The 271,776-nt window shown below is 40.3% G+C and overlaps 9 protein-coding genes across 16 annotated transcripts; 6 read left to right on the forward strand and 3 right to left on the reverse strand.

Moving 5' to 3' along the window:
- Positions 1 to 12,806: 12,806 nt before the first annotated feature.
- Positions 12,807 to 14,029, forward strand: LOC146664847 (ras-related and estrogen-regulated growth inhibitor-like protein A). The gene is made up of 4 exons (XM_085411065.1): positions 12,807 to 12,855; positions 12,948 to 13,001; positions 13,094 to 13,170; positions 13,604 to 14,029. The coding sequence occupies exons 1-4, from the start codon at positions 12,807 to 12,809 to the stop codon at positions 14,027 to 14,029; spliced, it is 606 nt and encodes a 201-aa protein (XP_085267191.1).
- Positions 14,030 to 29,605: 15,576 nt separating this feature from the next.
- Positions 29,606 to 32,248, forward strand: LOC146664848 (sterile alpha motif domain-containing protein 3-like). Its single transcript, XM_085412157.1, has 6 exons — positions 29,606 to 29,699; positions 30,047 to 30,065; positions 30,473 to 30,557; positions 30,648 to 30,812; positions 31,103 to 31,309; positions 31,542 to 32,248. Exons 1-6 carry the CDS (start codon positions 29,606 to 29,608, stop codon positions 31,842 to 31,844), a joined length of 873 nt encoding a protein of 290 aa, XP_085268283.1. The 3' UTR covers positions 31,845 to 32,248.
- An 8,123-nt stretch (positions 32,249 to 40,371) lies between these two features.
- LOC146664849 (uncharacterized) lies at positions 40,372 to 49,728 on the forward strand. Of its 3 annotated transcripts, none has more exons than XR_014912531.1 (4): positions 40,372 to 40,699; positions 40,920 to 41,152; positions 48,033 to 48,107; positions 48,328 to 49,728. XR_014912531.1 is itself a non-coding variant. In XM_085412169.1 (2 exons), the coding sequence occupies exon 2, from the start codon at positions 41,609 to 41,611 to the stop codon at positions 47,573 to 47,575; it is 5,967 nt and encodes a 1,988-aa protein (XP_085268295.1). In that variant the 5' UTR covers positions 40,372 to 40,699; positions 40,920 to 41,608; the 3' UTR covers positions 47,576 to 48,305. The 3 variants fall into 3 exon arrangements, 1 of the variants encoding a protein (XP_085268295.1); XR_014912530.1 differs by having other exon boundaries at positions 40,443 to 40,476; positions 40,625 to 40,699; positions 40,920 to 48,107; XM_085412169.1 differs by lacking the exon at positions 48,328 to 49,728 and having other exon boundaries at positions 40,920 to 48,305.
- A 15,284-nt stretch (positions 49,729 to 65,012) lies between these two features.
- gnrhr4 (gonadotropin releasing hormone receptor 4) lies at positions 65,013 to 76,997 on the forward strand. The gene is made up of 3 exons (XM_085411066.1): positions 65,013 to 65,528; positions 73,597 to 73,801; positions 76,534 to 76,997. Exons 1-3 carry the CDS (start codon positions 65,013 to 65,015, stop codon positions 76,995 to 76,997), a joined length of 1,185 nt encoding a protein of 394 aa, XP_085267192.1.
- A 34,696-nt stretch (positions 76,998 to 111,693) lies between these two features.
- pex11a (peroxisomal biogenesis factor 11 alpha) lies at positions 111,694 to 116,565 on the forward strand. Of its 2 annotated transcripts, XR_014912532.1 has the most exons (4): positions 111,694 to 112,035; positions 112,166 to 112,281; positions 113,286 to 115,931; positions 115,973 to 116,565. XR_014912532.1 is itself a non-coding variant. In XM_085412171.1 (3 exons), exons 1-3 carry the CDS (start codon positions 111,980 to 111,982, stop codon positions 113,852 to 113,854), a joined length of 741 nt encoding a protein of 246 aa, XP_085268297.1. In that variant the 5' UTR covers positions 111,694 to 111,979; the 3' UTR covers positions 113,855 to 116,565. The 2 variants fall into 2 exon arrangements, 1 of the variants encoding a protein (XP_085268297.1); XM_085412171.1 differs by having other exon boundaries at positions 113,286 to 116,565.
- LOC146664852 (RNA polymerase II elongation factor ELL) lies at positions 116,506 to 142,769 on the reverse strand. Its single transcript, XM_085412170.1, has 12 exons — positions 142,613 to 142,769; positions 139,784 to 139,831; positions 130,306 to 130,433; positions 128,406 to 128,560; positions 126,229 to 126,470; positions 123,724 to 123,848; positions 122,231 to 122,345; positions 120,983 to 121,439; positions 120,447 to 120,510; positions 119,897 to 120,068; positions 119,736 to 119,780; positions 116,506 to 119,442 (listed from the first exon to the last, which is right to left on the reverse strand). The coding sequence occupies exons 1-12, from the start codon at positions 142,748 to 142,750 to the stop codon at positions 119,332 to 119,334; spliced, it is 1,800 nt and encodes a 599-aa protein (XP_085268296.1). The 5' UTR covers positions 142,751 to 142,769; the 3' UTR covers positions 116,506 to 119,331.
- Positions 142,770 to 143,334: 565 nt separating this feature from the next.
- Positions 143,335 to 177,953, forward strand: fkbp16 (FKBP prolyl isomerase 16). Its single transcript, XM_085412176.1, has 8 exons — positions 143,335 to 145,846; positions 146,072 to 146,241; positions 147,287 to 147,375; positions 172,445 to 172,662; positions 175,459 to 175,640; positions 175,864 to 175,941; positions 177,577 to 177,714; positions 177,820 to 177,953. The coding sequence occupies exons 1-8, from the start codon at positions 145,405 to 145,407 to the stop codon at positions 177,904 to 177,906; spliced, it is 1,404 nt and encodes a 467-aa protein (XP_085268302.1). The 5' UTR covers positions 143,335 to 145,404; the 3' UTR covers positions 177,907 to 177,953.
- Positions 177,954 to 178,678: 725 nt separating this feature from the next.
- On the reverse strand, positions 178,679 to 189,519 carry rasef2 (RAS and EF-hand domain containing 2). 4 transcript variants are annotated; one of them, XM_085412175.1, is made up of 18 exons: positions 189,430 to 189,519; positions 188,873 to 189,188; positions 187,034 to 187,186; positions 184,541 to 184,631; positions 184,103 to 184,198; positions 181,871 to 181,948; positions 181,668 to 181,783; positions 181,517 to 181,585; positions 180,790 to 180,871; positions 180,588 to 180,658; positions 180,298 to 180,484; positions 180,117 to 180,218; positions 179,755 to 179,902; positions 179,579 to 179,660; positions 179,324 to 179,438; positions 179,111 to 179,224; positions 178,908 to 178,984; positions 178,679 to 178,811 (listed from the first exon to the last, which is right to left on the reverse strand). In XM_085412175.1, exons 1-18 carry the CDS (start codon positions 189,491 to 189,493, stop codon positions 178,709 to 178,711), a joined length of 2,064 nt encoding a protein of 687 aa, XP_085268301.1. In that variant the 5' UTR covers positions 189,494 to 189,519; the 3' UTR covers positions 178,679 to 178,708. The 4 variants fall into 4 exon arrangements, with proteins under 4 accessions (XP_085268301.1, XP_085268300.1, XP_085268299.1 ...); XM_085412174.1 differs by lacking the exon at positions 189,430 to 189,519 and having other exon boundaries at positions 179,111 to 179,221; positions 188,873 to 189,385; XM_085412173.1 differs by lacking the exon at positions 189,430 to 189,519 and having other exon boundaries at positions 179,755 to 179,899; positions 188,873 to 189,384.
- A 1,265-nt stretch (positions 189,520 to 190,784) lies between these two features.
- On the reverse strand, positions 190,785 to 232,430 carry sema4ba (sema domain, immunoglobulin domain (Ig), transmembrane domain (TM) and short cytoplasmic domain, (semaphorin) 4Ba). 2 transcript variants are annotated; one of them, XM_085412178.1, is made up of 15 exons: positions 232,279 to 232,430; positions 213,923 to 214,331; positions 203,355 to 203,515; positions 203,151 to 203,213; positions 202,626 to 202,724; positions 201,968 to 202,079; positions 201,632 to 201,748; positions 201,223 to 201,380; positions 197,671 to 197,852; positions 197,060 to 197,210; positions 195,754 to 195,964; positions 195,560 to 195,675; positions 194,995 to 195,152; positions 194,403 to 194,494; positions 190,785 to 194,239 (listed from the first exon to the last, which is right to left on the reverse strand). In XM_085412178.1, exons 2-15 carry the CDS (start codon positions 214,038 to 214,040, stop codon positions 193,467 to 193,469), a joined length of 2,511 nt encoding a protein of 836 aa, XP_085268304.1. In that variant the 5' UTR covers positions 214,041 to 214,331; positions 232,279 to 232,430; the 3' UTR covers positions 190,785 to 193,466. The 2 variants fall into 2 exon arrangements, with proteins under 2 accessions (XP_085268304.1, XP_085268303.1); XM_085412177.1 differs by having other exon boundaries at positions 232,244 to 232,430.
- Positions 232,431 to 271,776: the final 39,346 nt, after the last annotated feature.

Raw genomic sequence — 271,776 nt, forward strand, 5'->3', positions numbered from 1 at the left:
AGGCTTGAACACTAATACTGTGGTTGTAGTAGAAGCTACTACAGTGGAGACTCTAATCTAATCTTTTCTGTGTAAATATTTCCTTTATGAACTATATTTCTTACACAGGGCCAATGTGGAGAAAGCTATAAAACATTACTCTCACACACCAGCAGTGTCTCTGACTTTTCACGGCTCACCTCACTTTGAGTCCCGCAGAGGGTTTCACCTCTGGTAAAGGGCTCGGGGCAGTTTTTCCTTCCCCGTCTGCTACCTGCAGCTGTCAGTTTTTGTGTCCTTGTTGCAACTGAAACATCAAACACAAATTTAGGCAGGGTCCACAATTTGAACACCTGCAGCTCTCTCTCTCTATATATATATATATTCAGCTCAGTGCTGATCTTAGAGTTATGCAATAGTTTGCACAGAACACAGAACCAATCATTTTACAGTCTTCATTTCATTAGGCCTCAGCAATCGTCCACAAAATCTCTTCATCCTTCTCTTACGCCACTGTGGCTATGGAAACAGCTCCTGGAGGATATGGGCAGCAGGCTCCGCGCAGAGGGACTTTATTTTTATGTTGTGAACTTATCACCAGATTAATTGGAAATGTGATGTGACTCGCTGCAAAAACCCAGTGGTCATTTTGGGCACCCGCTAATGCCAAATTGGCTTTATAAAGACTGTATTTATTTTTTATAAATATTTTTGTCTCATAAGAATCCTTTTATAGCTTTAATATTTAGTTAAGTAAACTGTATAAAACAGTTTTCATCTAACTGACTGATGTGGAGTTGGTCTAATAAGATAAGAAAAGATAAGATAAGAAATGACCGTGTACAATAGTACAACGAAATTGAAAACTGTCCCACGTCAGCACTAAGTACAACTAAACACAACAAAACACAACACAACAACACACAGCAGATGTTAAAGTGGGTTTTTTTTAAAGTCCAAAAAAGGCATGAGCAAAAAAGACTTGACTTAATAAATAAATAAAAGAATGAGTGAATGTTTACTGCACATTATTATTGCCCCCCAAAAATGTCCAGGGAGGTAACCAATGAGATCAGCTAATGCAGGGATGTCGAACTCTTTTTAAATCACAGGCCACATATGGTCCACTTTGATCTTACCCACTAAACAGTGGACGTCAGACAGATGTGCAGATCATGTTTTTATATATATACCAATTCTGGACATCTGTGTGACATCTGAATTTGGTCGACAATTTGGATGTCCAACCATCACCCAACCTGGACGTCAGTATGATGTTCAACATTTGAACTTTGGACTGGGTAATTTTCTTGAACATCATGTGGATGTCTATGGCAGGCGCAGGAAACTTACATGATTAAGAAATGTAATTTTTTTTATTTACAAATTTCAACATTGTTATCAACATGATACGTATAAATGTGGATTATTTTTAAACAAACACAATTTATTATGTATTAGCCTATTGTTTTATTCAGTAGGCTATTACATGTTTGTGATCGGTAGCAGAAGTTGCAACCGACAGTATGTGCAAGTGTGTGTGTATGAACTGGACATACTTTGCAAACTGCCTGTCAACAACCACAGTTGGACTATAAATAGCCCGTACACAGAGGTCCTATGAATGTCAACACTAGAAGTACAGTATAGTAGATGTAAAAATTTTTTTAAAAAGACATCAAAACAAAAGTTGTTGCGGACCAAAATTGCACCTCCAAAAAATGACTTAAAAAGACGTCACTACAACGTCACTTTGTGCATGGGGCAGACCAGTGAAACTCCAGTTTCTGTCAGTGTAAAAAGTTGAACTATGTATTGAGATATCTTAATATGACACGAATAAGAGCAATTTAAACATTATGTGTCAGTTTTTCTACATGGTAAAGAACTACTGCTGTAGTAAATGTAAAAAATCATTCTTCTCATCATCATTTGAGCGATGATTGTAAGAATGTTTGTAAAATTACAGAAACCTATAATCCAATTACACAGCAAAATCTCCAGTGTTAAATTAACACTGGAGAGTGTCTATATGGGTCCACACCTCTGAGTGTTAAATACAACACCGTTGAGTGTTAAATTAACACTTTTGACAGTGTTATATGTTTAAAAGTAACCTAGTCAGTTTTGAAGATTAACAATGGCTAACACTGAGCAGTGATGATTTTCTAACACTGGAATATTTCTAACATTTTGAGTTATTTTCCAGTGTTAGACAATGTTACATGTTGTAAATATTTCTTAACAAAATGCAGTAGTTTATGATATTCTGTGATCACTAGATGTTTTATATTATTAAACAATACGATATATTTAATTAAGATATATGAATGACAATGCAAGTTTAGCAGTTCAAAAAATTCTACATAGGAACAAGTTATTTAGATGTATCACCACTTTGCCAGGGTCTGGAAGAAGACCCAAATTGCCAACCTCATAGGAAATTACTTAGAATATTCAGGAACAACCAAGGAACCACTCAGGCTCAAGCCTGCCATGAACTGGAAACTGCTGGAACACCACAGTGTCACTGTCCACAGTGAAGTGAGTTTCACGTCATCGTAAATCGAGAGGGTGCTGACTAAGACCGAGGAGCCTGCTCCAAAACTGACACCTTTTTGCTTGACTGAAATTTGCAGCTGTCCACATGGACAAGCAAAATGCCTTCTTGAGAAGAATTTTGTGGTCAGATGAGAAAAAGATTGAGGTATTTGGCATGACAAGAGGTACGTTTGGAAGAGTAAAGGTGAGGCTTTCAAGTCTTAAGAATACTGTATCAACTGTTAAGCGTGGTGGTGGTGGCATCATGTTCTGGGGCTGTTTTGCTTCAAGTAGTACTGCTACAGAGTGGTCAGAAATCCAACCAGAATTATACCAGAAGGTTTGTGATGACTACCAAATGCTTCTGGTTGAGGTGCAACTTGCTGAGGGACATTTAACCAAACATTAACAGGGGTGTATCTATACTTGTATGAGTACCTGTATGTATACTTTTGACCCTGTGTGGGATAAAGAAAATCTAAAACAAATTCAAACGTGTTCATCCAATTCTTTAAAAAAACAGTCCAAAATTACCATGACATGATGTGTGCATAAACCTTTTGCCAGAAGAACTGCTGTAGGTAACATTATGACACAGGCAACTTTTTCCCCTTATATTTGCATTTTACACCCATCATACACTTATCAACTTATCATTCCATATCTTTTTAAGCTGACTTCTCAGAATAAAGCTGTAACTATCTTTACTAGTGCTACCATTGTTGCAGCTTGAACCGGTTGGTTGTTGTAGCATGTACAGGTTTCTTATTTCAACAACATTAGATTGGTGGATATTCTCGCCGAAGTTCATTGCATGTTCTTCTTCTTTGAGTGTGGAACGTTTTCAACGTGACATCCTGAGACTCTGGGTGCCGATCAATGCTGCTGAGCTTAAATTTCACTTGGAGGGAGCTGCCTCTGCAGAGGATGTGCTCACTTAAAACGTGCATAGCTGAAGGAATGTTTTCGCTGGAGAACCCCCAACATGTTTCCCGTGGTGTCAAATCACCCTGCCCGCATTCATACTACTCAGTGACTTCAGTGTTTGTTTTTTTTAATGTTTAATCGTGTGCCAAGCACCATAACAAAGACACAAATTTAAAACTCAACTTTAGCTGCTGGAACGCAGCTATGTAAGCCAGTGACGTATGCTTAACTGTTAAATATGTGACTATAGTTCTCTCAACATTGATCCCTAAATTCTTACGACACAGATAAGATGAGAAAGAGAGTGAGACCCAAATGGTGCAGCAATATCTAATGTCATAATCTGTGAGCAAGGACAAATGAAGTTTAATCACTAACTCAATTTTACCCCCTTTTAGACTTTAGCAGAGATCTTAAGGGTGTATAAAAACTGCATGAAAGTAAGGAAAGCCAAATGGCATTCAGTAGGGAGTTGATGAAATGTCACCAGGCACTTATTGTGATTGTGTCCATTCTAAATATAGCTTCCTGCTGTCTGTTCTATATTTCAAACTGTTTCGTGCTGCTGCACTGATCTCTATTTTTACACCAATATCAAAAGAGAGGGCAGCGTGTGATTTTAAAATAGCGTAATATTATCTGTGCCACTGGGGAGAGGGTTTCAAGCATGACACACATAAAGCAACATGGTCTGGTTTCCTTTCCATGGTAAAGTCAAGCCAGTGGCTATATTTGCTTATTTACAAACGCAAAATGGCCTTTGATAAGCTTGCTGTTTTCCTGACTTTGTGCCAAATTGTTGTTTCTGAACGCAATCCACAGCAGCCAAATGTTGCATTCTCATATTTGATGATATCTTTGAACAATAGCTAAGGATTCTTCAAGGGAGAATTCCAGGTAATGTGCGACTCACCTCGAATGAATTCACAAGCATACAAAATGTAACTGCTAAAACCAGTCCAGTGAGTTGGATGGTGCACATGAAAAAAGTCACCTAAGGAAAATGACTTTTGAGCCAGCTGAGCATGGGAAAAATGCACTGGAAAGTTTTGAGTTACAAGTGAGGTAAGATGGAAACAATGGCAGGACAGATCGAGGAGATCACAAATGGAAACTTCCGAGAGGACATTTGAGTCAGACTATTTTTTTTTTCTTGCGTTGCCCTTTATTTGCCTGTCAAAACAATATATGCAAACATGAGTTTGCTTCACTCAGACGGCAAGTAAATAGACTGGTTCCTATACAGCGCTTTTCTACTTGAACACTCAAATCAAAACAAAACAAAAGAAAATGCCACAGTTAACAATATTCATAGAAGCTTTTTCATAGAAGCTGTTTTATACACGTAAGTGCTTTCTATCTAATATTCACACTCCAACGAATGCATTGCGGAGCAAGTTTTGGTTTATTATCATGTCTAAGGCTACTTTGGCATTCAGACTGGAGGAGCCAGAGATCAAACCAATCTTTTAACTAGTAGATGACGTGCTCCACCTCCTGAGCTACAGCCACCGACAGCAAGAAAGAGTCAAGGCCCTCTGATCTCATCTTCATATGACCTGGGTGAACTGCATCGAGATGGATATTATCCCAAAGTACTGTTTAAGTGTTGTGGCACTTGAAAGAGCTTACTGCAAGAATTTTTATATACTGTGTAGCTTGTGCTACGACGTTTAGAAAAAACACCTTATGCAACCAGCAGCCACAGGCCTCTGAACCATCTTACCACAATGTGCTGCAGCTGAACTCAAACTCATTTAGTCTGCCCCCATGAGATACTCACTGTATGCAAAGTGCATGTTTGGACTTGGTTTATGTGTTTGGAGACAATCATATTATCTGTTCATATAATTGCAGGTGCTGTTGAGTTTCTTCTTCACAGTTGCTTCATCATCACTTTTCCAGGCCTGATATCACCTTAAATTACACCTCACCCGACAGCAAGGCACTGTTCTGGATATTTTGAAAACCATGCATTATACATCTAATTTCAAATCTGGGTATGATATTTAAATGATGTAGAAAAGCTGTTTAAAAAAAAAAAGAAGTAAGAATGTTTTTTTGATTCCAGTTAGACATGAGAGTTTATGCTATGCCTGTTTATGCCCTGTCCTTATCTTCAACGTCATGCTGCTCTATTGTATCTTAATTGTCCCTTGGGGATTGTTATGATCCAATGTTGTCAGTGTTTTGTTTTATGCGTGACTCCTCCCACCAGAGGATGGCTGTGGGTTTTTCCCCCTTCTCTTTTAGGAGTTGGACACCTGGGCGTGCCTGCCGAGTAGTTGGGTGGAGTCTCTTCCTGTCCTTGGATTGGATAATTGGCTAATCACCTCCAGTATTTAGCTACCAGATGACAGCCACCTGGCTCCCTCTCTACTAGCCTCCACCACCCAACAAATAGCATGAGCTTTTGATTCGGTTTTTGATAGAGTGTCTGTGCCCAGTGAGTTGCAAGTATAAACGTGTGTGTATGTGTTGGTATCTTAGTTTTGTAAATAGCTGTAAATAGATTTGTAAAGTAGCAACTGAGTATTTTGTTCACCTTGTATATATTGTTCACTGCAGCAGCCTAGTAGGCGTGAGAAGCCATTTTTGTTGATTAAGTTTTCTCCTGTTTTTCATGTAGAAAGTTAGGTAAGTGAATTGTCTTTTGTTTGGTTTTCATTTTGTGTAAGAAAGCATAGGGACCATTAGGGAGTTTTGTTTGTTATTTTTGGCACTGCTCACTGCTGAAGCAAATAAATGGCTGCTTAGCATTTTAGAAGATACTATTGTTTGGGTTCTTGTTTTGTTGGAGCGGGAGTGGGCCAATTTTTTGTTGCGTCTATTACACGTCTAGACAAAGAACGTAACAGGATAAATAAAGTCTTTCTGATTCTATATCCTCTCAGTTGTTACTTCATTAGTTAAATCTTGTTAGTACAGGATGGAGCCATCTTTTGCCAGATCCAACAAGGTGCTGGGAACTTAGAGGTTTTGGTCCAGATTGACAAAATTGCATCACACAGTTGATGGCGTGGCGCCTGGTTTGGTCTTCTGCTGCTGAAGACCATCTGATTCAAGGTTCAACGTGACTAAAGCAGTCTGACCATTCTTCTCCGACCTCTGACATGAAGTATTTTCTCAGAAACAACCAAGTCACACACAGAGTTACTTACATCACCTTTCTCCTCTACTGTGTTTTCAGCTCAAGCATGTCATCTTGAACACACCTACAGGTCTAAACGTCTTGAGCTGCTGTAATATGAATGATTAGATATTTATGTTAAAAAAAACAAGTGGAAAAGGTGTTTTTATTAGAAACAACAAAAAAAGACATTCAACTCCAAACAAACCATTCAGAGAGTGCTGAACCATATAAATGTTGAACTAAAGAACTTCAGTACTCCCAATTACATGTATTTGTTGAAGATAATTTCTTTGAATTTCAGGAGTGGGACCAAACCTCCATACATGCCCCTTCGTGTTCTATATTTATATACGACACTCCTGTTCATTCTCACTTTTGTGCCTCACCCTCCCTCCACTTTTTCAATTAATTCCCTTGCCCGGCCCAGGAGCCACCGCCAGTCCCCTCTGAGGCCTTCCCCAAACTGCAGCCTCAATTTATGTTCAAGCCATCTGCCGTTACCTACTAGAAATGCTGTCGAACCCAAAATGAGGATGTGGTTCCAGATAGTGAATGTATGTATATAAAGTATTTCATATCACAAGACAGCAAGAAAAAACCAAATTCCTTTCAGCACATAAGCTTTCTTCAGAAACACATTTGGGTGTAGCCCTTGTAAAATGTCACTAGGACCTTGTTTGTAGCCGATATACACAGATACCCCGAAGATCTTGCTTTATATCTAAAACCTGTGTGTATTTTATTGTAAGATCTAGATAAAATAGGTGTAGATAAATAATAAATGCATTTGAACTAAAACCCTTAATCAGAAACACAGTGAGCACTCCTCCAGTGGAAGAAGTGTATTGGATGAGGATGGAGTGCTGTGAGTGGAAGAACTATACATTTAGTCATGCAAACTTTTAGTCATGTGAATTACCACATTGCCTGTAATCCCTTTAATTAAAGACTTATAGTCTTTGTTACGACTGGCAATTATGGAGGAATAGATCCATAAATCCAGTGTCACCACTCTGCACTCACAGGGGAAGTTAAAGCAAAGCATTGTTTAAGATCCGCTACATTATCCACAAAGTTAGATTTGACAGCTGCCCTTATTAGACAGAGTAACGGCACTCTGCAGTACAGCCTTAAGCATGAAAGAACTGAAACAGTTCTGTAGGCTTCACTCAGCACATTTCATTGCTCATTTTGCAGGGAAGATATTTTAGTCAGTGACATTTTGATTGTCAGCGTTTGGCAAGTGGTGGGCTGATAATTCACATTGGAAAGCTGACTAATTGGGCACCACGTCCAAAAGACTCGCTGTCACTGGAGGCTGGCCAGAGTTAAGATGATTTCATGCAACTGAAGAGATAATTCACTTGCAAATTTCCCTCGGCAAAGAACGAGATATGCGTGCGAGTTCTCTGGCCTCGATAGTAATCCTGGTCGCAAAGCAGATCTTTGCTGTTTTTTCCTCACATTCTTAGTTTTAGTTCAAATTTCTCATTATTTCAATACTTCCTGGTACCCTCAACACAGACATGAAGTCTGATGGCACTGCTGGGGCAGACAGTTTGAGCTCAATCAAGTAAATCTATGCAAATAAAGAGGAATCATGTCGCCCAACCTTCCTGTCTGCAAAAGGTATGCAAACGTGCAAGTCATCTGACCGACCTCTGTTCTATGACAAATTTGCAATATAATGTGTATAAATATTAAATGGCAGCCGTTTTTTAATGACAAGTAAAAATATATATACTCCCTAGCCATTTTTACACATATATAGAACTTTAGTAAACAAGAACAAATGTCTGTTTTTATCCTCAGCTAAGTATAAAATTTAAAAATTTTCATTGATGAGGTTTTCATGAGTAAAGCCTTGATTTATTTATTTATTTTTAAAGTTTTCATGAGCATTCATTTGGAGTAGTTTCTGGTCACCTAAATACTGTGTGTCCTCACTGTCCTTAACTAGTATATGTGCGCCAGATTTCATTGACTAATTGTTAACTATGTGTATTTGGTGCTGGACAGTTTCGAAAATTGGATTTAATGGAGTTCTCTAAGAATCGGGCATATATATACAAGATTTACAAAATCTTGTTTCCATCCAAATAGTTTTAGATACTACTTTGTGCTTTTGCAAAATAATGGCTAGAATAGTAGACAATTTACTAAAAAAGTGTGCCTGTAATTGTATAATTTTCTTTGTGTTGAAAATATCCTGTGTCACAAGCTAAGACCAAACATGGAAATGATAGGAGAGGACTTTATGTAAAATTCTGACGAGCTCTCAGGGGCCATTACAAACCACTTACCATATTTATACTATGAAATATTCAAGCAGCACTTTTCCCAGCAAGCACATAACCATTCTTGAAAGTCAAATGCAACCAAACTAAATGCAACATGTGAACATATGGTCGCTTTGCAGTGGGAAAGCAGCCTCGAAGATATGCTTTTAGGTAAAGTCGAGTCAAGCGATGTGCAGTTAAATCACATTTGTATATGTCAAATAGGGGAACTTAAACAAGTTATATTTCAAATCAGATGCAAGCTAAAAACAGGATTTAAATGAGGACTCTGTAAAGCATTGTAGTTGTTTACTAGCCACTCTCCATTTTTGCTGGACTTTGTTTTGAGCAGGCACTCTGGTTGTCTTTTCCTGCCAATACTGGAAAGGATAGAGGTGGATTAATTGTCTCAGTAATTCTAATGGTGCAAGTCTGAAAGCTTCTTTCCTGTATGGGAAATGATATGCTAATGGCCTGCTCTTCCCTCTTCTATAGTCCTGTATCACAGCTGTCTGATGAGAGCATCAGCCTATAAGTGCCTGCTAATGATGGATGCTTTCAGTTTTATCAGCTGCAAGCAACTGGCTTCAGTAGTCCTGGTGAAATTATCCCTTTGCTTTGGCCTGAAAAGATCCATCTGTCTTTGTCTTCAGACATCCAGATAATGAGTTCTGTTAGGCATCTTTTCATGATTTGCAAATTTCTGCTGTTACCGTAATACATGTATTCAAAGCCGATCAATTGACAGTTTAAGCTAAATGAATGGAGCGGTACATTGGTTGAACCTATATTTCAGCAACTGTTAATGTCGAGTTAGGAAGGGCACAGATGACATTAGCTATAGTTGGAGTGATATATTGTTATGGTTAACAACTCTATAGTTCTGAAGTTTTTATTTTCTTTTTTTATTATTCTCATCTGCTCAATCAGTATGTAATAAAGCTTGAATAAGAATGGCAATTCACTTTACTTCCATTGCCCAGTACCAAAATAATTTACAGCTAAATAGCTGGATAGTTCTCTCTTGGGATTGCTGTAAACCAAATGCTAAAAGGAGGCTGAACATTGCACTTGCGTCACAGAATGATTCCCCTGAATATGTAAATAGGTAGTCACCACAGTAATGTTTTCCTTCTTAGGGAGGTGAAGATGGTGCAACATGACTTCTTCACAGCAGCAACTGTAACTGTAAGCTACATGGAAAGATATAAACCAGTAAGACAGAGATTAAAAACAAAAATCTGTGCCGACCCTGAGCACACATCTACAAATGCATGCACTAAAAGCTGGGAAATTCCAGCTATTACAATATGATGACATTTCATATACTCGGGCTCTATACGCTTTGACTGATTGTGTTACATCTGCATGCCTTCCTCACTGGCCACTCTATTGGTAGCACCTTGCTAGTACTTGGTTGGTCATCACAACTGTCTTAATTCTTCACAGCACCCATTCAACAAGGTATTCCAAGCACTTCCATACTGACATGTTAACATTTTATTCAGTGATGCAAATCTCCTGTTCCAACACATCCCTAAGGGGCTCTATTGGATTTAGATCTGGTGACCAGATCTATATATATATATATATATATATATATATATATATATATATATACCACTGACACGTCTTCCGTGTCAGTGGGATTAAGGAGGTCCTCGAAGTATTCCTTCCACCGCCTGACAATTTTCTCAGTCGACGTCAGCAGCGCTCCGCCAGCACTATACACAGTGCACTATACACTCAAAATAAACCGATTTCCTTATTTTTGGTTATCATATATTTAACTTTTTTTTGTGTACCTTCTTTATTTATTCCATATTACATGGAGCAACTCCATGAATTTCATAAATGTTGCACCTGCACCAGCCAGGAAATTTAATAATCCTCTGAAGTATGTGCTGTATTTCACACAGATATGCTGCAATGACAAAAGTCATTGCAGCTGACAGCCTGGGAAAATATGAGTTTATTATTAATCTGATTTATTAAAATCACTGCAGAAACAACTTTGCTTCAAAGTTATGTGCCTGCTATTTATAAATTGCATGAGCACATATTTTAATTATGATGAATTTGTTTTAGATGAGCACATGGTTTATGAAGGTCATACGTTTGGCTTCATTTATTAGAATTAAGAAGCCAATGCTGCAATTGCTAAAACCTCCTATGATAAATGAAGGCATTCAAATGCAAAATTAAGCAGTCTTTCCAACATAACGAAAGCCTATTATACCTTTATTTTTTTTATAATCGCAGTTAATTCACACTCATCGCACCAGTAAACAAAGGTTAGTGAGGATTACTATAAATACCAGCTATGAAATCACATAAATGCTATAGTATTACAGGTACATGGTTAGCATACAAATATTTTAATACTTGAGTTTTTGGAGCTTCGGTCGGGTTAAAGTCATTGATAAAAGTTAAGAAAAAGACAGTCATGTACTGCAATAATGTTTGGACAACTTACCCCCCCCCCCCCCCCCCCCCCAACAACAACAACAACAAGCAGTTGACACAAAACATTTTAGACTAATGAACTAAGAATGATTTGGTCCTGTGTGATTTAGAGTAACTTTTCCCTCTATGGCTAAGCTACACAAGAAACCAGGTTAGAGGAGAAATCAGATTAAAGCAGGAAATTGCGGCATGCAGAGGGGAGAAACTAAAGCTGATAACATCGAATCAAACACACACAGATGTGTTTCCAACACTTGAGAGGACAATATATTGTATCTTATTTTTTGTTGACTTAACCTAACTGCTGCTCATCTCACTGTAACTTTGACCAGAAGTAACTCATTAACCAAAGTCTGAAATTCCTTTCAGACTTAGGTCATACCTTGTGGGAACTTGTAGTTTGTCCCCATAAGGAGGTAAAGTTGCAGATGCACGTTCCCAAAATAATAGTAATACAAGGACACACACAAATACACATATGTGTCTTTCTTAGCTATCACTACAAACTTAAATCTAAATCTAACCTTAGGCTCTAAGACCAACTATTAACCCCCTGATCAACACTTCAAAGTGCAGTGACCTCATATATGTACTCACTCCCAAGATTTAAAACTCAGGCTGGTCCTCACAAACGCAGCTATACAAGTACACATCCCACCTCACACACACAAGAAGGCATGCGTTACAGCGTGTCTGTGCAAACAGCCAATTATCTGAGAGTCTTTTTCTGGTCAACCAATCGGTGATCAGCAGCAGCATCCGCTCTGTTTTTTCTGGTTTCAGGAAGCAAAATTGTGTGCAGCAGAAGAAAACATGAACTCTTGTTCCACCTTGTGGCTGTTTTAAATATCCCCCCAAAAACAAAGATGTTCTTCTTCTTAAAGAGTGGACACGCAACAGATCCTGCTTATACCACGTTGTTTAGTTTCTCAGGTTCTCAGGATTTATTATACTTCATTACGATGCATTAGTTGTAGCTCAATGAACTCAAGTAAACCCTTTCTGAGGTTAAAATAATTATTGTGATCTATATTTTAGAGTATTAGAGTGTTGTCCACATCAATCTTCAATCATAAACAAAAATCCAGCATTAAAACTTTACTAATTAATAGATTACAGAATTATTTTTTCTATCCTTCATAGCTTTTAAAACTGCAGCAGTTGTGTAGATTATTTAGGAAAAGCTGTATTTGCCTGTTTAAAGCTTAGTTTCCTCTCAGATGATATAATAGAATTAAGCTCATGTGGCATACAGTGGAAATGAGGTTATCTGACGTAATGACAGAACCATTTTGGACTTTACTCCCTCTGCTTCAGCGCACTCCACAGGAGAGACGCAAGCGAGGAACCACGTGAGGGAGAAGTGGTTGGGGTTTGTTTACCCCACCCACCTGTCTGCCGTATAATAACTGCTGTCAGACGGCAGCAGTGGCACAGCAGCAGCCTCCTCAGAGAGGCACAATACAGCTGTTTCATTGAATATGGATGCCAACATTGTTGTTATGGGGATGGAGAGCGTTGGGAAATCAGGTAAAAAACAAACAAACACATTTTCAGTGGAGATGAGAGGTTACACTTACGTCTCTTTTCCACACAGTGAACTAAAGTTTGTGTCTTTTTAGCGCTGACTGTCCGCCTGTTAACTCGGAGATTCATTGGAGAGTATGGAGATATTGGTAAGTGCCCACTCTTTATTTTATTTATTTATTGCTAACTTTGATGCATTGATGCCTTAAACATCTCCTAAACTATCTTTTGTGTTTTGCAGAATCAATCTACAGCCACAGCTTCATAGTAGATGGGAGGGCGGTCACTCTCAATATTTGGGATTCACATTATTCTCAGGTAAGAACTTCAATATGTTGTTACTAATTCTAATTTTTCTATTTAAAAACTCCCGTTTCTTGATATATAGTGTTTAAAAATTTAAAAGAAATCCCAGTCTAAGTAAAAGCAAAGGTATTAGTGCTGGTATAAGGTAAATATATTAAAAGTAAAAGTAGGCTGTTCCTTTTATTCTAATATTATTTTTAAAATTATCTTAAAGTTCGAAGAACATTTTGAATGTGTGAGCTGGTCATGATAGCAATAAATAAAAAACTAAATATCTATAAGCTCGTGTCTGTAAGTCCTAGAAATGGAGTATCACAAAATAAAAATTTAAAATGACTGACTGTCTTGTTTTTGTACAAAAATATAAAATGCTAGGACAAATGTACTTTGTTGCTTTCTGCCTCCAACTGTTGCTTAATATGAACTTCAGTGTGTGGGTTTGCAGGATTTCTCTGCAGACTCGTCACTCTTTGAGAAGAAGGTGCGATGGGCCGATGGCTTTGTTCTGGTCTACAGCATCTGCGACAGGGCCAGTTTCAACACAGTTAGCAGGCTCATTCAGACTATCAAATCCACCAAGGACTGCCTGAGTGCAGACAAAGTACCCATAGTGATTGTGGGTAACAAAAGGGACCTGCACCACAGACGGACAGTGACGAGCGAAGAGGGCCGGCTGCTGGCTCTCAACACAGACTGCCAGTTCTATGAGGTGTCAGCCGCCGAGAACTACCACAGTGTCCTCATGGTCTTTCACGGCCTGGTGGACAGATTGAAGGATGCCAAGCTAACCACGAAGAAGCCTCTAAGGTTGAAGGGCATAGTGAAAAGCATGTCTGCAGTGTTTGCCAGGAGACGGACTGAGTCGTTTTAGTAGAAATGTGACAAAAGAAGAGGAGACTCCATCAGGTGGATATCTGTCAGTGAAACATTACCGCGTGTCGCATGTGTGTTAAAAAAAAACTCTATAAAAAGGTAAAAGCTGTTATGCTTCAGAGAACATGGGCACAAAACAATTTCACAGAGGTTACAGATGCTTTCTGCACTTTAACTGCACTTAAGTTAACATAGTGTCATTCTTCATCCAGCCTCTTGCCATTTAAAATCCAAAAGTGTGCAGCGATGTATGAATTGTGTTTGCAGTGTATGTGTGTTTTACAAGATTTTTTCAGATGTGGCTTCAGATCCAAAGAAATTCTATGCACAAACTAAATGTGCCTTTACTTATTATGTATATGCCAAAGATCATTTCTCATGATTAGAGTGAAAGTTTCTTCTCCCGAAAAAAGTGGCTGAAAAGTGCTAAATCCGTTAATTAATTCTTGGAAGTGACGCGTAATATTTCTATTTATTCAAGTCTAAACACTGTAAACGAACAACTGAATAAAGTGTTTTTTTGTCAAAGTGTTTTATATCTTTATGTTTGGTTGTTTGACTGTAAGTCAGTCCCTGAAATATACTGTTTGTATGAAGTTATAAGAATTTTAAATAAACCATGTGCAGAAAGATTTTCTATTGCGCTTGTTTGTTTTACAGTTATTGATTCCTGCTCACCCCAAAATGAGTGAGGATCCTGTGTGTACTTGAGATCAGCAAAGTCTATTCTGGTGGATACTCGGCTAAAACATTCACACCCATGTCTCAAAACTGTCTCACAACTTAACAACACATCACACTTCGTGTTATGATTGTTTGAGACCTGGATTGTTGCAGTTATTCAAGAATAGATTTGCAGTTTTTTGTACAGCTTCCACATCCACATGAACACATCGACTTTTAATTTTTGCTTAATCCCACCAGTTCACTTTTCTCACACTGCACTAGCTATACCAAATAATTGGCCAAAAGTGTGTATCAAAGCATAGGCTCAACGAGTCACAATCACAGTCAAAATTATGGTCTAATGATGGCCTAAGAAGATATAGGCTGCTTGATATATTTATTCTTGGACCATTATTAGACCACTTAAACCACTGCTACAAGTAGAACAAAGGAAAAGAAGGTTTTTCATAATTTCTGAGGTCTCTCATATATGAAATGGACTGTTATCCAAAAATATTTGTATTTATTTGCAAATGTATTAAATTGACAAATTTGTGAAAGCAATATAATGCAAACACTAATGGGAAATACTACAACTTGAACTTAATAATATCATCCTGGAAGCCTGGATTCATCCCAGACAGGGTGAGAAAGAGGGCATGGGTTTCCTATCCATGTCTTAAGAAATAGACTGTGGATATCTTGATGCTTTATGCCAATACAGGCACAAAAGTATGATAGCTGGACAATTCGTGCAATGAATGGATGCATATACTTTTCAAAACCTTTTGTTGTATATTAAAGTCTGTGATGTAGTGCAAGTAAAATCACCAGCAGTGACAGGGTTGAAGCCTAGAAATGATTCACCTCTATTATTTAACTTAAACATAGCTGACTCATTTCATGTCCCCTTGAAAGAATACTGGCAAAACATCCTTTGCAAATCTATTTAGGACACAGTACATCCAATGCCATTAACTTCGAGCTTATAAAACACATTCAAGTTTTACTTTGACCCATTCCTATAAGCCACAATCTTTACAGATGTCTTCTCAAGATAGGTCTTTGAAAATATTACATGATGTGAAAAATCCTTTGAAAATAGCCCTGATGTTACAAATCACATGCTTCTCTGACTCTTAGAACAAGGAACCTGCCAGTAACCCTTAAGAAGATCGAGCTTACAGATACGTTCAGCTGGCCCCACAGAGTCTGTCATCATTGGGAGAGAAAAGGAATATTTCTTACTTCATAAAAAGCAGGGAGAAGCCCAAATAGATGAAGAATTTATACTAATACCCTGTCTGCGTCTAGTACTTTGCACTTCTATGGAGACTCCCTACAGAAACCCAGCGTGATAGGCTCAGCATCACCTATATCAACACCATGTTCTATTAAATCAGTTTGCCTGGAAACAAGCGTGCGCACCTTCAACTAAGTTCAGCCAGTTGTTTACTCACTGAACCACTGCCCCGATCGAAGCAGACACAAAAATAATCAGGAAGTAAGTGAGAAAGCCTGGGGGCTATCACACACCCGGCAACGTGTCTGACAAAAGCTTGTCCAGAATAACATCCTCATTTGTGCAAGTATGTGGATTCTTTGTCTCTGACACAGAGAAGAAAACTCTTGGCTTCAATCAGATTAAAATGTCCATCAGGTGCATTTCTTTAGGCGCATTTCTTAACCGGGTGTTTAATAGAGTATCGTGAAAAGTGTGCAGATCTAATCTACTCAGATTATGTTGTTGTAGAAACACCCTTCTTCAATTCACACCCATTCGTTTTTTCCATGATAATCTGCAGATTCCACTCTGCAACCAGCAGACCACTTCCCCTGAAGAAATACTCTAATTTGTTTCTAGCCTGCTCCAGTGAACTTGGTCTGACCCTAGAGATTAGGTAGCAGACATATGCATTCTCCTGCGCTCGCCTTTAGCCTCATCTGTCAGGTGCTGGGAAGATGTCCATCTTTGAGGCTATTAAGGGAGCAGCAGAGGAGGGCAAATGGCAGATAGCTGGTGCTGCTCTCCCTACTTTCTGTTCTTGTGTATGAAGAATTGGACAGAAACAAGGCAGAGGTTAACAAACCAAGACTGGAGCAGTCTAGGCCCTGCAGGACCTTGTCACAGTCTCTGACCCCTCAAGGTCTTTACAGCAGGGCTTAGACAGAACAGAAGCCTGACAAAATGTTTCACCTGTGAGAGCAGCTTGCAGCTTTACTCGGGCTGAAATGATGTGTCTCTTGAGCAATGACACTTAGAGGGAAGTGAAACTTTTACAAAAAGGAGAAAAGTGTAGCTAAAAAGCATGCACTGTGTAACCACTTGTCATGCCATTGACTGAGGAAACAGCTTTGGAATGTTTAAACAGCAACAAGTTCTTTGGATATGTGGCAAACATTTTGCATCCAAGTGTTTTTTGTTCCAAAAAAGCCACCAAAGGGGTTTTGAAGAGCCTTTTAGTGCATTTCATGCACATTACAAAGAGCTGACCATACATCATGAATATGCACTTTGGGTATCGGATTCTTACTAAGTGCTACCTATAATGTCTTACATGTTTTTGGATTAAAATTCGACCAGCATGCAGCTCATGCCACTTGAAGCAGTAGAGTTTCAACAACAGTAAAATCATAAACTGTTCTTATGAATAAAGTGATTTTTTGTTGTTGTTCAGGGTCGTTGTAGTCTTTAGATGTTAGATATTTTGCAGCTGCTCATCAGATCTTTTTCTGCCTTTACATCAACCCGAAAACTTCAAGGCACAAACATGTGAAGGTGCTGAAAGTGTTTCACAGCTTCACTTGATGCTATCACATCAGCTGCAGAAAACACTAATATTATCTGAGCCCATGCAACAGGACAACATGAGGCTACCAGTGCACTGTGTGTGCATTTACAATGCAATTGTCCATGTTAATATATGTCCAAAATTTGTGTTCTTTAGCAGATATATAAATATAGAAAAAAGTACACCATACTTCTAGTAACTCATTTTGCTAACTGAATGCACATGTTCACCTGTGGGGTTTTAGCATTTTATCCAGTATATATAGTTTATTTATGACTTATTAAAGATTATGCTATTATACTTTTGACTATTGTGACCATTGGCGGTGGCTGTAGCTCAGGTGGCAGAGCAGGTCAGCTACTAATCAGAAGGTCGGTGGTTGCCTCCTAGCTGCATGCCAAATATCCTTGGGCAAGATACTAACCCCATGTTTGCCTACTGGTGGTGGTCAGAGGGCCCGGTGGCGCCAGTGTCCGGCAGCCTCGCCTCTGTCAGTGCGCCCCAGGGCAGCTGTGGCTACGATGTAGCTTGCCATCACCAGTGTGTGAATGTGTGTGTGAATGACTGAATGTAGTGTGAAGTGACTGAGTAAAGCGCTATACAAATGCAGGCCATTTTCTGAACATAAGTAGCCTGATTATATGCTATTTCACTTATGCTGAATTGCGTTTTGTAAATATTTCTGTGCAGAGACTGTCTGAATAGATGAGTTTGAAGCTATTTTTTAAGGATGCCACAGAGTCAAGGGCACAAAGAGTGAGCGGTAAATTGTTCCAAAACTTTGGTGCCAAGGTTTGAAAAACACAATCCCCCCATAGTGTTCAGAGGGATGCATTAGATCACAAGAAGGTTTCAGCTTGGAGAATAGGGGTGGAGTAGTTTGTGACAGATGCTGCAGGTTTAGTTAAATGACTGCCCTTAATTCAATATTTAATATTTAATGTTTAATGTTCCTAAAACTGAATCCTTCATTACCCTCCTTTATTTACTGTTAAAATAGAAGGTGGTCTAAAGCAGTGTTTACGGCCTGCATTAAAAACAGGCTCTGGAACCCAAAACCAGCCACTGACCTTGAACTGATACGACCGCCTTCGCCATGTTGTATTAGAAATTGTGATTCACCTCATAAGGAGGCTCGTGTTTACCCCTCTGTCTTTCAGGTTCAGTGATCACTGCTGGAGATCAAGCTACTGTGGAGAAACTACTTTAGAGTTTGAGGAGATGTACTCTGGGATGTACTTTTTCTACACATCAGTGACGCTGAGCTGATGACTGCGTACCGGTGTCGTGTCTACTTATATAAACGTGGATTGCACAAATCACATATGTTAATCATATTTTTATCTAGAAGACTCCAGCTGTGATTCTTTATATTATTGTAGAAAAAGGTTTGTCCAGCTGCCCATAAGTTTGGCAGCTAATGGTCTCAGAAATCTCAAAAACTGCTTGGACTCCTGCCTTCTAGCATTTGGTCAAATAGTAGCTAAAGCACTGAACCCTGACTGACTGCTTGAAGTCAAAGTCACACAGCTACCTCTGGAAGTGAGCATACCTCAAAAGTATGTAGAGCATGGTTTAAAATTCCTTTGCAACAATTGCAGACCCCCCACAAAATAAAATTAAGTGGACAGGATTAGCTGTGTTCGCAGATAATCAGTGTGTCTCTGTCACTGTGACAACAAAGAAAAAGAAACAACAAAATAAAATAAATAAATTGAGCATCTAATCCATACATTTTTATTTTTAACTCCTAGTCACCCTCAGAAATCCAACAAGTGTTTTTATTTTTTTTCCAGGTTAGCTGGAGGCACATTTTGAAGAGACATACCTGATCAATGCAGTAACACAATGTAATTTTCTTTTGCCTTATTAAAGGCAAGCAGGTCTTATTTCATTACTGGGAAATCGACATGGACTAGGAGGCCAGCAAGTTCAATGATCTGGTAAACAAAGAAATAAAATGTAAGGAGAAGGTGGACCCAGTTGTAAATGTTACAAACCCACACATGAATTCTGTGAGACAGTAATGCATGGAACCATTTGGATTCATTGGAAAGGAGCAAACAGTATCTGGCTGACTGCTTTCACAGAGACAGAGAAGGGTTTAGAGAGGCTTAAACTGCATTTTGATCACGTTTAGTCTACAGTGCTTGGAGGGCTTGGTATTTATATCGGTTTATTCTAGCAATATTCATATTGAAATGGAGATGGGAAAAAATAGGCAGCAATTTAAAAGCCTGATTTAAAGGTGGCTGGAGCCACGAGAAGCAGAAGTAAACGGTTAGTTTTATAGCAGAAGTTTCCTTTATAATCTGATTGAGCCGCTACTCTATTTATGTGAACTGAAACTTATTAATTCAGCTAATGCTAGCCCAGGATTAATTCTCCTCTCATAGTACCTAAAAAAGTGTATACCATGAGACAATTCTTGGCCATTTTATCTATCTATCTATCTATCTATCTATCTATCTATCTATCTATCTATCTATCTATCTATCTATCTATCTATCTATCTATCTATCTATCTATCTATCTATCTATCTATCTATCTATCTATCTATCTATCTATCTATCTATCTATCTATCTATCTATCTATCTATCTATCTATATATATATATATATATGAGGAAAATAAAGCATATAAAGCACCACAAGCTTAACGCCCCCCGTTTAGCTTAGAAAGGGTTTCACCTGGACTCTTGTGGTGTTAAAGGCTTTGTAAATGTGAGAATAACTTTTAAATTCCTAATAAAATGTTTGCTCCGGGGGGTCTGGCATGTATGGACTGTAAGACTGAAGTGCTCAATGAGCTTTTTTTTTTTTGTTGTTGTTAAATATTAATTTTTTTTTAAAGTGTTAACTGTTCAAAAAATGCCAGCTATCCCTTTACTTGTGCCCTTTTGGATTTGCCAAGCTCTCCCACAAAGGTTTAAGGACCTCCTGCAGTGCTGCGCTGCTCGGCACCTTTCCAAATAAGGCCTGGAAGTTTACACACACCAACCATAATTTACCCCCAGCAGTGAAAGCAGAGAGAGCAGTGAAAGCACAGAGTTCAACAGCACTTTGTGCTGTTTCATGTTAGCATTTAGTGGCATTTCTCACTGCAATCTCTGAAATCTAAAACCCAATGCACATAAACATAGTCTTTTACATGTTGTATCGCAGATTTTCAGAGCTTATTTGCTTGTTTTCAAGCTCATTCAAACAGCACAGCAGAGTTTAATTGTGGCACGTGGTAAAGTTGCTGTTTGATGTGTAAAATATGCTCATGAGAATAATGAGAGACAGTTACAGGACCCAATAGCCTCATCTGTCAGTTAACTGACACGAACATGGCAGATTTCACCAGCAGGTAGTTTATTAAAGTGACGTCTGCTTCACTCTCTCTATTATCTTATGACACAGAAGCATGATAATGCATGATATCAAATTCAGTACAGGACTGTCCTGCAGCTCATAAAATGGCTCTTAGTTTGATTGAAAACATTTTAATCTGCGTGATTCTACAGCTCAAGAATATATTTGCTCATTTGAGCCTTTATTAACCTCATACTACACAAAGGCTATTCATGTCTGGAGGACAGGGCTGATAACGCTTTGATCTAATATAAGATGGGTGATTAAGTTGAGAAAATGTTTCCTCTCACATGAGAGGTTCACGTGGAAAGGAAATGAGAGAGATTTTCACACGTGAGCCAGTAAATGAAATCAGGCATGGGGTGTGAGTGACTCATTGCAGCATAATGGGTGGTGGAAGGTTGACTAGACAACGCCTGTGGCACACCATGCCTGCTGTAACTACCCATAAGTGGTCTTCCACTGAGGCTCAGACAAAACATATTCTGACCTCTCCATCACGACATTCCTTAAATTGAAAATTAATGAAAAGAGATCGAACACAGCAGCTCACCAGAGAGGATGTATGAAGGCTGAAATAACACTGATGCTGTTTTGGCCCTTTTTTCTCTCTCTTGTTGGAGTTTATAAAAGCACACTTGTGCTGTAAACGCCCCTCCCTGAGCCTGGCTCTGCTGGAAGTTTCTTCCTGTTAAAAGGGAGTTTTTTCTTCCCGCTGTTGCCAAAGTGCTGTATAAATAAAGTTACATTGAAGAATATGCCTACTTTTTTATTTTTGCTACAATTAGAGAACATAGTAAATGTACATCATTGGCTTAGGTTAGATTCCGGGGTGACCCTTCTCACCCTGGACACAGTCTGTTTGACCTGCTCCCCTCAGGCAGGAGGCTCCGGTCCATTCAGACCAGAACCTCTCGCCATAAGAACAGTTTCTTCTCCTCTGCTGCTGGACTCATGAACAATAACCATATGACTGTTCGCACCACAAACACATGACCCTACGCTGTGTTCACTGCATCATTCCATTTTTGCACTGATCACCACCTGCATTCATGTATATATCTACCTTCTTAGCACTTTTAATTTTAATTTTTAAGTTTATTTAAGACTGACAGTACGTTTTGCACTAAGTACCGCAGCAATTTCCCAATGTTGTAAACCTGCTCAACATTTGGCAATAAAACCCTTTCTGATTCTGATTCTGATTTAGAACACTAAAAAACATATTAAATTAATAATACAGAAGTGTCTAAAATTCATGTTTGTCTTAATGACAATGCCAGAAATTGTTATCACTCAGATCTTAGCTAATCGGTCAGTGGCTGGATTTGATTTGACTTGACCGGCATCAACATCAAGTCAAGTCACTTTTATTATTATAGCACATTTAGGAACAGAATCACCCTTTAAACTAACAAGCATGGAGAAAACAGGAGGATACAGATCCAAGAGCCCCGGAGAGCTCTCAGGCACAAGTATTAACGGTACTATACAAGTATACAAAAACGTATGTAATACGTATTGTAAAGGGAAAGCATGAAAACCACATAAACATGATAATGTATCTAAAAAATACTAGAAGCTGCCGGCGCTGCCTCTCAGCCTTCTAGTAGATACACCTATGGTGTCAGTTTCAGAATCCTACATCGCCTCACTCTCATTTTATCACATTCACAAGATTTTCAGAAAACTTTGAAGTTGACCTTGAGGTCAAGGTCACTAAGATTTAAACTTGTTAAGGATTTTTAGTTCTCATTCTCAAGTTATTGCACTCACAGACTTGCACAAACTACCGCCCGCTGGTCACAGTATGTTGACGACAATACCCCATCAGTGTTTTATGGCGTGGGCTAAAAACAATCTTAAAATGAAATGATGCAACACAAAGCTCAATGAAAGTAAAACAAACATAACTGGATGACTTATAAGTAAATAAATCAGTATATCAAATAAAGAAGGTCCTGGGTGCGACCCTACTGGCTGGTTACCTTGCGTGCATCTGCATCTGGCTTTCCTCTGTATCCTCTTGTTTTCTCCCACAGTGGAGAGACCTGCTTGTTAGTTTAAAGGGTGATTCTAAATTGAATGTCAGTGTGATGTGAATTGTTATCTGTGTCTCTAAGTAAGTCCTGTGATGAACTGGCAGCTTAACCATGGTATACCCTGCCTCTCACTCAGCGTGAACTGGATAAGCTCTTCTAAATGCAGAAGTAAAAAAAAAAAAGATGTGACATAAAATATGTGAAGCGATGGACTGAAATGACAGCTAGGGGTTGTAGGTGGGCCTTAAAATCTTATTAAATATTAGTGGTGGGACAGAAGACTATTTTAGAGTCTTAGGGTATCAGAAGTGAAAGGCTGTTTGCCTTTTAGGGTGAGAGTTCAGGACTGAAAGCAAGACTTAAGTGAGCCTGAGGTTAAATATGGAGCCGAGAACAACACAACAGACTCTCAGTGATGGAGAGGTTGCCGCTCAGTGTGCAGAGCTGGTTGCATCTTTGCATCTTTGCTGATGTGACAATGAACCCCAAACTGCTCCATATGATTGAGCCATTAAATGAGTAAGTGTACATGAGAAGCAAATAATTAGAATTTGGCTAATGATTAGCAACAGGAATACATGACATTTCTGTTATTACACAGATTTACATAAACATATTAGATTGATTTTATATAACTTTATGAGAACATTCAAACATTTTTTGTCTGAGTCACTGACAGTTACATTTTATCCGTGCAGTAAAACTGCATTACATCATCCTCACTAAATTCATCTGGAGAAAAAGAATCCACTTCACTAAAAGTAGCTTTGACCTTATATGTCTGAGAACATACTTTAAACTATTACAAACATTACTTAACTTGATTTTTGCCTTTTAACACAGGCTTTACTCAAACAGTTTTACCAATGTCTGCTTAACATAGAGTACGGCATACTTCACACAACATGTCCGCTCACAGTATGCATGCAGACTTTAACAGCGTTGACTAACTGCCAAGATGACTTTACTGCAGGGGTCTGATGTTGTGTAACGGCTCTTTTGTGTGTGATATTCATCCTCTGACCTATGCTACAAACGTGGGCTCGGCAGAGAGTGTGTGCTGAATGTGAAGAATGCTGTTGATTATGTTTTCAGAGAGCTAAATCCGGGGTCACACAGCAAGACTGCTGGGTCAAATATTATCTAGAACTTGAGCTGCTGATGGAGAACTAATAGTAGAATACGCATTTGCATAGAAAATTAGTTTTGTATTCTTTGTTTTCTGTTGTTCTTCATGCCCGGCAGCGATTGAATTAATCACTATAGGACAGTAAAGATAATTGAGCTGATATGCTGCACGTCTGCAGGCTGGAGGAAAACAAACAGTCCCAATGCACACACACACGCAAAGGTTGGAGAAGACTATGCAAACTCCAGTAAACGCCACTGCTATACACTAATTAGAGTCCTTCTTGTCTTGTGCTAATAGCATACTTCAATGTGAAAAACATTTGAAAAGCATCACTCAAAGCTGATGGTGGTTGACAAAATTAAGCGCCCTCGACACTGAATTTCTCAAGAAGATTCGATAAATTTCAGAAGACATCAAGGAGCAATTTTCTGAGCAAATTATGAGCAAACAGCAATCAGAAATGTCAAAAGCAGGAAATGGTCTAACACATCAGTGAAACAGCAGAATCCTCTGTGTCAGGAGAAATTATTGACTCATTAGTCATTTTGAAGTAGAGTTGACCTGAAAGAAGTTGGACAACTCCTGAAAAAAGTTAACAAGCTTTTTTCCATTATATCACAAAGCTGTATACTATTGATGTCATTTGGACTATTATGTTGTCGGTGCTTCGGGAGTATGGGGTGTCTGGCCCATTACTACAAGCCATTTGATCCTTATCTGGGTGTTTGACTCTGCCAGGGCTGCACTGTGTCACTGATTATATTCATAATTTTTATGGACAGAACTTCTAGGTGTAGCCAAGAGGCAGAAGGTTTTCACTCCAGCAGTCTCAGAATCTCATCTCTGCTTTTGGCTGATGGTCATCAGGTGGTGACCTCCAAGTCTGAGGCCATGGTCCTCACACAGAAAAGGGTGGAGTGGCCACTCAGGGTCATGGACAAGTAGCTGCTCCAAGTGGAGGAGTTTAAATATCTCAGGCTCTTGTTCACGAGTGAGGGGAGAAATGAGCGGAAGATCAACAGACAGGACTGATGCTACAGCTGCATTGATGCGGACGCTGTACCAGTCTGTTGTGGTGAAGGGAGAGCTGGGCGCAAAAGCAAAGCTTTCAATTTACCATTTGATCTACGTCCCCACCCTCACCTATGGTCATGAGGTTTGAGTGGTGATTGAAAGAATGAGATGGCGGATACAAGCAGCGAAAATTAGCTTTCTCCGAAGGATGGCTGGCCTTTAACTTGGACATAGGGCGAGGAGTTGAGCCGTTCGAGAGGGGCTCAGAGTATAGTCATTACACCACCACATCAAAAGGAGCTAGTTGAGGTGGTTTGGAAATCTCACAAGGATGTCTCTTGAGCGCCTACTGGGTGAGGTGTTACAGCCAAGTCCCACTGGGAGGAGACCGCAGGGCAGGCCCAGGACACGCTGGAGGAGGTGGCTGGGAAGGAGGTGTAGACTGCTCTACTTAGGCTGTTGCCCACGTGACAGACTGGTGACCTGTCCAGGTGTAGCCTGCCTCACCCTCTATGGCAGCTGGGATAGGCTCCAGGCTCCAGAATTTTTATTATTACAGTCAAAATGCAGCTATGTCAGTTCTAAGACTAAACGTTCCAAATTGAAACCAGAAATTATTAACATTTCTGGGGTATAAGCCAATTTTCAGATGGCCACTCTCTCTAAACTAGTCATCCAATTTTTATGAAATTGGGCCGAGGTGAACAGAAACTGTATCAAGTATGAACATCCCACCTAGATATGACATCATAACCTGGTCTTGCAGACTGGGTTCTAAAAATGAATAATTCAGCTGAGTTTTTAGTTTTACTTTTGTTTATGTGAACTGAGCTTGAATATCCCAATATGTGTTAAATTAAGTCTGCTCTATATAGAACTTTTTAATATTTTTACACAATGAAAAAAGGTGAAACACGAAGAAACCGGAGCTTAGAATGTATGATTAAAACTCATCCACAAAATGTTCAGCAGTGATAAATGACAAATGTCTTTTCTTTCTTATCAAAAGAAAAGAAAGGTCAACTTAACTGACATATTGGGATTCAGTGCATCAAACTCCAAAAGAAATACCAGATTTTATTGCTGAAGCAGATGACTTCAGAAAAAATGCTCACATAGCATTAACATACATAAATATTCATGACAGTAAAGATTAAATACTAAAAACTGAGGGAGTTATAAACACACTGTGGGGTTAGTCCAAAGCAAAGTTTATGTTAACAGAACAAATGTATTAATATTTATTAAAAACCAGCTCAGAGCAGCAAAAAACTGCAGCATTAACTCGTGTCTTACAGCCGCGACAACAAGTTGTATTACAAGACGTTTTTAAAGGTATCATTTCATCTGCACAGACGCATTATGTTTTTATGAGTTCTAGTGAACTACGGGAGGTATGAACAGGTGTGTCAGTATCACACAAACTAATTTCTAAAAATAACCACAGGAGGGCAGCTGAGTCCAAGAAACAGTCTGATCAGCTCCATTCAGTTGTGCTTTGTGCTGTTGCCTGCATGTATGGCTGTTACTTTTTTTTCTCCTCAAAAAAACACTTAATCTAGTTTATTAATATTTACACAATCTCAAAATATCCACATTTTTTTCATAACCACCATCAGTCAGCAAACGATAGCAGCACATTTACTTTGTTTACGGTTGCATTGTTTGTCTAAAAAAGGATTAGTGACAACACAGGTTGCGTTTAAATTTGCACCCATCTGAATTTGGGGGTTCATGCTGAACAGATTAATCTGTGTGTGGCTCACTTCCCAAATTGTCGTCGCAGCAGTCCAGAGCCAGCGTGCCACGTACGGTGAAGAATGCTGGCCCGCTGACAGCGATGAGCGGTGGAGAGTCATTGTGAAGAGAATTTGCACTGGATTGTTACGCTTCCACGTTTTCATGCACATAATCTGAGTTAGCAGTTTAGGCTTAATGGCAAAGATCACTTCCAACGTAAGTAGAATGGCATTCATGCAGTGGGTCATAGAGTAAAGGTGTTCAGTTCTGCTTAGTCACGCTTCCCATTGACATTTTTAGCCAGAAGCAAATTGGCATTTAGTTTTATCCCTGAACTGCAAGTCGAATAAGTGCGCTCAAAGGTCGGGTGGCCCGCTGAGGAAGCCAGACTGACTTAACAGCAGATACTGACTTTGGCACTAATCACTTAGTGAGTATTAACGAGCATTTTGCTTGTCAGACATTATCTTTACCTGGTCAATAGTTTATGACACATAGGCCTCACTTCCATTGTGCCATGATAACAATTCTACACCAAATAATAGATACTAGGAAATCTTTTTCTCAGTCCCAGTCATCTCACAACCCTGAAATTACTATTTCTGTAATTATTAAAGTGACAAGTAAAGAAGAAAAGAAGAAGAGTGTAAAGACAGAGTAAAAGTAAGTAAAAGGAGACTCTTAGTGATATAAACCTAAAAGCACTGGAGAGCAATGGGTCTAAATTCAGAAAATCGATGGAGCTATTTGGCGGTAGCAGAGAAAGAGGGGCTGATCTGAAGATATCCATCAGCAAAGGGTGAGCAGATAAAGTCAAATAACTATCTTTAGCTGTGTGTTAGAGCCATTTGCAGTTAAAAAGAAAAAGCTACATCTGCTGAGGAAATTAAGGCCCTTTGGAGTGGGCAGCTGCATTAAAACCTTTTGCTTTTGCAGTGGCTCACATAAAGTGATCAAGTGGTAGCTGGATTCAGGTGTTTTTAGTTTCATTTATGATCATTTTAGCACTGGATGATGCAGAAGATGCTACAGGTATTAGAAAACTTCTGCTTTTCATCCAAAAGCAGAAATTCAGCTTTAAATCTATGAACTTCACAGGGTAACAGCATTAAAATTAGTCGTTTGTCAGAGTATTCTCAAATGAGTACAGTCAGAGAGGAAACCATGGGAACCTGCAACTATACAGTTTGTAGGAAAAATAGCTTTATTTACTCTAAAATTCATTAAATTATTTGGACCACCAATGATCAATCACCAATGTGTTTTAAGGTGGTAAAAAAATGTCAGAGTAATTCTGCTTTAAAAAACTTTAAAAAAAGAACAAAAAGAAGAACATTTCTGGTTAGGTTTAGACACAAAAACAACTCTTCATGATTTAGTAAAAGATTGAAATGAGCACCCTGAAAGAATGCTTGTTCTTGCGTTTCTATACAGAGAGCCTGATTATCACCTATGAATGCCATCCTGTGTGAAACTGGGTGCAATTTACCTAGCGTGTGCACAAGCAAATACAAGTAGAAGGAAGCTAAATGGGTAGAATTATGGCTTACACCTGTTTCTAGACAAAACAGCGCAGATTCTATGTTAGTTTCTGCAATTTGAGCATTGATTATACGGCTGAATCTACATGAAACAATACTAACATCCTCTATTTTTTTCCTAATGCTAGCTTTATGCCTGTGCATGTCAATTGGTTTATTATGGAGCTGGGAAAGGGAATTCTCCATCATCCGCACCTGTTTTCAAACAATAAAGATGTTAAACATTCAAGAGGAACTTAACGGTGACTGCAAACATCATTATGCATGAAATTGAGATGGCTTGTGTGGCTGCTGCATTCATATTTACCTGAAGGTATTTTACTACAAATGAAATCCTATGAAAATTTTAAACGTTGGGCTGTTTTTATTGTCTCTGTTATATTAAAAATATAATAAAAAGAAACAAGATTGGTCACATTTTTTGAAAACATATTTTTGAAACATTTGTTCACACTCTCAGAAATAGAGGTACGAGAGAAGAACATTTTTGTACCTATAGGTACATTTTTTTAAAATGTTCCCTTAAAAGTACAATACTGGTCTTTAAAAGTCCAGAAATGCCCCTTTAAAGGTTCAATTTGAAATAAAGTACAAATCTGTACCATTTTGACCTGTACTGCAGTGGCAGAATGTGGTAATGGGTCAGCATGGGAAAATCTGGATGGGCCTGGTTAATTGTAAAATTCATATGAGATGTGAGTGTGCTCATAAAAGCTACATGTTATAATCAAATCTGTTGGTCCTCTCCTCTGTACGTAAATTATCCTATGATGCAAAGAATATCTGTAACCTACCTTTGTGTAAGTTATGTTAAATTATATTTAAAAAAAACACACACACAATGACATGCAGGCACAACCAAATGATGTTAAAAAAAAAACTGGTCCATTTCCATTTTATTAAGTTCCAGTTATAATTTTTTAATGTTTTAAATCTTTCAAAAACGTGAAATCATTTTACTGTTATGTTTGGACTTTACTTTTTTGCTTTAACTACATCCTAGAATTGTTCATTAATTGTGAGGTTTTTATGGAATTTGCAACATCAAGTTAAACCGAGGTTCTTTGGAAGTTAAAATGTCAAGCAGATTTTTATGTTACGGTGACTACATTTTGTAAGTTACAAATATAGTTCGCCAAGACAGCATAACGGTTTCTAAACAACTGCGCATTAATACCACAATGTTGTATTTTCATGTGTCAAGTTCGCAACGCGCATTAATCCCAAAGGCCGAAAAGGCAGCAGTGATGAGTGCTCCGCCTCCGCGCTGACTAGCGTTGACACAGAAAATGACTCTCAGGGGGTTATCCACGGAGGAGCTCCTTAAAAGGTTGATGGAAGAAGGCATTGATGTGTCAGACGACGAGGCGCAAAGATTTAGAGGTAAGTCGGGTGTGATTTTGTGTTTTTATAAAAATTACAACGTGTAATTTTACAGTAGAGTTAGCAAAAGTCCGAAGAGCTAGATTTAACATGGGCGAAAGCTAGCAGTTAGCTAAGTTTTAAACAAAGAAAGGTACAAATGTGGACTATTTAGACTGTTGGTGGAATGTTCAACGTCTGTCTGCCCGCCGTATTCGAGTGTTTTATCAATAAATAGTGTCGAACCGTGTACAAAAATGTAAAAAAAATCAATAATTTCTCAAAACATGCTAGTATGTAAATATAGCTATTAACAAAATCGTTTTCTAAGCAAAATTTATCCCATCTAACTTGTTTCCCGCTCAAAGGGATTTTAAACAATGGAAGGTACACATTTGTACCATTCCACCTACTTAGTGGGATTTTCGAATATGAGAGCTGTAAGCTCTGTGCAGGGAGTACACTTACTTACATTTTTATATTACCAGTTAATTTATATTAACAATTAATCAAGAGAATTAATTGTAACTTCCTTTTGGGGAATATAGACAGATTCACAATGATAGCTTATTGTTATTATTATGTTATTAAGTTTGGGAGAGATGTGGCTGTTTGTCCACGCCCATTTTTAAAAAATTAAAATCAACTTTAGCTACATTGATTTGACATTGGTCTACAACATACTATTTACGGTAATAACAATATGATTAGAAGAATTGAAGAACAGAAAAGCCCCCAGGAAAGGATAAGAGTAATCAGTGCACTGTGGGTTGTCTTTCTTATGTTTGAAACAGGTACCCAACCCACTCAGACTACATCCAGGTAATCAAAGCCCTGATTGTGAAGTATCCTTTAAGAGATGTACACGGAAATGGTTATGTGAGTACCTCTCCTTTTTTGTTTCTTTTATAGATTATATTAATATAAAGTAAGCATAATTAACTACTTATATACATTTGAAACAACTAGGACACCTGGCACAGCCAACTCAAGAGAAAGTTCAAAGCAGAACGGGCTCCCCTAATCAGCAACGAAGAAGTGAACCGGATTAAAGAAAAGTTTGGACGCACGCAGAAACATCGGACCACAGAGGAATCCAGCAGCTCCTGTCTGAAGAGACTGAAGCCCTCTCTCGTAAGTCCTCACACCCTCAGCCTTTAAGAGCTAAGGTAACATATGTAGTCTTATTATGTTCACTGTAAAGCTAAAAGTAAACATTAATTGAAAGAAACATGTTAACAGATAACATTAACATAGAAAAAGGAACTTCACAGTTGATTTAACAAAAGTCAGCTCAACTTGCAATTCCTATTCAACATTTTTGCATTTTTTTCAAAGCATTTGGTGTACAAATTACCGCATTTCGAGTAACATTAACTTATCAGATTTTACTTATGATAATACTGATATCTGTTTTGACAAAGGATTCGTGCTTTGTGGGGGAAGATGCAGCCTCCGTTGATGCTCATATCAAGGTGCTAAATGATCAGCACAAGAAGCTACATCCTGACACAGCACTGGTGAAAGACCGCATGACAAAAACCTTTGCATGGAGACGTCGAGAGGTAGCTGAAGGAATGTGTACTGTGGACCTATTAAAGAGATATCCATTCCTGGGGACATCTGCAGGGGTAAGAATTGTTAAGATGATTGGGGAAACAGCTAATGATTTTTTGTCTCTAAATCTGATTATTATTTTCTGTACTAACTGATTAATCGATCTGTTCATTATCTTTAGAATTTTTGTTCACGGGTTAAAGCACTTTACATTTATCTCCAGTCTGTGTCTTTAAACATGTCAAAAATTTAAATCCTCAATGTAAAATGTCATTCTTTTGTCTATTCTGCTCTTTTCATTTCCAGTTGTGTTATGAGGTTGATTTAATGCATCCCTGCCAAGACAACATCTGTCGCCGCTTTAGCGAAAACTTCACTGCTGTTCTTCAAAATGTTCTTCAAATGACCAAGGATTTGCCACTGAAGAAGGTCTCGCTGGATGAGGCCTACATCTCAGAATTCTCCACCTTCTTCATGTTCAACATGACCTACCCTGCATACTTCAAGAAAACACTTGTCTTTCTTCAGAACTGCATTGTCAACATAGGAGACCAGGGAGACAAACCCCTGCCAGTAAGTGTCGCCAGGGTACTTAACCAACTCTATTAAATATGCCCCCACTCCACAAATGTTCAAAATGTTCAAAAAGGGCATTTACTCTGAGGAAGTTGATTATACATGTTGGGTTAGTACACGCACATGAGCCTCATTTCAGCATCACTTGTGGAATAAATGACTGCCAGGCAGCTTTTTCCAAGTATCACTCTTTTCGACGCCATGTGTATCGCAAACACAAACCCTCTGTTTTGAATAGCCTTGAGGTTGAAGATGGATTTGAAAACCATGCACACAAAGAGGTTGAAGACCCACACACACACAGTTCAGACGAGACGCACACAGTTCAGCAGCCCACACCACCTAGTATGGACAGTTTGCTTGATAATTTAGGAGATCATTTATTTAGCTTTATTCTCAAATGTACTGAAAAAAATAACCTTCCACACTCTGTTCAGCAAGACATCGTTGATGATCTTAGTTTTCTTTTGTGTTTTTTTAAAGAAAACTACGACTCGTTTATTCGTTATCATTTGGATAAACATGGTTTCCGCCTCAGTGATTGTCCAGAACTTGAGCAGGTTTTGTCTACTTCAGATTTTTTCCAGAAAGCATGTGATTCAATTCGTTCACCATTTATGATAAAAGAACACTGCAAATCAAAAATGAACATGACAGAACCTATCAGTTACACAGTAAGAGACCATTCTGGTGTGAAAATTGGTAGTTATTCGTATGTTCCAATCCTACAGGTATTAAACAAATACTGTCAGGTGGAGGATGTGTGGGAACAAATTGTTCTGGATAACCACAGAAATCAAGATGATGATGTTTTGACTGATTACAAAGATGGCATGTATTTTAAAGACCACTCATTTTTCAAAGACCATCCTCAAGCTCTAAGACTTCATTTTTATGAAGATGAATTTGAAATTGTGAACCCACTTGGTGCAAAACGAAATAAATACAAAATCTGTGCATTTTATTATACTATAGGAAACATAAGTGGAAAACATCGCTCAAAGTTGAGTCACATTCATTTAGCCTTACTGGTTCGCCATTCACATTTAAAAGAGTGTGGGCTTGAAACTATACTTCAGCCCTTGATAACTGACTTGAAGATGCTGTCCACAGAGGGTTTCACTATCTGTGTCGATGAAGTAGAGCACACAGTTCATGCTGCTCTTGCTACCATTTCATGCGACAACCTTTCTGCTCATATGATTGGGCGTTTCTCAATGTCTTTCAATACAGGCAGAATATGCCGATTTTGTATGGCCTCGCACTCGGAGATACAACAGCACTTTTGTGAGGACCATTTTGTTATTAGAACAACCAAAGTACATGAGTACCACATAAACTGTGTGGAAAACAACCCAGAGAGTGCTGCTTTGTACGGTGTGTATGGTAACTGTACATTTGATGCACTGCCTTATTTTGATGTGACCCAGTCTCTTCCCCCAGATGTAATGCACGACTTGCTGGAGGGGGTTATTCCTTTGGTAATGAACTTGGTTATTTGTAAAGCTCACAGGGAAAAGCACATCACCATATATGAAATCAATGATGAGCTGAAAAATGTGAAGTTTGGGAGGAATGACAAGCCGAACAGACCAGTGCCACTGACGGAAAAGATGCTTCGAAATTCTAACATAGTTGGATCAGCCAGTCAAAAATGGTGCCTTTTCAGGCTCTTGCCTTTTTTAATGGCTCCCCATGTTCCACCTGGCACTCCATATTGGCATGTGTTCTTATTATGTTCAGAAATCGTAGATCGTGTAATGGCTACAAATGTGAGAAAAGATGAGCTTGCTCATTTAAACCTGCTTATTCAAGAATTTCTTGAAATGACTACAAAAGTCTTTGGAAATGTTTTAACACCCAAGTGTCACTACCTTATTCACTACCCAAGGCTGATTTTGATGTATGGTCCTCTTCGCCCTTTATGGTGTATGAGATATGAAAGCAAGCATCAATATTTCAAAAATATAGCGAGTTTTACAGATGTGCATTTTCAGGATAAAGTGCTTCAGCGTGTGTCTGCTATATCTGTCAGCAGTGTCAAATATGAACTTGAGGATGTTTTTGTAGTTGGCCATGTACACACTGAAGCCATACCTATATTCTTTAAAATCAAGTATATTTTGAATGTTGATACTTGTTGGGTATTGTGTGGGAAACTGTTACTTCCTCGCACTTATGAATGTCATTTCCATGCTTACCAAGTGGCAGTTGACAATGACTGGATCCTGTTCAATCCAGGAAATGAATTAGATTTTCAAGCTCTAGACACCTATTTAGTTGATGATAGACTGTTTGTGTCCTTGAGGTATTCTGTGTGACGTGATTGCAAGAACATTTTCCACTTTGTCTATATATATGACATATATATATTCTGGCTTGATGAAGTAGAGCAAAACATTTGTGTGGACAGTTTTTTAAATACATGACATCTCTGTGATCCGTCAAAACATTGTGTTCAGGTGTTTAATGTCTTTATGTGATTGTTTACTTTTTTTTAAATGAATGTATTTTTCTTAACATGTCCTATGGCAATGTATGAATGTAATCAAGGATGTATTCCTGTGGTTGTTTAAATGCTTTGATGTGATTCTATTATCGAAAATAAATAGTTAAATAACCAAATATTTTGGACTATTGGGGGTACATTTTTGTCTCTTTAGGTACGAAATAGGTTGTCGCTGGGGGGGTACCCTCATAGGTACCCTATTGTACCCTTTTCAAGGGAACATTTCTGTACTATAGTTTGAAGGTACATTTATGTCTTAGGAAAGTACATGATTGTACTTCAGATGGTACAACTTCATAAGGTACAAAAATGTACCAAGCCTAAAGGGTACAGAAATGTCCTTCAAAAAGGAACACCCCCAGCGACAAGCATTTGTACCCTTTTTGGTACACTTTGGTACCCCTATTTCTGAGAGTGCAGGGCTGACTCATGAGCAAACCCCAGGAAAAAGGTAATAGTGTCATGGTCCTGCGACCATGACTCAGTGACTTTGTGTTTGTGTTCTTTATTGTTATTATTCTCTTTATTATTCATGGGCTGTTTTGGGATGGTTTGTGTTTTGGGATTTTAGGTACTGGGTTCTGAGCTTGTGCTCCCTCTATTGGTCCCTGGTGTCAGTGTTCCCCTGTCTCGTCAGGTTAACCAGGTCCAGCTGTGTCTCCCACCTGTGTGTGATTTCCCAGTGTCTCTCTGTGTACTTATAGTGTGTGTTTGCCTCTGCTCCTCGTCGCGTCGTCTGTGTTCATACCCTGTGAAATCCTCTGCGTGCTCTCCCTGCTGTTCTCCCTTCATGTTCAGGTTTGCCACTCCTTTGTGTAGTTTCTCCCAGTTTAGTTCGTCCTTAGTTCAGTTTTGCCATCTCCACTTTATGTTTGGTATTGTCAATAAATCACCCTTCACGTCTGAAATAGTGCTGCGTTTGAGTCCTCCTTCCACTCTTCACACGGCCGCTGACCCGGACCGTGACAAATAGTTCTCTTATTTAGAAATTCTTCTGCTTTTCCCAACATGTTTTTGAATTTAAATGACAGACACTGTAATTTCACACATTAGATTTAGCACTCTACTTCATTTACTAAAGGCAAGCCCTTAAACACTCTCTTGAGCTGAGCAGCCAAACCAGACTGTTGTTTTTATATATGAAAATAATCAAATGCAGTGGCACACCATCACTGTCATGCATGGTTTTGCTATATATGAGATTTTTGTTGTGCCTAGAACTCTGATAGGACGCAAACCAGTGCAATAAGTACAGCCATGAAATTTCCTCAGAACAAAATATTCCACATTCAAATGCTAGTGGTGTAACAAAAGTGGAAGCGACTGGCAATTCATCCAGGAAGTGGTAGACCACATAAAAAATGCAGAGCGGGGTCAGCAGATGCTGAGGCTCATAATGCGCAGAGGTCGCCAACTTCCTAGTCGATTGCCACAGCCCTCCAAACGTCAGGTGGCTTTAAGAATACCTCAAGAGCACTGTGTAGAGAGCTTTATGGAATGGGTTTCGATGGCTGAGCAGCTGCATCCAAGCCTTACATCACCAAGTACAATGCAAATCATCACATGCAGTGGTGTAAAGCACGCCGCCACTGGACTCAAGAGCAGTGGAGATGTGTTCTCTGGAGTGACGAATCACACGTTTCTGTCTGGCAATCTAATGAATGAGTCTGGGTTTGTTGGTTGCCAGGGGAACAGTATTTGTCTGACTGCACTGTGCTGAGTGTAAAGTTTGGTGGAGTGGAGATTATAGTGTGGGGTTGTTTTTTATTAGGAGTTGGGTTCAGCCCCTTAATTCCAGTTAAAGGAATTCTCACTGTTTCAGCATACCAAGATATTTTGGAACTTTGTGTGGAACAGTTTGGGGATGACCCCTTGCTCTTCCAACATGACTGTTCACCAATGCACAAAACAAGGTCCATAAAGATATGGACGAGCTAGTTTGGTGCGGAATAACTTGACTGGCCTGCACAGATTCCTGAACTGAACACGACAGAACACCTTTGGGATGAATTAGAGTGGAGACTGTGAGCCAGGCCATCTTGTCCAACATCAGTGTCTGACCTCACAAATGTGATTCTGGAAGAATGGCAAAATTCCCATAAACACACTTCGAAATCTTGTGGAAAGATTTCCTAGAAGAATTGAAGCTGTTATAGTTATATTTATATTAAAGCCTATGGATTAAGAATGAGGTGTCACTTAAATTCATACATGTGTGAAGACAGATGAGCAAACAGTTTAATGTATGTGTTCCACAGGTCCTTTCTGTGACAATCCAAGACCTCTAATAAATTCGGATACTAAAGTTAAACTTGCTTCTGCTGAATGATATACCTGTAGTTAAACTGGAACTGACCCACTGAGATAGTCAGACAGCAAAATGCACTTGTAAGGCTTCGATGTCCTAATTAAGTGGGCAATGGTGTATCACGTGCTTTTCTCAGCCTGTAGAGCTGGATAAGGATTTATTAAATCTGACACAAGCTCAAAAAGATAAACTACAGTGGAGCTTTGCCAGTTCGCTTGAACTACAGCAAACAGGGAAGCCCAAACATTGACATACACTTCTGGGCTGAAAGAGCAAGTGGAAAAAGGATCATTATCAACACTGACTGTATGACAGCCTGAACAGGGACTTGAAGCCTAGACCCTCAGATTAAAAGGCTGATGCCCTACCAGCTGAGCTACTCAGGCCCAGAAAGCTTGCTGGCACTAAATAAAATCCTCAGTAAAATCCGATGTCTGTGAGACTGCACAGAAAGATTAGTTTAGCTTTTCTGTTACAAAAGGGATCTTAGTTCTCTTGGATTTCTGGCAAATGAGTGCTGATGATGTTATGAACCTTCCATCTCAACACCACAACTAGCGTATGAGTAAAAAGTAATTATTTCATAGCTAGTTAGCAAGACAAGTAGCCTTTATTTAATTTATTAAGGGGTTTTTTTTCCTAGAAAATCAGAGGCACACAATGAGTTTCCACAGTCAACAGTGCAAGAGGTCGAGCTGTGATTATCTTCCGCCGATGATAGTGTTGTTTTCTGCAAATTAAAGTGTGTGCACTGGAAAAGGGTTGGAAAAAATAGTGAGGTTAGTAAACCTGCCAGGGGAAACTCGAGGATCAGAACAATGCTGTTTTTGGAAAAATAAAAATGGATACTGGGGATAGTCAGCACATATATTCTGGTGAGGACTCGGCAGGTGAGACCAAAGAGAGATATTAATGCCTGATCAAGAATGTTTTTAACCACAGGGATGATCTAATCTCTCTGCTCAAGACAAAAACATATAGGTTTGCTCTGTCTTGGTGGGAATCTTTTTTGTATATCAATAAATTACGTACAAGCACAGGTACCAACCTACTTTCAGCATAAGCTAGTATCAGTGACCTTTAGATCTTCATCTAACCTTCTCCCAAATGAGCTCAGCATGAGCCTCAATGTTGTATTAATCGGTCACGTACACCTCTGGTCAAACTGCACTACAGCTGACCCACTGAGATAGTGAAGTGTACTTTTAGGCTTTTAATTTTACATTGAAGACAGCCAAGTGATGAACTTTCATGGTAAAACAGACAATCAATTAAGGTGTTGTGGGAGTGTTCCCAGTCAGGGAACCAGACCTCTGACTTGGTTTGATTGAAAATTTAATTTAAAGTTCCTCATTTCCACTCTTCTACCCAGTGTTTAATCTTGCATTAGGTGTTCATACTCATATAGTTTAAATACAACTTTTTGGTTACCCAAAACAAACAAATGAATAAATAAATACATAAAAATAAAGTCCGGACAGAAGAGCTACTGAATTTGTGTCACAGGCCGAGTCTCTGACCCAGCTGTTTTGAGTTATTTGGCATCTTTGATTCTTTTTTGTTTGTAATTTAGGTCTGTCAGGCTTCTGTTGTCATTTGTATGCCTCATGTTTCCTGTTTTATTTTGAAGGAGTCTGCTGTGCCTTTGTCATTGTATTTAGTTTCACTTCCCAGTAGCACCATTAGGTTCAGGTGCATCAGCTGTTTCCTCATGTGTTTCCACTTCCCCGAACCACCCTTGTGTGCATTTAGTCTGTGTGTTTCTGTTCGCTCATTGTCAGGTTGTCTGTTATCTTCACCACAGTCTTCATTGGTTTTTCCTCATAGTTCTCACTGTGTTTCATAGAGCCTTAGTTTACACAGTGTCCATGGTTTTCTTCATGGTTGTTCTTAGTGTTTCATAGTTTTCATGTTCTTTGCTGCCTTCAGCCAAATAAAGGCTTACTTTTTGTTCAACCTGCAACTCCTCTCTCCGCATCTGCTTTTGGCTCCTCTTCACAACACATCGGCCGTCCCCGCCGTGACAATTTGATTGACTAGAACTTTCACTTAGGGTCCTCTGTTGTGCTAAATTGTTGCAATCATTTTTTTGAATTCTCCCTCTGATGAATTCTGCTTATTAAAAACCAAAGGTCTAAAAACTTTCCAGGGTTCCTTATTCAGTGGAAACACAACATTTTGGTTTCAAGAAAAGAATTGGACAAAAGAGCAGTTACAGTGTTGAAGAATTGGATTTTCACCGACATCTTTTCTGAGAAATCATTGCAATTATTTCTTTGAATTCTCCCCCTTATGAGCAACCAAATGTCTAAGAACTCCCTCTGTGAACACCCTAAAACTCAGTGAATAACTGCAAATAACATACATGCTAGTTTCCCTTTTGCTTTCCACTTACTTCATCACCAGACTGTATGTACTTTTTGCATGTTCTGGATTTTCACATTTTTTGAGCATTTACTCTTTTGTCTTCCAGGTGGATATCATAGCGACATCATAGAAACTGTTAAAGCTTACTTTCCTGAAAATAAAGTGTTCTCACTAAATATAATCCACACAGCAAATGGATCTCGCTAACACGACTGGTAAATTAGGAGAAAAGGAATCTATTCTAGGAAGAAGAAATGATCCTTAATTAAACTGATGCAGTGCATGAATACTGTGGCTGTACAAACAGGAATTAGTCCAGATTAAGTTGTACTAGAGCACTGAATGCATTCTGAGAAATGAAAACAAGCTTTCTCTATCCATGAATATGTATAGCTGAAAAAGAAAAAAACCCTCACTCGATATAGCATCCTATCACTGATGACCACTTTTGCTGCTTTAAGATGTGAAGTGTGGATAAACAGCACTCTCAAGAGATCGATGCTATATCACTCAGACGCCAAACAAGATTAGATGATTAGAGCTGTTCAAGGCACAAATTCAGTGGAAGAGGCAACATTTAGGATTGACCTGTTTGCATTTAAATGGTTTGAAAGCAATTGCTGACAAACTAGTCTTAGAAATAATTGTTGCTAAGTAGTGCTTTTACAAAAGATGCTTCTAAATTCATAAGAAACACACAGTCATTTTAACTTCATTTTTATCTTAACACCAGAGTATGTGATTTAAGTGTTCTGACACTAGATTATGAGAAAAACACAAACTGATAAATGGTCAATAATCCAGGTAAGGAAACCCCAGAATGGAAATGACCTTTTAAACCGGGGAGGGGACCTATTGCCTGAATTATTCTTCTGTTACAATATAACCAGGCCAATCAGAGTCATTGCGGGAAAGGCCAACCTTGCCCTCATGTTGATTTATGTATATGAAAGTGATCAATGTTTTGCAATATTCCTACTTTTGATTGCTGTTTGAAATGGTTTATAAGACTGGTGAAACCTGCAGTCTGCTGAGAAAGAAGAAGTCACTTGGGTGAGTGATGAAATATTTCTCCCACTGAAAATGTTGCTTCCGGTTGTACTTTCAGGGAAATATGGAACGTCCTGGTTGTTTTTGTTATTGAAAAGTGTGAAATGTATTGTCTTTCATGTAGACCAATAATAACTTTACTCTATAAACTGAAACATGGCCAGCCAAACAGCTGCATGGCTCTTCTTTTAGTCTTTGATGTTACATGAACATGCATACGAATCATTAAACCCTCAAGAAATTATAGTAGGGATGAATAAACCTGAGTAATATGCAAATGAATAAAAGGGTTTGTTAATCTGCATGTAAATGCCGGCAAAGCCACTTTACTTTGCACTTTTATTTTGAAGAGTACCTTAGCACTTCCTCTTTTATTGTGTCAGACTTCCTGTTCTGTTCTCGGTGAGGCGACGCAAACACGTTGCTTCAGAGTGAGTAAAAGCGTTTGTTTTTGAGGGTACTCATGCAAAACTATGTGTTTTATTTATCTGTCACATGCTATAACTTTGAAAGTTTACTCAATGTGGTTGAATTCGTTTTTTATTGTGTATGCATGTCATTTGTTTGTGGTGTGGAAAGACTGGCTAAGAGATGCGCATGGAGGAGGTTGGCTAGCTGATTCAGCATGATTAGCACCCTTGGAAGCAGAAAGAGGTTGGTTAATGATTGCAAACGATTGTTTATGTATTTAAGACACAGAAAGGTTGTTGTTAATTCATTTTATTAAATGCTGTAACATAAATAGTTTAAAAACTATTGATTTATGTCAATATCACTATTTGGGTTAATCAAAATAATTTTCTATAGTAAAATGCGAACATTTCTGCATTTTCTACTTGAATGTTTAATGGTATTTGTTTGTGCATCTTTATAGTTTTCACGGTGCCATATTGTCGGTGGTTTAAAGAGGAGAGAATAAAGTTGCATCAGTCGAAGCTCTCTGCGTCACGAGTGGTAATTCCAAGTGGGCAGCTACAGTGAAAACTCTTTGACTGCAAGAGACCTGCCATCCCTGCAGAGAACCTGACACCATTTCATCAGAGATCCAGCTACCAACCTGTTACCAGCCAGCTGATTCCACTCGCATCCACAAACTGCACTCGCAAGGTTAGAAAGAACAGCATACTAAAACTCAAGACTCCAGATACTGAAAGAGACATTGACTACCAAGAAGAAACACGGGACTGCTTACACACATGCACAAGCTTAATGCATAACTAGAAACTCTTTAAATAATGTTACGAGGCCAAAATAATTCATGGACTGCCAACACATAATATCCCTGAATCTGGTTAATGTTTCTTGGTGAGCGAAATGTGTTTTTTGTGGAATAATAATTCACAGGATGTCTGTTTATGAAAAGGTTTAAAAGGTGAAGCTCATTAGCTAACTTATGAACATTTGTTGTTGCTGTCTTACACTAAACATACCTTTGAATGTCCATAATCAGTAAATGTTTGACACAGCGTTACTCTGTGGTAAAGATTAACTACAGCTTTAAAGTATAGTCAAGCAGTAAGGCAATCAAAGCTACAATCGACTTAAGGCAGCTACAGAAACAAAATGTCACTACCGGAAGAGCAAACAGACAACCCCACAAACGCACCATGTGAATCCAGCTCATCAGAAGAAGAAACAGACAACCCTATAAACGCACCATGCAAATCTAGCTCACGTGAGAGAAAATTAACAGAGAAAGGCCTAGAGATGCAAAAGCACGATATCAGAAAGCGTGAAAAATCATTCAACAAGACTTATAACTCTTGGAAGCTCGTAGCAAGGGAAACTAGAACAAAACTAAAATCCCTCTGCTCAGCAGAAGACCTCAATAAACTGCAGCAAAACATTGAAGCAAAGCACGACGCTGTAAGTTCACAGTATGAACCTATCCTGCGTAACAGTAACACCACACCTGACATTGTCAACAAAATGGACGCCTGTGTTACGCTAACAAAGGAGGTATGTAACCTCATAAGTGACCGTCTAAAGACCGTTCATGAGGAATATAATAACCATCTTGAGAAAGAAAGAGTAAGAGAAGTGTTAAGCAAGAACGAATATGGGTCTGTTTTTGGCAACAGCATAACAGAAACTGCAAGCTCTATAGAGTTGTCAGAGCAATTGAGCCGTCACTCTGGCTCATCCTGTACCCGCAACAGTAGAGTAGATGCAGAAGCAGAGCTTGCTGCCAAGCTGGAGCAATCAAAGGCTATGGAAGAAATTCAAGCACAGCAAGCACATCTTCACAAGTTAGAAAGTGAATGGAAACTCAAAGAGGCAAAAATGTTGTCAGAAATTAAACTAAAAGAGGTGGAAATGCAACAACAGTTGGAACAAGAAAGAGCAAAACTACAGCAGTTACAAGCAGACAAAGAAGTTGCTATAGCAATAGCTCGCGTGAAAGCGTACAACAGCCTTGAAGGGTTTGAGAACCACAACGGGGAAATTGATAGTAAAATTAGCTCTGCTTGCTACAGAAGGCAAATTGAACCTCAGCTGAATCCAAATGCCGCATCATTCCAACCCCACCAAGCAATTCCAGAAATGACAACGACCCAGGAGTCTGTCAGCTTAGCACAAGCAATCGCTAGCTCATTAAGTATGAATCGCTTGCCAGTTCCTGAGCCTGCCACATTCAGTGGGGACCCTTTGCAGTTCACCGATTGGAAAATGTCATTCATTAATCTGATTGACCGAAAACCCCTTCCAGCAAGCGAGAAGATGTTTTATCTGAAAAATTATCTCGCAGGAGAAGCACGCAAAGCGGTAGAAGGTTTCTTTTACCAAGATTCAGAAAATGCATACAAGGGAGCATGGAAGGTCTTAGAGGACAGATATGGGAACCCATTCATTATACAGAAAGCATTTCGTGATAAACTCATGAGATGGCCGAAAATCAGTGCAAATGACCCACTAGCGCTACGAGAGTTTGCTGATTTCCTCAAAGGATGCTCTGAAGCAATCCCACACGTCAAAGGACTAGCTATCCTAAACGATTGTGAAGAAAATCACAAATTGCTCAAAAAACTGCCAGAATGGATCGTGCGCAAGTGGAGTCGAATTGTTGTAGATGAACTTGACGAATGTGGCACCTATCCAAATCTTGCATGCTTCACAGACTTCCTGAGTAGAGAAGCACGGATAGCTTGCAACCCGATAGCTTCTCCACTGTTGATGAATTTCAAACCTGTAGATGATCGAATCCCAAAGAGAGCCAAAGTCTTCAACACAAACATGCAACCAAAGAGTTCCGCTCAGGAGAAACAAGACACAAACATTAGTAAACCAAAATCACCTTGTTCTGTTTGTAAAAGTGAAACTCATGGAATCTCAAAGTGTCCCATCTTTACAGCTAAGAGTGTTGAAGATAAAAGGGCATTCATCCATGAAAACCGGCTCTGCTTTGGATGTTTAAGAAAAGGTCATATCACCAAAGATTGCAAAAGGCGACACACGTGCAACATTTGTGAACGTCGTCATCCAACCTGCTTGCACGAAAACAGAAAGCGAAACCCTGCAGAAGCAGTAACAAATAGCTCCACTCCCAAGGAAGAACCTGTAAACCAGGAAACACACAAGGTCATGTCTCATACATCAACACAACGCGTTTCGGCTACCTCAAGTATTGTCCCAGTCTTTGTGTCTTCTGTACAAGAACCACAGAGAGAAATACTCACCTATGCATTGCTAGACACACAAAGTGACTCAACATTTGTCTTGGAGGACATACTTGATAAGCTGAATGTGGATGTCCAACTAGTAAAACTGAAACTCAGTACCATGACGGCTATTGACACAGTCATCTCGAGTAAGAGTGTTCATGGTTTACAAGTTAGAGGACTCCACTCTGAGAGTTGTATCCAACTACAACAGGCTTATAGCCGCGACTTTATCCCAGTGGACAAGTCGTACATCCCAACAAAGGAAACAGCATTACTGTGGCCTCATCTCAGAAGCTTGGCGGAAAAGTTGCCGCCTCTCCAAGATTGTGATGTAGGGCTCCTGATTGGATATGACTGTCCATCTGCGCTGGCTCCTCTTGAAGTCATCATAGGTGACAAGCATGAACCCTTCGCACAAAGGTCAGAACTAGGATGGAGTATAATTGGCTCATCAAACCCCCACCTAGACAGACAAGGAAACCAAAGCTTTGTGCATCGGCTCACAGTAAAAGAGTTGCCTGTTCCATCAGCGACAGATGTTCTAAAAGCCCTGGAATCAGATTTTGCTGAGAGAACCTATGAGAACAAATATGTGTCCCAAGAAGATGTCCATTTCATACAGTTCCTCAGTAATCACATCACACAAAGGGAAGACGGACATTACGAAATGCCTCTCCCTTTCAAAGGGAACAGCCCACCCCACCTGCCAAACAACAAGAGGTTAGCCACGGTACGTCTACAGTGTCTCAAGAAAAAACTAAAGGCCAACAAACAATACTACGATCAGTACCGAACATTCATGGAAGAAACCATCAACAGGGGTGATGCAGAGCCTGCTCCTATAGCATCTCAGGGGCAGACCGAGTGGTACCTGCCACATCATGGAATCTATCACCCCAGGAAGCCGGACAAACTAAGAGTTGTTTTTGATTGTTCCGCCAAATCCCATGGTGTCTCTCTAAATGATACCCTATTAACTGGACCTGATCTCATCAACCCTCTGGTTGGAGTGCTTTGCAGATTTCGGAAAGAAGCCGTGGCCGTAATCTGTGACATTGAAAGAATGTTCTATCAATTCGCTGTCACCCCTGAATCCAGAAACTATTTGAAATTCCTCTGGTGGAAAGAAGGTGATTTGGAGAAAGAACCTCAGGAGTACAGAATGGCAGTTCATCTGTTTGGAGCTGCATCATCTCCAGGATGCGCCAATTTCGGTTTAAAGCATCTTGCACGACAACATCAAACCGACTATCCTCTAGCATCAGCCTTTGTGGAGAAAAACTTCTACGTTGATGATGGATTAGCCAGCGTTTCATCAGTTGAGGAAGCCAAAGAACTGATCATTCAGTCACAAGAGTTGTGCAGAAAAGGAGGCCTGCGCCTTCACAAATTCAACTCAAATGAAGAAGCTGCTCTCTCCAACTTAGACCCTTCTGAAAGAGCAGCAACCATTGAACCTCGTGGGTTTGACCCATCCCCTTCAGAACGCGCTCTTGGCATTCAGTGGTCGATAGAGGACGACACCTTCAGTTTTAACATCAGCCTGAAAGATCAGTCTTCGACTCGCCGTGGTTGTTTGTCCGTCATTGCCTCACTCTACGATCCACTTGGATTTATCGCTCCATTCAGCCTAAGTGGAAAACTTATCCTACAAGAGCTTTGTCACAGAGGCATTGGATGGGACGACCCACTCCCAGAAGATGTGAAGCCACGGTGGGAGAAATGGATAAATGGTCTTTTCAAGTTGAAGGAGGTCTCAATTCCAAGATGTTACCACCCACACGACTTCCAAAACATTGTCAGAGTAGAGCTACACCATTTTTCGGACGCCAGCTGCTTAGGATATGGTGCATGTTCTTACCTGAGATATAAAAATGACAAAGACGAGGTTCATTGCAGCCTTGTGATGGGAAAGGCAAGGGTGGCACCCTCAAAGGTCACAAGTATCCCGAGGCTTGAACTCGCAGCAGCGGTGGTTTCTGCAAAAGTAAGCGTCCTGTTAAAGGCTGAGCTTGACATGAAAATTGATGATGAGTTCTTCTGGACCGATTCCCAAGTGGTACTTGGTTACATCAACAATGACGCTCGCAGGTTCCAAATATTTGTCGCAAACCGTGTTCAACTCATTAGAGACAACAGCAATCCCAATCAATGGTATTATGTGGACACCTCAGAAAACCCAGCGGATCATGCATCCAGAGGGCTTCATGTTTCAGACATCCACTCTACAAACTGGCTGCAAGGACCAAAGTTTCTCTGGGAACGTGAGTTACGTCTAACACCTAGCACTCCAGCTGAGTTACTTGTTGGTGATCCCGAAGTCAAGACAATTCAGGTGCTCGCAACTGACGTCAGTACCTTCAATGATATTCTCGATCGTCTGAATCAGTTTTCATCTTGGACAAAACTCATAAAGGTGGTTGCAAGAATCAAAAGACTGAGATCTCAACAAAAGCATACTGAACATGTGACGATCGAGGAGCGTGAGAAGGCTGCTGAAGCAGTGATAAAGATCGTACAGCAGCACGCCTTCCCTCATGAAATAAAAACGTTTCAAGCCAAAGGTGACCTTCCAAACTCAAGCTCTCTCTTCAGTCTTGACCCCATCTGGTCTGATGGACTCTTGCGCGTTGGTGGGAGATTAAAGTGGTCGTCTCTTTGCCACAAAGTGAAGCATCCACTCATCGTACCAAGCAACAGTCATATAACCAAGCTCATTGTGTCCCACTACCATGCTAAGACATGCCATCAAGGTCGAAGCCAGACACAAATGGAGCTTAGAGCAAATGGATTCTGGGTCATTGGTGGGAGCAAGCTGGTGGCCAAAATGATACACACCTGTGTGCTTTGCAGGAAACTTCGACGACCTACAGAGAGCCAGCGAATGGCTGAACTCCCTAAAGAACGTCTTGAAGCCTCAGCACCCTTCACATTTAGCGGCATGGACTGCTTTGGCCCGTTCATTGTGAAGACAGCACGCAAAGAACACAAAAGATATGGTCTGATTTTCACGTGTCTGTATTCAAGAGCTGTCCATATTGAGATGCTTGAAGATTTGTCAACAGACTCTTTCATCAATGCATTGAGATGCTTCATCAGTCTTAGAGGAGCTGTCCAACAATTACACTGTGACCAAGGTTCTAACTTTGTTGGTGCCAGGAACGAATTCAAGGAAGCACTTAAGCAATGCGACGCCAAGCAATTGGAGACCTTCTTATCTGAAAAACAGTGCGAATTTGTCTTCAACGCCCCTTCTGCCAGCCATGCAGGAGGTGTCTGGGAAAGGCAAATAAGAACGGTTAGGAATGTGTTGAATGCAACCTTCGCACAGTGCCCAGGTCGGCTTGATGATGCCTCCCTCAGAACGCTGCTATATGAAGCCATGGCTATTGTCAACAGTCGCCCATTATCAGTTGACGGAATCAACGATCCTCATGCACTGGAACCTTTAACGCCGAATCATCTCATCACGATGAAAACAAAGGTTGCTCTTCCACCCCCCGGAGTGTTCATGAAAGAAGATTTGTATGCTACAAAAAGATGGAGAAGAGTCCAATACCTTATTGAACAGTTCTGGGGCCGCTGGAAAAGGGAGTATCTGCTCAACATATCAACAAGGCAAAAATGGCACTTACCTCGGCGTAACCTCAAAGTCAATGATATCGTTGTTATCAAGGACGACAATCTCCCACGAAACCATTGGCAACTAGGTCGAGTTGTGGAGACCTTTCAAGACCATGATGGCTTAGTCCGTCGAGTTAAAGTGCGAGTTGGAGAGAGAAAGCCTCAAAGAAAGCAAGATGCCCCTTCTAAACCTTCAATTATTGAGAGACCAATCCAAAAACTAGTACTACTCCTTGAGAATTAAATAAAACAAAATATGTTAAGACAATAATAGTTATGTTTATACACTACCTCAATGCATAAAGTACACTTACCTGTATACCTCTAATAGTTCAATTCAGTCATCCATCTATTAGTATAAGAAATCCTGTACAACTCACTTGCTTTGTGAATTTGTTCGTTCATTGTATCAGGATTTGGTGGGAGTGTAAATGCCGGCAAAGCCACTTTACTTTGCACTTTTATTTTGAAGAGTACCTTAGCACTTCCTCTTTTATTGTGTCAGACTTCCTGTTCTGTTCTCGGTGAGGCGACGCAAACACGTTGCTTCAGAGTGAGTAAAAGCGTTTGTTTTTGAGGGTACTCATGCAAAACTATGTGTTTTATTTATCTGTCACATGCTATAACTTTGAAAGTTTACTCAATGTGGTTGAATTCGTTTTTTATTGTGTATGCATGTCATTTGTTTGTGGTGTGGAAAGACTGGCTAAGAGATGCGCATGGAGGAGGTTGGCTAGCTGATTCAGCATGATTAGCACCCTTGGAAGCAGAAAGAGGTTGGTTAATGATTGCAAACGATTGTTTATGTATTTAAGACACAGAAAGGTTGTTGTTAATTCATTTTATTAAATGCTGTAACATAAATAGTTTAAAAACTATTGATTTATGTCAATATCACTATTTGGGTTAATCAAAATAATTTTCTATAGTAAAATGCGAACATTTCTGCATTTTCTACTTGAATGTTTAATGGTATTTGTTTGTGCATCTTTATAGTTTTCACGGTGCCATATTGTCGGTGGTTTAAAGAGGAGAGAATAAAGTTGCATCAGTCGAAGCTCTCTGCGTCACGAGTGGTAATTCCAAGTGGGCAGCTACAGTGAAAACTCTTTGACTGCAAGAGACCTGCCATCCCTGCAGAGAACCTGACACCATTTCATCAGAGATCCAGCTACCAACCTGTTACCAGCCAGCTGATTCCACTCGCATCCACAAACTGCACTCGCAAGGTTAGAAAGAACAGCATACTAAAACTCAAGACTCCAGATACTGAAAGAGACATTGACTACCAAGAAGAAACACGGGACTGCTTACACACATGCACAAGCTTAATGCATAACTAGAAACTCTTTAAATAATGTTACGAGGCCAAAATAATTCATGGACTGCCAACACATAATATCCCTGAATCTGGTTAATGTTTCTTGGTGAGCGAAATGTGTTTTTTGTGGAATAATAATTCACAGGATGTCTGTTTATGAAAAGGTTTAAAAGGTGAAGCTCATTAGCTAACTTATGAACATTTGTTGTTGCTGTCTTACACTAAACATACCTTTGAGCTACACTGCATATTGCAAAAACTGTGGTGGTTCATATGCATGTTTATGAATTTCAGCGCATTAATTTTGTTTTGCTCGACTGAACAGTTAAAAAAAAAGCAGCTAATCCATTAATTGCATAACAATGCAATAGCATAGCAATTCAGACTCCAAAGAGTCTAAAGATCTTGTTATCGTTGAGATTTCTGTCCTATCTTATGTTTTTGGGCGAACGTGGTTCAGGGGGTTGGGAAGCTCATCTTGTAACCGCAAGGTTGCCGGTTCGATCCCCTGCTCTGTCTGTCTTGGTCCTTGGGCAAGACACTTCACCTACTGCCCACTGGTGTTGGCCAGAGGGGCCAATAGCGCAATAGCGCTTCTGTCAGTCTGCCCCAGGGAGGCTGTGGCTACAACTGTAGCTTGCCTCCACCAGTGTGTGAATGTGAGAATGAATAGTGGAATATGTAATAAAATAGTATTAATTTAATGTAAAATAGTGGAATTCACGTTGGCAGTAATGACACCTGGTTACGCCAATCGGAGGTCACTAAAATCAATATTGAATCGGTGTGTAAGTTTGCCAAAACAATGTCGGACTCTGTAGTTTTCTCTGGTCCCCTCCCTAATCAGACCAGAAGTGATATGTTTAGCTGCATGTTCTCCTTAAATTGCTGGCTGTCTGAGTGGTGTCCAAAAAACGATGTGGGCTTCATAGATAATTGGCAAACCTTCTGGAGGAAACCAGGTCTTGTTAGGAGAGACGGCATCCATCCCACTTTGGATGGAGCAGCTCTCATTTCTAGAAATATGGACAAATTTATTAAACCCCCCAAAATATGACTATCCAGAGTTGGGACCAGGAAGCAGAGTTGCAGTCTTACACGCCTCTCTGCAGCTTCTCTCCTCCTGCTACGACCCCCCCCCCCCCCCCCCCCCCCCCAAAACCCATCTCCATATCAGTGTTCTGTGTCCGCTCCCAAACAAACTAAAAACAAACTAAAAACCAGCAACAAAGAAAGAACAATACAGTATCTACATCTGAACCAAAGAGTAAAACAGTGAAATGTTTTTTTCATACCAGCCTTAATCAACGAAAGACCAAGACAGACTTTTAATTCATTTGAAAGTCTGATGCTTAGCCTTGTCCACCCCAGCTGTAAAACTCAGAAACCAGTCTTACTTGTTATCATCTATCGTCCACCTGGGCCTTACACAGAGTTTCTGTCTGATTTCTCAGACTTTATATCTAATTTAGTTCTGAGCTCAGATAAAATAATTATTGTGGGTGATTTTAACATCCATGTAGATGCTAAAAATGACAGCCTCAACATGGCATTTAATCTGTTATTAGACTCAATTGGTTTCTCTCAAAATGTAAAAGAACCCACCCACCACTTTAATCACACTTTAGATCTTGTTTTAACATATGGCATAGAAACTGAACATTTAACAGTGTTTCCTGAAAACCCTCTCCTGTCTGATCATTTCCTGATAACATTTACATTTACAATAATTGATTACACAGCGGTGGAGAGTAGACTTTATCACAGTAGATGTCTTTCTGAAAGCGCTGTAACTAAGTTTAAGAATATAATCCACCCACTGTTATCATCCTCAATGCCCTGTACCAACATAGAGCAGAGCAGCTATCTGAATACTACTCCAACAGAGGTCGATAATCTTGTTAATAATTTCACCTCCTCACTATGTACGACTCTGGATACTGTAGCTCCTGTGAAAACTAAGGCCTCAAATCAGAAGTACCTGACTCCGTGGTATAATTCTCAAACATGTACCCTAAAGCAGATGACTCATAAGCTGGAGAGGAAATGGTGTGTCACAAATTTAGAGGATCATCATTTAGCCTGGAGAAATAGTTTGCTGCTTTATAAGAAAGCCCTCCGCAAAGCCAGAACATCTTGCTATTCGTCACTGATTGAAGAAAATAAGAACAACCCCAGGTTTCTCTTCAGCACTGTAGCCAGGCTGACAAACAGTCAGAGCTCTTTTGAGCCAACCATCCCTTTAACGTTAACTAGTAATGACTTCATGAACTTCTTCACAAATAAAATTTTTATCATTAGAGAAAAAATTACCAATAATCATCCCACAGATGTAATATTATCTACAGCTACTCTTAGTACCATTGATGTTAACCCTTTAAGACCTACCATAGAACCAAGTTCGCCAGAGCTTATATTATATTTTTACATGCTGTGGAGCCATTTTTGGGAGCATTTCAAGTTGCTATACATCAATACAACCATTATAGCCCAAACTTTAATAATATGTCTGCATTAGGTGCATAGTAATTACATAAATTGCAAAAAAGTGCAATAAACTACAAAAAAATTGAAAATCGTTTTTGTTTTTTTAACATATATTTCTAGTTAGAGAAATTTAAGAGGCTTATCCCTCAAAACTGTAAATACAAAAAAGTTACACAAACTAGTTTCCCACCACAGGAAATTTATTTTGAGTGTCTTCATAGTTTTATTTTTGAAATACACCAATTTTTATATACTGCAGGAAAAACGAAAATAAATATTATAGTGCAAATTTGCAAAATAACAGCATATGCATCAAAATAAACTATTTCCAGCAGTGCAATATGAGTCTTAAGCATCCCAGAAACGACACAGAAAGTCATAAAGTCAAACATAACTTTTTAAAACACATAACAAGTAAAACACAAGCTCATAAGGCCCCGATCGTAAAAAAACTACATTTCCGCAAAATGACGTCACTTCCGGTTTCGGGCAGGTCATGCGGTCATGTGATAGTTCGCGCTGATGGACGTAGGAAGTGTTACAAACAGCTGATGGATCGGCGAAGCGTGTTTCTGGAATATCATGTTTTTGTTGCTGCAAGTGATTTTTATGCAGTTTTTGCAAAGCTATATGTGGAAGGAAACTGTGACCTAGGACAAGCTGATGGCATAAGATGTAAGTACAACTCCTCCAGTTTCATATGCAAAAAAAATTATTGCGCTAGCTTACTTGGTTGCAGAGCTACCGGGATTTAAAAATAGTTACGCAAAACAGAGCGTGCCCGCTCCGATCGGCTGTAAAGGGTTAAGTTAGACTCTTTTTCTCCAATTGATCTTTCTGAGTTAACTTCAATAATTACTTCCTCCAAACCATCAATGTGTCTTTTAGACCCCATTCCTACAAAACTGCTCAAAGAAGTCCTGCCATTAATTAACGCTTCGATCTTAAATATGATCAACCCATCTCTAATAATCGGCTATGTACCACAGGCCTTCAAGCTGGCTGTAGTTAAACCTTTACTCAAAAAGCCATCTCTAGACCCAGCAGTCTTAGCTAATTATAGGCCAATCTCCAACCTTTTATTTTTCATATCAAAAATCCTTGAAAGAGTAGTTGTCAAACAGCTAACAGATCATCTGCAGAGGAATGGTTTATTTGAAGAGTTTCAGTCAGGTTTCAGAGCTCATCACAGCACAGAAACAGCTTTAGTGAAGGTTACAAATGATCTTCTTATGGCCTCTGACTCATCTCTGTGCTTGTCCTGCTAGACCTCAGTGCAGCATTAGATACTGCTGACCATAATATCCTATTAGAGCAATTAGAACATGCTGTAGGTATTACAGGTACTATGCTGCAGTGGTTTGTATCATATCTATCTAATAGACTTCAATTTGTGCATGTAAATGGAGAGTCCTCTTCACACACTAAGGTCAATTATGGAGTTCCACAGGGTTCAGTGCTAGGACCAATTCTGTTTACATTATACATGCTTCCCTTAGGCAGCATCATTAGAAGACATAGCATACATTTTCACTGCTATGCTGATGACACCCAGCTCTATCTATCCACGAAGCCAGATAACACACACCAATTAGTTAAACTGCAGGAATGTCTTAAAGACATAAAGACCTGGATGGCCGCTAACTTTCTGCTTCCTAATTCAGATAAAACTGAGGTTATTGTACTCGGCCCTGAAAATCTTAGAAATATGGTATCTAACCAGATTCTTACTCTGGATGGCATTACCTTGGCCTCCAGTAACACTGTGAGGAACCTTGGAGTCATTTTTGACCAGGATATGTCCTTCAACGCACATATTAAACAAATATGTAAGACTGCTTTCTTTCATTTGCGCATCATCTCTAAAATTAGAAATATCCTGTCTCAGAGTGACGCTGAAAAACTAGTTCATGCATTTATTACTTCCAGGCTGGACTACTGCAATTCATTATTATCAGGATGTCCAAGAAACTCACTGAAAAGCCTTCAGTTAATCCAAAATGCTGCAGCAAGAGTACTGACAGGGACTAGAACGAGAGAGCATATTTCTCCTGTTTTAGCTTCCCTTCATTGGCTTCCTGTTAAATCCAGAATTGAATTCAAAATCCTGCTCCTCACATACAAGGTCTTAATTAATCAGGCCCCATCTTATCTTAATGACCTTGTAGTACCATATCACCCTAAGAGCACTTCGCTCTCGCACTGCAGGCCTACTTCTTGTTCCTAGAGTATTTGTAGGGTGGCTGTAGCTCAGGTGGCAGAGCAGGTCAGCCACTAATCAGAAGCTCGGTGGTTTGATCCCAGGCTGCCTCCTGGCTGCATGCCAAATATCCTTGGGCAAGATACTACCATCTACTGGTGGTGGTCAGAGGGCCCGGTGGCGCCAGTGTCCGGCAGCCTCACCTCTGTCAGTACGCCCCAGGGCAGCTGTGGCTAGAACATAGCTTGCCATTGCCAGTGTGTGAATGAATGTAGTGTATAGCGCTTTGGGGTCCTTAGGGACTGAGTAAAGCGCTATACAAATGCCATTTATTTAAAAGTAGAATGGGAGGCAGAGCCTTCAGTTTTCAGGCCCCTCTTCTGTGGAACCAGCTTCCAGTTTGGATTCGGGAGACAGACACTATCTCTACTTTTAAGATTAGGCTTAAAACTTTCCTTTTTGCTAAAGCATACAGTTAGGGCTGGACCAGGTGACCCTGAATCCTCCCTTAGTTATGCTGCAATAGACATAGGCTGCCGGGGGATTCCCATGATGCATTGAGTTTTTCCTTTCCAGTCACCTTTCTCACTCACTATGTATTAACAGACCTCTCTGCATTGAATCATATCTGTTATTAATCTCTGTCTCTCTTCCACAGCATGTCTTTATCCTGTCTTCCTTCTCTCACCCCAACCGGTTGCAGCAGATGGCCCCGCCCCTCCCTGAGCCTGGTTCTGCTGGAGGTTTTTTCCTGTTAAAAGGGAGTTTTTCCTTCCCACTGTTGCCAAAGTGCTTGCTCATAGGGGGTCATATGATTGTTGGGTTTTTCTCTGTATCTATTATTGTAGGGTATACTGTACAACATAAAGCACCTGCATTGTATCAAAACTCAAAACACCGGGGCACCGACACAGGACTGTGATAGTTACAGGAACTGAAGATACTTTGTTTAAACAATCATTCACCACACATTTATTTAACCCAGCATTACTCCACTACCAATTTAACTAAATTTTATATTCTAACTGACCAAACTTAACTTTTATCTTTATTAAAAATCAAAATATATCTTTAAATCAATAGAGCATAGAATAGAAATACAACAATTTTTATTGAACATATCTTTGTTTCAGTAACGAAAGTAACAAAAATGGTTTCTTTACAATATTGAACTGTGTCCGCTGAAATTTGGTGAATAAAATGACATTATAAAACTCTCCCCGCTGAACACTGGTATCTTAACATTTACAAATAACAATTTGTAAATTTTCTCTTTTGGCTCTCAGCGAAGGCGGTCGCACTTTTCTCCTCTCCTGCCCTTATCTTCCCTGCTTAGCTTCTTATGTCCTTGTCTTGTCTTGTGTTTTTACTTACTTTTCCCTGGAACACTCTCTCATAGTCTGTTCTCTAAAACCTAAAAGAGGAATTATGGATTTGATCAACTGGTCTCTGAATGCAATTGACACCCCTTCTCAACGAGAAGTCTGGGCTTGGGTGAGCCTGAGTGCTGAAGATATCTACCTATTCGGAACCATGATAACAGGGTTCTGGCTGATCGAGCTGGCTTAGCCCTGGCTTATCGAAGAATTAAGGAAGTGGAACCGGCTGTTCAAACCCCCACAAGGCTGCCCGCTGGGATTGAGATGATGGGACGAGGCGTGAGTTTCTCAAAATGGGCTCATTGAGTGCAGCATGGAGAAGATCTTGGAGAACGCACGGCTGCCGTGAATACTCAGAACAAGACTTCTGAGTGAAAAACTGGATTACATCTGGAGGGGCTAGCTCGAATAACACCTTTGAGCGCAAATTCGATTACATCTTGGGGAAGTGCACTGCGGTCGTGAGTTCTCAGAACCTGCTCTTTGAGCAAAAAGAATGACAACATCACGGAACGTAAGTGTGGCGGGGCGTGGCCTGCGGTGCCGTGCAGAGGAGGCGGACGCACCTGCACGGCATCCGCAATCACGCCCCGCCGAATTAAATATTGTACTGGGTCCTGTGGTTGGGTTGTTGTAATAATGTTGAGCGGGCAGCGGGAGAGCTGCAGCTCTGTGAGTATTGTGGACAGCAACCGTCAAAGCATTAATAAAAAGCATCAAAATGCCACTGGCTCTGCCGTGTATGTTTACAGTAAGTTTGGATAACATCATAGAAAGCTCACGGCTCTCCAACGGGAGATTGAGAGACCAGTGTTGGACTGTTAGAACAGCTTTGAAATTCATATGAGTTGTTCGCACTAAAGTAAAAACCATCATCACTTCATGCGGAGACCCCTTTGGCGCCAGCTGCGGCCTCATGGCTGGAGCTGAAAAAAACACCCTGATAACGACTGTTTAGACTGTTCCCCCCATTCCATGCAAGGCCACCTGGGTTGGCTGGAAGACTGTTTACTTAGCCTGGCGGGGTGAAGGACACTGTCTCAGCTGAACTGTGGACACACACACATGCACACACATACACTGATATGCACACACTGATCCCCCCTCCCTTTCCAAACGCCTTCGATGCTTGTGTCCTACCGGGGAAGATGGCAGTCGACTGGACCAGCGCAGACATGCTGCAGGACCGGATGCGCTGTCTACACCGGCTCTCTCTACCCTTTACCTGCCCCTGTTGCTTGTCTTGTGTTTCTATGGTGTATTGATAGTCATGTGCTTTTTGTGCTGAGATGTTTTTTCTGTTATCAAACTGTTCTCCCACTAGGAGCTCAGTCTGAGTGGAGTTTTTTTTTTCTCCTCCTCTTATCTCATGTTATGTATTTTCGTTGTTTTTTCCTATCAGCCTACCTTTCTGACATGTCTCCCCAATGTGATGTTTGTGTAAAGTTGGTCAGAAGGTTCCTTTGTAAGTGCACATGCGCCATTAGCGTGCTGCCTGCTGTAACCCTAATTTCCTTCGGGATTAATAAAGTATTCTGATTCTGATTTGTCCATGGAACAACAAAAAAATTAAATTACGGAGAGAACCGGAGGGTGAACAGAGCCCATACTTGCCCTCCACATCTCCACTGATTTTTAAGTGTTTGTAGTTTGGGTTTTAGATCTGTCTTACCTAGGTTCAGAAGTACTTGTTGAAAAAATTACAAGTGTCCTTCATGTACTTTGGGCTGTTCAGATACAGTGCATAGATAAGTCCGAAGACAATGTACATGGCCTGGAGCAGGTTCTCAGCATCCATCATAATCTTGCCCTCCAAGATGATTATCAGTAACTAATTACTGATTACTTCCCCAAAAAAGTAATCCCGTTACTTTACTGATTACTTATTTTCAAAAGTAATTAATTACTTAGTTACTTTTTAAAAACACGATTCACAGCCTGAATAGGTGATAAAACAATAGATATTTCAGCCCAATTCTACTTTCTCTGCATAATCCATCATACAAAATGTAATCAAATGAAAACGTCTCTTTTTAAAACTTGTTTTATTAGTTTGAATCTTTTAAAAAATGTAATTATATGCAACATTCTCTGACTGGAAGAAATTTGTTTAATATTTAAACCTATTTTCTGCACATTCCAGCACATAAAATAAAAATATTTTTGTGTTTACACTCACTCTTTCAAATAGATGCAAGTAAAACACAGCAGAAAATAAATAAAATCAAAGACTAGCGGTCCTGTTGCTCTGTTTTCACCTGTAAAGCAGGAGTGAGGTAGGCGGAGGTTTGCCCTGGTGCAGGTGTGCCGCAGCGGTCAGTTGAAGAACCTGCGAGTTTCTCTGTGAATTTCCCATTACGTGGTAGCGTAAGTGTGTGGTCGCACTCGGAGCTTGCTTGGAAGTTTAGGGGGGTTTTTCGCTGTAAAAAGAAGTTTTCTTCCCATGCACAACGGACGCTAATGTACGGAGCCCCGCAGGGGACACATTAAGACGGACTTTTGCGAGATCTCGCAAAACTAACTCGGGATCTCGCAAAACTTTTGCGACCGGGAGGTCGAGGCACGATGTGCCGGGAAAGCGGTGTTCCTCCCGGCTGTAGTAGGTCTCGACCTCCCGTTAGCTTCGAGATGGTGGGTGTCAGATCTCCGAAAACGTCGGAGCACTTTTGCAAATATGTGATGTCTTGTAAACCGAGCAGATATCTGACGTTTACACAACTACATTCACGCCTCAAAATATCTTAAAAGTGTATTTTGTGACCCAGAAAGAGTAATATTACAACTAAGTAGCTGCCGCCATTGTTGGAATTCAACTTTTGCGAGATCCCGAGTTTGTTTTGCGAGATCTCGCAAAAGTTTTGCAAAAGTCCGTCTTAATTTTTTTTTCTCCCATGTCCCCTGCGGGGCTCCGTACTAATGTTTTTGTCACTTTTTATGGAATCAAACTCAAAGTAAGGTCAGTACTTCCACGCTTTCAACGCTGCACGCTCATACTCTCTCCCGCACTCATTATATTATCCATTGTTGATCTGCACACAGCGGTTGTCACGAACGTCGCACTCGCTTACGTCACTGTCATGAGACATTCTTGCAAAAAAATCACGGTTTTAGTAACGCAGTAACGCAGCTTGCTTACGGGAAAGTAACTGTAATCTAATTACCGTTTTTGCAATAATAATCCCTTACTTTACTAGTTAAAGTAATCGGATTGTTCACAAATTTATGGCTTGAATCCGGCTCAAAGCCTCGAGATTGGGTTTTAATTAGCTAACAGGTGATGTCATGGTTACTATGACATGATGAAATCATAATCGCACTGTTATGATGACATAAACTCGAGTTTCACCCTCTAGATCATCTAAATATGTGTTTAGATGAAATCTGTGCTTCAAATATTTAGTAAGTCAGGAAATATTTAAAAATGGGGATCCAGACACTGTCCTTCACAATCTATACAGTTGAACAAAAACTAAATGTTATTAAAAGTCAGAAAAAAACATTTTTTCCCCAGGTGGTATTTTACGCCTACTTGTATTTACTGATGCTTATCCTGATGCTTTTATTGGGTGAGGGGTTTTTAAAAAATTTTGTTTAAATAAAAGATATTTTGTTGTTAAACTGGTGCTGCTCTGAAGACAATCTACCCAGACAGGGGACAATGGAAAAGCCAATATATCAATTAAACAATCAAATATTCTGGGAAATAGAAATATACAGAAATAGAAATGTTATAAAGGGTGATAGCTTTACAGCAGACAGGATTTCCTGGCTTGGTCCTTGTGACAACTTGGCTTGACTGTCAGAGGAAGTCCCTCACGGCTTGTCATGTAGGTGATGGAAAGAGTGCTCAGGATAATCCCTAGTGGATAGCAATTGGATTAGTGTCCTGTCCACTGTGACTTCAAAGCCTTGAACCTCTTGATCAGTTTTGGTGCTGGCTGCTGTGACATCGCTCCCCCAGAGACCACAGTTAAGCACACTGCATGGGCCACAACCTCTGGTGCTGAAAGATTCAGCCACCACTTTACAGCCTGGTAAAAACAATGGTTTTCTGATATTAAAAAAGGACAGAGTCACTTCTACAAAGGAGTGGAAACATGGTCTCATGGCACATTCACCTCCTGCTGTCTGGTCTGTGCAGTCTGAACCTGTTTTACAGAATGATGAATCTGAAGAATCTGGACCTCAACATTTTTGAAGCCATGTGGGATCTTCTTGACAGAAAACAAAACAAAAGGCAGCTAATATCTGAAGAAGAGCTTTGAATGTCCTTCAAGTAATCTGAAGAATGATCCCTGTAGATAAAGATTGAATTTCAAGCTTGTTCCAATTATTCAATTGTTTTTGACTCATTTACTGTATTTACAGTAACAAATGTTTCAATAAAGTGCTGCTCGTATTTCCCTGTAAAAGATGATGAAATGAGGGGTGGATTCCTGAATCAAGGCTAGTGCTACCCTGAAATGAATCGCTGCGTTTGCTTGCACCACTATAAGGGTGATGTTGAAATATAGCTGATTATGTGTGCCAAAGCCTTTGGGTAAGATGATCCGTGAGAGGAAGAAGTGGCTCAATGAGAACGAAAAATGAAAAATGCATGAAATTATGGGTAATGTCCTTCACACTTCCACTCCTCAGTCTATCTCTCTCCCCTCAGTGTTTGTAGGCAGGAGGCTAAATGGATCTGCGGCTTTGAGGGAAGCGTTAATTCACCAACAAAACAGACTCTAAAGTCACAGAGAGAAGTGAACATTCATTCCATCCAGACTGTGATTACCCACATGAGTTGTCACATTGTCACACAGTGGAAATTTGATTTTATCTTGTATATTGTTTTTATTCTGATTTTTAGTGTTTATTTATGAGTGTTTTATTTGCATGGTTTTATTCTGTTTCTATTGCATGGTTTTTAGTGTTTTATGTGACATGGTTTTTATCCACTGTGGACTGGCTGCACATGGGACAAATTAGCTGATAGGGACCACCTGCTGAGGCAGGGGTGTGTCCAGAGGTGGCCTATCAGCTGTGTAAAGACCTTTTAAAAACAGGCTAGCTGGGCACTGAAAGAGAGAGGCCCCAGACTGGAAGGTTAATGCGAGATGGCCAGTGTGATGCGGTGACCAAGTCCTGACCTCATGGAACGGCAACAGTAAGAGACAACGCGTGTGATTGGCAGCAGGGCAGAGGTTTACCTCTGCCTGCATTTGTGAGTAGGGTCTCTACTGTTGTTTACTGGGTGCAGCTGGATTGGGAGAGGGTCACCATGGCCATGAGCCAGGGCCGCTTCTGGGACCATTGTTCTGGCCCCTATTTGTTATGTTGCAGGACACCGACGCAAGGGGAGCTGTGGCGGTGGTCGCATCATGGATTCGGGTGCAGAACGCAAGCCGGGCTGGGAAGTGATGGGCCAGCGGAAGGACAAGAAGATGGGTGGCTCTTTCTTGTCTGCTGAAGACGGGGCTGGCGTGGACTCTGCTCTAAAGGAGGAATTCCTGGCCTGCTGATGGACCCATAATGAACATGTGGCCTAATTATAGCAAGGGGGGGGGGGGGGGTTTAGTGAATGTAGAAAATGGTAGTTTTACGGGTTTTAGAATTGTTTTTAGTAGAGAGCAAACATTTTATTACGTACATTTTAAGGGTGTTTTATTTGTGCTCCCTGGCCTAGTAATAAACTGTTTCTGATCAGACCTGCTTCCCCTCTGTGCCCGTGGTATCTGACTCGCTTGCTCCCCCTTGTATTTTAAAGAATCTTTCTTTTTAGCGTTACAACATCACAGTGGGTAATTTGCTAAATAAGAAGGTAACAGTGTGGCGACTTAAATCAAAGCCCATTAGCCTTTCTACCATTGAGTTGGCCTTTGTTTCTATAGTTGACACTTCCATGTCTTTATCTTGAGATGTGAATTATTCAATTCAATTCAGTTTTATTTATATAGCGCCAAATCACAACAACAGTCGCCTCAAGGCGCTTTATATTGTACAATTATTCAGGCAATAATTTAATTAACATAAAAGAGTATCACAGTTTAGGGACGATTAATCATTGTGGTTTTTATTTCAGTAAAACAAACGCTGTAGGATTTTGATACAAAATGACACTATCACCGATTACTTTGTATTTACTGATTATATTAGAGTAAATACACCGTCTCTGGCTGCTGTGGTAGCTTTTGATGATTGACCTACTTACTAGACGCATCGTAAAAGGAGCCCACCTTGACCTTTATGAAGGGACTCTGGATTTGTGCTCAAATGTAAACCCTAAAGTAACACCCTGCAGTATATTAGTATATTAGTAACACAGACAGCTGTTTTCTTAATTCCACATTTGACCTTACTTTACACAGTAGACAATGCCCTTTTTAAAATCATAATTATCATCTGATTTATTTATTTAGTTTTTTGGTAGGGCAAAACATTATCTATTAAGCTTCACTGCCAACACTTTGTCAAAAAGATCTCCTTATCCTCCATAAATATCATCCAAGGGCACCTTTTACTAGACTGAGCACAAGAGATACACTTCATTTCTACATTGTGATTAATTTACGGTTACAGTTTTTCTCAGTCGCTTTGGTGCGTTTCTCAGAACACCATTAACATTTGCACAGCAGTTAGTGCATTTCCCAAAACAATTAGTGCAAACTGCAAAACCTAGTGGATAGCCTGCTAAAGCACGTCACATGCACAGAATTGATTATCCATACCTCAAAAGCAAGTATCCATGTCAATGAAACTGTCAGTGCCATCAAAATGAAAAGTCTTGACACCATCTTTATGAACAAGATAGTCAAATGGCATTGTCATGTTTCCACTATGACAGTTTATAATTTCAGTGTTTCCCATTGCAAAAACAATTGGTGACACCTGAAAATGCTGACGACAGCACTATGGCCTACCTGTACAGCCATCTGAAATGTGCAGTAAAGTCACTGTAGATGTTATGGGAGTCTTGGGAGTAACTGAGACACTGAATACGTACGTCTCACATTTCCATTGTGTAGAAGTGTTTGTAATCCTACAGAATTGTGCAAAAGAAAAATATGCTACAGTCACTTGTTCACTGTAGAATACATGTAAACATAAAATCACCAATTTGGTAGAGCCTCCTCATGAGTGACAGCTGTAATTCACCTGAGATCAATTGTTCAATTTCGGAGACATTTCCAGGAAAAATGATACAGAAAGGTATAGGATTTGCTTGACAGATGGCCAATATTTGGCATTTGATAACTAGTTCAACAATTTTGTGTGTGATGACTTAAGCAATGGATGTATGACTATTAGTTTTATTGGGAATGACTGTTCAGCATCCATAGGTATGATTACTTTTGACTGACATGACATAAGCAAATGGAAATGTCAGAAAGCAGCAGGGAAATGTATGGAAGCAACTGACTCATGTCCAAAATCATTTGCAGTTTGTTCAGAGAGAGGAGAAATTGCTACTATGATGTGCACAAATGACTGAGTGTTGTGGAGGTTGAACTAATAGTTATGAGAATTTCAATTCTGATCTGAGAAACGCACCAAAGCGACTGAGAAAAACTGTAAAAGGTCTGTGTATAAACAGAGAGCCAAGACCACACTTCAGTTTTCGTCCTCCCTGAAGCCACGGTGAGAACTGTAAGGGAGCAAAACTCCTCTCAATAACAGATGAGCTGCCCTAACATTGTGATATGTGCATAATTAACACAGAAAGTGCATTATTAACAAGAATTTAAGACAGGATAGATAGATAGATAGATAGATAGATAGATAGATAGATAGATAGATAGATAGATAGATAGATAGATAGATAGATAGCAAAAGCATGGTGCAGGGACTACAAAGACAGTAAATGTAAATGTTCCCGGGAGACTGATCTAGTGCTGTCAGTTGCAATGATAAACTCCAGGCAGAGGAAGCCTGCAAGACAACACAAACAGACAGAAGAAGAAAAACACACACAGGAGGCCCGGCCCAAGCAGCAGGGTCACGGTTACAGCTGCAAATATATAAGTTCGTACATTTGATACTGACACTTCAATTCAATTCAATTCAATTTTATTTATATAGCGCCAAATCACAACAAACGTCGCCTCAAGGCGCTTCATAGATACAGAGAAAAACCCAACAATCATATGACCCCCTATGAGCAAGCACTTTGGCGACAGTGGGAAGGAAAAACTCCCTTTTAACAGGAAAAAACCTCCAGCAGAACCAGGCTCAGGGAGGGGCGGGGCCATCTGCTGCAACCGGTTGGGGTGAGAGAAGGAAGACAGGATAAAAGAGAGACAGAGGTTAATAACAGATATGATTCAATGCAGAGAGGTCTGTTAATACATAGTGAGTGAGAAAGGTGACTGGAAAGGAAAAACTCAAGGCATCATGGGAATCCCCCGGCAGCCTACGTCTATTGCAGCATAACTAAGGGAGGATTCAGGGTCACCTGGTCCAGCCCTAACTATATGTTTTAGCAAAAAGGAAAGTTTTAAGCCTAATCTTGAAAGTAGAGATAGTGTCTGTCTCCCGAATCCAAACTGGAAGCTGGTTCCACAGAAGAGGGGCCTGAAAACTGAAGGCTCTCCCTCCCATTCTACTTTTAAATACTCTAGGAACAACAAGTAGGCCTGCAGAGCGAGAGCGAAGTGCTCTAATAGGGTGATATGGTACTACAAGGTCATTAAGATATGATGGGGCCTGATTATTTAAGACTTTGTATGTGAGGAGCAGGGTTTTGAATTCAATTCTGGATTTGACAGGAAGCCAATGAAGGGAAGCCAAAACAGGAGAAATATGCTCTCTCTTTCTAGTCCCTGTCAGCACTCTTGCTGCAGCATTTTGGATTAGCTGAAGGCTTTTCAGTGAGTTTCTTGGACATCCTGATAATAATGAATTGCAGTCGTCCAGCCTGGAAGTAATAAATGCATGAACTAGTTTTTCAGCGTCACTCTGAGACAGGATATTTCTAATTTTAGAGATGTTGCGCAAATGGAAGGATTATCACTTGAAAATAGTATTGTGATGAGGTGAAATGTAATTTACAATAATCAGAAAGTAACAAGTTCTATCTTCCATCAGTACTTAGCCCTCCTGTTGTATGTTGGTTTCCAGGAACACTTATGTTCCCCGGTCAATTTGACTCGGGCATGTTTACTCATCCAAAAGTGTCAGAAACACTGGCATTGATTATTTTACAATTTTCTTTTATAATTTTGATCTTTTTCGTTTTCTGTAGTGATGCAGATGACATGTGACATCTCTTCTGTTCTGGGTCAATCTGACCCGCAAAGTAACAGGAGGATTAAAGGAGGATGTTTGCCTGTTTTAATTTAACAAAACTGCCTTCCCCTCCAATTTAGCAGCAACAAAGAAAACGTCAAACTTCAAAAATGAAAGAGCTTTAAAATTTCACCGAATTCAAACACCAGTAAAGGTATTTGTTATGGTCCCAGTTTGATGGGAAGTAAAATGCTTCTCTGCAGCTCCAAGCAAACATCAAATCCATGTTATGATGAAGTTTCTCCAGTGAAAATAAAGCTGGGTAAAGGAGGCTTACTCTCCTCAGCAGCATCCCCCCGCCCCCCTCACAGCTTGCCGAATAATTCGTCTGTCTTCCTCCAGATCTAACATTAGGAGCGGCACCGGTTCGTGAATGGTTAACCCGAGTGACGGCGTTGGTTGTCATTTTGCACAGCGGACGAATGAAGCGGTCTGAAGCAACAGCTGCAGTGACTGCAGTAACACGCTCTCTTTTAGCGATCACTGGTAACGGCGGGTAAGTCGTTTATTTCTGGGTCATAAATTGGTTTAATTCCGATTTATTCCCCCCTGACTTTCTTTATCTTTGGAATAACGTCAGGAAGATGGGAAGGTATGAAACAGCGAGAAATTAAAGGATGAGACTAGAAGTTTAGGAAATGTTTACATCTCGGTTATTTTATTTGTTATTTCTTTTGCATTTTCTTTACCTCTTTTTGAATTATTTTGTATGTTCTTCTATATCCTCTGCATTCTTTGTGTGTATTCTTTCCATTTTTTTATTGATAGTTTGCGCACAGCAGGCAATTCGGCAATATAATTAAAGCTGGACATACATTCTTCGGTAGAAAATGCCACATATGCATAAGGCACAACACCTTTTGCATTTATTATCAGGTTGAATGAAGATTTTTTATTTTATTTTCCCCTTTCAGACTTGCAGTTCCACGCTGGAGATGTTGGAGGAGAAGAGATACACATTCTAACTTTTCTTTTCTTCTCTTTTAATCTTGTTTTTGGGTCCAGTCAGTCCGATCTCCGTCAGGCTATGTACCACCAGCTGACGGATCAAACAGTGAATGGCAGCTGTCAGGGACCCACCTCAGCGTGCAATAAGAGTGCAGATGGAGACGCGCTCGAGCTTCCCACTTTCTCCACAGCAGCCAAAGTCAGAGTCATCATCACCTTCGCTCTGTGCGCGGTGTCGGCTGTGTGCAACTTGGCCGTGCTGTGGGCTGCCAGCAGCGGCGGCAGGCGCAAGTCACACGTCCGGATCCTCATCATGAACCTCACGGTGGCCGACCTGCTGGTGACTTTCATCGTGATGCCGGTGGACGCGGTGTGGAACATCACGGTGCAGTGGCAGGCGGGGGACGTCGCCTGCAGGCTGCTGATGTTCATGAAGCTGGTGGCGATGTATTCCTGCGCTTTTGTGACAGTGGTCATTAGTTTGGATAGACAGTCCGCCATCCTCAATCCGCTGGGAATCAGTGAGGCCAAAAGGAAGAGCAAAGTCATGTTGGCTGTGGCCTGGACCATGAGTGTCATCCTTTCACTCCCTCAGGTAAAAGAGGACATGGTGTTGCTACCCTGTGAGTTTGCAATTTAATGAGGAAAAAAAAGTGAATTAATTTTTATTTAAATTTTATTTAAACCCAAAATTCAAGTTTTGATCGTAAAATTTGAAAATACCACGTGGGTAAACTAAATACAAGCGCATGAAAACACTTTTGAGTTTCAATATAAATTTCATTAATTTCTAGACTAAATAAACTAAATAAATGATTAAAAAAATATATTCCACATTTGATCTCTCATATATTTTAGTATGAGAAAAAGAAGTTTAATAATAAATCTCAGTTTTTCTATGTGGAAAAAGCTCTAGTTGCTCATTGGCCAGACTGACCTTTAAGTTTAAAACAGAATTTTTTTGTTAATTGACAGAAATTGTCCCTTTTTTCAGAAACAAATTGTTTATCTCTTAGTTATTTACTTTGGTGTAGTGTGAAGGGCTATGGTGCAGGTCTTTATCATTCGGAAAAGCTATAAAATTCAATGTGTTTTATGATTTTTTTTAATATGTAAAAACAGCTCACATTTTCCAATGCTGTCCAGCAGGCCAGACTGGTAACTTTGTGAGACTGATGAAGCCCCCCCCCCCTCCCCTCCCCCCATGCCCTTACCCTTCAGTTAGCGCATAACAAAGGAGGCTGGGGACCTTCATCAGGTTGCCTGCAGGAACTTAAGAATTCACAACATAACTTGTTATACACAGTGTTCATGTGACTAAATTGGATGCAATTTGCACACTTTTCAGTGTGCTTATCACAAACCAGTGTGGCAGAGGTGCTCACACATGGGACCTACTTGAAGTTCAGTTTCAGGTCAAAAGTGGATGCTGTTCTTTCTCGTGGCCCCCTTTACTCTTTGACCTCAGTAAACACTTTTCAGATGATTTTATGGTGTCAGCTGCAGGCCACAGGTCATACTGAATAAAGAATAAAGTCATTTTTGTACATTTGTAAATTATCGAGATTCTAAGTGTCAGGAAAGAGGATTCTCTCTGTTCACATCTGATATCAAAACACTAGGGGTGCAACAATACTCGTATCGATATTGAACCGTTCGATACAGTGCTTTGGTTCGGTATGCATATGTATGAACAATACAACATTTTTAATTTATTTGATCAACTTTCCTTCTGATGATGCTGTCTGTGTTGAGAGCTCAGTGGATCTGCGTTCGACTACTCCGCCTAGGCTGCACTGTCGAGCGCAGTTCCACTGAGCGTAGCGCAAGCTAGCAAGACAGAAGCTAAGCTTGTTGCAACATGGCAAATTGAACCTCCCCCACCCTCATTCAGATCTGGCCTTTGGGACTATTTTGGTCTTCATGTGAAGTATGACCCTGAAGGTAAGCCCCTCATGGACAAAAGTAAAACAGTATGTCGGATGTGCCACGCAATGCTCAATTACATGGGTGGGAACTAGTGCGTTAGCGCAGTTTGCAAGTTAACGTGTTGACACTAGTGATGGGATTTCCAGCTCTTTTTAGAGAACCGGATCTTTCGGCTCGAATCACTAAAAAGAGCCGGCTCTTTCGGCTCCGAACCAGCTCTTCAGGTTGTTTTGTTGCTTTAATTAATTAATTATTAACAATAATATAAAATTATGCACAAAAGGAATTACTAATGTAAAAAAAAAAGTGGTTTTATTTATATATGTTTATATATAAATATATGCGGTGGCCCCTAGAGACAAAACACATACAAACTCCAAAAAGCACATACAAACTCCAAAACACATTTCTAGCATGAACTGAACTTCCAAAACAGAGCTACCTAGATCACTTAAATTACACAATTTATATTGTGTATTTATACACAAGCAGTCATATATAGTCAAATAATAAATTTAAAAAAAAGTTCATTTACCTGTTATTACCACACACCAAATCCGGTCGTTGGTACTTGCTGGCTTGTGTAGCCACTAGGTAACAAAAGCTCAACACTGCCCCTAGCATCCTGGAGCACTTGTGTTGTCTTTTGTACGTGTTTTGAGTTTTTATGTGCTTCTGAGTTTTTACGTGTTTTGGAGCTTGTACATGTTTTGGAGTTTGTACGTGCTTCAGGGTTTGTACATGATTTGAAGTTTGTATGTGCTTTGTCTGTAGGGGCCACCGTAAATATACTTTTATTTATTCACTCCACATAAAATGTAATAAATAAATCATATAATAGAAAAATCAACTATTCACATTTCAACTTTTAACTATTTAGATTTTCAGCTTTTTCCTTTTACAAATTTAAAGCGAAACAACACAAAACACTGCAAACCACAACACAATTAAATATAAATTAAAATATGAAAACATAAAGAAGATGCATATTCTCTGTCATACGGACCTGCATGAATAAACTTTCTGAACCCTTTATCATCTGCAACTGAAAATAGTTGTGGATGATTACTATACCTTTCTAATGTGACCTTGTTGTCCCTGGCTCTCTTTCTCTCTCTCTCTCCCTCCTGCTCTGTTCCTGTGCTACTGTGAGTGTAACTACCGCCCCTCCCCCCTTTTCCCAGCATGATTCTCCTTATGGGGACCTGATATGTTTAATATGCTGCTGAGAATTGACCCCGTGCACGAGAAAATAATAACTTCCTGGTTTGAGACTGGATGTGGGGTTGTACATTTCCGGTAGCTTTACTTTGCGGTCAATCGCTACTGCGAAGATATACTCCAAAATCATATCCAAAACTCGAAAACGGAAAGATCCATTTCTCTGTAATAAACTCTCTTTTCCAAAGATGAGTGATTTCTCGATCAGATAGATTTATTATTTTATCCCTTTGTTGTTTTAGCAACATTAAATTTAAAAACTGTACTTTTGAGTTAAAATATATATTTGTAATTTTAATAAATGACAAATTAAAAAAGCATGAACATTTTTTTGTATCGAAAAAATATCGAACCGTGACACCAAAGTATCGAACCGAACCGAGAATTTTGTGTATTGTTGCACCCCTACAAAACACCAAAATGGTGATATTGAACACACTCAGTTTGAAGCTTCAAATTGGGATCCTACTGACCAAATGACCAAATCAAATGGTGACTACATTCTTCTTTTATAAAGTCTATGGCTATAGGAGCAAAAACCAGATTAAGAAATTCACTGGCCACACAGGATTTTTTGCTGACAGCCTGTCCAGGGTGTAACATGCTTTTTGCCCTGCTGGCACAGACAACAGCCACACACAACTGCTGAATAAGTAGTTATATAAAAGGATGGGTGCATGGATGGACTGAGGTTTTCCCATTTTCACATACCCCTGTGGTCATTGGCCACTTTCAATAATGTCTGATTGGGCTGATTTTCAGGTACTCCAGGGTATTTATCTTTAATGTTACACACAGGTGTAATTTTATAAAGCAGGAATATGCATAAGAAACCCATCTTTAGGCGGAGAGTTTGACACACTGCAACACATTATATACTGCAGGAAAATTATTTGCAAGTTGTATATGTAAAATATTACGTTTATTACAGTGTTATCAGCTCACTTTTTAGCTTTGATCATTACTGTGCCCTGGAGACTAATTTTAGACTTATATATGTCTTTAAGGAATATTTCATGAGTTTGGGAATCAAATCAGCATGTGTGTCCTGATTTTCTTAAAATTATGAAAAAACGCAATGCAGCATAAAATAATTTAATAGGATGTCCTAGCAAGTCCCCCACATTAAAAATAGAAGTAACTGTTTAATATTGTTTCTGCGCTTCCCTTTTTGTAATATTTCTTTCCCTTTTTGTGTTGCTTCTTTTGTTTACGTTTTTTTTTTCTATCTATAAATCTTACTTGAAACATACATTAATTGAATATAAGTTTCTTAAAACAGCTCATATAAAACAAAATGCTAAAAGGTTGTAACACACTTGAAACTTTTGTGTCAAAGAATAAATCATTTCTACCAAAATTACAAATTCTTCTGCCACTGTTTAAACTCAAGTGGTAAAATACAAATAAAGATTTTTGTCAGAATGACAGACAATCCTGAACGCTTATTATACCAGAATAATTTCTTTTAAACATCTCAATGCTTTTTTGTAGCCAACTGAATGAGATGTCCATTTCAAAAGGACAAGATTTTACATTCTACTTAAAAAAGAAAAAAAGACCACTTAAAGTTCTTAGGGGAAATGTGTCCTTCAAGGATCATACAATGGAGGAAACTACAGTTACAACAGCAAAAACAAAACAAAAAAAACATTTAAAACTGCTCAGAACAAAACATGTAAACTAGCAGCATCAAAAATCAGATACCGCAGGAGGTAAACATGAGTCTTCTAAGGACAGAGGTACTGTGCTGTGAATCACTGGCTATCTTGTGGCTCCTTTGGGCCACAGATTCTTATTAACCTCCCCTCTAATGCTCTCTCTTGCATTGTAACAGGAAGATCCAGCAGGAACGCCACATCAATCCTCTGCACTCTTCTGCATATTCCTATATATTCTGTTGTCTTGTCCTCGCTTCACTGCCAGACATTGTCATTCCTCTCTCTGTTTCTTAGGTGGACTTTTTCAGCCATAAAATGCAAATTTGTCCATATATGCTGTTTATTGTAAATCTGTTGTAATCAGACTTTACAAATGTTGTGCTCCAATTAGAGATCTACATATGTGGGCAGGACAAATATTGACGATTAGATAGTTAGATGGACCAGATTCTAAAAACTTTGCCTGGTCAGATGAGTCTCAATTTCCACCCCAGCATGAAACCACGGATCCTTCTTGTCTTGTACTGTATCAATAGTTTAGAGTCCTGGTGGTGGTGTAATAGTGTGGGAGATATCTTCTTCTTATTGGCACACTTTCAGCCCTGCTTGATTTTCTTTACTGACCATGCCCATCCCTTTATGATCGCAGTGTACCCATTTTCCAGTGACTATTTCCAGAAGGATAAAACACAATGTCATGAAGCTCAAATCATTTCAAATTGCTTTCTTGAACATAAAAACGTGTTCACTGTTTTCAAATGGCCAAAGTTACCAGACCTGAATCTAATAGAGCGCCTTTGGAATGTTGTGAAATTGGAGATTCATATCGACATAGCTGCAGTAACTGCGTGATGCTATCATGTCAGTATGGACCAGAATCTCTGAGGAATGTTTCCAGCATCTTATTATGCATTATGGCAGTTCTGAAGGCAAAAAGGGCAGTCCAACCCAGTACTAGCAAGGTATACCTTAACAAACTGGCTGGTGAGTGTATGTTACACACAAAGATATTTATGTTGCAAGTGCAATGCATTTTTTTCAGTGACTTATTACACAGAATATATATTAGCGAATAACTTAAAGCTCTCAGTTTTCTTCCCTCAAATTTGTTCGCTGTACACATAATGCACAACACCGAGTAACCAAAGTCCATGACCTCTCAAAACCTCTTCCGCTGAAAACCAAGAAAAAAGGAAAAAAAAACCCTCTCTTGATTATTTCGAACTCTTCACAGATCAAAAGAGAACAGCAAATGTTAATGCAGTCGTGCATGCTCGAGTCCCACGATTTCATCAGAAAACAATCAGAACAAGATTAAACCCAGAATACTTTATGGATGCATGAATTATACTAAAATTTATAGATGGTATGCAGGGTGTGCATATCTTCACTTTTTTTCCCCAGCTTTGTATTAAAAGAGCAGTGTGATCTTTAGTTACCAGAGGTGAAATGATCATTTCTCTGCTGGGTAAGGTCACACTAACAAATCTCCCAATGCCTCATACTGAAAGTCAGCATGTAAACTAATATACTGTACATATATCCCAATGCTAGGAGGTGATATAAAAGGACAGTTTGTTATATGCATATACTGTATTACAGATAAGGTTGCACTTCATTCAGCAATTTAAGCTTGAAAACCAGAGAGACTGCTGGTTAAACGTTTTTACTGGATGTTCCACTGAAATTCTGCCAACGGCATTTTATTTCTCCCCTTACCAATTTGTTGAAGCGATGTCTACGTCGCTTTAAAACATCAATAGCAATGACATCGCCTTCAGCCTCATACTGTTATATTATGAGCACATTCTCTAATTAATACCCTGCTCCACTTTTGCTCTGAAAAATGTCAGGAGCTCTCTCACCAGTATAAATGTTGGGTGAGGAGCGGGGAGGTTCTTCCACGTAGCCTTTGAGAGCCAAACTGGAAGTGAAAGTGTGGAAGGGAGCCAGATGGTAGCTCTTCTAGTACAGGTGGGAATCTTACTGGGGTCCCACACTGATAAACATTCAACAGAAACATGACTTTATACACTTTTCCATGAAAAGTGTATAAATTCGATTGGGCTCATTCATGGTACGATTTTTAATAACAAAAGTGTCTTGCTCACACGTGCCTATTCATACCTGGGAAGAAAATGCATGCATTTACCAATTTACAACACGTTTCTCATTTATGTGAGAGCCGCCAACAAACTCCAGTTTATGTTTTAGCAAAATTGCAGGAGCAATTCTGCTGCTGTTTGTTTCTTTTCTCTTCCCACAGACACTTCAAATCCAAACTAAATGCTTGAGCCCCGAGGTTTGACTTTCCCTAGAAACACTGTGACTGTCTATTTGTGTATCTTCATGAACACATAATAAAGCAGATTTGAAAACTAGAAGCATTCAGATTGTGAAACATAAAATTGTTTTTTAATTTTTTAACGTAAAAACAGCAACATATTATGAGTTCAGATTTGGAACTAAGCTTTCCAAACAGAATGCAAATATTTCTTTTTAAGTTGATATAGGACAACAACAAATATTACATTCTGAAGCTGAAAAGTGTTTTTGTTCTTCAGAAAACAAGTCCTAATTTTGAGCGTGTTTTCCAGCAACATGTTTTTCTAAAAGCTTGGTTCGAGGGCATCAAAATCTCACTGACTTCTGTCATTAGTGGATAACCCTCTACCACCTGAGCCACAGCAGCCCTCAAGTAATTGCACTGCAGCCCAGCAGCAAAAGCAGCACGTTCGATTACTTGGTGCTTTACTTTCATCAGGTATATTCCAGCAAGACATTGAGGACTATCATGTAATGAATAGAGTGCTGAATCTTAAACAGAAATAATATCTGCTAAAGTAATGCACGTCTAAGTTAACAGTTTTTTAAAACTGTTCTATTGTGAAAGCAATCATCATTTCTCTTTGTATGGAAGTATTAAATGGATTGCAATTATATTGTGAATTATGAGTTATGAGTTATAATAATGCACTCAAAGTAATGACCTGTCTATCAGTAGCAACTGGGAGTCTCTTCCTTGCTTAAGGATACCTTGACATGTAAACATAAAGGGCCAGAAGTGCAGCCTTAACCCTAAAATTATTGGATGATCCCTATTTTTTACTCTCTTCCTGGTACTGTAGCTAGGATCTTTTTAACCAGTCTGGAAATCCCTACTTTCAGCTTCTCCCTCATTGATAGGGAGTCACCCCAAAGGGAAGCTGCACATGTTTGATTTGGCAGCCTTTGGCACCACATGCCCAAAGAGATTTGTGGCTTCTCCCAGAACTGAACTGGGGATACTTTGCTTGAGTGGGGGATGTAATAAACAGCTATACTATACAGGTACTCACACTTGTTGCTCTTATTCACAGATTTTCAGATTCAATATCGATTAGAGGATCTGTAAAGACAGTAAAACAGACAAAAATGATTTTAACAGACAAAAAAAGAAGAAATTGTGCTTATTCACAATTATCTCTCAGATGTTTTTACAGTAACTATGGCAGAGACTGTAATGCCCAGACCACCTCCATGCAGAGATTTGAATTTCTAAAGCATTTCCAGTTGAAGGGTTTTAAAGAAAACCAGTATCCTTTGCTAACTTCAGCAAAGTGTCAATCCCAGGATGAAAGACGAGGCCTTAACCAAGCATTTTCAGACCCAAGCATTTGATCAGAAAACACCTTTAAGTGTTATTCTATGCAAGCATATGGTAAAATATCACTGTGTTCAGTTTTACTTTCTTATTAGATTAACTGATCACTAAATATTCATGATCCACTTACATCATGCTTGACTACAGGATAGATCACGAGGATGCAGTGCCATCGCTCAGTAGAACTTTTCTCGTCTTTTTTTATCCAGATGTTTATATTTCGCAATGTGACCATCACGGTGCCAGAGAAGTTCACCCAGTGCACCACCCATGGCAGTTTTGTCCAGCGCTGGCAGGAGACCCTTTACAACATGTTCACGTTTGTGTGCCTCTTCCTTCTACCTTTGGCCATCATGATCTTCTGCTACACACGAATCCTCATTGAGATATCCAGCCGCATGGCTCGGAATAACTGTGAGTGTTTACTTTTATTTTTTCGAAGGCTTCAAAAAACAGTCGTGAAAAAGAAAGTAGACCTGAATTACTCAGTCATTTTTTAGCAGCAGTAGCCTAAGTAATAACTTTTCTGTACGATTTTCTCTCACATTATTTTGGAGGAACTTTAGCCCACTCTTCTTTACTTATGAAATGTTACTTCAGGTCATTCAGGTTTTGTAGGCATTTGTTTATACAAAGTTCTCTTAAGGTCCCGCCACAGCATTTCACTTAGGTTGAGGAATACGAATGTTTCACACACAAATCCAAAATGTATTTTTATACCTGAATTTGTTCATATTTTAGGAACAAATTCAGAAATCCCTTCAACCATGCATAAGAACAAATGACAGCATGGTTAAATAGGCCTATTAATAATAACAATAATAATTAAAATTATTATTATGCTTTTTTGGTCATTGTTTACAGTTGTAAAAACCTCCTTGAGCCACAAAATGCTCAGAATTACAAAAAAAAGGTATATAAAGAAAATAACATACTGCTGCTAAGGGAAAGCACAGCCACCCTTTGAAAAAAGCTTATTTCCGCCGCTTGTATCGGTTAGTACCCAAAGCTCATGACCATAGGTGATGTTGGAGATCTGTCATCTCCACAACAGACCTGTGCAGCAGCATCACTGCAGTCGTGGCCCTAATCCGTCTGTGAGTTCAAACTTGTTCCATTATCTCTTATATCACCTTATGTTAAATGTTCTTATTAGTCATTTAAAATAGCTTCTATTATTATCATATGTCGTCACTTACAGTATAATTTCTTGGTACCGAAAATGGATTCTTGAGAATGAGGATTTATTTTATTCATTGCAGTGAGTTTCTCATGTGGAGCTGACAGATTAGGCTTACTGGTCCTTGTCCTCCACTTTGTCCTTTTCTACTTTTTCTTGTACTCTGTTAGCATTTTTCATACCAACTTTAATTCCAAACATTTTTTTGCTTGAGGCACAGTAAATGTCTCAGAGGAAATTATATTGAGTACTCCTGTTATTTTAGTTTCAGTCTTGCTTTTTTATTTATATTTTCGTCACTCCATGGAAACACAAAACTAAGCTTCTTCTGGCTTCTTCCTTGCACCTCAGACTCTATTATTCAACTTTCTACATTCAGACTTTCTACTCATTTCATGCCTTAGAGGTTGTTATGTTCCCCTAAAAGGGTCCAGGCGATGAGGGAAAGTAACAAAAGGTGTCCGGATCAGAAAAAGGAGACAAATTGGCAAAATGGTTAAATGAAAGAGTTTTATTAATAACTTTCTATTAATAACTCAACTAAAAGAGACGGACAAGCCATTTAAAGAAACAAAACAAAACTCAAGCGTCGGTCAGTAAACTGAAAAGCAAGTCAAAAAAGGGTTAGCAAACAAACACACTCATCTCCACCAAGCAGGAGCAAACAATCACAAAACAAAACAATCTCACTAGCTGAAAACACGCAAACACACAGCTCACTAGCTGCAACCACTCACATGACACTCTGCCACCAGAGCTCACCTTTCTCTGCCCTTAAATACCTTTAATTGCTGATGTGAGTCAGCTGTACAAAAGAAAAAGGTGGCACTAAGGCAGGAGAGATGCCCAACACAGGCAACTTCAGGAGGAGGCCCTAATAGGGCCATAACACCCCCTCCCATAAATACAAACCCGTGGTTTGTCAAATTGTTCTACCTGTTGCAATAACCAAAACAACAACCAATCAAGTCCGTAATCGTTGCATCACCAAATTGTAGGCTTTCCACCTACCAAACCCCATAGCAACGGTTAGGCATTGCCTGCAGAAGCTGCCAACCCCATCTCAATGGGTTCAAAACACTGACTGAGGCTTCTCTCTTACAACATCTTGACTGATTTTTCTGCTTCACCTCAAGGTTAAAATATTTAATTATATAGAGAAACAGGTACTGAGCAGTGGCGATTGCGCAAAGCTGCTGGTTCTGAATGATTCTGATCTTCTAACATACGCATAGTGGTGGGAACAAAATATGCCCGTTTCATAAGTTCGACAGTAATTTTGCCTTCCAACAGATTTTTTATGTAGATTTCCATGAGAATATTAGTAATTGAGTCCCAAAGTCCTGTTGCATGTTTGGCTCAATGTTTTCAAGGTTCCACAGGTGCTGTGCCAGCAAAACCAGCCCAAATCCTCCCCTGTCCACCACCACTAACAGCTGGTATGAGGTGTTTGTGCTGATTGTGTTTTGTTTTCTCCAAATGTGGCACTGTGAATCATGGCCAAACATTTCCACTTTTGGCTCCAAGTCTTGTGGTTTGTTCACATTGCAAGCTTAAGCTGTGCTGCCATGTTGTTCTCAGTGAGCAGAGGCTTTTTCTTTACAGTCCTTCCAAAAGGGATCATATTCATCATAACGTAACATGCTAACTGAGACCTGTAGAGTCTTTAGATGTAGCTCTTGAGCTGCTGTACAGTCGACCTTGCGGTGACTTTGATGATATGTCCACCGCTGGGAAGATTTTGCATCATGTGAATAGAAATCTAAATGCTCCAGTCCAAAACCTCTACCAATTTTTTTGCTTTAACAGAGGTGCTTACACTTGCTGATGAATACTTAATCAAGTGAATCATTCCTATGGATTGCAGTAAGGGTGCATAGAGTGCTGTGAACAGGCTTTTCTTCACATGAATGTATATTTTCAGGGAGACATGGAGTAACGGACGTGGTGCTTTCTTTTCTTCCAGTCCTGTCAAGAGATGTTCATCTACGCCGATCCCACAATAACATCCCTAAAGCTCGGATGAGAACTCTTAAAATGAGCATTGTCATTGTGACGTCATTCATCATCTGCTGGACCCCGTACTATCTGCTTGGATTGTGGTATTGGTTGTTCCCTGAAAAAATGGAAAAGACAGTTTCGCATTCACTGACTCATATGCTGTTTATTTTTGGCCTTTTCAATGCCTGTCTAGATCCCATCACCTACGGTCTGTTTACCATTCATTTTCACAAGGGTGTGAGGAGATGCCGTCAAAGTTCAAACGCACGGACTGAATTAGAAAACAACACTCGCCTTGTACAAATGAGTCGGCTGTCCTCTCGCAGGCAGATTGCCTCAGATGTTCACAGTGCAAGCACAGAGGTGGTAAGAGAAAGCAACATCATGAAGCATGTCTCAAACCCAGACATGTCAATCAGCAAGATATGATGGCTTAAATAATTCCATAAATGAATGTGTTTCTCTCAATGAAATCTTTTTGTGTTATAAATCTGTTCATGTTCCACCGATATAATTGATGTTGTATTATAGCTTACCTTGAGTTCAATAATCCTGTGGTTTCTCACACTTAATACATCGAAAGCCTCTTATATGATCTGAAAGAGCACTGCCACATTGGCTGAGGGTGACTCAGTACAGACAGATTAAATGTATTAAATGTGAGCCTGTGCAGCATGTTGTTGATACTGACTGCTGCACCAAAATCTGACTCGAGTGAAGGCTCTAAAAAACATCTTTGAGGAGAGCCATTTGGATATTTCACATTAGTATTAGTATCTGTGTTGCTTTCTGTGACTGAGGCTAAAGAAAATATCTGGATTTTGAAGCTTTGTATTAAAAAGTTATCAGTAAATCAAACATCACATAAACCTTTGCTCCCTCAAAATAGTGGTCATTAGTAAATGTTTGCATGGTGCTGCTTCTGTTCTGCAAGATGTTGTAATGTGAATGTATTTATGTGTTTATTTATTGAATAAAAACTTCAGCTTTTTGCTTTGTTAATTCACAAACAGTAAGAGATTTCCCACCAGTTTAATGTACATCTGTCATCAAAATAGAGCAATGCAGTGCATCTGATTAAAAATAATAATAATAATACTACAAATCCAGTTGTTGTAATCTTACATTTTCTACTGATTAACTTCTGTTTAGATTTAAGAATGAATTCATACAGTCAGTTAAACCTTATGATATAAATCTGTGTAGTTAGGAATTTCAACAGCTTTGGTGCAAATGAAAGACACAAAAGGTGCAACAGAGAGGAAACAACAGGTTAACTATAAACAACAACAGAAGATTTTGCAGGTGGTCACAGATCGTTGCTCTTTTTTTATCCCCCACAAAGATATCAAAGATATTTCTCTCTCAGATCATCAATGCCCGACTGGCAGGCTGGTCATGCTGTATGATGTTGCAGGCAGCGAGCTTGGTTATGGTGTCTCCAGGATGTCACGTGTGTCTCAGTGATGAACTTGCTCTCATCTATGCAGAGAATATTGCACGTACACAGGTACAAATTTGAGAAACACTGGGAAACATCAACTGATGACAGATTGAATCAAGCCAGTTTTCTTTGAAAATCCAAGAATTTCTTTAATGAGATAATACGCATGTAAAATAACATTAAATGGCAGCAGTGAATGAGACTTGGCTCCAGCCACGGTCTCTCTTTGTTTAATTGGGTATTTAGTCAGATTTAACATTCCCGTAACTACACTGAACAAAAATATAAACGCAACACTTTTGTTTTTGCTCCCATTCCCCATGGGATGGACGTAGAGACCTAAAATTCATTCCAGATACACAATATAACCATCCCTCCCAAACAGTGGTCACAAATCAGTCCAAATGTGTGGTAGTGGGCACATCTGCTATATTGAGATAATCCATCCCACCTCACAGGTGTGCCACATCAGGATGCTGATCTGACATCATGAGTAGTGCACAGGTGTACCTCAGACTGCCCACAACAAAAGGCCACCCTGGAATGTGCAGTTTTTTGCGCTATTGGGGGTCTGGGGACCCAGAACCGGTCAGTATCTGGTGTGACCACCATTTGCCTCATGCAGTGCAACACATCGTCGCATGGAGTCTATCAGATTGTCAATTGTGGCCTGTGGAATGTTGGTCCACTCCACTTCAATGGCTGTGCGAGGTTGTTGGATAGTCGTGGGAACTGGTACATGCTGTCGTATACGCCGGTCAAGCACATCCCGAACATGCTCAATGGGTGACATGTCCGGTGAGTATGCTGGCCATGCAAGAACTGGGACATTCTCAGCTGCCATCTGCCCTGAACAATGTGAACAATGATTCATCCGTGAAGAGCACACCTCTCCAACGTGCCAGACGCCATCGAATGTGAGCATTTGCCCACACAAGTCTGTTACGGCGACGAGCTGGAGTCAGGTCAAGACCCCGATGAGGACGACGGGCATGCAGTTGAGCGTCCCTGAGACGGTTTCTGACAGTTTGTGCAGAAATTGTTTGGTTGTGCAAACCAATTGTTCCAGCAGCTGTCTGGGTGGCTGGTCTCAGACGATCTTGGAGGTGAACCTGCTGGATGTGGAGGTCCTGGGCTGGTGTGGTTACACGAGGTCTGCGGTTGTGAGGCCGGTTGGATGTGCTGCCATATTCTCTGAAACGCCCGTGGAGACGGCTTATGGTTGAGAAATGAACATTCAATGCACGGGCGACAGATCTGGTTGACATTCCTGCTGTCAGCATGCCAATTGCACGCTCCCTCATTGCTTGTGGCATCTGTGGCATTTTGCTGTGAGACAAAACTGCACATTCCAGGGTGGCCTTTTGTTGTGGGCAGTCTGAGGTACACCTGTGCACTACTCATGATGTCAGATCAGCATCCTGATGTGGCACACCTGTGAGGTGGGATGGATTATCTCAATATAGCAGATGTGCCCACTACCACACATTTGGACTGATTTGTGACCACTGTTTGGGAGGGATGGTTATATTGTGTATCTGGAATGAATTTTAGGTCTCTACGTCCATCCCATGGGGAATGGGAGCAAAAACAAAAGTGTTGCGTTTATATTTTTGTTCAGTGTATAAGCTGATCTCTTCTTCTGTGTTCACTGCCAAAATAGCAAAAAATTGCTCATAAGCCATTTAAAGATTAAAACAAGTTGCACTAGTTCACATTTTCATCATTCATCATCAGCTAATCTCTTGTGTGACTTTATTGTGGTCATAATTAAAGCGCTTAACCTGGAAAAGTTGCTTGACAGTCCCTGCAGATACATGGATAAGCAGTGCTTTTTAACAATTTTTTTTTTTTTATCAGATTATACCCAGCATTTTGCACTACCCAAAGCTCTGCCTTTTATTGGGATACGCAGAGCTGTACTTCATAATGTTTCATCATCATCATCGTTTATTTATATAGCACTTTAAAAACACACAAGGCTGACCAAAGTGCTGAACAACAGAAACATAATAGATACCATAAGAATAATAAATACGATAAATGATAAATAAATAAAATGAAATAATAAACATAGCGAAAACAATAAAATACAAGTCAGTCAACCACTGAATCAAAAGCCAGTGAATAAAAATGCGTTTTCAATCTGGATTTAAAAACCATCACTGATGTCGATCGCCTAATGTGAAGAGGAAGATTATTCCAAAGCTTAGGAGCCACAATAAAGAACGCTCGGTCTCCTCTCAGTTTCAACCGTGATTTGGGGACTGAGAGCAACAGCTGCTCAGCTGACCGGAGCGAACGAGTGGGGACATAGGGCTTCAGCAAATCAGACAGATACGCAGGTGCCAGACCATTTAAAGATTTAAAAACCAATAAAAGAACTTTAAAATTAATCCTAAATTCAATTGGAAGCCAGTGCAGGGAGGCCAGAACCAGAGTAATGTGCTCAAATTTTCTTTTACCAGATAACAACCGCGCTGCAGCATTCTGTACTAGTTGCAGGCGTGTCAGAGTGCCCGGTCCAACCCCTATTAAAAGGGAGTTACAATAATCCAAGGGTGAGGTTATAAAAGTGTGGATAACAGTCTCCAAGTCACGCCTTGAAAGAAAAGGTTTAACCTTCGACAGACGCCTGAGTTGATAGAATGACGATTTCACCACCCCATTCACGTGGCCATCAAAGGTAAGTGCAGAGTCGATTTTTAACCCAAGATTGGTAATCGAGCTCTTCAGGTGAGGGGTCAGAGCAGCAAGGTCAACATCAGGGATATCAGAGGAACGATTCGGGCCAAACAGAATTGCTTCCGTTTTACGTTCGTTAAAATTTAAAAAGATTTGAGCCATCCATGACTTAACATCACTAAGGCAATCAAGCGGGAGTCTAATTTGGGAGCTATCAGAATGACTGAAAGGAAAATAAAGCAGGCAATCATCAGCATATAGATGAAATGAAACTTTATGTTTACGAAAGATCACACCCAGTGGCAGGAGATACAATGAAAACAGTAATGGCCCAAGAATAGATCCCTGTGGTACACCCCATGACAGAGGGGCCACAGAGGACGATGACGAGCCCAACTTAACACAGAAGCTCCTGTTTGAGAGATATGATTTTATCCACAGGAGTGCAAAGCCAGAAATGCCCACACAATGCTGCAATCGAGAGATCAGCAGGTCGTGATCCACTGTGTCAAATGCAGCAGTCATATCTAGTAGTATAAGCACTACGTGTTTACCACAGTCCGTCGCTACCAGAATATCGTTCATAACCTTTATGAGAGCTGTCTCTGTGCTATGAAACGGCCTAAAGCCGGACTGAAAAACTTCAAACATATGAGAGTTGTTTAGAAAATCCATCAGCTGAGTGTGAACAACCTTTTCCAAGATCTTACTCAGAGAAGGAAGTTTAGAGATGGGTCTAAAATTTGACATTGCTGAAATATCTGAGCCTGGCTTCTTAAGTAAGGGATGAATAACTGCATGCTTAAACTCACTTGGTACTTGACCTGACAAGAGGCTGGTATTGATTATGTTTAAAATATGTGGTCCAACAGTAGGAAACACCTCTTTCAGAAAACGGGGTGGAACGACATCATTCGGAGAACCACACGGTTTAGCACTTAACACAAGCTTCTCTAGTTCAGGTAGAACAATTGGTTGGAAAGCAATGAGCAAATTTAAACAGGGAACATGCACAGCCGGGCCAACAGAAGATTCATGAGTGATCTTTTTTTTTTTTTTTCATTGTTAATGCTGATAAATTAAGTCTTATGCTGTTTTAATATCAGAAAGCAAGGCAAGCTTTCTGAACCTGTATACTGCCAATATGACAAGTGGCATTCAGAGTGAAATACTCATTAGTGTAAAACAAACAAAAGTAGTGCACAGCTGGACGCTTATGTGTCTGCTGCAGTTGCTTGATGTACTCAATTTAGTACACCCATTCAAGTGTGTTGTTTATGTAAATCATGTAGCAGCAGCTCAGTGCATTTAGGCATAAAGACATGGTCAAGATGAACTGCAAAGCTCTAATAACCAGTTGTTACAACAGAAGTATGCAGAAGAGCATATGTCAAACCTTGTAAAGGTGGACTACACCTGCAGAACACCATGCCAGGTGCAACTCCTGTAAGCTGACGACAAGAAACTGAGGCTACATTTCGCATGGGCACTTCAAAACCTTATAGAAGACTGAAAAATGTTCCCTGGTCTGGCAAGTCTAATTTCTGTCAAACAGTAGGGTCAGAATTTGGAGTAAATAACATGAAAGCATGTCTTCTACTAGTGCTTCAGGCTGCTACTGCTGTTGACCATGTTCATCCCTCTATGACCACAGTGTACAGATCTTTTTATGTCTGCTTCCAGCAGGATAATGCATCACATCACTAAGTTCAGATAATCTCAAACTGGTTTCTTGAACGTTATACTAATAAAGATAATAATAAGCTGCTATAACTCTTTGGGATTTTATTTTAAAGGTCACCAGGTGACACTAACTGGCAATATCTGAACCACCTATCTATTAAAGAGAACCCCACCAGTGAAAAATTTTATTATTGTAAGGGGTGTGGGAGAAAAGTGAGACTAACAACCCAGAGCACCAATGTGGTGAGACTGCTTCTTATTAAGTAATTCGGGTGTTATGAGACCAGGCTGGGTTTTTTGCTTTCTTCCTCTTCTTTGCTCTCACGTGGAGTTGGAAAAGTATCTCTTCCAGCTACTCATCCACATCCAGTCCAGGTCCATTCCTGCAAAAGAGAAATTGTGTTTTTACCTACTTGAAAACGTGCCTGCCCATCCACTCCCCTCCATCTCTTTATGTCCTAGGAAAATATGACTGGTTGCTCCCTCCACTGTCAGCCTCACCAGCATTTCCAAGTAATAATCCAATTTTTTTTTTTTTTACAAATTTCTCCTGCACTGTATTGCACTAGCATGAAAGTTTAACCCACTTCTCCTGTCTGACAGAAGTCTTCGCATGTTCTGTGAACTGAAGCTCTCCTGTGGTTGTTTAATCCTGAGCTTTGCTAAAAAAAACTTTTAAAACTGTGTCAGGTCGTCGAGTCCACCACTCTAATTACCTTAATTGGTTATGGCACAGTGTCATGATTAAACTTTGTGAATAACTCACACTGGATGACTAAACTTTGATTCAAACAGTAGTGCAGGCTCTGATGCCTCCACTTTCACCCCTAAAAAAATGAAGCAACGTTATTCAGTTCATCATTCGCTGGACTCACAAAATCAAAGACAAAAGCAGCAACTGAAGGAAGTTAGTTGAAAAATTTGGCTAAAAGAAAGGCGAGCAGAGCACAACTCCAGGTTAAGAATGATTAAGCTATCAGCCGTTGGTAATGGCAGTCATATGTTACACTATCTAAAAGTCATGTAACACAAATCAACACAAAATATGTATACAATATATGGTAAAATGGTAAATGGCCTGTATTTGTATAGCGCTTTACTAGTCTCTAGGACCCCAAAGCGCTTTACACATTCAGTCATCCACCCATTCACACACACATTCACATACTGGTGATGGCAAGCTACATTGTAGCCACAGCCACCCTGGGGCGCACTGACAGAGGCGAGGCTGCCGAACACTGGCGCCACCGGGCCCTCTGACCACCACCAGCAGGCAACAGGTGTCTTGCCCAAGGACACAACGACCGAGACTGATAAAAATATATATGAAATACATCTATAAACAAACACAACTGTTTCCATATTGCACTAGCCCCCAATGGTAAAATGTGGTTGTAAACATGTAAACATGAGACTGTGTTGTAACATTGTAACATTTTACATGAAAGTTATATTGGATCTGACTGTTTCTGAGATGACTTGGTCTGTGTGGTTCATCAATTGAGGGGGTGTTATATAACCATATATCACCCCGTGGAGCTCTTTCTTCTGTGCTGTTTTGCAGCTGGAGAACCATACACAGAAACAGTAGGCCAGGATGCTCAATACCGTGCAGCGATTAAAGGACACTATCAGCTTCACAGGGATGTTATTCTCTCTGAGAACCTTTAGAAAGCAGAGTCTCTTTTAGGTTTTTCTAACTACATCATCAGTTTGCTTGGTCAGGTCCTCCCTGATGATGACTTCCAGTAAGCATTAGTCTGAGATCCTCTCTACACAGAGCCTGTTGATGGTGAGTGGCAGGATGTCATTTGCCTTCTTCCTAAAATCCACGATAAGCTCCCTATAAGCTCCTTGGTCTTTGCATTGTTCAGGAGAAATTTGTTGTTATTACACCAGCAGATCCATCTCATCTCTGTAGGTGGATTCATCCCCCCAGAAATGAGCGCCACCACCAAGATATCATCCACACACTCAACAAAGGTGTTACTATAGTGGGCAGGAATGTGAAGTGAAGTGGGTGTAGAGCAGGCAACTCAGGGGTTAAAGCTTTGCAACACATACATTAAGCAGTAACACTTTACAATAACTACACGCGATTAAGCGTTAGTACACTATAAATCATCCTAAGTGAGGACCATGTATACCATAGAAAGCATTCATAAAATGAACTGAAAGGTCCTTGAGACTCAAACTCGAGTCTTTGCTACGTTCAAATCAGAAAACAGACAAATCACAAAGTGATACAGAACATACAAATTTTTAATGATGCAACAAAATCCACCACAGGTTTGGAGAATAATGAAATATTAAGTTGGTCCAGAATCTGAGTTTTCTTGGGGGTTTAAGAGAGAAAGACACGCACAGGAGTGGAGCTTGAGTACTTTACCTTCAATAAACTGAAGTGTCTCTATTTAAAATAAAACATGAATGAGGTATAGTGACGCAATGGGGACTATTTCACAGAGCTTCACATACAAGTGTAAGCACCACAAAGTGTCCAACCTGAACTGAGAGATGCTGCTTTAGACTGCTCCCAGTGTGATAAGCAGGGCTGGACTGGCCATCGGGCATACAGGGCATTTGCTTGGTGGGCCGCTCGTGATTTTTCGTTTTTATGGGCCGATGGGGTTTTATTTCTTTTCTTTTTTTTAACGGTATAAATTAATAGTGGTGGATTGGCCAGTTGGTCATGATCGACTCTGGGCTGGACCAATTACAGCCCAGAGTCGAACTTTAAAGTTGAGGTGAAAAGGAACGCGATTTGTCACGTACGACTTCAGCTAGAAAGTTGCTAATTCAATCATGAAACTGATCAATGATCAGCTGATCGGCTTTTCTCTCTGCGCCAGGAAGAGGAAACCAGCGGAGGTCGCGCTAAACAACAGCAGCAGGTTTAAGCTTTATCAGCTGTTGTAATTTATTTAATATTACTTTCTAGTATCAGCTGATGTTTGCTGGAGCCACAGCTGTAAAGCTGCTGGTCATGATATCCGTTTGGATATGTGGTGAGAGGGAAACATGAAGATGAAACCAGGAGATGACCTTACTGAATCATCAGAGCTGAACAGGTGATGGAGAAACAGGTTTACCTTTTAGGTGACATGAATGAGTTGAAGGGAAGTTATGAACTGTTTCTGAGAGACAAATAACACCAGGATCCTTTTTTTAGGTAGCTGACAGCTGGTAACTGTGCAGGTGTGGATCTAGCAAAGTTTTGCCGGGGGGGGCAGGTAGGGCATTAACAGGGAAAGGGGGGCACAAAGAAATACTTTTCTTTCTTATTCTTATTTAAAATGTCTCGCTTTTAATAAATAATTATCTGAATCTTACAACCAAAGTTTTCATTTGATGTAAAATGTATAGAAATCCATTATTGTATTCAGTAAATATTAAGTCTAGTATATGCCCTAGTAAATTATAGTATTCTTCCCTTTGGGAAGGCACCTTCTATGAAGGTCTGCAATTTTGTTGAAGAAAGATGTTGAATCTATTTAATTACTGGAGAAAAATAATAGATTTCTGTGCATTTGTTTTATACGTGCATTAAATTAAAATCGGTTTTGTCAATTAAGCATCTTGAGGGTGTAGGTTTAAGTTTATTATAAAGGCTTTATGGCTTTTCCTATAATACCATGGTGGGCCGGTCACTAGTCAAAATGCCCGGGCTGATTTTTTGTCCCAGTCCAGCCCTGATGATATGGGTCACCTGAAAAATGCTGGAAAATGTCACTGGGATGTTTCAGACTTTTTTCCCCCGTCTGGATAGGTTAGTTAGGTTTAGTTTCAAAGTTTTCCCTTTTTAAACAAAAATGTTAAGTTGCTTGGTCCTGTGCTTTCACATATGTGAGCTCAGCTGACATGAAGCAGTGGGTGTCTCTGTCTCCAGCAATAGCAGCACCTCGAGGTAAAGGGGTGACCAGGTTCAGGAGTGGGTTGCCATGTCCTTTATCAAGGAAAATGACATTTCCATGTAGTCTCAAAAGCCTCTGTTTGGAAATAACAGCTTTTAAAAGCCATGAATGTGAATTCAAAATTCTAAAAATATTTTTCTAGGACAGCAGGAAATAAATAATTGAATATATATTCACACTAGTGTTTTACATCAACTGTGACTTCTTTTTAGATTTTATTTAATCATCAGTTATGGTCATAAACACATATTTTAACATAGATCTTACAAGTATGTTTACTTTCAATCCTGGATTGAATAACAGTTTATCATCATACATCAATTCACTTGGTACAGCTAAGGTTGTAATTTTAAAAGCACATGAGCGGTAGTCATATTTATCGTATTGCAGGTTATTATTAGCACTGATGGCACACTGCACTGACGCCTCTGCAGCGGTACATACAGCACCAACACAGGTGTGTAACTTAACATCAAAACCAAACAAAGCTGGACCAGGAGTTTTTTTCTATGCCCCTTACTACATGTAACTCATGGATGGAGCGGTGTTTTGTCTACGCATAAAAGACAACTCAGCAAATAACTGTAATAATTGTATCTTCATCAGTCTGTCACAAAAACACATAATTTGTTCCAGTTTCTTTAGCTGAATCTGTGAAAAATGTCCAAAGTTTTCATGAAGCTTTGAAACTCTGATCAAAATGTCCCAACAGTGACATCTGCGGTCTGGATGGGGTAGGGAAGTATGAGGGCAGAGAGGAGGAAAGCAGTCCTGAGGAACTGTTAAACCATGAGAAAAATGGATTTTCTCATGGTTAAAGATGCAATGAGTGATGTGGCAATGGCTCCGACGTCTCTTATTGCATCTTTCAAGATTGCAAAACATGTGCAACTCTCCCACAGAGAGGAATAACTCATAACACACTCGATGTTTGAATTATCTCTGGTAAAGCACTCGGGGTTGCAAACATGGTTAAACGTAATTATTCATAAGTATACTGACTATCTATCAATTTACCCAAATGACCAAAGTTACATATATACCACAAGCTATTAAAAGCATGCATCATTCCCCTTCACAGCCTATGGCCCAGCATGTTAAAGAAATCTTATAAGCCATTGTTTTACTGGTCAAGTTACATCTTTAATAAGAAATCTTTGCTGATCAGCCAAATAATATAAAATGTCATGATGCCAAAGTTGGTTTCTTCCTTCTTTTCTGAATCATCAGCTGCCGTTTGTATGCATCTGTGACCGAAGGACGGCTATGAGATGGTAATATAAATATAGCGTTTTTGATTTAACATTGTGAAACTTGCATGTGTTTCCATGGTAATCTGCTGGGATGTGTGCCATAAAGACAGATCTCTTAAGACAATTCAAGAATTTTCAGTTCGTTGTCCTCAAGAGTTATAATCCTCGTTCAGACATTTAAAAAAGTTAATTTTTACCTTTCACCTTATGCTCGAGGAGGACAAAGAAACAACGAGCATTGTGTTGCTGAGAAACATGCAGATCATCCACCGTACACCTGAAAGTCTAATAAAGCTTAAATGCTCAGAAAATAATTTTTTTTGTTCCTCTTTGAAGGCTTTGGGAGTAAGACTAGAAAACTCACAAAACTCATACTGATTTGTTGATTTGTTTATATAACCTAAAGCTACTGTGGGTACTTTATACTTCTTTTTGTTTCAAAAAGTGTAGACAGTGATTATGAAAAGTAAAATGAGGAAGATAGAGTTCCAAGCCAAGATGCTCCTCATATTTCCAGAAATATATGAAAATATATGACAAACAAGATGTAAAAAAAAAAAGAAATTGAAGATTATAAATCTTCTTACACTTGGCTGGACTCCCCTTTTTAGTTGTATTTAAAGTATAATTCATATAAATAATATTTAATAAATATCACTGAGACTCTTAGAGGACGATGTTTCTCTTGGAACCCAAGGACAGATCCAGTCACATCACTGCTGTGCTGTCAGACACAGACGTATGTGTGGCCGACTGAGATTTCTTTTTTATTTATTTTATCCCACTTCAGACAACAACTGTTATTTTTAAACACAGAAAATAAGAACCTGTCCTACTTGAAAGCTGAGTCCTCTGTTTGGTGTCAGTGAAATCAATAAAACACTGAACCTACCCACACTTTTCTTCTGCAAGGTGTAATCTGATTGACTGCAGGGCTGCTTCTTTCCACAGCTGGTTTCTATTACATTCTTCTGAAGCAGCAGACATGACATATCACAAACTAGTTCTATCTGGTTAATTAAAAACTTTGTGGGAAGATACACATATCTAATGATAAAGTCAGAAAAAAATGTTTATATTGGTGGCAGCAGTAGTAGACAGGCTCATTTTGTCATTCAGCAAAGCAATTAGAGAAAACCTCTAACGCACTGGGATTTATGGGTAGTTGGAAACTTCTCACTGATCTGACCTAAAATGATAAATTTTCAGTGGCTTTAAGATTAACAAAGACAAAATTTCTTTGAATTTAGCATTTTTTAACACTGCCCTTTAAACAACAAGTTAGAGTCAGGAGCTGTGGTTCAATCTGATTTGAACTGTAATATAAAGGTAAGTAATTAATTTTATATTAATAAACATACTATACAAGTACGAGTTCTGTTATTAACTTAAGCAAAGAGACATCACTGAAAGGTGTTGATATAAAAAAAGGTCTAATGTACGACTTATCCAAGGTGATCTAATGGAAGCGGACGAGCTTCCTGTTTTCTTTAGCCTTTTAAAAATGACCAAAATTTTAAATTTGATTCTTTTATACTGTTAATTGCTAATTGCATGCTGTAATTTTTACATCAGTTAATTTTTGTATCATTTAACTGCTTTTTATATAGCCTCTGAAATAATTTGAATTAATGCTGAGAGACATTGTATTTGTTTAAGCTCTTATGTATGATACCATAACCGCTGCTGTTTCATCTCATTGTTCAGCTTTTTTGGAAAAATGATACTGGTTTAAGGTTAGTGCAATCATCTTGGACATTTTTTGTCTGTGTTGGAGAGTGTCTCACAGACCACTGACCTGATTTTCATTTGTGGCTCAAATGTTGGGGAATAAAGTATGTCACCATTACGTGCAGTCACACTGGGCTCACCCTATTCTGGTCATCTTAATGTGTGCTGCAGGGTTTTTGAGCCTCGTGATTATAAAATCATATAAAGTAAATGTCATAAAAGTAAAAAGAAGAAAAAAGAAAGAAAACTCAGAAAAGTGTCACTGTGCTACAGTCAGTATATGAGCTCACTGTGGTCCCTTATTCATTTAGCAATATAATACTTATAATTTCACACATTCGAGGAGGGAATTGGAATTGAAACCCTCAATAACAATCAACATTTTTACTTTGTTCTTTGCTTTTTTAAGGTCAGTAAACACAGATGAGTGGGAATGCAATCCACCACGAAGAGGTTAGCATGATTATTTGATTATAGTATTGCTAAAAACTGATTCAAATATAGAAAAAAAACACAAATCACAAAAAAGTCATGCTTCTTCATCAAATTACTGCTCAGAAATAATGAAAATTTTCCATTTTGAAGACTAGACAATCAAAAAGTAAGCGAGGATCAAGTAGGTGAGGGAAGGACTGGATGCAAAGTCAAGCTTTGGGAAGCACATGTAATCAAAAACATCTCCATCATTGCTACTTTCAGTAGATCAAAGGTGGTGTGGTGTTATTGGTAGCGTTCATTGTGTTTGTAGATTGGCTGCTTCATCAGTGTTAATTTTGACAGCAAACTTTCTTAAAACTTTTTTAGTTTTAGTCATAGTTTAGGCATCAAATTCTAATTGACTAAATACCATATTTTTTTACTGAGAGAACTTCAAGAGACAATCCAGCAGTTCGCACTGTTTTATAATTAGGCAGTTAAAAGTTCAGGTTGCATGTCATGGTTCTGGGTGTTTGACCCAACTTTTGAGTTTATTGTGTTTTTTCCAAGTGTTTTTGTGTTATTATGATGATTTAGGTTTCACTAGTCAGTCCTGAGTTTTTCTTGCTGTTTTCAGAGTTTTCTTGTGTTCCGTGTTTCCCCTCCTTGTGTCTCCTCCCGTTGTCCCCTCAGCCTGTCTAGTCCCAATGGATTAGTCTGTGTCTTAGTATTTCCTGTTTTATTTTGACAGTCTCCTGTCCTGTGTTCAGTTTTGCTTCCTCTTGTGTCATTAGGTCTGTTCATCACAGCTATGTTCCCCATGTGTTTCCACTTCCCTCGTCACCCCATGTGCATTTATTGTGTGAGTTTTCTTTCGTTCATTGTCAGGTTGTTTGTTAGTCTTCCCCATCTATTGTTTTTTTTCCTTGTTACCTGTGTGTTGCTCTGAGTTTAGTTTCTCCCAGTTTAGATCAGTTATTGGCTTTTGGTTTTGAGTTTCTGTTGTAGTGTTAGATCTGAATTCTTGAATTGGATTTAGTTTTAGTTCCTTCGTTGAGGTTGTTATCTGTGTCATGTTCCTCTTGGTTCCTTCTTCTGTCTCAACTGCTTGTGCTTACACAAATGCTCCCTTGTCTGTCTTTATGTTCTTTTTGATTATTTCCTGTTTTACTCGGTTTAACCTGTGTCCTCTGATTCCCATTGTAAGGACAAGAAAGACATTGTGGACAAAACAAGACACCCCCCATAATCTTTAGTGACAATATTGTAGTTAGTTAAATGGTCTGATTGTTCACATCTGTATTTTCTTTGATTGTGGTAAAATAATGTGTGCCCCAGTCTCCAAAAATGACATAGTGCAGGAAGCGTAGTTATTCCTCCGTTACACCACAAGAGGGAGTATCCCCTAAAATGAGCAGCTCTAGCGGGAGTAAAGAAGCCAGCCACTACCCATAAGGCAGTGCGCCTATAAGCGTTATGTGAGACTGCAAAAGTGTGTAACGCTGTGCTATGTCCATGTATATATTTGCAGGTAAGCAGATACAAGATGGTAAATAACTTAAAATGTGTCTACAGATGAGTCCACGGGGTTGCAGAGAATGTGGGAAAGTTGGCCGTTAATCCCCACTATGTGTCATTAGTGTATAAGTTATTGGTAGCGATGTGAATTAGCTGTGATGCTAACGATTAGCAGCTAGATCTGATTCATTAGTTTGTGTGGAAACCTCGTGGCACTTTTGTGGATTTATACCTGTACCGGGCTGTAATCACAGCAGATGTAGACTGGTGGATCACACTACCTTGTGTTTATGTTTATTTCATTGTTCCACTGTAAGAAATATTAGTGATTTGAGTTTAAACACTACCCATAAGGCAGTGCGCCTATAAGCGTTATGTGAGACTGCAAAAGTGTGTAACGCTGTGCTATGTCCATGTATATATTTGCAGATGCAGTAAAGGCGAACTCACAAAGCCACACTGGTTTCAATTCATTTTAATTCAAGTGTGCAACAAAATTTGGTGGCAGCGGTGGGATCAAATCAAATCAAATCAAATCACTTTTTATTGTCACATCACATGTGCTGGCACACTGGCACAGCACATGCGAGTGAAATTCTTGTGTGCGAGCCCCACAAGCAACAGAGATGTGCAAACACAACAACACAAACGAGCAAAATACAAGAATGGCCAACCTGAAACTAATAAATATATGTACAATATATAATAGTGTATGCATTTCTGGATGTGTATACTAAATATTTTCCTACGTGTGTGTGTGTGTGTGTGTGTGTGTGTGTGTGTGTGTGTGTATACACATTTTTACAAATTAAATAGTAAAAAAATAAAATAAAAATAATAATAATAAAATATATAAAATATACAGAGTTGAATATGTGCAAAACAAGTGGCATTTATATACAGTGTGGAGTGCATAATGTTGAAGTTCCAGTAGTGAAGCTGAGGTGTCTATGACGTGTTCAGCAGTCTGATGGCCTGATGGAAAAAGCTGTCTCTCAGTCTGCTGGTACGGGACCGGATGCTGCAGAACCTCCTTCCTGATGGAAGCAGTCTGAACAGTTTATGGCTGGGGTGACTGGAGTCCTTGATGATCCTCCCCGCTTTCCTCAGGCACCGCTTCCTGTAGATGTCTTGGAGGGAGGGAAGCTCACCTCCAATTATCCGTTCAGAGCACCGCACTACTCGCTGGAGAGCTTTGCAGTTGTAGGCGGTGCTGTTGCCATACCAGGTGGTGATGCATCCAGTGAGGATGCTCTCAATGGCACAGTGATAGAAGGTCCTGAGGATGCGGGGGCTCATGCCGAATCTTTTCAGTCTCCTGAGAAAGAAGAGGCGCTGCTGCGCCTTCTTCACTGTTTTGTTTGTGTGTACTGACCACGTAAGATCCTCAGCCAGGTGTACTCCAAGGAACCGGAAGCTGCTCACTCTCTCCACAGCAGCGCCGTTGATGGTGATGGGGGTGTGTACTTCTCTGCACCTCCGGAAGTCCACTATCAACTCCTTTGTCTTTGCGACGTTGAGGGTGAGATGGTTGTCTTGACACCAGTGGGTCAGGGCGCTGACCTCCTCCCTGTAAGCCGTCTCATCACCGTTGGTGATAAGACCCACCACTGTAGTGTCGTCCGCAAACTTCACAATGATGTTGGAGCTGTTAGTGGCTGTGCAGTCGTAGGTGTAGAGTGAGTACAGGAGAGGGCTCAGTACACACCCCTGTGGAGCACCAGTGTTCAGTGTGATGAGGGATGAGGTGATGCTGCCCAGTCTGACCACCTGGCGTCTGTCAGACAGGAAGCTAAGGATCCAGCTGCAGAGGGAGCTGCTCAGTCCTAGATCCTGCAGTTTCCTGTCCAGCTTCGAGGGAACGATGGTATTGAATGCTGAGCTGTAATCTACAAACAGCATCCTCACATACGTGTCTCTCTTCTCCAGGTGTGACAGGGCAGTGTGTAGTGTCAGGGCTATGGCATCATCAGTGGACCTGTTGTGGCGGTATGCAAACTGTAGAGGGTCCAGTGAGTCGGGTAGTGCAGAGCAGATGAAGTCCCTGACCAGCTTCTCGAAGCATTTGCTTACGATGGGGGTCAGGGCTACAGGTTGCCAGTCGTTCAATGAGGAGATGGTGGAGGATTTGGGTACAGGGACGATGGTGGCCATTTTGAAGCAGGCTGGGACTATAGACAGAGAGAGGGAAAGGTTGAAGATGTGCGTGAACACTCCAGCCAGCTGAGCCGCGCATGACCTGAGGACGCGGCCGGGAATCCCGTCCGGACCAGTAGCTTTGCGTGCGTTCACCTTCCTGAAGCACTTCCGCACATCCTCCTCAGACACAGTGTGCGCACTGACGTCATCCGCGGTGCGCACACTGTCCGGTCTCATGGTGTTCGCTGTGTCGAATCTAGCGTAGAATACGTTTAGATCCTCACACAGAGAGGCCGTGGTCTGCGGTGCTACTGAGAAGCAGTGTGAGATTACAGAATCGTCACCCACAGTATGGAGTTGGAGCAACTGCAAGACCAGCTAAGTGAGAGCTTGCTACAGTTAAGGTCAGATCAACTACAAGAAGTGTGTTTACAAGCTAAAATCTCAATCGGAAAACAGACAAAGAAGCACACGCTGATCAGAACAATAAGTGAAGCAGTTGAAACAATTATTGAAGTGGAGGAAGAGGAAGTAGCACACACATTCCTGGACAGATTAATTAAAACTGTTAAAGAATTAAAGGAAAGAGATGACCCTACACAGGAACGTGAAGAGAGTGTCAGTAGGGATGCGGTTGCATTGGCCAGTCTACAAGAACAATATGCAGCATTGCAACTAAGTTTTCAAACCTCAACAAAAAGGTTAGAGGAAGAAATGGCAAGATTGACAGACAGAATGGCCTCCCAAGAAACTAGTCAGGGTCTGGCTGCACAGTTACCTACTCGTCCATCACCGTTACCTGCTTCACCAGCAACACAGCCCCCTGAAGTGACTATACGCAGGGAATTTAGAATCAGTGGCCAAATTGGGGAACGGGGTCAGAAAGACAAACTGTCATACTCCAACCTGATTCATCAAATCGAAATGGGACTTAAAAAGAATCACAGCGAAGCTGAAATTATTGAAGCTGTTGTTAGGGCCATAAGCCCAGGCCTAAGTCTCCGTGATATGTTGGAGATTAAAACAGACCTCACCCTCATGCAGCTTCGTACCATACTGAGGGGACACTACAAGGAGGATAGCTCTACTGACCTCTATCATCGGCTGATAAATATCACTCAAGGAAGTAATGAGTCCCCACAGAACTTTCTATTTAGGGCAATCGAGCTGAAAGAAAGACTCCTAGCATCATCAAGGGAGCCAGGGACAGATGAACAATACAGTGTCGAACTGATTCAGAAAAAGTTTCTGCGAGCCGTTGGCACAGGTCTGATTAGCGACAATGTGAAATACCAGATCAAACCCTACCTGGATGATCCAGCAGTCACTGACGATGTGCTGATTGCAAAGACAAATGAAGCGGCCAGCCTTGAGTGGGAGAGGCAACAAAAATTCAGAAAGACCACCCGAGAAATGAAAGTAAGAGAGATAAAAGCAGAGGCACAGTCAGTGCAAGAGGCAGCAGTTGGTGCAGTGGGTGGGCAAGACCAGCCATTCTCCACCTCGACAAAAGGTAAAGCTGCTAAAGCACCAGCAACAGTGACACGCAAGGAAACTGAGCTGTTTGATATCATCAATCAACTAAAAGGGGAAATAGCTGAAATAAAAGGAGTGATTCGTGAGTCGCACCGACCTTCTCCCTCACACCGCCCAAGCCTCAAACGTGGCTGCAGGGATTGTCAGGACAGCAATAGAGGAGAAAACTGCGACCACTGCTTCAAATGTGGACAAAGTGGGCATTTGTCAAGGGGATGCCGCACCCCGAGAAAACTTCCAGACAGGGCAGAGCAGATTGGTATGTCAGCTAGCACGGTGAACCCACGCCCGTCACCCTCTTTTCAGCTACTAAACCAAGGTGAGCAACAACAAGATGTTCACAAACTCTTGACGGACAGTATAAAACATTTGGAGACAAAAGCAGCAGCCGCCACACCAGATAAGAGGAATGAAGCGGTTTCCGTCAGCCTCCTCTCCCCAAAACGAAGAGCCCAGCTCCTCAATCTTATAGGGAGGAAGCACCTGATCACCTGCCTGCTTGAGGGAGTAAAAACCGCAGCGTTGTGGGACACGGGATCACAGGTTTGTCTCATAAATGAAAAATGGAGACAACAGAACATCCCACACCTCAAAGTTAGGAGTTTAACTGAAATCATTGGGCCTGGTATATTAGATGGGAGGGCAGTAAACCAGACACCAATCCCATTTTCCGGGTGGGTTGAAATCAAATTCAGGTTGCCCACAGAAGAGGCTGCACAGTTAGAACTTCTCGTGCCAGTATTAGTAGCTCAGGAAGACGGGGTGGCGGAGGAGCCAATAATTGGCTTCAACGTGATTGAATACATGCTAGAGAGGGGAATAGAGCCACCTCGTGCTGTAACAGAAGCTGTTAGCACAGCATTCTCCATTGACTGTAAGAAAGCTGAGGTCTTTATAAAGGTGATGAAGAGTGGAGACGATGGGCTAGGTGAGGGCAGAGTGAAAACTGGGAGAGAATTAATGAGTATCCCACCTGGTCAGACAAGAGTGGTCAAGTGTAGTGTGAGAGCAGGCCCACTCCCAGCAGGTCAGGATGTACTGTTCGAGCCCAGCCCCTACCCTCAGATGCCAGAGGGATTGGAGGTGCAAGAGGGCGTTGTCCATTTACAGCAAGGCAGGTGGTCCCGTATGAGCCTCCCAGTCACTAATACCAAAGCTTATGAGATCATACTGCCTCCGAGAACTGTTTTGGGACAAACTCAGAGGGTTCGAACTATTTACCCAGCAAACACAGTGACAGTGGAAATAGAACAAATGGGAACAACAAGATCTACTGTAGAAGCAACAGCTACACCTCCAGCTAGCCAAATTGGGGAACAGGAAAACAGAACAAGAAGCAACAGTGAAGGTGTTTGGGACCCCCCAGTTCCCCTCGACCATCTCTCTCCGGCACAGCAGCTGAAGATCAGGCAGCTATTAAGGGAGGAGAGTAATGCCTTTGCTCGTGATGAACACGATGTTGGCAATATCCCCTCACTGCAGCTTAAGATCCGCCTCAGCGACCCCACACCTGTTCGCCGAACATATACATCAGTGCCTAAGCCACTTCATAAAGAAGTAAAAGAATATTTGGAAGACTTGCTGAATAGAGGGTGGATAAAGAAATCAAAATCCCCCTACTCCAGCCCCATCGTATGTGTGCGAAAAAAGGATGGCGGCCTCCGCTTGTGCTGCGACTATAGGGAGCTAAATACGAAGTCAATCCCGGACCGCCATCCCATACCACGCATACAGGATATGCTCAATACATTGAAAGGAAGCTCCTGGTTCTCGGTCTTAGACCAAGGGAAGGCTTATCACCAGGGCTTCCTGGAAGAGTCAAGTCGCCCTCTCACAGCATTCATCACACCCTGGGGATTGTATGAATGGGTAAGAATTCCTTTTGGGCTGTCGTCTGCACCGGCAGAGTTTCAGAGGTCGATGGAAGAATGCCTTGCAGGGCTGCGGGACGACACATGTCTGCCTTACTTGGATGACAACCTTGTTCATTCAAAAACATTTGAGGACCACTTAAATGATCTAAAGCAGGTCCTGCAGCGTTATCAGAGCCATGGAGTGAAATTAACACCCAGGAAATGTGAACTGTTCAAAAATCAGGTGAGATTCCTGGGGAGGTTGGTAACTCAAGATGGTCACACCATGGACCCCGCTGACATTGCGCCTGTCCAAGCCCTAAAACAAAGGAACCCCACCACCATTGGGGAAGTGAGGAAGCTGTTGGGATTCATCTCATACTATCGCAACTATATTCCTAACTTTTCGCGCATTGCAAAGCCACTCTATGACCTGCTCTCCTCAGAAAAGCCAGGGGAAGGGAGAGTCAGGGCGTCAAAAGACAACAAAAAGACAAAGAATCAAGGGGGTCAGCTACCATCCTCTCACCCAGTGGTATGGTCAGCTGAGCATCATCAGGTGGTCTGTCAGCTCGTCAACTTCCTCATTCAGCCCCCCGTTTTAGGTTATCCTGACTTTGAGCAACCATTCATCTTACACTGTGATGCATCACAGGAGGGACTTGGAGCTGTGCTTTACCAAAGACAAAATGGGAAGCTAGTGGTTATAGCATATGGGTCTAGGACCCTTACTGCCCCAGAGAAGAACTACCACCTCCATTCAGGGAAGCTGGAATTTCTTGCCATGAAGTGGGCCATATGTGAGAGGTTTAGAGATTATCTCTACTATTCACCACCCTTCATTGTCTACACTGACAATAACCCCCTCACATATGTGCTGACAACGGCAAAACTGAATGCAACCACACACAGATGGGTGGCTGAACTCGCTGACTTCCAGTTCTCCATCAAATATCGACCTGGTAGAGCTAACAGGGATGCAGATGGTCTCTCACGAATGCCCTTGGATATGGAACACTACATACAAACGTGTACAGAAGCAGTGACACCTGAGGTCCTAAACAGCGTGACTCAGGCTCTGGCTGTTCAGCTGCAGGGAAGTGAACCCTGGCTCTGCCCGTTAAACATCTCAACTGTGGTAGCAGAGCAAAGTGAGGAGGTAGGGATGTCAGGTCTGGAAATCCCTAAGGCAAACTTAAGAGATGCACAAAAAGAGGATTCTGTGATCGGGGAAGTCCTGAAGTATGTCATCTCTAATCGGTGGCCAAAAGGCAGAAAACAGGCAGGCAACAAGGAGATCGCTGCTCTGGCAAGGGAAAAACAGAAACTGCACCTTGATAATGATGGTTTACTGTACAGGAAAACACTCAGCCGAACACAGCTACTTCTGCCTAAGAAGTTCCATTCGCTCATTTATAAAGAACTACATGAAGACATGGGTCACTTGGGGGTGGAGAGAGTTTTGGCCCTCATTCGGGATCGCTTTTACTGGCCTCACATGCAGAAGGACGTGGATCACTACATAACACAGGTGTGTAGTTGTCTAAAAAACAAGCGTCCCCACAAGCCCACCAGAGCCCCACTGATCAATATCACTACAACGTACCCGTTTGAGCTGGTCTCCATTGATTTTCTACATTTGGAGAAATGTAAGGGAGGGTATGAGTATATCCTCGTGGCCATGGACCACTTTACACGATTTTCTCAGGCTTATCCCTGCAGAGATAAAAGTGCCAAAACAGCGGCAGAGAAAATATTTGGAGACTTTGTGTTGAAGTTTGGTTTTCCCACACGGCTCCATCATGACCAGGGAAGAGAGTTCGAAAACAAACTCTTTGCCAAGCTGGAGGGATACAGTGGAGTCAAGGGGTCCAGAACCACACCATACCACCCCCAGGGAAATGGTCAGGTAGAAAGGTTCAATAGGACACTGCTGGCCATGCTTCGGAACCTCCCAGAGGGGGCAAAAGCAGACTGGAAGGCATCCCTGGCAAAGGTGGTCCATGCGTACAACTGTACGCGAGGCTACTGGATATGCACCTTATTTCCTCTTGTTTGGGAGAAACCCCAGACTCCCCATTGATATGATTTTTGGTCTCACAGCTAATGACCAAAGCCCTTCTCATCAAGACTATGCTGAGAAGTGGAAGATTCGCATGCAGGACGCTTACAAACTGGCCTCAGCGACAGCCTGTAAGGAGAGTCGACGGGGAAAAGTGCTCTATGACAGAAAAACACATGGTGCAGAGCTGTACCCAGGGTGCAGAGTACTGGTCCGGAATTTTGGTCAGAAGGGAGGACCAGGGAAACTGAGATCCTTCTGGGAGGACCAGGTGTTTCAGGTGACACAAAGGAAACATAAGGAGAGCCCAGTATATGAGATTAAGCCAGAAAATGGCAAGGGACGTGTCAGAGTCGTCCACAGGAACCTCCTGCTGCCGTGTGACTTCTTACCAGCCGGAAAAGTCAACTCACATGCAGAACTGGGAAAGCAAAAACAGAAAAACAACAAGGACAGACATGAGCGGCATGAGCAAGAGCACAGTTCGGAGGATGAAGATGACTGGAGGGCAATCAGAGGACTGGCAACAGAACAAGGGGAACGTGGTAGACAGTCCTGGTGGACAGAAGCATCAGAGTTCAATGCAGAAAGTGGAGCAGGCAGTAGGGAGGATCTCTGTGATGACAATGACAGGGAACACCAGGAGGATTGCGAAGAAGAGAATCTGGGCGTGAATGATATAGAACACCAACGCGACCAGCATGACGAGGATACAGAGGCACAAGAGGACATTAAAGACACAGAGCAGACGCACCAGCTCGAGATGGAGTGCAGTGACCAAGAGGACACTGACCAGTCACCTGCCAGTGTGAAAAAGTATCCTTTCAGAATGAGAAAACAAAAGCTAATGTTTACTTACCACAAGTTAGGACAGCCAACGTTAGCACTTGAATAAATACCTCAGACACAGTCATATGTTACATATTGCAGTAAAGCAGTTATAACAGTTACATTTTTGGGTTTTTATTAATGCTTATTAGAAGGATAGAAATGTTAATTCTGTTTTGTTAGCTATAAAGAAGACAGTGGAATGACCTGTAATGAGAATGGCACCCATGTCATGTAGCGAGGTTATGTCCAGGTGAGAGCACCTTACTCAGTAAAGATGCAGATACCCGTGATATGGATGGAAAAGCAGTGGACTGTTATCGTGCACAATAACACCTGCTGCGACATATGACATGAAGGGGAGATACATGTCATGTGTTTCACTGTGGCTAGCAGTGATGCTGAACTCTGACTCCTAAAGGGATGTAGCCTCCTACGAGCAATGTATAGTTGCCACATAAGGACTGATATTGGTAGAATGTCGGGACGCCATTCACTTTTTGAGGGGAGAGTGTAAGGACAAGAAAGACATTGTGGACAAAACAAGACACCCCCCATAATCTTTAGTGACAATATTGTAGTTAGTTAAATGGTCTGATTGTTCACATCTGTATTTTCTTTGATTGTGGTAAAATAATGTGTGCCCCAGTCTCCAAAAATGACATAGTGCAGGAAGCGTAGTTATTCCTCCGTTACACCACAAGAGGGAGTATCCCCTAAAATGAGCAGCTCTAGCGGGAGTAAAGAAGCTAGCCACTACCCATAAGGCAGTGCGCCTATAAGCGTTATGTGAGACTGCAAAAGTGTGTAACGCTGTGCTATGTCCATGTATATATTTGCAGGTAAGCAGATACAAGATGGTAAATAACTTAAAATGTGTCTACAGATGAGTCCACGGGGTTGCAGAGAATGTGGGAAAGTTGGCCGTTAATCCCCACTATGTGTCATTAGTGTATAAGTTATTGGTAGCGATGTGAATTAGCTGTGATGCTAACGATTAGCAGCTAGATCTGATTCATTAGTTTGTGTGGAAACCTCGTGGCACTTTTGTGGATTTATACCTGTACCGGGCTGTAATCACAGCAGATGTAGACTGGTGGATCACACTACCTTGTGTTTATGTTTATTTCATTGTTCCACTGTAAGAAATATTAGTGATTTGAGTTTAAACACTACCCATAAGGCAGTGCGCCTATAAGCGTTATGTGAGACTGCAAAAGTGTGTAACGCTGTGCTATGTCCATGTATATATTTGCAGATGCAGTAAAGGCGAACTCACAAAGCCACACTGGTTTCAATTCATTTTAATTCAAGTGTGCAACACCATGCACTGTTGTTCTGCTAAAAACTCCACTCTATGACTCAAAATTGATATCTAACACAAATAAAATAAAAAATTAAAACAGAAAAAACAAAAGGTATAACATTTCTTCTTTTTTCTGTCTACAGTGGTAGCAGCAGCTGTGGGGATATCAGGCCAGACTCACGTATTTCTGGATAAAACCCAGACAAGAGTGATTGCTCCATCTGGGTCATCTCTGACTTTGCACTGCTGCTTGAGCACAAAGAAATATGAGAGATATCGAGTGTCTTGGTATTTTAGCTCACATGGACCTTCATTCAGCAACTCAGGGAATCTGTGCAGTAAAATAATTAACAAGTTTGCAAACAGTTCCACTGAAGGCAGTGAAAATACACACATTTTATCTGTTGTTAATGAAACATGCAGTGGATGGTACTTTTGCAAAATCACAGGAGAGGTTCCCAGTTTAACAGAAATTCGGAGCAATGGAAAAGAAGTACTGGTTTGTAAGTATTCTTGTAGTGACATTTTACTTTAACTAGCATGTGTGAGCAATGCGCAGAAATGTAATAACTGGTTTAGTTATACATTTTGATACTAATTCATATGCTTTACCCACTGATACTTCAAATAAACTGGCTTACAAAGATTAAATGAATGCTCATCAGAAACTAGTATTTTGCCCACAGCAAACATCTTTCAAAGAAGAAGAAGAAGAAAAGGAGCTAAGCCCTGTTCAGGCCGTTCGTGCAGCGTGCCCAAAAAGAAGCGTAAATTTTTTTTGTCGAGCCGTTACAACAGACAACAATCTTGTGGATCAACAGAAGAGCAATGTAAGACTAAGTATCTCTTGTATGTGTATATTTATGTATTTAACTTGTATTTATATTAAACTTTAGCAGATGCACACTTAGGTTTGTAAGATGCGTCTCCTTTCCGCAAGTAACGACAGGAGTGCCAAAGCAGCCAAACATTTGTATCGGTACTTTATTGTTACATGGTTATGTCATAGGTTAGGGTATATTATAATAATTTGAGTTCTGCTATACAGATAAATTTAACTTGCAGTTAGACATAGTAATGAGCAGAATAGCAAATTACCTTTTACAGGGAGTGGATTAGTAAAGTAAAGAGTTAGTAAAATTTCACTCTTTTTGTGTAGCAAGTCTAATAGTGAAGAGCCTTTTTTGTGACGTGTATTTGACTTTTCAGCTGTGTGGACAATGGCCAAAAGAAGAGCCTAAACACGTCGATTCAGCTGCAACAGGCCCCAGGTAGCCTATCTAAATACTAATTTACATTACCTTTGTTTCTTTCACTTATAGTGTTCATTACATGTTTGCATTACCCAAAACCAGTAAGCACATCATGCATAAATATTGTTTAAATCTATTGTCTCTCATTTCCTTTTAATCCCCACAGTGGTCACGCATACGTCCTTCAAACGAACTTATATAACTTAATGCCATCATAATACTGTTTGTTGTGCCACGTCTACCTTTCACTATTCACTGCACACAAGATGTTCAAAATCAAATTTTAACCTTGATGTTTTCAGTGATCATCAAGGATCGCAGTTCAGCACGCCAGTGAATACTAACTGCCTCCAACCGACACTTTGCTCCTGATAATGTGTACATCTAATTATTAAAAAACATTCTGATTAGGTCGACAGCTCATCAGGAAAGGACAGAAAAACAATAAACAAATCCAATTTACTTCATATACTCAAAGGCTGTCAATGACAAAAAGGAGTAAAACAGAAGCTAAGGACATAAAGGATGCTGTGGCCATTGGGTTTTATCATTTCTATTTTTTCTGAATTTTTACCTTCAAATCTTAATATTAATTCAATCTTTTTTATTATATATACATTTTTGTTGTACAATCATTGCAAATTAGAGAATTTTTTAAATCATGAAAGTTTTTTTTCTACAAGAATAAACAGAAATTATTGAAAGTGTCTCTCTTCATCTTTGTGTTTTAAACAATGCAAAATGTCCTGTAATCTTATCATCATGTGCTTATGATTTTTCTAACAAATGACTGAATTTTATGCATTACCAATGTGAAATCACAGCCTAATCTTAATGCAGATGTTTGCACACATACAGTACTGTACATGCAAAAGATGCTTGAAGTGGGGAAACACTTCAAGACATTTTCTCTGTGGGAGGATTGTTCACCTATTTCCAATCCTGATTATGACCGCCACCTCTCAGGCCGCCCATACGTCTGTAAAGTCAGTTATGATCTGGGTGTCTGGTTTATGATTATATCAGGCTGCAGTGACTTGACAAAAACTTTTTTTTATGAGTCAGACGTGAATAATAAATTAGACCAAATATAAAATGTAATGAATTATGTGATATAAAAAATGGATTTTCTTTCAGTAACCTCAAAGAAATTTGTTCATCGTGCATTTTTTTAACCATCATACCTTCTTTTTTGTTTTTTGCTTTCTTACACTCAATCTCAACATGTTCAGTGCTGAATTAAATTAAAACAAATGAAATTGAGACCATAACGCTGCACGGGTCTGAGATTCTGCTCTGTATTAAACTGTCTGCAAACAGCATCTCTGAGTGCTCTCGTTATTGGTGATAGATTCAAATAAAAATTGAGGCAGACCCCTGTGGTGCTCACGTCTTTTCTGCAGTACAAAAGAATAAATAAAGACAAATATTATAGCATACAATAGTAATTATTTTTGTCTTCTGTTATGTACAATCTGTTGGAAATAGTTATTCAGCAAATAGAAAAACACCAGTCGCCCAAAAGATATAATAGAGATATTCAAAATGTGTTATTTGAGAATTGTTTAGAGGAAAAATGTTTTTTGACATAACTGTGACTTCATACTGTGGAGGTTAAATTCAAAAACTCATCACTGCAGTCAGATGATTTTATTAATGCCCCATTAGTAGGTGTGCACAAAGTCCCCCTTCATATAGTTTTAAATGTATGCCTGTAGATTAATGAGCTTTTCCTGGTTCTAATTATAGCACAGCAACACCATAGCAACAGCATGGCCACAACGTCCTCATATTTCTTGGCCTCCTCATTCATTTCTAAATGCTGTCTTATGGGATTTTAAAGTGAGGATATTACTTTGATGCATGCGCTGATTTTATCAATCTAAAACCCTTAATTAGATATCTTATAAAAGTATTTCAAAACTTTGTGGATTCTCTGCCTTGAAGGCACACTTGAAATCCTGTTTGATGCAGATAAACAGGCAGCTCACATGGTTGAGGTTTTGATTAAAAGTCCCAAAGTCACTTGTCTCAACTGAGGTTTTAAAACAGCCCTGTCGTGTGGTTTTTTTCCATCTGAATTAATAAAAGAATGACAAGTGTGTTTGAGGGGTTTTTGTAAAAAATGTAAGACTAGAGAGCTGCAGTGTTGACATCACACCCCGAATAACCTCTCACAATATTTTTTTTCCATAAAAGAGACAAACATCTTTACTTCTGAGAACATCGTGAATTCGCAACAACTGTTATTGCAAATCAGAACCTTGGTTATTTTCCACAAATTAAGGCAATGATTACTTTGTCCCAAGTGTCAAAAGTAGCAGTGCTTTGGTCTCTACTGGTTTTTGCATCACTTTTACATCATTCAGCCCTCCTCTCAATTTAGGCATGCAGTCCAAAGAATAAACCACAATTTTATTATTTAAATAAAATCCATTCTTATCTTAACACATGAAATAAACAACATAACATAAATACTCCATACAAAGGCTGTCCTTTTAATACTAGCTGACTTCAAACCTGTAGGTTCTGACTTCTCTTTCAATACTGACCAGAAGGAAGGAGCAGGATTACTTATTTATTTATTTACATTTAACATGAGATGAGATTAATGCCACTACTAGGATAAGGATGCTTGGCTGAAAAGCATCAGGATAAGACCTGCATATAACTGGTCTGCACTTATAAAGCGCCTTTTGGACCTTTGCAGTAATACAAAGCATTTTAGATTATGTTTCACATCCAACCACATCTACACACTTACACGACAATGCCACGCATGATGCTTGCTTTCTGTCAGAAGTACCTCCTGAGAGTTCTCCTGATGGCAGGAGAAAGGCACCAGCAGCCCTGTGATTAGTGGACAACCTGGTCCACTGCCTGAGTTGTGGCTACGTTGTGAAAGTTTCTTGTAGTCAGCTGATCCTTCAAAATCAGTTTCTGAACTTATTCTACATGTTTAGATTTGTCTTTAAAAAAAAAAAAAAGAATTGCTCAACAATTGTCAATTGCTCGACTACCTAAAAGGGATAAGCAACTGTCTGTTTTTCCAAGTCATAGATTAACCTTTAATCAATTATGCCAATTTTCAGTTAATATACTGACTATTGTTTGTGATGATTTGTGTGTTTTTAATATTTTCAATATTTTATCTCTCATATTTTTCTTTTGAAAGAGTTTAAATGCATTTTTGTATTTCAGTTCCTCCTGCTGTTGCTTCTAATTCATCTCACGTGCCAGACTGTCTTTATCCTCAAAGCAGTGGAGCATCTCCACACTCCTTGTGTCATTCCTCTTTGTTTCACGTGTCTGATCTCTGCCCCTGTTTTTTTATGCGTCGTTAGTCTTTACGCATTGTATGGTTCTTTGGATCTCTGGATGGTTCATGGACTCTGTCGTTTTTCCTGCTCCTTATCTACATTTTTGTGCCTGACCTACCTCTGCTTTGTTTAGAAACACTTGGATTTTGGACCTCGCGCCGTGTCTGATCCCTGCATGTGAGACTGCTCTCGCTCTCTTTAACTCTGCTCCTCCTACGTGTGCCTGTGGTGATTTATCAGGATTCATGAGCTGAATGACAGCGAATCTTGTTGCGCCTTTTTTGTGAAAGAAAATCATTTAGTCCTAATTGGTGACATTAGGTTTATTAAATAAAAATAAATAACTACAGTGAGTTGTTATATGGTGTTAATGACATATTAGTATAAAGTGCAATTAACTGCAGTGTTTTTATAAAATCAGTTACTGAGGCCATTTTTGAAACCTGTCAAATACAGACATGGTGCATTCATGGTTGTGTCATAAATTACATACACAGCAAGTAATAAAAGTGGTTTTCAAATGAATTATTCAGAAAGAAGGGGCCCACAGACAAATCGCTGTCTCAGAAACTCCATAAGTTAAACTTTGCACAGCTCAGAAAGAAAGTCGGTTGGCTTGTGGCTGTATATGAGCCCAGCCATCGTCTTTATGTTTCTGCTGCTTGCTTTGAATGGGCTGTCTCCTACTCGGATCTCTAAACTCCTACGCTCATGCTCAACCCCATATCCCCTCAACTCATCTAAAATAAACCCTTTAGCTGTTCCAGGGAGATGTTGCATGCTTGAGGTCGTAGCCCTTTAATCTCAGAAGACTCTCCCACACTGTATCTGTCACGGTCCTGGGTCTCCTGACCCAGCGTTTTTAGTTCTTTGTGATTTTTGTATTATTGTACTTGTGTGTGATTTATTCTATGGCTTCTAGTTTTGATCCCTTGCCCTTCATGTCTCTCTGTGTCCCCTCTGTTCTGTGTAATTGTGTGTCTTTGCATGTTTGAGTTTCTTGTTTTCTGTCACTCTGCATTGTGCATTATGTTCTCATGGTTGGTTTTTTGTTACTCTCTCTAGTCTAGTCTCTTGTGTTCCCAGCTGAGTATTTCCCTGTGTATTTTGGTTCTTAGACCTCTGCCTTATGGTTTATGTCTCTGTATTTCTTAGTTGCTGTCTCCACTGTGTCAAGTTCGCGTCTCTGTGTGATACTTCCTGTTTTACTTTGATGGTCCGTGTCTCATGTGAATGCGTCCTGCTTTGCTTGTCTCGTCAGTCCTGATTTCTCCCAGCTGTGCCCTCCTTCTGTGTCTCATTCCCCTCGTTACTTCCCAGTGTATTTAAACCCTGTGTTTCTCTGAGTCAGTGTTGCGTTGTCCCTCATGCTGTGTGTGGATCTCCCTGTGTCTCCCTGTGAGTTCTTAGTTTATGGTTTCCCAGTTTAATCTAGTTTTGTATGTTTGTTCTACCAGCAAATAAAGCTGTGTTTTGAGTTCACCTCCCCGAGTCTGTGAGTCCTGCATTTTGGGTCCAACTCCTGCCTGCCGCACAGCGATTCATGACAGTATCCGACCTGCTCTCATCACTGACGCTTTAAAAATTGTTTTCATATCCCTTTATACCTTTATGCCTCTGTGTGCATGGCAGGGCTATAAGTGCACCACACTTAGAAAATGTGTTGTGCTTTTGTTGTTGGTCTGGTCTATTGATTGTTTTTCTTCTTACACATAAAAAACTTGGATTCACAGAAAAAGTTCATCTTAACCCAGTTAAGATCGCCTCAATGTAGATATTCTCATGTGTTGTTACTTCCTTGCTTTGCGTCCCTTGGGATGAAACTAAGTATATTTTAAACAAAAAAGAATAAATCGAACAGGGATTGGCTGTATGCTTGTTAAAAATATTTTAAGGTACACTGAGGAAAACTGAGAGTACTTTTATGGCACATAAACAAGTCGGGGTGAAATTAAATGTGTGCGTGTTTGAAAAAGCACTCACTGAATAGAAACACAGCATGATTCCTGTATTAGTTAAATTAAAAATAATGGTAGTCAAGAAGGAGAAAAAGATGATACATACTTGTAAACAGACCACTCACTAATTAATGGCATCAAAGCAACCAACGTTTTAAATAACTTCCACAGAGAAAGCTACACCGGGGAAGTGATCTACGCACATACAGTCAGAAGTCTTTGTTTTTTAGAGCTTCAGCATTTTGTCTATAAAAAGGTGTAGTAATTACTGATGTGTGTGGTAGGAGCATGACATCAGTTATATTTCCAATCATTTGTTTTGTTTAATTACCAGAATACAATATAATTTACTGCATCTGACACAAGCAGATGTGAAACATCTGGAGAAGCTGTGGAAAGTGCTACTCTACCTGTAACATCATTCAGCATGACCAGTTTGGTGGTGGGTCGGTGATGGTCTTTGGAGGGATATCCACAGACCTCTGCAGGCTAGGCAACGGCACCCTGATATCCATTAGGTATCAAGATTAAAACCTTGGACCCATAGTCAGATGCTACGCCTGTGCAGTAGGTCTTGATTCCTGGTGCATGACAATGCCCGGCCTCATGTGGTTAGAGTACACAGGCAGTTCCTGGAGGATGGAGGAACTGATACCATTGACTGGCCCCAACACTTGACCTAAATTCTATATGACATCTCTGGGACATCATGTCTCAGTCCATAAGACGCCACCAGGTTGCACCTCAATCTCTCAAAAATGTGGTTCAGTGATGCCCAGCTCCAAAACGGGGAGGCAATCACCCAGGACACCATCCGTCATCTCATTATGAGCGGCCCCTGATGTTGTCAGGCATGTTGGAATCATACAAACTACTGAGTTGCTGCAATAAAATCAGTAAAATGTACAAGCCTGCAACATTTTTTTACTTTGATTTTCAGGGTTTCTTTGAATTCAAACCTCTGTAGGTTTATAATTTCCATTTCCATCAAACGATGTGGAATCCTCTCATTCCTAGCACGTTAGTCAATCAGCATATCAGTATAGATTTTTTCCCACTGAGTGTTCTATATATATATATATATATATATATATATATATATATATATATATATATATATATATATATATATATATATATATATATATATATATATATATATATATATATATATATTCATTCAATAAAAATATTATTTTTTTATACAGGATGGGGGGTGAAAAGGGTCACACATTAAAAAGATTTCGTTGTTAATTTTTCAGCCTCAGACCGCCGTGCAGCTTCATGTCCATGCAAATAAGTCCAGTTGATATTTGCAGTACAAAGTGACCTTCTCTACAAAGAGCTGAGAAGATCTGAAATCCCACATCCGACTCTGATTTTCATGCACTTTCACAGCAGTGGAATTCAAAGGTGGGCTTTCAGAAAGCTTATACTGTAATTTACATACTGGCTGTGGACAACGCCTTGACACTGGTGGTAATAGTTCAGCACCCTACAATATTACTTCAATATTCTGTTAAGATGTCGCAAGCATAATCCCATCTTGGACTTTTATGCACCTTCAAATTTAATAATATCTTAATAAATCTGTCAGTTGTTTGCCCATCCAGACAGTTTCAGGTGTTGGGGATTCGAGTTAGTGGATGCTGAATCTCTAAAGCTGCTTTGTTTTACCTCTGTTTCCTTTACAGTGTGTGCTGCCTGCTTCACTCAGTCTGTAAGGATCAAGTTGATTACTAACTGTACTTCCTCCAGTGGCCACTTGAAGTTGGCTATATGAATCAGCAGACTCCAAAATAAAAATCCCAACTTTACAGCATTTAAAAGAATATTTACAGTTGATTAATGAAAACTATTTTGGGCTCCGTGCTTTTTCCATAGTAACTGTGGAGGGTTAAGTTTTTAAAAGTTATCCATGTGGATACTGTGTATGCTGTGGCTTGCATTCACTAATTGGAGTCACTGAACTGAACTTCTCCACCAAGTTTGTGCCGTTGTTGCATTTTTCACCCTTTTTTTAATAGCCTGTCTTAGAAGTGTGTGCTTAAGTATTGATGTGTGAAATTCTAGTATTTTTATTAGGTTGTTATTTAGCACTAATTACTACATATGTGTATCGCTGTCTAACACTGCAGCTTACAATAGCTAACTTTTAACATAGCGGCCTATCCTGTCATCCAAACATGGTCGCTTCACAAAATTAACACAGTGATAGTCAAAAAAGCAAACTTTAAGGCGTCACAAACCAGTGGGCCACTTTATTTATTTTTGTATCCATCATTTATATACAGTCTATGGTTCATTTCCAGTATTCAGTTTTTGGTGGATATAGTTGTCTTCATGTTCACCCAGAAAGCTGAGCTCACCGTCTGGGACAAGGCAATGTGAACTGCTTTTGAATTAATATACTGTAGCTGTGCAATTTTGGAATCTGACTATCATAGTTGACAGTTTGGCTGTCCACACTGATTTCCATGCATTTAAAAAAAAAAAAAAAAACGTTAATATATATCTATGGTGTATGGAACTAACTCATTTTATAATCTAAAACATGCAAGTTTAACATATATGCCAAAAAAAACCAACACAACAACAACAACAACAACACACTTTTCCACAGCACTTTTCTAGTCAATTTGAGCATGCAAAGCGCTTTCTTACTACAAGCTTCATTAACACAAGTGCTTTATTCTGTGTCTAACCACTTTACCTAACATTCACACTCACTCCAATGGATGCATCAGGGAAAACTTGGGGTTCAGTATCTTCCCCAAGGGCACTTTGGCATACACACTAGGGAGCCAGGAGAAGTCTGGTGCAAAATAAAGGCTACTTTTAAGTATAAATATATTAATTTTTTCCCAAAAATTACAAAATGAAGAACTGAAATAACAGATCACAGAGCTGCTTCTTTGCCAATAAACAGAGATTTACTTTTTAGTTCTCTGGGACTTCACTGAAATACTTTTACAGAAATATATGTTCATATTCTCTTGATCTCATCTGATGGGTATCCCTCTGCTGAACAAAGAGGAGGGCATATGCCGCAAGCAATCAAAACCACTAATACCATCAGAGCTTACATTACTGAATACATAACAGAGCCAAGCAGACAGACACACACATACACACACACCAGAGAGGCAGAGTGTAATTATTCAGCACCTCACCAACAGTCAACATGCTGTCAAACTAGAGAGATTAAAAATAAATAAATGCTGTAAACAGTTGCACAGCAGAGGCAAAAAATAATTCCACTCTCCATTAGTATGATGGCAAGTATTTAAGAGCAGTTTCAAGGTTATATCGTTACCTGAAGGTAAGGGCTCTCTCAAAGTCATGATGTGTCTTTTCAAAGTGTGAGACACTACTCCAGCATTTCTTAGGTTTATGATCAAAGAATATTAATCTAATAAAAAAGGCTGCAGTGTCACAGAATCACTTACATGCTCTAGCTTGACCAGCTGTAACATTAAAATGTTTGTGAACACTGATAAATTGTCTGTCTGTATTTATTCTGTTTGCACTCAGGATTGTTGTAACTTCACTAAATTTTGCTTTTTTAAATTCCCTGGATATGCACTTGGAAGCTAGAATTTTGCAATATCCCTTTTGCCTTTGGCTGACCTTTTGTCAGTGCTACAGCAGTGATGTGGATACTCATGTGTATTTCTGCATAAGAAACATTCGCTGCACATCAATAAGAGGAAAAAAATCTCTTAGAAATAATATATAGTTTTTTTGTATTTTAACTGCTTTTTTGTAACTCAGTTTGTCAAATGACTAGTTAAATCTACCTGGATCTGTGTTAAAAAACAATAATGAAATGTATCCAACCATGCAAACTGAAAGATTATTTTTTTAATTAATAAATTAGTTTGTTTGAGACTTTCTATTGTGTGTAATGTAGGTTTTTATTCCCCGCTTTATTTATGTATTTATTTTTTTACATTTGTATTATTACTTTTTTACATTTCTTACATTGTTTATTGCGTATTTATTAAATTTAACTAAAAGCAAATCGTAAAGGACCGTTTTAGTTTTAAATTGTTGGTATTTTTATTCACATACGGTAACAAAACCCTTCAATTTATTACAATTTCTTTTAGTCTTTATTTTTCCTTCTTTGGGGTTTCACTGTTACCATAGTAACTGGTAGTAACGCATTGGTCCGTCCAGAAAATCAGTTCGGCTCTTGGTCCGTTTCTAAAACCATCCGTAGTGAAACAAATAGGTGTTCTTCGGTTGCAATAGTTTGACTGCAGGGAAAGGAGATTGGCTAATTGTAAAAGTGGGGTATGGATAAAGTTTGAAAATCAAGATTACCTGATAAATACTTGATAACGAGTTTTACTCATCGACGTTATATCAGCCTGGCATTGTGTAAGCAGAAGAAAAGTGACTGATGCCGTGCCGACTGTAGCGACAAATTAATGTTCACAGGTTCGACGAGGTGGAAACTTGGCTCAAGCTAACTAGAACAACCTGTATTGGTGTGGTTTAACAGCATGGACCCATTTGTAAAATTCACAAGTCAGAGTCAGGGAAGGGACCGCATATTCAGGTGAGCTTTTCATCGCTTTTGTAACCAGCTCGTACAAACGTTACTTTATTTTCTTGATAAAAACGGGAAAGTTACCGCATGACTGTATCCTTCTAACTTTCCCCCTTCATCTGCTTCTTGTTTATTTTAGGGCAGCTCAGTATGCTTGTTCACTCGCTGTTTATTTACTTCGAAACAACTCTGACAGAAAGGACCTTGTGGCAAAACTTAAAAGTCTGGAAACCAGCTTGAGCGCTGGACGAAAATGTGAGTAACTGTTGAGGGAGTTAGGAGGCGTTCAGTGGCTGCGGTTAAATTGGATTTCAGTTTCAAATCCACTGTGGTTGTCCTAATTTATTGCATTGGTTTCTGTGAACATGGGTGGTTCTAAAAACTGTGATGAATTCAAAGAGCTTATTTTATTTTTGACCATCAGACAGAAATACAGTTATTCAAACTAAACAAACGCATCATACATTTGGTTAACAAATGACTTGAATCTTGTCTCTCTGTTGAGTTTGTCTATGAGCACTGTATTTCTTCATCATCAAGGCCAGTAATTCTGCCAAGGAGTGCACAAATGAACATTTTTTTCTTTTCTTGGCAAACTGTCTACTTAAAACTTAGACAGTGTTGTTCTGTAGCTGTCTCTTTATCTCTCTGTAAGCTGGGATAAAATCTGCACCGACTGTTGCTGCAAATGACGGTAATTCTGATAAACGTACCACTCATAGATGTGCTTACTTTAGAATTCATGTGGAATTTGACAAATTTTGTACCTTGACATTTGGTAGCTTTAGTATGAATTAGGTAAAGACTGAAATGAAACAGGCTTTGCATGGAAATTAAGGATATGGCCGTGCCTTAGAGCAGCTTCTTTTGTTATGCCGCAGCTGAGCTGTGTTAAGGCCAAGGCCAAGATCTGTTTGTGCACCAACTAATGATCTCTTTAAGGAACTCTGCTGCCTCTAGGGCTGGCCTGCCTGTCTTTGTGTTTCTGGGTGAAGGGTCATTTATGACTCCCAATTTAAAATGTGATAACGTGTTGTGAAAGGTGCAAAAGTTTAAAATGAAGAGACTGGGGTGCATTGATGTTGTTCCAGTATGTAAACATAGATAGGCAAATAGTGAAAAGATGCTGTAGTTAATCCTCTGTGTACCTTAACTGTATTTCCATCTGTTGTGGGCTGCTATAATGAAGTGTTGACCTGCCATTTCATATTAAATTGATTACTGCTCTAATACCCTTTCATGTCCCCCTCCTTTGTCAGTGCTCAGGCTGGGAAATGCAGCAAATTCCATTGAGGCTGCTAAGCGAACCATGCAGCTCTCGGACCGAGTGCTGCGCCTGTGCCTTACTGTGGCCAACGTGAGCCGCACCCTCTACTTTATCTGTGACAATGTACTTTGGGCCAAAAGTGTCGGTCTTATCCGCAATATCGACAAGGAACGCTGGAGTTTAAACTCCTTCCGCTTCTACTTCTTCTCATTAGTTATGCATCTCAGCAGAGATGTTTATGCGGTTCTCCAGGTGATGACAAAGAGGTCAAGAGATAAAAACTTTAAACAGAGAATGGATCAGCATCTCACTGAGAATCCTGAAGTAGCTGAAGTTGTCGTCCCTCACCTGGATGGCTTTCTCTTTCTGCTTTTGGAAACCCTGAAATCACACCCGGACCTTGCCTTGGACTCTGTGAAAAACATCTGTGATCTCTTCATTCCCTTAGATAAGCTTGGTTTATACCAGTCAAATGGGGGAGTGATCGGATTGTGTGGTCTGATATCATCGCTGATTGGGATTGTCACCCTCGAACAGCCCAGGCTAAGGATTGCACCGTGATGACACGGGCAAAGTTAAATATTACAAAGCGATTACAGATCAAAGAGTTAATCACGTCAGGTGCGTTCAAGAGGTCGCTGGAACTGTAATGGTGGACAGAGGTTAAAAACAAAACCAGCACATTTTACAATCCCTGAGTCAGTAATAACTAATGGACTTGCACTTTTTTAGAATTACTGGATTTCTCTGTTTTGCACAATATCTGGAATTAATTTTGAAAGGGAGCAAATCGAGTCGATATAGAAACTTTGTCTATTTGTTGTACTTTAGAACATCCAATGACAGGTACTTTTGTATCCCAGTCTTGCACAACACCAGCTGTTTTACACTGTAGTAGAAAATAAGGGCTACTTAGTGGTTATGAAAAAGAAAAAAACTTACTCTGTCACTTCTAAGTTCACTGTTTTTCTTTTTCTAAACTCTGCTTTGTACTTAAAATGAGGCAAAACTTGCAGCACCAGTTTCAGAGATTTGCTTCGGTTTTTTTCTTTTGGCGTTGGCTGAACGTGAGTAATTTATAGGATGTATGTTACAAATAGAAGGTGGGTATGTTTGAAAAATGAATAAAACTATGCAATAATGTTTGTATTATAGAGAGAGTCACCTTTTAAACATTCTAATAAGAACATATCTGTGAATTGAATACTCGAGACACAGAAACTCACCGGTCACTTTGTTAACTAGACGTGTTAAACTTCTCTTTAACGCAAATGTCTAACTCAATGCGTTTAGTTGTGTAGACGTGGTCAAGACGAACTGTACAAGTTGAAACTGACCATTAGAATGGAGAAGAAAGGTGATCTAAGAGTGGCACTCTTTGATTCTGTCATAGCCTTGTGCTTCTATATCTGTAGTTCAGAGTCAAATACAGGAGTGATTAGCTCCAACAAAATGATGTGAAGTAAATATCCAATGATGCAGTTCTCTGGGGAAAATGCCATTTGGTGCCAGAGACGAGGGGGATGTCCAGATTGCATTGTGCTGATAGGATGGCAATGTTAACTCAAATAACCACTTGTTAAAACCAAAAATCGTCTCTCCCAATGTACAACACATAGACCCTTTAAGCATTTAAGATGGGCTACAGCAGCAGAAAAACACACCAGGTGTAACTCCTGTCAGCTAAGAACAAGAAACTAAGGCTCCAGTTCACACAGACACAATACAATTGGGCAAAATTATTCTGGAAAACGCTGTGTTTGAGTCCAGATTTGTCAATTCAATTCAGTTCAAGGCCTTGAGGCACTTTATACTGCAGGGTAAAGACCCTAAATAACACAGAAGAAACACCAACAATCTGAACCATGAGCAAACACTTTAGTGACAATGGGACATAAAAAAAACAAAACCCTTTAACAGGAAGAAACCTCACCTACCAGAAACCTGGGCACAAAGATGCCATGTGGAAGAGAACCAAGGATTAATAATATAACTAATGATTAAATGTAGAGTGGTGTATAAATATATATATCAAACATTCAGATGCAGGGTCAGAGTTTGCATAAATAATAAAAACACATGGATTCATCCTGTATTAATGAGGCTGGTATGTAACCTACAACCACAGTGTACTCTGATGACTACTTGTAAAATAACATGCCAGGCCGCTCCGAAGGCAAAAGTACGTCTAACCCACTATTCTAAGGAGCTTGGAAAGAAAAGCGTCTGGACTTTTTTAAGTTTCTTGAAGACGTTTAACCTGTAATCCGAGAAGCTTATTCAGTTCTAAGAGCAACTGGTGTACGCGTGGCACAGCAAAGAAGAGCCATCTCAACGGGACAAGACTCAGCTGTTCATCTGCATCTAAAGGACAAACGTCACTCTTTCCTGGATGCCAATTTTCACATTTTGGACAGAGAAGACAGATGGTTTGAAAGAGGAGTGAAATAAGCCATCTATGTCCACTGTGAACGGCCATCTTTGAACAGAGGTGGTGATTTACACACCAACTGTCTGCCAGCTATAATCCTGTTTTGAGATCCCTTCCCAGACGCCTTAACGCCCACTCACATCAGTATATCACATGATAGGGTGGGGCTAGGTTTCACTATGGGTTCATCAGAAACCTTGGCTGATTGTGACCTACACCCGTTTTCACACCTTGGCTCCTGTGATTAGGTAGGGGATCAATAGGGCTTAAAATCTGGGACTCTACAACAGTTGCTCTTAGAACTGAAGAAGCTTCTCGGATGAGAAATGGAACGTCTTCAAGAAACTTAGAGAAGTCCAGACGCTTTTCTTTCCAAGCTCCTTAGACTACAATGACCTGGATGACTGCAACCTTCACAGAAATACGTCTAACCCAGTACTGCTTTGTTTTTAAAGCAGACGCTTTAAAAACTGTTCAAAAATGGAGCAATACTGCCCTCTTGAGGAAGTATGACGCACTGTTGAATTGAAAAGAGCTTTATTTTTCAATTTCACCGAGACAATACACATTTTTCTTGAAAGCTTTTCTCAAGAGGATGACATGATAACGCATCCACAATCAAAAATTGCAAAAATATATCCTGTTTCCCTTTCATCGTACTTGGGTTTTGCTGTGTAAAGAATGAACAAACTATGCAGAGATGAATTCAATAAAAGAACAAACACAACATAATAAATACATTTGCTCTCCTAGCTAGATCAAATGCAGTGATTTCTAAAAGAAGAAGAAGAAGACGAAAAAAGGGTCATTTCACATTTTATCATGGCTTTTTTTTTTTTTTACCAATACCAAATAATATGAGGAAGTGGGTTGCCAGGTTGGAATCAAAACCAAAACATAAAAGTCCAGGCTGTTCTTTCAAATGCACATGTGAGCAAATATCAAGCAGCTTCTATAATTTTGGAAAAATCCAGCTTGTCCTAACTGGAATAGTTACGCATTTCAAAAGGCATCTGAGATTAACTTTATCAAAAAAAAGATGAAAAAAGCACTTTGAAAGTGGCACAGTGTTAAACTACAAATTTATAAATACTGCAGCCCCAAGTGTCCTTTTTCCAGAATACCGATGATGGTTATATGTAGAATCACTCTGCTCTTTGAATGAAAGGCACCTTTAGTAGTTAGCTACTGTGACAGTACAAAAAACAGACAGCACTTGAAAAGCACCTTAAAAAAAATAAAAGGTGTGGTTTGCCAAAAACACATTTAAATAAATGGAACATTTATCTTCATGATACTGTGATTTTGCCCAGGAAGTTTCACCTCTTTTACGGTTTATTTGATCATTGTAAAAGGTTCTTATTTGTAAGTGTGAAGCCCTTCATTTAATAGAAATAGTTAAATTGCGACTTTAAACTCTCGTGATCTAGCTGGTGCTCCATCCTGCCAACAGTAGAAACATTTTAGTACCTTTCTTGTGCCAAATACAAATAAACTGTTTTGTATTTTTAAGAGCCTCTTGTGTTTTATTACCACTGAAGCATCTGCTGCTTTTTTCTAGTACCAGCACAAATGCTACGGGTGTTTATCGCGTATTTGCTTGGTTGCTCAAACCAGTAAATCTTAAAGAGATCTGGTCCTGAGAAGATAACCAACCAGGCACATTAACTAAATGATCCCTTTTCTGTGTACTGGGGCTTAAGGAATCTAGTTCTGGTAATACTGAATGTTCAAAGCTGGTGCTTCCTGGGCTTACAATTTTCCCCTTCCCCAATCATCAGTGCAGATAAATGTATCTTTCTTGGAAACTTTCATATGTGCCGAGACAGAGGAAATGTTACTAGTCTAAAATCCTTCAAATATATCAGAGTACTGAATGAATTAAAAAGAAACAAAAAAGTGATGATTGCAAAATAGCAAAAAGACCCCACCGTCTATTTGCACTGACAGAATCAAGAGGACCTTGGTTTTGCAATGATTTCTGCAAATATTCCTCCTGATAGTGGTGCTTGCTAGGATTGGACGTGATTATCTGACAGATAACGAAACGACAAATGAAGCTAAAAATACAAAAACAACACAGATAAGACAACTGCTGCACAACACCTATCCAGTAACTGAGCTATCCTTCAAACTAAAAAGACATTTACAGAAACAGTCTGAGCTGGTTAAGCAGAGACAATTTCAGAACTGGGGTACCAGGATTGTGGAAATGTCAGACATAATGTACATGTCAAGGCAAATATTGGCTTCATTCTATCATTTTTAGCCACCTTTAAGACAACTGTTGTTAGTATAGCTACACTGATGCAAATGTCCAGAGAATACTGAAATCTGATCTGCTTATTTGCACTTTAGGCTAATTCGGGTGAAATAAAATGGCAGGTGGTGGTTAAATGAAAACATCTAAAAGTCTCGCCAGCAGCCACTAGAGGTCAGTCTGCTCCTTACACGCAGCCGAACCAGAGTGGTTTGAACTTAGTGAGCGACCTACAGTGCCATACTCCCTGTGGGGCTAACAATTACACAGTAAAATTTATAAAGGCTTTGCTGTCGCATTCAGCAGAATAATATCAAAATGTAACACCCACTCAAGTAAATTATGCTCTCACCCCATTTTTTTTTTTTAAATAACCAAGGTGTAAACACAGCATGCTCATGTATGTCAGTAAACCTGTCACAAAATAAATTGGGAGAGATTTCTGAATCAATAGTTGTTTTTTTCCTCACTAGACACTAAAAGGCAGTTCTTGGTACTGTAGGCTACATGTGGGTGAAAGTGACAGAAACTGTGCACAAGCACTTTCTCGAAAAACCAACATTATAGCACTGCGAGGAGTCGTTTTGTGGCATTTCAACATTTCTCAGAAATGAAACAGTACGCTAGCAGAAAGCTACAGGACAAAATCCATCATTGAAAAAGCCTAAAGAAGCAGATTTTAAAGAGAAATCGACTTTTCAGGGTCTCAATCCTGCAGAAAAGGTGTCTTGTGTTGTTGTTGTCTCGTCGTAATGAAATATAAATTAATTAGTAAATTATGATCTAGTCTAAAGAGAGAAACTGTTCATGGCACGGTCCTATCGCTGTCAATATGGGATCTGATCATTGACTGATCAATCATCATTTGACTTTCTATCAGCAAAAAGCGCATAAATTTCTCTATTTTTAAATATAAAGACTTTAGTAGCATTTGTTTCCCCTCTAGGACTGATTGTACCATCACTTTTAATACTTAAAAATCAACACTTTTTTTAAGGTTTTTTTTTAGTTCAGATGGGATAAAGGAGAATTTTTAGGCTGGAATGATCACACCCATTGGCTTTCACCGTGTCACGTTTTACAGCAGAAAGAATCCAGCGGCAATCACAGCTGTAAACCAGATGGTGTCGAAGGGTAACATCGGATCATGAGTCCGTGGTCTCGGCCCGCTTTTTGGGAAAAAAAAGAAAAAGAATAAAAGAACCTCGCTCCTCGATTACATCAAGACCAAGGAGTAAAGTGAATAGTGTCTCAGCGGCTTCAGGACCCATCCGGGCAGTCTTTGGGTCCGTTAGGAGTCTTTTGGTCCAGTCGTATTACACCCTGCCGAAGGGCCGAGGCCGATCACTACGAGAGTCCCTGCGCTCTGTCGTATTCTGTGATCAGGCCTTTGATATGCGACAGTTTCTTATGGAGGTACTCGCATCGCTTTTTCTCTTCCCGATACCCAGGAAACTTCTGAAAGAAAGAGGAAGAGAGTCCAGTTAGATGTTGTTGGCTTCAACCTGATTTTATGAGAAGATGCTTATCTTTGCTTATCTCTGATTATCAGTAGATAAAGAATTTTTAAAAAGAGCCATCGATGCATATCAGCAATAAAAAAAAGGAATGGTTTGATATGAAGATAACGTGGCTAACATATCTTAGATGATGTCTTGAGATAACTCTTTTAAAACCAGAATATGTTTTTGTGGTTCTTGCACACCACTGAATAAAAGTGTTTAGATAAAAAAAACAGCAATAAGTCTTACTTTTTTGTACTTGCGATACTTCTGTAGTATTTGTTCCTCCATAAGCTGAAAAAGCAAATATAAGAAAAGGTGTTAGTGTGCCATATGATCTGATCTGTTTTCTATTGCGGTGATTTACAAGAAACGGAGCAGCTAGAGTAGCCTCCAAAACCAGACAGTACCTTGTACTCTTGTGTTCCTGGAGAGAGAGTGTTGATCTTTGAGCCCAACTGAACAAACATCTCTGTTATAGCCCCAATCCGGTCATGAAGAGCTCTGTATTCATCGTACTCGGCGCAGAAGTCCTCATTATACTTCTGACGCTGCTCCAGCGCAGTTATGATGCTGTATTTTCTAAAGAAAAGGAAAGAAAGAGAGGAAAACATTGACATTTTTTTTTAAAAGCCAAGAAGCAGAGCCATCGTTTCCTGTGTTTCCAGTAGGTGGCACTGCACATTGGCAGATTTCAAGGCCCGAAATGTAACTGATTACAGCCTAATATGTTGACCAGATGTACGAATAAAAAGCTTTTTTTTAAAGTAATTGTCAGGGAAGCTTTGTGGCATGTTATTTAGATGTGCATTTTTTCACTATATATAAATATTTTGAAGCTGAACTTCAACAGTCAGCCAGACTCTGAAACCTAAACACCTCAGTGAGAGATGAATCTCTTCTAAATCTGGTAATATGACATAAATAACAAAGCCGGACACAGAACATATTCAATCTTACGTTAAATAATCAGGCAGATCCTCTGCTGTGCCACAGCTAACAGGTGTTTTCTCTCCCTCATGGCCTGTAGATAGGAAAAACACACACATCGAAAAAAGGTTAAAGCGCACTGCCAATGCAAATGTGATAATGTGGCCATCATATCAAGGCTGACGGACTCATTTATCTCTGTGTCTGATAAGATTTCCGAGCCGAGGCAAGCGGTGACGCCAGCAGCCCCGAGTAGGAGGCAACCGCTGCCTGCTGACTCGCTCGACCGTAGGTCACACAGCTGTTCCACAGTCAATCATCAACAGGCTAAAGACAGGGTGACAGTGTGCGAGTTTTAACCGCTCATCTAAAATCATTAAAATTGAGAAAAATATATTGATTTCTCCTTGTGGTCTTCCAGAAACAACATATATAAAATATAGAAATTCTAACAGCTGAAGGGTTTCGTGGCCTGCACAAATAAGACTATAATGATTGGTGGCTGAACAATAGGAAACGCGGAGGGTGACAATAACATGACATTTTATAGTTTTATTGCTCTTTACCTTGGAGATTTTCTTGATTCTGCTTCAGGTCTGGGCTAGTTTCTATCCAGTCTGCTTTCAGGCGTTCTCTTTCTTTGTCTTTGTGTTTTTTGGATCTTTTCTTTTTATGTTGGCTGTTGGTGAACTGCTGGTCATTGCACATGGAGGTTTCAGTGTGCGGAGGCTTGGCGGTGGGTGCAGTCGGAGCTGCTTCAGTCCTCTCCGCTTTGGGAACCGTGGATGACCCGCTGAGTTTGTGTGGCGAGTACAGACCGTTTGGGCTCCCCTGAAGATGATTGTTGGTTTTGTCAAACTCTGTTTTAATGTGTCCGCTAGAGTTTCCATGACTAGAGGAGCTACGAGCCCCATTGGTGCCAAAGTCAGCACGGGAGGGCGACTGCAGAGGCTGGCACTTGTCTAATAGCCTTTGTCTTTTGGGGGTTTGAATGTTGGATGGGTCCAAAGCTGATGGGCGTTTCTGGGGGAAAAGAAAACACAAGTTTGCAAAGTATGATCAGAAATATTCTTCTTACTTTATGGTTGCTGTTTTTTGAATTCATTTTAATTCAAAGATTGGCCCATTTCAAATGCCTTTACATCAATAAAAAGCTACAGCAAGCAGCACTTTTGCAAAAATTCCACAATATGTGACGATTACAGTCAGGCTCTGGCTCAAAGGGAACAAAATCATCTTAATAGCATAAATTCACACATTAAATTTGTTTAATTTTAGATTCACTGTGGATGGGTTGAAGGCTGCTTATGTGAGAAACATGTTGTTTGATGTTTTCTCTGCCGAGACTAGTTACTTGGTGGAGTCTGGTTGTTAACAATTGCTCCTTGCCAGGAAACAATCTGGCGCATAAACATGTTAATCTACCCAGATCCAGCTACATGTGCTAAAGGGAGAAGTTCGCTGTCAAGGTCTTGAAGGAGAAAGGAGCTTTCAGCTGCAGTTTGGTTAAGTTTAAGTAAACAAAACTGCAAAGTTAAAGAAGAAACAACAGCATGAACAACTTTTTAAAGAACACAAAAGAAGAGCATAAAACCTTGAAGGCTAACTTTTCCCTTATTTAACATAGAGGATACAAGACTGGTGTCAATTTTTCCATATGCCCAGAGCGATATGGAAATATGCATTTCCCTAAATGTCAAACAATATCCATGTTTACACGGTGTACTGTCAATCTGCATAAGAGGAAATTCCCTGTCTATTCTTAGTCTAATAAGACAGAAGCAACAGGGGGGGAAAAAATTACGTTGAATTACCACAGAGAGAGTTTTGGCAGGACTGAGCTGTGAAGGAGAATCCCCGGGGGTTTTGTGGAATGAATGGTTGGACTGGGGACTCTTCAGCTGGCTGCTGTGGAGTGGCTGAAGCTTCCTGAGGAAAGATTGAGAACACAGCACCTTCAGTTGGACAGCAGCTTCAAGGTAAATTGCCTGTGAAGCTAAACAGGAAGAGCCAGTATATAAGTCACAACGTTTTCTTTGGCAGATTCCTGAGCAAGCACATGAGAAATTATCATTTACTTTGATGTGGAGATGACAGCCTTTTCAGAGAAGCTCTAATCATCAACCTTACAAAACTGCATTTTTCTCCCTCCTCGTTTTGCTTTTTGCACGTTTCTGTGGCACAGTTCGTGTCTTCGGTGATGAAATCCACAAGGGGGCAACCACAAAGACAAAACACAGGCCGGTGTAAGAACAATAGCAGCTGATTTAACCTCTGTAAGGGTAAACACTATTTTCTGGTAATCTGCTTCCTACAGCTCCTTCCTCAAACAGATGCCACTGCATAAAGTCACTTCCCCCAGTGGTTTCAAACCTCTTCATTAATGCGCAGTGCAGTTCAGAACAGATTAACATCAAGAGGTACATGAGAGTAGTAAGAAAGCCTTCACAGCAAGGACCTTCCCCAATGCACGGATAAACTACAAGGAAGAAGCGTACAGTTTGCACAGTTTACAGTATGTGCACAGCGTCACAGCTTTATCACACTTGGCGAATCATTCGATGACTACAATTGTAAGACTTTTACACTCAGTGGGGGTGGTGAAAAAAACAAGGGAGATTGTGCAATCAGACAACAGCACTTCTTCCAAAATTCTCATGAAGCACATGGCCTGCATGTTGGCTGGCAGGCTGAGGAAATGCACGAGGGGTGGAAGCTCACCATCAACAGCTCAGCCTTGCAACTCTGAGCGCTCCATGCTAATGCCATTTGGCAACACGGCGCAGGGAATATTTTTCTGCGCTTTGATGTGTCCATTAAGCGATTCATCAGTGCGGAGAAGTAGCTCATTTAGTAGCTCCTCTTTCAAAATGATCACAGCAGACTTCTACATCAATCCATTGGCCTTTCGGTGTTAACGCCAGCACTGTCACAAAGCATCTATCGCTTTCTTCTAGCCTTATCTGCCTACGAGAAGTCTCTGAAAATCTAAAAAAGAACTTGGGGTAATGGACATATGCTTCATTTTATGCTGCCAGTCAGACACTTATATTCGTGTGATAATGGACTAAACCCAGCAGGCGGTTAGTTTAGGATAATCTCCTTCCAGCGCCCCAGTTTTTGTATAAAAAAAGGAATAATATATTAATTTGTGAGATGCCAGTGGGTGGATATTTTATCTTTACGCTGAGCTGAGCTGGTTGTTTACCCTGTTTCAAGTCTTAAGCTAACCAGTTGTTGGTTTTCTAAAACATTTTGCTTTTTAAAGTCTCTCAATGGAAAAAATACCTGAAAACTTAATTCTCACCTGATCAAGAGTCGGTGGATGAGCTGCTTCTCCTCTTCTAGATATCCAGGCCATTCTCTCTGGACGTGTCTGTAGAGCTCATCCTTCAGAGAGTAGCTGTGGTCTTTAGGGCTCAGTTTAGCAACCTGAAAACCCCCAAAGATTTCAGTCAATCCACAGGAAAAAAGAGATTGAGTATAAAAATAAAATAGATCCAGCTGCGTTTGGCTTTATGTGTAAGTAAAAACAAAAACTACCTGTGTCTGATAAACAGTTTAACCCTAATCCCGCTGATACAAATCTGCCCAAACCAACCACTTTTAATTTTGAAAGTAGTCAGATCCCAGCTGGAGACAACACGCCCCCCCCCTTCCTGTCAAAACACAATCTTCTCGTCCAGAGATAATTAAAGCAGAGCCCTAATTACAGCTACCAGCGGCGGCACAGTCTCGATGATTGCAGTGGGACACTCAAACATTGTGAGCACAGGAAATATGCCTGAAAGAAACTAAATTGACGTCACTTTCTTTCTTTTTTTCAAGCACAGTTTTTAGCTGCATAACACTAAGCTAGTTATAGCGGGTGTATAAATAGTAGTTTACTAGTAAATTGCATGTTGGGCTTTTAGATAAGATAAGATAAGATAGAACTTTATTAATCCCTCGGGTGGGTTCCTCTGGGAAATTCGACTTCCAAAAAAAGCACAGCAACGACCGAAGTTACAGTTACAGAATTGTTATATACACTCAACAAAAATATAAACGCAACACCTTTGTTACTGCTCCCATTCCCCATGGGATGGACGTAGAGACCTAAAATTCATTCCAGATACACAATATAACCATCCCTCCCAAACAGTGGTCACAAATCAGTCCAAATGTGTGGTAGTGGGCACATCTGCTATACTGAGATAATCCATCCCACCTCACAGGTGTGCCACATCAGGATGCTGATCTGACATCATGAGTAGTGCACAGGTGTACCTCAGACTGCCCACAACAAAAGGCCACCCTGGAATGTGCAGTTTTTTGCGCTATTGGGGGTCTGGGGACCCAGAACCGGTCAGTATCTGGTGTGACCACCATTTGCCTCATGCAGTGCAACACATCGTCGCATGGAGTCTATCAGATTGTCAATTGTGGCCTGTGGAATGTTGGTCCACTCCACTTCAATGGCTGTGCGAGGTTGTTGGATATTCGTGGGAACTGGTACACGCTGTCGTATACGCCGGTCAAGCACATCCCGAACATGCTCAATGGGTGACATGTCCGGTGAGTATGCTGGCCATGCAAGAACTGGGACATTCTCAGCTGCCATCTGCCCTGAACAATGTGAACCATGATTCATCCGTGAAGCGCACACCTCTCCAACGTGCCAGACGCCATCGAATGTGAGCATTTGCCCACACAAGTCTGTTACGGCGACGAGCTGGAGTCAGGTCAAGACCCCGATGAGGACGACGGGCATGCAGTTGAGCGTCCCTGAGACGGTTTCTGACAGTTTGTGCAGAAATTGTTTGGTTGTGCAAACCAATTGTTCCAGCAGCTGTCTGGGTGGCTGGTCTCAGACGATCTTGGAGGTGAACCTGCTGGATGTGGAGGTCCTGGGCTGGTGTGGTTACACGAGGTCTGCGGTTGTGAGGCCGGTTGGATGTGCTGCCATATTCTCTGAAACGCCTGTGGAGACGGCTTATGGTTGAGAAATGAACATTCAATGCACGGGCGACAGATCTGGTTGACATTCCTGCTGTCAGCATGCCAATTGCACGCTCCCTCATTGCTTGTGGCATCTTTGGCATTTTGCTGTGAGACAAAACTGCACATTCCAGGGTGGCCTTTCAGACTGCCCACAACGGGCAGTCTGAGGTACACCTGTGCACTACTCATGATGTCAGATCAGCATCCTGATGTGGCACACCTGTGAGGTGGGATGGATTATCTCAATATAGCAGATGTGCCCACTACCACACATTTGGACTGATTTGTGACCACTGTTTGGGAGGGATGGTTATATTGTGTATCTGGAATGAATTTTAGGTCTCTACGTCCATCCCATGGGGAATGGGAGCAGTAACAAAGGTGTTGCGTTTATATTTTTGTTGAGTGTATATATATACACACACACACACACACACACACACACACACACACACACACACACACACACACACACACACACACACACATATATAAATACAGAGACAAATATGAATAAAATATACAAAGGGGATAAATAGAATAAATAGGAATAAAAAATAAAAATACAAGTGAATTGCACATTTCAAGTATTGAGTCTATTGCACTGTTGACTATTTACAAAAAGTATTGCACAAGGTATTGTACAGTGAGGTGAAGAGGCACTACAGCTTAGTTGTTTTATTTATGTTTGCATGGTCAGTCTTTAACCTGATAGGAAAAAAAGCAGCCTGGTTTGTATTCACCTGAATTTTTTTTTTACTTGTTGCATTTGAGGAAATTTCTCATTAGTGGGCAAGGTGTTTACATAGCATTTTACCAGATATCTCACCTCTTCCAGTACTGAGGTCAGGTCAGCCTTGTCCTTTGGAGTTGCCCGCTCCCTATCCAGCCACAGCAGCAGCTCGGGTTTCCTGTAGGGCTTTAAGGCCAACAGATGAATGATGCGATCCCTCAAAGGCCGGTGTGCCACAGGGCTGGGAACCAGGCTCCTCTTGTTGTTGGGGGAGTGCTTGTTGTTGCTATCTGAGCTTGACACCAGACCTTGTTTCCGCTGGACCTTCACACACTTGCCTAAAGTCAAAACAAAGCAGCTTACTTTGATTAGAGATAGGAAATTAAAAGGTTATCGGTGTAATAATCTCAGGCTGATGAAAGGCAATACAGTCGCTACCCTGTACAAAACTTACAGATTATAACTGATCTGATAACAGGATTCACAGTATCCTGTAATAGCGCAGCCAACATGTTGGGGCTAATCCAGTCCTCAGGCCAGATATTCAAATACAACCTGGTTTTGAAAGACCAACCTGCGAGGGAGTAAGTGTCGCCAGTCCCCTTAAGTGTAACGCAAACGAAGCACATGCACGACTTGCAACGCTCTCATCCTAATCGGGAAAAAAAGTTTTAACGTGTAAATAATTTAAACACTGCGCTCTCTGCACATATGCAGAGGCAGTGTTCTTTAGAGTGGAAAACAGTGAGTGGGTTAGATAGCACGCTTAGCTGCCGTGTAAACAGGAGAGCGTTTAAACTAAAGCAACTAACAGAGAGAACCTTTCTCAGTTGGACCGAGGCAGGCAGTGCTTATGGATATCTACAGACTGTAATCTCATTATAGCTGTAACACATGCTTTGAGGTTGCTGTAGGTCAAACACTAACAGTGCTTTCACGGGGACAGTGTGGCAGACTGTGCTGTATGTACAGATGATGCTTTACAGCACAGTGATAATGTGAAAACTGCTAATATTTACACTCTAACAGTAATTTGCAGTTTTGGCAGTATACAGTATTTCATGCTTCTTGCACAAGCTTGTTCCAACAATTTACCCATGTCGTGTCAATTTTAGGCAAATATCCACCCTGCTCTGAAACAACCTGTAGTGCAACTTTCCAGCAAGCAGCGACTAGAGCCATTGTTTCACAGCAATAAATTAAAGCAGCGCTTCGGGGAAGTTTTAAGATTCTCAAGGAAGCTTTGCTGACTTTCCATTGTGACCTACTAGAGTTTACACGCTTTGCAGTAGTGCGGGTGTATTTCCGCACAATTACCAAACAGCCTGAGATGGAATTGTATGCAGGAAATGGCTCAATTTATTTTTCTTTTAAGACTTTTTTAAGCTTCCAAGCACCAAAATGTGTGTACTACTGAACATAACCAAAGATTAAATCATACAATACAGTCCAAATTATGTACATTTTTCTATTGTAGCCTGCATTTAGGAGTTGATGTATAGACTCTTTTTTTTCCCTGTACAGTGTAACATTACTGTACCATAAAAAGACAGCAAGTTACCGCAAAATAATTGTGCAGTCTCAACTGCATGCAGTGCATACTGCGATCCATTTCTTTCCCTCTCTGCAGGAGTGTCCAGGAGACGGTACATGAAAAGACATGTTTAACTGAAACTGGATATTCTGTAACTGCACCAGGATGTCTCCAGTGGTTTTTGACACACACGTAAAAGCCTCAAATCATAACCTAAGCTAACGCTGGGCTTGAATGCCACCAGGCCTCAGTCAGGAGTCAGGCACAGATCACTACAGGTTGTGTGTGTAAATATCTATTTAGGTGTTTTTAGGAAATTTATAAAATGACTAACGTTTCAATTTGTGTAATTACATTTTAGACAACTTCACCAGCATGAGACCTGTTAGCGCATACTTTGTGCAAACTCAATCACATTAATGATGCTGGCAGGGAAACTGGCAAAGTGCCTGAGCAATTATGTCAGAATGAAAGCAAGAAGAAGAAAAAGGTTCTGCTTTCACATGAGTAACTGCAACACGGCACTTTGATCAATTATGTGATAACTTTATTATGTGATAGCACCATATGGTAATTATCAGAAGGATTAAATATTAAAAGGTGGTGGTTTCAAGGCTTTTCGGGAACATAAAAAAATTCCAGTTATCTGTCCTTGATTCCTAAATGCCTGAAGGCTGCTGTGTAAAATGAAGTTGGAAGACACAAGAAAATATCGACGCACGTATTGTAAGAAACGTACTTGGGCCTGGCTTGATCTCAATTGCTGACCGGCTCCAGATGTCCTTCTCCACCTGAGACATGCGCTCTCGGGTCGTCTGATAAGAGTCGTCTGTGGCGCAGACTGTGATCTTGTCCTGAATGCTCCCCTGGCCCTCCAGGTGATCCCTGCCCTCCCTGTGTAAAGAGGGAGGGAGAATTAGGAATTCTAACTGTCACCCAGCATTTTTTTCAGACACCATTAGGTGCTGGAAAATACCAAAATAAGACCAATATTTTCCATTTTTTAAAACTTTTTTATGTTTCCTAAAATGTGATAAATTCTAGACTACTGTGCAAAAAACCTGATTTCAATTACCTACCTTTGTTTACTTTCTACAGTTTTAACTTGAACACATGTCTGTTATTTGAATTACAGTGTTTTAGTAACGATAAAAATACCTAAACACTTACTTGTAGCACATTTGTAAATGATCAACTCCTCTAGGATTACAAGAAATCATCAATTGCAATCCACAGAGTAATATCACCACTAGCTAAAGACGGAAAAGTTGCCAGCATCAATGAATGAGGCATCAATGAGGGAGGCACACACAGACGAGATGTTTGTTTATTTGTGGTTTATCCATCACAAGCTGTTCGATAAACTACATTTTTTGGAGATATGTTTCTTGGAGATATTTGAGAGAGTGCACGCTGTGAAGCTGAGTCAACAAACAGCAGTCATTGTGCGGCTGTTTTTGTGCACGGCCTGTGCTTTGGCCGGGTTTTCCCGCGCTGCATCACATATAAACACCATTCCTTAGTCAGATAAAGAGACAGTGAATCATTGCTTTTGTACATATGTATATTTAGTGATGTATATCTTTCTCTTGTGTCTGTTTCACCGTGCACATCCTGCTATCCCTGGGGCAGGGATAGCTCAGTAGGTAGAGTGGTGGCCCCATGATCGGAAAGTCGGGGGTTCGATTCCCCTGAACAGCTACCCTGAGGTACCCCTGAGCAAGGTACCGTCCCTACACACTGCTCCCCGGGCGCCCAGTGGCTGCCCACTGCTTCACTGAGTGAATGGGTTAAATGCAGAGAGGGATTTTCCCCACGGGGACCAATAAAGTACACCTTCTTCTCCTTTACCCTCGCGGAGCGTGGCAGACAAATAAAGATAACATTAAACTTGCTATGCCACCTTGAGTGCAATTAAAGCTTCCCAGCAAGTATTCAAAATAACATAACAAAAGGACAAAGAGACAGATAACCCCATCGCTGGCTCACCAACTTGTTTGACTACAATAAAGTCGCAAATACTATTGCAAACAAACATACTGCCAACCCTTTGTTCCCTTATGCTCTCTCTATTGAAACTGTATGGATCTATCCACGCACCAATGTTTACATCTGACATTTGGTAAGACATAAAAACATAGAGCTGATATCTTTGATTAAATTCCATGTGTCATTCATTTGTCACTTATATCCCATCCATTCATTTTAGCAAAACATCAAATGAACAACTGAAAGGAAAAAAAATCCTGTCATTGTTCCTCCATGACTCTGTGCCAAATCTGGTCCGGTTACCAAGTTAAATTCTTTATAACAAATATTATGAAGGCTTAATGACTGTATTTCTAACAAGCTGCTCTAATGTAACCTTTTAACAAACCCTTTAACCCGGCAAAGCATAAACACTACTTCTCTGTTTTCAGTTACGTGTGGTCACACCTTTGAGGTCATGGTGGCACGACAGCCTCTGGGTATTTTTGTAGTTGAATAGAGCCTGACGGTGATTCTCTGCCTGTTGTGGTACTATTACCAAAGAGAGAGGCCACTGTTTGGCCTGGTCCTGCGGTCTCACTCTGGTACCAAATTTACTACAAATTCCATTCGTGGTCGACTCTGGAAAGAGTTATGTGTGTGTTCCTTACCCTGAGACATACTGATGAATGCAGTCGAAGCTGGACTGAGGCTTGTCTTTGCTGTCACTGGATAGGTAAAATGAGAAGACTCTGAATCCATCTGGAGACTCGGGGGTCGGTGCGGGGATCTTTACGTACTATCCGAGACAAAAGAAACAAAAACCATGAGTTTTAAAAAACATTGATTTACAGAGTAAAGAAATGCTTATGATCAAACGTTTAAAAGCCGGTCCTTGGTAATCATTAACAGTTCGACAGTGTTCTCTGACATGCTTGAGTGTGTGTGTGTGTTTGCGTGTGCTAGCATTGCTAATTTAAGAGCCGTGTTATGCAACGACCATGTTTTATCTCCCCCAGATATAGCCTCAACTCATTCAGTGTTATCTCAAAAACACTACCCAAAGTAAAGCAGCCAAACTTACAAACTTTGGGGTTTATTTTCCTGATCTCAGTGACACCTAAATAATCTTTTGTTTGCGGCCCATAACAAGAGGCCTCCCAGGTCACGTATGATGACCTTTAAGTAGTCACAAGAAGAGCCTGTTCGCAAGGCACAACATAACAAAAGCACAGTGGACAACCTTTTCACTCCGGCGATAACCTCTTCTGTCACAGACTGTCCACGGCTCTGTTCCAACAAAACAAGCCAGCAGGTTGAAGTCTATTACTTTTAGAAGCCTGTTACATAAAATGACCTGAAAACCCACTTCCACTGAAAGGATAGTTCAACTTAGAAAGTCATTAACCAACAGGTAATATGTCCTTTAAAGCACACTGGGTAGTGGCTCTCTGCTACACTGCCTGCAGCTGTGTTTCAGCCTGAAAATGGGCAGTTTGGCACTTTTGTTGATAGACTGTCCTAGATTCAGATGAAGCCCGTGATTATTGCCCATGCTTTGCAAACACGAGTACGTGTTCACTGATGAGTAGGACTAAATGTTGTTGTTTTTTTTGCCTCTTCAATGGCAGATCCAGTAAAACTCCTCAGGCCAAAGCATGCAGTAGTTTCTTTAAGCACAAGTCTCAAGAAAAAACAAATGTCAGTCAGATGGACTTCTTTAGTTACCGTTCATGATTGATTGATGATGAGCTGACTGAGCTGAGAGCGCTGTCCCCCTGGCAGATGTGGCTGGCAGGACTATAGCTGTCACAAATGCCCAGTCATGCAGCAAAGCCATAAGCACTTTTTTTGCAGCAGGGAGCCAATGAACAGCTCTTCTCCTCCACACCCCTCCTCCTTTTCTAAAAACCCAAGGCATGCCATTCACCCCACCCCCCATCTGCCCCCAGCTTTCCCTCATGCGCACCCATGTCAACACAAAACGCAAAGCAACACACAAGGCCGGGGACAGTTGAGACTCACAGCTGACCATTAATTTTGACCTATTTATGTCTGACCGTTAACATGAAGAGGTAAAGCAGAGCCCTGCATATGTCGGCTTTGCTTCCCCCCCTTTTAACAGTAATTAGAAATGATCAGCCAGAAAAGCATCAAAGTGAGCAGGCATAAGAGGCGAGGCACGTCCTCGGGACCAAAGAGTAAAGTAGTGGCTGCCACGACCAAAATTATAAGTCAACAAAAGTCGCAAATTTGTTTTTAAAATCAGGGTACGGCTAAACAAAGGCTTTGGGATAAAGTGAGGTTGCACTTGCACATTTAGCATTGCAATACTGCCACCACGTCCCCTTTTTCAGTCACTATGAGCCCCTCCAGCCATGCATTAGATCTGCCTGTCACCCCCATCGGTGCCACCTTGCACACTTCACATTCTAATTCTAATCAATGTCACTTAGGTCAGACTGTTTAGAGGTCGCCCCCCATTTCATTCACAGCTTCCTTTTCAAGCTTCATAACCATATGTCTTTTAACCCATTAGTTCCCACTTCCTGACTTCTCGAGGAGAGCCTTTCTACGTAGCCGCAGGATAACAAACTTTAAAGCGCCAGACGACTATAAAGCCTGAACAATAACCATAGCTCAGTTTATTTAAATATCACAAATTTACAACAAACATCAACCTAATTGTAAGGTTTGTATTGTAAGGTAAAGCTCATACAACATTAGAGACAGAAACAGCAACCCAATAATCCCCTATGACCAAGCACATAGTGACACAGATGTTTTATACTGTGCTTACTTGCTTTCTTAAATTATCAACTAAGAAGACCGGTGACACTCATACCTTAGAATATATATGAAGCTACAGCTACACCAAGTAGCTTGCCTACGTTAGCAATAAAGCTCAGAAAAGAAAAGAGAGATAATGTATCTATAGCTAATCAGCAGTAATTGTGGAACTATCACATGACCCACGGTCTCATAATTCTAAGAAAAGCTATCAACCTATATCAGACAGGAAACAGTTAATCATGAGAAAAGGTTAGCTGGTATCAGTTAACTTGTAGAGGCTTGATGACACTTCCTCTTTGCTTTGAGAAAGTAGGAGATCTGAAGAATATCACTGAGTATGCAAGATTAATGCAAGCTTGAATATCAATTTATTTGTTTATTTGTTTATTCAAGCAGAGCATTTGGAAAAATATTACAATTTTTCATTTAACATTTTAAGTCCAACAGCTTTTTGTAGCTAGTGAGTGATATCATGGATATTTTCAATGTGGAATATGTCCAACTAAATAATTGTCTTGAACTTCTGTGAATAAAAAACAGAAACCAAGAACTACAATTTTAGTGCAGAAATTCAACCACCCTTTTATTTTAACCCTTTTTTTTTACATTTCGGAAAATAAGGTTTGCGAGGCCGCGACAGATCATGATGAAGCGCTCAGTAAGGGTAAGTCGCACTGAACCTAAAAATGCGAGTCATTTACTTGAAGAATTTAGGAGTCACTGTCTGTTATTTTGTAGACACATCTGCAGGCACTTGTCCTTTACAGCTAATCACGTATCTGCGTCTTTGGTGCCTCCTGAGTTTGAACAAGTCTCAGAAGGAAAGTGCACAAACATATGCCTAATATTATTTCTTTAACTGCTCAAAAATGACTAGAACAACACTGCTGCTACTTTCTTACCAAAATTGATTGTTTGAACAATAAGTTTTTTGTATGTTATCTTGTAAAAGCTTAGAGCACTAAATAACATTTTTCTCTGACTTGTTACCTGGTTAAATTGCTACTTTTTTGCTTTATACCAACAGCAACTAGTAGTGCTGAAGTATCAGCAAATACAGGTTTATCTGTTTATAATTTTAAATGCTGCAGAATACACTAATTATCACAGTCAAGTGGACTTTTGATGTGGTAACTCAAGGATAGAACTTGCACCAACAGGTCTGTTATCCCAAGGCTGCTGTCAGTCACGTAGTAGGTGTAGATTTACATAGAGACGCTGAGTCATACACATATGGAGCTTTGGCCTGATCCCCTGAGGCCGCCAGTGTGTGTGTGTGTGTGTGTTGTCTTTTTGTCTTTTTTAGGCAGAGGAACCTTCACACCCTGACGGGTCACACGGAAGGAGAGAGGTCAAATATTTGACTGTTTCGGTGGAATGTCAACAGAGAGGCTATTATCAGTCAGAGCTCAACGCTCAACGCTGAACAAACAAAAATACAAACAAAAAGAAAACAAACTATCCAATCAAAAAAAAGAGTGTAATTGGAAATTAATTATAGAAGATCCACACACAGCTTTTATATGCAGCTACTAACTCAGAGATAAATGAGTAGCTAACATCAAAGAAAAACGCAGCTCCATTACCCAGAGGTCACTGAAACAATATTTACTTCTTCGTGTGCTTGCTGCTAATGACTTTTCATTTTAGTTCAGTACTAGTGACAAACTATCTCTAAACATTTTATTCTAGGGGGTTTAGTTGTGTTAGGAAAATATGTCAATTGAATTATTAAAAATGCGCTGTTGAATGCCATTTGAATATTTTCTGACTTCTGTCTTGATTCCTGCTGTAAAAAGTTCATAATTATGGAGATAACTATTAATTCAGGGTTACTTGTCCGGTTCAGAACGTGGCAAAGAATTCATTAAATTGCTTATGTGCTACAGTATTCCAATTATGATTGTCGAGTCCTTTAATCTGACGATTAATTAATCAGAGAAAAGCTTAATCGGGTATTACTATGATCAGAGCGTGCTATTAACACGTGTCAGTTTAATATATTTGAGCAGCTTAATATTAAGAAGCACACAGCGGTGAGAGCTGTGTGCAGCACTGCTTCTCATTATTATGGCGAGAGTAAAAGTTTAGCTGGAGGACAGTTACAGTTCGAGCAACAAAAAGGCGAGCCATAGCACCTTGTCAGTGCGGCCCCCCCATCGAGCGCACGGGCTAGTACAATAACTGCCTCTGTGGCTGTAGCCCAGACACATCTGCTACTCCAGGCCCTGTGTGCGGAGATGTCAAATACTTTCAAGCTGTTTTAAGTTGTGAACTGGACTGGAACAGAAAACCTTGGCAGGGGTCTCAGCAGTTGAACAAGGACAAAGGGCACCGATGGTGATGTCCTTGTAAAACTTCATCTGTAACTCCTCGAGCATGTTTAAACTGCTCATCTTTGATGAGGTTAAACAGAGTTCTTAACCCTGTCTTTGTGTGACAAGAGCGAGGGGGGGAAAGGGATCATTAATGACCTCCTCTGTGCTACGCGCAAGCCAAACATCTGCAGAAAAAGATGAGAGGATAGTTTTTCCTCTCTTTCTTTCTTTTCTTTGCTCTGCAGACGAATGCGAGGAGGCCAAGGTTCCCAGCTCTGGTATTTGGCATGGTGGCACTGAGCAGGCGCCTGGATATGTGATTTACTCTGAAGCCTCTGCCTCCTGCCCCTGTCTGTACTGACACTAGTAACCATTGTCTTCTCATCTGAGCCTACTCAGCCATAGCTGCTCTGTGAGCTGCCCATCTTTTGTTCTAGCTTCTTCCCCCACAAAGCTGAGTGCAAGGGCCTGTCGGGCCGCCTGGATTATTCATGAACAGCAGGGACGTGTGGCTGTGTGTGTTGTTGGGTGGTAAAGGGAGGGATTGGGGGTTTGGGTGTGTGCGTGGAAGGGATGGGGGTGGCGTTGATTCCCAGTAGAGCCAGTGCATGAAGGATGGCCCTAAATAGTCTTCCTTTAGGAATGTGTATCTCAGTAGAAGAGGGGGATGGATCCTGACTGGAATTAGTGTACTGGTTACGTTTCTTTCTTTTTTTTTAAATACAGTTTAATATATGAATGTAACTTAAGATTGACAGTAATAATAAAACAAAGGAGAGGAATTTGTTATTAACAATCATTTGTTACAGTGTGAGCAACATATCCACTGTGACAGTTATTAAAATCAAAATTACATACCCTCAAAGATTCATTTAGACCTCTTACAGTGTGAACTGAGCTTTCAGTGAGGGTGGATGGATGTGGCGGTGATGCTTGAGGATCTATTCATCGAGGGGGGTTGGTAGATACAGGAAAAGCAAAAGAAGCGGGGGTGGGGACTGACGGGAGTTGTTGTGGGGATATGGGGATGGGCAACTGTCGAGCAACCCCCAAGGTACTGCCTGTTATGCCAAGCAGAATCAGTCTTTTTCCAAGAAGCTGAAGCTAATCTGTCATCCTCAACAAACGCTCCCTATCTCAGCACCCCTGACACCCCCACCCCTTCTTTTAGGTGCCTTCCTCTTCACACACAGAGGGATGGAGACGACACTTAATAGCCTTCAAATGTAGAAGAGCTAGGCTGCTGTTTTCTCTCAACACAATATGTAAACTTCCCAAATAAATAAATAAAATCTACTACACACATGCAGATTGTGTTATTCTGCAAATGTGTTCCCCTTATAATCCAACAATCCACTGCAATCACTCTGCTTACACTCCCATTACTGGACTGGTAATCCTATAACAATTCCCTGCCTTGAAAATGAGGTAAAACGAGCAAATAAACATTAAATATCTCCAAAACTTTCAAAAGAGATGAGCTGCAGGGCTGTCATTTTGCAAGAACTGGAATTATCACCATACAGGTTCATACTTCTGACTTAAGCCACTTTAAGAACCTTGATTCTGGTGGCATGCAGCATGACCTACAGCGCAAATCATCCCGGAAAACAGTCACATAATCTGATGAATTTCTTTGTGGAACCACGTCTCAGTTTCTGGTGCCTTGCAGATATTTTTGTTAATAATTTATGGTTGAAGGCTTTACTTGTTCACTTTGGGGATATGGAGCATAATTTAACAACAAATAAAATCTAAATCTGCAAATCTGTTTCAGTGGAGTCATGCGTTATTTCTGAGTTTCCTAACAAGGCACTTGCCTCTTTGGAACGTAAATGAACTGCATAAAGACGCAACACGAATGCAAAACTATTTGTGTTTCTAATCCTGAAAATTCTGTTTGACTCACTTGCACGTTGCCACCTTATTGCCTGTCCAGCTTGAGCCACTGATTCATCTTTTCATCACTCTTGTAAGCTTAAAACACCGGTGTTCTTCAAAAGAAGCCAAAGAATACAGTAATGACAGAGAAGCTAACTAAAAAAAAGTCCTCTTTAACCCTAGGATCTCATGGGGCTTGTTCTAAAATATACTGTATGATCTAAAAATCCCAACTGCATCTGCACAAACACAGTGGGCCTCAAACGGGCAGAGAACAGAGGGACTTTTGCTTCGCTTAACACATCTGGATGAATAGAGCGGCGTGTGCCCTTTCAGAAACACGTGGGACAACTCTCCCTCTCACCGCTTTGCCACTGGGAGAGGACAGCTCTCAACCACATTCCTGTTATTGTTATTCTAATTAGGTCCCAGAAAAAAAGGGGGGAGCGAAAAGAAAAAAAAGGATGTGTGGTGTGCATGCACACATACACTCTCCCACAGTGGAAGAGCTTATTTGCAGTATGAACGCGAGGCGAGGCAAAGTGGTGCGGTGACAGGGGAATAGAGTCAGAGCAGCCATGTGTGAGATAGAGGCCCTGATGGTCTTGCAAGGATTCAGCCAAGGCATGGGGTGAAATGGCACAATAATCAAGAGGACAGGCGGGAGGGAGGAAGCTAGCTCTGCCTTCACACGCAGTCGTCGTGAGGATATCTTAAGAGCGCCTCTGCATTCCCTCTCATCCAGCGCCACTGTCTGTACGTGACAGCTGTGCACATGAAAACAGAGCCATAAACAAAAACAATTACTCTGGCAACTCCAGTTGACCGTTTATGCACTGCAAAGGTAATAAAACCGACGTCACAGCTGACACGGCACATCGCACACGCGTTTAAACGAAATGGCAACAACAGACGTATTAGACTCATCAAGCCTTTTTTCAGTGCTGCGGTATAACATCGAACAACTCTACACTACAGCTTTGCAGGATAATAACTGAGATTTCTTATAAATGTATGAAAACATGAAGATGCGCGCATTTAATTAACAAGCAGCTAACCTTTACCTATCAGTAGACTTTAGCATGTATTAAATAAAACAAAGGCCAGGTTCTTTTCTTACTAAATGGATATACGTCATGCCAACAAGCAGGCAGCATTGCCAGTAGCACAGGAAAATAAGCACTGGGATGTGAAATTCCAGACCATGGGAACCCAGACCAGCTCCGAATATATTCCTTAATCCTAGTGATGACTTTTAAGGAATCCAGAATGTTTCTTTTCAAACTCTCTTCTACAATGTTCTTATTGATTCATCAAAATATGCTGTTTTTCCTTTTTTTTTTTTTTTTTACCGTTTTCCACTCACTGCTCCCAAAGTATTGTCATTGATCAAACTCACTCACTTTCCTTTCCTCCAACAACATGCAGTTTTAAATCTGTTTGTCCAAATTAAACAAGTAAAAGCAGGGGTTAGCTAGATTCTCCTGTTTTTTTATAGTAATTTGTGTTTCATAGTTGCCTTGAACACCAGATTCAGAGTCCTGTTGTGTCTTTCATTGCATGATTACAAGCTTGGCAGACAATTTACAATAGTAGGGCAGAATGCCGCAGGGACAGAGGGAAAAGCAGCCGAAAACCTCAGCGTGCTATTTCTTGATAGGAACCCTGGCCCCTGATACCACGCAGCCCTGGACTGACGCCAGGACGGTGATTTGGAGAATTCTTCTGGTTTCTGCGGCCCTGGAAGTGCCCTTTTTACAGGAAACGTGACATGAGCCAGCAAGGACAAACATCAGAAAGAAGGCAGTCGTGGCTTTTGTGATCAAGCTCTACAGTTGGCAGCTGTCAGCAGACGCATGACCTCTTGGACCTCATGTTGCTTTTGGGGAAAAGGATGTGATCCAGCTAACAGTTAGCAAGTGGAAAGATAAGGGGAACGTCTACATCTGTGATGGTGAAACCCTCCAACCGACACAGATACTGGATGTCCTCTTGGTCTGTTATGTGCCAGACTGCCATGTTAACCAGCATCCTCCCCCCACTAACGGCTTAATATGGCCTCCCCCACCACCAATGGCTGCCGCTACCTCATTAATGCCCAATCGTCCAGCTCTGGGACTATTGTCGGAGGGGGAGGGAGCCCATGCTTGAATTCCGCAAAGCAATTTGAATATGTAATGTGCCAGCCAAGATATAATCACCAAATCCTATTCAGTGATTAAAGCACACTTAAATTGCACTCACTTAACATTGCTACACAGAAAGATGCAATAAGCTGGTTAATCTGCTGCTGGCTTTACAGATGTTCCTTTACATGTTTACATTCATCATTTGCACTTTGAACATATTTTGCACATTTTCTTGGGTAAAAATTCCTCCACTTGTTTACCACCCCTGCTCGTCAGATCTTTCATGTCTGCGCAGAGACAACAGGCGTAGAGACATGGGGGGCTCCCTGGGGTTTGCCAACTCCCCTTCCTCCTCCCCCCTCCAAAAACAAAGCCTCCCCAGTTACAAGCCTGACCCAGTAACCTGGCTAGCAGCCTCGGGGTGTAGCACACCCTGTCTTAGGGCCCATGTGAGCACACAGGGCTAACATTTGTGTACAGAGCAAAGTCACTTTCGTCAATGCAATCGGCTCTTATGGGGATTAGAACAGCTCCTTTTAGACAGGGCTGATTGTGTGGTAAATGTGTAGAGGCCTAGCAGGCAGAGCTCGGGAGGGTGTAATACTGGCCGGGCTAATCTAGCCGGACACAGGCATCTTTCTATACAGTCGCTTCACAGGAATGGCCTCTTACTTTCAGCACCAAGCCATGATATGTATCTGATTTCTGTACATATACGTTTAGAGAAAGAAACAGTTGACACAACTTATTGTGACTTGGAAAATGACTGACACCTTTCCCTCAAACTAGGTGCACTGACTGCTGTTATTTTCTTCATAAAACAATTCAAGGCAGCAAAACCCATCGACCTATGACAATAAAGTCATCCAAACATTTGGAAAATCACCACCTCTTCAACGATGTGTTCTTAAGAATCATATAAGACATCTTCCAGAGGAACTGTCATAAGCGTGCTCCACAACAAATCAGAAGTAATTAGAGCGTTCAGGTTCTCAGACATCAGCGGGAGAGTATGCAAAACATCTTACCCCTTGGCTCCCCTTGAAGCAAATCGCTGGCTGATTTGATAGTGATGCCTGAGGAGAGAGAGAGAAAAGGAGACACTGGTCAGTGATTGAATCAACAGCTCATGCATTATGAGTAAAGAAATACCGCCATTGTTTCTAGATAACTGCCGCTTGGATTAGGGAACTTAAAACACTAAAATGTTGCCATCACTCCCAGCTGCTCAGATGCTTCTTGCTTTAATCAGAGGAGAGTAATGTGAGCGTTAATCGTTCCATATCCTTCAAAAAACTGTGCTCATGTCAGTCGGCTGGCCGAGCGCGTTTGTGCGCGGGTGTGCGTTTCGGCTGATTTCCCCTCTAAATGAATAAAAGGCTAAAAAGCAGATCCCAGAGGAAAGACAAAGTACGCTCTGAAACCAATTATATGTCTTTGAAAAAAAAGCACTTTTACAAGCCTGCACTGTGCTGGAAATACTGTACTGGTCTCCAAGACCACAGTGAAACCTGGCTTAAGCTCCTGAACACAATATTGTTTCTCTCCCAGCTAAATGATAAAGAAATATTTGAAAAATCCCTTTAAAAATGAAGCCTGCTTTTGAGTCGACACGACTCCCAGTAAATAGCTGGAGACTGTTATCCACGAAACACAGCTTTGCCTGTGATTGACAGGGCTCGTAATTTATTATTAACAGCTTTGAGAAATGTCTTCGCTATTGAGTATTGTTGTAATTTTCTTCATAATCCATTAGCTTTTAATATTGAATGGAATAATAAATATTAAAGCACATAACACAGCCGTAAGGCTAAATCTAACTTGTTAAAGGTCCAGATTTGATCATTTACTCACTAAAAGAGTCGCTGTTTGACAGAATTGAAATAATTGGTTAATTGAAGTGCTTTTATAACACGTAACTAGTGGTTTTACAAATGTCAACAGACTGTTTATTTATTAACAATTAGCAAGATTTCTTTGAGGGGGTTGCCAGGTTGAGGAAAAGCCCTCTGACTGATGTTTATTGTTCTACCGCAGTGGCATTTAAATCACATTTATTAACAACTGCAAACATGACGGCTTATTGGAAAACGAAGACTAATGGGTGTTTAGTGACGGCTCGTCACATTTAAATAAAACTAAAGGAATTTATTACAACTTGGGAAAACATAAAGTTGTTACTGATTTGTAACTTGAAGTATTAGTAAAAATGTTATTGACCTTTAGTAAAACCACTGTTGTTTGCTAAAATGGCACCTATTACAAAGAGCTGCAGATTAATTCATCAACAAGCAATTGTTCTTATTTTTGAGCAGAAAGCAGCAGTGGTTTTCCTTGTTTCCTTAAATACCTGCTGGTTTTTGGTTAATTATGATTTTACAATAATGTTATAACAGTTGTGACAAACTGTTATAACATTATAAAATGATTTAGTGCATTAGATCTTCAGCTACAGACCTTATTTGATAAGCTTTTGTAGTTTCCTTAATAAAATCATTCTCTAGCTTGTGCTTTACAAAAACACATGTATGAAAAGCATAAATAAATCATAACTAGTAACAGACACTCTCAGGTTGCAGCTCCTTGGGACAACATCTTTCACAGCTCGGTGGGAGACCAGCAGTCTAAAACCGTATTTACTATGGGTGGTCTCTGACTTGGAAAACTTTTGCAGTAACCTCTCCTGCCTGCCTGCCTGCTGTGGCCTGGGAGAAGCTGTCAGGTCTATGAGCTCTGGAGTTTACTCTGCTTCACAGACCAATGAGCTCCGGAGATGGGCAGGCGTCCAAGCGTGTAAAGGTCAAAAAACAATACACAAGAGCACAGCAACAACTTGCAAAACCGTGCCACGCCGACCCAATGCGTACTACACAGCTGATCCACCGAGTCCCAAATCCAGAGTTAGTTTTGGGCTGTTGTCTTTTATGGTCCGTGACCGGAAATAGACTTGTTTTGATGGTTAAACAGGAAACAAACAAACAAGAAATATATTTAAGCAAATATGACTTCAGTCATAACTGGGACTAACTGTCTTATCGAGCATTGCTCTGGGAAAGACAATTTAGACAGACTAAATTATCCCGGTCTAATCTAATGGACCATAAAAACAATAAAGCAGTCTCCAGATTCGGAGCAGTCGAATAATTTGCTTGATAGCTTGTTCATTAATTTATTCATCAGAGCGGAATAGACAGGGGGAGAAAAAAGCCTTTTAAAGAACATTTAATGATCGGCAGGGACAGTAAGTAGTGCGCATTTGGAAACGCAAAGCAGAACTTATGATACCAACAGAGGACGGTAGTAGTCCCCAACCACATTTTGTTTATAGGAAATCGCCTGCGTTTTCCCATAATCTAAATGTACATATATTTTTAGATCTAGTGTACTGACACACGAAAACAAAACAGCGAAAACAAGCCCAGGGGATAACCACAAACCTTTGTCATAAAAGAAATCTAATACCTTTTGGTTTTCAAGCAGATTACGATTTGATAACTTCTCATTTTCTGTTCAAAACAAAACAAATTTCTCGGATTACAGGAAAATTCAGTCACCAGAGTGAAATGATTTGCTTGTTATAATCACAATAAATCATGCTCAGCCTGCCTTTTACTGTAACACAGCCAGAAGAAAGTAACGCAGTACACAATTATCTACCAAAACGCTTTTGTCGACAGCATTTGAACCGTCTGTAATCGGGATAAGTGGGCAAACTTCACAGTTTTCTCCCTAAAATAAGGAACTGTCTTATTTTCATGCAGGTCCCGGAGTTGGGAGGCGATTCAAAAACAAGAAAATATAGAGAGGAAAAAAGACACACAAACTCCAAAGTTGGTGAACCTGATAAATTGTCTTACCTTCAAGTTCTGGTAGGCTTCGAGGGTCCGGATGGCGGTGTCAGTGAGCTTGACGTGGTACAGAGTTTGATTCGGGGTGTTTTTGTTGATTTTAGCACAGGAGAGCCCATACCGATGCTCCTGTCTCAGCGCTGCCATTTCTACAACTGAGAGCTGCTGCTGGCGACATTCTGCCTGAAACGTCACCGAGGAGACGACCGTCTGTGGGCGGAGCTAACACACACTTACAGGAGCACGCACGCACGCACGCACGTACACACGCGTACTTTCGCTTTCGAGAAGTTCCAGTCGTCGGACACCCCGGTCTCTTTTTATCTGCTCTTTGATCCGTTCGAGGTTTGGGGTTTGGTCGAAGTTAATCTCATCCACCGGGGTTTTGGTAAATGCATGTCGTGACTGTTTGCAACGTTAGAATAAGGTAGACTATAAAAAGTTACACCTGATGGGATGTTAGCTGTAATTTATGTTTAATTTCAATAGCATATTTTCGAGTTTTAACTGCAGACAGCAGACAAGTATAATAAATAGTTAACCTGCCAGTCCTTATATATATATATATATATATATATATATATATATATATATATATATATATATATATATATATATATATATATAAAAGGACAATTATATATATATAAGGACAATTATATATATATAATTGTATTCAGATAATCTTCATTTAAAATTTAAGAAAATAATATTTATTGACGTGTGAGGATCTGGAACCAAACAATTTTTTGAATTATTATTATTATTATTATTATTATTATTGTTATTATTATTATTTCCTTTAAATCTGGCTAAAAACTAAAGCAAGTATTAAAGAAATTCCAAACCAAACTCCTTACATAAAAACATGTGTAGCCTATCTTATCTCCATATGGCAGAAATCAAATAAGCACTTTCATTCATTTCTTAACAGATAACTTACTTTAGCTGCTGATTAAAGAGCACAGCCAGCTCTTATTTACCTATACATATTAGCCAGTTCTCTACTTGAGGGTTTACAAACTATTTGTGAAATAAAAGTGTGATCATAAACCACTTAATAGGGTGTATTTTGCAATGCTTCAGATTTTGGTATTGCTGTGTTGATATGGTAAAATGATAAGTGGGAAATAATTTTACAGTGATCTGTTATTGAAACAACGTCAGTGGGTTATTATTTTCTGGGGGGGTTTTCTGTTACATTAGCAGAAACCTGATAGCATTGTATTATTACCTGTGAACGATAGTGTTGTTGCCCCACAGCCAGAGGTTCCTGGATTCAGGGCAGGGCATTTTTCCCAGCGATTGAGCTCCCGCACTCATGGGCATTGTCATGAAAGGGATTTTAAATCCAAAAAGTTTCACTTCCTAGTTTTTAAAAAAAGAGCAGAATAGTTTATCACACTTTTTATTATGAGATAAATCTAATTGGAAGTGTAGAACAAAAAAGAAATCTCACTTTTCCAAATATCTTGCTCCCATACATGTTTGGACAAATGCTTTTGGGCCACACCTCATAATCTTCAAAGTCAGAGTTTTTCAGTCTTGTTGCCACAGTTGTGTCAAATCAAGCACCTTAGCCATGCAATGGGCATGATACTATAACACAATGCAACCAGTATAAGTCAGTTTCTGAAATGTCTTTTCTCTTGGATATTCCATGGTCAACTGTAAGTGGTATTATTACAAAGTGGAAGCATTTAAGAACCACAGCAACTAAAAGGCACAAAGGCACAGACCACGTAAACTCGTAGAGTATGGTCACTGATGTTGTAAAAGTTGCCAATGCGCTAGTGATTCAATAACTTCCTCTGGCATTAACATCAACAGGAAACTGCACCAGAAGCTTTGTGGCATGAGTCAATGGCCAAGCAGCTCTTGTAGCTGTAATATGTAGACAGCCCAGTGCTTTTACTCATGTAGTGTATATATGTTGTGTTGCTTTAATGTAAATCTGCTGTTGGCCTGGGGTGTAAAGTTAAATAGCAGCTTAAAAAAATCTGGCTTGTGTGTTTTAAAGATGAAACATTTGCATATATTTTCTTTACAACCATGACAAAAGCAAACATCGCATGGAAAGTGTGATGGATAAAACACTGCATTTATTTCCATTTCCAACAAATAACTGTGACTAAAGCCAAATGGATTGTGCATAAACTGTAATCCACGGTCATCTTTGCAGCCTGGGTGTTATCACGGGTCATCTGTGAATCCTGTGACACTTCAGCGAATATACAAATCTCCAGTGCAACTTGGGGTAAATTAAGTGGGAGCTTGTGTCTGCTGAGAGCTCATTGGTAGATACTGCATTCATGGAAACTGCGTTATGGAGCACAACGGTGAAGTCATTAAGAAGCTTACAGACGTTCTGGCAGATTAGGTTTTTCTCTTCTAATCCTGTAGATTACCACTGCACAAGCCCTGCTGGCTGAGAGTGCGTCGATGCGTTGCAGTTTCTTTACATTGATCATTTTTGTGTGTGTGTACTAAAGTGTCATCACTGAACTACGTAGACTAAGACTGATACGAGCGGAAAAAGGACAGGTCAAAGTGCGGCAGAAGTACCGAAAGTAGGCATGGGACCAACACTTTGAAAAAACCACTGATGAAGCTAGGATTTAAGGATCTGACCTGGATTTACTGAAGCGCAACATGGATTTTTGTAAATATTATTTGAAGGAGATATTTTGTTGCACTGACACACCATAGTTGGTGAACAGAACTCCTAACCTACACCTAAGGAACCACTGGGTGAACAACGAGGATCATCTCTTTTGGAGGCTCATGCTCTCTGTAGTGAAATGGAGACAGAGCCATGTTGTGAAGCGCATAATGACCCTGGAGTAATGGCTACAGATTCTGAGGTGAAGGAGGCAATTTTCGGACTTGTTGATGGAAACAGTCTCAATGAGCTGCCCCGTGCGCCTGCAGAGGAAGGCGAGGAGCTGTTTGGGAGTGAGCAGGCTGAAACAGAGAGAAGTGCAGCAGAGAATAAAGACACTGAGATAAAAAGCCCCTCTGATCCTGAGCAAGAGAGTGGGGAGACAAGATGCAAGGCAGTGAAGAAATTCAAAAAATCAAACAGTTGGAAGATGGTAAGATTTCAAGACCCATCAACAGAAGATGATGTGTTGGAGAGGGACAGCTCCACGGAGAGTCTCTTTCCTGAATATGCCACACAGGAGTGGACTTCCACAAGCTTTGAAGACCTGTTCATGGCAGAAGATTGGACAGAGATTACAGGTAAGATACATTATGTGTTGGTAGGAAATCCTTTAAAAAAATTAATAAATTAGATTTTATAACCTTTATCTGTCTCATATAGTTTTGACGACAAACTAAAACAAGTGACCAAAACGTGACCGAGCTAAGGCCCGGCCTGTTTGTGGCTGTTTCTGAGCACGTGTTTACCCACAGCAGATTAACCCCATTTCCTTCTGCACAATCTTTTCTTCTTTCCTCACGCAGAGGACCGGCTGTTGAGGAAGAAAGTGCTGGAGCCTGGGACTCCACAGGGCCCGCACCCTGCCTGGGACCAGGAGGTTACTGTAAAGATGCAGTGTGTCCTGGAGGACCGCACTGTGGTGGAAAAGGACTGCAAGCTTGTCTTTGTTATTGGAGAGGGAGATGTGAACCAGGTGAAAGCTTTAAGCCTCTGCCACAACGTGTGTTTCTGCATTATTGAGAGTGTGTATTACATCACACTTGTTTGTCTCTGTATTACATCACACAGTGACAGATAGAGACACAAAAAGTAGGTCAGGAAATCTCTCTAGCCAAGCTGCTGAGTCCGTGAGCTAACATCAGCATGCTAACATGCCCATGCTAACAGGCCCATGTTCTGAGTGACTCAGAACATGGGCCTGTTTGTGATTAAAACAAAAGAAAAAAGAAAAAAACCAAAAGTGTAGTCGAGGTCAGAAGCAAGAGCCAGGCAGAAACCAAAAATCTGGAACTGGTTAATTACTACTTAATTACTGCTCATAAGATAATTACAGATGAAATAATTTGTTGCTGCGCTGCTAAAATGAGGCAGAATCCTCTTGATGAGGTTCAATTAAATTCAAATCAGTTTTTTCTCATATAGCACCAGTTCTCAACAATAGTCAATCAAGACACTTTATATTGTAAAGTAAAGACCCTAAAATATTAGAAAGAAACCCCAACAATCACACGATCTCCCATGAGCCAACACTTGGTGACTGTGGGAAGGAAAAACTCAATTTTAACAGGAAGAAACTTCATGAGATAGCTATTAGTTATATAATCATAAAAAAAAAACAGAATTGCTCACCGACGTTTTTCTGTCTTATTTATTCAGAAGATATTCTGAGCTATATATGAATAAATAATAAACCAAATGTAAAGGTAAGCCATCCAATGAATATTAGACTTAACCATCAACCTCTTGTGGTGGCACAAGAGGAAACCTCAGCGGCACACGAGTAAAATTATTGCTTGTCCTCTAATATCAAAACAACCAAGTCCAAACGAGACCTATAAGACCAACCAGACAGACTGACATTGACAGTCATTAAGCTAGCATATCGGAAAACCAGGTTCAGATACTTGGAGTTCATCATCTAACGTTGCAGTCAGTTAGAAGAAGCAGACACTGTCTTTTGTGTAATTCAAATAATACGTACTCAATCCTCTAAATGACTTGTACTTTGAGACCTGCAGGCCTTGGAGGAGTGTGTCATGTCCATGCAGAAAGGAGAGATCACATTACTGCTAACAGATTCGCAGTATGCCTATGGACTTCTGGGAAGGTAAGGACTTTCCAGTTATTGTTGTTTGATGATAATGTTATGAACTAATGAAATGCAATGAAACGGAAACAAGAAGTGGGCTGTTACTTTTTTTTTTCAACATGAATGACAATTAGATATCATCCCAGTTAGCCGCCCAAACCTCTTGAACCTGTTGCTGTGGGGGCGGCCTGGTTATCCAGGGGTAGCAGGGTTAATGGACCATAAACAGGAGCAGATGGCTTCCTCCTAACAGCCTGCAAAGGCTGCCTATCACCGGTGCGTTCACAACATCCCGACCTATGGGAGCGCAGCGCTCACGTTATGGCCACTGGTTTGGGTTTATAACCTTTACACCATTAAAGAGTCAGGATAAACACAGAGGAGATTGGTGTGTCACTGCAGAAAACCCGATTGTTTATAGTTTAAATGTTTGTTCTAGATAACCTGAACACGTGAGAATGAGACAGTAATGCACCACAGTGATTAGATGAGATTGTGTATAACACCAGTGAAAAGACTTAACGAAAACATATTAGCAGATGTTTTTAATGCGATTTGTTTCCCCCTGCATGATGTTGCTGTAACATTTTTTCCGCACAGCATTTTATTCCATATTAAGCAATTTCATAAAAAGTAAAATTGTGTCCATTAATTTAATTCTAAAAGCCATAATGTGAGCTCTGTACTAATGTTTGAATAGCCCCACACCCATTAGAGCAAATTAAAGATTATTAGACAGTGGCTCTCTGACTGGAGAGTAGTAACAAATATCACATTTGTCTGCATTTTTTTCTAGGTGTAAATCATACTGTACCATTAACTGAGAAGCTGTAATTCAGAGTAATTCATAAGAAAAACATCTATACGCCCCAAAATACTATGTATCAGTGAAAGACTGAAAAAGGTTCAGTGAACTTTGTTCAGATTTACTGAACACAGTGTTTTTCCCCCAGTGTGCGTGTAGGTTATAATGAGTGCTGTACATAAGGTTCTGTTTGTGTTACGGAGACATGATGTGTGAGAGGTAAGGACGAGGAGTGTCTGAGGTGTTGTCTGGAATCTGGCCCAGCGTTGTGCGTGCAGTAAGAGACAGCAGGAGGTTAGTTAATGATTGTTTTGATGGAGCTGATTAGGGCTGTGTGCTGTGGAGTCAAACTTATTTGTGCCTAAAGGTAGACAATCAGAGCTTCGTGCTGGTTTAGATTATATTCGTCTGTCACTAAACTAAATATTTAGTGTGACGTTTGAGAATTTTAGTAGTGTGGGATGTTTCAAGGGATAAGCTTGTACCTGCCTGCGTAAATTTAAGCAGCAACAGATGTTGTGTTTCACTGTAGACGTGATGGCTGTAAAATATAAGACAATGAGGCTAAATCTCAGCAGCCTCTTTCTGTTTGAAGGCACATTGCTGAGTGGATTGAACTGTGTTAGTCACCTGTTGCGCACAATGCCACTTCACCGTTGTCTGCAAGAAGGGTGCCAGTGTGATTCAGCACAGGGCGGTGGAGTGGTCTTTAGTTCGGAGTGTGGGTGATGGGCTGGCTGCAGTGTCTAATGTGATCATGAAATGCAAATGTGAATTTTGAAAGGAGGTGAACACAAGGATGATGAAACGCTGGCAAATGTTGGCAGTGTTTAGCCACTTGGTTACAGAATAAAAGATTAAGGAACGCTGACGTTTGTCCTGTGAGAAAGAAAAGCTCAGAGCCCTTTAAAGACTACAAGTGACAAAAGACTTCATCATGTTCGCCTTTTTGTGGAACAGAAGTGTGCGTCAGTTCTGTTCCCGCTGAGAGATGCTACTTAGTCAGAGACACAGACTGCATCCCCTCAATCAGCAGGTCATTATCAGAGAGGAGTGGAAGCTAACATCTGTTGATCTCTGGACGGGCACTTTAGCATTCATAAAACCTTCAGGAGCCGGAGCGAGCCTACCTCATCTGTCCTGCGCAACCCCAAAGTCAACAACTTTATCTATCACCAGTAGCTGCTTTCGCTGTACGGCTAAACTCGCAAAAGGAGGAACTGTAATTTGAAAAGTTTACATTATGCACAGCACATGTATTTTTAGCTCTGTCTCACTGTGAAGAGAGTGCACCCTACGGTTATTTTGGCCAGCTGTCAACAAACATAAACAGAAGGTTTAACACTCGTGTTGGCACCAAAGGTGTTGGCGTACATTTACTCCTGGCATTACTGAGAACTAACTCAGCAGCATACATGTTAAAGTGGAGTTAATTAGACCACTGGGAAGTGTCAGAGTTAAATTAATAGTTTTATCCAAGTCCAGATGGACAGTGCCAGCCAGCTAATTATTCTAGTTTTGCAACAATGTGTTATGAGGGTATTGTGTGCTATTTATCATCAATCCATGTATTGTTTATTTGGCACTGCTGTTCAGCTTATTATTATTACAAGTACTTATTAAAATAAAAAAATAACAACTTTAAATTTCTTGGTTTACAAAATAAAACATGTTAAAACAAACTTTAAATAGAAATATTAAGAGCTTGGATATGATATGTCTACATGATATATACACTCACCAGCCACCTTATTAGGTACACCATTGTAATATTGAGTTGGAGCTCTTGTTGCATTCAGAACTATCTTAAGTCTTCATGGCATATATTCAACAATGTGCTGGAAACATCGCCCTCCGTTTCCTCGGAGGGCGCTCTCTGCACCGGGGCTGTTATTGACCGTGGCTGCTGGGTCTCTGGGGTCCTCTCAGCCTGGTTGGGGGGCTCCTTGGCCTCCCTCCTGCTGTGTGCCCAGCCCGGAGGCTGCAGTCTGTGACCGGCTCCCGGTGCAGACGGCTCTCTGTTATAATGTTTCCTCACTTGGCTCATGCGAGCCCAGCCCAATTTTTACTCTTTAAGTGTGCGCGTGTGTGTATGTGTGTGTGGGTGGGGGTGGGGGGATATATGTGTATTGAGAGTGTGGGGAGTGAGTTGGAGGGTGGGGTGGGCTGCTTTTAACTATGTAAAGCACTTTGTGCTACATTTTTTCTGTATGAAAAGTGCTTTATAAATAAAGATTGATTGATTGATTGATCCTACAGAGATTGACATGAGAGCATCACACAGTTTGTTGGCTGCCGTGATGTGAATCTACAGTTGAACCACATCCCAAAGGTGCTCTGTTAGATTGAGATCTGGTGACTCTGGAGGCCATTTAAACACAGTGAATTGTAATGTTCAAGAAACCAGTTTGAGATGATCTGAGTTTCGTTACATGGTCTGTTATACTGCTAGAAGCAGCCATCGGAAGATGGGTAAGCTGTCATCATGAAGGGATGACATGGTCAGGAACAATAGTCAGGTACTCTGTGTTTTTAAACAATACTCAGTTGGTACTACAAATAGTGCCAAGAAAATATACCACACTCCATTACATCACCAGCAGCCTGAACTGTTGATACAAGGCAGGATTAATGCTTTCAGATTGTTTATGCTAAATTTGACCCTACCATCTGAAAGTCCCAGCAGAAGCTGAGACTCATCAGACCAGACAACGTTACTGTGATTCTTTACTATCCAGTTCTAGTGCGTCTGTGCAAACTGGAGCCTCGAATTCTTGTTCTTAGTTGACCAGAGTGTTGGTCTGCTGCTGTAGCCCATCTGCTTCAAGGTTTGATGTGTTGTGCATTCAGAGATGCTCTTCTGCATACCTTGATTGTAACAAATTGGGTTACTATTGATAAGATAAGATAAGAGTCTTTATTGTCATTGCACAGCCACACATAGTACAATAGTACAATAGTACAATGAAATTGGAAAACTGTCCCACGTCAGCACGTACAACACAACACATCACAACACAACACAGCAACTTATGTAATAAAAGTAATAAAAAGAAAAATAAGTGTATGTGTACTGCACATAGTTATTATTGAACCTTGTTATGAATATAAATATTTTTATTTTTATTGTTGTTACCCCCTGAAAAAGTCCAGGGAATTAGGCAATCAGTTCAGCTGTTTGCATTGATCAGGGCTATTGCCCTGTTGTAAAAGCTGTCCTTGAATCTGTTCGTCTGCGACCACAGCAGCCTGAACCTCCTGCCAGACTGCAGCAGCTCAAATACCCGGTGTCCTGGGTGTGTGCAGTCCTGTAGGATGCTGCGTGCGCTCTTGAGACAGCGAGTGCTGTAGAGGTCCTTCAGGGAGGGAAGAGGATGTCCAATGACTTTTCGGGCCATATTAATGACCCTCTGAAGTGCTTCCCTATCAGATTGGCAGAGTCAGACCATTCTCATCTGAGCTCTGACACCAATTAGGTATTTTCTCTCAGACAGAATTGGCATTTACTGGATATTTTCTCTTTTTTGGACCATTTTCTATTAACCCTAGAGGTGGTTGTGTGGAAAAACCCACTATATTACATGTTTCTGAAATGCTCCAACTGGCCCGTTTCACACCAACAACCATGCCACTTCACTTTTCTTCCCCTTTTCTGATATTGAGTTTGAATTTCAGCAGATCATGGTAACCAACAGTGTAGATACTAAACTCAGTTGTTTGCATGTGGTCAGCTGATTAGATATTTGTCAGTATTTAGAGCACTCATCAAACATCCCTTTTCTGCTTTCAGGCTAACGAATGTTAAGATACATTCATATAAACTTGGCAAAGTGGCACTTAGAGTTTAGTTTGAAAATAATCCAAAATTAAAACCTTCATTTGATTTCCAGAATGAATTATTATAAGTGTGGTCAGATCGACTCAGTTACCATTGGGGTTTTATTATCAGTATGTGAGTTATACCATCTCCTGACAGGACAGTAAAGCATCAAAGTACACACATAGCTAGATGATTGTAGTGTTCTCAGCTAAGGGGCCAAAATCCTATCTTACAATTTTAAACACAGTTATCTGGATCAAAAAAATACAAAATAACATAATTAGTTCCTTCTTTCTCTGCTCATCTTCATCAAGTTCATAAGAGAGAATGTGAAGTGCAAAACGCAATTGCAATACACCTATGAATAGCCACTAAAGGAAGGGCAGAAGAACAGGAGACGGCTATTGTCAGTTTCTGAGGAGAGAAAAACAAACAAGTGGAGGGGAGGAATCTCCTTCTCTTTGGCCCCAGGGGATGTGGGCTTGGTAACTTCTGGAGCTTTGCTTACACCACCTTTACTCTTCTGACTTTATTGTTGGAAAGGTGAAAGACACTTTATAAAGCTTCCGTTCATGGGAAAGTACTGTAAGACTCACCTTAACAATCATTGTAATTTTGTAATACATGGATCTCAGTGTGAGTGCAAAACGTTTTTCCTTCTAATATCACACTGGATCCGACTGAAGAATTGATAAAATCCTGGACTGGTTTCCTCCAATATTCTAAAGACTGAGAAAGGCACTCCTGTCTGACAGTAAAGGGAAACTTTGTTACTTTTGAACAACAAATTCTGTTTGCAAGTCTTTGTGAGTACTGGAGCATGTGTGAAGAAATGTTCTAAAGTCATTTGGACTCTTTTAAGTGTAAAGACTGTCTCAGGAGATGTTGCTTGAAGCAGTGTTGCTTAGGTCTGAAGACTACACGCTTCCAAACAAATAAATCAAATTGCTTTGTGGGTAATTGGTGTGCAAGTTTCGACACAGAAGAAGAATCTCTGCTTGATTTTCATCGGTTTCCTTGAGATTGTCTGTGTGACAGTGTTGTTGGAGTGCAATGCTGGCTTGGAAGAGATGGGAAATATAATAAAATACAAACAAACACATAGTGATGTGAAAAAGTATTTCACCTCTTTCTGATTTCCTTTTTTTCATAATTACACATTTCAGATAATCAAACAATTTTAATATTAGTCAGAGTTACCTAGAGTAAATACAAAATGCAGTTTTTAAATGATTATTTCATTTATAAAGGGAGGAAAAAGCCCAGCATATCAAAATTACTCAGTTATGGTCAGATTTCATGATTTAACAATAACTGGGAGAGCTCCAAGGAGAAAACCACAGCCAACCAAAAGGAACACAGAGCCTCATCTCACATTTGCCAGAGAAACATCTTGGTGATCTTCAAGACTTTTGGGAAAATATTCTGCAGACTGACGAAACATAAGTCAAATTTTTGGGAATATTTTACTCCCGTAACATCTGGGGTAAAACTAACAGCATTTAATTAAAAGATCATTACACAAGCTGTCAAACATGGTGGTGATAGTTTTTGTTTGAGTTATCTTTGTATTAAAATTTGTTTAATGATCTAAAAGATGTAATTGTGGGGGGGAACAGCTGTTTACAGCACTTTATTTCTTAGTCTATTCCTATCTAAGCAGTGCTGTGAGGCTAAACATCTGTTATAAGGCTTTATTAACCTAACACGCTCACATGCTGATATTAACAACTTTTCCTACTGTTCTACTTAGCTGTAAACACACAGTACAGTTTGTGCTTATAGGGATATCATTCACTTTCCAGGTTTCTCATCACAATATTAATTCAGTTAAAATACCATGACCCAATGATACTGTGAAGTGGTGAACTGTCTTATGCTTAATTTATGCTACTAAATTTGCTGAGGTTATCTGCCTACAGAGAGCCTACGGAGAGGATTTTTCAACCACCGCAAACATATTTTCAAGCTGTTTTCCAAAATCTCACCTGTGACATTCACCAGGAATAGGAAAAATGTTTAAAAAAGAAAGAAAAAAGAAAGCGTACAGCATGAAAAGTCAAGATAGTGGCTGCAGTGGACACTAGACATTGTTTTTAACACTCAGTTTCACTTCAGCTCTTTGTGTTTTTATAATGTTGCTCTTCTTGACAGCTGTTTTAAGGACCTAGAGAAGCCAATAGACCGGTTGTACCACACGTTTTTGACACTACTGCCATCTGACAACAGACACTCTCTGCTGGTAGACGGGCTGTCCGTCTTCCTGTGCACAGACTGCCCACACACTACCCCTGCTGACCCATAATTTCCCCATTAACCAACACTGCAATACTGTGAATGAGTACTGACAAGCTGATGCTAGCAGTGATGTCACCAGAGATCAAGGAATGTCAAGGATATACAGACACTTGATGAATTAACCTTTAATGACCCCAAAAGAGTGGGACCCAAGGTAAATTTTGAGGTGACTAATTGAAGTGACACCTGGGAATGAAGGACGGCTTAAATATAACCGGTTATGTAATATATAAGTGGGTTTGCCATTCAATTAAAGCTTGAAATGTTCACCAGTGACGATCTAAAAAACAATGGACAGTGAGCAAAGTCTATAAATAGCATAAGAGACACAGTTACATGGCTATTAAAGTCTACCAAAGTATTTCCTGCACACTTCATTTCCTGTTTTTAATCTAACTGTTACTTCATGTTAAGCCTCAGGCTACTCACTCGGACATACGGGACATCCAGCCTTTGTAAAACAGATAAAACAACTTGTCAGTTTTCAAGTGTACGCATGTGCGTGTGTGACATAAAATAACAAATATTTAGTTGGAACAAACAGACAGTATACAATGACCGTTGAAATAGCACTCTGTTTGTTTGCATTTTTTAAGATGTTAAGCTAAGTGTGGAAATCTTTTCCCAAGGCCTCTGAGGCACACCCATATCCGACAGGGAGGGAAGCAGACAGGTGCCGGCGACACTTCTTTAAGCAGGAAAGCGCACAGATAGATTCACAGTGATCAAGCCTGATCAAGTCTGACTGTGAGTAAGGATAGACGACTGGCATAGTGGCTTGTTCGTGTCCAAAACACAGACAGAAAAGCAGTTTGACGTGTTCTGTGTTGCAGGAATAATTAAAAGGGTGTTGTGTGGGATTTATGGCCATGCACTGGTGCCAGTTTTAATGGGTCTTTGGCTAGCTAGAGACAGGGATTACAGGAATTCAGAGTAGTCAAACTTGCACACTGGAGTCCTCTAAAAAGCTCACAGTGGACAGCTATGATGACACTAAACATAATTTGAATGCTGGTTGGTTGAAATGTTGACTTGAGCAGGAAAGGAAACAACATCAAAGGTCACCACGAAGAAGAAGAACCTCAAACCATTAAAGCTCAAAAAGAGAAGTACAGACCCAGTTTTGGACACATATGAACTTCTGGTTTCACTTCACTAAAAAAATGTTATTTTTCTCTGTGACTTGTGTGTCCTACCTGACAGAAGCTAATCCTTGAGATGAGCCAAACAAGAGACATACTTTTGACACCGCCCCCACGTGACAGTGTACAGCTCCATCATGTAGACTACTTTGTGCAGCGCCTATGGACCACCAGCATGCTCATTTGTTCTTTATGCAAGCTAATCTCTCTTCCTATCACCCACTGTAACAAGACACGGCCAAGAACTGGCAGTTCTGCTTTCCATTACATTAGTTAGTTGCCAGCAGACAGGTAGGATGACTCACTTGCCACGCAAGTGCACTGGTGTCTGTCACTTTAGTGCACACAAGCTCACCTCCCCCGTCTCTTTAAATCTAACCATGTTGTCCATTCAGAAAATCTTTGAGGTGGAGTTCCTCTGTGTGACTCACTGTGCAGAACCAACTGGGTCAAATGAATAATGTGACCTTTGAGATGCTCCTCTGTGGAAAACCCGTTTACATAAACCATTCATCTCCACACTGGTGTTTCCACCCTGTGCAAAATTAGTTAGGCAAACAATTGGCTGTTTGGTATAACTCACAGTACTATGAGCAACTTTGTGCCTCGCTTCACTGTTTGTCATCAGTGAGGGATTCCAGAAGCAGATGTGAACAAGATGAACTTTTGGCTTCACTTGTGTCACGTGACCTGAACAAGTTTGACTGTAGCTTTTGGTCTATGCGTGTGTGTCTGTGTGTCCCTTTCCCAGCAAAGAGACAGCAGGCTGACTTGAAACCACACCCAGTCCTCAGGCTTCAGGAGCAGACCAGCAAGCACTGACAGCTGTAACACGCTCTAGATAAGATCAGGCTCAGCTTTGAGTCGGCATAACTACTTCTGCTTGTAACAACTGCCCAGTAGATTGTGGCTTTAACGTATCAAACTTAAGCTAAAATTAAATCTGAACTGAACTGACCTTTTGCTTTTCCGTCTGAAATCTAGATGATGAAGTTGTTTTGGCGCCGCGAGCAGTATTTTGCCACTCAGGCCACTGTTTGAACTGTGCATGTCCTTCATCTAATCTCCCTGGATGTTTACCTTTTCCCCCTACTGCTAGCAGGCTTATCTCTCACATCGACAGCCTGGGTTGTAATATAGCACTGCCCTCATTTATATCTACTTCTGCTTTCTGTGGTCAGGCAGGGGGTATTTAGAGGGAGAGTAAATCTCCTAAACTGAAATGTTCTTTTATTGAATTTTAGGTAGACTGTTTATTTTAGAGCAGTAAGGCCTGGTAGAGTAACACTGGTACTGGATAAGGATTTATAATTCTTGTCTAGTTTTAATCTTACAGTGCTTATTTTCAGCTTTTTATTTATGGTTGCTGGTTATTGTGTTCCTCTTTTATCCCACTTTGATAGGCCCGGTTAACTTGGCACTGCATTTTTTCCCCTTAACTCTACTTTTGCTGTGGTGTGGTTTTTCACAGATTTATTATTCTGCAATTATGCAATTTATACCTAAAATATTATCTGAAGGCCACAAGAATGATCCTTGTGATGACGACTAAAAACAGTGGCGAAAGAAGTAATCAGAGTACATAATTTGGGAGTAAACAAACAAAGCCTATATATACACTCAGTGTTTCTCATCAAAGTAAACTGTGTGAATTCTTGAGGCCGGATTTCCAGATCCAGTTCCATAAGCCATCATTTGTTTTATTTTATTTTATTTTGTTGGATGCAATGCTAGGTAGCTTTGAGATCAGTCTCATCCATAGTTTATATTTCATAGTGCATCACCAAAACAGAGTGTAGTTTTAATTACTAATTGAAAATGTAATAGCAGAATTTGACTCACTGAAAAAACACAGTAAGAGTTTGTCTTAGTGGATGCACTGTGGGGATAATTAAACACATTAAGTCATGTCATTTGTAAGACGATTTCATAAAATTTGCATAATGACTGAAACTAGTACCACTGAACTCTCTGTGAATGGTACTCATGGCCATTGATCAGTGGGCTTTGATCAGTGGTTGATGATCAATGGTCATTAGAATTTGCATATTAATGATCAAGGAACTGACCTCCCAGCCCATTGTTCCTTCAGTCGTGCTAGTTTCAGTCATTATGCAAATGTACTGTTAATAAGATTGGGAAACCTGCAATCAGCTGAGACTGAAGAAGTCACTTAGATGAGTGACGAAACATTTCTCCCACTGAAAATGCTACGTCCAGATGAATCAACTTTTGGGGAAACTATAGCTCTATTTTCTCTGTGACTGTCATCAGCCTTAAGCAACCACTCGCAGCCACTCTCCTTTTTACCTCATGTCCCTCATTTTTTGTGGACTAGCCTCTAGGCCTGTGTGGCTGGGGTCTTATAAATTCTTCATGGCCATATTAGTACGTTTTTTGTTATCACATTGCTCAGGTCCAAAACAAACACAGGAAATAGAAAAAAAAAAGATTAATTATAACTAAAACTTAAGCTTTCAAAAATTTATAAAAGGACAAAAAAATGATCAGCAAATGAACATTTGGCTGTGGCCTCTGAGATTATAAAATAGTGATTATTTTATTCATGTGTTTTTGTTATTACACTGTATTAATCCTCATCATCTCCGTAGCTAAAAACTGGTTTTTACCCAAACATTTCCACCTAAGGTAAAACTCTCTATATAAACTATATATCCCATTCCCGCTACAGAATACGGTTAACCATGGTACTCTTCTTGAGAGGGACGTCAATATCTGTACCTGCTGACCAACCCTCATATCTGAAATGTTACTCTCCTTGGTGTCAAAACATGATGCCTGCACTCAAACACCACACTGTTGGTCCACTGTGGCCTTAGGTATTGTATGCTGTGTTGAACAACCACCATATTACAACAAAAGCCTGTTTTCCAGTGTTTGCTGTGCAGGGGGACATGAAGGACCACACGTGAGACAGCTCTTCAGCCCCACCAGCACCTTTTTTACCATCCATGCCTGCTGTCTACAAAACACACAGATGGAGAGGCACAGAGATTAGTGGAGCATGATAAGGACTAGATGGCTGACCAAACCTGATTTTAAAAGCAGCTTGTGGTTAACTGTGCTGTATGTTAGCTGTGTGAAATTTAAATTAAGGGCATTAAGCCTTGTGAAGAGGTCAGCATGCTTCAGATGACGAGCATCTAAAAGACACGGTCTAAATTACTAAGGTTATTACTTCTTTCCTCTTTGTATGACAACCAAGTGATGCTGTCCAGAACTGCTATAACTGTTGCTGCTGATGTGGTCCGATGGCATGTCATATGCCAAACTTTGTTTAGTGGATACACTGGTCTTTGTTGCTTTGTATTCATAGCTGCTTTCAATCTTCCTCGTCGTTCTCTCAAACACAGAACCTGCCTCTGGGATCCTTTGACTTCCAGGACCACCCTGTCCCGCTCGTCATTTGTGGCTCACAAAAGACACTTCCTATTATGATTTTGCAACTTGACGTTCACATTTAAAACTCGGAAAATTACAGCTCTCCTGTGGAGTGAGCTCAAACAGGCTGATGAGGGAAAACACACAAGAGTGGCCACTTTACACGTATGTGTTCATTTGGAACTGCAGCAGAATGGAAGCAGATGGGATACTGGAGGGGGCAAGCTGTTTCTGACACTGCACACACATACACACTGCATAGGTGGGTTAATGTTTAAGGTACCATGCTCTCTGAAGGCTGAGGCAGAGAAGACAGTGTGCCTGTGCAAATCAGCTCATGCAGTGGTTGTCAGTAGAGAAATGTGCTGCTGCTGCTGTGAAAGGATGTGAGGTGACGAGTGCAGCCGAGGAGCTCAGAGGAGAGATCTGTAGGAGAGTGACAAGTGGCACTGGTGTGTGTGTGTGTGTCTGTGTGTTGAGGTGATGAAGAGGTACCGTCAGCGGGGATGTGGAGCATGACTCATCGCACTGAGACGTCAGCGCACCGTCATCACACGTCTGCTGAGGACGAACTCCCGCTGACGTCCTCGCTGCGAAATCAAAATCAGATGTGCAGTCCTCGAGCTTAAGGGATTAACTCAGCCTCATTACGAGATCTCATTATAAATGAAACAGTCTCTGTTGTTTGATAGCACTGATGGGATTAGCCGCACTCTGATAATGTTTCATATTGTTATTCCAGATGGTGAAGGACAAAACAAGTGAGCTCATGTGCCAAAACAATGCATTATCCGCAGAGGAAAACAAGTGTGTTTGCGAATATAATATGAGCATAAATGGCTTGGAATTCTTTGCAAATGTGCTCGTCTGTGTTTGTTTTCTGAGAACTCTGTGATGAGAGGGACCTGTCCCTTTTCCACAGGCTCAGGTTGAGTAAAGCCAAGCCCTTCCTCTTAAGAAATCTGGATGTTTTAGTCATGATTAACGCTTCAGGTCTCATAGTCGACACAACGAGATGGAGGGAGAGACAAAGAGCCTGCAGACAAGGGCTGCTCCTCCATGACAACCTGACTAATAGGTCAGGAGTTCGGGGTGCTGCTTTTCATTCACAGGCTACACAGGGAGGCACAGCTGGCTGCTGGTAAAAAGAAGCTGTGGCTTTAATTGGTTAGATTATAGAGACACACTTATTGAGGCAGTCATATTTCTCCTGGACACCGAAGTGACAGTGAATAATGGCCATGACGTTGTTGTCTGATGTACACACAGCACACCTTCAGGAGAGTCAACATGCTTGCTCGTAAATGACTCTTTATTAAACACGTCGAACATGGAAAAAAAGGCACCAAGGCCAGGTGTAGCTGTGCACAGGTGCACGGGGGAGCAACAACCGCCGATTCAAAGTTACATCTTGTTTAATAATGAGTCGGGGGGAGCGTGATAGCTCCTGTCTGTTTGTTGTGCAAAACGATATTGCAGAAATGGTGACATTTTCTCGGCGGGCGTTATCTGGTTTCGGCACATGCACATTTGACAGTTCAGACTTAGAAGGGAAATTAATTTCTGATAGCTATCTCTTTATGACATTTATTCCGTGCCCAGAATGTCACACATAAAGCAACTAGAAGCTTGTGATCAAACATTAATGTTCACAAACACAGAGGGAGGCAAACAGGAGACCTCGTTGAATGGTAATTAACGTCTCACCCATATTTTATGCTCAAATCACATTTTCTGGGGGGGAAAAGGGAAGAAAAAGGAATTTTTCGATTTGAATGGAAGTTAAATCATCCAATCAGGAAGCATAAAACGCTCGGGCTCCGCTGAAGTCGGCAGACATTTATGTGAAGTGTAAGAGTAATGGAGGAGGAGGACTTTCATCTTTCAAAGAGCAGGATATTTTGGCTCCTTCCTCTGAATTTGTTGTGAGCTTTGAAGTTCCAGTGTGAAATCCAAAACTGGGAAATATTTGGTTTATATAATCAGTAGACATAATGTCTGCCCAAAGAAAGAACCTGGCTGCCATCGCTTCACATTAACATCTCAGTGGATCCACTGAAGCTAAATCTTAGAGCCTTGGGCTGCCTGAGAAATTGCCTCTTGACCGGAGCGTGCACACCTCCGAGATAGCTGCTTGTTCATATTGATTGATTATGGACTTAAGAGTCAATCCAGGGCTAAGATTTCTTCTGCAGATAACAGTGAGAGTGATTTAATAGATAATGACTTGCAGTGGTAAATTTCACAGGGAAACAGATTGCATCCTCCCCAACACTCAGCAAGAGCTCTGAGCCTTTTTTTAGGGGCTGGGGGTGGAGGGGAATAATTCATCTAGATGCTGCCACACATCAGATCCTCAAAGCTGAGAGATTTCAGATTATTGCATAAGGTAGAAACTGAAACTTCCTGCTCACCTGTGAGTCAGAGAAAAGGTGTTGTTTTTGTTGCAAAGCTTTGAACTTTCTTCACTCAGTCATTGACTGCAGAGAGCTGGAGCTCGCCGGTGTCCTATTGCGGGGCAAATTCGCTCTTAGATTTTAAGAGCAGATGGATTTTTATCAAAAATACATTTATTTTAATGGGTCAATATTTCATCAAATTTCTAATTCTTCACATTTGCTGCAAGGGTTTTCTTGCTTTAAGCTCCATTAACAGTTTGTTTAGAAAAACACACACACACAAAAACCATTTGTCAACTGAGATTTCAGCTGATGTTATCGTGGTCGATTCTTTCCACCACTGATTGCCGTCTTCTTTGATGATAAAGCCAGATATGTTTTAGGGAGGGCCTGCCATATGATTGAAGAGTGTCTTTCGGTTTCACAGTCAAATCTGTCCCATGCTTCTGGTGTCTGTTTTTAAAAAGTAAAAATGGCAAAGGTGAAAACTCGTAGCTTCAGGCTTTAAAAACTGGATTACATGAAACCCGTTGGTCCATTTTTATGCACATTCTTGACCACATTCCATTTACGTTAGGTACTTCCAGGATTCTTGTTATTTGGAGACTGACTCTCCTTACTGGTACACTTAGTGAAAACTATAAGTCACGCATACTGTTGTTACTTCCTGCTATGACACGATAACATTTCCTTGTATATGTTCCATGATGTGCAATAAGTTGTGGCTTTTGATGAATCTCTAAATCCACTGATCTGCTACACCAGCGGGATTACCTGAGTCCTGTTATTGTCTCACTCTTGTCCTGCACTAACCACTGCAACTCTGTGCTGTTTATGATGCTTGCTGGTTATCTCTCTCGTCATCTGTTTGCTCACCATGAATACTGAGTCAGTTCAAACAACTCTAAGCAATGAGTACATAAAAATAGTCCTCATCATTAAAGATTCACCATAACCCTGAGTAATTACTTGGCAGAGGAAGCATTCAGTATGAACATTATTAGTGGAAACTGAGATTCATGAGACCAGAAAACAATGTTCAAATCGTCTATTGAACAGTTTTGGTGTCCACTTTTGTCCAATTTTGCTTTGAATTGTTACAATTTGTCTCTCCTTAGCTGACTGCAGTGGCACCCAAGAAGTTTATGGTCTTGTCCTTTCAGAGATGTCCTTCTACAGTATGTGCCTTGGTTATTTGAGTTACCGTTGACCTCTGCTCTGAACTCTGACATTAATAATGTGTTTTTTGCTCAGAGAAATGACACTCACTGGATATTAATCCTTTTTCATACCAATCTTTGTAAATCCTAGAGATGGTTGTTCAGGAAAATCCTAGTAGACCTGTCATTTCTGAACATCTCACATCTGCTCATTTAACTCATAGATGGTAAAAACATGGACGTAGCTTTTCTATAGGAGAAATGAAGCCAATGCAAAAGTGTTTTAGACTTTTTTAGGGCACCAGATGGTGGTCACAAAGGACTCTCAATTTATAGAAGTCTATTAAAAAACAGCTTTCTGTCTTGAACTCTGTAAAGACTTACCTTCTGAGTTCACTGACTAACTCAATCTTTTTGGTTATTTTTTAAGTCTATTTTGAAAATTTTAAGCTCTACTTGAGAGTGGAGGATTAGCTGTGGTATAAAACCGCACACTGATTGGCTACAAATTAGTCAGTCACAAGTCCGGAGCAAGCTCAGACCTGCTCTGTTTTTTTGCAACTGAGATGGCAATAAGGGAATTTTTTTCTCGAGGCTCCAAAATGGGACTTCAGGAAACAGTGGATGATGTCACGGTAGCTACATCCATCTTTCATACTGTGGTCAGGTCAGGCAATGACAGTGATACCATGTTCAACGTCACTTAAATGGCTCTTCTACCCCATTCTGATGCTCAGTTTGAACTTCAGCACATCATTTTGACACCTTTAATATATGCCTAAATGAACCGACCTGCTGCCATGCGATTGGCTGACGAGCAGCTGAACAGGCGTACCTAACAAAGTGACTTAAATAATGGTTTGGGTGAGTTGCAGAAAAAAGAGACGTCTCTTTTACTGTATAAAATGAAAATATTCCAGTATGCAGTAAATTTAAACATAAAAGCTGAAGACCTTTTTGTAGGACACACATTTTACTCACACTTGCACGGGTGGGACCTGAGAAAATCCTAAAAAAGAGATTTGCTGGCAAAAAAATCCAAAATGTAGCCAATGTTAATTTGCGTTAGATATCAAGGACACAACCTGGTTATTTTTTCACACGTTACAGTGTAACCAGTGGGATCTTCACACGTAAACTGCACTGGATATACTGATGTTTGCATAGTTCTGTTGCACTCGCATCCTCGTGTCATTTTTACAGAAGGTACTAGTACTGACATTGACCCATGCCAGGCAGATAATTACAGGACGTACTGTACTTTCTCTACTTAATAAAGTTGTATAACCAAATGATCCTCTGGAGTCTCTCTGAAACGACTGGACAAGTACCCATCCCTATGATTAAAAATCCACTGTATGCCCTGCAGGTAGCCCAGAGCTGAGATGAGATTCATTTTAACAGGCCTAAGTAGAATGTGCTGTAGCTTATAAGGGGGCTTTCAAGGGGCTCAAGAACCAGTATGCAGACAGGAGATGTCTTTGATCCCTGTGAGCACAGTTTCATTGGTTCATTCTTGGAGGAGGAACTAAAAACAAACAGGAGAGTGCATGCGGCGGCAGCAGCTGAAAAGTCTTACACTGGTAGTTTGGTTTCTTGATCTCTGACTGTAATATGAGGCTGTTTTGCTGCAAATTAACTAGTGCGGCAGCAGGCGAGGAAAAACAGCTGCGACGTCTCACCACTGCCAGGATTATAGCTAAGCTTCTTTGCGTGGCTGTATTGATGCTGGCTGTCCATCCAAGAGTCAAAACAGGCTCCGCACAGACATGTTTTCACCACCGGAAAAAATAAACAGCCTCATAAATCCTCGTGCATTTTGCATTATCATACCACCTGCACACTGCATTTATTACGGTATATTGGACGGTTGTAACCATAGGAACCAGGATGAGGCACATCGCCGTCCTTTCCATCATTTATGGAGCGCGTGACGTCAAAGTGACCACTATTTTTCCTCCGAGGGAGTTTTTCCTTTCATTCGGAGCAGCCAGGGGTCTGCGTGACAGATAACAGCATGAGTCAGCTGCACTATCAAACACCTTAATGAGGAAGTTTGCTAAGCCACATGAATCAAAGTCATCTATAATGAATTCATACTCGCCTCGTGACACAAGAGGGAAAAGCGCATCCTTATCTCACTCGCATTCACATGAGCACGAGAAGTGTGGAAACATTTCTGCTTTTAATCTGATCTGCAGGCCCATTATGACAAAGACAACCGTGTCACGCAAATGCCGCACAGTAAAGTCACTGCGCTTAGAAGCAGACAATGTCCTCATCACTGGAGATAACAGAAATGGGATATTCGTGGAATTTCTGCTGAGTATATCGGTGTTGTTGCTGTAACATTTCAGCATTTCATTCAGTATGTAAATTTTGTAAGAAAGTCTATTTAAGGCGTTAACTGCTTCTGTGACACCTAGAAATTTGATCCCTCACAGCCTCGGGCTCTGTCCTGCTGCTCCCACCCAGAAAACCTTCCTGTATGTCTTCTCGTTGCTCTAGTTTTGGTCAGGCCTGTAGAGTTATTTCTCCGCAACACGTTTTGAAAATGAGGAACAGATTAAAATCAGGCTTTTGTTTTTAAATAAACGTATAACTGTACAAATAACAAGATCCTTTATAATAAAAGTGATCGGCCACAATACAAGGGAGTCACAGCAATAATTTTTAGTTACTGTCTTAAACAGCCAGTCCAAATTACCATCAGCATAACAGATTACAAACACTTCCATCAGCAGGGTTAAGGAACAGAAACAAACAAATATGGAAACACAGGAACTTGGTCAATCAATCAATCAACGGCTTTCATAGCTTAAAAACAAACAAGTTATGTGACTTTTGTTTGCTATAAGAAACCTCTTGCATGATGAGATGGTGTCATTTGCCACTTCAGTCCAAATAAATGTCTTCATCACAACTTTCATGAGAGTTTGCACATCTAAACATCTTCTAACTTCATGCCATTATCATCGACTACAAAGGATGGGTTTAACTTCTGGCACGCGGCGATTTGTTGACAACATTTTTGAAGTCGTTTTTAATATTGCTTTGTAATCCATCGCCATTTCGATTCTCTTGAATGTAGACGTGACCAATTTAGAGGACAGGGTGCTGGTTAGCTAGCTAGCTTGGCAAGGTTAATCTGCAATTAACTTTGATATTATGTAAGATTATATCTATTCTTAGGGGAAAAAAGGGTTAAAACAAAGTGGGCCTATCAGAATCCACTTTGTTGTATTTAAAGTGTCTAAAAGAACAACAACGTGTCAGCAAGACAAAATATCACTCACCTTCCACTCAAAATGGCCGTGGCCTGAATAAAATTCCTCCTCCTTATACAAAACTAACAGTTTTATACAATTACTGATCCATACATTCTCCCACCCCATTACCTGCCTATGTGGCTTTTTCTCCCGTTGTTTGGTAGGAGGAGCTAAAGTGGCTCTTTTGATGTTGAAGGTTGCTGACCTCTGCCCTAAAGGATGCCCTACTTCATCCGGTTTTACTCTTAATAGGACCATAATTCATGAAATTAATATCATGGCGGAATAAATTAAAATACTAATAAAGTCAAAAACTCCTCAGAAAAGAGTTTGTAAAGCGAAAATTAATCTTATTTCGCAAAGAAATTTGACTTCTTTTTGAAAACGCAGATTTTTCTATGCGTTTGCACCTTTCGTCCACACATAAACTGCGTTTTCTGTCACTGAAAACAGAGATTTCTAAAAACGCGCCCAGGGTGGATATTTTCGAAAACTCATTTTTAGCATTTACGTGTCGACGAGAAAAACGGAGAAAACGCAGCGTCAAAGGTGTGCGCCTTTTTTGACGTCACACTGTGCGCCACGTTATTGTTTTGGTGAAATGAATTTCTACAATACTGTTAATTGTACTCTCTGCAGTGTTTAAATGCTTACATATACACACACAGTTACTGTCCCTCCACACATACAACTCGGTTCTGCTTCTATGCCCCAGCTTTGTTTACTTTTTCCCACCGAGGCTTCTAGACTTCTGATTGGCCAACATTTCTACACGGTTAGGAATATATCGCCACCTGTTGCTTTGGCATGTTCCTAGCAGTGTTTTCCTTCTGCGTTTACGTGTGGACGGGATTATTTTTTAAAACGAAAATGGAAAATCTCAGTTTTCAAAAATACCCGTGTACGTGTGGACATAGCCTTAATTCATAGAACACCAAATACACAGCAAAACTCGCTGGTTCAGACTACGTGGCTACAAATCTTGGGTGAATAGAGCGTAAAACAGACCAAAGAACCTTTAATAGTTAAATCTAACTTTTAGCTTTGTTTAGTTCTATAGAATACAGGTCCCCAACCCCCGGGCCTCGGACCGGTACCGTTCCGTGAGTCGTTTGGTACCGGGCCGCGAGAGTTGAGGCTCAGGTGTGAAATGTATGGTTTTTAGGTTTTTTTGCGTTATTGTGTTATCGTTTTTATCGTTAACTCGGTTTTCCTGGGTCTTTTCACGTGTGTTATGAATAAATCTTATTTTTTTCGGTACCGGTACTAGTTTTATTTTATTGTATTTATCCGCGACACCTTAAAGGTCGGTCCCTGAAAATATTGTTGGGCATAAACCAGTCCGTGGCGCAAAAAAGGTTGGGGACCGCTGCTATAGAAAGTACAAAAAATTTGCAATTGTTACACCATTACACTTCATTAATTAATTAATTAATTTATGACCCTAGTTTCTCCAACAGCAGCAGAGAGAGGCTGCCAGGAGTAAGCGGAGGGGGGTGTTGACTCTGCAGCTCACTTTTTAGGAAGTTGACCTGGGCTGTAGTTACAGGTTCGGGTTTCACTGGGATCTTGCAGCGAGGCCGCACCCCGTCCAACAGGCTCTGCTTCCTGTTTGCACTAAAAGGACCCTTGGGGCTCATTGGCTGAACTCTAGTGATGGGATTTCCGGCTCTTTTTAGAGATCCGGCTCTTTCGGTTCGGCTCACTAAAAAGAGCCGGCTCTTTCGGCTCCGAACCGGCTCTTCAGGTTGTTTTGTTGCTTTAATTAATTTATTATTAACAATAATATAAAATTATGCACAAAAGGAATTACTAACGTAAAAACAAGTGGTTTTATTTATATATGTTTATATATAAATATATGCGGTGGCCCCTAGAGACAAAACACGTACAAACTCCAAAACACATTTCTAGCATGAACTGAACTTCCAAAGCAGAGCTACTAGATCACTTAAATTACACAATTGAAAGCATGTGTGTATTGTTTGTGTATTTATACACAGGCACTCATATATATATTCAAATAATTTAAAAAAAAGTTCATTTACCTGTTATTACCACACACCAAATCCGGTCGTTGGTACTTGCTGGCTTGTGTAGCCACAAGATAACAAAGGCTCAACACTGCGCCCAGCATCCTGGAGCACTTCTGTTGTCTTTTGTACGTGTTTTGAGTTTTTATGTGCTTCTGAGTTTTTATATGCTTCTGAGTTTTTATATGCTTCTGAGTTTTTACGTGCTTCGGAGTTTGTACGTGTTTTTACGTGTTTTGGAGTTTTTACGTGTTTTGGAGTTTGTACGTGTTTTTACGTGTTTTGGAGTTTGTACATGCTTCAGAGTTCGTACGTGATTTGAAGTTTGTATGTGCTTTGTCTCTAGGGGCCACCGTAAATATACTTTTATTTATTCACTCCACATAAAATGTAATAAATAAATCATATAATACAAAAATCAACTATTCACATTTCAAGTTTTAACTATTTAAATTTTCAGCTTTTTCCTTTCACAAATTTAAAGTGAAAAGAACACAAAACACTGCAAACCACAACACAATTAAATATAAATTATAATATGAAAACTAAAAGAACATGCATATTCTCTGTCATATGGACCTGCATGAATAAACTTTCTCAATCCTTTATCATCTGCAACCGAAAATAGTTGTGGATGATTACTATACCTTTCTAATGTTGTTGTCCCTGCCTCGCTTTCTCTCTCTCTGTTCCTGTGCTACTGAGTGTAACTACCGCCCCTCCCCCCTCTGCCCAGCGTAAAGCACAAGACTCGCGTGCAGAGTGAAGCGGAAAAAAAGTGCGAGAGAGAGGCTGAGAGAAAGAAAAAAAAAAAAAAACCCACGTGACGGCTCGCGATAAGGAGCCGGCTCGCGTCGTTCACGTCAAAGAGCCGGCTCTAAGAGCCATTTCGTTCGCGAACGACCCATCACTACTAAACTCGGCGTAGTAGCACACTGGTGTGGTGCTAATCATCAGTGACCCGTATGACACTTTAAACCTTATAGATCTGTCAGCAGCCTGTGTTCTCAGATTACTCTCAACATCTCGAAAGTCATGTTTATTTTGTTTAATGCCCGAGCCTGTGCGCGACTTCAGTTTCATTCGCAGGGTAGCACATCACTTGGAGTTAGTCGAGTGTTGATGTGGCACATTCGGTTTCCACAGTTGACGTTGAAGCAGCTGTGTGGCTGCAGCGATTAATAAGAGATGAATCATCACTTCCCAAATATTGTGTCTCATCCTTTGTGAGTCATGAGCAGCAAAGTGTTTCTTCTGTCTGAGAAAATTGATCTCTAATGACACATGAGTGAGAGGTTTTAACTCTGAACAAAATGTTCGATTCAATGTGGATCTCTTTGTAGGCCAAACAAAATAACTTCTTTCTTTCTTAAATGAGATACTTAGGTTTATTTTCTATTCTCGGTAGAAACTAATCCAAATCTCTTGTAAAGTAGAAAAAATATGTGAAGCAGCTTGAGCTAATTCTGTGATAGGCTATTTATAGTTTTAAGAACACTTTGCTGTTTACTGTACTATGCACTGATTTGCAAGTCTATTCAGTATAGAGCACTCAAAAGTCCACGCTACATAATGATGGATTATAATAATGATGCACATAATGATAAACTGATTCTCAGTCGCTGCTCACTGTAACATTTATGTTTATCATTATCGTCCGCAGTGGTTCTCAAACTCAAAGCTTTATAATCCACTTTATTAGATACACTGTGCTTGTACTGAAGCCTTAATTCTTCGTGGCAAAGATTCAACAAGATGCTGAAAACATTCCTCCGAGATTTTGGTTGACATTGAATTAATAGGGTCTGTAAATCCATGGTCAGAATCTCCCATTCCAGTATACCAAAGGTGTTGGATTGAGATCTGGTGGCATTTTAGTGCTATATTTGGCTAGAAAGCCATACTTATTGTAATAAACTAATGAGACTCAGACTTTAAAAACAGATTATAAATTCTGAGTCTTCATGGTGACTAAAAGAAGTTTAGTTGGATGTACTTTCAGATTGTGGTGGTTAATCAGTGGATTCAGGGGTGAATTCCCACAGATCCCCTTTAATCTGGAACCGGGCACGTTAAGGTCGGAGTTTGCCGGTCTCTCCGTGAGTTATTGTTATATGTCAGGCGCTATTACATAACACACAGTCTGGAGATTGTGTAATATTTTTAGATAAGAGCAGAGAGAAGCAGCTACAGTAAGCGTACAGACAGTTACAGTATGTGCGGTGCAAACTGATGGTGTTACATTCTTCCTATGCCTGCAACACACATGGCGTGAGCGGGATATGATTAGAAAGACCAACATTACAAAATGCAACACAGGCCATGTGTTTTTCAAAAGCTCAACTTCTGTCTCTGCCGTTGCTCTCGGACACCTGCTGCACAATTCAGCTCTGTGCAGCAGTATGCAAAAACAGCTCATTGAGGTTAAATAATTAAAAGAGACTTCTAAAAGAGTTTTTTGAGATGTGAGGGCGGGGATCTGGCTCGAGTTTCTGAGGGCTTGGCTCAGATGCTGGTTTTACACTCCTGTGTGTCCTGCGATAGTGGATGAGGTCTCCAGAGAGGGGAGGTGAAAGGGTAATCCGATCCCACCTGCTGACACAGCCTTCCAGGATAAGGCCGAGGATACAACTACAGGTCCGTTAGACAAAAAGAAACTGTGCCACTGACACAACCGGTGTGAATATTTAATAACCTAATTTTAAAGAAACCCTTGTATTATCACTTTGCAGTAAACAGAGGCTGAATGGGGGTCTGCAGGAACACCTTTGTGTTGTGATCTTAATTAAATACTTTTGCTTTTGGTGTTAGTTTCTATTATTGTTTCATCGCTTGTCGTATTGCAGTCGTTTCAGAGTGAACCTTTAAAAACGTAGCCTTCTGTCTTGGCTCTCTCTGTCTCTTTTTCTGCCTCTCTCTCTCTCTCTCTCTCTCTCTCTCTCTCACACACACACACACACACACACACACACACGCACACACACGCACGCACATGCACACACACCCCATCTGAATCAGAGCTTCCACACAGAAACTGATAATGGGCCATTGTGTGCAACGTGGTCACAGGAGCCAGATGATTGAGAACCAAATTAACTTTCCTTCTGAGTGACTCTTGAGTGAACTGAACACATTGACAGCTCCAGAGTTCACACCAGTGTCGAATTCTGGTCTGTTTAAGTGAACCGGGGTCTCTCAGGCATCTTTAAAGTTGTTGCTTTTAAGGTCTATGACCTGTTGGATACAGTGAAATTTAACACACGCTGTACTGATAGCGTACCAGCACAGAGAGAGGCATAAATATCAAGTCAAATATCAGAAAAGTGATGACAGTTATTTACTACTTTGTGTTCATTTATTATAAACTCTAGTGTTCAAAAGAGGTTATAATAAATGAACACAAACTGGTAAAACTTGCAACAAAAAAGATACCAGACTGATCGTCACTTTAATTCTGTAAAACCTGAATCATTAACTAGTTGCCTGAAAATTCTAATTTTTTGAAACTGAAGTGTTTTTGGAATTAAATTTGTATAACTTTTGCTCAAAAGTTTATTCAAGTTTTTCAGGTGTCAAAAACTCACAAAACGTCATGTATCAAATATGTCACACTTGGGCCTACGGGGTTAGGGAATTTACCATGTGACCAAAAGTGCCGTATAAGTACCAGCGTGAACTGAAAATCTTGTAAAAAAAAAAATCTTTCTAGCTGTGTCTGTGTCTTTAAATTTAAGAGCAGCATTAGGGGATGAGAAGTGATGCTTTTGTTCTTGTTGGAGAGTTTGCTATAAAGATAAAACACAAGCAGTGACGTGACTAAATAATCCTGGAAGCTAAGCACCAGCTATCAGTTCAATAACTAGGTCACAGAAACTTTCCTTGAGACTAACGTGTCCAAGATCGCGCCACCTTTTCATTCACAGTGAAATTCATCCAGATTAAAGCTCTCTAAGGCTAAAATGTTTTAAAGCCGAGTAGTGCCATACTGTGGTCTGGGAAGTGCAAGTTCAGCCACGTTTTCCTGAAGCACATCCCTCTACACTCATGGTATTCCCTCTGGGACTTTATCAGCGCTCCAAGCTCATCGATCTTATTGCCCAATACCTCACAGCCCTCATGATGATAGCTGGAATGGACGATTTATATTTCTTCCTCTTTGTTCTCTGCTTAGATCCAGCTCTGCAGCCCCATTATTTCCTCCCTGGCTCATCAGGGATAACAGTACTCATTCCATTCAGGATTACTGATGTACTCAGTGCCATCAGTTGGTCTCATGTAGAAACAATTCCACTGGGAAAAAGGAGCAAGAAAAAAAGGCACACAAAGTAATACAGTTATAAGACCTTAATAACAGTTAAGACAATAGCTTAAGAACACACACAAGCTGGGGCAATCGTGTCTCAAGAGTTGGGAGTTCGCCTTGTAATCGGAAGGTTGCCGGTTCAAGCCCCCAGCTCGGACAGTCTTGGTTGTTGTGTCCTTGGGCAAGACACTTCACCCGTTGCCTACTGGTGGTGGTCAGTGCTCCCCAGGGTAGCGCCAGTGTCCGGCAGCCTCGCCTCTGTCAGTGCGCCCCAGGGTGGCTGTGGCTACAATGTAGCTTGCCATCACCAGTGTGTGTGAATGGGTGGATGACTGGATGTGTAAAGTGCTTTGGGGTCCTTAGGGACTAGTAAATACAAATACAGGCCATTTACAAGCTGCTGCCATCCTCTGGCCCCCAAATACTGACTGTGTTTGTTTTTGTGTTTATGTGCAGAGAGCCTGATATTCCAGCCTGGGCTCCTTTACTCTACCAGCTGCAGCTGCTGGACTTCAGAGAGAAACCGGACCCATTAACTCTGCCCATTGCAGACCGCATCCGCATCGGCAACCAGAAACGAGAGACAGGGAATTTTCATTTCCAGAGGGAGGAATACAGCTTGGCTGCCCGGGCCTATTGCGTGGCTCTGGATGTGCTGACCACACGCAGCAAAGGTAATACTCCCTTACTTTTGACTGTGCCAAGGATGCTTTGGCAGAGACAAAGAAACACACACAGAGAAAACACAAACCAGGGCACATAAAACACAGACTAAGAGACCTGAGACACCTTATTGCCACATCAGCCGGGGATGACATAACAGGTTAGCGCTCTCCTCACTTCTGCCGTCACACTAATCGCTTCAGCACGATGTAGCGCCACGTCCATCTGAGCCTGGGGCTGTGATCGTTTTTTTGGGCTTACTTCTTTTGCATAATCAAAGCTAATCAATGGTCTTATTTTTTCTACTTACTTAATCACTTTGATCATTGATGAGGCAGGGTCGGGCCAAGAGGGAAATGTGACTGAACATGTCAGCAAAGAGAAAAACATGCACTGCTTCATAATGCAACAATGACAGCAGACCGGTGAGACAAGTCACCATGGCACTGAAGAGAGGAGTTTATCAGGGCATCGAGATCATGTAATTAGTGGATGAGAAGATGACCAGCAAAAGGGAAAACACAGACCTTATCTCTTACTTGTGTCATTCGGAGCCTAACACACAAAAACCAGCTCGGCACACACGAAGATTTAAAATCAATATAATCAATTAACTGGTAATTACGTAAGAATAAATATGCTCTTGCAAAATATTAGAAATGCAAAACTAAATTAATTTTGTGTCATTTTTTTTTAAGTAAGAACTTTTAAGTTTACTGCGTGGATGGATGAAACATGGTCATTTGAGCTGAAGTGTCCTATTAAATGTGGAAAAAGGGAATATTTTCACTTCTATGTCAAACGCTGTTCAGCTTTTAAAGAAGGAAAAAAAAGAATAGTGTTTGGTTTGAAGAGGAAATGTCGTTTGAGTTTGAGGTTTTCAAGCTCAATATTTAGGCTTTTTAAAAAAACGAATTTAATAAGTAACAAAATATTATTAAATAATTAATTTATGGGAGAAGAGCGTCAAATGAAGTAAAACTCGAGCAGATGACCGTCTAAATTATTTGTAGCACATTGATACCAACACTGATATTGTTTTCGGATCGACACTAGCTCGATAGAATCAATACTTTGATTCTATCCTCTAAGTTCAGTATGTAGCCCACACAAGTTGGAGCTGGAGTTTTAGAAACCGGCGCATTTGCATAGCAGGTCTCCAAAAAACACAGTTTCAAAATACATGAGTTAGAATTTGGTAAATGTACGATGATACACACACACAAAAGCCACATAAGCTGCTTTTATATGTTAAAATATCATTATTGGTATTGGTATCAGCAATACTGGCCCTGCATTTACTTGATATCGGATCAATGCCAAAATTTGCAGGACTGCACATCATTATTATACATTCAGTTTACAACAAAATAGAGAACCTAATAACTTTGTATAAAACACTGCAAAACACTATGATCCCCATGTTTTGGCTTAAATATTTGCAGTTAACTGGAGACCAAACAGTTGTTTCATACCTTGTCCGAGCACAATGAAGTGCAGTGCGTGTTGTTAGTGTGGCCGCTGCTTGATGCGTCCAGGTGCTGTTTAAAAAGGTGAGCCCAAGCGCCTTTCACTTGGACTCGAGCACAGCATCCACGTAGTGTGATGCCTATTTCATATCACACTGCTTTCAATGCTTCCTCAGCTTTCCTGTGTTGAAAATGCTTTGTTAAGTAATTAACATATATGTGGGGACAGTGTGTCACTGCTTCCCCAATTAAGCCACAAAATGCATAAAATTATGAACCCCTTTTTCTCTGTAACAGCGCTTTTCAAGAGCAGGTGTGCACATAAAGAGGGAGAGGAGCGAGTGCTGAGACAAACTGAAGTGTTTTAGGGTCTGGGTCATCAGGGGCAGTGTGAGCGTGGGGATGGGTGGCCTATAGTCTGTGATAGTTATTGCTATGATGTGAGTTGCATGAAAATGAAATAGTGGTTGAACAGTTAACACTGAGACACTGACACAGACTCGTATTTTGAATTAGCTTGTGAAAAATGGGTCCATGCATGAGAGTCATCGGTCCTCTTTATTGTCAGATCACATTTAAAATAACTGATTTTGATTTAATTCTTTGCAAATTGCCACATCACAATCCTGACATGCAAATATTTGGTTAGCTATTGTCATGTTGCAAATCGATTAGCCATTTGGGCACAGCATGTATTATGCTTCATTCAGTAAAACTAAGTTGCATGTTTTTCACGATTGACAGCCAAAGCACTCTTTGGCAAAAGATCAGCTTAATGGATGCAAAAGTTGGTTGTTTTTTTCCCCCTGTTTATGCGTGATGTACATAATTTCCTAAACATAACTGTCTTATTTCTGATAAGTTTTTGTTTTTAAAGGCAAAAACAGGCGCAGTAAATCCAAGACGTTTGTTCAACTTGCTCAGGCGCATTTGCGTGGCACATTCACAAAAATGTAGCCCCTAAGCTGCTAACATTTATCACCCATCATGCTCAGGGCCAGCAGTAAAATCCCTTTGCACTAACCAGTGCTCATTACTTCAGTCACTGCTTAAGCCAGTTGGACATCTTTGAGCCTAATGGTAAAACCATGCAGGACAACGATAAAGCATCCAGCTGAATGCAAAAATAGCACTAAATAGCACCGAGTTTCTCCCTGACAGTCAAGATATTAGATAGGCAGTCATTCACCCTCACGTTTACATCTATTGTTAGTTTACAGCTGCCAATTAACCCTACATGCATGTTTTTGGGCTGTGGGATCAATTCAATCTAATGATTGTAAAGCTACAGTTGAAGCAGAAGGGTATGTTATAAGCCATGCGTCTCTCCCTGTGCAGATGGTAATGATGTTGGTGTGAAGGAAGAGGAGGAGGAGGTGCAGGACTACCGTGTGAAGTGTTTGAACAACCTGGCGACCACTCAAGTCAGACTGGAGCAGTTTGACGAGGCTCTGCACACCAGCCGAGACGTTCTGACCCTCGAGCCAAACAACGTCAAGGCCCTCTTCAGGGTAGGAAAGGTGAGGATGTATAGACAGTGTGTAGCATCTAATTTGAATCTCGCAACCTATAATTTTAAGGAGGTTTCCTGGAAGGAAGAGGAGTTTGTTAATATAGTTAGCTTTTTATTATTTTTGTGGGTAAATAATAGTAGGTACAATATTGCTATCTTCCTCTCTGTCAGTTTTTGATTTATGCTTCCTCCAGCTCTGCTCACACTGCAGGGTTTCTAATCTCTTTCAGCTCCTGTCTGACAAGAGCGAATACAAAGAGGCTATGGAAGTGCTAAAAAAGGCCTTGAAACTGGAGCCAGCCACCAAGGTGAGATGATATGGGTGAGCAGGTCCTTCTTCCAAGGCTGCCTGTGAATCCCTCCCACATAAAAAAAAAGAATGAAAAAACAGGGGAGAGGTCGCTCCAAAATTATTCCTGGCTGCCAATACGCTCCAGTCGGTCTAAATGATGTGTTTTTATTTTAAAAAGGACCTCTCGAATGTGCCATTATTGAGGTTAAAAATCTCTGCATATTATAATTTCAAGGGTAAAGACAGAGTCGAGTGCTGTTGTTAAACTTGCACTTGCACAGCGAATGAATAAATAATTTCCAGGCCTCGTGCAATTATTCAGAAAAATTCAGCTCCGTACTAAACGCTCAACATGTGTTAAAATATTTTTACATTATTACATTATAAACGATCAACCATCAAACAGCACGGGCTCATATAATAGCAGCGCTCTGAGGCTATACTTGAGCAAAATTGCGCTTTGGGCAATATGCTGATATCGCCATGCCAACGTGCAACAACGCAACTGATTTATTTAATCCCAACATGCACAGTTGGGCTTATCTTAAATAAATATAAACAAATGTAAGAAAAATCTTTGGTTGATAACAAAAAAAATGGTTTCCGCTTTATTTAAATTGACAATATTTTTTTAAATGCCTATAAAATCTCCAGTTTTTTAATACATGAAAACATTTGACCCTGGATACGGGATAAATTACCATCTCTCACATTCACACAAATGGACATAACCGCTTTATTTTGAATATTAAAGTTTAGAAGCTTTTAAATAAATTTGCTCCACATCAGCCTGAAGGAACCCTGGTGAACTCTTTGTGTTGAGGCCTGTACCATCTTGTTTTTGTGGTTTGTTTAATCTGCCAAATCCTCCACAGAGGCTCATGCAAACTGCACATCTGGCAGTCCACAGATGTGACCACATCACTAAGTGCTTTCTTGCAATCTTGGCAAAAATACCACATACATACATAACTTACATTTTTGTAATGCGGAGAGAGTAACCAAGTCCTCCTTTTCAGCTACAGCAGAGAAATGTACAAATGCTGCAAAGATTTGAATTAATCCTAGTTTATGGTCATTGCTTACTCCAGCACCGCAGGATCTGATCTACAGAGTTTGAGGAGTACATTTCTGCCAATGTTACAGTGACCTGATCTATAGGGCGCACTGCCACAGTCACAAATATGCCTGGTCTTGTCTAGACAAAACGAAAATATCTGCTGCTTTGGTAATTACACGCTTGTCCCAGCAGTGGATGAAATGCTTTAGAGAAACCTGATTTAGCTGCTCTGTGAGAAAGTTGGTGCACTGCACTCTGTAGTGGTGGGTCACCCAAAAAAAAAAAAAAAATCAGAAATTCCACTGAAAATAAGAAAAATGGCTTACTTTTTATGGCGAGCTACAGTTTTCCGATGATAAATCTGCCATTTAAAAAATATAAAAGGTCCTCTGTGTGAAATTTGGTTACAAGTGCAAAGCTGTTAGTATAAAGTTTAAAATGTGACTTTCATAATTCCCTGGTCTTTAGCATAAAGGTCTACTTTACTTTCAGATCTCTGCTTTCACCTGCTGGACACTTTTAAAACTGCACCTTCACCCTTTGAGCGTTTCATTTTTATTTACTAGAAGCATCTTCCTCCCCCCCTTACAGGCAATCCATGTTGAGTTATCTAAACTTGTCAAAAGGCAGTCTGGAGGCAAAGAAACCCAAGAGTGGAAACCCAAACCAGCAGAGATGCTTGGAGACAATATTGCACCTTTCCTGATCCCATCAAAGAAGAAGCCATCTGTAAGCTGTGATTATATCTACTACTTTTTTTTTTTTTTTTTAAATTGTGATTGCCACGAATCTGGCATTGACTGGAACTACCGTGGTGTTTTTGTTGTGTTTTAGGGAATTTCCTGGAAATTTATACTTGGAGCTCTGGTGGTGGCTCTGGGCAGTTTGGTGACGTCAATGATTTTGACTGCAAGAAACTGAAATCCTCTGCTGGAAGTAGTTCGAAGATCATCATCTTCATATGCAGGAGCAGAGTTTGGTCTCGAGTCATCTAATAAGTTTATATGAAAAGAGTTTTCTGCTGTTGATTCAACACGACAGCACTGGAGCCTGAACTAAAAAGCTCTCGTCTGGAAAACGAATAATAAAACAGAGTTCTCAGTAGGTTTCTGCTGATCGATACGACAGAAGCTTCTCAGCTTTCCAGTTCTGTCTGTTTCACTTGGAAAAAGGATTACGTTTCTCTTTGTTATAAATAATGGGGCCTGGAAAATGTTCCGCTATCACAGATGTTCAACAAAAACCCCCCAAAAAATTAGTGGATGTGAGACTTTTGTAAAGAAAAAACCCAGTTACAAGCAGTTTTATTTACACACAGATAAATCCTTCAATTAGTACAAGCGATAAACCCGCAATGTAGTATTACTTACAGTGACGATGAAAACAAAAAAATTTAATATTTTTCCCCCTCTTATGCAACTCTAGAAAAGAAATCTGGGGGGAAAAAAAAATAGTGCATTGATCGAAAAAAAGTGTTTGTGTATCTGGCAGTTACAGTTAAAATACTTACATTAAATCAAAATGTAAACACTGTTGCTTATTTTATAAAATAACCTACCAAATAAATAAAACTTTTTAAAAGAAATATAATGTTGTACATTTATATTTGCACATGTGCAATATTCCCACAATAGAAACCTTCATATAACAGTTTTTAAAATTTGACATTTATTAAATAAAAGTAGCACGTTGTCCTTCGTTGCTCTGTACAGACATGAGTCGTCTACAGTCCACAGCAGTTGTTAAGAGTTTTCTTTGGGCTGATTTGATTCAGTCTGACCTGAGAGTCTGACTGCGGCCTCAGTTTGACATTTTTCTTCACTTCTCTGTGTGAAAGTAAAAAGGCAGGAGTGTTGCCACGGGTTACCAAGCAAAAAACGAGCAAAGAAATTAACTCAAACTCTCTCTCTCTGACCTCCTACCTTGCCAGATGAAGCACAGCCTCTGTGATGTTTGTACCCTCTTTGGCACTCGTTTCGCAGAACAAGGCACCGTACGTCTACAAGCAAAGCACCGACATCCCTGAGTGCATTCAGTTTACTTAGACACCTTAGACGCCAGGTGTCTGTATAAATACTTTTCCACTAGGTGAAATGGAGAAAAAAAATAAAATAAAATAACACACCTTGGCCAACTTTTCACCGTGCAAACTGCTCACACAGCTTCCCTCAGGAAGCTCCCCTCGGAGGTCCACCTTGTTTCCAATAACACACATGGGTATTTTCTCCTCCGCTGACTCCTTAATAGAAACAAAGCAGACGATAAATTCTGTTCCTAGTTTTTAAATAGTGCTTCTTTTGTCATCTTTTCAACAACTGATCGTCACCACTGCAGTTACCTGAATCTGATCCACCCATGCTCTGACGTTAAGGAAGCTGCTTTCTGAAGTCACGTCATAGAGGAGCAGGACTCCGTGAGCTTTACGGAAGTAAGACCTGGCAATACTACGAAACCTAAAATAAACATAAAAACTCATTTTACTCTAGTGTCTTTTAATTGAGTCAATAATTAAAGAGGTTTACATGTGTTAGAACCAAAATGATAGCACCACATTTTCAGTTTTCATTAAACGGTTCTCATGGAGGTGCTGTACCTCTCCTGCCCCGCTGTGTCCCAGATCTGCAGATTTGTCTTCTCGCCATCCACCAACATCCTCTTCATTTGGAAATCAACCCCTGGGGAAAAAAAGAAAAGAAAAGCAGATTTATATCTCTGAGCTCAAGCGAGTGCCAGTGTTTAATCAAAAGATATGTTTGCCATGGCACGCACCCAGTGTTGTCTGAATATCATCTCTGAACTCGTTAAGGGTCAATCTCAGCAGGAAGCTGGACTTCCCCGCTCCTGCGTCTCCCGCTAAAACCAGGCGGTACATCTGGGTGGGCTCATCACATGCTTCCATGTCTGCTTCCAACGGCTGCTTAAAGGGAGCATAAGATAACAAGGTTACCCAACACTGACCATATAAAGCAAGCATCATTTAGTTACCTTTCAGAAATGAGACTACGCAGCACACAAAACTACAATTTAAATCAATACAAAATTACAAGAAAGAGCAACGCTAAACACAACACCAAAGAAGAAACCAAAGGAAAAGTGGGAATGCAAAAACGTTAAATCAAGAACCGGTTTACCTTTGGAGAAAAGGCAGATAAACGTCTTCGTAGGGAAGAAGCGATGGAGGTGGCCATACTCGGAGCCATTGACACGGCAGCTTCAGATTTCACTTCTGATATCTGTAAGAAAAACACAAATTCAATGTCCCGAGAGCAGAGGAGCATATTGGCATCGAGCGATCCTGGACCTGTCCCCCACCTCCATGTCAGATGGGACACACGAGTAACTGAAGTGCACAGTTTCCACCGAGCTTCTGCTGTCGTCGCTGTCGTAGTCACTGCCCGAGCTCTCAGCTGTGTCCATCGGCAGGGAGACCCCACTGTCCAGGTATTTATCGGCCCAGGTGGCCACATGAGAGTAGGTCAGTTTGCTCGGGACCTCCAAGCTGTACGAAAACACCCGACGCAAACTATGGCTTTAGATGTGACACTTAAGTGCGTAGACATCAATCGGTAGAGGCATACAGGTGTGTAAAAATCTTTATATACCCGCTATGGTTGAGCGTGCTCTGTCGGAGGGGTTTCATTCTCCTGGCTGGGATTTCATTTTGGGGAGACAGCTGTTGAGCAGATTAGGAAAGTCAGGGAGAAAAAAAACACCTTAAACTCATGAAAACAGTTGACTGTGAGCTTCTACCTGACAGAGCCAGAGGGTATAGGGAAACATGCTATTAGAACAAAAGAGACTTACCCTTCTTTTAGCTGCAACTGCTTCACTTGCCAATACCGAGCGCAGGTCGTCATTACTGTCATACAGCTTTTTATTCAGTTCCCTAATGATGCATTTAAGGAAATACGTGAGAGTCGCATATACATACAATTATTGCACTTCCTTACTTTACTGTATGGGATTGTCAAGCAGTCAAACACTCCTTATAAATGGTCAGTCAATGCTACTATTTATGTGTAGTTTTTATTCTAAAGACATAATTTAAACAAGCACGCAACATCCCCAGGAGCGGCATACCTTTGGCCACTTTAGTAGCTGTCCAGTGAATTCACAGTGAGACAGCACACGAGCGTTCACATTAGTCTGCCTTAAAGGTTTTACCATTTAACTAATAAAATCAGTCATTATGCAAATAGCAAAAATCCCACTATTCTGTTACCCCCAGTTAGTCCAGATAAGTGGCAGACTCATACAACTAGATTAGAAAGATTAGAGGCATTTAGGAGGTACTTGGCTCTTCTATTACATCGTAGGGAGAGCAATAAATATTTGCATGAACTTGGATTCTCAAATCCAAGTTCATGTTGTTTATATAGAGCTCATAAATGTCAAACAGGAGTGACACTGTCAAACCTGTGCGCTTTATTTACTCACGTAGAAGAGCTTGAAAGTACTGACTAGAGTCATTACATTATTGTTTTAAAAAGTCAGCATAAACACATTATTATGAGCTTAAAGGCAGACTTACTGGAGAATCTGAATCTGACTGGAGTACGACTGGTATTCCATAGCCATCCTCTTCAAATCTTCCGTTTCTCTGTGAAAGGACGCACACACCTTATATGGATTGTGGTTTCTGAGCGTCAGAATCGTCAGGTCAGGTCTGACAATAGCTTTACCGTTCATGTTGAGCTTTCTGATCCGCATACACGTTCTTCAGCTTGTCCAGCTCTGAGTGCAGGATGGCGATGTTTGTCTGGGCTTGCAGAAGAGAGCCGCGTAGCTGCTCGTTCTCCTGTGAGGAGATTCGGTCAATGACAACATAAAAATAAAGATAAAAACATTTTGGGATTTACTGGACTAATCTTGTAGTTTGACTTACGTGTGAGAGATTGCTGATTTGTCCGCTCAGTCTGAGCATCTCTTCCTTTGAATGGTTCAGTTCAGAGTCTTCTTTACTCTTAAATCAATTTAAAAAAAACAAAAGCAGTTACATTAAGATTTGGTTAAACAGTTTTACATTTTAATTATATGAAGCAAAGAAAAGCCAAAATACAAAGTAACAGCCACCAGATCTTTTATTGTGAAAGAATGAAACACCAGCAGTTCAGAGTTTAGACATTTTTATATATAAAGTTCAAAACATTTAAATAAAGGATGATTTTTAAGAGAATTGCAACTCATTTGTAGCAAACAGGATGTTTTACAGTTTAAAATGACCTGATGCTGCGATTTAGAAACACTGTTGAGTGTTTCTAAATTACTTTAAACACACAGACTTGCCTCCAATCTCTTGAAACGTACCATCTTATATCCATCAAACTGTATGCTCACAATAAGTTAACGCTGTGTAAGAGCAGCTGATCTATCACGTTCACCATCTACAGGACAAGGAAACCAACTGCTTCCACTATACTGTATGTGCCAAGCAGACATTTGGTACTATTGCAATACAGAGGAGTCTTACTATTAAAGCTACACAGTACTCCAATTACATGTCTTACATAATAACCTAATTGCATTGTTTTGTTTACTTTGCAAGTTCACGTAATAATGTCTCGTCTTCCTCGTTGATAGGAAATTATTAACCAGGAATTACTGTCAAAAACTTAAGTAGATGTTTTTAAGATGACTTCTGCTGAAGGTTTAAATTCAAAACGGCTTAAGTGAATCATCAGAGAGTCTTTATTTGACCGGGCTGATGTTGGTCACCATCCACAATAGTCACAGACACTGGAAATTTGTCTGACACAACATATGCTGCATGAGGTGGCAATCATATTTTTGCATTGTGGACACCAAAATGCTAGTGTGGCCTGTAGATGAACTACAGTAAGCCACATAGAGGTGCATTTTTGTGACGCTGTAGCTTCTTAAAGGCTTTTAAACAGCTGGGTACTGTAACACTAACTGATATTTTTGCAAAGAGCTGCTTCATGTGTTTAATCAAAAAACGCTTGGCTGTGAATAGGCTGTAGTCAACATAAAGGGGTTACACATAGTGTTTTTTTCGTTTTTAAATGACCCGTTTTGCAGGCATCCTTATGACTCTGCATTATCAAACTTGCTCTGTTCTATATTCTATATCAGGTCAGTCCTTTTTGCCAGTTGAAATATTTTCATAGAACTGTTATATTTGTTGCAGTTTCTCGTTCCCTCTTTGCCACACCTCTCTTTAAAAAAAGATTTGTTTTTATCTCAGCGAGTCTTTTTGCCAGGATAATTAAAAGCATATCTAAAAATCCAAAAACTGATGTCAGCTTCTACCTTGTGACAGGAAAGTTAAAAATCACACATATACATAACTCCCGTGAGATATGTCTGACAAATTATGACAACAAGTGCTTTACAACACTTTAAAGTCGATAATTTTCAGCAGACACTGGCAATCACTGTTTGCCATGACACAGGGACAACTCGCTACAAGAAGCCAAAAAAAAAAAAAAAAAAGGTTTTGGCCAGTTCCTGCTTTAAATGGGTGTGGAGTGAATTTCTGGCTTCACTTTTTATGCCTCATTTACTCTATGCATTTAAATGCCTCCAGCATGGTTCGATTGAACAGTACAGGTAGTGTCTATACAATGTGTGCTTTTACATCTATGTTAATGCACGTAATATGAAGCCTTAGAATGAGCGCAGCTAGTCTCCAAAATACACACAACTCTCTCTTAATTATGCTTTCCCTCTTTTTTTGTCTCCTCCTTTATTCAATTCATCTTTCCTCTGTATTTTTATTCACTATTCAAATCACCAAGGCTAACTTATTGTATAGCTAACCACAAATGTGTATGTTTACATTACATTTTCTGCTACGTCTAATGTGAACGGAGAAGCAAAATGCACCAGTAAAAAGTCTTGTTTTTAAGCGAAATCTTGACATTTTCTGGAAATGCTGTCATTTCTGGATGAAAGGTAGTGAGCAGACTTTATCTGTCTGCACGGTCCATCACACTTTCCCAGAAAGCAAGCAGCAGCAGCTAGACATCCTACAAGAGCTTGTGTGTTGCTTTTCAGATACAGAGGCTTTCTTCTCTTTTTGTATGTTGTTAGAGAACATCATGGGGGAACAAAGTAGACAGCTGTCTGTGAAATACGAAAAAAAACAACAACCTACCTTTAACAGTCTTTCCACACTGGCATGCAGGTCTGCAACTTCATTCTCATGCCTCCTCTGCAAGCCGGCCATAATTTCTTCCATTTTCTTTCTCTCCTGTGAAACCGAAGCAGTTAGAAGTGCAGGCCAGCTCAGGCCTTGAAGAGGGGCTTTCCTGTGACTTTACAGAGGCTCTTTGTGAAAACACATGTAACTAGCTGCTGTGGGCTGTGCCACAAATTTGCAGGTAGCTCACATGAAACACTGAGGAATGAGTGCAATCTTTCCACTTCAACAGGGAATCAAATGCAATCATTTAGTCCACTTGTCTGCATGCTGTTTATTGATTAAATATGCTGCCTTTCATGATGAAATTTCTTACGTTTAACTTCTAAGTATTGAAGTAAATCACAGGAGCAACGCTTCACATACTATGAACCCTGCAGCTATTCCACTCACCTCGTCTCTCGCCCTCTCCTCCGTCCTAGCGAGATGTTGTTGTATATCGTCCTCCAGCTCTGTCAGCTGACTGTGATTTAAGCCCTCGGCTCTGTTTGAACAGAAAAGTCTGTTTGAGTCCATCCTTCAAGCACGCTCAGTCAAAGCAGATCCTCCAACAGCAATCCGAATACAAAAATGAGCAGCACATAAAACCAGAAGAGTCCATTTATTTGATCTAGCTGACTGATTTGACTTGAAACCTGCTACACTTGTGGCTTCGCTCTTCAGCTCAGACAACACGTGAGCCAACCAGAGTCGAGGGAGGGACAGAATTTCAAAACAAGACTCCCCAGGTGATTGCTACTGAGGTACTGATTACTGCCAGTGGAGTTTCTTAATTAGATGCCCACACACATTTATTCTACTTTATGTGGGGAAAAGGTTACTTTATAGATACAACTAATGGAAACAGATGGAAATACCCAAGCTATGAAACAATTAAACGACTGGGAAGGGCAGCAAATTTTAGTCTTCCTACTTCCTTGAGAAAGGAATGTTAACTTTCCCATTCCATGCAGTTAGTGAAGCACACAAAGCTCTTAGAGACACACTCACTTTTGTTTGTTATGACAGAGATTCCATGGCTTAACAGACTGTCTTTACAGGAAATTATTAAAAAGGCTGAAGTCAAACCTTGATTAACCCTTTAAGACACAAACTACTAAAAGTCACTGTTTGGCTACTCAAAGTAAGCAATCAGGAGTGGTTGTAGACCTTAAGCAGCATCAACTTTTTTGTAAAAACATCCATCTTCTTCTGCTTATCCAGGTCAGGGTTGCAGGGGGGCTGGAGCCTATCCCTAACACATAGAGACAGACAACCATTCGAACTCAGGTTCACACCTACGAGTGTCACTACTAAGAAAAACATCAGATAAAGCTGCACATTTACGGAGCAGATAAACAAAGGGGAAAAAGCTGAGATAGTTAAGTCTCGGCTGATGGGTGTTGCCCATGGTGCAATATTTCTTCACTCACCCACTTTCACTCTCCATGTATTTATGAACCACCTTGCATTCAATTATTAGTTTTTATTCGTCTCTGGCTCGCTTACACAGTGTGTCTTTTATCCTGTCTTCCTATTAAAAAGGAGTTTTTTCTTCCCACTGACACTAAGTGCTTGCTCATAGGGGGTTTTCTCTTTATTAGTGTTGGGGATTTACCTTACAAAAATCCTTCAGGCAACTCTTGTTGTGATTTAGCACTACATAAATAAAACTGAATTGACTTCAAAGGAGCTGCAGGAAAGTTTGGCATTCAGTGGAGCAGCCACATGATGCATGGACAGGGTCTACACAGAAGAGAATTGAACCTAAAAAAGATGATTTCTTCAAACAAAGCACAAAAAAGCCCCTCACAATCCCCTCATTTGGGGAGTACAGGAATCGGTGGTATTTAGAGCTCGCCATACCTGCAACACAGCATAAAATACTTCAAAACTTTAAATGATCTGAATGTAAAAGTAGCTGAATATCTCGCAAAAAGACTTTGTTGTATAAAAGGAAGTTTTTGTGTCAGGATGCGATTCAGAAGCACAGTTTGACACCCATGTCAGAGAAGGATAGAGGAAGACCTTGTGTATGCAAACCACTGGCAGTGTTATACTAAGAACACCCTAATCCAAATCACAGAGGTGCTTTTATTATTATTATTTTTCTATTTCAGAACAGTGACTGATGAGCCAGCTGACAGATGGCATATGAGACTGCAGCAACATCAGAAGGGTCAACTAGCAGTTAGATCTCCACTAATCAGAACTGTTGAAATCTGCACAGATTCACAGTCTGCCCAAATAAACATTTAACTCTGCTGTTGTGTCTCTAGCTCATTTGGGGAAAACAATTACAATACATTAGCTTAAGAAAATATGCAAATTGCACACTGACAAAAGTAGTGAAGACCGGAGGGTTAAACACTTAGCAGCTTCAGCAGTTAGATAGTAAACCACATTAAAAATGCACTTTAACTGCATCCACAAGAGGGCAGCCACTTCATATCTGCTCATATCATCACTGGGACCCATGTGCTGTGACTTCCTGCTGATTGTTATAAATGGTAAATGGCCTGCATTTGTATAGCGCTTTTCTAGTCCCTAAGGACCCCAAAGCGCTTTACACTACATTCAGTCATTCACCCATTCACACACACATTCACACACTGGCAATGGCAAGCTACATTGTAGCCACAGCTGCCCTGGGGCGCACTGACAGAGGCGAGGCTGCTGGACACTGGCGCCACCGGGCCCTCTGACCACCACCAGTAGGCAAACATGGGGTTAGTATCTTGCCCAAGGATATTTGGCATGCAGCCAGGAGGCAGCCTGGGATCGAACCACCGACCTTCTGATTAGTGGCTGACCTGCTCTGCCACCTGAGCTACAGCCACTGATACTGATTTGACTTTACAAGCTCCTCCTAAATCTACTGACCACACGCAGGACAGTTGCTCTTACCGCTTCAGACTGGTTTCAAGCTGTTCACACTGAAGTCTGCTGTCCAGGCTTTGGCTGATCAGGGAGTGGATGAGTTCCTCATACTGCTGCAGGAGAGTCATGTTTGCAGAGGAGTGAATGGCCTTGTAAAGATCGGCCAGCTGCTCCCTGAAACTATGACAACACAACAGTTAGTAACCACCTGCTGACTGACATGTTTTCAGTTGCATATTTTGACTAAAATATGGTTTTAGCAGCAAATTATAAACTCCTGGAGGGCTAAAAGATAGGTGTTAAAAGTTGATCGTTTCAGAAAGAGAAAGCAGTGCAACAGACCATTCATGATGGATATCCACTGTGGAATAAATGGGTGAAACAAAAAGGTAGAGGTAAACATCTTTTGACAAAATATTGTTATATATAGTTAGTGCTGTAATTTCTGTTTCAACCCTTCAATTAAAAGATAAAACTTAGTACATCAGTCGGTATCTTGAGTGTTTGAAATCTACTCTGATGTGGTGTACAGAGCTACGTTTAGGACATTTTTCTCAGTGTTAAAAAAGTTTCTAGATCTCATTAGTATACAGCAAGATAGCAAAATCTAGCTTTTCTAGGTTTGGAGAAGATCTATACAGATCTAAAACAGTTTGGGTTTCTGTGTGTCACTGATCACCATTAGAGAAAACTGTGAAAACTTCCATTTAGAAATAATGTAACAAATATAATGCCAAGCTGAGCTATGCTTAAAGATAGTTGCATTTTTTAAACTATATTTTTCTGTATTGTTTTCTTTTTTTCTTTCTACAGTGTTGAGTCACATAATACAATACTGAAATGTAACTTATTACAAATACTAATATTTTACTTTGAGTAAATGTCCTTGAATGTTCTATACAAATATTGTACTTTGTATTTCATACCATTTAATGTAAAGCTATTTATTTCTATCATTATTATTATTATTATTATTATTATTATTAATAATAATAATAATAATAATAATAATAATAATAATAATAATAATAATAATATTTAACATATACAATTATAGTAAGTAATGAAAATTGCCAGATGGTGCTAAAATGATTTATGCATTAATTAAGACTTCATCGTTGCTGAAACCATATACTTACATCCAAACCATAAACTGGCCTGACCTCTCCTTTAAGTCATAGAGCCACACACATTTCTCCCAGCCAGTCATGGGATCTAACCCCTAAACATCAACCCTACATACAAATAAAAACTTGGAAAAAAAAAAGTCACAAATGCAACAAAGTCTCTTTTTTTTCCAAGTCTTTCCCTGAGTGCCCTGATATCAGTTAATCAGTAATAGTCCAGCAATATAATTGTGCATAGTACTTTAGGCATTTTAGGTATATTTAGTACTTAAAATGAACTTTACCACTTTGACCACTTTGCAAGAAACCTATTCAGTATAAACCACTATTTGAACTCATGTGCGTCAGCAGTTTTTAATACATCACATGTTTTTCTGACAAATATTCTGATTTCCTGTACTTCCCTCCGGCTTCCTCTTGGTTCCGAGTGGCACCCCATTTAAAAATCCTTTATAAACGCCCCTGCCACTAAGAAAGATGACATCAGTGACGATACAAAAGTTATGGGACGTAGGTATATACTTATTATCTTAGTATAAACGTCCAGTGTTTTTTGATTACATTCAAGCTGTATATCGTTTTTAAGGGTGAGCTTGTTTATTCTTCCAGTACACACCTGTACCGCATGACTAATCAGTGCAGCACAAAGCTAACAGTGGGGCAGCAGTAACCACTGGCCAGGTAATTTCCAGCCAGAATACGGGTAGAGCAAACTGGAGCTTCCCGGATGTGAGTTTACCTTTCGGTAAGGATGGATTTCGTATCTGCCTTGTCTTCAAACTCTTCCCAGGGGGAGTCTTGTGCTTGGGATGCCCCTGCGCCGAAAGACGCCAGATCCAGAGTCTCCGAAACCTCCTGAAACCTGGAGGAAAACCTGTTGTAGTCGATGTATCCGTCTTCGTGCGGGTCAAACTTGTCAAACAGAGTCCCGATCTCGGTTTCAGGGACGCTGAGCTCACGGCAGACTACAGTAAAGTCCTCGTACTCGATCTTACCGGACTTGTTCACGTCGCAAACAGAGAATAATCTCCGAAGGTTGGGTCGCTCCATAGTTACTGGTTTAAAAATAAAGTATAATCCAGAAAATGTTAGAATTTAACAAACTTGAGCCAAAATAAAAGCCCCCACCATCGTCTCAGAGTTACTGTAGAGGATTGGTCCAAACCTGCCTGTAGGCGGGTACCAGCCGAATCAATGGACCCTAATGTGCCTCCTCGTTTGGCTTGGACTGGAGTTAGATGTCATGTATGTTTGCTGTGATATAATAGAACTACAACAGACAACGCAGGTGCTTACCTGTGTTTACCTTTAAGGTGTGTGTGCTCCATGTGAGAGTTTTATCAGATAACCTGCGCACCATTGTTTGGCTGGGTTTGCAGAGTTTCTGACAACACCCTGAGAGGAAAAGCGGTAACCTGTGCTCAGAGTTGGGGCCCACAGTTTGTTCCAGCTGGGACTGCAGCAGCGTTTTGAAGTCACTGGCCACTTATTTAGAATAAGTGTTCCTTGAAATAACAACATTCCTAATCAGCCAATCACATGGCAGCAACTTAGTGCATTTAGGTATGTAGGCACCAATTGTGAAAGTTCAAAATGAGTATCTGAATATAGAAGGGTGAGTTAAGTGACTTTGACTATGACATGGTTTTAGGTACCAAGAAAGATAAATATCTGCTTCAAGCTAATAGTATGAAAACAGGAAATAAACCATGTTATGACGAAGTAATGCAGAAGAGCGTCTCTGAGCCCAACATGATGAATTTTCAAGCAGGTGAGCTACAGCAGCAAAGGATCACACCGACCTCTGCTCCTGACAGCCACAAATAGAAAACTAAGGCTATAAATCACACAGGGTCACCAAAATGAGACAAGAGAAAAGTGGAACTATTGCTTTGTTCTGTTTTTGCAGCAACTTTCAGATGGTATAGTCAGAAATTCGGGTAAACAACATGAAAGCATGAATCCATCCTCCTTGGTAATTAGTGGTTCAGGCTGATGGGGGTATAATGGTGTGGGGGATGTTTCCCTGGTTGCCCTAGTACCAACTCAAGCTGGAATACCTGAAACTTGGTAAAGCTGCTGAATATCAGTATCTCAGGTTAATTTTGAACGGCACTTACTATTGTATGAGTTTATAAAGCATTTATGTAGTTATTATTTGCAACATATCAGATGGTGCTGCCGCCATGCGGTAAAAGAAGAAATTACAGTTTATTCTGTTTATGATGGCAGTCCATAAATAATACATTTTAAGTTAGGAGCGAGGGGCGATTTAAATCGGACCTAGGGCCATGATTCACAGTCACTTCAACGCGCTTTATATTGTGAGGTAAAGACCTTACAATAACACAGGGACAATCCCAATAATCAAATGAGCCCTTAATGAGCAAGCACTTGGGAACAGTGGGAAAGGAAAGCTCCCTTTTAACCAGCTGGAGGTTAAATAAACAAATTTCTACCAGAAAATGATACAAATTGGTATTTGCATCAAATGTTAGATGGTAAAAAATAAAATTTCTTGCATATGGACCCATTAAAACCCAGATTTGAGGTCTCCCACTACAACGCTCTTGCAAAAACCTGCACCATTGTCTGAAAGGAAATGGTTAACCTACTGAAATCATGAGCCTTTCAAATAACAAAAATCTCCATTTTATCTTTATTTGAAAAATTAAAATAAAGTGCTTTTTATATACAATACAAAAAGAAAGAAAACAGTAGTGATGTATGATACAAAAAAATACAATTCACAATATTTTTTACATTGGCAGCTGAATTTACAAAACAACTTTACATAAAAACTTGTTTACTTACAATACATGTTGACAAGAGTCTGAGCAACTTGTACTGTCACAAATAGAAGAAGGCCCGACTATAGTGGTTCAATAAGTGAGAGCAGACGACGATACTTTCACTGTGGCATTAATAGTGTAGGCTTGTATTCAAATACAGAAAAACATATTCAGTACCTGCACATATTCGACTAAATCACTGCCACGCCGTATTTATTCTGCGCTTTGCAAATTTAATATTGTTCGGATGACAGCCGCTTCACCAAAAGCTGCCACTTGTTGTTTTTAATAACAGTCAAAGCATGAGTCTTTCATATTGCATGAGTGAATATAGCTGACTAGTCTTTGAAATTCAGTTTTGCAGTGCCATTTATAGGAAATGTAATATAATACTAATGCTTATATTTTTTTTAATATTTAAAAAAAAAAAAGAAAAATCAGCCAGTGGTTATTTATGCACTACAGTTTAAGAATAAAATAGAATCCCTGACTGCGCTTGAAGCCACCCTAACAAAAATGTAAAATAAAACGACACCTCTCATGAGCACGTATTGTACAACATTGACACAATTAAATTACACGTATTCACGGTTTTGACGTTTTGTTTTTTACGTATGGCCAGTCCTGTCACACCTACAGTGTAGCGTTTGACTCCAGAGCACTACTACCTGGTTAGTTTATTATCCCCAAGAGGCACATCTCTTGATTATTGTTTCAGAAGGCATTCTCCATTCCCACCCCTCCCCCCAAGGCAGATTTGTAACCAAATCCATAACCTGCAGTGTACTAAGGCTCCTAACATGATGTGCAAATCCTGTGCTTTCTGAGTCACGATGTATATGCCTTCCCTTCAGGTACGCATTTTTTCTGTTGTTGTTGTTGTTGTTGTGAAGTATTGATTTTGCTGGCTGGATCACAATACTAGAGCCATACTCAAGTAAGAATAAAAAAATATTGGATGACATGAGAAACGCTTTCAAGTTACGCAATCATCTGATTTAGTTATATTAAAGCGAGAAAAATCAGTAAAATGAACAATTCCCCTGTTTATTACTGAATGACAATGAGAGTTATTGCCTTAATGGTTGCCTTTACAACCACCTAAGAGGCTGTTTTCTTCATCAACACTCTTCAGTTTATATTTATATCAAAGGTGGCAGTCTACAGGTGTGTTATTGAAATCACATTATTTTTAGGTGTTTGTTTTAGATTCAGTATGATTCAGTGACAGAACAGCTGTGAAAAAATGTCTCCATAAAATAACCTATTGGGCACATAATAATAATATTAATAATGACGATAATAAATATTGATAACCTTTCATCATGCTGCAATAAATGACCTGCCGCAAATTTAACATTACCGTTCCGGACGCTCGTCTTTTATCGTCTGTTTTTGTCACGCCAGCCTTTCAGAGCTGCATCATCTTTCTCCAGAAAACGCACCAAAATAGCTAAAATCTCTTGCATACTTGCGACTGCGGTGTAATGAGTGTGCGTTTCTTTGCGTGGGTGTGTGTTTGTAGTGCCACTGTATCTAAAGTAATTAACAGTGCCAACACCTTTGTGCTTACTCAGTCTCAAGGTGAGGTGTTTCTCGGTGTTTACCCCACTTCACATTATTTGCTTTGCATAGACTGCCTATCTCATGAAGAATAGCGTGATAATACCTGGAATGAGTCCCCCTCCCTTCCCTTTTATCATATTTGGTGAAAGAAAACCAAGACAAATCTAACAACTTAAAGTCAGTCGTCATCAGACAAATATGTATACCTAGTAAAGATGGCAATACTTAAAAAGCACATTTCTCTCTTTTCTTGGAGTGCAGTGATTGAGGTGGTAAGAGTTTCTGCATTTCTGCTTTCATCTTTTCAGATTTCTTTGTTCTTGCTGTGTTTGAATTAACTCTAAAATAATGAGTGTACTTGTGTGAATGTACACAGGCTATCCTGTAAGAAACATTACAGGACTTTTTTAATATATATGTATGTATATCTTGCCTGTCTTTGACTTGTTCGTGTGGATTCTGCTTTACCTTGCTACAGTACAGTACATAGTGCACAACCTCAGTGAAGGCTAAACTCTCGCAGAATGAAAATAAATCAGCAAACACTGCGTCAGGCGTCGTGTTCGAGCATCACTCTGCCTTTCAGAGTATTACCGGCATGTCATATGGACGGACTGTGAAAGGCAACTCTCTGAAATCTGTTCGCTAAATCGTGGTCACGATGCCATGTCAATGCTCGTTACATTCCCGTGAGCCGTACGTGAAAGTCTGAAGGCGAGCCGGAGCTTCTTCAGTGTGCTTCAAATGCACTTGAATAAGAGGGTGAGAGGAAAACGAAATAAAACGCACATGGACCACATCGACAGAATTAAAAAAGAAAGAAAAAGGAGCGAGAGAGAGAGTGCAAAATCTGTGTAATGTAAAGTCTCTCCACGAGAGTGCTGATTTTTCCCTCTTATGTTTTTGTCTTTCTCAACAAGTGCACTCTTTCCTTTGAGTTCAAAAGCAGTCACTCCATATAACATGAAGCCTGCCTCACACTATAGAGTCTTTAATCTCGGAGCCCAGCCGGACTCGAGGCCGGGGGCACGTGGGTGAAATCTCCACGTGGCTCTCTCTTAAGTTCAGAGGCCTCTTCTCCGATTCAGAGAAGCTCTTGCTGTTATCAGGTGACGAGCACTCGTGCGGTGGAGTGCTGCAGATGTAGTTGTCATTAAGGGTCTGGTACCCCTTGTGATCCGAAGCTGAGGTTGTGACTGTGTTGCCGTTGAGCGGCAAGTTTTCAGCGGGTTTCCCCACTATTCTGGGCTTCTTCTGCTGCATGTTCGGGCACTCTCCCTCCTTCAGCATGGACTTCATGTGGTCACGGTTCCTGTAAACCACAAAAAGGGAGAAGACTACCAGGGAAAACACCAGGAGGGCGCATACAACGATTAGCTCGTTCCAGTAGGTCTTTGTGTTGATCTGCGGCGAGCGGGCCTCCCCTGGCAGGATGATGATTTCCTCCTGTGAGATCTGCGGCGTACGTGAACGGCCTGTCAAGGTGGTGCTCTCCTCCTTGGCTTCGCCTCTCACACAGTAGTTTGCCAGCAGCTGTCTGAAGCCCTCCTCCACTGACCAGCACTCGTATGTTTCCTGCTTGTCCGCTTGAGCTACCACCACCAGTCCCCCCTCTGGGCTGGGGTAATGGAAATGACCTGCGCTCTCACCGAACTCCCACTTCCTTTCAGCTAAATTAGAGCGCAGGTTGCAGGGCAGTACTTTGAATGTGTTGGCTGGGATAATGATCACCTGGCATGACGACATCCCTGCGGAAAGTCAAAGCGTAGATGAGTCAGGTATGGCGTGAAAAAAGGCTGTACCACACGGCTGATACAGAATAATGTTTTTTTTAATCAACTCTCATTTTGAGAGGCATAGCACGGAAATGGAGAGTGCTCTGTAAATCTTAGAGAAGAGGAGGCCACATACGTGTAGGTGGAGGTCTGGCAAACCGTGGACTTGCCGCAGTCTTATTGCAAATAGCTGATGTGTCTGCTTCATCTACATCCTGCCGCCAGGCACTGAAACACATACAATTAACCATAAATAATAATCATAATCTTCTTTTTTTTTTTAAATGCACTCTCTCATCTAATATTTGCATATCACAGGCATAGACTGAATATAAAAGAAGGACAGAGCCCCTGGGCCTGAAAAGTGAATCCAGTGTGAAAGATCTTTAAACCCGTGTTCTTACTCATGTGGAGCAGGGGGCAAATCTGGGCACAAACAAAAGATTGTAAAGCGGATTAAACAGTTTCCTAGTGGGTTTATAGTCTTAATTGCTAGTTTCCAGTCTTATTTAATACAACATGATGCTTGTTTGGTAAATTGTTTTCCTGTTTAGAGTAAAATACATGATTATTCGGGGTAGAGCATCCCTCATGCCTGGTTCATCAAGATGGTGACAATGAAATTGCCAAATTTGAGGTTTCAAACAGGACTTCAACCTTTTATGTACAGTTTATGATCACAGAAAGCCTTGGCTGCTAAAATAAATATTGTGCAGCGGGATACGTACTTGTTTGGTGTAGCACGTCTGACATCTACACATTGCTTCCCATTCCAGGCACAGTAAGGATCCCTCGAGAGGATGCACTCCCCACAGCTCTGATAATTAGTGCAGTTAGCTACTGAGACCTCCACCAGTTCAGAGAAAGAAGAAACATAGAGCTGACCCTGTGGATGACAGATGACAAAGAAGGGGACAGTCAGGAGGTGCCCCAAATACTGATACTGGGTTACTATTTTCATCCAGAGTCCTCTCTTTGTGACCCTGATCTAAATGTGGTAGACTTCTTTCATCCATTTTAAAAGGAATTCCTTTGCCCTGATGTATGGAAGCACATGCCAGGATTCAGGAAGTGTCACAAATCCAGCTGTTAAAACCCCAGCTGCAGATCCCCTGAGAGAAAGTTGCACGCAATTAGCTCACTGAACACGGGGTACGCTGCAGGCTGCGACTCTTAATGGCTCATGGAGTCTCTAAACTGCCAATAAATGAATTTACTGAGCCCATTAGTTTAAACCATGAGAAAGTGCTGTGAATTAAATCGGACCGTTTTCTTTCCGAACACCACGTGTACCTTTTCAGTGTCCAGCTCAATGTGCTGCACCGGCTGAGAGTCACGGAAGAGCACCATCTCTTCAATAATGTGCATCTTCTTGTTGACGTTAATGGCTTTATGAAGTCTCCCATCATCTGGAGAAGAGAGTTTAAGTGAAGTCAGATAAAACAAGGGTGCAGGTGAAGAGTGTTTGTGAGCGGTGAGCTGTTTACCTGTGCCAATGAAGAGCACGTTATACACCTTTTTAGCTGCTTGAACACGATGGACGGCGATCTGCGTGTAGCGGACATTGCGCTTGAGTAGCAGAGGCTGGCTGCGGATCACGCTGTCCATCAGGAAGTGGTCTTTGACAAAATTCAGCACCTTGTCTGGCATGAGCAACGAGGAGGAGATGCCCTGTTTTCTGGCAGCGTTTGTGATGCACTGGAAAACACAACAAACATACTGCTTTACATGCTTTCCCCATACGTTCACTGGATAATGAAACCTGCAGCGGCTGTACAGCACTTCTTTGTGTGTTTATTTTATTACCAGGTCATTTCAGTGATTTCAGTTTGATAAGTCAGGAAATTAAACCTACAGTCGTTTGATAAGAATCATGTTTAGGACCTGGAGACGAGTGATGCCTGTCTAAAAGATATCTGATCAAGCCTCTATCAGCAGTCACAAATGGGAACAACCTAGGCTACGTTCACACTGCAGGCGAAAGCACATCAAATCCGATTTTTTTGACCCTATGCGACCCATATCCGATCTTGGTATGACAGTGTGAACGGCACAAATCCGATATTTTCAAATCCGATCTGGGTCACTTTCGTATGTGGTACTGAATCCGATACATATCCGATGTTTCAGAAAGCGACTGCTGTTTGAACGGTCAAGTTCCATTAAATCCATCTTTTATGTCACTGACACAAGACAGACGCCAATTATCAGCGCCGGAGAAGCGCCCGATAAGACATCGCGAACGCTTCCTGGCCATCCGGTGAAACTGCTGGGAAGACAACGTTGGAGAAACGTTAACATTTTATTTGTACTGTATAATCTGCAGATTATGACAGAAATCTGCAACTATCCTTTGAAGCACCGCTCCTCTCTAAAACAGCAATAAAGATAATTATTAGGTTATCTACATTATTATGTAAATAACAAAATAACTTGAAGCAAAAATTGGGAAACGTGAAGTCCAAAGTCTTTATATTAAGGGCCATCTGTCAAACAATATTGTTTGCTCTGGGTCTAAACAGAGCGCGTTGTGTGTGACATCTTCTTTTGCGCATGTGGGCCGCTTTGAGCGTTCACACTAGAGCACGTTTGCTGTCGCATTTTATTTGTAGTGTGAACGAGCAGACAAAAAAAATCGGATTTGATCAAAAAATCTGAATTGAGCATTAAGACCTGCAGTGTGAACGTAGCCCTAGAGACCTCATGCAGCTGAAGAGACACAGTGCAGAGTAGTGACATGTGCAGGATGTATCTACTGGGTTTTCCAGCAGAGGGCAGCAGGAAAGCACTCACCGCTCCAGGCCGAGGCTCTGGCACCGGATGGTTGTAAGTATACCACTGCTGGGTTTCGCGGTTAACCTCACGGTATCGCCCGTTGAACGCCTTTTCTACCTGGTCCATAGTGAAGGAGCACACTGCAGAGCTTCCTGATGCACCTTTGTACCTTTTATAGGACATAAACAATTGACAGATGATTACAATCTTTCAAACTTGTAAAGCCTTGAAAAAAGCTGTACGTAAACATAGAGATAATACAGTGAAAATCCACCAAAACAGATGGAAAACTGGTAGTTAAGTCCTGTTACACTCTTCTTTGCTGGACAGTAAATTTTATACATACATTTTATCTTTAAATAACAATTCTCATCTATCACAGATCATTGAGAAACATGATTGAATACATATTTAATTAGTAATCTAAATGTTACGAGTAAGATCAAGATGCTTGTCTTGATCTTCCTGGTGTTCATAATGGTTTAAATCTCCACAGCCTTCACAAACACAATCAGGTATGCCACTGTTTTTCATTTTATAATCCCTCATGTGTGTGAAATAATTACCTTAAAAGGTGTCTGTACATTTATTTCATTGTTATCTTAATCAAAAGATTTAAAAGCTCTCACCACTGAGAGGTGAAGACTCCATAAAACACTGTGTTCTTCCAGTCCTCCGGACTGGGTGTGAGCACAAACATGTCTTGGATTATGTTGAAGGGAAAGCCGTCATCGGGCAGAGAACACAAGAGCTGAGCCTTCAGGAACGTCGTCCATTTCTTCTGCAGCACCCTTTCACCTCCAACGTCACCCTGCAACACAATAACTGTTGGTTAGGAGGGGGATTTTTTTCCAGCACGAGGCGCTGCAGTATGAGATCTGACACCTGAGGTCAGTATAGACAATATCCTCACACAGTTTGACACACAAGTGTGATTTGATGGGATCTGACAGATCTGCGGTGCATATTCTGAAATGATGATATGCACCACATGGTACACTGCAAAAACATACTATAACATGCCTTTGATCAGGGGTGTCAAACATTAGGCCTGGGGGCCCATTGCATCAGTTTGGAAAATTGAGGGGAAACAGGGATTGGACTTTTAACTGTATTTAAGTTTTACAGCGTTTCCTGGTGATAAAGACCTCCCCTATGGCCATTTATACTACATTAAAGTAATTAAGTAACCGATAAACAATTAAATGAAAGGGACATTCTTTGTGAATTTAAGCCCAAATAGTTGTGCTAATACACTTTACTTCTATCATGTAGAAAAACTAAGATGTGTTGTTGAAATTACACTGCTTTTTTATTAGATTAAGATACCACAGAGATTAAATGTGTATTTAGTGTAGTTAAACTTCTTTACACTGACAGGAAAGGAAGTTTCACTGGTTGAGTGATCGAAGTGGGCTGCATGTGGCCCACCGTGTAAAATGAGTGTTAACATCCCTGCCTTAGACACTGTATGTTATAATGTGTAGGGAAATACATTCTCCTGTCTTTGTTTTCCTTCTTTGTGACAAAAACAAAAACAGAGAGCGCCCTGTCCAAAGGTGAATTTGTTCAAATTGACGTAACTGAAAAACATTAACCTCCTCGTAAAACCACAATGAGCTAAATCAATTGTGCCTGCAACATAGTTACAACCCCGAGGCGGAAGACTTCTAGGTCATGAAAACAATATACATCATCACAACTGGCATAGATAAAAAAAACACTTGGGGCTTAGAGGAGGGCAAATGCTTTTAAATGAAAAAGAAGAAGCACTGCTCTCTGACAATCCTCCTTGACTGATACTGCTGCTGTGATTCACCGCCTTTGGCACGAGCCTTCAAATTGCTATGAGGGATGTGGGACTTCTTTGACATGCAGACTAATTAGGATGCACCGATTTGTATGATAGAATATCAGTGCAAACTGGAGAGTAAATACATCTCGGCGCTTCAGTGTGAATGACATTTACAGTATGTGATATGTATATATATATATAACTGTTTGATGAGGTGTTACAGGTCTCAGGAAGGTGATTGCACATCAAGAGCTAAATTAAAGAGCTTAATTTAGTTTTGTAAAGAGACAATCTGTTTATCATAGATCTAACAAGCTCGAAGTTCGCCGTTGTAATCAGTTTTGCAGCTCTCCAGAGGACCAAGAGAAATGCTAAATGACCTAAACCACATAAAACGTCTTTAACATGAAGCTTCAATTGAGTCCACCTTAGCATAACATTAATCAGAGGAAGTGGCAGCACGGGATGGAAAGGGAAATGACACATGACCAAGACTGAGCTTCTGAAGCAATTACTTGTTGTAACCCAGGCAGATAATGAGCAACATATATATTCCCTGGTCCTTTGGGCTGAACCGAGTTTTATAATTCAGTGCCACTCTGGGCTTAAACTGACTTCTGAATAATTGAAGAAAATGCATCCCATTCATTAATCCCTTGTAAAAGCACCCCTTGTTCAAAAGGCTGTTCAAAAAGCCATGAACATGGCGGGCGGTAATGGCTTCTTTCTGGGAAACGGAACAATCCTGCAAATGAGAACATGCTTTGTTGTGTTTGTTTCAACCAAAACATTGTTTATCATTCCATAGTTAGCCTCGATGAAGTGGAACTAAAGTAATAGTAAACACCTGGATATACAGCAAGTATGGAGACGGCCGCCGACACAGTTGGTGAAGCACATTTTGGAAGACTAAAACTGGACGTGAATAGTTTACTTGAACTGGCGTCGCTGTAAAGTTTTACCGAGACTGACCGTTTGCCTCATTTTAAAGCTTTGTTATGCTTTATATTTCCTTCAGCACTGCTTAAGAAGCTAAAAACCTTAAACATTATTGCCAATTTCCTTCTGGGTAATCTGTTCCGTGTTACATATTTTAAATGTACGTGAGAAAATTATCATCAAAATGCCACATGAGCAGAGTTATAATAGTTTTGATTTTTCTCTAATTAGCTTTTATTTTTATTTTGTTTTGACATTTAGTTTGGGTTCAGTTAGTTTCCAGAGTGGGTTTGCTTGTTTTAGTTCAGTTTTTATTATTTAAGAATATTTAGTTTAGTTTTTAATGGTTTAACTTTCAATTCAATTTAGTTCAATTCAGTTTTATTTATTTAGCACCAAATCACAATAACAGTTGCCTCAAGGTGCTTTATATTGTAAGGTAGACCCTACAATAATACATACAGAGAAAAAGACAACAATCATATTACCCCCTATGATCAAGCACTTTGGTGACAGAGGGAAGGAAAAACTCCCTTTTAACAGGAAGAAACCTCCGGCAAAACCAGGCTCAGGGAGGGGGTCCATGTGCCGCGACTGGTCAGCTTTAGTCTTTTTAATTATTACTCTATGAAACATTTTGAAAGGATTTCACTCACAGTCTTGTTGACATTCATCAATGCCTCATTAGGAAAGCTTTGATAAAATGTTAGTATAAAACTAACAAATACTAAAACTTCCTTCTTCTTATTCTTTTACTTAATTAAAATAGGTTTTTTTAATCTATTTTTACTAGTTGCTCCTGAGTCAATATTAATATTGGAATATTTGTCCTTTAAATGGATGTATGGAGAAAAAAAGGTGAATGAATGAATGGATGGACCCCCCCTCCTTCCATCTCAAACTCTCATCACTATTTTTCACCCTCTTCACACAGTGGTGAGTGTGATTGTTTTAGGAGAGCCAAACAGCAGTCTGATCTGGAGGACTGACTTCTCAAGGCATAAATACTAATATAATGCTTAAAAATGAACAAACACTGTGTGAGGTCCGCAGAAGGTGTCAAAGCATTTCTGCACACAGATCCCACGCTTCAGTAATCCTAAGTGATTTGTAGTTGGATACTGAATCCTGTCTGAACGCAAATATTTGGTGAAACATGATAAGAGCAGAGAGAGCAGATTTGGATGGAAAGGAATCAAACTGAGGTGAACGTGCAAGAAAAATGTTTTTCTGTAACAACAGCTCGTGCGTCACTGCCCAGAAGGACTCTGAGCTATAAGCAGCTTTCAGTAGACTACATACTGTACATTCCTGTATAGGTACTGAGCACAAACAAACAAGCAAACTCCTGCTTTAATAGAATTCTATAGAGACAGCAGGGAGTACACATTACCCAAGGGTAAGAAAGCTGCTTTAGATGGACTATCTGCCTTGGAGCGTCGCTCACCTTACACACACGAGCAATGCGTGACACAATGGTGTTGTCAAAGAAATCAAACTCCTTCCCCGCTTCACTGAAGAAGAAGTAAATCTTATCATCATCGCCCACCGGGTTGCCCTTGGGAAGGCTCTCCTGTATGTAGGCAGAGCCAACAAAGGCTGGATCTGAAAGGAAACCAACAATACTGTCACAATGGGATCTAGGGACAGACATCCCTATTCCCATGGCAAACGCAGTCCAATTTCAACAGGGACTGACAGACTGCAGGTACACACTTTTTCATATTCATCATTTCAAGTGATGCCACACTGTAAACTTCCCATTCAGTAGATTTGGTGCAAGCAGTTTGACAATGTCATTTATCTCAAATGAGACACAACAAAAAAAACATTGCCTTCCAGCTATTATACTGTACCTTGAAGCCAGTTAAGTGAGTTTTCTGTTTTTAGAGCTGTTCCTTGGCTTAGACTCTTGTAAATGATGGGTTCATTTCCTTGGAAATTACTGACTGTGCCAGTATACAGCTCTCCATCTGCAACAGGGTGAAGAAGACCATCGTAATAAGAGTACTTATCACAAGGGAATGGGCTTCTGCGTCACATGCGGTAATGAAATCCAGAGGTTATGCCACAGTTTGTCTTTATAGGATTTACCAAAGTACTTTACTGATTCCCACAGTGGCTTCTATAAATCCAAAACATTTAAGCGAGCCTGATTTTTATCAGCGGCTGACAGCCATCGTGAGACCTACCAGCCATGATGGCAGTGGACTTGTATTCAGGGTTGAATGGGCAGCGGTTCCGTCCATCCTCTGTAACAATCTCACCAGTATCGCTCTTGACAAGGGAGAAGTCTGTAGTGTTCTGGAGGAAACACACACACACACACATCACATGTCACACGCTGAGTTTGAAGTAGAGCTGTAACCTGCTCTGATAGTGACCGCAGACTCAAGTCTCACAGTGGAATGGAGGTCAGTCTGTGTTTGCTAGAAACTGCAGCAAAGGTCACGTGTTTGTTTGTTATGGATTGCTCTAAAAGGCCTTAAAAGATTTGTAGAAAAGGATTGAAAACGACATTGATTCTTACATTATTCGATTACGTGCATTAAATATTTTTGATCCATTTCCCATAAGGCACAGGAGATAATAAAATAATGCACTTATATGGTATCTGGCCGGGCAGAGCCTGAGCCAGACTGCTAAGTGAGTTGAGAGGCAGGAAGCAGAATGCATCTCTTCCTCTAGAATCAAATAAATAAATCAGATATAAAATCTTGCACCGGGGGTAATCAGCTTTTCCAAAAACAAACAAATGGAACAGATTTTTTTTTTTTTTTAATATCCAAAACCAGGCGTGCTCAAATGTGGGCACTGCAACAGATGCATGCTCCTCCATTAAACACTTACTATGTAAGCACAGATGGGGCTGAAGGCATAGGTTCCACAAACGTACAGATGAGTGCTGTTCATGCGTAGTAAGATTTTGATGTAGTTGAAGCAATCCGTCTGTATTAGAAACACAGGGAAAAGTTCTATTAGACTGATTGTTTTAACCAACTTCTTTCTTTTAAACTGTCCAGAAAGTCATTTTTCTTTTCATGCTCTAACATAGAACAGTTTAGAGAAATTTGTGAAGAAGTAAGAATACATTTCCATCCGACAGCTTTTCAAATGGTAAAGTAAAAGCACTAATTCCTCCTGCTAATGTAGTGACCCTTACTGAAGGCTCTGTGACTGGGGGCTGCCATAAAAAAAAGTGGAAAACTGTGACTGGAAGGAGGGAAAAAACATCCATTGTTGTAGCATGGAAAGTCTCAACTTGAGAGGAAATGTCCAGGGTTCTGCCCTGGATCTGTTTGCCATCTAGCACTGGTCGTGTTTGAGCCACGTGTGAGTTTAGGCACTTGTGTATGAAACCATCAGTTCACTCGCCTGCAGGTCTTTGCCTTTGAAACTGCACTCTTCTCTCTTCCTCTCTGGGGTTTTCCATGCAAGCTGCAGAAGAAAAATAGCATCAATTGCATACAGTAGATATCATATAGTGAGGTGTGTTATAGTCACTTTGGACTACTGGGAGCTTAGCATACTAGTTTATGTGGTATTGCAGTTCACAGCTGCTTGCACACTGACTCTTACCTTTCTTTGTAGCTTGGCTGCGCTGATATCAGAGAGGCTGAGAGCCAAGAGACTCTCCCGAGCGCCAACATACAACATGCCGTTTTCGCTACTGAGCAGCAGAGAGGTAAAGTTGAAGACTCCGCTCACTGAGAAACTTCTGGTAGTTCTCTCCTTTGCATCTATACAGAAACAAAAACACAGACAGAGGAATAAAAATAAACATGTAATAATTCAAAAATGAACTTGTCCAGGTTAAAATGAGGGGACGGATCACTATATTATAAACTGCTGAAGACAGGGAATGAATTAAGGTGCAATCACAACACAGAATGAGACTTTTTGTGTGTCTTAATATTAATGACAAAGATTTTCTTAAATGATAGAATATTTATCTCTGCATGAGCATTGCTATTTTGCACTTTTGACTTCATCAGTTAGCACACAGTGAAAACTGATGTGAAAATGAGAAGAATGAGGGTGAAAGCAAGAGAAAGCCACCCAGCTCTCACTTGTGACTACATGTTCAGCATCTAGAACCAGAAAAAGATGGACTTTGAAGCTGAGAATATCAAGTAGATGAGATGAACAGCAACATATAATGTGGGCCTCACAGTGTTTGTTAAACCTGAAGGTTTTTGCAAAAATAAATAAATGACTGAACGAATGTGCCTGTTTCTCTGTCTGCTTGGACAGTACGTGAAACTACAGCTTCCAAATCTTACTGGCACCTCATCAGAAAAATTCCCCATATTTCTCCAACAGTTCAATAATTTTAAATCAACTATGGAAAATAAATTGCTTTGTTTCCACCACACCAACAACTCCTGACTAAAGCCAAGAGTTAAACCATTAACTCCCTCTAATCGCTGCTTTAAAAAAGCCCATGTGTATCTCAGACTTGCAGCAGTTTGGAGGCCTTCACTGCCAGCACAACGTGAACAACTCGCCACAGCGGCATGCCAGCATAAACAGAAGCCAGGAGCTAATGGAAACTTAGTCACTGAAGTTCTGAAACAGGATCTCAGGCCTTGAAATGTGAACTGTAAAAAAAAAGAAAAGAAATAACAGAGTCCTCTTTGAACCCACCTACTATAAGAGTACGGACACTAATAGCTGCATAAATACTAAAGATTTAGAAAATGAAGTTAAAGAAATAACACAATATACCCAAGTTGTGACATTTCTGTAAGCTAGACAGAAAGTAAATAAGAAAATAGTTTTTTAAGTGCCACATCAAAATGCAATGCTTACAGTGAGGGGAACACAATCTAAATTTGTAAATGCAACTTTTACAAATATACAAAAAAAGGTAGTAATGCAAACAGTTTGCAATTTCACCCTTTGATTGCTTTTCTTTCCCTTTATTTAGTTTTAACATATTTTCATCAAGAAGGAAAAAAAACACACTTATTTTAATTCGTATCACAATATTTTGAAAGTTACTCTCATGTATTCGGGGGACTTCCGATCTATGAGCCAGCAACAACATTTAGAGCGCCTCGTCACATCAGCTGATATGATGAGGCGCCTTTATCTACACTGTACACAGGTGACAAGGTAAAGGACAAATCAGTACAAAGTTATTCTGAATGATCACCTCTAAGACAATTGCTGGGGCACAAAGGGTCAATACACCTGTGGGAGATTTAGGGCCATCATCGAATCACCAAATGAAGGAGTATATACTTAAATTTAAATGTGGTAGGGTTTCAAGGCTTTGAGAGTCGCTGCTAGTAGCAGCCCACTGTGGCAGTGATGCATTTTCACTGTTTTTCACTGTTCAAATTTACAACATCACATGCACAGTAGAGTGAAACTGTATTAAACCCACTACTGCTGGTGGTAATAATTAAAATTATAGCACTTCACCGCATTAAACTAATCCGGTCCAGATAAAGCCATTAAGTTCTACTGACAATAGGCTCACCATGTGGTACATACCCTGCAGTATATGTGACCTAATATAACCTCACCTTAGTGTGCTGGTACAGGAGGTCGAGAGACTTCCTCTCCCTTGGGAAAACAACATGTTAATAGCGGTCCATCACCACGGCAACAGTGAGCCATATTGTAGTTAAATCTGTCGGTAAAACCACAAGAGGCTCTCCTCCATGTACTGTACATGGACCCACGGGGGCCATTCTCTCTCCTTCCCACTATCATTAAAGGATAAATGGACTGCTGCTCCATGCCGGTACTGTTCCCCCCATTTTTTTTCCTCCCCACAGAGCCGTGGGCAAATTCAGCTGTGATTTACAGAGCGGGAAAGACAAAGGCCAAAGCCTCAACCAAAACAAAAGCTTTGAGGGATTTTCACAGAGGAGAATATCTACACAATTACTCTCTGGAGTCAAATCACCGCTGTCATACTTAGCAACCACAGATGACAAAAAGAAACAATAAGGCTCCCAATTGAATATCATTAAAGAGATCCAGGAGGGTTTTGCAGCTATACAAAGCTTTTGCTTCATACCTTTTGGAAAACAAAGATCATTTATTGGCGACCAACTGTTTGACAATGCTTTATTTCTCTGAGGAGTCGGTAATTGCTAAATGGTACATTTTATCATTTTTTTGACCACGTGGTGCATTCAGGCTTACAGAAGCGGCTGGACAGTCTTAAAATTAATGTTTAATTTGCAGCAAGCTGGTTGTTTTTTTGTTTTTTTTAAAACATCTTCAATTTCACTGCAATACTGGGGAAAAATAGCTAACATTTTGCTCACATTGGAGTCCAAAACGGAGTAAAAGGGGAGTGAATCTTAATCATAAAGTCCCAGGACGGTTGGAAACACAACTCCAAATGAATGCTAATGTTAATGTGGTGCCCACTTTTCTGCTGCAGGAGTTCAGCACAAGGTGCAGCAAACCAGACTCATGAGGTGATGTGATAATTTTGTGACAGCTTCAAAAACAACAATGCATCCGCGAGACAAGAGAACAATGGAAGGAACAGGCACAGATGATGCTTCACAGTTTTTTTTGTATCCGTCTACACGAGGAATTGCATGTCGAGGATAGTGATGTTTGAGAGAGCGCCAGAGTGCAGTTTGCTTTTCCAAAAATGCTGTTCGTTCGTTTTACTACTCAGTGTCAAACCCTGCCCAGTTTTTGCAGGCTGCTCTGAAGTACCTTATATAGAGTAGGTAGTGTTTTCTTGGAAAGGGAAGCGGTCCAAGCAAGGTTCATGCCTACTTGGATCATATCAATAAAAGTGGAGTGCACACACATTCATACAAGCTCTTTTCTCCCCCCTATAGTTAAGTGATTTCCATCTAGCATTCACAAACATTCGCTCACTTGAGGTTGATATCTTAGTATTACTAAGACTGGAGCAGCCAGGGATCGAACCGCCAACCTTCCAATTAGTAGTTGATCCCGTCTACCGCCTGAGCTATAGTTAATTTGTCCAGTAAAACAGATTATTAATGACTTGCAGTTAAGTTTTATTGCTGAAATGATCAGTTGATAACAGGCTCTTAGCCATAAATTATCATTTGATTCACTCAATGTAACAATAAGTCTCGTTTTAATTGATTCACGGCGGAATTAATCAATTATTTGTTCAACATTCAGTGGTGGTTCCAGCTTGTTAAATGGATTCTTTTAAACTGCTGTACATTTTTTCCACAATGTTCTGCAAGTAAAAAGAATTATAATATCATAAAAAGTTTTTTTTTAATGATATTATAGCGCCTAGAGCACAAAACCTGAATAGACTAACCCACAGGTCGGACAGTGTACAGACTCTTACCCCCAGCAGCTGTGGCAAAGGAGAGAGGGCCAGCGTTTTGATCCCTGGCTCCTTCAACCAGCACGTCTTAGGGCTAGATATTGTGTGTGAGAGTGTAATAGGTTATTGAATGTGTGTGTAAATGGGTGAATGTGGATTGCACTGTAAAAAACAAAACAAAAAAACAAAAAACGCTAGACGAGAAATGGCTCATATAAATACCAAATCAGCATCAAAAGCTGCATGCATCCTGCATGAACTTGTCTTTCCCTCCGCTCCACATATGCCACAGTTTCTTAAAGAATCCGCTCTATTGTTATTTGACTGTCTGAGGTTGATTTGCGACGGGTCATTTCATGACAATGCAGCCCCAGAAATGTTGTGGTGTACACCAGGAAACAGACAGACGAGTTCAAAGGAAGAAGGTTTTGTATCCGTGACAGAGAAACAAGTCAGAAGTGGCCACTGTGCCACTACTAGAACAGCAACAACAGTATCATCCTGCAGCATTTCATCCTTGTCCATCTTACCTTTTTCATGGAAGTCCCTAAAAGTAGGTGTTGACTACTTTGAAGTGCATGACTCCAACAGATGGGCTTATTTTTAGGGCGCATTTGTATCAAAGTGGTTTAGGCCTTTTCCCCCCCCTTTTTTTGGTTGGTTATAGAAACCTTACAGCATGCAAGTTACTTGCATCTCGCATTCATTCATTATAAATACTTGGATGATCTACATGAAGACACACTTGTACTTTTTTTACGGTCTTACACCTTTATGTTATTTTTTTCTTTCAACACTGATCTTTCCACTTACGGGAATCTAGATGAGCAAATATGTTTTTTGTCTGCTGAGGTTCTAACATGTCATCCAGTAAGTTATCTTAGAAAAAACAATGAAACATGAGCCAACATTTGGGGAAAAATGGCCAACTCTGTGATCTTTCAGCACTCTCACTGGAGAAAAAACTCCCCAGGAAAACTGAGGCCTGTGGATTAGCCCCAGAATCTGAGGCATTGTTTCTGGAGAGACAAATTATTGCCTAGTTTTTCTAATTGTAGTTTCATAAACAAAATTATACACACACCTAAATGTCATGGTATTTGATATTTGGCGGAAAGCTCAAAGGGTAAATCCAAAATTATATGTATGGATACATACCATCAGGGATAGGCGATTCATTTTGTGTTTGTTTGTTTGCCTAGTTTCCTGGGTAAACTGATATTTAAGGCAGGAAGCTAATTTTCAAAAAATAAAAATAAAAAAAAATCAAAGGAAAGACGAAGAAGCAAAAGAAAAAACTAACCAACCGCTGTATTTTTTGTAGGCTGATTATGGACTGATCAGAATGAGTACACAATGTCGTGCTGTCGAGCTGCAACTGAACGCACCACGAAAAATGGAGCCAGCGGGCAGATGTCTTATAGAGGGCTTTAAACTTCACCAAGTCAGTGCCTGACCTCTTAATCTCTGGTTTGAAATAGCAGCTTTGAGCATGGTTAAATCCCTTCATCTGTGACCTTTTCTACAAGTACATGAAGAGCACCCTCTCTGCCATCTGTAAGCAATATTAGATTATTGCTATTATTATGTAATTAAGAGTAATTTGTGCAAATGACAAAGGGCTAAATGGACTGAAATACTTGCACAGACTAACTTGCTAATCTATTTAGAGACAAAATTAATAGCAACTTCTGCTTCAGGAAGTCATTCTGCATTTTTGCATCTTTTCTTTTTTTTTGATTGGTCCCAAAAAACGATCATTAAAAATGCAGAACATCCTTTTAAGAGAGCAACTGTAGAGAAATGTGTCCTCTAATGCCAGAGATCTAAGTCCCTTTGTTTTGTAGGGCAATGATAACAGGCTGATTCAACCAGCGCCCTCTTATAAGGGAACTGTTTTATCAGCTCTTACAGCTGTATGTTCAGGAGATCAGACGATTGCATACTTCATTTAAACCACCTGTTCCTGTTTTCTTTCCACAGAACTCTAGAAAAAAAAAGAAAAAACATCCCCACTTCTGCATCAACTGGATATGTTGAACAGCAAAAAAAGGTGTCTTAAAAAAAACCCCACAAGATAATGTCCCTATCAAAACACCTGACTTTACTGATAATCTGCTTGGAATTGTACAATGTCAGGGTTCACTAGAAGATGACCCAGAAAATACACCCCTGTTTGTCTTTTTATCGCCTTCAAGAGCAAGCAATAGACTCATGACAGATCCTCTCTAAAGGACATCATATGCCCCATTTCCAGTCTTCTGACCACAAACATGACCTACATTCCCATCTCTGAGGGAGAAGAAGAAGAATACTTGCCAGTAATAGTCCTAAGAGAGCACATTTAAACAGGGTTGAATAGGCAGAAGAGGATGCACGAATGACAACAGTTGAGGAAAACATCACTACACCTATGCACACAGAAGCAGAGCCAAATCAGTGTTATGTAGAAAAAACCCGATTTACTTTAAATCTGGCAACCATGATCAGCCTCTAACTAAAAAGTGAGGGGGATGAGACCCCTCTATGGTAAAATGGGAGTTAGCTTTTTACTTTTTTACAGAACTGAGTGCCTATCCATCCCTACATATCGGTCCAGTGAGTAAAAGTAAAGTAAAAACACTGATTCAGTTTATTTAATGTAATTCATTTCTTAAAGAGTGAGGATTGCCAGATGAGCTAGGATGCCTCAACATTTGGATAATCTTGTAAAAAAAAAAAATAAGAGGCAGGAAATTACATTTAGAAGAAGCAGGAAAGGAACTTCTCCGGAACGAATGTCTTTCCTTTGTCTTTATCTGTCTACTGTACTTGTTCAAGGACTTTGCTCAGGGTAGAACAGATGAACTCTTGTAAAGCCATTTGCTTTTAGAAGAATTAGAAGAGTCCTGCTGGGTCAGAGCTCCTACTACTGTCGCATAGTCTGGTGACATAAAAACAGCCCACACTGGAGCTCTAACTACATTATCCCAAGTAATTGTAACTAGCTACTAAGAGCTGCTGCTGAATTGGTAATTGTGTGGGAGAGCAGACCCGGGAAGCTGAAGGACTGAGACTAAAGCATCTGGAATGCATTAAGACAACAGGCCAAGAGGGTCAATCCACCGGGAGGTTCATTAGGCAAGCTGCGAGCACGCTGTTTGTATTGGTAAATTGTGGGGCTGCATCTCGTTAGCAGGATATTGTCTCCACAGCACCATCCACATGCAGAGAAAGGTGGTAAATTTGAAGACAACATTAGGAAGCAAAGTCTGGAAAGGCATATTGTAAATTCTGAGGAAAGTGTAGAGATAAAATATGTGCAACAGGGATGAGCCATAACAGGCTTTGGTGGTGTAATTTATAGAGGGAAAATACAGCACGCTGGGGCTTCAATCTGTTACCATTTAAATACTTTAAATCAGTCATTTGTAAAGAAAAAAAAAACCTCACACAGCTCAGCTCTGTAGGATCCTTTTTTTCTCTTGATAAGACAGTCTGCAGGTCAGGGAGCTACAAAAGCTGACCCTGGATTAACCACTATAATGTAAACCAGCTGCTGGTTTCACCGGGAACTCACCCTGACCCCTACTATGAACAGTGCTGAAGCACCAAGAAAAAAAGAGACTGTACATGAGGTCTTGACTTGTTTTTAGCAATACAGCAGATTCAGACCTGAACAGCCAGACTCCACGCTGTGCTATTGCAGAAGGAGCAGAGAAACTGAAAAGTCACTATGTCCCCACAACACCCTGAAACTGAATGACGTGAAGCAGCTGCACAAAAGTTAAGAGTTGCACTCTTTACTTGTTGTTAGGGTCATTTTGTTTTAAGAGCTGAACTGAAGCTATTCTCGTCATTAACTGTGGATAAGGAAATTAGTGCAAATACACCAATTCACCAATTAGTGCAAATTCACAACAACACTTTTACACTGAAGGTAAGGCCCTACTAAAAGCTAGAGACCAAGACTAAGCTGTCGCATTAGTTAGATTTTGAAATGCCATTTAAAAATTTGACAAATGCATTTTTACTACATTTTCCTTCCTAATTTTACCATTTACTTACATAGTCTTAATATAAAGTACAACTTTACACGTCTCTATTAGGCAATGTAATCACATTTGCTTGAGCGCTGATACCATCACGAAACCAATGTTCAGCTATGTGGCATCAACATAGTATCGAGAAGTCGTTATCTCACTTGACACCACTGTCCTTTTGAATTACTCGAGAGTGGCTGATTCAACTGGCCCAGACACGACAGCTTTTAAATAATTAAAAATGCTTTATTCCCTAGTGTGGCTGTGGGCATACCCCTTAAACAAAATTAAAGCACGACTGTCACACGGTGGGAAGAGGGCTGAACGGTTCAACAAGAAAAGACGGGCAACTAAAAGGCTTATAGGTGTGTCTTTTAAATAGTGCTCAGCACACTAAGCCATTCAACATGGTGCGCATTAAAGCCTGGAACAAAAAAGCAGAGAGAAAAGCAGATGCGGGCTCTATTCCCCGAACCCATGATCCGTCCTGATAGGCGCATAATGAGAACCAGACAAGTGTTCACACCATAACACATACAAATCCCCATTCATTATTCATGGCAGATTACCCTCTTCATTAAGGCATAGGCAGGGACCAGGGGACAGAAAGAGAGAGAGAGACAGAAAGAGAGACAAATAGAAAGTGATAGGGAGACCGAGAGAGTAAGAGATAAAGCCCGTCTACAAATATGGTACTAGATGAATATCAGCCAGGCAGGACTCTGGCCCGCCTACAGTGCTACATTTAAGCACGCAAGCCATCAAGCTAACTGGCATCCAGAAAAGACAGGGAGGACCAGAAACCATGATGAGTTCAGGCAGCTTCTGCTGTATAAAGTTCAGGTCCCTGAGGCCTGCAGCACTGCATTCTGCTTTGATACTGTAAATACAATGTGACAAAGCCCTTCTGCGGGAGGCTGGAAAATGTCAGTGTAGCAGAACAGACACTACCACAGCAGGACAACTTTTGTCACCAGGCCCTCTTAACCTTTATCTGCTGAAGAAAAGAAAAGAAAAAGAAAAATACTTGTTCTTTGCTTTAAGCCACAAAATAAAACTGGTCTTTTCAACACTAACAATACCAGTGACTCCACAAATTCTATGTCAGAGTTGCTTTTCAAATCAGCTAGTACATTTTACAAAAGTATGGCCTCTTAACCGCGTCAACAAAGAGTAAAATTACTGCTTGTTAAGTTTTACAGGGACATAATTATTATTTCTGTTGTTAAATTATTATCTACATGACCCTTCATGAAGTTATAAATAAGGTTAAAGTTACAGCAAAATAAATGCTGCTATAAAAGAAGCTAATGACCGACTAGAAGCCTGGTAAGCCCCAATAATAAAAATCGAAGCAGGACAGAAAACCCTCCCTGCTTATCTCCTGGACAGTCACGTCACGCATGCTTTAAAAGTTGTTGTTTAACACCAGCAGCACGCCCTCCAAGCAAATCTTTCCTTAAGAACAGGCCCAAGTGTGAAGTGTCTTTTCAGTGAGTGATGGATGGTGTGTGTTGTTGTGAAATGCTCCACAAGGGATAAGCTATGGGCTTCGCTGAGGCTGGGAGGTGAGAGAGATTATCTGTTTGTATAGAGGTCCAACATGAAGGGGAAGGCACAAGCTCAGACAGGCATCTATGTAAAAGCTCGGTCGGCTTAAAATTCGCTCCAAACTGGAAATTCTACCCGTGTCTGTAATAGATTACTAAGCAGCATCTATCAACATAATCCTCCCTGAAGTAACTCTAATGACGCCTGAACATGAGTCACTAACTGCAGATCAATCACTGAAAGCCTCTACCGATCCCACAATCCATCATTTTGTTTCATTCTCTGTGGAGATAATAGAGCACAATTAATGTGCAAAGTCAACATGTCATCTTAAATGTACCAGTATATCATTTGAATAATTGGATACAAGCAGTTCTTGGTGCCGGTGGCTCAACCTATCAATGGAGAGAAAACAGAACATCGGAAAAACAATACATGAGGGCGAATATAACTATATCTCCACCATAGTTTAAGAGTGAAATGTGAAAGGTTCCTAAGCTCAAAGTTATTTTGCAAGCAAACAGAAAAAAAACTGATTATATAAGAGCAATAACTCTCAGCGCTCATGAGATTGTGTCCACTTGTCCTTAGTAAGTCAAAACACAATGGGCCAGTTCATTTGTAATTACTGTCTGACCTGCAGGTACTCGTCAGAGCCACCCTGATAGAGCAGCCATTCACAGCATGGATTTACATGATGGAGACAAACACCATTTCACCCCTCGAAATCCTTTTAGCTCTTACAATGGACACATAAGAAGTGCATTGATTTTTTTTCTTTTTTCAGTGGACATGGTTAATAAATAGGGAACCCACCGGGAACTGGACGACCAGATCTGTAAGCAGAAAGTGAGAGTGGCAAATGTAGAACTAAACAGCTCAGCAGAAAACAGATGTTTCTGTTGAGCGTTCATGATTTAAGTTCCCAGGTGGACTTATGTAAACTTTTACCTCTAGACAGCTGTGAGCAGCACCTAGAGAAGAGAATGCAACAATGCCAGTCTTGATGACTGTTTATTGACAGTTGGCCACGTGCTGCGGTTCGCACAAAAGGATCCGACGACGCTCCAGCTGGAGCCTCAGGCATCTCCAAACCTCACATTTCCTCGGCTCACCGAGAGAGGAGGAGAGCCTGGTGTGTCTGCAGGCTTGCTGTGTGTGATGTGCATATATGGGATAGCAGTGCAGCTTGGGACCAAGCACGCCTACTTAAAAAAAAAAAAAAAAAAGTAATTTGTAAAGTGGCTGTTTTTGTGTTGTGAAGAAGTTGTGAAACTTACTGTAAGAAAAGGTGAGGCGTGGAGTTACGTCATTTTCCGTGACAGCCGTATGAAAACAACCAAGCAGAAGGACAATGAAGGCAGAGAGACGCAGCCAAGCCATACTCATTGTCCGCATGCCTCCTAAGGTCTGCCAGCCAACTTGCAGTATTTCCCTTCAGGTTTTTGGTGAATTCATGTAGAGCGTCTTTTATAACACTTGTTTATTTTCTTCTCCTCTCTCTCTCTCTTTAGTCTTGCAGCTCCAGGCTCCTTGAACAGAATGCGCCTGCACCGGTGTGAATTCAGGGCAGTCTTCTGGGCTACAGACGATGACGCTGGTTTGAAATGATGATTTGTGACCTCAGAGCAACAGCCTCCATTGATCAGCCTCCATGCATATGCGGCAGCACAGGGTCACAGCTGAAACCTATCAGGATAAAGAAAGCGCATTCAAATTAGTGTGCATTAGCACGCTAAATGAAATAATAAGCCAAGTGACAGAAAAAGTGATCTTAAATCACTCAAATTATCTGTTAAATGTTATACGTTACTTTGCAACAGGTTCACTGAGCTATTGTAATATATTAGCCTGTCCACCAATTGTAATGCCATCTGCTGATGTCCACATGAACGGTTCAGCAGGGTGTATGAAAAGTTCAAAGCCTGCCCAAATGTGATTGGTTAAACAGAAACCAGAAGGTTTCATGTACCAAATTCTTGTCCCTTGCCTACAGATTGTACATATGAATTCAATTTTATATTTTATTTTATCACTCTAATATCTTCATGCTTGATAGTCTCTCTCTCCAGCCTTATTGTCTTATCGTTATGCTTTTTACATCTGTCCTATTGTCAGCTCATCAGTCATTCATAAATTACTTTGAATTCATTTATGAATGACTGATTCACCTGAACTAAATGCTGAACATCTTTTCTCGGCATTAAGAGGTTTTTTTGGCACACAGCTGTCTTTATCTCCACACAACACAAAGCATGATTATGCAACAATGACATCGCATTCATAACAAAGTGTATAAGTGCCAAGGGTCAAAACGAAAGACTGCATGATTATCTTTCAGTTTCTGTTCATAGGAAGCAAATGATCATTTTGATAGTTCAGGGTGTTCATGTGTGAGGCTGTTAGTAAGGCGCTAACACCAACACTCTCAGAAAGCTTAATCACTATATCTGAGCTGCATATACCTGTTCTGCTGTGCGTTGGACTGAAAGAAAACAGAGATTTCTTGGTAATCTCTGCTTTCTTGAAAAAAGGTGTGACACCCAAGACACAGCTCATATTACAAGAGCTACAGGAGCTTCTGTCCCATCGTTTTCACCAGATGAACTTTAATTGCGCTGCAGAGTAGTAGGAAGTTGCATGTACAGATCAGAACTTGTCTCAATATAAAAGAGTTGGATTTCCATAGCATTCACTGGGATAAAAGCAACTAAAGCCTAAAGACAACTTGTGGAATAACTGCATAGGCACAGTGCTCACTTCTCCTTAAATGAATATGATATACGCGTCAGCAGTGTTGGGAGTAACGGAATACATGTACCGCCGTTACGTACTTGAAATACAAAATATCAGTAACTGTATTCCGTTACAGTTACAGTTTAAAAAGGTGGTATTCAGAATACAGTTACTTTGTTGAAATGAATGGATTACACAACGGTATTTTCCTGTTTCATAAGGCTATGCCCTCGCTATTTTTGGTTTCCACGCCGGTGGAAACCCAAAAAATACGCATTGAGAGGCTCTAATGCCTGTGTCTCAATCTCGCGGCCCATGTCACTCCTACTTGCGGCCTGCATAATGACGTGAAGAAATATTTTAAAAAATTATTCACAAAAATTATTTAATATGAAGGCAATAGGAGTCTTACAGGCATAGCCTGCGCATCAGGGAATCTGAACTTTTAGATATTTTTTCATTTCCACTAACACCTTTATGAACAAGCTCTCCAGCTATTTTTTTAAGAAACCGTCAGTCCAAACCACAACACGACCAGTAATGGAGTTGAGGGGGCAAATCACAGACTCTGATGAACTGAATGTAGTGAGACAGACTTAAAGGGAAACTCAATATGGTTACTCTAGTTACAACTGCAAATGCTCCATTACAGTGGCCACGGGGAGCTCCTCATTAAATGCTACCAACAGGAGATTCAGTTTCATGTGAGGTATTAGAATCAATTTCACGAAGTACGGAGCGAAGCTATTCCGGCTTTTATCAAGGGGATCTTGACTCTTAGTCAATAAGCAGTCAGATGCTTATTACAAAACCAGACATGTCCAAATCTGATGTAGGCAGATGACATCTGCAAGAACAACAAGGCCAAAAGACAAGACACAAAGATGGTTATTTCTACAGCAGCAATGTCACACACAAGACTGAAAAAACAAGAAAAAAACCCATGCAGACATGTCCTGTCAATTCAGCCTGAAGGGCTTGCGGTGCGTCAAAACACATATTTTGGTAACACTTTATAATAAGGCCCATGACTAAATGCAGTTAAACTGAATTGTAAATACCCTGTACTTTTTATGGACAGGCAATATTATGGAGTGACTGTACCTTCCTTTTTGCATCTTTATTTTTTTACATCATTATTTAATATTGATTATGTTGAAGAGCATGATAGAAATAATGAATAACAAAAAAACTATTACAGTCGTGTTTCTTTTTTTTGTTTTGTTTTTTACGCTGTACTTAAAATTACTTATAGTATAATGTGTGTCTTATTTCCTGGAAAATACCCAGACGTGAGGCAAGGTTAAGCAGCTCCATAGTACAGCCCACATCCCGAAAAGTACAGAGTACTTAGATGTGAAATGGACGAATATTGTTTTTCCACTAAATTACCCACAAATTACGCAGTACTTAAAATTAACTTCAATATGATTATTTTTTTGTTTCCTATAAAAATTCTGACTTGTTGTCCCTTTATTCTAGTGTATCTATCTTTAAGTATTTGTATATAATCGCATTGTAATTTCAAGTACATTGAATTCCCTTTAATTGCTGGGGAATTATGCCCTCAGTTGGAGACCATATTAAAAAGTGCTACCCACATTTCTAGTTTTAACTTATTTGACTCTGTTTTAATCTTTTGCCCACAGGACACCTCTTAGAATTAACTATTTCAGGTGTGCTTCCACAAAAAAGACTGGGTTAGTGAGGGAGCTCTCTGCCTATACAATCTATACCACATCTTTATTGATGTAGATATTGAGATGTCAAAAATCTTCATTAAGGGTACAGAGAAGGTTGTACCTATAGGGGAAAGAGTTAAATTAGGATTTGATTAAAACATTTTTATAGTTTAAAAAAATCAGGTCAAAATTATCTCCCCTTTCACTGGGTCAGATACGCAAAAGCTATGAAAGGAAAAATAATCAAGTGTCTGGACAGCAAAGAATTTGGACCTACAGCAGTATGACTGTGATTTTTAATGATCCTGATGACAAAAACAGACAAGGTTCTGAAAAGCTTCTGCTTTTAAAAGTCCGGGCTCGGCCACAGTCTGACATTTTTAGACAATCCCTCCCTGTCAGCAACCTACATGATGTCAGTGGACTATGACATGTAACTGACAAAAAGAGTAGCCATAAGCATCATTAGCATCTTTTGTGTGGAAACAACCAAAAATGAGACACTACTTGACCACCGAGTGGCAGAATTAACAATAATCCCGGTTTTGTGTGACAGTCAGAAAAAGCGGTCTGCATGAATCCGACTGAGGTATGAAGAGAGAGTTCGACTCAGCGTGAGCAGGAGAACAAGGGCCCCTCTGACAGCACAGAAATCTATATGCAACTCTGCACTTCACTGCTCTCTCCTGCATGATGCATAAACTGAATCATCCCTTTCACTCTCTACACAGACGTGATAGTGTGCTCTGGCTATGGATGATACTCTCCCATCTCTCTGTCAATGATCTCTTCCTAAATCCTTTTAGAGTATATTTCTCTATTCCCTTCAGCAACACATCACCCTGATAGAATAATTTCATCATTTCTTTACCAGAGATTGTAAAACATCAACAATTAAAGATACTATAATTTTATTAGTGGGTGGGGTGATTCTGTCTGGTTTTTCAAACAAATTAAAAGAAAGCTATTTGTATTTATATCTTTATATTAGCCTTTCTCTTAAAAAACACAGATGGGATTTATGTTTGCATGCCTCATGTCAATGGAGTAAAAAGTGATGCTGCTTTACATTTTCATTACATTTCATAGAGACTAACATGGTGTACTTTTAATATCTGCAACCAAAACAAACAACTAAACGGAGATATAAAATAAATGTTCTGTCAGGACCACTACAGTAAAACGAAAACTGTCATTTTCATCTGGAGTAAGTTATTTTTGGCAGCATCACTCCGTACTGGGACTTCTCTCCCTTTCCATGTGCAGATGTGAAAAGCTTGAGGCAGCGAGACCGGCGCGTACCCCCCATACAGAACAAAGAAGGCATCGCTGTCAACAGATATGACACTGATTAGGTCAGACAACATGGAAAATGTTTGGGTGTTCAGATGGGTTGCAAAGCAGCTTGCAGGAATGCAGCAACTGTATGTCCAATATTAACCTTTCCAACTGAATGTGTGTTAGGGTATCAGCTGAGCCATCAGATGATGTGGGCAGACACAGAGTGGGCTGGGATCAACGGATCTACGAATTATGTCTGAACTTTATTTGATCAAGGATATGCTCAGTTTTTAGTCTATTTTATACATTTTCAGCTTTGATCAGTGTTAAACAATATCTTTATATTAGGATATATTGTAATAGTTTGTAAATACTTCATGAATATAATATAATTATTAATTTAGTAAACTTAATTAGCTATTAATAATTAATAAATGTATAAATGCTCCAGGTATGAGTTCTGGCAATCTGGCCACCAAGGCTTCCAGCCCAGTGCACATACCACTGGAACCCTACACCCCCCTCCTCTAGGTAGTGGACCGACAGGAGGGCGGGTCCATTTTGCCCATTCAAGATAAGCCGAGTCAGGTCTATATGCAGCATTCTGAACATAGTCAGTTCATTAATTCCTCAACTCTAACAGTAACAGAGACCTTTCTGACAGTACACAATATTAAAATAATTAGAGGAAGGGAGATAAATCAAGCATTAGGACATACTGCCAGGAACAGGGTGCCAATAAAACTTCCAGAAATAAGCAACAGTCAGATTAGAGCTACAGAATAAACTCAAGCTGTGGTGCTTCATTTTACAATGTAAAACTCGGTCATAAAAAAATTGATAATACCTTTCTTACACTGTCCAAAAACTTTACAGTAATGTATCTTATAAAAGAGGAACCCAGTTTTATATTTAACCTAACAGGGAAATTCCTAGCAGTGTTTGGCGGTCATTTACTGTTATACAGCTCCTCGTATAAAGTAAAAATATCACTATGTATCACTGAATGAAAAAGCTGGCCCAATGACAATGCTACTTTTAAGACTGTATTATAAATAGCTGCATCGCGTATGCTGCTGAAACAGGTGGTACCACCATTAGCTTTTGCTATTTGAGTAGAGTAGGAGGGGTGAAGACTTCCTGGATTCCACACGTAGTCTGCTGACTGGAAAAGTGTTGCCTGAAAAATATGACCTTTTGCCTTCCTGTCATCTGACGAAGCCACCTGTACACATACACACACACGCACGACATACTGGCCACCTACATCACGCCCGTCAGATAACGTAGGTCACATGCTACCACAAGTTACAGCCAACTTGTGAGTGTTTCCCCTCAGGCCCTGAAACACCTCCACGTCACTGAAGGGCTCTCTGATGTGTGACGGAGCAGATGTGGGATGGGAGGATATCATCTCTCAGGAGTGGCTTTAATGGAGGAGCACTCCTGCACATATGGACAGTGGCTGAGTTGCTGGGTGAGTTGTGTGGCTGTGCAGCGTTGACATACTTCCGCCCTAGTCCTACCGCCCTCTCATGTTAATGTTCAACAACTTGGCCAGCTGTAACGATACCTGGCTATGAGTAAGATATGACAGTGCTTCTTTCCCAAGGCCAGTGCATCATGACTAATCACAGTCAGAAGAGTTTGAGAACATGCTCACTCAGCTCTCATTAAAACAACTAAATGTTGTTTAGTTATTATGCTATCTATTATGTTAATTATTACATAATTGTAAAATTGTAAAGTAACAGCCACAAGTTCAACTGCTCATTATGACAAATATCTAATCAGCCAATAACATGGCATCAACTCGGTACATTTAGGCATGTAGACATGGTCGAGACTGTCATTGTCCCACACAACTGTCTTCATAGTTTACAGAGAATTGTCTGAAAAACAGAAAATAACCAATAACGGCAGTTCTCTGGATGAAAATGCCTTGTTGATATCAGAGGTCAGATAAGAATTAAAAGACTTCTTCAAGCTGATAAGCAGGCAACAGTAACTGAAATAACCACTTGTTACAACCAAGGTATGCAGTGTGAATGCACTGTGTATTGAATCTTTAAGCAGATGAGCTACAGCAGCAGAAGACCACACCAGGTACCATAGGATATGACCTAAAATATAATAAATCATGTATAAAATGGTATAGCTGAGAAATATGTTCATTTGCACTAAAAAATTATAACAGCCTATAGCATATACTAGCCTATACTCCAATCAATGTTTTACAGTGACTCCCTCTTTAATTGATCAATTTCAACTGGGTAATGCTACAAATGTTTCCATTACAAAGTCTTAGCGACTTCTTAAATTTCAGTGGTGCAATTTAAATAACAAGCTTAAAGCCAACTAGAGCTCTAGCTGTCAAGAAATTGCAATGAAGTTAATAAACAAATACAGTCTTGGATTCACAATAGCTGGTGCAACACAGTGCAGCTACTGAGTTAACATATTTTGTCATTCAAAAGTCTGGCATGCTGATTAGATGAATATGGTGTTTGAAGAAAATACCCTCTTTCCTGCCCGACCTATTTTTAAGTTCAATCCCTAGACCCAGCTAAGAATAATTAATGGCTCAATCGTCCCTAAGTGAACTATACAGCAGTAATTATGACCATATGCTATTCCAAAGACTTTTAATTGCCTAATTAAAATCTTATTAAACTATTGGACAGAGATAGGGGACATTTTGAACTTAAGGTTCAGGGGAGTTAAATTCATCAAGCTTGCTTCTCCTCTGGGGCTTGTGACACAGGGTCAGAATTGTGGAATTTATCACAAGTGCTGAATTCCTAAAGCATCCCAAATTTAAAGCTATCAGGAACTAAGAATGTATTGATAGATTAATGTAATATATGGCTGTGAAAGTGGATGAGCATATTTCATCACCTCTGTCTTTGAAACCTATACAAGTGCTGAAACCAACCCTGTCTCAGAAGTGAAAATATATGAAATGATTTTCCATTTCATTCCATTTCCCCTCTGCACAAATTTCCATAACAGATGTGAAGCCAGCAGAAGCAGCTTGCTGATGAAATGTAAAGTAGCGGAGCTAGGTCTGTCGCCAGACCTGCTATTACTATCAACATCGAAGTGGGTGAAAGAAGAGCAGCAGGGGCTCTGCGACGGGCCGAAAAGTGCTTTAATACCGTAAATGCCGAGGACAAAGAGAAGCAAATGAAAGGACAAAGACACCACCTTCTCCTGCTGGTCACCTCATCGAACTCCAATCTTTATATTAACACTAGTAAGGAGGAATGAATCACTTCAGAGTCGCTAATCTCATCAGCAAAGTTCAACGTTCAGACTTGTGAGGGCGAGTTGCTTCTCTTATTTGCTTCTCCTTTAGGGGCAGGGATAGCTCAGTAGGTAAAGTGGTCGCCCCATGATCGGAAGGTCGGAGGTTCGAATCCACTTAACGGCTACCCTGAGGTACCCCTGAGCAAGGTACCGTCCCTACACACTGCTCCCCGGGCGCCTGCTTACTGGGCTGCCCACTGCTTCACTGAGTGAATGGGTCAAATGCAGAGAAAAACAAGTAATTTCCCCATGGGGATCAATAAAGTATCCATTATTATTATTATTTATTTCTTGGCACGTTGGCCAATTCACATGTCCAAACAAAGGTAAACAGGGCTTAAAAAGCGCTTGCATCTTAAAAATATTCACGTATAGTCACTGCCATGATGTTTATAGAAGCTTGTACTTTCTCTCTGCACTTTTTGCCACTCTTCTGAAAGCCCCAGTGTAAGCTGATCCACTTTAAGGAAGGAGACTGCACTGTTGATCTTGCAGAAATGGCCTATTTCTTTTCTACAGTCTCTTGTACTGTTGTCACACCGATTGCAGTGAGAGGTAACACCCTACATCTCCCATTTCATTATGACGCACCTTTCAGGGACCAAAACTAACAAACAACCTGTTATTAAAAGCATTTTTCTCTTATTGGGGTTTTGGTAAATAATTTGACCCTTTTACGCTTGATCGCTTGTATGATAAACTATCCAGATATTCAAAATCAGTGTTCAAAAGCTGAAACTATTTTGACGGCGATGTTCAACAGTTAGATCTGCAAAACAAAAAGATGTTCCTCTTTACTCGGAAATATAATACTGCGTGTCCTGACATTTGGTGGAATGGCACTAAAGAAAATCACTGCTGTTTACACCACAAATGTTTATAGTACTATTCATACTACAATAAATGTTTATTCTTTTATAACTACTGAGAGGAGGATGGAGTGACCTGCAAACAGTGCCTCGGCTTCAATCTTGAACTATTTATGAATTTGCAGTTTCAGTGAAATAAAAGAGTTTTCCACTTATAAACAAAATGTAAGAGGTTTGGTAATGATTATATTTATTTATGTTGCTAATCTGCAGCTTAAGAAGTTTACTCTACAGATGGAAGCAGGCTAAAGTTCTCACTGTCAGGAAACATCCTAACCATCTCACCCTCTCAAACTGTTGGCTGAGAGTAACAGCCTGTATCCGTGAGAGTGACCATATGCGCTCCAGCAGATGTGACAAATTCTTCGATGACTATTTTATAGCAGAAATAAAAGCACAGAGTAATATACTGTTCAGAGTACTGGATAAGATATTGAGGGCCTTTAGTTTATGAGGCTTCCTGCCTGCTGCCAGACACAGGTGAGAAACCGTTTCAGCCCAGGCTGCTGAAAGTAGGTCAGGCCTGTTGAAACACTCAGTGCCATTCGAAATGTCTCCACTTGTTTGCAATAAAATCCTGTCTGCGTTTGCTGGAGTGAAATATCGACCACAATGCAGTGAGATAACAGCCATTCACCTCAGGTTCTGTACCGTGCTTCTCCTTGTTTACATCCACTAACTTGGTTTTTTTCAAAGATAAGCATGTGAAACACAAGTAAAGTTAAATGGAGTGGTACTTGTATGCACCTTTCCACTTTCCACTCTTTTCTTTTTTTTTTACTACAAGTCTCATTCAACCAAACACAAACATTTATAATACAACACTATCTATCACTATCTACGCGCTTACTAACTTTCACACTTCAGTGGATGCATCAGGGGCAACTCAGGGTACAGCTCTTGCCTAAGGATGCAACGGCATCCGAACCACTAACCTTACAATTTGTAGATGACCCATCCTATCACCCAAGTCACAGCTGCCCAACAAAGTATTCTGAGGCTGTTTGAATACAAGTTTTCATGTTTTAGAAGACACACTGAAAAATTCAAGTACTAAAAGCATAAAGTTATGCTGTCTGAACTGTCATATGGTGATGATGTCATAACATCCACACCTTTTATGACACTTGATGTCTCAGCCATTAACTGTAAACTTCCAAAACCAACAAACCATCATACACACCCATTTCACCATGTGACTGACCTGCTGAGTTATACAGAGGTGAGCAAGGGTCAAGGAACTGCATTCCCTTTGTAGCTCTCATTTTAGCTTTTGTTATTTAACTACTGTGGTAATGTTTATTCTAGTGCAACACTTTTAATGTCTCCCACGAGAAACTGCATGAAAATGTAGCATGTTATCCCCGTTTTTAAATGATTTCACATTTTACCATTCTATGATGGACGGCTTTTCACTCTTCCCAATAGTAAACTTTGTTTGGAACAACTTTAAATACATCTGATTCAGACTAAAAAGAGCAGCATGTTAGCAATAAAGTCAGAATAAGCTTAAATCTGCAGTACCAATTATTCCAGAGAAGCTGCAGCTCTTCCCTTCTGCTAGATGAGCCCTTGCATATATGCATGCGCTTCATATGCTGAAACAATAGGTCAGTGCTGAATTCTGGCATCATGCAGGATTTGAACTACATGCTGCCAAGTCTGGCAAGCTGAAAGTTCTCTGCTTAACCTTTTGAGCCCTACATATTATGTACATGTTGGCCAAACTCTTCCATTAAATTTTCTAAAGCCTAACAGGACTTCCTCCCTCTTACTTTTCATTTGTAACACTGAGTTATCCTACATGGTAGCCTATGGCACAGCTCACATGCACCTTCCCAGAAATACAATTACATTACAAAAACATTTGGTAGTAATATACCATTTGTTTCACTTATAAAACAAAATGCAATAGACTGTAAATGTATCAAGTTTGCTCATTATAGTGTGCCACAGCTTATAGTCAGCCTTTTTCTCCAATCAGTATATACACTCAAAATCAGATGTCTTTCTTTCTGTAACAATAAGCGACTATTTCATTGGGAACTTGATATTAAGGGTTTCATTAATGCAGAGACACGAAAATTATAAATGTCCACAAAGTGAGGACTCAACACAGTACTATAAATTATACTTTTTTTTCCTACTTGGACAGCTTTAAACTGAAAGGTTATTATCAGATTTTTTTGTCAGCTGTCACCGAAAAAATGTTACCATCCCGTGTTTTACAAGAATAAAAGATTAACTTTTAATTTATTTTTTTTTGACTCCTGAGATTATTTAGCATATGTAAAGGAGTTGCCAAATAAAACTGAACAACCATAAAAAAAACCACTATATGCTTGGAAAAAGCAAAGTGAACCTTTTGAACCATAGAAGTCAAGTTTGTGGACAGTTCAAAAACGAAGTGATGTGCTGCATTTGCATTTGCTGCCCGTGTAAACTCATGGATCGTTCGATCAACAACAATCCATTGAAATATTTAACCTCGCTAAAATTGATTAGGCTGGTGTGGCATCCATGAAAGGGCGTAAACAAAACACGGCGGCTGTTGCCGCTTGATGTCCGCAGCAAGAAGCTGCACGCATTCCAGTAGCTTAGAGGCTTACACACAAGCTCAGGCTATAGGCCACTGGGCAGAGAGCTGCACCCATCCATCACTGTGTACAAATGATAAAAGGCTCAGAACGTCCACTTCTCCAAATGGCCACAGACCAGCTTTTACCGAATGTCAAGAGCATCAAGGCTAAAAAGCATATTGTAAACCTCACAGATCGAACATGCTGGTGACCTTCAGTCCTTTTTTTAAATAGACAAATAAAGCAATTCTGAACAAAATGCAATCAACCAAACTTTCAGTCTAATGAATATTGATTATGAATCTAAAAGAATACTGGAATGAAAACTATCACTTAAACCATAAGAATAATAAAATTTAGTTAAAAAGAAACATTGTCAGCATATAATAAATGAGAAATGTAATACTTCCAAAGCTTTTTTGAAAATCCCTAGATAGAAACAAAGATAGCCCAGGGAAAGGCGTGTTCGTCCGAGCAGGTGTAATCAAGTTCATGTTCACGCTGTAATTATCTATTGTACATTCTGTATAAAATGACACCTATGAGAACTGTTTATAGCCTAATCCAATCGTGTGGAAAGTGATTTAGATTTACAATACCAAGAGCTGAAGTAGCAACTAGTGATTGTTCACCAGTAGCGATATGACTGTAAATCTGATTATTGCTAAACTTTTATTTAAGTATCCACAGCTCTTAACATGACAGGAATTGTAGACTTTTCCTTCTTTTATTCGGGCCTTCCACTTGAAGCAAAAGGCATGTTTTGAAAGGCTTATCGCTCTTCAACAACACATTCAGTGAGATTCAGGGAAGTCCACTAACAATGACCAAAAACCAAGTTCTCTAAACCGAGCTCATGAGAGTACACAAATAATGACGAATGACTCCTTTTCCTGTGCTTGTAGTCATACTCGTTCAGTTGTGTCTTATCTCTAGTGTTAACCCTTAAGATTCAGTGATTTAAAAGTTAATTTTTGACCTCTTTATCTGGCGAACAAACCACATTAAAAAGTTTTTGTGGGGGGTAGTCTGTATTCTTTATATGGGGTCCGAGAGTGGGGCAGCTGCCACCCACATCAAGTGACCTCACTTAGTACCGATCAATAGCAAGCTGCGCATTCCTAACGTGAAGTATTCAGCCATCACTTAAACGCTGGTATCCTAGTCATCCGAGCTATCTTGAGAATCCGTCACTACAATGATATTTGGGTTAAATTCCAATCATTGAGATCCAATATCCCAGACGACCAGATCTGACCTATAAGGGCAGCGAATCTGGTAAACCATACGGGGGAGATGAGCTCTTGTCAATCAAGAGTATCTGCCTATAGGCTGCTGCTGATCCAGATACTCAAGGTCACACTTGTCAAGCCAGCACTGCTCAGTTTAGATTCAACTTCACATGTTTGCTCTTTACTGTTTTTATCCTCGTGCCCTTTTTTTATTTGCCCTTTAAATCGCAAACACAAATCGTGCACACAGCAAATATATGGCCCAACACTGATCCTGTGGCTTGATGATTTAATGGATGACTGACTGACTCTTCTACTTAACTAGAAAAGTATAATCAGGGGATTAGCAAACTATCAGATGACAGAGCTCAGTGTGCTTGCCTGCAGGTACAGGGGTATGTTAAAAATTGCTTCAATTCTACTGAGTAATTTTTAACAACAACAACAAAAAAGAATAATCTAACAAACATCCCAGTTCATGACATCTTAAAGCCAAATTGCTCTGAGCAGTCAGTTAAGGCAGAACTGCAGTGCATATAATAAGGACCCTTAAAGTTCACGTATCTCCATGTTTGCACCAGCGTGTGCTCGAGATACAATCGAAGCCCTGACATGTCTGCACGGCGCCCAGCTGGATTCGTGTAGGTGGGAGCTGATGTCATGGAGAGATGGAGGTGAAATGGTGTGTTACTAGAAAGTTGAGCCTTTTCACTGTGATGTCAGAGAAGCGCACATTTTCGCACCTATTTCACAACGTGAAGGTGCTAAGGGATGGTTTATTATTTTGCAGACAAGAAAGGACAAAATTAGGAAATTCAGCAGATAACATCAAGCCATGTTTTTTTTCAGTTGAATTTACAGATAATGTGGAAAAAAATCCTATTATCTATAATGATGAAGCACATTCCCGTAAACCAAAAAAAGGTCAAATTTTCATTTAGGCTTATAAAAATAATAGGCAGATAACAGGAATATTCAAGTTTCTCTTAACAAACATCCAGTAAACCCAAGAGGCTGCTCTGTAGCTGGTCTCTGACGTTACCATGAGCCAAGCAAGTGATTCATCTCATTATTTATAAACTATAAGATGTAAAGTCAGTGATTTGATGCATGAGCTGGGACAGGATAAACAGCCTTGTTTTGCTTGGATCACTAACAAACCAGAAAGAGAAGTGGACAAAAAGCAAGGCCAGAAGACATTTTAATACTTGAAACAGTTTAATATGCAGATACCTGATAAACTGAGCTCTGTGCAGGATTGTTTAGATTTAGTCAGGGTACTGATTTTTTAGAGTTTAAGCAATCCCATCACTGAAAAAAGTATTTCTTTATGTATTTTTATGCCCCAATAAGACCCAGTGACCACAGAAGTAGTCATCAGCAGTGTTAGTTGCTGTGAGCTTGAACTTCACCTGCATGCCGAACAGCTTCAACCCCTCCAGATGTCTGGAGGCCTCTCTAGACCTAGAGCCAGCACATCTATAACTGTCTCCTGCACTGCCCGGACTCTAGTGGATAACTGCCAGAAAGAAAGCAGAGATGCAGGAGGATCTGAGCCCTGCAGCCACTCATGCTGCACAAAAAGTGCTGAAAGAGGCCATAGGATTGCCTGTGTACTCTGTCTTAATATATCTCATCTTCAATCCGATCTGATGAATTATTCAACCAGAGCTATCTACTGTGCCTCTCACCTAAAACATCTGCCCTGCCAGCCTGTCTGCCAGGTCCGGCTTACACTCTGCTCTGCCACAGGAAGCTTTTAGTCTACTGCTGTCCTGTGGGCTCTGTTGCATTTAACCCCTTTGCTCCATTTCTGTTTCCATCTCTCGGACCGCAGGCGTAGAGAGGAAGAGAGATCATGTTACTGTGTCAGAAAACAGGATCAATCTATAAAAGGCCTTCTGTTTTTTTTGTTTTTTAAAAAACAAAGAAATACAGAAGTAGCTTTGCTACAACTATGCAACCATCCAACTGTCGCACATGACTCATCGTCATTTCAATATATGAAAGCAGAAAGTATTCTGAAAGGTCACACTCAAGAGCCAAATTCAACATAATTGGCAATAAAGACTGAAGACTGATGATCTATTTAATTAGCAACCCACAACTGTTCATGTGCTTCATAAAGTTAAAGTCAACATTTTTCAGGGCAAAGGACTTTCAGACACCTCAAAACAACCAAGCAGGGCCTACATATTCACATAAGAGTTAGCTAACTAAAATCACACCTGCACTCTCATAAAAATTGATCAACAGATTTACAACAAAGTGTGTAATATTTGAGCTCTGTGCAACATGACACATGAGAGGCGAGAGTGCCTTTTGCAGTGGGCTACATTGTACTATTTGTGTCCAAGGTTAGAGAAGAGCAACTATGTCAGTTAGGTGTTTCAGCCAATGTCCATCGAATATGTCTCTGTAAAGTAAGTAATCACAATGTTAAAAGACAGCATGTTTACAAGGAGGGGCAATCAGACGTGTGATTGGAGAGCTGCCGCAGGAATGTCTTTAAGGGTCAGTGGCACCATTAGCAGAGTAAAGGGCATAACCTGGAATGCTTAGAGATATCAAATCACGGCTACGGGGGAGGGACAAGTTGCCAAACAAGGCTCGGCCGGAGGCTGATTCAATCATCAGAGCTACTCCCGCACTTACATCAGGATGGACACAAACAAATTCAACCACTAACAGTGACATGATGTACATTTCCTGTATGTGATCCAATAGTCGATGCGTTCTTTTTATAGCTTTACGTTTTAAAAAACAGCTTTATAATGAAACATGCACGAGGAACAGGTGCGAGGTGATGAGTGACGGAAATATACCCTGAAATGGGAATTTTGCAACTCTCACACCAGCAAGTAGGAAATGCTGACACGTGTGTAAGCATACTCCACATAGTTTTGTAAAGCTGTTTCAAATGATTGTGTACAGTTAAAATAGAGCGCTGCACGTACAAGACAAGGTCCCGCAGTACTTCCTGTGGATGTGACGTTTTTTCGATGCGTGTTACATGAGGGTTAAAAAGGCACGTGTGGGTCTAGGAGATGCTGACGTGAGAGCACTGATCTGGCCATGTTCCATGTCCACAGTCATTTCCCACACCATGGCACAGCACTAGACTGGGAATAAACAGAGAAGCCCGCTGTGCTCCCAGAATGCATGTTTGCAGAGTTCCCATCAGTGAGTACACAGTAATAGGACTCCCTGAAGGCCTGTGTTTAACCTTTAGGTTACAAGTGGCTGGCCCTTCTCTTCTGTACCCCGGCCATAAACCCTTTTTTGTCTTGTTTTCAACAACACTTAGAAAAACGTAAAGGAAGTCAGATAAAATCACAACATCTAAAGGACATGTGACGTGATTAAAAAGTCCAGAACAGCTAGTACATGGACTGTGCAGCGAGACTAGTCTTGGTCAGACTCTGAGTTTGAACTGTTAAGGCATTACAGACGATTGCCGACACTCAGGAAAAGAAACCGAATAATCTGAGATTTCCTGACCACTAAGTAAACTCCACCTGCTGATGAGAATCGTGTAACTTGACCTAAAGTTACCAAAATCTTCAGTTTCTATTTTATTTATTTTACTTGAGGGCTCATTTTCAGGAACATCTCTGTAAGAAACACCATGAATGCAAAAGAATACCTGAGGTTACTGCAGTAAGTATAGATCAGGGATGTCATTGGGCAACATTTTGGATGAACACATCTCTTAAAAATATTTTTCGCAACTGCTGAGAACATACATATAGTACAAATGCTGTACATAGCAGACACGCATATGCATACTTTATGTTGGGGCAAGAGTCAACCTGACAATATAAACAGATGAAGGAGGATGAGAGCAGCCTAAAGCTGAGAAAATACCCCTGGGATGTGCTGACAAACTAGAAATGTGAACGTGGGGCCAGCACGGAGGATTAGCTGTGGTAAAACAGTGTGATGCAGTATGATTAATTTCTTCTTTGTCTGTTCTCCACAATGCAGATTTAGTAATCAGCAACAGGTTGCTTGTTGCTTTGAGCTGCTACCATTGACAGCCCACAGTTCCACCTTGCTTACACTACTTTGAGCAGACTCGATGCAGCACAGCAGCGCCTCGAACACACTTTCAGTCTGCAGAGGAATGTTTCAGCAGCGTTCAGGTCAAGGCAGGCTCTCACTGCAAGCAACAACCACCATGTCATAAATTTAACTTTTTTGTGAAGTCTGGATTTTAGCTATTGATATAACAGGCACCATCCTTTACCAACGAGCCAAAGCCTCTCTGACAGCATCATACAGGCAGCTCATTGTCGAGGCCGCCGGCATCCAGAATGCAACTGCCAGCTGTTTTCTTTGTGGATCAAACCAAAAGAAACAGCAGGCCAAGGTCAGCACAGACAAGCTTTTCTCCTACAGCAGACAGACCAATCTCCATATAGCGGGCCAGAAAAAAAGTCGATCGCTGCCACAAATGTGATAGCACTGTTGATTATATTCCACCCTCTTGTGGAATAATCCGCCATTCTTGAAAATTCATGAAAGCTCGCATTTATTCCCGTTCTGCTGCTGGGTGTTTGTTGATCGCTTGAGAATCTGTGTCTGCGTGCAAGATTGTTTGTGAGGGTTATCTCTCATGTCCCCTGTTGGTAGATAGATGCTAGACAAACACAGATAAGCTTTTAAGGAGGATATCAAGTTTTCCTGAGGATGTATCCTGTAAGATCACAGTGATTCAGATTGTTTTATGGTAAAGTTTCTCTCCACTCCAAAAAGTCCACTCCAAAAAATAGCCTGGATGTTTTGAATGACCTTTACTGTGCTGAATGATAAACATACACCTAAAAGAGAACATGATTGTACGCTCAGCCAGCTGCAGTAAAATATGCAACTTAAAAAAAAGCTTATGGGGAAGCTTGAAACCTCCAAAGTTCACAACCGGAAGTTATTCTAGTCAGACGGCACTATTTCCATATTTATTGAGCCTTTTTATATTAGGGAAATGAAATAAACGTGATGTAAGAATACAAAAGACAATATAATACACAAGTTATTTTTAAATGCAACATAATAAAACTAAAGCTCACTCCAATAGGGGAAAATCAACCATATCCTTCTACTGATTGACTGCTAACCACATTTCTGACAGTTTGCCATTAGTAGATTGTTTTGCCAGCAGCATGTCAGTGAGAACATTATTTGATGTTTCTATATGCTATCACACAAAATTCCAAAAAAGGATTCCAATTTCAATTGGAAAAGTACATGCTGATGATTCTGTTCTTTCATCTGATTTCCCATACCCTTCTTGATTTACAAAAAGTAGCTTGGAGAGGATGCAGGGGTAATTGCACCCACATTTCCTACCCTCTGCCTGCAAATAGGAGCCCAAACCCCCAGACACAGGCTCACTCCTGAAGAGCTGTGCCTCAGCATAAAGACGCTAGAGACAGCCGATACATGCCAAAAAGTGTTAAAATGTAACACACCCAAGCAAATACCTATTATTCTAAGGGAAATGAGTCCAAGATCAACATCACTTAATGCATGGGTATCTCCTACATGTTTAGGAGATAGAACAATGACCCACAAATACGAACACACTGCACACACATGCATGAGGCTGCACTCAAAGTGGGTTTTTAATGACCCCATTGCCCTTCTATCACCTTATGATAAAGACCTAGTGGAGAGGATGGTGGTCTGTCTCATGTCAACTCACACCCACTTTTCCTTTTAAAGAGAGAAGCTAACCTCACATGGGCTCACTCATAAAAACATCATAATTCTCCAACAGGCAAATGATGGGTTATCCTAGCATTGTTTTAACAGGTAACCAGAACTGCAGCGCACTCGCATCAATGATTCATGCAGCCACGGCACCACGCAGTTAATGAACACAAGGGTAGTCATTGTAACAGCATTACTTACGCTCTGTCCCAGTCAGCTGTTAAACAGAAACTCACGTCAGATCTAAAACAGCTTTCCTTTAGGTGGCCCACAGGCAGATCAGTCCCTCTTTCAGGGGGGGACGTCTGAAGAAAAAAAATCCACAGGTACAGAGAAGTTTAAATCTCTCTCAGATGACAGCTCTGAGTCCACACGTCCACACTCTCCCTCTGTCTGACACAGTCTACTACAGCCTGCCCCCTGGCCACTCAACAGACTGCAGCTCCGCCCACACACAGTCACAAGAGGGAGGGAGGTACACTTCTACAAGTCTGATGTTGACTCATTTTTTCTTTTTTTTTTAAATCCAGCAACCTTCTGCACTACTTTAATGACTCAGAGTAAAATAGAAACACTCACATTATCCTGCATGGGGAACGTTAGCAATGAAGATCAAAAAGAACACATAAGCAATAGTAAAAGACAGATAACAGATCTAATATTAACCACAAAGACAGTAAACTATTAACATCAGATTTATATTTTTTTACTTAGTATGCATATCCTAACATTCCTCTTTAGTGTGAACTTAAGAAGACGTTCTTGGCATTTTTGCCCAACATCATTTGTTTTTAAAAATTAAAATAAATACACTAATGTCCTGTCATTTTCTGGTCATTACATTTTTGGCTGTGCTTTCAAAGAGAATTCCTACAATGTTGTGAAAACATAAAGAGAGAATACAACAGCAAAAACTATTTTTTTGGACAAGACTCCACTGATATGAGTAACATATAGAAGCTTCCTTACTAGTTATAGTGACACAAAAGCAGATTGGATTTCAACACTTATAATCTCTTAAATATGTAAATCTTAAATATGTTAATAAGTAAATATTAAAGCTAGAATGTGCAGCCTTTAATGAATCTGTATTCCTAGTCTTTTATTTGGAAATTTAAATTCCTGAATAAAAATCTAGCCATCACAAACTTTTGATAACAAATAGAACAACAAAGATCCTCACTAGTGTTAATTGAGATGTGGTAAACTTGTTTTTGCAGCTCGCCCATCTTATTATTAGTAGTAATACTTCTTTCTAATAGTCATTCGGATCTTGAGACAGTGTCTGTTCAAAACAAATACCTCCCAACCACAGCTACAGCTTCTTTTATTTCAGACTTAAACCTCCGTGAAGTAAAATCTGACGATCAAAAGGAACACTTCTTTCTCTTTGGATGGCATATCTGTGAAACATGTCACTAACACGCAGCTTCGAGCATGAGGGTTCACTTGTTTACGTCTTGGCATCGAACATTCTTTTCATTTTCCAAGTTAATCATCAGAAATCTGACAGAAATGTCTAGAATTTTATCATGTAGCCACAGCATTGCAACAAAAGCATTCTTCAATGCCTCCTACATATTTAAAACTTTAAAGCAGCATTAGTCCTTTTGCATGCTCCAACAGTAACCGTTTCGTGCTTATTTTAAAGTCCTAGGACTTAATGTAAATCAGTGAGAGCCGAGATCCACTGAACTTAAGGCTACATGAGAGGCACGTGAAGAAGAGAGTCCTGCATGTGAAGCTGAGCCACATACCAGTTCTAAAATAATACACACAACAGTAGCAAGGGCAATGTTTTCAGGCCATGACACTGAAAGTACGACAGAGGTGATGCAAAGTCTTAGAAGAGGCCTTTTCATTACTTGTAAAGGGGACATCAGACTCCAAAGAATCACCTCTTTTTGTACTTTATGAACAGAGCTCTAATAGTTTTCTTAATATATTAATAATAATCATGATTTTTACAATGTATACTAATATGCTGATACCTCAGGTTTGTTTGAAACATGCTAATAAATACACATCAAAGTATTTAAAAAGTCTAGTCGAAGCGAAGTGTTACCAAAAAAACTTTACATGCCTGCTCCAAAAATATTTGCAGGGTAAATAGAGAGAAGTGTAAGATAACAGCATGTTGAGACGGGGACGCCTGTTTCGAAAATAGCATATGCTAATTATACACTTTAGGCAACTGCTAAGGAGGGCGATGCGATGCCAAGTTTGAGATGTTGGGACTCTGAATTTCAGCTCAGTGTTCTTTTACGAAGTCGACTCCACACTGAGGCCGTAGCGAGGATACTCACTCACCTATTTATAACTTACATCTACTGGATACCTCCCTCAGATTAGTGGCACACCTCTTGTTGAGCTAAACCACCTGCTACTGCCATGCAGCGGACAGTTTCAAACAATCCGTAGGACTTCTCTGACAGATGTCTAAACACATAGAGCAGACCAGTCAAACAGATACAAACTGGCCCAGTTAATGCGCGTGCCCTGAAAATGTCACTTTTCATTGCGTCTGCTTTATGACTTCAACAAAAACGGCACTCCTGCAGTTAGCAATTAGCAAACACAGAAACGCTCCTCTGTGAGAAATGGTTAACTACCACAGAGGAGGCTATGAGGACATTACTCAGGGATGGTCAGCCATAAGCTGCTTTTGGAATTAGGTTAAGCATAAATATTAAGGGAAAGAAGACACTGGAGTACAAAGTTTGAAAAACTGAGTGAATAATTCCTTGTTTTTATCTATTAATATTCTGAAAGGGCAGTTGCATTATTATTATTATAGGGTTTTAGGTTAATATTTATGTGTTAAGAATAAAACTGATATCGCTTACTGTTTACATACAAAGACTGATCATGGGATTGAAATCACATTAGCGTCATTGTCACATCACAGGGAGTGTCAACCAAGAAAGAAGCCCCATGCTCCAAAACTGACACCCACAAGCTCGACTGAAATTTGCAAAGCTTTTATGGCAAGACAAGACAAAGTTTAAGCCATTTGGCTACAATGACAGGAGGTATGTTTGGAAGAGCAAGGGTGAGGCTAAGTTTGATTATCAAGCACAGTAGTAGTAGCGTCATGCTTTGAGGCTGTTTTGCTGCCAGTGACAATGGTACATTACACAAAGTGGATGAAATGAGGAAAAAGGACTACCTCCAAATTCTTCTGCTTCACATCAGATCAGGAGGTAGACAGCTCAAACTTAGACACAGTTAGGCGTTCCGTCTGGACAATGACTCCAAACACAGATCATAACTGGTTTTGCAATGGATAAAAGCAGGCTAACATTAAGCTTCTGAAGAGGCCGCCCCAAAGCAACAGCCTCAACGTTATTCAAAATTTTGGGTCTGTGCCAGGAAACTTCAAAAGTTTCAAAGAGATCTACCAATTCTGGGAAGAACCATTTGTTAAAGGCCATTCAAACAAATGTTAGTGTTGGTATATGTATCATTTTGAGCCTGTTTGGATCAGAGAAATCCAAATCCAAGTTCTTTTTTTTTTTAAGTCATTAAAGATACATGCTGTACAATCATTCCACACTGGAAAAAGAACAGTTCAAAGAAATAATTAAAAGCACAAAATTACCATGACATTCATGCCCATGATGAGAGTATGTAAACCACAACTGTATATGGTAATGAAAATATTGTTCAGAGCGTATTACTCAGCAACTACGGTGGACCACATTTTGCATAAATTAACCAGAAGCAATCTACTGATTGTTGAAAATCTCAAAATAGCTGGAAATGTTTGATGAAGCAAATAAACCCTGACATCTTGGAGAAGACCCATGCAGTTAGTTTTAAGTTCGATAACATTAAGCATGTGATACATAATGAGCTTTTCTGATTCCAGAAGACCACTTGAAAATGCAAGTTTGATCATTCTCCAGCCTCTGCATGTTTCACACACAGCAAGCAGAAGTGCTGACAACTCATTCTATATAAATGAATAACTGCAGAGGAATTACAGCGCTGCGATAAGCCCTCGTGTTTCACATATTAGTTTAATGGGAACACACCAGATAGCAGCACTTAAGAGTCACTGAGGCTGACAGAAGCGCTGAAGACAGCTGAGAAACACCGGCCCCCAACTCTGTTTCAGTGTTTGTCAACGCAGTGCTATCCAATGTGTTGAAACTCCGTAACTGTGCAAAGCATGTGATAGAAAAATGTGACAGACAAAAACCAAACTGGCTAACTTCTTCCTTACTGTACGCCGTTATTTTAGCGGCTACATTTTGTCAGAATAATACCTTTTTATGCCGAGGCTACTTATGACCTTGTGACAATCAAATGCTTGGCTTCTGCTCAAGCCAAGCATTTAACAAACTTATTTTTTTCAATAAGAAGAAAGCACCTAAGATCTCCTGAGACCTTCACTTTCAGCAATAAAAGTGTTGTTAACATGAGCTGTAAAATATTTCACCTTTAGCGAAAACACTGCTGTGCATCTTACAGGTTGTCAGCAGTTGCATAGTAACAGCAGGGCCACGGCTGGCACTTGCTTCAAGCATCTGTTCAGTGCTACAAACTAAAAGGAAAATTCCAGTCAACAAAGTTGTGAAGCTACTAAAGTCACAACTACTCAGCTAAGGCCTTTGTTTGTCCTCATACCACTTATATTAGCACAGCTTTGACACCAGGTCAGGCGATGATCTGGCAAAGTTCGACAGCTCTTTGTTGTTAAAAATCCTCTTACTGCAGTCTGACGGTAACAGCAATAGTTTGTTCCAAATCTTCATTAAACCCATATGATGTTTACACAAAGAACAATTCTCAAACAGAAGCTTTTATGGAGCGCCAAGCTCTTCTGTTTGATTTACATTTTGCACTTTACACAACGCTAAGCTCCCTTCTCTCTGTCAGGAACTCACGACACTCAAGACTGTTTCTTGTCAGCACAAAGCCTGACATATTTACTACAGCTGAAAGTCTGGGATCTGCACAAGAGTTTCAAATGACTTTTTTCTAGTTTGCACAAGGTATGGATGCATAATGACAGACCTACTAGCGGACTGCTATTTGCTATTAGGGTATCATAGTTGTTGAAAGAGTGGATAAATTCGGGTGAGACTAAATAAGTTGGGGCAGGTGGTGAAAAAAGAAGGAAAGAAACAAAACAGTAAGTAAAACAAAACAAGACAAAAATAAAAACAAAACTGAAACAGCAAACATTACTAACTAAAGGACAATTTAACACTGAAACATAAAGAGTAACACTAAACACGATGACAGAGACAAAAGACATAGGAACAAAACCACGCCTGAAATGACCAAGCAAACCACAATGACAAAGACAGTCATAAGACTCAGACTTGAACTTGGGCCCCAGTCACACAGGCCTAGAGGTTGGTCATTGACTTCCTGGCCACCACTCCTTGCTATGGAAAAATGTGTATTTCCAACTGCTTGGTGAGTGGTTGCAGGCAGTCACTGTGATAGCCACTAAAGCCCCAGTCCCACAAACCTAGAGACCACTCAGTGACAGCCCTCCACAATCTCTGGCCACCACTCACCAACCAGTTGGGAGTAGTAACTCTACTTTAAATCTCAGCTTGTTCTAATTTCTTTACATATACCAAACCTGGTGTGGTCAGACCACACCAGGCAAGACCCTAGGTGCAGGCTGTGTAAAGATGCCCCTGAGACAATCCAGCACATAACAGCAGGGAGCAAGATGCTAGCATGCAGGGCATACATGGAACGCCATAACCAAGTGGCGGGCATAGTATACAGAAACACCTGTGCCGAATATGGCCTGGAAGTCCCGAGGTCAAAATGTGACTTCCCCCCAAGGGTGGTGGAGAATGAGCGAGCTAAGATACTGTAGGATTTCCAGATACAGACAGAAAAAAAATGGTGGGGCTAACCAAGCAGACATAGTGGTGGTAGGCAAACAGAAGAAGACGGGCGTAGTGATAGATAACTTCCGAATGACAGCAACCTCAGGAAGAAGGAACACGAGAAACTTGAGAAAAACCAAGGGCTCAGAGAAGAGCTCAAGAAGATGTGGAGGGTGAAGGTGGTCCCAGTGGTATTTGGAGCACTAGGTGCGGTGACTCCCAAGCTAGGCGAGTGGCTCCAGCAGATACTAAGTATTGATATAGCTAAGATACTGCGCAGGACCCTCAAGCTCCCAGGCCTCTGATAGAGGACCCAAGCTTGAAGGATATATATATATATAAACTCAATTAATGTTTGCATTTGTAATATTTTTAATTTAAGCAAATATGAGCTAAACTATACAGAAAAGTACCAGCAAAGATGACACAGTTTGATGCGCAGCTGAGGTGACTGATTCATTTTCACATCCAATGTGATGGGAGCAGCATGTCAGATGGTGGGAGATATCCAGCATACGATCAATCACACTCTCTTCAGACACACCTGTGAATGTGGGATGTTGCGATTTTTCCTCCGGTGCTTTGTGTGTTTGGGGAGAAAAAAAAATTGAAGCTGTGATGGCTCAGTATGACACGACTAAAGGCATGACTCCACCACCTCTCACATGAAACTCACCAGCAGAGAGGGTTTGTGGGATGAGTGCCCTCTGGCAGGAGGTGATGCCAGTGAACAAACCCTGGTGCGTGTGTGTGTGTTTGATAGAGAAAGAGCTTTCGAGCGGCCCGTGTGACTCACCCTGGTCATTAAAGTTGCATACATGGTTATTTCCCCTGTGTCACCATCTTATGCATTACTCACTTATCTGAAACTGCTACCAAAGGTTCCCAGCATTAACGGTCACACGGTTAACCGATCACCGCAATCTACGTGTACCTTCCCACATTATGACCTTTGTCACAACATGTGGCCGTTTCCTCCGCTAATCATTTTCCAATCTTCATCTTTTTAAAAAGAAACAGTTTGTTAAAGCGGGGCAAACGGGCGCACCTCCAGAGCAACTGGGTCAGTTTCAAATCCAACAGAGCAAGAGGAACAGCTCGAATGCTCCTCAGGTGGCCCAACATATCCATGGCAGCGGCTCAACTTTCCTGTATTTTCCACCTCAGGTCTCCCTCCCCCACACATACACCCCCCTCCCACTACCACATACAGTAACAACCATGTCCTACAATTGAGGGAGGATAATCTGCTCTTGACACAGCCAGAAATTTGATTTAGCAGCCACGAGTTATCACAACTCATGTCATAGAGTAAACTGGTGGGAAATATGACCTTTTGCACAGTCAGTGATTTTTCTGGATTATTTATACTGAGCTAGATGTTCTTTTAATATAAGTAGTTATACTAAGTGATTGTAGGCGATGCTGTAAATCAATGATCAGGACAGCCAGAAATATCAGACTCTTAAAGCAGCTCTTTTAATGTGATTTGGTATCTTTTATTGTATGTATTAATCTTATTTAATTCACTTGTACATTTGTATAGTTGTATCGGTGATATTTTAGATCTGTTTTTATTGTTAGCTACTATTCTAAATGCTGCTTGTACATCCACACCTTGAACATCTGATATGTAATGGCAAAAAAGGATTCTGATTCTGACTGATAAAATACAAAATACATGGTCATTTTTACAGATCTTGAGTTTAGATATCAGTATATTGCAGTATTAAGACTGCAACACAGTCAGATGGGTTGACAGAAGTTTAAACGCATATATTTTGATACAATTTTAACATTTTTTCAAGCAAAAACAAAAAAATTTAAAAAGGTTTGAGCTTCTCGCATGAGATTTTTGCTTTTTTCTTTTATTCTTACTTATAGGAAATGATTTAAATGATAGTAAATCTAACATCTTCGCATTCTGAACTGTAAATTAAAAATGATTTACTTTTTAATTACATTTATACAGTTTTAAGTTTTTTAACACAGTCCTGATCAAAAGTTTAAGACCACTTGAAAAATGTCAAAAACTCATATGTTGCAAGGTTGGATCTTAACAAGGTTCCAAGTAGAGCTTCAACATGCAGCAAGAAGAAATGGGAGCGAGACAAAACATTTTAGAATAGAGTAGAATATACCTTTATTATCCCACAAATTAGAAATTTATGGCGGCGCGCACAGACGCAGCGGCCCGGAGCTCCTACACTTTTGCACTTTTGGTGGTACTGTGTATTATTTCACACAGTCTGGGGTTACTTCAATACAACAGAGATGATCTACTACAACTAAGCCGTGGAGATCTTCAACTAACATCCGAGTATCTCATCCCCCCAGAGATCGTTAAGCAACCCCCGGGGCTACCCGCAACAGCAAGCCGCAGGAGGAGACGTTGCGAGCGGAGGCAGAAGAGAGGCAAGCGGGGAGGCCTGTGGGCACGGCTAAAGACTAGTCCGTTTAAACCACCACTCCCGATCATATTCCTCTCCAACGCCCGTTCAATCCGTTACAAACTGGATGAAATACGACTGCAGATCGCCACTCGACGGACTTTTAATAACTGTTCGTGCATGATTTTCACTGAAACCTGGCTGGACAGCGCCATTCCCGATGCGGCTATCGATCTAGCAGGCCGCACCGCCTATCGAGCCGACAGGTCTGCGGACTCGGGTAAGAAGACTGGCGGGGGGCTGTGCATCTATATTAACAACCTTTGGTGCACGAACGTCACGGTAACGGAAAAACTGTGCAGTACAGAGGTAGAACTGTTGGTGTTAAAGTGCCGTCCATTCTATCTCCCTCGGGAATTTTCTGCCGTTTACATCTGCGCTGTTTACATTCCACCAGATGCTAATGCTAAGCTAGCGTTAGCACAATTGAGCAGCAGCATCAATAACAGCCTGGTAGCACACCCGGACAGTGTCTTTATTGCGGCTGGGGATTTTAACCACGCGGACCTGAAATCTGTACTTCACAATTTCCACCGTAATGTGAAGTGTGCTACCAGAGGAGATAGAACGTTGGACCAGGTGTACACCAACATGGCGAATGTGTACAGAGCCCAGGCTTATCCCCACCTGGGTCTGTCAGACCATCTCTCCCTTCTGCTACACCCAATATACACACAAAAGATCAAGAGCACTGGGATTACAACCAAAACCGTGAGAACATGGCCGCAGGACGCTATTCCGATGCTTCAGGACTGTTTCCACTGCACAGACTGGGATGTATTCAAGGTGCAGGACACTGACAATCGTGTCGCATTGGACAGTTACACCTCCACTGTCTTGGACTACATCTGTTTCTGTGTGGACAATGTAACAACTTGGAAACGATTCCGTGTGTTCCCTAATAATCCACCCTGGATGACACACGGAGTTCAACAACTTATTCGAACAAGGAACAACGCTTTCAAATCCGGGGACCAGGAGGCATACAGTGCTGCCAGGGCCAACCTGAGAAGAGGCATCAAGACTGCCAAGCAGCAGCACAGGAGGCGTATCGAGGCCAGGTTTGAGAACAACACAAACCCAAGGCAGGTCTGGGAGGGCATCAGGGCTATCACGGACTACAAAAGAAGAACACCATCACCCTCAGCCGACAGTTCTACTCTGGCTGAGGATCTAAATCTCTTTTATGCCCGTTTTGACAGGGAGAACACCGACCCTGTCCTGTCCCCTCTCCCCTCAACCGACCCTGCTCCGGTCCTGAGCACTCATGAGCTGAGGCGTGTGTTCCGGAGCATTAACACCAGGAAGGCGGCCGGGCCGGATGGAGTGCTGGGCCGGGTGCTAAAAGACTGTGCTGCGGACCTGGCGGACGTCTTCACCTCTATATATAACACCTCGTTGTCCTGTTCACTGGTACCATCCTGTTTCAAAGCAGCAACCATTGTTCCCATCCCAAAACAGTCAAATGTCACATGTCTGAACGATTTCAGACCTGTGGCACTCACCCCCATTCCCGCCAAATGCCTGGAGAGACTGGTCATTAAACACATCAGAGCTGCTTTTCCACCATCCCTGGACTCGCACCAGTTTGCATACAGGGAGAACCGGTCAACCGAGGATGCGATCGCCACAGTGCTGCACACATTACTGAAGCACTTGGAACACAGGAACACCTATGCACGGCTCCTCTTTGTAGACTACAGCTCGGCTTTTAATACCATCCGGCCATACAAACTCCGTCCCAAACTCCACCAACTGGGACTTAACTCCTCTCTGTGCAACTGGATTGTGGACTTCCTCACTAACCGTAGACAGAGTGTCAGAGTGGGTAAGAACACCTCTTCCACCCTTGTGGTCAACACCGGTGCCCCTCAGGGGTGTGTTCTGAGCCCTCTGCTATACACTCTCTTCACCCATGACTGTATTTCCTCCTGCGCGTCCAATCTCATTGTTAAGTTTGCAGATGACACTACAGTGCTCGGACTTATATCCAACAATGATGAGACAAACTATAGGACAGAGGTGCAACAACTAGAGTCATGGTGCCACGACAATAACTTGGTCTTAAACACCAAAAAGACCAAGGAGATCATTGTAGATTTCCGGAAGAGGGGCCATAACAACCATCTGCCTCTCTTCATTGGCAGTGAGGCGGTGGAGAGGGTGAGCAGTTTTAAATTCTTGGGGGTAACTGTGACCGAGGACCTGTCCTGGGGCAACCATATCACCTCAGTTGTACGGAAGGCCCAACAGCGCCTCTACTACCTGAGGAGACTGCGGAGCGCACACATTCCCAGATCTCTGATGTTGAACTTCTACAACTGTGCCATCAGCAGCGTTCTGACGTATGGATTTCTAGTGTGGTTCCCCAGCTGCACCAAGGCCGATCAGCAAGCACTCCAGCGGGTGGTGAAAGAAGCTGGCAGAATTATTGGAACAAGTCTGCCAGAGATCAGTAATATCTTCCCCACTCGCTGTCTGAGGAGGGTGCACAGTATCCTGCGGGACCAACATCACCCTGCGCGCCACCTTTTCCATCTGCTGCCCTCAGGGAGAAGGTACAGATCTATACAGGCCAGAACATCCAGACTGGCCAACAGCCTGTATCCACAGGCTGTGAGGCTCCTGAACTCTCTGCCCCCCTCTCACGGACAATAACCATATCCAACTTCTTAATAGCAATGAACTGGTCTGCATTGGTGCATCATATCTTTATTCTCTTCCCCCTCCTGCCCCCCCCCCCCCTTTCTTAAATAGATAACTATCATATCTGATATCATATCTCACAGTACAATAATATTGAATGGGTTGCATTGTTGTATTTTGTCATGTTTCTCAGGTCTTTGTCTGAATTTCTACGAACATTATTGCTAAGGATTGTCTTATTGCATTGGAGTCACACTGGGTTAAATATGTACACTTGGGTTAAATATGTACACTTGGGTTTTAAGGGGTATTTATTATTTTCTTCTTTTTTTGGGTTGTATGGAAGCCCCAAACGCAATTTCATTGTTCTTGACAATGACAATAAATAAATAAATACTAAATAAATACTAAATAAAATATAGAAGGAAGACACAAAGTAGTCCTATATACACAAGCAACTGAAATTCGTATATGTACAAAGATATATTTTTATTATTACAGATATATTAAAACAGGCTGTTTTGCAGCTGACAAAAAGTTTAGGACCACATGCCTTTAAAAGGCCAAATCTGTCCAAAAATGTGGATTCACACTCATTTTCTGCCAGATAGTCACATTGTCATGACATTCTGATAGCAAAGGCAAAAAAACGTTCCCTTTTTGAAGTGGTTGTTGAACTGCATAAGCAGGGTCTCTCACAGCACGCCTTCACTGCTGAGGTGGGAGGCAGTAAGACAGTCATTTGGAATAGAACAAAACAGTCAAGTGGAAGACCCCAAAAAATTTCACCAGCACTGAGCCGGAAAATCCTATTGGCTGTTGGTCAAGACACTGGACGATCCTCGACCCAAAGTTACTATTGCCGACTGCAGCCCCATAACCATCGTGGGGCATCTGAGACTGAAGGGCTTTAAAAAACAAAAGTGTCTTCAAAGGCCTCATCTCCTTGAATGCCACAGAACTGACCATTTGGACTTTGCAAGAGAGCACCAAACATGGGACATTGAAAGGTGGAAAAAGATTTTATTCTCTGATGAGAAAAAAATTAACCCTGATGGTTTCCAACGTTACTGGCATGATAAGCAGATCCCACCTGAGATGTTTTCTACACGTCACAGTGGAGGGAGCGCCATAATGGTCTGGGGTGCTTTTTCCTTCAGTGGAACTATGGAGCTTCAGCAGGAGCAGGGGCGTCAAACGGCTGCTGGCTTTGTCAAGATGTTGCAGAGAGCATCCCTCATGACTGAGGGCCCTCGTCTTTGTGGTAATGACTGGGTTTTTCAGTAGGACAACGCTACAGTACACAATGTCCACAGGACAAGGGACTTCTTCCACTCTTTTGGACCATCCTGCGTGTTCCCTGGTCTAAATCCAATCGGTAACCTTTGGGAATGGATGGCAAGGGAAGTTTACAAAAATGGACAACAGTTTCAGACAGTAGATGCCCTTCCTGCTGCTGTCCTCACCACTTGGAGAAATGTTCCCACTCACCTCAAGGAAACACTTGCATCAAGCATGCCACAACAAATTTTTGAAGTGATCAACAATAACATCGTAGATACTCATTACTGAGTTCATGTTTGAAACTTTGATTTCTGTTTTTTTTTTTTTTTGGGGGGGGGGGGGGGGGGGGGGGGGTTTACAGGTTTTTTTTTGGAGGTGTGGTCCTAGAACTTTTGATCAGCTGTAAAACAGCTTCTTTCAGTTTAAGAGTTGTTTTCAATAAATTGTATGCTCAAAAATGTTTTGTCTCACTCCTATTTCTTCTTATTGCATGTTGAAGCTCTACTTGGAACCCTGTTATGATCCAACCATGCAACATATGAGTTTTTTGCCATTTTTCAAGAGGTCTTACAGTTTTGATGGGGACAGTATAATGAATTAATTAACAAAAAAAAGATATACACATATTTCTGAAAGACTGCAAACAAACTGCATTCATGTTTCCCCATATTAAATAAATGAGGTGTTCTGGATACCACCTTCAAATCTTCCAGGGGATACACCAAGGTCTTCTCAAGCCAGCCAAAAGATACAATCTCTTCAGTGTGTCCTGGGTCTGTCCTGAGGCCTTCTCCTAGTGGAACACACCCAAAACACCTGATCCAAGAAGCATCCAGGAGGAATCTTGGTCAGATGCCCAAATGAACTCAACTGTCTCTTTACAAGTTCTAGTTCCAATGAAACAGGGGTATTAAAAATGTGTCCATGTGGCCAAAAATGGCCCGACAGAGGAACCAGTCCACTGCACTGTGGATGGCTTGGAAAAAAATGAGGGAAAACTTTTTAAACAAGCCACTTGATTGCCATTGCAGCAGCATGGTTGCTTGGTGGTTAGCATTAATGCATCACAACAAGAAAATCCTGGGTTTGAACCCTGAGTGAAGTTTTATATGTTCTTGTTGTATTTTCTTCGGAAGCTCTTGTTTCTCCCACCATCTCAGATAGCGCTATCTATCTCAGGCCAGAACACTTGTGAAAAAGATTATTAATCTCATTAGGGTTTTTTCTGATTAAATAAAGGTTTAATTAGAATCAAACGGCATCCTGTCATGACAGATGCTGTCCAAACTTTCAATTTCCTTTGCAGCCATCCTCCTGACAAAAACACTAACCATGGTCTGCCATTTCCTGCAAATGTAACACTGCTGACCCCAGTTCTTGTTCTTTTCTTTGTAATAAAAGATGATATTCTCATTACACAGAAATTAGCAGCGCATTGTTTAACATAGTCCATTGCCTTGATGATAAAATTGTACAATTGGTCAGTAAGTCCGTAAAAGTCAAAACCTATACCCAATTTAAATTTGCACAATCTCACATTCAAGATCCTCTTCTGGCACAGCTCTGGATCGTTTTTCAGAGCAGCTGCTGCTTTTGTTTTTTATTTTTATCAGAAGGCTTCTGGCCACCACCACTGTTCAGATCTTTCCCTCAAAAGCACCTGGACATTAGAGAGAGTCTGGACTGACTGCCTGAGTGAAAACATAACACTGTACAAGTTCATGGAGTGATTTACTGAATCTAAAAAAAACACAATGCTGTTCATCCTCCTCGGATTGAAAATTGAAAATCCTCAACTCCTCTGCTAAAAATGCTTGGTTGTAGCCAGAGAGCCATCTTTCATTACCACCTAAAAGTGATCCTAAACATGAAATTTGAGCTTGAAACAAGAGCTGATGAGCGCACAGTTTAAGTGTTCATTTATAAAGAGCTTTTGTGCTGGAATCTGTCTGGATCCAAGAAGATGACCTTGAATTGGAACTCTTCCACATTTAAATCGGGAAAGACTTTTTGATGTTTATGGATCTGTCCCCAGAACTTCTTCATACCGCATCCTACCCTTAAACGTAATTAAGTATGTTTTAAAATTCTGCTTTTCTGTCGATGTCACCTTGTCTTTAAGGTGGTGATACTGTTGGAGGTGAAAATGGAAAGTGGGACTGTTGCTTTCAGTTTTAACCTAGTCACAGCATGCATACAGTATGCCTGCTCTCATGAATAATATACTCTGTCCAACCACCTTCAATTACAAATGACTTCTACCCAGTGCGATAACCATAAAATAACCTTGAAAAGCATGGTTACTCTTTATCTAATCCAAGCAGAAATTGCAATCCAGAATAAATCATGATCCCAAAGAGCTAATGAGATTGTGCTTCAGAGACGTGTTAGTTCATTAAGCCAATTACTACAAAAGAGAAATGTTATACTACTAATGCACTGTGTACTCAGGGAAATGACCCAGTGAGATGAATAGATAGAGAAAAAGGAAGAGGAAGAGAGTGATGACTCAAACACAGGGAAAACCCTCAAGATGAATTAGTTATAAGGCCATCTACATGTGGGGCAGACGAAATATGAAATATTAAGTTAGCATTTGATATAGCGAAAGAGTTAAGGTTAAACAACTCCTGAAAATAATCAACTACTATCCATCTAGAACCGTCCAACTGTGATGCTGCGCTGGAAGTACACATGCCGTTCAAAAAAGTGTTTGATGAAGCACTGTAACCACAACGCTCTGTAAACTGCTGCTCATTTCTGAAGCAGTTGAAAATCTGCATGCAGATAACGCCCACTGCTTTGCTCGTATCAGCTACATGGCTGTCATTGTACACGCCCAGTTATTCTTTTTTTCTTTTTTTGAGCGGACAAGTCAAAATGGGTCAAATATTCCAAGGAAGTACAAAATTATTATCACATGCAAATCTTCTTTTTTATAAGAGAAAGTGTAACAAAGCTGTGATCTTTAAAAAATATTTAAATCCATAAAAAAAAGAAAAAGAACCTGAGGGAAAATTCTGCACAGGAGATGAGAAATCATTTCAAAATAAAGGTAATTATAGCTTTCCACGACACATGCTGAATTACCTCTGAGCCAGCACGGGGATCCGTCTCATCTTTACCATGGAAACCAACACCATACAGTACATGCACGCACACTGAGGGAGCAATTGCCATGACATCCAGCACTGTGGCGAGAAGAAGCTTTCAGCAACTAGACCAATTTACTCAGCAGCTAACTGGACAGTCAGTCAACCCTCTGTACTGTATATCACTCCCTATTTCACTCACTCTCCTCCTCTCTTTCCCCTCTTTTCCCCGTGAATTTCTTCTGTCATGATGCCAGACGAATTACCTTTCATCAGCAGAGGACAAGGTCTTGCAGTGCTTAGTAGGAGTGGCTCTCATTCAAGTGGTGACAGAGAAAAGAAAGCTCTGCAGGGATCCCTGCACAAGGATGCAGTTGAACCGGCACCGCACGCATGCATCCACCGCCACTATCACTACCAGCGAGTGCAACGGCAGCAGTAGCAAATCGGAAGGGGAGGGGTAAATATAAATATATAAAAAAAGCAGGAGAGGGGGTTGCTCTATCAGCAGCAGGAGCATTACATCATAGGCTGCCTCTGTGGAAGGGTGGGAGAGGAGTGGACAGAGGAAGGGAGGTGCTCCTCGTAGCAGCAAAAGCTCCCTGTTACTGTTGAGCTCTTTTCTTTGCGTGCCCAAGTCCAAATTTAATATTTATGATCTGGTAACTGTGAAATGCCCTTGGTGGTTAGCATAGGACCTATTTAATCATTAACTCAGCTGCTTTTAATTGTGTACCTTCACCAGGATTTGTTGTCAGAATGGATATAATATGATGTACACTCTAATGTGGATCATCCCTTTGGGGCACAGACTGCGTGCATGAGTGTGTGTCCAGCTCATGGAAGCCTACACAATGTCTATTCTATGTGGTAATTGAATTGCGTGACTAGCAGTTGCTCGCCACTGCTCCCAAAGCATGCTGATATTCATCCCTGGAAAAAGGTCAACTGAAATTCCTCGGAGCAGTGAGTGGATAGGTAAAAGTGTTTGGATTGCTCGCGATGATTAAAACTTATGTGTCGCAACAAATTTGTCAGAAACAACTGCATGATTATGCCGATGCTCTGAGCACATCTGGGAGGCAGGCGCGACCATAACGAGAGCGCTACGGGTCACCTACCGCAGCGGACAGCTGTTAACCACCTACACACTGGTACACCGCAGACCAATGGCACGGACAACAATGCACTTGACAATAATGGTTAGTCAGAACCAAGTGATCCCACTTTTCCTGAACAAACACAAACAAAGCTCCCACAACTATGTACATGTTGTCAGAAGGACATACACTGGTCAACTGACAATATACATCCAATCCTTCAACAGTTAATAACAATGCTTTCCACGCCAGGTAGAAGAAAAGTCATTAAGAGGAAAGTGGAAAGGAGGAGGAATCATGGTAGCTCTTAAATTCAGCATTTCAAATGTAATTGTTTTGACTGACAATTTTCATTTATATTATTTATTATTCTGCATGTTTTTTCTGAATTGGTGGATTAATTGTGTGTTCTAAAAAAATAATTATGCCTTGGAGTGCAACAATTCCCCATCTTACTAAAAGTCCAACATATTTAGTATCCCATGATGTGTGTACAGATGAATTTTTTGGTAATGAAAACATCTTTGAAGAGCCTTTGGGAGCCTTAGCTGAGTGTTTTAGTGTTCATGTTTGGCATGTAGCGGGTAGTCAGATCTCATTAATTTCTGTAGGTCGAAAGTATATTTCCAGCACAAGCTCTAATAAACCCACCATATGCTCCCTGCTGAGCACCAGACAGAATAAAAACAAACTTACCAGTTGGAGGTGAAACAAGCTGGAGACCCAAATATTTTTGGTAATTAACAGATGGATTCCAACCCATTCCCTAATGTTATTACTGTGGAGGAAAAAATATATAGTTTACTATTAGCACTAATAATGATAATAATTCCATTTCAACTGTTTAATGTTTGAGGTGGCACAGCAGTCGATAAAGCAAACAGACTGTAACACATTATGCAAATGGACTGCAGCTCTCCCTAAAGTGACATCTGTTATGACTCAGTTTGAAATAAATATCATATTAACTGTTTACGAAACTATAAGCAATTTGTTCAAGTGAATAAAAATCATAAAAAAGATATAATAATCATACATCATTTGTAAATCAGGTCTATCTGAGTATTAACTGTAAGGACAGTTTGAGCCCTACTGACAAGCAAATCTGGTGCATACCCATTAAACATTGGACGTCGGAAAGACACGCTGCTCGTGTCTATATTGGCTCTGTCGGCCCACGACCAATCCCGGACATCTATACGATGTTGAATAAACTAGGTTCACAATTTGAACGTCCAACCATGACCCAACCTGGATGTCAATATGATACTGAGCTTTCAAAATTTGAACTTTTTGGACGTCATGTGGACAATTTTTTATTTACAAATATCAACATGATAGATATGAATACAGATTATTTATAAACAAACAATTTATTATGCGTTAGCCTACTGATTTATTCAGCACATGTGAGGGTTTTTTATTATTTTACTTTTTTTTTTTTTTAAGTTGGTTTATTTTTTTCAATTAATCAACTTGTGGAAAAATATTAAAAGCATTGAAATCCACGTAAAATGTAAAACAATAATGGTTAAAGTGTTTAGGAAAAAAATGGAATTCCTTTTAAAAAGTGTACAATGTGCTTAATAATGAGCATTTGCATTTTATATGGTTCATTTTTATAAGTAACCTGTTTTATTGTGAAGAGCTCATGATTGTAGGAGGAAATGAATGTGATCGCTAGGTTGACTGCAAGACGTTTGTGCAGGTGTGTATATATGAACTGAACAATCTGCTTGACAGACTTTGCCAATGCACGCATTTTGCAAACTGCCTGTGAGAAGCTGGAGACATTTCTGCTCCAAAATCCACCATGCAGCTGCTTACTTTTGTTTTAGCGTCAAGAGCCCGCACCATGTTGGAGATGTCTGCTGTTCACTCTGCATTCCTTTACACGTAACTGTTATGATATAGTACCATTTCAGAAGGTGGCATATTGTTCCAGATCATTTTCCAATAACATTTGATTGTCTCAGTCACAGATGATAAATGGAGACATATACAAAGGTGTGAATAAAGCTACAGAAAAAATAACTGGTAGCCTATAGGAAACATGTCCTCCACCCTCTGGAATCATGGGACTACAAAGCCTATAGAAGCTGTATAAAAAATGGCGTCTAAAATGAGTTTGACGTTAAAAAGACGTCCACAATGATCCCATTTGAACTATAAATGCAAGGGAGGATGGATCCATGCTTTCATGCTGTTTGCTCCATTCTGACCCTGCCATCCAAATGTTGCAGCAGAAATTGAGACTCATCAGATCATGCAACATTTTTCCCCCATCTTGTGTTGTCCAAATTTGATGAACCCTGTGATCTGTAGCCACAGTTTCCTGTTTCTAGCTAAAAGGAGAGGCAGTCGATATGTTCTTTTGCTGCTGTAGTAAATCTTCTTCAAAGTTTCATGTCTTGCGCACCTAGAGATGCTCTTCTGCTAACCTTTATTATAACGACTGATTATTTGAATTACTGTTCCCTTCCTAACAACTCCAAATAGCTAGTGCTTTGACCTGTGGCATCAACAAAGCATTTTCTCCCAGAGAACTGCCACTCACTGGATATTTTCTCTTTTTTGGGCCATTCTCTGTAAACACTAAAGATGGCTGTGTGGTAAAATCCCAGTAGATCAGCAGTAAGTACTCAGACCAGCCTATCTGGCACCAACAACAATGCTACATTGAAAGTCACTCGAATCACCATATCACAGGGGACTGTCCTCTCCCCCTTCCTCTTCACCCTCTACACCACAGACTTCAGCCACTGCACAGAGACCTGCCATCTTCAGAAGTTTTCTGATGACTCTGCGGTGGTTGGATGCATCAGCAGGGATGATGAGACAGAGTACCGGGCTGTGGTCGACTCCTTTGTCACGTGGTGTGAGCAGAATCATCTGCAGCTCAACGTGGCAAAGACCAAGGAACTGATCGTGGACTTCAGGAAGACCAGGAAACACTTGACCCCTGTTTCAATCCAGGGGGTCAGTGTTGACATTGTGGAGGACTATAAATACCTTGGAGTACACATTGACAATAAACTGGACTGGGCTAAAAACACCACAGCACTTTACAGGAAGGGCCAGAGTCGTCTCTATTTTTTGAGGCGACTGAGGTCCTTCAACATCTGCCAGAAAATGCTGAGGATTTTCTATGAGTCTGTTGTGGCCAGTGCGATCCTCTATGCTGTTGCATGCTGGGGGAGCAGGCTGAGGGTCGCAGATGCCAACAGACTTAATAAACTGATCCGTAAGGCCAGCAATGTTGTGGGGATGGAGCTGGACTCCCTCAAGGTGGTGTTGGAGAGGCGGATGCTGTCCAAGATAAAGACAATGTTGGATAACGCCTCCCACCCACTCCATGACATGTTGGTCAGTCACAGGAGCTCGTTCAGTGAGAGACTGAGATTACCGAAAAGCACCACTGAACGACACAGGAAATCATTCCTGCCTGTGGCCATCTCCCTGTACAACGCATCCACTTAACACACTGTTTGCTGCTACAACTACACGTTTCTTTTCCAAATATTTATTTATAAGTGACTTATGTATGTATGTATGTATATATATGTATATATTGTACTATTCTTAGTTAGCGTATTGTCTGTCTTGTCTTAATGTTGGTTTAAAATGGAGCACTGTAACAAAAAATAATTTCCCCCAGGGATCAATAAAGTATTCTGATTCTGATATTTCATCATTCTGAGGCCCAGTTTAAACTTCAGCAGGTTGTATTAACCATGTCTATGTGCTTAAATGTAATGAACTGCCTCCATGGCTGATCAGTTATCTGCATTATTGAGTTAGCAAAGTAAAGCTGCGAATATATGCCAACCAACTGGTTATTTTAATAGTTATTTTTCCTGTCGCTTATATTGTTTCACAGCACCTGGTGTAATGCTCAGGTTGCATTACACCACGTGCATGCCTTTGATTTTAAGTCTGACTCTGTTTTTTTCTGTCCTTTGCATGGGGTCAAATCACAACCCCCAGAGAGTCAGAGGCAGAATGTTTAGTCTGCCACGAGTCTTTTACTTTGAAAACTGAACCGATTCTCCTTTCCTCTGTCTGACTTACCGCCCTCATCATCCGCTCTGTGCAATTTAATGCGCCTTATATCAAAAATACACCCGGTTCTATTTTGAGCTCACAGACACTCATGGAGTGCTTCTCCAAATGCATTTGGTGAAATTGCAAGCATTGTCTTATGTGCGTATGATTAGCTTTGGTGGCCATATTGGCGCTAGAAACACCACACAGCTGCGCTCGGTGTTTTCCCAAGGACTCAGACATTTGGGATTGTTTTAGATAGATTAACTCGTGCTAATCTACTCTCAACTCTTTTAGAGTTGTCGCCAAGTCGAATAATCATATCGTGATCTGTTTCGTCTGTTGCACTCAACTGTATACAGTACATCTGACTGCTTCACCATGACGCACAAATAAGCAGAACAGAGCTGAGCACAAAAAACAGCAGAAGAGACTCCCACGCTGAGCTGAAATGAAGCAAGTGCACAAAAATCAAATAAAGAACATTGAATAAAAACATTTTTCTAATTCTTTAGTTATTGAGCCATGTCACTCTTATGTTGTGGTGTTTGAAGTCCCTCATAATTTGTTAAAGAACTGAGCAACGAAGAACAGTTTAAATTAGCAGGCATGAGCAGCCAGACATGTGACCAATATATAGAATAAAGAAGCTTTGATACACTGGACTATATATTTTTTTCCTGAAGACAGAAGGATTCTGGTCACCGTTGAGTTCAACCTAGTGCGCAAGATTTATTTTTACTGAGGAATCTAATGTTGGTTGAGCTCCGCAAACTGTAAAAGAAAACAAAGCAAACTTTAATACAGAAGGATGGCTTTTACAGCATGTTTTGGCAGCTAAGTATAAAATGAAGGCTACCAGTTTACACTGAAGCAGAGATGATACAGCTTGTCCTGAAAGGCAGCAATGACAGAGCAGAGACTCTTTTAATTTAAAAGTAAAGCCTGGCTTGTAATGTTAACAGACAACGAGCATCTGCTATCTGTAATGTGCAATCCTTTCTCCACACAAAACAAAACAATCAGACCAACATATTGTGTACGAGCCTCATCTTAATGAAAAATAAAGGATAAAACAACAGTTGTTGGTGCACTGTATCACAGTCAAGCAAACTCAGAGCACAGATGCACCATTGCAACTTGCAGATGTGACCTTCACTAGAACAGTAACATTATCTCAGTTACAATGCACCCAAACAGAGGAAGACTATAAAGGAGCAGTGTATGTGAGGCCTCGATAAGTGTGACAGTACACGAGGAAAAATCAATCCAACTGCTCTTTTGTCTGCCTCATTTTAAAATGGAGTGTACAGCATTCCTCGCATACCGAGTATTGTAGGTTGGCTGGAACACAGACTGTACTCGGACGAGGCCGTGTGATTTCCAGTGTGTGTGACACTATTCATGGATGGTGTCTGACAAAGGAGGGTGTCCCAGAATGTAAACAGCACTCCAGATGGGCCTGACCTTTGGTAACACGAATTGGCTGAACCCCTTGTGACCGGAGGGGACAACAGCATTGAAATATTATTGCCACTGCAGCCAATCATCCAGCTTTCCCAATGAAAAGCCTCTTTGGCAAAGCGAAGTCTGTTTCACAGTTACAAACAGATTCAAGCTCTTTTTTTGCAAAAGGGAAAATGAAAAAAAAAACCACAATGACAGCACAGAAAGACAAGGGAGTGACCTTGACATGAGCACATCCTGTTCTTTAGGAATACAAAGACCTTTTTCAGAGGTTCCAAGCATAAATTTTCAAAGATGAGCTCTCTAACAAAATCAAATGTGAAGTTTTTGGACAAACCCATTATAAGCATGGCATTAAAAGCCCAGATGTGAGAAGACTTTAATGTTCCTATTATGGCATCCTCATTGCGTCTGAAAAAAGTCCCTTTTTGAAGAGTAAAAGAACATGCACACTGCCACTTTGGACCATGTATAAATATTACAGTTATTACGAAGCCTATACAGCGATCCATTTTCATAATCCAATTTAAGAGAATATCCCCCGGAGGGTAATGTGTCAATGAATTATTCAAATTTCACACATGCAGGAAGAGATGGTCAACTGTGATACATGGTGTTGATTGATCTCACTTAGCAGCAGGAGCCTTATCCCCACCCCCTGCTCCTCAGGCTCCAGAGACCACTTCAGAATTAAAAAGGTCAAAGGTGACTGGCTGGTCTGCTACTGCTGAAGCAGCAGGAGTAATCAACCATCATGACCCGCACTCTCATATTTCCACTTTGTCACATGCGGAAGAGTACAGCAAGCTGACATGAGCATTAAAGTAATGGTAGTATTTGCACGCGCAAAGCCATCCGAGGTGAAAAAGTGCACGATGACATACCTCACTTTCTTTATGAGATTAGTAAGCGGGACGGTTTTAATACTAGGCGAGACAAGTCTAAGACACCCAAACTAAAAACTTAATGCTCTTATATAACACAGGTATATATTTTGTTCTACTGACAAACCTGTCTGGTATGTTTTACAGGACAAAAACACCAGAGCAAAAGAAAGGCAGCGACAATACCTTCATCTCTTTAAACAAGTGATTTCCGTCGCTATTTAACTCTGGCTTATTTCAAATAAAAACATAAACACATGCCCTACTGTATGTCAAGCTATATAGAGCATCAGCAGATAGTTTGAACATTGGTTTATACAAGTTTCACTCAGTGGCCTCTGTGAATAAACCACCTACTTTAACATAAACCTCATGTAGATCTTGTCATTTCTGACCACCTCCGTGTTCACGTTGCTTCGTGTCCCTGCTTACAACCATCACGCAATGTCCTTGAAAGTTTTACGAAGGGATGCCAAACACAGTGTTTAGGGCAATCAGAAGCAGATGCTGCCATCGGTAAAAAGATGAAGGGCGGCAGTTGCATCTTATTACTGCATCTTAGAATAGTGACGTTAATCCCCAGCACTAGCTTTTACAGCTGAAAGATAACTGAGTCCCGCCCTTGGCACCTTCCTTCGGGGTCTCGGGGTTTCTTGCACAGCTGCTCAGATAAAGCTCTGGTACAATGTGGGACATGCACAGTACCAGCACTGGTATTTGGGTATGTGTTTGAGTAAAGCTAAGTAAAGGCACTGTGCCATTAACATGAATGTTTTGCTCTTCTAAACCTCCAAGAGAGCTGGATTTATAGTGATGGATGTGCTCACAAGTGTTCTTATTTCCTAATATGGCATGCTTTGGTCTGCGGACCAACTTGGAAGAGATATATTTCTGAAGGGTGAAGGGAGGAACAAAGCTTTTTTTATTATTATTTTCCATAATAATCATTCCCATCCAATCAACAGATGGAAAGCGTCCCTCTCATTTTCACAGTGATATGCTGAACATTTTCTCCACCTCCACATACATGAATTTCCAGCCTTAAATGGATGAAGTGCTATAAAAATAGCAATGACGCTTTTCTGGAAACACTGGCTATTAATGAAATGATACATGGATCTACTCCATTGTCTTGGCTGCTGATCTAAGAGGCTACAGGTGAGTACTCTGAGTTCTTATGTTACAGGGTACAGCAGTGCCTAACCAGTCACCGTGTTTACTGACTCGCACTGCAGTATCATGTTCCACGTTCCCTCGGCAACGCTGCCATTATGTTCACCTTTCCATTCATGCCCTACTCTCGTGCCCCCAAGAAACAAAAAGCAGGCATATCGCATTAGAAGGTTGATCTAAAGACAGGTCAGAGCCCTTCAGCAAGATGGAAAAGAGAATGTCTTTCAGTATCTTATCTGTCTATTCTTTTATCTATCAACAATCAACACCAAGGGGCTCACAGGGGGGTGCCAGATGTGAAAAAAATCCTTCAGAAGTCAAAAATACCACCAATGTAGTATCACTTCAGAGCCAGTTCTGTCTTTTGAGGTCTGAAAACCGAACCTTTCTGCTGGTGCTGGTCCAGGCCTTCTCCTCCAACATCAGACCTTACAAATGTGCGTCTGGAAGAAAGGTGAAAAAATTCCCATAAACACACTCCGTAACCTTCTCAGAAGAGTTGAAGCTGTTATAGCTGCAAATGGTGGGTGGATGTTAAACCCTACGTAATAAGAAAGCTCATATTTGTGTGAAGGCAGACGAAAAAGCTAACATTTGCACAAAAAAAGACATATGTCAATTCCCCCCAATTTATTGTGGTCATGTCAATAAACATGTTCAAACATGCTAACATTTTGGCCTTGTGGTGATCATCAGAGCACGAAAAAAAAAATGTAATTGACTGCAATTCACTTCTTGGTTTCTTATGCTACTCTTTGAAAATATGGCTGAATGATTAAAAACTAGGTAGTATAAGTGTGACTGAGATTACCAGTTGTGTAATGAATGTTTCTGTGTTTCTACACTTTATTAAAAAGTTGTTCAGAGGGCGCATTTTAAACTAAACCTCATTAGGCCAAGCGTCATTGTGTTGAGCACTTAAAACTAATATTTCAGCAGAATATATTTAGCGGTTAGTCTTAGTGAAGGAACAACAGCATGTTGGTCCATAAACATATTAGAGTTGATCATGATCATCATCAAGAAGGTGGCAGTCACTATAAATACATCTGGATTATATGACAATGTATAACTTATACCTATAAATATTTAAGTACAGACAAATCAGACGCAGATGTTAGAAAGCAATAATGGTAACAACTGAAAAGATTAACTTATTATTTGATAATAATTTGTAAATTTAAAATTGCAACAACTGGAGCTCTATTTTAATTCTGTGTACTGAACAAGATGCCTGATTTGCACAGGACTGTTATTAGAAGAACTCTAGTTATTTGTAATAACTGCAGAGGTCAACTGTGCAAAATTGCAATGTCTGAAGCTTGCAAAGTTAAAATTCCAACACATACTATGTACCATATTTCACTAAACAGAGTAGTCCTGTCATAACATTAGTCAGTTGCTAATCTGTGTTTTCTACACCTTTCATCTGCCTCGTTCCTCCACCTGAATTATAAAACTGCAGTAAACAAAACGAGAATAGCATTTTGGTGTCTTTAGGCTTTTTAGCTCATTTATGGCAGTATTTTGATTTGGATGATTTTTTAAAAGTTGTTAATGTTAGTTCTTTAACCGCAAACTACATAAAGATTTCTCGTGTGTGAATGGGCTGGACAAAACACACCGATGTGTATGTGCCCTAAATTACATGAGGTGCCCTGATAATAGTAAACCTGTGCAAACAGGGCTTTTGACATGCTTTAAGTCTGAAGTGTTTTGTCTGTACTTACAAAGTTGAAGGTTAACTGCACCGTGTGTACTGTATTATTATTGAAAAGCATCCTCCCTTTGGTTTTATATATAAATTAGTATATAGATATAATTAGTATTTTGTATTTCACCAACACAACAGTTCTGGCAGTTGAAAGCCGTTATATATCCTTAGTAGCACCCTGTTCTGTCCACTGACTGCCTCTTGCATTGATACAAAAGTACATCTAATCTCCAAGTAAAGCACTGCGTGACACTGTTTCAGTATGTAGCATTATCTTTTCCTTAGACTTCTCAGTGCCTGACACTTTCATGGCAAAACTACAGTTTTTCTGCCTCCATCTAAGATGAGCAAATTGGGCAATGGTAATTTAAAGGCTCTTCTTAAAAAGCAGGTAGGCCAGGAGCTCAGTAATATGCGGGCACGTAGGTAGTCAGTTAAACTGTTGCAAGCGTCTCTCTGTCGCTCTTCTAATGACAGGGTGGGATTCCAATGAAAAATCAGCTGTTTCAGTTTGAAGTTCAAGATCATAAGGAGCACAGTTCTGTTCAACACCTAAGAAGATTTAAGCCTTAAACTGAGCTTAAGTAACGCTGCAGGATTAAAAAAAAAAAAACTCTTTCATTTCTACTGCTCCTCTAAAACGGCTAGCAATTAACTATACAGTGTTTGCAGTTAGTAAACTCAGAACTATCCAAATATGTTCTGTGGGATCTTAGCTACTGGTGTGTCTACTAGGACAGTGAACAGTATACACTTGTACAACTGCTTGTTAGCACAATTAAGTAAATATTGTTTATTTATAAAACAAAACAAAAAACAAAACCTTTTACAGGAAGTGGTCACAAATATTCAGTCAATCACATGACAGCAACTATGTATTAAGGTATACATGAAAGCATGGATCCATCCTGACTGGTTTGGGCGATATTTACTTGGTACACTTTGGGCCCCTTCACTGTACCCAAATGGCCCCACAGTCACCGGATCTCAATCCATTACAGGACCTCTGGGATGTGGTGGAATGAAAGATTCACATCACAGACATGCAGCCAACTAATCTAAATTAACTTTGTGACACTATTATGTCTATATGGAGCAGAATGAAATGTTTCTAGCACCTTGTTGAATCTATGCCACGAAGAATTAAGGCAGATCTGAAACCAAAACAGACTCCAACCTAGTACTAGCAAGGGGTACTTAATAAAGTGGCCAGTGAGTGTATTTAAGGTAGTTTCACCAACACTTACTATGCACTTACACTTAGTACCCAAGTATTGGAACACAACAGATCAGCTATACATTCAACGTTCGTAAAGCAAATAATGAGAAAGTTCTGACTATCATAGAGCTAACAATTTAGCCACATTTATTTGCCCTGTTGTGGACTGAAATGTAGAACTGACCAGTTATTACAAAAATCTATCTACACATATAAGAAGCCCCTGTGATACATTTTAATGAAATTAGTTAAGGCGAGCAAGCGTTTATAGCTAGTCAGCTGACACGATGTTGAGGGCTTCAACAAGGTTTGGAGTGGCCTCAGCAGCAGTTTTTCATGAGTCACTTCATGAAATATTTAGAGCATAATACATTCTAACAGTGGTGCAGGCTGAAGTACATAATACAGTCACATTAGGAAGCTTAGGTGGGAGTTGCATTCAAGGACTCAGATGAAAGATAAAAAGCTGAGGTAAAAGGCTTCTAAATTAGGCAGCTGATTAGTACACAGTGTCTGAACAGATGCATTACATTAATAATTAAAAATCAAAAATTAGTTGCTGATATTATGCATTAGCAATATTTTATATGTGTTAATTTATTTGAAAGAAGTGGCTCAAGACACAACATAATTTGGAGATTTTTATTGTTTGAACAAAGACACGCTGTGGCCCAGTGCCCTCTATAGCCTATTAAGAAATAATAGCAGCAAAGATTTCAGTGACAAAATTCATACATAATGATAGTTTCCTTAGCTATAATGACAATAGTTGATTTATTCTGTGTGCACTTGGCTTCTAGGTTACTTTTCTGTGTTAGATAATTATTTTTTGTTGATTTCCTCTATAATTGAAACCATAAGTGTCATGAAGCAGGCAGGATAGGACCCAAATGCAGACTCACAGAGGCAAAAATGAGCTCAAAAACACGGTTTTATTGCTGGATGGCAGAAATACAAAACTAATTAAATTTGGATCACGGATCACATTAACTCGGTGCAGTTGAGACGCATTTTTTCTAAACACCGGGTCTCTGTGGCTTTTAAACCCCAAAACACGCTGCGCCAAAAACTGGTCCACCCCAAGGATCGGGTCCCCCGACACTAACAGAGTAACATAGTGTACGCTGTTAAGTGCCAGGAGGATTGCCAGGATTTATACATCGGGGAAACCAAACAACCTCTGGCGAAACGGATGGCACAACACAGAAGAGCTACCTCGTCAGGCCAGGACTCTGCAGTCTATTTACACCTACAGGCCAGTGGACACTCTTTCAAGGATGAGGATGTTCACATCTTGGACAGGGAGGAACACTGGTTTGAGCGTGGAGTCAAGGAGGCCATTTATGTGAAAAGGGAAAGACCATCTCTGAATCAAGGAGGGGGCCTAAGGGTACATCTTTCGCCATCTTACAATGCTGTGATTGCAGCCATTCCCCAACTCTCTGTGAATGGTACTCATGGCCATTGATCAGTGGTCTTTGATCAGTGGGTTTTGGTCAGTGGTTGTCGATCAATGGTCATGAGAATTTGCATAATTAAGATTAAGGAACTGACCTCCCAGCCCATTGTTCCTTCAGTGGGCTGGTTTCAGTCATTATGCAAATGTACTCTTTATAAGATTGGGGAAACCTGCAGTCAGCTGAGACTGAAGAAGTCACTTGGATGAGTGACGAAACATTTCTCCCACAAAAATGCTACGTCCAGATGAACAGAATCAACTTTTTGGAGGACTACTAAAAATTGGCTTCTTCTCAGATCTCACATCCAAACCATCCTCCAAGTTGGGCTAGAACATTTGCAAATTTTAGTACCATGCCAGAAAGGAAAAATATAAAGACTGGAAAAGGGTGCAAACGATATAGCAGCAGTTGAGGGCTCCATCTGCCTCACCCAGAAATCCTCTCAGGTCCCTGTCCTCTCTGCAGGCCTCTAAACTTAGCTCAGCCCAGAAACAGACCAGATCAGAGAATGTTTAGCTGCAGCCAGGTCACATGGCAGTCGCTCAAAGGGTGCAAAGATATGTGATAACTGCTCAAATTCTCAGCAACACCATGGACAATACTGAACCAGAACAATACCGTGTGTGTGTGTGTGTGTGTGTGGGTGCGTGCGTGCGTGCGTGCGTGCGTGTGTGTGATCCTTTTTACTTAACCATGCCATTATTTGGTTTGTAAACATATAAGTAACTGTGTGTTCCACATTATTTTGAAAAATATTCAAAATAAATAAATATTAATCTATAGTGTATACTACTGTACTATAACTATACTATACTATATTATACTACACTATACTATACTATACTATACTGAATACTCTGAATATTCTGATTGTGCGCCATTGCATTGTTGCATCACGTATAAACACAAATAACTCCTGAACAAATTCATGTCAACATTGAATACCAATACCAATCTTCCCTCACCGCTCCCAGGCCAGATTGAACTCCTAAATCAATTATTTTCATGACAGTTTCAACTTTTCATGATACAATTATTGTTCCAAACTAACACGCTACTATAATCACTTGCATTTTTCAGTAACACACTTATGTAACATTACTGTACTAAATTCAGTAATTAAATTAAAAAGGCTCTTCAGTTATCTACACAAATGTGCTTTTTTTCTTCCTGCTCACTTGTACTACAATCAGCTGATTTCAGTTTGGAGTGATCTACAGATTTTGACGATTAGAGATGTGGATAGACACAATTGTTAGCACAACTTAAGTTCTTGTCAAGTGTTTGGACCCGCAGCATGCTATCACAAAGCTAGCTAGTATGTGGACTCCAGCCTAAAGAGCCAGAGCTTGAACTTTAACAGGTAGCAAAGGCACTGATGAGCTTGGTTGAAGTACTGTAGCCTCAATTTCCATCTGTACATGTTTTTACAGTAGAATCACTAAATAATCCCTCTGAAATCTCTTTGGGCTGGTTTTCATTTTTGATTTGTGTCACTTTACGGAGACGTGAAAGCAATGTTACTAGCAGGGTAACTAATTACTTTGTCCGGTAAGTAATTAAGTAACGTACTACGTTACTTTTCAGGAAAGTAAGGAGTAATGTGTAATACATAATAGTTCTTTTTAGCGTAATGACCCCTACTTGTTATGATCTGCATGCTCGTCTAGTTTAGATGTCATTTGGTCTCTAGACTGTTTAAAATGATCTGGTCTGGGCTGATGAACTGGAAACTAATAAACACGTAGCAGGAAGCATGTGCCTTATATCTTATATTGGCCACTGCAGCAGTAGGTTTAATGAAGTGTTGAGACTTGTGATTTTCTTTGTTTTTTGCTTTTTAGTAGCTGTGAGCCACTGTCACCTCAACTCAATTTTTTGCTGCTACCTGACTCTTTTTGCTTATGCTGGCACTCTTTTGTAGAGAGTTGTAACCTACCCAAAATAAATGAAAACTCAAAAAATTCAATATAGCAGTAAGCTACATGTGAGAAACACAGATATTTATTTAATGCTAAACAACAGACTGATAAAATCCTTGGATTTCATTCATTTCTTGAAGAAGGTGCAGCACACAGAAGCTCATATGTGTTGGATAATTCTGTAAAAATGCTCCACAAACACAATGATTTTAATTAGCGGAGGCAAGGCCTAACAGACAGCTTACTGTGTCAAGACACCTCTCAAAGTGGTCACACTTCCAAAATCCAATGTGTGTAATAGAGTAGCCGCCAACAAGGTTTTTTTTTGCTACCCGCCTGTAAACATGTTATTATTAACTTTAACAGGGGTGTGTCAAGTGGCCATTAGAGGAAATTCAGTTTTTGGCACTCACTTCTTAGCTCTGGAGGTTGCCACTTGACTTTGATAATGGAAGAACTATTCATAATGTAAGTGCAAAGTATTTTTTAATGAGTTTCTGACCAAATGCAATATATAACTTGGATTCCACTAGCTGTTATTTATTAAAAGGCAGTGCTTGAATAACGATGGACTGCAGCCACAGTGTAATAGTGTGCTCTTAAAAACCACTATCACCAATTGTCTGAGGTCAGCTGGGCTTGTCACAGCACTAACCAGCAGATAAATGGGCTTATGCACGCTCACTGACTGGTGTTTGACATTGATCCAACAGTCCCAATTATTAAACAATCACGCAACCAGCTGCAGGGAATTTTAGTGGCTGGCTTCTGTAATGAAAAGAATTGATGGCTCCATGCTAAAGTGGACAAATCTTTTGGCACATGATACCTGGTGGGCAATCACGTGCACTGCAATAAACTAAGCACTAGAAAGAATATCGATGGTGACAATCCAGTGACCTGAATCACGTTGGTGCCCAACTCAACGATCAATCGAAGTGATTTTAAAAGAGAAATGGAACTTGCCTTAGATAGATATTTAGAAAGATCCTCATTTTAGTCAGTGCATTTCTCTATTTTGCATTGCATGAATGGGAGAAAGTGAGGGTAAGCTTTATTATAAGGAAATTCACATTTACCGTCAACACTGCTATGACAACAAGTACTACATACACACATGACTAAGATGGTTAAGTAACCCTAGATTAAAATTTCAGACATTTAACACAAGTGAAGCAATATTCAGTCTGCAGAAATAGAACACACCTGAAGTGTGGATTAAACATCAGATCTGCTCAAATATACTGGCGTGAAAGAAAACAAAGAAAACAGACTGGGTAGCTGCTGTACCTTTCCCTTTGCATTCTTACTGAGACTGAGCTGGAAGAAGTCTGACCGCTCAGGAGTTCTTAAAATAGATGCACTCACTGAAAGAAAAACATTTCCGACAAATGGGGTTGCTTATAGTCCTGGAAAGTTAAGAGGTTACGCAGAGGAAAATCAAGCTCATTAGCATCCGCTTCAACCATATGAGTCACATTATCATTTACAACCTTTCCGCTGAGAGAAAAGAAATTGATGAGCACTGACAGTTTAGGTTCAGGTTTGAGTGTTTGACATCCATAACAGGAAATACATAAAAAATGTATGACAAATAAATCAATAAATAATTTCAAACAATACTCTGCAGTACTTACTTATACACACACACACACACACACACACACACACACACACACACACACACACACACACATTCTTTAAGAGGTGCTATAACTCTCTTTATCACTAACTAGTAGCCATTACTGCTTACTTTCATTCTTGAATCTATTTTTTTAATGCCAGCTTATTGAACACCACATCCATGGGTTTTGTCATGCATTATTTGCTTTAGTTCATGCTGTGACTTCTTCAGTTGAAAATCAAATGTTACACCGAGTTATTTATTTGTTATCCAATGCAGTATTTTACTTCTGTTTGATATGTCAGGCAGCTACCAGGATATCAGCAACAAAAAATACTGGTTATTTTTGTTATCTATTGGCCTATTTTTTAATAAACTTATCAAACATTTATAAATCTGTGAATTGAAAATAAAAGAAAAAGAAAAAATTTCCCAATTTCCAAATCCTATCATTGGGAAGTCTTTTCAAGCCAAAAGTCTGAAACCAAGATAAAAGCCTTTAACCTCCTAGGACCTGGCGTCCACATATGTGGACATCACATTTTGGGTTATTTTGCTCTACAAGGGCCTGATATCCACTTACGAGGACAATATACTGCTACTGTTCTATCGAAATTCTAAACGAATATCCTCATATGTGGCTGTCATTTTTCTTAGAAACAAAAATCAGGTAAAAAAAAAAAAAAAATCTGGTAATTCTTTGTTTTTACATTCATTGGGTCCCAATCAGTTCAAATATCAAAGAGAAATCAAAAATGCATGTCGTGGAAGAGTTCGGGTCTTAGGAGGTTAAAGTGCAAGATAGAATTGTACACCAACAGCAGATCTGCCATACATCTCTGACCTTACGTAGTATAGAAATTCACAGGAACTGAGTACACAACAAGAAGTTTGAGGGTGTCCTCATCTTCGATTATCAGGATGAGAGGATTCTGTAGGATGGACCTTCTATAGTATAGGCTTGATCCAATCTAACTCCAGGATGCTGACCGTTACTGGGATCTTGGTGTTCAGTGGCTTTATGTTTCTTGTGGTGTTTCTTCAGGCACTGCTGAACCCTTTTCCTGCAGTTGGAAGTTCACCCACTGACCTGAGGGAAAGAGGTCACTGCCACTGGGGAGAAGGTATGTGCTTCATACATTGTTTAGATGGATCAAAATAAAATCCACATGCATTATCCAAGTTGTCCCCACAAGAGAATCTGTTGGCAGATGATCTGTATTATTAAATTGGTTTTATTATTGTGGCTGAACTGTGTGAACTGTTTCACTGCTTTTATTTTCTTCTTAATCAAATATGACTTAATCAATAAATTTTACACCAGATGATAATATTTATTTATATTTTTTTTTGCTAATCCACTAGCTGTGGATAAAAAAGAAAAAATTAAGACATAAATTCTTTTTTGCCCAGGTTTAATGTCGTCACATTAAAAGTCCTGTCAAGATTACAAGAACTCTTGGGTGCGAAAATAATTTAATAAGCTAGAAATAGCCCAGTTCTTTGGAGTTTGAAAATGCCTCATCAGATTTATGTTACGGTATTTGAAACAGAGACAAAGGAAGCCCTGAAATGGAGCATGCTGTGATCTCGCCTGGTCAGTCTAGTTTCTGACCATCTGTCACACAGGGCTCTTGTGATACTGGCACCTCCTGTGTGTATATTTCCTCCAGCGTTTACTGAAACCGCTTCATGTTGCTCCCTTTGAAAAAATATATTTTGACAACACAGGACTCAACCCGCAAGTATTACTTCTGATCACCCACAGGAGGAGTCTTCAGATATGATTCACAGGCCTATTTTTTATTTTTATATATATATATATATATATATATATATATATATATATATATATATATATATATATATATATATATATATATATATATATAATGCTGCTGCTATAGCTACTGCTTTATAACACATGTACAGATCTGCTTGTACTCTTTAAGCCACAAGCTTATTCTCATTTCTTAAGTATAAATATATATTTAACCCTATATCATGCTCACAGAAAACAAAAATAAATAAATAAACTGTATCTTACAGGTGTGCTAGTTTTAGGCTTGTCTTAGTGTTATTAAGACAATCTGTATATACCATAAACAAATAATGTACAGTTCTACTAATCGCTGAAAATATATTTAAAACACAAACAAAAACATCCAGCATATACGTAGACTCACGGTCATAAAGTTACATGAACTCATCATGGGGATGAATGTCATAGAACTTGTAGGTTTGGGGGTGGCAGTAGCTTAGTTCAGGATCATTCCAGCAGCTTAATGTTAGCCTGCTTTATTCATTCCAAAATCAGCTTGTATGTGTTTTTGGCATCATTGTCTTGCTAGAACACCCAATTGTGTCCTTATTATTCGATCCACTGGACCAGTACCACTGGAAGTAAACTAGCTCCAGAGCATGATGCTACAACTACTATGCTTGACAGCTGGTACAGTGTAGTTAGGTCTGAAGGTCTCACCTGTGTCTGTGGTCATTGTTGCCAAATATTTTAAACTTTCTCTTGTCTGACGAAAATTGTGCAGCTCGTTCACGTGGGCAGCTGCAAATTCATCAAAAAGGTGAAGATTTTGGAGCAGGGGCTTCCTTCTTGCTCAGCACCCTCTCATTCAAACAATATGAAACTGGCTTTACTGTGAACACTGGTGTTCCAGGAGTTTTCAGCTCATTGCAGGCTTGAACTTTGATGAGTTCCTGGGTTGTTCCTGAACATCCTAGCCAATTTCCTACTATCTGAGGGGTAATAGTTTAGGTCTTCTTCCAGACTCTGGCAAATTGGTAACACATCCTAATAACTTGTTTGAACTGATGAGCTGTCGTTGTTTAGAAATGGCTATAAGAGACCTTCCCAACTTGTGTAAACCTACAATTGTCCTTCTTAGAGCTTCACTAAGTTTCTTGAAGTTTCCTATTGTTTTCAGTATGGGTCAGTCCAATCAATGCTCCCAAACAAATCCTTTTGAATGCAGGCAAAGAGAAACTACCAGCTGTAGTCAATCATGATCACTAACTACAAGTTAATTGGCCTTAGACTTGTCAAGTTAAAAGACGCTCTCGAACCTTCAGCACCACTTGTTAAAAGATTTAACTTGGTGTAGGTATGTATACTTTTTAATTAAAAGTTTTTTAATTAGAGAAAATCGAAAATAAATTCAATTTTTTTCTTCCAGTTCCTGTTTTTAAAACCAATAAAGATGTATGCTCTGCTATTATTCCAACCTGGAAAAAGAACTGTTCAAAAAAATAATTAAAATACCCAAATTACCATGACATTCAATGCCCATGATGAGTCTATGTAAACTTACCTGACATCAATGGTATACATACTCTAAATGCCTGGATTCTGTCAGGCTGTTATTTCCCTAAAATGACTGCAGAGCCACTGCAAAGAGTGAAACTAATTCTATAATATACAGCATTTCAAATATAAACTCATAAAAGAGAAAACTGCATCACCTTCCCCACAGGCTGCTGCATCCGTTCCACCCAATATGTGTTCTTATGCCAGCTACAACTTGACAAATAGTTAGGTGAGAAGAGGGTGAAGTCTGTGTTACAGGCAAAGCTTTGATAGTACCGCATCAATCACTGAAGTAGCAGTCATGCCGACACCCTTCCACAGTGCTTAACTGTGCATTAACCGAACAACAAAGCCTATGGACGGATCTAGCTGCACGATATGATAGGGGTTAAAAATGAGAACTCGTGTTGCCTACAGAAGAAAAGCTGAGACAGTTATTAGACACACTTCACACTGAATACGGGCCCTTCTTTTTAAGTTCAGAAAGAAAAAACAGGTGTCCAAATATTTTCATTCCTGCGTGCAAGAGAGAGCCCAGAGGAATAATACAATTCTGATAAAAATCGAAGTAACTGCCTAAGTAAGCTCTTGACTGTATTTTACACTGTTAAACATATCTACTGTAAGGATCTTATAGGAGTCATTTTCCTAAGCTTAAAAAAAAGGTCTATGAAATTTTACCTTTTAAAAAGTCATTTGACAAATGGGAAAATTATGTCTGTTGAATTAAACACTGAATTATATCACTCTAGGGTAACTTGAAGTTACGGCGCAATTAACAGAAAGCACTCTTACTATGAGACTCACAGGTAACAGGATTACTTTTACATCAATACAGGCTGACTCTCCACTTGGAGTCAGTGTGAATCTGTCATCCAATCTTGCTTCTCTTCAATTTGAATGCAGCAGAAATACTCTCCTATAGAATTTCTGTGGAGCTGGTTTTCTGTGTTTATGTCTGTATTTGTAACAGACACAGAAGAATGTACTCGTGAACACATTCGTATGCATACAATACACAGTCCTAACAATAGAGCCACTAATCTAGTGGATAATTCTGCATTAAATTTGTGCTGTAGGCATGTAACTGCAAAACCTTCTGAAACTCTACACACAATTTGACGCACCTCCATATTACTGTAACTACATATTAATGCAACTTGACTCAGCCACACAGGTGCAGGCTAATAAGATTTAACATAAAAGTCGAAAATAAAACCTAACCAGCCATCTCACTGGTAAAATAACCAAAATGTTACCTTTGTAACTTAAATTTCTCAACCAAGAGAAACCATATAAATAACCAGATTTAACTTGATCACATTATGGATGAAGTACAAAGGCTATAAGGAGAGAGGGGGATTTTACCGATCATAAACACACACCAAAAACTGAAACTGATATATTCCAACAACGTAACAAAACCCCTTATCAAAGCTGAGAATTAAGCCTGGAGCGCAACATCACCCATTGCACACAGGCCTACTGACTACCACTAGCCTGAAGGGGTCTTGTGATGGAGTTTCTGTCAGAGCCAGAGTACAAAGCACCTCCAAAGAATAAAACACAGGGAGCTATTTGCCTTTAGTTTCTGGTTGTAGATTTTGGATCCAGCACATATCCACTTACAAGGCTGTATTCGGATTAAAACAAAACAGCTTCTGTTTGACCAGACTTCAGGCGCACTCCAGCTCGCCAAAGTAAAGTGACTGAAAATATGTCTTGACACAGGTTAAATACTTAACTTGTGCAACTGTTAAGCCCATAAAAGTTTAACTACATTTTAATGTTCCTAATAGCTGAGACATATTATGTAATATACACTGCCATAAATAAGAACATTTGCAAGCTGAAATGTGGTCCAGCATGGAAGAAATACTCAAAAGTCTCCCGTGTCTCCTTTTTAGTCTTTTCATTACCTGTTTCACAACTGGTAAAATTAAAACGATTAAAATAAGTTATCAAGAAAGTAGAAACTATTTCATGCTCAGTTTGAGCTTAACCAGGTTGTCTGGACTGTACTGTACATGCCTAAAAGCACTGAGGTGCTGCCATGTGATTAGTTGATTAGACATTTGCGTTAACAAGCAGTTGAATAGGTATTACTGCCTAAATGAACAGTAAGTGTAAGACATGAGACATAATAAATGGTATGACCTCCCCTGGATGTGATGCAAGCAGTCACCCATAAGCACATGAACTGCACAAGTGTCCAGATGTGTCATTGAGGAACTGATGACGCCAAACTTTCAGGTCATATGCTTTAAAATGTATTGAGTAACATCTTAATTAAACAAGGCCTTACGAGAAGCTACTAAAACACAAGTACCTTATGACCATGTGAGTCAGGCACTGATCACAGGTTGTAAACGAAGCAACGCCGCAACCAAACCTCCCTTTTATTCCGAGGGATATTAAACAATGCTTGTTAGCTTTAAATATGTGAGGCTCAGTATATTTTATTTACTTTCTTTTCAACAATTTCCTTGTGTTTTTATTCGTCACTAGCATGCAGCGCCTTCTGTAATAGTTTCAGAAAGCATACATCAAAATACTATTTATTATTAGTGTTATTTTCTTAATACTAGTTCTCGATTATTATTTTTAAAACACTGAATCTTCACACTGATTTTCAACACCGATTGAGCTATTAGTCATTATTTATTCACTTCAGGCCATGGACAGATTAACAAACAGGCTAGGCTTGTGTGATCTAGACTGGTGTCAGACAGACTGGTGTGATCTAGGTTGTATTATATGAATATATAGCATCTTAGGAAATAAATGTGGAAAATCCACAACTTGTGGCCACCCTTGGAGCACAGATTAGTGAGTGCATGCAAGAGATAGCATCAGATTTTGCATCCGTGTTAAGACACACACACACAGACACACACGCCTATATCAAAGAGCCTTTCTTGGTGCTTTGCATAGCAAACAGGTGCTAGATTTAATCAGAAGGCTAGAGACAAAAGCTCAGTGTCTTTAACTTGCCTTGTCATACTGAAGTCAAGTTAAAGCCTGAAAGGATAAACCTAGTCAAATGTTAAAAGCGAAGGGAATTAAAAGACAGATAGGACTGCCAAATGCAGACAAATAAATCAAATTAATTGTCTACACATCTGCCAAGAAACTCAGGTACTGTAATAAAGTGATTTAGCGAGCATCACCCAAACAGGAGTAAAAATATTTAGAAACAATTTTCTGCTTTAGATTAATGTGCGTTTAGAGTATTAGTAAGTATTCAAAGCAGAAGGAGAGTCTATGTGAGATTTAATCAAAATTAAACTACAGGGTCTGCCCGGGTTTATGATAATGTCTGTGTCATGGAGTGCAACTCTGTGTCTCAGTCTTGTGATTTTTTTTCTAATAGTCTTAAAAGAAAACAAATGGAAGTACTGGACTAATTTCTTTCTATTTTTTTTTTTAGTTTTTTTGGCAGTAAGATTAAATATCACAAGCTTCATCTTTCAAAAACTCTGAGAACTTATCTTCCCACCGCTGTCTCATGAATTACGAGGTCTTAAATGAACACCTTATTGTCTGCGAAAGTTATAACAGTCTCCTTATTGCAAAAAAGACAGCCCTGTATTTGTGAGTCTTTCTGTAATCTCCTAACAATACTCAAGAGAGAAAGGTTTAGTTGGAAAAATGCCAGGACACTTAAAATACTGAATACAGCTGACATCAAACACAATAAAGAATCGCACCCTATCGATCAAATCTGATCAAGCTACAGATGCACAGAGTTTTAAAGTTTCAATATAGTGTGGGGTTTTTTTAATCACATACACAACTAAACCGTCTGGATTCAGCCAGAAGGGTTGAAGAAGAAAAGTCTTTATGACTTTGCATTATTTAAGCTTCTAGCTACTGTTGGTGAACATGAATGAGGCCTCCATTCGCCAGTGCTCCTAAATATAAAAGTAAGCAAAGAGCCAGCTGCCAATGAATCAATCAATCATTTCAACTCCATTTATAACAAAATTTTCTGTAGAAAACAGACAAACTCACTTGCTTTTTCAGTTTAGCCTATCTACCTTTGTGTGTACCTGGAATAAAGTCCCATGACTACTGTACTGACTCTACTTTAAGGCACTGATGCTGCTTAGGACAAAAACCGTGAATCAACAGAAAGACAGGTCTGCACCTGTTCACCTGGTGATGCAGGTTATGACATCATGAGGAGTAATTCAATCCCCAGACATTACCATTGTGAGTAGTATCAGCCCAAAGGGGCATTGCTCAAGCGAGCAAGATCAAATTATATTGTCCCTTTTCAACAGCAAGAAAGAAAGAAAGAAAGAAAGAAAGAAAGAAAGAAAGAAAGAAAGAAAGAAAGAAAGAAAGAAAGAAAGAAAGAAAGAAAGAAAGAAAGAAAGAAAGAAAGAAAGACGTTATGTTTTTCATTTTTTCCTTCTTAGCAACATTTTCAAGCAGCAGCAGAAAATCTTGGCTGTTTCCACTGTGTC

This window comes from Rhamphochromis longiceps, linkage group LG7 (genome assembly GCF_057381845.1).
Source record: "Rhamphochromis longiceps isolate RC_006_pf linkage group LG7, R_longiceps_female_GT1.1, whole genome shotgun sequence".
NCBI lineage: Eukaryota > Metazoa > Chordata > Actinopteri > Cichliformes > Cichlidae > Rhamphochromis > Rhamphochromis longiceps.

Coding starts and splice junctions, on each gene's coding strand:
- pex11a (XM_085412171.1), top strand. CDS start 111,980: ATGGACCCATTTGTAAAATTCACAAGTCAGAGTCAGGGAAGGGACCGC. Junction 112,036..112,165: donor GGAAGGGACCGCATATTCAG/GTGAGCTTTTCA, acceptor TGTTTATTTTAG/GGCAGCTCAGTATGCTTGTT. Junction 112,282..113,285: donor CTTGAGCGCTGGACGAAAAT/GTGAGTAACTGT, acceptor CTCCTTTGTCAG/TGCTCAGGCTGGGAAATGCA.
- LOC146664848 (XM_085412157.1), top strand. CDS start 29,606: ATGACTCTCAGGGGGTTATCCACGGAGGAGCTCCTTAAAAGGTTGATG. Junction 30,558..30,647: donor ATGTACACGGAAATGGTTAT/GTGAGTACCTCT, acceptor TGAAACAACTAG/GACACCTGGCACAGCCAACT. Junction 30,813..31,102: donor AGAGACTGAAGCCCTCTCTC/GTAAGTCCTCAC, acceptor GTTTTGACAAAG/GATTCGTGCTTTGTGGGGGA.
- fkbp16 (XM_085412176.1), top strand. CDS start 145,405: ATGGAGACAGAGCCATGTTGTGAAGCGCATAATGACCCTGGAGTAATG. Junction 172,663..175,458: donor GCTGACCACACGCAGCAAAG/GTAATACTCCCT, acceptor CTCCCTGTGCAG/ATGGTAATGATGTTGGTGTG. Junction 175,641..175,863: donor CCCTCTTCAGGGTAGGAAAG/GTGAGGATGTAT, acceptor AATCTCTTTCAG/CTCCTGTCTGACAAGAGCGA.
- gnrhr4 (XM_085411066.1), top strand. CDS start 65,013: ATGTACCACCAGCTGACGGATCAAACAGTGAATGGCAGCTGTCAGGGA. Junction 65,529..73,596: donor TCATCCTTTCACTCCCTCAG/GTAAAAGAGGAC, acceptor TTTTTTATCCAG/ATGTTTATATTTCGCAATGT. Junction 73,802..76,533: donor CCGCATGGCTCGGAATAACT/GTGAGTGTTTAC, acceptor CTTTTCTTCCAG/TCCTGTCAAGAGATGTTCAT.
- sema4ba (XM_085412178.1), bottom strand. CDS start 214,040: ATGCGGACAATGAGTATGGCTTGGCTGCGTCTCTCTGCCTTCATTGTC. Junction 203,516..213,922: donor ACGCCTCACCTTTTCTTACA/GTAAGTTTCACA, acceptor GTTTCTGTATAG/ATGCAAAGGAGAGAACTACC. Junction 195,153..195,559: donor TTGAGCTGGACACTGAAAAG/GTACACGTGGTG, acceptor TGTCATCCACAG/GGTCAGCTCTATGTTTCTTC.
- LOC146664852 (XM_085412170.1), bottom strand. CDS start 142,750: ATGGCAGCGCTGAGACAGGAGCATCGGTATGGGCTCTCCTGTGCTAAA. Junction 126,471..128,405: donor TGAGATCAAGCCAGGCCCAA/GTACGTTTCTTA, acceptor TTTTGACTTTAG/GCAAGTGTGTGAAGGTCCAG. Junction 120,069..120,446: donor GATCTGCCTGATTATTTAAC/GTAAGATTGAAT, acceptor CCTTTTCTTTAG/AAAATACAGCATCATAACTG.
- rasef2 (XM_085412175.1), bottom strand. CDS start 189,493: ATGGTGCGCAGGTTATCTGATAAAACTCTCACATGGAGCACACACACC. Junction 187,187..188,872: donor AAATCCATCCTTACCGAAAG/GTAAACTCACAT, acceptor GTGTTGTCATAG/TTTCAGGGAGCAGCTGGCCG. Junction 178,812..178,907: donor GCTGTGCTTCATCTGGCAAG/GTAGGAGGTCAG, acceptor ACTTTCACACAG/AGAAGTGAAGAAAAATGTCA.
- LOC146664849 (XM_085412169.1), top strand. CDS start 41,609: ATGTCACTACCGGAAGAGCAAACAGACAACCCCACAAACGCACCATGT.
- LOC146664847 (XM_085411065.1), top strand. CDS start 12,807: ATGGATGCCAACATTGTTGTTATGGGGATGGAGAGCGTTGGGAAATCA. Junction 13,002..13,093: donor TGGAGAGTATGGAGATATTG/GTAAGTGCCCAC, acceptor TGTGTTTTGCAG/AATCAATCTACAGCCACAGC. Junction 13,171..13,603: donor GGGATTCACATTATTCTCAG/GTAAGAACTTCA, acceptor GTGGGTTTGCAG/GATTTCTCTGCAGACTCGTC.